The following is a 288,358-nucleotide window of genomic DNA, read 5'->3' on the forward strand; positions in this document are numbered from 1 at the left end:
ACTAGAAGTCCTAACGACAAGGGTTAACGAGGTAGAAGAACGAGTGAGTGACATAGAAGACAAGTTGATGGCAAAGAGAGAAACTGAGGAAAAAAGAGACAAACAATTAAAAGATCATGAGGTCTTAACCGGTACCAAAAGATTGGGATCGTCCCCTGCATATTCTCAGACCATAATGCCTTGAAATTAGAACTAAATCACAACAAGAAGTTTGGAAGGACCTCAAACCCGTGGAGGTTAAGGACCATCCTGCTAAAAGATGAAAGGGTCAGCCAGGAAATTAAGGAAGAATTAAAAAGATTCATGGAAACTAATGAGAATGGGTGTTATTCTGTATGTTGGTAAATTGAACACCAATAAAAAAAATTTTAAAATTTAAAAAAAAGAGGCTTAGCAACTTTATAGGGGCCAGTGGCCAATGGGATACGCAGAAAGTTGCATAGTCATGCTGGTCCGCTGAGCCGGATTTCCGGTTAGGGTGTGCCCTGGTCTTTGACTAGGGCAGCGCAGTGCCCTAAGTAATAAGCAGGTCAGCACAAGGCGGGTACAGCCCAAAATAGAGTTAGTCCTGCTCTGCTTGTCCAGGGGTAGGGGATTTTGTTAAATTTCCTGGGTCCCACATTCCCCCCTTTTTCAGAGGATCCTATGCAGGACCCAATCATGGGTCCAGGTTGCTCTCAGAGTGAGCCAGGGGAATGATTAAACCAGGATTTTCACCATCCTTGTTGCTGTTCTCGCTCTTATTTACAGTTAAGGCAGCAATACCCCCCCACCCTTTGTTGTAAGAAGACTAATTCTAATCCCCTTCTATTTTGAAGAACAACCTCGGACTAGGGAGTCTTGGAGGTGGGAAATAAGTGAGAACGGCGCAGTCTTAGCTTTAGGGGATTGTTCTTGTCTGGTTGGCTTTTCCATTCTGTAACAAAGTCCGTGAGAATGGTGTGTGGGTCTCCACTGGCTTCTGAATCAGGTCCTTATAGGCCAAGGTCACCATCTCCTAATTCTATTTAGAAAATCTTTATTTCTTCCCATCTAGGTGAAAGTTAACTTAACCTTAATAGATTATTCTCAGATAGTCAGACAGAATACATTAAAATTTGTATCTAAACTAGTTCCTAAGTGTTACTCAAAGCCTTAAAAAATGAGTATCTTTTCTAATGTATGGCTTTATCTCAAAAACAAATCATTCCTCTGCAGTGCAGAAGATACCATTTAATGTCACTTTTATCATCAATATTTCCTTGCCCCTAACACTCATACCACAACCGCCATGTAGATTTCAGGGAATTATTCAGCCAAACTCAGCCTCTCTGGTAATCATTACCACTGTAATTAACCATATCTCTGATTAAAGAAGAAATTATTCATGGTTCAGATCATTTGGAATTCCTACTTCAACATAGCTGTCTCAAGGACCTCGTAGTATGGAACAGTAATAGACCTAAAATGAACTCCTGGGAACTGAATAGCCATACCTATGTACACTGATTAAGAACTCTTTTTCTTACAAATAACCCACCACTGATTTTTCACCTAAACTTTGAGAATTCACCAGAGCAACAAGGTAAAGAAATAAACATTTCTTATTTTATCCCTGCAACTAATAAATTGGAGACATTGGTATTTTTCACCAACCAATATGATTCATGTTCAATGTGATTACAGAGTATAATGTATTCCACCTCTAGGGGAACATCCATGGTGAGAGTTAATATCAATGACTAGAGTAAGATCCCTTTCAAATAAGGCAGATTGAAAGCCATGGTTTCTTAAAAATGAGTTAGTTAATTGATTAATTCAATTTCCTATATACTATGTTCCAGGCTTAATGCCAGGTACTATGGATACAAGATAAATAAAATAGAATCTCAATTCATAAAGAGGTCAAGGTTTAATGAGGGAGGAAGAAAGCTATGATATAACATGCTCTAATAGAGATTTGAACAAGGAAGGGAACCTCTAACTGTGCCTAAATCTTCACCAAGGATGTGATATTTGAACTAAGCCTTAAAGGAGGAGTAGTGTATGCCAGATAGAAGAAGGATGAAGAGATGGCTGAAGGAGGGATAAACAAATAAGGTAAGCTGGAAAATGCATGAGCAAAGGCATCAAAGCCTGAAATGAATGATGAGATTGGGAGGTGTTGAACAGATTACTGTGTTTGGAATGTGTAATGTTTTGGGGTGAATGACAGGATATGAGGGTATCCATGTACATCAGAATTCAGTTATAAAAGATTTTTTGGCCCTCAGGCAAACCTATCTTGCCTGGCCACTGCCCCCCTTCTGCTCCAATTTATGGCCATTTTGTCCATTTGTTCATCTATCTACCCCTCTGTTTCTTGGATCAATTTAACTCTCCAAGTTTGCTTCAGTGAGTTTCCTTCCCCATGCCTACTTCAGACAGCTTTGCCCTCTGGTTTGTAATCAGTTGAATATTTATCTTTGAGTTTATAATTTCTAAATATAATGCTTCATAATCCCCCTGTATTCCCTGGCAAGCTGAGCCCCTGACTCCTATTTCCATAGATACTGACACTATAACAACTGTGATATAAACCTATATCCATGCAACTCTTCTACAAATGCTTGCTACCTTTGCAAGCCTAGAATTTCCTCTTTGGATATTCACATTATTTCCTGTTAGTTTGATAAGAGTACAATTATAAACACATGCTTCCTTTTATTGGCTCTCTATTCTAAACTGAATGCAATCCAAATTGCACCAGCTGATAATCAAAGCACATTATACTTCCCCAAAGCTATCTTGCTAATTTATATTTCAGAACGCCTTACTATAACTTCATGCTTCTGTAAGACTTGCTTACCATTCCCCACATAAACTGCATATTTTCCCATTTATGTACTTTGTTTATAACATTCCTTCTTCCTATCACAGTTTCTGCCCCTCCACCTACCCTAATCCCACTGATCTTTCCAGGTGCAATTAAATTTCTGGTTCCTGGGACACCTGGGTGGCTCAGCAGTTGAGCATCTGCCTTTGGCTCAGGGCATGATCTCGGGGTCCTGGGATAGTCCTGCATCGGGCTTTCTTCATGGAGCCTGCTTCTCCCTCTGTCTATGTCTCTGCCTCTCTCTGTGTGTGTCTCTCATGAATAAATAAAATCTTAAAAAAAAACACCTTGCTTCTGATACTAGTCACAAACTACCCAGTGCTTATTTGAGTACATGTATTTGTTCCTACCAAATTGCAAATTCTCTAATAGTTAGGAGCCTATTATATTCAACTTTCCATTCTACCATAAAAACCTAAGGTCATTAATCTGTTATTTAGGTCTCTGTTAGACTTACAGTTAAATATTTATTTTTTATTGAAGCTATTATAGTGTTTTAAGTTTCAGGTTCCAATTGTTCATTGCGAGTATGTGAGAATATGATTTATTTTTGTATATTGGTCATATATTCTGCAAATTTGCTAAGCTCACTTATTAGCACTAGGAGGCTTATTTCCCTGGTAGGTTCCTTGAGATTTTCTAAATAGAAAAGTATGTCATATGCCAATGAGGACAGTTTTATATCTTCCTTTTAAGTCTATATGTTTTAGTTTCCTTTCTTTTTGCCTTATTGAACAGAGTAGGAATTTGATTATTGTATTGAAGAGATGAGAGAAATATAATTGCTTTCTATGTAATGATGGGGGAAAGCATTCAGTTTTGCACCACTAAGTATGGTGTTAGCTATAGATTCTTCACAGATTCCCTTCATCAGGTTGAGGAGGTTACCTTCAATTCCTAGAGTGGAGAATTTTTATCTTAAATGAGACCAGCACAGGCCCCTGACACACCAGGTCCCTAAAGTTTTGAGTTTTAAAACTCAGCTTGCCTGGCTGGGATAGAGCCCAAAGTGCACTGCGCTGCTCCAGACAGGCAATTGACCTGGACAAAGACAGTGTGAAAATGTAACCTGAGAAACACCTAATATGCACAAGAGAAAATTATTCACTCTCTGGGAAGTCTTCCCTGATAGCAGCAAGCAGAAACATCCCACACCAGGAACAAAGGAACTGCCTGGTATCTTTTGCCTCACTTGCCCCTCAGCTCAAACAAACTTCTGTAAACAGCACAGTACCAACACTGACAGCCTAACCACCTTACACCAAGTCCACCTGCACTCTGCTAGAACTGCTTTTCTCAGGCAAATGTGCCTGACAAACAACTCAGTGCGCCCCTCCCTCAGAAGATTAGCACAAAACCCTGCAGCACCACATCTGACCATAGGGTTCTGCAAAGCTTCAGCTCCAGTAGAAATAGCTTCAGGTCTCTTTAAGCAAGCAGACCAGAGCACACCTAGTTAAAACTCGACATACTCTAGCAAGGTCCAAACACTTCCCATTGCAGGTAAGGAGAAACTCTGTAGACAATTGACTTGAGGTATAGAGCAGCCAAAACTAGCCCTTTATCTGAAAGTTCATTTGCAAATATCTTCTCCCATTCTGTAGGTTGTCTTTTAGCTTTGTGGACTGTTTCTTTTGCTGTGCAAAAGCTTTTTTCTTGATTAAGTCCCAATAATTCATTTTTGCTTTTGTTTCTCTTGCCTTCATGGATGTATCTTGCAAGAAGTTGCTGTGGCCAAGTTCAAAAAGGGTGTTGCCTGTGTTCTCCTCTAGGATTTTGGTGGAATCTTGTCTCACATTTAGATCTTTCATCCATTTTGAGTTTATCTTTGTGTATGGTGAAAGTGAGTGGTCTAGTTTCATTCTTCTGCATGTGAATGTCCAATTTTCCTAGCACCATTGATTGAAGAGGCTGTCTTTCTTCCAGTGGATAGTCTTTCCTCCTGATCAAAACTCTTCAGAGTGTAGAAATAGAGGGAACATTCCTCAACATCTTAAAAGCCATCTACGAAAAGCCCACAGCCAATATCATTCTCAATTGGGAAGCTCTGGGAGCCTTTCCCCTAAGATCAGGAACAAGACAAGGATGTCCACTCTCACCCCTGCTATTCAACATAGTACTGGAAGTCCTAGCCTCAGAAATCAGACAACAAAAAGACATTAAAGGCATTCAAATTGACAAAGAAGAAGTCAAACTCTCCCTCTTTGCCGATGACATGATACTGTACATAGAAAACCCAAAAGCCTCCAACCCAAGATTGCTAGAACTCATACAGCAATTTGGTAGCATGGCAGGATACAAAATCAATGCCCAGAAATCAGTGGCATTTCTATACACTAACAATGAGATTGAAGAAAGAGAAATTAAGGAGTCAATCCCATTTATAATTGCACCCAAAAGCATAAGATACCTAGGAATAAACCTAACCAAAGAGGTAAAGGATCTATACCCTAAAAACTATAGAACAATTCTGAAAGAAATTGAGGAAGGCCCAAAGAGAAGGAAAAGTATTCCATGCTCATGGAGTGGAAGAATTTATATTATGAAAATGTCAATGTTACCCAGGGCAATTTACACGTTTAATGCAATCCCTGTCAAAATACCATGGACTTTCTTCAGAGAGTTAGAACAAATTATTTTAAGATTTGTGTGGAATCAGAAAAGACCCCGAATACCCAGGGGAATTTTAAAAAAGAAAACCATATCTGGGGGCATCACAATGCCAGATTTCAGGTTGTACTACAAACCTGTGGTCATCAAGACAGTGTGGTACTGGCACAAAAACAGACACATAGATCAATGGAACAGAAGAGAGAACCCAGGAGTGGACCCTGAACTTTATGGTCAACTAATATTCTATAAAGGAGGAAAGACTATCCATTGGAAGAAAGACAGTCTCTTCAATAAATGGTGCTGGGAAAATTGGACATCCACATGCAGAAGAATGAAACTAGACCACTCTCTTTCACCATACACAAAGATATATTCAGAACATTTCATTCTAAAGGAGCAAAGTGCACATTCTTTTCAAGTGCACAAGGGACATTCTGCAGAACAGATCCCACAGTAGGGCACAAATCAGGCCTCAACATGTACAAAAAGATTGAGGTTATACTGTGCATCTTTCCAACCACAAGGGTATGAGTCTTGATTTTGACCACAAGAAAAAATCTGGAAAGACCACAAATACATGGAGGCCAAACAATATACGACCACACAGTGAATGGGTCACCCAGCAAATCGAAGAGGAAATATAAAAAAAAAAAATACATAGAAACAAAACTGAGGGGGATCCCTGGGTGGCGCAGCCGTTTGGCGCCTGCCTTTGGCCCAGGGCGTGATCCTGGAGACGCAGGATAGAATCCCACGTCGGGCTCCCGGTGCATGGAACCTGCTTCTCCCTCTGCCTACGTCTCTGCGTCTCTGTGTGTGTGTGTGTGTGTGTGTGACTATCATAAATAAATAAAAATTAAAAAAAAGAAAAAAGAAACAAAACTGAGGGCAGCCTAGGTGCCTAAGCAGTTTAGCGCTGCCTTCAGTCCAGGGCGTGATCTTGGAGTCCCCGGACCGAGTTCCACGTCGGGCTCCCGGCATGGAGCCTGCTTCTCCCTCTGCCTGTGTCTCTGCCTCTCTCTCTCTCTCTCTCTTTCTGTGACTATCATAAATAAATAAAAATTAAAAAATCTTTGGAAAAAAAGAAACAAAAATGAAAACACAACGGTCCAAAACCTTTGGGATGTGGCAGAAGCAGACATAAAAGGGAAGTATATTGCAATACATGCCTCCCTCAAAAACAAAAACAAAAACAAAAACAAAAAACAATCTAACATTCTAACATTGCATCTAAAGGGCCTAGAAATTTGTCAATTGAACAAATGAAGCCTAAAGCCAGCAAATGAGGGGAAATAATAAAGATTAGGGCAGAAATAAATGATATAGAAATAATAAAACCCCCAGTAGACTAGAAAATGAAACCAGGTGCTGGTTCTTTGAAAAATTAATAAAATTGATAAACCTCTAGCCAGTATTATAAAAAGTGAAATAAAAAACTCAAATAAAATCACAAATAAGAGAGGAGAAAGAACAACCAACAACACAAAAATACAAACAAATATAAGAGAATATTATGAAAAATTATATGCCAACAAACTGGGCAATCTGGAAGAAATGGAGAAATTCCTAGGAACATATAAACAACCGTAACCCAAACAGTAAGGAATAGAAAACTTGATCAGACTAATATCCAGCAAAGAAACTGAATCAGTAATCAAAAAATCTCCCAACAAACAAAAGTCCAGATCTAGATAGCTTAGCAGGGAATTCTACCAAACATTTAGAGGAGAGTTAATATCTATTCTTCTTAGACTATTCCAAAACTTAGAAATAGAAAGAAAACTTACAAACTCATTTTACAAGGCAGCATTTCCCTCATTCCAAAATCAGAGAAAGACTCCACTAGAAAGAAAATTACTGGCCAATATCCCTGGTGAACATGGATGCAAAAATTCTTAGCAAAATAGTAGCAACCCAAATCCAACAGTCCATTAAATGAATCATTCACCACGATCAAGTGGAATTTATTCCTGGGTTGCAAGCATGGTTCAGTATTCCCCAATCAATCAGTGTAATACACCACATTAATAAAAGAAAGGCTAAGAACCACATTATCCTTTCAATAGATGCAGAAAAAGCATTTGACAAAGTACAACATTCATTTTTTTAAAAAGACTTCTTTATTTTAGGGAGAGATAGAGATAGAGCAAGAGGCAGGGGCACTAGAAGAGGGACACAGGGGAGGGAGAGGGACAAGCAGACTCCATGCTAAGTGCTGTGTCAGATGCGAGGCTCGGTCTCATGATTCCGAGATCATGACCTGAGCTGAAATGAGAGTTGGACATTTAACTTACTGCAGCATCCAGGCACTCCCTACAACATCCATTCTTGATGAAAACTATTGAGACATTAGAGATAGAAGGAACATACCTCAACATCATAAAGGCCACACACAAAAAAACCTACAGCTCATCACTCTCAGTGGAGAACAACTGAGAGCTTTTCCTCAATGGTCAGGAACAAGAAAGGGATGTCCACTCTCACCACTGTTATTTAATGTATTACTAGAAGTCCTTGACAATCAGATAACAAAAAGAATTAAAACACATTCAAATCAGAAAGGAAGTCAAACTCTCACTATTTGCAGATGACTTTATATAGAAAACCCAAAAGTCTCCACCAAAAAATTGCTAGAACTGATACAGGAATTCAGTCAAGTTGTAGGATACAAAATCAATGTGAAAAAATTTGTTGCATTTTTGTACACCTATGATGAAGAAGCAGAAAGAGAAATCAATAATTGACCCCATTGACAATTGCACCAAAACCCATGAGATACCCAGGAATAAACCTAACCAAGGAGATAAAAGATTTGTACTCTGAAAATTAGAAGACACTGCTGAAATAAATTAAACAAAACACAAAGAAATGGAAAAACATCCCATGCTCATGGAGTGGAAGAACAAATACTGTTAAAATATTTATACTATCCAAAGAAATCTACACATTCAATGCAATCCTTATCAAAGTACCACCAGTATTTTCCCCAGAGCTATAATGAACAATCCTAAAATTTGTATGGAAACTCAAGGGACCCCAAATAGCCAAAGCAATGTTGAAGAACAAAAGCAAAGTGGAAGCATCACAATTTCAGACTTCAAGTTTTTTTTACAAAGGTGTAGTGATCAAGAAAGTATGGTACTGTCACAAAACAGATACATAGATCAATAGAACAGAATAGAAAACCTAGAAATGGACCCAGAACTATATGGTCAACTGATCTTCCACAAAGCAGGAAAGATTATCCATTGATAAAATGCAATCTATTCAACTAGTGGTGTTGGGAAAACTGGACAGCAACAGGCAAAAGAATGAAACTGGACCAGTTTCTTACACCGTATACAAAAATGAATTCAAAATGGATGAAAGACCTAAATATGAGACAGGGGACCATCAAAATCCTATGCAGTAAACTCTTTGACATCAGCCATAGCAACTTCTCACTAGATATGTCTCCTGAGGCAAGGAAAACAAAAGCAAAAAGTAAACTGTTGCTACTCCATCAAGATTAAAAGCTTTTGCACAGTGAAAGAAATGATCAACAAAATTAAAAGACAACCTATAGAATGGAAGAGGATAGCTGCAAATGATATATCTGATAAATGGTTAGTACCCAGAATCTATTTGAAAACTTATAGAAGTCAACACCTAACTGTTATGCTATATGTTGGCAAATTTAACTCCAATAAAAAATTTTAAAAAAATAAAGTACAAAAAAAGAACTATTCTTATGGAGATTAACAAAGTCTCCTTAATTTAGAAAAAAAGGCAACACCTAACAAATAAGTAATCCAGTTAAGAAATAGACAGAAGACATGAATAGACATTTTTCCAAAGAAGACATTCAGATAACTAACATACACATGAAAAGATGCTCAACATCACTCATCATCAGGGAAATAAAAATCAAAACTGCAATGAGATACCACCTCACACTTGTCAGAATGGCTAAAATTAACAATACAGGAAACAACAGGAGTTGGCAAAGATGTGGAGAAACACTCTTGCACTGTTTGTGGGAACGCAAAATGTGCAGCCACTCTGCAGAACAGTATGGAGTTTCCTGAAAAAGTTAAATATAGAACTACACTATGATCCAGCAACTGCACTCCTAGGTATTTACTCAAAGGATACAAAAATACTGACGTGAAGAGATAGATGGACTGCAATGTTTATACCAGCATTATAAACAATAGCCAAATTATGCAAAGGGCCTCAATGTCCATGGAGTCGGGAATGGATAAAGAAGAAGTGGTATGTATATATAATGGAATATTACTCAGCCATAGAAAAGAATGAAATCTTGCCATTTGGGATCCCTGGGTGGCGCAGGGGTTTGGCGCCTGCCTTTGGCCCAGGGCGCAATCCTGGAGACCCAGGATCGAATCCCACGTCGGGCTCCCAGTGCATGGAGCCTGCTTCTCCCTCTGCCTGTGTCTCTGCCTCTCTCTCTTTCTCTCTCTGTGACTATCATAAATAAATAAATATTAAAAAAAAAAGAAATCTTGCCATTTGAAAAGATGTGGATGGAACTAGAGAGTATTATGCTAAGCAAAATCAGAGTAAGACCAATATCACATGATTTAACTCATATGTGGAATTTAAGCAATTGAACAGATGAACTTAGGGGGAAAAGAGAGAAGCAAAACATAAAACAGGCTGTTAAAGCGAAAAAAGTGAGTGTTGCTCGAGGGAAGGTGGGTGGGGGGATGGGTTAAATAGATGATGGGTATTAAGGAGGGCACTTCTAATGAGCAACAAGTGTTGTATGGAAATGACTAAATGACTAAATTTTACACCTGAAACCAATACTAGTTTGTTAACTGGAATTTAAATAAAAACTTGAAAGAAAAATACAATTTTTAGAACAGATTTAGGGTCCCAGCAAACTGACCAGCAGGTAACACAGCACAACCTCTCCCACTATTAAAATCCCACACCAGAGTGCTACATTTATTACAATCAATAAACCTACATGGACACATCATTATTTTCCAAATTTCCTTTAAGTTTTTATTTATTTATTCATGAGACACACACACACAGAGAGAGGGGGGAGGTAGAAACATAAGCAGAGGGAGAAGCAGACTCCCTGAGGGGAGCCTGATGTGGGACTCAATCTCAGGACTCCGGGATCACGACCTGAGCCAAAAGCAGACATTCAACCACTGAGCCACCAAGGCACCCATTATTTTCCAAATTTCATAGTTTACATTAAAACTCTCTTGGTTTGTATTTTCTATGGTTTTTGACAAATGTGTAATGAAATGTGTCTACCACTTATAGTATCATATAGAATAGCTTCACTGCCCTAAGTACTATGCTCTGCCTGTTTATTCTTTCCTCCTCTAGAACCCCTGGCAACGACTGATCTTTCATTCTTGTCATTTCCGGAATGTCATATACTTGGAATTATGCCATATGTGGTGTTTTCAGGATGGCTTCTTTCACTTAGTGTAGTATAAATACATTTGAGATTCCTCCATGTCTTTTCATGACTTGTTAGCTCATTTCTTTTGAGCACTGAGTAATATTCTATTGTCTGGATGTACCACGGTTTGTTTATTGATTCACCTAAGGAAAAACAACTTTGTTGCTTTCAAATTTTGACAACTATGAACAAAGCTGCTATAAACATTCATGTGCAGTTTTTATGTGGACATATGCTTTTAACTCATTTGGGTAAATACCAAGGAACACAATTACCAGATCATGTAGTAAGAGTATGTTTAGCTTTGCAAAACAACCAAAATGTGTTCCAAAGGCTGTATCATTTTTCATGCCCCCAGGAATGAATGAGAGTTCCTGTTGCTTCATATCATTGCAGCATGTGATTTAGTGCTTTGGAGTTTAGCCTACGTAAAAGGTATGTTGTGGTATGTTACTGCTTTTTTTTAATTTATTTTTTATTGGTGTTCAATTTACTAACATACAGAATAACCCCCAGTGCCCGTCACCCATTCACTCCCATCCCCCGCCCTCCTCCCCTTCCACCACCCCTAGTTCGTTTCCCAGAGTTAGCAGTCTTTACGTTCTGTCTCCCTTTCTGATATTTCCCACACATTTCTTCCCCCTTCCCTTATATTCCCTTTCACTATTATTTATATTCCCCAAATGAATGAGAACATATAATGCTTGTCCTTCTCCGACTGACTTACTTCACTCAGCAAGATACCCTCCAGTTCCATCCACGTTGAAGCAAATGGTGGGTATTTGTCATTTCTAATAGCTGAGTAATATTCCATTGTATACATAAACCACATCTTCTTTATCCATTCATCTTTCGTTGGACACCGAGGCTCCTTCCACAGTTTGGCTATCGTGGCCATTGCTACTATAAACATCGGGGTGCAGGTGTCCCGGCGTTTCATTGCATTTGTATCTTTGGGGTAAATCCCCAACAGTGCAATTGCTGGGTCGTAGGGCAGGTCTATTTTTAACTGTTTGAGGAACCTCCACACAGTTTTCCAGAGTGGCTGCACCAGTTCACATTTCCACCAACAGTGTATGAGGGTTCCCTTTTCTCCGCATCCTCTCCAACATTTGTTGTTTCCTGCCTTGTTAATTTTCCCCATTCTCACTGGTGTGAGGTGGTATCTCATTGTGGTTTTGATTTGTATTTCCCTGATGGCCAGTGATGCAGAGCATTTTCTCATGTGCATGTTGGCCATGTCTATGTCTTCCTCTGTGAGATTTCTGTTCATGTCTTTTGCCCATTTCATGATTGGATTGTTTGTTTCTTTGCTGTTGAGTTTAAGAAGTCCTTTATAGATCTTGGAAACTAGCCCTTTATCTGATATGTCATTTGCAAATATCTTCTCCCATTCTGTAGGTTGTCTTTGAGTTTTGTTGACTGTATCCTTTGCTGTGCAAAAGCTTCTTATCTTGATGAAGTCTCAATAGTTCATTTTTGCTTTTGTTTCTTTTGCCTTCGTGGATGTATCTTGCAAGAAGTTACTATGGCCAAGTTCAAAAAGGCTGTTGCCTGTGTTCTTCTCTAGGATTTTGATGGAATCTTGTCTCACATTTAGATCTTTCATCCATTTTGAGTTTATCTTTGTGTATGGTGAAAGAGAGTGGTCTAGTTTCATTCTTCTGCATGTGGATGTCCAATTTTCCCAGCACCATTTATTGAAAAGACTGTCTTTCTTCCAATGGATAGTCTTTCCTCCTTTATCGAATATTAGTTGCCCATAAAGTTCAGGGTCCACTTCTGGATTCTCTATTCTGTTCCACTGATCTATATGTCTGTTTTTGTGCCAGTACCACACTGTCTTGATGACCACAGCTTTGTAGTAAAACCTGAAATCTGGCATTGTGATGCCCCCAGATATGGTTTTCTTTTTTAAAATTCCCCTGGGTATTCGGGGTCTTTTCTGATTCCACACAAATCTTAAAATAATTTGTTCTAACTCTCTGAAGAAAGTCCATGGTATTTTGATAGGGATTGCATTAAACGTGTATATTGCCCTGGGTAACATTGACATTTTCACAATATTAATTCTGCCAATCCATGAGCATGGAATATTTTTCCATCTCTTTGTGTCTTCCTCAATTGCTTTCAGAAGTGTTCTATAGTTTTGAGGGTATAGATCCTTTACATCTTTGGTTAGGTTTATTCCTAGGTATCTTATGCTTTTGGGTGCAAGTAAATGGGATTGACTCCTTAATTTCTCTTTCTTCAGTCTCATTGTTAGTGTATAGAAATGCCACTGACTTCTGGGCATTGATTTTGTATCCTGCCACGCTACTGAATTGCTGTATGAGTTCTAGCAATCTTGGGGTGGAGACTTTTGGGTTTTCTATGTAGAGTATCATGTCATCGACAAAGAGGGAGAGTTTGACTTCTTCTTTGCCAATTTGAATGCCTTTAATGTCTTTTTGTTGTCTGATTGCTGAGGCTAGGACTTCCAGTACTATGTTGAACAGCAGTGGTGAGAGTGGACATCCCTGTCTTGTTCCTGATCTTAGGGGAAAGGCTCCCAGTGCTTCCCCATTGAGAATGATATTTGCTGTGGGCTTTTCATAGATGGCTTTTAAGATGTCGAGGAATGTTCACTCTATCCCTACACTCTGAAAAGTTTTGATCAGGAATGGATGCTGTATTTTGTCAAATGCTTTCTCTGCATCCAATGAGAGGATCATATGGTTCTTGGTTTTTCTCTTGCTGATATGATGAATCACATTGATTGTTTTACGGGTGTTGAACCAGCCTTGTGTCCCAGGGATAAATCCTACTTGGTCATGGTGAATAATTTTTTTAATGTACTGTTGGATCCTATTGGCCAGTATCTTGTTGAGAATTTTTGCATCCATGTTCATCAGGGATATTGGTCTGTAATACTCCTTTTTGGTGGGGTCTTTGTCTGGTTTTGGAATTAAGGTGATGCTGGCCTCATAGAACGAATTTGGAAGTACTCCATCTCTTTCTATCTTTCCAAACAGCTTTAGGAGAATAGGTATGGTTTCTTCTTTAAACGTTTGATAGAATTCCCCTGGGAAGCCATCTGGCCCTGGACTCGTGTCTTGGGAGGTTTTTGATGACAGCTTCAATTTCCTCCCTGGTTATTGGCCTGTTCAGTTTTTCTATTTCTTCCTGTTCCAGTTTTGGTAGTTTGTGGCTTTCCAGGAATGCGTCCATTTCTTCTAGATTGCCTAATTTATTGGCGTAGAGCTGTTCATAATATGTTTTTAAAATCGTTTGTATTTCCTTGGTGTTGGTAGTGATCTCTCCTTTCTCATTCATGATTTTATTAATTTGAGTCTTCTCTCTCTTCTTTTTAATAAGGCTGGCTAATGGTTTATCTATCTTATTAATTCTTTCAAAGAACCAACTCCTGGTTTTGTTGATCTGTTCCACAGTTCTTCTGGTCTCGATTTCGTTGAGTTCTGCTCGAATCTTTATTAACTCCCTTCTTCTCTTGGGTGTAGGATCTATTTGCTGTTTTTTCTCTAGCTCCTTTATGTGTAAGGTTAGCTTCTGTATTTGAGTTCTTTCCAGTTTTTGAATGGATGCTTGTATTGCGATGTATTTCCCCCTTAGGACTGCTTTTGCAGCATCCCAAAGATTTTGAACGGTTGTATCTTCATTCTCATTAGTTTCCATGAATCTTTTTAATTCTTCCTTAATTTCCTGGTTGACCCTTTTATCTTTTAGCAGGATGGTCCTTAACCTCCACGTGTTTGAGGTCCTTCCAAACTTCTTCTTGTGATTTAGTTCTAATTTCAAGGCATTATGGTCTGAGAATATGCAGGGGACAATCCCAATCTTTTGGTATCGGTTCAGACCCGATTTGTGACCCAATATGTGGTCTATTGTGGAGAAAGTTCCATGTGCGCTTGAGAAGTATGTGTATTCAGTTGAGTTTGGATGTAAAGTTCTGTAGATATCTGTGAAATCCATCTGGTCCAGTGTCTCATTTAAAGCTCTCGTTTCTTTGGAGATGTTGTGCTTAGAAGACCTATCGAGTATAGAAAGAGCTAGATTGAAGTCACCAAGTATAAGTGTATTATTATCTAAGTATTTCTTCACTTTGGTTAATAATTGATTGAAATATTTGGCAGCTCCCACATTCGGGGCATATATATTGAGGATTGTTAAGTCCTTTTGTTGAATAGATCCTTTAAGTATGATATAGTGTCCCTCTTCATCTCTCACTACAGTCTTCGGGGGTAAACTTTAGTTTATCTGATATAAGGATGGCTACCCCTGCTTTCTTTTGAGGACCATTTGAATGGTAAATGGTTCTCCAACCTTTTATTTTCAGGCTGTAGGTGTCCTTCTGTCTAAAATGAGTCTCTTGTAGACAGCAAATAGATGGGTCCTGCTTTTTTATCCACTCTGAAACCCTGCGCCTTTTGATGGGGTCATTAAGCCCGTTCACATTCAGAGTTACTATTGTGAGATATGAGTTTAGTGTCATCATGATATCTATTCAGTCCTTGTTTTTGTGGACTGTTCCACTGAACTTCTTCTTAAAGGGGAATTTTAAGAGTCCCCCTTAAAATTTCTTGCAGAGCTGGTTTGGAGGTCACATATTCTTTTAGTTGCTGCCTGTCTTGGAAGCTCTTTATCTCTCCTTCCATTTTGAATGAGAGCCTTGCTGGATAAAATATTCTTGGTTGCATGTTCTTCTCCTTTAGGACCCTGAATATATCCTGCCAGCCCTTTCTGGCCTGCCAGGTCTCTGTGGAGAGGTCTGCTGTTACCCTAATACTCCTCCCCATAAAAGTCAGGGATTTCTTGTCTCTTGCTGCTTTAAGGATCTTCTCTTTATCTTTGGAATTTGCAAGCTTCACTATTAAATGTCGAGGTGTTGAACGGTTTTTATTGATTTTAGGGGGGGATCTCTCTATTTCCTGGATCTGAATGCCTGTTTCCCTTCCCAGATTAGGAAAGTTTTCAGCTAGAATTTGTTCAAATACATATTCTGGCCCTCTGTCCCTTTCGGCGCCCTCGGGAACCCCAATTAAACGTAGGTTTTTCTTTCTCAGGCTGTCGTTTATTTCCCTTAATCTATCTTCATGGTCTTTTAATTGTTTGTCTCTTTTTTCCTCAGTTTCCCTCTTTGCTATCAACTTGTCTTCTATGTCACTCACTGGTTCTTCCACCTCGTTAACCCTCGTCGTTAGGACTTCTAGTTTGGATTGCATCTCATTCAATTGATTTTTAATTTCTGCCTGATTAGCTCTAAATTCTGCAGTCATGAAGTCTCTTGAGTCCTTTATACTTTTTTCTAGAGCCACCAGTAGCTGTATAATAGTGCTTCTGAACTGGCTTTCTGACATTGAATTGTAATCCAGATTTTGTAACTCTGTGGGAGGGAGGACTGTTTCTGATTCTTTCTTTTGAGGTGAGGTTTTCCTTCTAGTCATTTTGCTCAGTGGAGTGGCCAAAAGCAAGTTGTATTGGGAAAAAGAGAAAAAGAGAGGAGAGAAAGAAGGAAAGAAAAGAGAAAGAGAAAAAAAGGGAAGAAAAAAAAACGGAAAAAAAAGAAGAAAAAGAAAGAAAAAGAAAGGAGAAAAAAAGGTGGTGGGGGAGGAAACAAATCAAAAAGCAAAACAAAACAAAACAAAACAAAACAACAACAACAAAAAAAGAACCACCGGGGAGTATCTTCTGATTCTCTGTACTTTAAGTCCCTTGGCTTCTCCTGGAAGTTGTCCGTCTAGCTGGTGTTCTGGGGGAGGGGCCTGTTGTGCTGATTTTCAGGTGTTAGCAGTTGGGGGAACTGCTGTGCCCCTGCCTGGTGCAGGGCTCAGTGGGGGTTGTTTACCCCGTGAGGTCGCAGGAGGAACAGCCCCAGTGGCGGGGCAGCTCTGGAAACCTGGATTCAGCTCCGGCAGGAACTCCGTCTGCAGGGCCTGGAGGCTCCGGGGCGGGGCCGCTGATCTGCTCAGCTGGGGCAGGAGCTTCCTTGCTGTCCTGGGCCCTCCCGGCCTCTGCCTGTCCCGGGGGAGGCGGGATCCTGGGCTGTGTCCCGGCGCCCTGTGCTCCGGAGCCTGCGCTGGTGGATTCGCGCTCCCGGGCCGCGCAACTCCCTCCGCGTAGCTGCCGCCGGAGCCCCTCCGAGCTGCTCCTGGAACCGCGCAGCCCCCTCCTCACGGAGCCTCTTCCTCTGCCCGAGCCCCTCCGAGCTGCTACCGCCGCGCAGCCCCCTCCGCGGAGCTGCCCCCGAGCCCCCCCGAGCTGCTCCGGGTCCCGCCGTGCGCGCTGCAGCCCTTAGGGAGCTCGGCGCACTCTCCTGGGCGCGCAGTTGCTGTTACTGTCCCGGGGAGCCCGAGGGCACCCCCGCCCTCCTGGGTCCTGCTCCAACTCCCTGCGAGCCCCTTTCCGCCCGGGGAGGTTGGTGCAGCTCCTGCTCCTCCGGGACGGGGCTCTCCTGTCCTGGGGACACTCGCCCCGGCCTCAGCCCGGCTCCTCGCGGGGCCCCTCCCCCTTGGAGGCCTTTGTTTCTTTACTTCTTTTTCCCCGTCTTCCTACCTTGATAGAAGCGCGAACTCTCCTCACTGTTGCATTCCAGGTGTTCTCTCTTTAATTCTCAGGCCGAATTCATAGATTTTCAGGATGATTGGCAGGTTTTCTAGGTAATTTGGTGGAGACAGGTGATTTGGAGACCCTACTCTTCCGCCATCTTGCTCCTCCCCCCCGTTACTGTTTTTTAATTTGAAATTATCTAATGACAAAGCGTTGACCATCTTTACATGTTTATTTGCCATTTATCTTCTTTGTTGACCTGTCTGTTCAAATATTTTGCCCATTTTTATCAATTTATTTTTTATTGGTGTTCAATTTGCCAACATACAGAATAACACCCAGTGCTCATCCCGTCAAGTGCCCCGCTCAGTGTCCGTCACCCACTCACCCCCACCCCCCGCCCTCCTCCCCTTCAACCACCCCTAGTTCGTTTCCCAGAGTTAGGAGTCTTTATGTTCTGTCTCCCTTTCTGATATTTCCTACCCAATTCTTCTACCTTCCCTTCTATTCCCTTTCACTATTTTTTATATTCCCCAGGTGAATGAGACCATATAATGTTTGTCCTTCTCCGATTGACTTATTTCACTCAGCATAATACCCTCCAGTTCCATCCATGTCGAAGCAAATGGTGGGTATTTGTCTTTTCTAATGGCTGAGTAATATTCCATTGTATACATAAACCACATCTTCTTTATCCATTCATCTTTCGATGGACACCGAGGCTCCTTCCCAATTTGGCTATTGTAGACATTGCTGCTATAAACATCGGGGTGCAAGTGTCCCGGCGTTTCATTGCATCTGTATCTTTGGGGTAAATCCCCAACAGTGCAATTGCTGGGTTGTAGGGCATAACTATTTTTAACTCTTTGAGAAACCTCCACACAGTTTTCCAGAGTGGCTGCACCAGTTCACATTCCCACCAACAGTGCAGGAGGGTTCCCCTTTCTCCACATCCTCTCCAATATTTGTGGTTTCCTGCCTTGTTAATTTTCCCCATTCTCACTGGTGTGAGGTGGTATCTCATTGTGGTATTGATTTGTATTTCCCTGAAGGCAAGTGATGCACAGCATGTCCTTATGTGCATGTTGGCCATGTTTACGTCTTCCTCTGTGAGATTTCTGTTCATGTCTTTTGCCCATTTCATGATTGGATTGTTTGTTTCTTTGCTGTTGAGATTAATAAGTTCTTTATAGATCTTGGAAACTAGCCCTTTATCTGATACGTCATTTGTAAATATCTTCCCCCATTCTGTAGATTGTCTTTTAGTTTTGTTGACTGTATCCTTTGCTGTGCAAAAGCTTCTTATCTTGATGAAGTCCCAATAGTTCATTTTTGCTTTTGTTTCTCTTGCCTTCATGGATGAATCAGGCAAGAAGTTACTGTGGCCAAGTTCAAAAAGGCTGTTGCCTGTGTTCTCCTCTAGGATTTTGATGGAATCTTGTCTCACATTTAGATCTTTCATCCATTTTGAGCTTATCTTTGTGTATGGTGCAAGAGAGTGTTCTATTTTCATTCTTCTGCATGTGGATGTCCAATTTTCCCAGCACCATTTATTGAAGAGACTGTCTTTCTTCCAGTGGAGAGTCTATCCTCCTTTTCGAATATTAGTTGACCATAAAGTTGAGGGTCCACTTCTGGATTCTCTATTCCGTTCCATTGATCTATGTGTCTGTTTTTGTGCCAGTACCACACTGTCTTGATGACCACAGCTTTGTAGTACACCCTGAAATCTGGCATTGTGATGCCCGCAGCTATAGATTTTCTTTTTTAAAATTCCCCTGGCTATTCGGGGTCTTTTCTGATTCCATACAAATCTTAAGACAATTTGTTCCAACACTCTGAAGAAAGTCCATGGTATTTTGATAGGGATTGCATTAATGCAATGAGCATGGAATATTTTTCCATCTCTTTGGGTCTTCCTCAATTTCTTTCAGAAGTGTTCTATAGTTTTGAGGGTATAGATCCTTTACCTCTTTGGTTAGGTTTATTCCTAGGTATCTTATGCTTTTGGGTGCAATTGTAAATGGGATTCACTCCTTCATTTCTCTTTCAGTCTCATTGTTAGTGTATACAAATGCCACTGACTTCTGGGCATTGATTTTGAATCCTGCCACACTGCCGAATTGTTGTATGAGTTCTAGCAATCTTGGGCGGGAGTCTTTTGGCTTTCTACGTAGAGTATCATGTCATCAGCGAAGAGGGAGAGGTTGACTTCTTCTTTGCCAATTTGAATGCGTTTTATGTCTTTTTCTTGTCTGATTGCTGCTTCTAGGACTTCTAGTACTATGTTGAATAGCAGTGGTGAGAGTGGACATCCCTGTCTTGTTCCTGATCTTAGGGGAAAGGCTCCCAGTGCTTCCCCCTTGAGAATGATATTTGCTGTGGGCTTTTTGTAGATGGCTTTTAATATGTTGAGCAATGTTCCCTCAATCTCTACACTCTGAAGAGTTTTCATCAGGAATGGTTGCTGTCTTTTGTCAAATGCTTTCTCTGCATCTATTGAGAGGATCATATGGTCTTGGTTTTTCTCTTGCTGATATGATGAATCACATTGATTGTTTTACAAGTATTGAACCAGCCTCGTGTCCCGGGAATAAATCCTACTTGGTCATGGTGAATAATCTTCTTAATGTACTCTTGGATCCTAATGGCTAGGATTGTTGAAAATTTTAGCATCCATGTTCATCAGGGATATTGGTCTATAATTCTCCTTTTTGGTGGTGTCTTTGTCTGGTTTTGGAATTAAGGTGATGCTGGCCTCATTGAATGAGGTTGGAAGTATTCCATCTCTTTCTATCTTTCCAAACAGCTTTAGTAGAATAGCTATGGTTTCTTCTTTAAACGTTTGATAGAATTCCCCTGTTCCCAGGGGAACATCGGGCCCTGGACTTTTGTATCTTGGGAGGTTTTCGATGACTGCTTCAATTTCTTCACTGGTTATTGGCCTGTTAAGGTTTTCTATTTCTTCCTGTCCCAGTTTTGGTAGTTTGTGGCTTTCGAGAAATGCTTCCACTTCTTCTAGATTGCCTAATTTATTGGCGTATAGCTGTTCATAATATGTTTTTAAAATCGTTTGTATTTCCTTGGTGATGGTAGTGATCTCTCCTTTCTCATTCATGATTTTATTAATTTGAGTCTTTGCTCTCTTCTTTTTAATAAGGCTGGCTAATGGTTTATCTATCTTATTAATTCTTCCAAACAACCAACTCCTGGTTTTGTTGATCTATTCCACAGTTCTTCTGGTCTCGATTTCGTTGAGTTCTGGTCCAATCTTTATTAACTCTCTTCTTCTACTGGGTGTAGGATCTATTGGGTGTTTTTTCTCCAGCTCCTTTAGGTGTAAGGTTAGCTTTTGTATTTGAGTTCTTTCCAGTTTTTGAATGGATGCTTGTATTGCGATGTATTTCCCCCTCAGGACTCCTTTTGCTGCATCCCAAAGATTTTGAATGGCTGTATCTTCATTCTCATTAGCTGAATGAATCTTTTTAATTCTTACTTTATTTCCTGGTTGACCCTTTCACCTTTTAGAAAGATGGTCCTTAACCTACACGTGTTTGAAATCCTTCCAAACTTCTTCTTGTGATTTAGTTCTAATTTCAAGGCATTATGGCCTGAGAATACGTAGGGGAGAATCCCAGTCTTTTGGTATTAGTTCAGACCTGATTTGTGACCCAGTATGTGGTCTATTCTGGAGAAATTTCCATGTGCACCTGAGAAGAATGTGTATTCAGTTGAGTTTGGATGTAAAATTCTGTAGATATCTGTGAAATCCATCTGGTCCAGTGTTTCATTTAAAGCTCTAGTTTCTTTGGAAATGTTGTGCTTAGAAGACCTATCGAGTGTAGAAAGCGCTAGATTGAAGTCACCAAGTATAAGTGTATTATTATCTAAGTATGTCTTAACTTTGGTTATTAATTGATTGATATATTTGGCAGCTCCCACATTCGGGGCATAATTTTGATGATTGTTAAGTCCTCTTGTTGGATAGATCCTTTAAGTATGATATAGTGTCCCTCTTCATCTCTCACTACAGTCTTCGGGGGTAAACTTTAGTTTATCTGATATAAGGATGGCTACCCCTGCTTCCTTTTGAGGACCATTTGTATGGTAAATGGTTCTCCAACCTTTTATAGATGGGTCCTGCTTTTTTATCCAGTCTGAAACGCTGCACCTTTTGATGGGGTCATTAAGCCCATTCATGTTCAGAGTTACTATTGAAAGATATGAGTTTAGTGTCATCATGATACCTATTCAGTCCTTGTTTTTGTGGATTGTTCCATTGGACTTCTTCTTAAACGGGAGCTTAAAGAGTCTCCCTTAAAATTTCTTGCAGGAATGGTTTGGTGGTCACATATTCTTTCAGCTCCTGCCTGTCTTGGAAGGTCTTTATCTCTCCTTCTATTCTGAATGAAAGCCTTCCTGGATAAAGTATTCTTGGTTGCATGTTTTTCTCAGTTAGGATATATCCTTCCAGCCCTTTCTGGCCTGCCAGGTCTCTGTGGAGAGCTCTGCTGTTAACCTAATACTTCTCCCCATAAAAGTTAGGGATTTCTTGTCTCTTGCTGATTTAAGGATCCTCTCTTTATCTTTGGAATTTGCAGGCTTAACTAATAAATGTTGAGTTGTTGAGCGGTTTTTATTGATTTTAGGGGGGGATCTCTCTATTGCCTGGATCTCAATGCCTGTTTCCCTTCTCAGATTAGGAAAGTTTTCAGCTAGGATTTGTTCAAATACATATTCTGGACCTCTGTCCCTTTCGGCACCCTTGGGAACCCCAATTAAACGTAGGTTTTTCTTCTTCAGGGTGTCACTTATTTCCCTTAATCTATCCTCATGATCTTTTAATTGTTTGTCTCTTTTATCCTCAGTTTCCCTCTTTGCCATCAACTTGTCTTCTATGTCACTCACTCGTTCTTCCACCTCGTTAACCCTCATTGTTAGGACTTCTAGTTTGGATTGCATCTCATTCAATTGATTTTTAATTTTTGCCTGATTGGATCTAAATTCTGCAGTCATGATGTCTCTTGAGTTCTTTATGCTTTTTTCTAGAGTCACCAGTTGCTTTATAATAGTGCTTCTGAATTGACTTTCTGACATTGAATTGTAATCCAAATTTTGTAACTCTGTTGGAGAGAGGACTGTTTTTGATTCTTTCTTTTGAGGTGAGGTTTTCCTTGTAGTCATTTGGTCAGTGCATAGTGGCCAAAAACAAGTATTGGAAAAAGGAGAAAAAGAGAGAAGAGAAATAAGGAAAGAAAAATAAAAAAAGAAAAAAGAAAGAAGGAAGAAAAAAGAAGAAAAGAAGAAAAGGAGAGGAAGAAAAGAAAATTAAAAAAAAAGAAAAAATCGGGGGCTGGGGAAGCAACCAAATCAAAAACAAAAACAAAACAAAACAAAAAAAAGGGGCAGTATCTTCTGATTCTGTATACTGTAAGTCCCTCGACCTCCCCTGGAACTTTCCAGTGCTGTTTGGTCAATAATTTGTTTTTCCCCTTTTCCCCTGTCTGTCTAGCTGGTCTTCTGGGGGAGGGGCCTGCTGTGCCGATTTTCATGTGTTAGCACTTGGGGGAGCTGCTTAGCCCCCTGCCTGGTGCAGGGCTCAGTGAAAGATGTTTAAACTGCTTATCCAGTGAGGCCACTGTGAGGCTCAGTGGGGGTTCTTTATCCTGTGAGGCCCCAAGAGGAACAATAACAGTGGCGGCGGCCAGCTCTGGAGCCCTGGGTTCAGATTCCGCAGTAACTACAGAGCTTTCTGTCTGCAGGGGCCTGGATGCCCCGGGGGCAGGGCCGGTGATCTGTTCAGCCTGTGGCAGGAGTCTCCTTACTGTCCTGTGCCCTCCTGGCTTCTGCCTGTCCTGGGGGGAGCGCCGGATCTTGAGCTGTGTCTCCTGGCATCCTGGGCTCCCGGGGCCTGTGCTGTTGGATTCGCGCTCCCGGCCCTGCAGCCCCTTCTGTGGAGCCTTTGTCCGAGCCGCCGAGCTGCTCCCAGGGCCTCGCAGCCCCCTCCATAGGCACCCTCGGCGGGAGTCACTCCCGAGCTGCTCCCGGGGCCACACAGCCCCCTCTGCACTGCGCCGCCGCCGGAGCCTTTCCGAGCTGCTCCCGAGTCCAGCCATGCGCGTGCTGCAGCCCTTTAGGGAGCTCGGCTGCTGGGTGTGGCGTGCTCTCCCCGGGGCGCAGGTGCTCTATTAGTGTTCCTGGGAGCCTGAGGGCATCCCCGCCCCTCCTGGGGTCCTGCTCTAACTCCCTGCGAGCGTCTTTCAGCCCGGGAAGATTGGTGAAGCTCCTGCTTCTCCAGGCGGGCCTCTCCTGTCCTGGGGACACTCGCCCCGGTGTTAGCCCAGTTCCTCGCGGGGCCCCTCCCCCTTGGATGCCTTTTGTTTCTTTATTTCTTTTTCCCCCCGTCTTCCTACCTTGATAGAAGCGTGAACTCTTCTCACTGTAGCATTCCAGCTGTTCTCCTTTAAATCTCAGGCCGAATTTGTAGATTTTCAGGATGATTTGAAGGTTATCTAGGTAATTTGGTGGGGACGGGTGACTTGGGGACCCTACTCTTCCGCCATCCTGCCCCACGCCCCAGTTGACCACATTTATGCAGGTTTATTTCTGGGTTCTCTCCTCCGGTCCACTGATCTATTTGTCTGTTCTTTTGTCATGCCACACTGTCTGAAATACAGTAGCTTTATAGTAAGTCTCGAAGTCAGGTAATATCAAGTCCTCCAAGTTTGCTCTTCTCCTTTAAAATTGTCTTGGCTTGGGCAGCCCAGGGGGTGCAGCGGTTTGGCGCCACCTTCTGCCCAGGGCATGATCCTGGAGACCCACACTGGGCTCCCTGAGAGAAGCCTGCTTCTCCCTATGCCTGTGTCTCTACATCTCTCTCTCTCTTTCTATCTCTCTCTCATGAATAAATAAATATTTTTTATTAGAAGAATCTGCTCAGCCATTAGAAACGACAAATACCCACCATTTGCTTCGACTTGGATGGAACTGGAGGGTATTATGCTGAGTGAAGTAAGTCAATTGGAGAAGGACAAACATCACATGGTCTCATTCATTTGGGGAATATAAATAATAGTGAAAGGGAATCAAGGGGAAAAGGAGAAAAAATGAGTGGGAAATATCAGAAAGGGAGACAGAACATGGAAGACTCCTAACTCTGGGAAAGAACTAGGGGTGGTAGAAGGGGAGGTGGGCGGGGGGTGGGGGTGACTGGGTGATGGGCACTGAAGGGGGCACTTGTTGGGATGAGCACTGGGTGTTATGCTATATGTTGGCAAATTGAACACCAATAAAAAATAACTTTACAAAAAAATAAATAAAAGAATCTGTTAAAAATATTGTCTTGGCTATTCTGAATAATGCCTGTCCATATAAACTTTGGAAGTAGTTTTATTGATATTCACAAAATAGCATGGTGGATTTTGATTGGGATAGCATTGAATCTATAGATCACATTGGGAACATCTTTTTATACTTATTATTGAAATATACTTGACATACAATGTTATATTAGTTTCAGGTATACAGCACAGTGATTCAATAAATATAGTCATCATACAACATTATTAAAATATTACTGTCTATTTTCCATATGCTATTCTTTTCATCTCCATGACATTTATTTTTTAACTGCTAGTTTGTACCTCTTAATCTCTTTCACTTATTTCACCCATCTCATCACCACGACCACCCACAGTTTGTTTTCTGTATTTATGAGTCTGTTTCCATTTTTATTTCCCTGTTGGTTGGTTGTTTATGGTGTTTTAGAAGTTATTTATGTATTTATTTATTTTCTTAAGTAGGCTCCATTCCCAACATGGAGCCAAACATGGGACTTGAATTTACGACTGTGAGATCAAGACCTGAGATGAGATTAAGGGTTGGAAGTTTAACCAACTGTGCCACCCAGAAGCCCGTTAATTTTTTATTTAAATTCCAGTTAGTTAGGAATGCCTGGTTGGCTCAGTGTTTAAGCGTCTAACTTTGGCTCAGGGCATGATCCCAGGATTCCGGGATCTCCCCTGCAAGAGAGCCTGCTTCTCTCTCTGCCTACATCTCTGCCTCTCTCTGTGTCTCTCATGAATAAATAAATAAAACCTTAAAAAATCCAGTTAGTTAACATACCATATAGTATTAGTTTCATGTGTACAAGACAGTAATGCACCACTTTCATAGAATACTCAGTGTTTATCAAGACAAATGCACTCCTTATCCCCATCACCTATTTAGTCCATCTTTCCCCTCATGTCCCCTCTGGTAACCATCAGTTTGTTCTCTATAGTGAAGAGTCTGTTTCCTTTTTTTACTTTTAATTTACGTGTGTCTTTATACTTAAAGCTGGTTTTCTGTAGACAAGATATAATTGTATATTGGGGTTTTTTTTCTGTCCACTCTGACAATTTCTGTCTTTTAAGTGGTATATTTACACTGTTGATGTTTAAAGTAATTATTGATGTAGTTGGATCAGTATTTATCATGTATTACTGCTTTGTATTTGTTTTCCTTGTTCTTTGTTCCTGGTTTTGTCTTCCAAATTTGTTCTGCATTTTTTTATTTCGATTGAGCATTTTATATGGATCTCTATACTCTTTTATTAGCATGTCAGTTCTACTAATCCTTTTTATGTTTTTTTGTACTTGCCCTACATTTTGCAATATATATTTACAACTAATCAAAGTCCATGTTCAAATAACGAGTGAGGGACATAGAAGACAAGTTGATGGCAAAGAGGGAAACTGAGGGAAAAAAAGACAGACAATTAAAAGACCATGAAGACAGATTAAGGGAAATAAGCGACAGCCTGAGGAAGAAAAACCTACGTTTAATTGGGGTTCCCGAGGGCACCGAAAGGGACAGAGGGCCAGAATATGTATTTGAACAAATCCTAGCTGAAAACTTTCCTAATCTGGGAAGGGAAACAGGCATTCAGATCCAGGAAATAGAGAGATCCACCCCTAAAATCAATAAAAACCATTCTACACTTTGACATTTAATTGTTAAGCTTGCAAATTCCAAAGATAAAGAGAAGATCCTTAAAGCAGCAAGAGACAAGAAATCCCTGACTTTTATGGGGAGGAGAATTAGGGTAACAGCAGACCTCTCCACAGAGACCTGGCAGGCCAGAAAGGGCTGGCAGGATATATTCAGGGTCCTAAATGAGAAGAACATGCAGCCAAGAATACTTTATCCAGCAAGGCTCTCATTTAGAATAGAAGGAGAGATAAAAAGCTTCCAAGACAGGCAGAAACTGAAAGAATATGTGACCACCAAACCAGCTCTGCAAGAAATTTTAAGGAGGGCTCTGTAAAAGAAATAGGAAATCCAAGGAAACAATCCACAAAAAACAGGGACTAAATAGACATCATGATGACACTAAATTCATAACTTTGAGTAGTAACTCTGAACGTGAATGGGCTTAATGACCCCATGAAAAGGCGCAGGGTTTCAGACTGGATCAAAAAGCAAGACCCATCTATTTGCTGTCTACAAGAGACTCATTTTATTTTATTTTTTTTAAAGATTTATTTATTTATTTATGATAGATATATATATAGAGAGAGAGAGGCAGAGACACAGGAGGAGGGAGAAGCAGGCTCCATGCCGGGAGCCCGACGTGGGACTCGATCCAGGGACTCCAGGATCGCGCCCTGGGCCAAAGGCAGGTGCTAAACCGCTGAGCCACCCAGGGATCCCCCGAGACTCATTTTAGACATAAGGACACCTACAGCCTGAAAATGAAAGGTTGGAGAACCTTTCAAATGGTCCTCAAAAGAAAGCAGGGTAGCTGTTCATATATCAGATAAATTAAAGTTTATCCCAAACTGTAGTAAGAGATGAAAAGGGACACTATATCATACTTAAAGGATCTATCAAACAAGAGGACCTAACAATCATCAATATTTATGCCCCAAATGCGGGAGCTGCCAAGTATATCAATCAATTAATAAACAAGTTAAGACATACTTAGATAATAATACACTTGTACTTGGTGACTTGAACACAGCGCTTTCCACAATCAACAGATCTTCTAACCACAACATCTCCAAGGAAAGAAGATCTTTAAATGATACACTGGACGAGATGGATTTCACAGATATTTACAGAACTTTCCTTCTGAACACAACTGAATACACATTCTTCTCAAGTGCACATGGAACTTTCTCCAGAATAGATCGCATATTGGGTCACAAATCAGGTCTTAACTGATACCAAAAGATTGGGATCACCCCCTGCATATTTTCAGACCATAATGCTTTGAAACTAGAACTAAACTAAATCACAAGAAGAAATATGGAAGGATTTCAAATACGTGGAAGTTAAGGCCCATCCTGCTAAAAGATGAAAGGGTCAATCAGGAAATTAGGGAAGAATTAAAAAGATTAATGGAAACTAATGAGAATGAAGATACAACCATTAAAAATCTTCAGGATACAGCAAAAGCAGTCCGGAGGGGGAAATATATCACAATACAAGCATCTATCCAAAAAGTGGAAAGAACTCAAATAGAAAAGCTAACTTTGCACCTAAAGGAGCTGGAGAAAAAACAGCAAATAGATCCTACACCCAGCAGAAGAAGAGAATTAACAAAGATTCAAGCAGAACTCAATGAAATAGAGACCAGAAGAACTGTGGAACACATCAACAAACACAGGAGTTGGTTCTTTGAAAGAATTAATAAGATACATAAACCATTAGCCAGCCTTATTAAAAAGAAGAGGGAGAAGACTCAAATTAATAAAATCATGAATGAGAAAGGAGAGATCACTACCAACACCAAGGAAATACAAACGATTTTAAAAACATATTATGAACAGCTATACGCCAATAAATTAGGCAATCTAGAAGAAATGGACGCATCCTGGAAAGCCACAAAGTACCAAAAGTGGAACAGGAAGAAATAGAAATAGAAAACCTGAACAGGCCAATAACCAGGGAGGAAATTGAAATTGAAGCCATCATCAAAAACCTCCCAAGAAGATATTTGCAAATGACGTGTCAGATAAAGGACTAGTATCGAAGATCTATAAAGAACTTATTAAACTCAACAGCAAAGAAACAATTCAATCATGAAATGGGCAGAAATCTCATGGAGGAAGACATAGACATGGCCAACAAGCACATGAGAAAATGTTCCTCATCACTGGCCATCAGGGAAATACAAATCAAAACCACAATGAGATATCACCTCACACAAGTGAGAATGGTGACAAGTAACAGGCAAGAAACAACAAATGTTGGAGAGGATGTAGAGAAAGGGGAGCCCTCTTGCAGTGTTGGTGGGAATGTGAACTGGTGCAGCCACTCTGGAAAACTGTGTGGAGTTTCCTCAAAGAGTTAAAAATAGATCTGCCCTATGACCCAGCAATTGCACTGCTGGGGATTTACCCCAACGATACAGATGCAGTCAAACACCGAGACACCTGAACCCCAATGTTTATAGCAGCAATGTCCACAATAGCCAAACTGTGGAAGTAGCTTCAGTGCCCATCGAAAGATGAATGGATAAAGAAGATGTGGTATATGTATACAATGGAATATTACTTAGCCATTAGAAATGACAAATACCCACCATTTGCTTCGTCATGGATAGAACTGGAGGGTGTTGTGCTGAGTGAAATAAGTCAGTCGGAGAAGAACAAACATTATATGGTTTCATTCATTTTGGGAATATAAAAAATAATGAAAGGGAATAAAGGGGAAAGGAGAGAAAATGAGTGGGAAATATCACTCAGTGACAGAACATGAGAGGCTCCTAACTCTGGGAAAGGAACAAGGGGTAATGGAAGGGAGGTGGGAGGGTTTTGGGGTGATGGGCACTGAGGCGGGCATTTGACGGGATTAGCACTGGGTGATATGCTATATGTTGGCAAATTGAACTCCAATAAAAAATAAATTTAAAAATATAATAAGAAGAAAAATAAAATTTTCTATTTTACCTTCACTTACTCCTTCTCAATGTTCTCCTCTTATGCAGATCTGAGTTTTTGACCTGTATTATTTTCCTTATTTCCTTTTTTAAATATTTTATTTATTTATTCATGAGAGACACACAGTGAGAGAGAGGCAGAGACACAGGCAGAGGGAGAAGGAGGCTCCATGCATTGGGACTTGATCCCTCGTCTCCAGGATCAGCCGCTTGGCTGAAGGAGGTGCTAAACTGCTGAGCCCGGACTGCCCTATTTTCCTTATTTCTGAAGAATTTCTTTTGACATTTCTTGCATGGCAGATCTACTGCGAGCAAGGTTCCTCAATTTTGTTTGTTTTAGAAAATCTTTATTTCCTTCACTTTTGAAGATAATTTCCATAAGCACAGAATTTTAGAATGGTGATTTTTTTCTCTCAACACTTTAAATATTTCACTCCATTCATTTTTATTTGCATGGTTCTAAGGAAAAGTTGAATACAATTTTTTTCTTTGTTCCTATATAAGGTGTTTTTTACTCTAGTGTCTTTCAAAATTTCTTTCTTCATCTTTATTTCTCTGCAATTTTAACAAAACATGCCGGAGAATAATCGTTTTGCTATTTATTCTGCTTAGAGTTGTCTCATCTTCCTGGAACTGTGGTTTGGTGTCTGATATTAATTTGGAGAAATTGTCAGTTATTATGGTTTCATACATTTCTTTCATTCCTTCCTCTCTTCTCCTTCTGGTATTCCCATTATGTGCATTTTACACCTTTTATAGTTGTCTCAGAGGTTTTGAATATTCTATTTTTTCAGTATTTTTTTTTCTTTTTGCTTTTTAGTTTTGACAGTCTTTATTGACATATCCTCAAGCACAGAAATTCTTTCCTCAGCCATGTTCAGTCCACTAACGTGGCCACCATAATGTCATTCATTTCTTTAATAGTGTTTTTTTCTAGCATTTCCTTTTGCTTCTTTCATACAATGTCCATCTTTTTGCTTACATTACCATGTTCTTGCATACTGTCTATTTCATCCATTAAAGCTCTTAGCATACTAATCAGTTGTTTTAAATTTCTGATGTGGTAATTCCAATGTCCCTGCCAATCTAAGTCTGGTTTTGACAGTTTTCTCTCTTTAAACTGTGGTTTTTGCCTTTTAGTATGCCTTGTAATTTTTTCTTGATACCCATACATGATGTAGTAGGTAAAAGGAACTGCAATAAATAAACCTTTAGTAATGTGGTGTGAGATGTGGGGAAAAGAGAAGCATTTATAGTCCTATAATTACATCTCAATCTTTTACTGAGCCTGAGCTTCTGGACTGTGACCTTCACAAATGTCTCTCTGTCCACTTTCCTGTAGGTAGACCATGATGACTAAGTGGGCTGGAATTGTGTATTTTCCTTCCCCTACATGCAAGGCTAGAGAGGGCTAAAGTTGTGTATTTTCTCTCCCTTATGTGAGTTAGTCTATGAAAAACACTTAATAGTTTAGGATCTGGTCTTGATTTTCATTTTCCCAATTATTAGTGATGTTGAGCATTTTGCATGTGCCTCATGCCGCATATGTCTTCTTTGGAGAACTGTCTATGCTAAGTGCAATAAGTCAATCAGAGAAAGACAAATGCCATTTGATTTCACTCATACATGGAATTCAAGAAACAGAACAAATAAACAATGAAAAAAGCAAATATTGCTTTATTAAGAGCAAATATTCCTGTCATACTATTCTTTATTTTTTCCATTTATGGAATTATCTTTAGTTAAAACTGTTTTAAACATTAAAAAATTACAGATTATATTACAGATTAAAAAGGAAAAGAGTTTTTAAAAAACAATTAGATTATAGGAACTAAGTGCAGAGGTAGAAAGCCATTTATACAATATTTCATAGCAAGTTAGAAGCAGAATAATGATTAGATTTCAAGTTTACCGATACTTGAGTCAACATTAATCCCACAGTTTGTGGTGGTTTTTCTGATTCTTTTTATGCAGTCCATAAGTTAACTCAAGAACCTTTGTGAGAAGAGCAAAACAACCTATAATTAGTTACTTTCTAACAGCAGGCTGGCTGCCCAGGGCAATGTACTGCTGATGCTAAGATTTCGACAGATGGTTTTCTCTATTCCTTTCCAAACTCCAGCTAGACGATAAATGAATCATGTCTTTCTCACTACACTGACAGGATTGCTGCTGTTTCCACTGGCCTCCCTGTGCTCAGTCTAGGTTTATTAGTGGAAAGAAAAAGGAACACGTAGAGATTTGGGCCTGAGACTTGGCTTCTTAACTTGTTTCCAGGTCATAGGAAAACAGAACACATTCTGGTTAAGAAGATCTCTCTGATATACAAGTTTTTTTTATAAACAAACCATACCCTGAGGCCTGTAGTTGTGAGAAAAGGCAAGGAACGACAAACTCTGGAGGTACCAAATTCAGTTTAATTCAATTCAAAACAGTCTCTTCGACATTCCAGGCACTGTGATACTTCCTGGGGTACAACAATCAATGAAGTCGCTGTTTCCGTCTTCAAGAAACGTACAGCCTGGTAAAGCTCATTGCCATGAACACAAGTCAGTATGATGCAAGTAAATTTGAAACAGTGCTATAAAAAAATCCAGGTAGTGGGCAGCCCCGGTGGCGCAGCGGTTTAGCGCCGTCTGCAGCCCAGGGTGTGATCCTGGGGACCCGGGACCGAGTCCCACATCGGGCTCCCTGCATGGAGCCTGCTTCTCTCTCTGCCTGTGTCTCTGCCTCTGTGTGTGTGTGTGTGTGTGTGTGTGTGTGTGTGTGTTTCTCATAAATAAATAAATAAATCTTTAAAAAAAATCCAGGTAGTGTTCTGTGACAGTACAGAAGGCAAAATGGCTACTTTCCAGTAAGGCAGGCAGGATTAGCTTCATAAAAAGAATTATATTTGAGTTAGGCTCTGAGGGTTAGGAATTTAATGACTAGAGAACAAGGGCAAAAGCAGAGGACAAAGGCCAGGAGGTGTGAAATGTACTGACTGAGTTCCAAACAAGAATTAATTTGGAGGGTGAAGAGAGGGATCGTATAGAAAGCCAGATTGTGGAAAACTTGAAAAGCCATGTTGAGTGTTTGGATTCAAATATGTAGGCACATTTTTGAGAAAAAAAATGATGTGATTCAAACTGTTTCAAAAGAATAATTCTGACAGCAGTGTGGAACTTATAGCAAAAGGTAACGATACTAGAAACAAGAAGCTATTACAGTAATTCAGTAATTCATATGAGATGGTGATGGTCTTCACTAGACCAATGTCATAGGAGATGGAAGAAATAAGCTAGATCAAAAAGATACTCTGGGGATGTCTGGGTGGCACAGTTAAGTGGCTGACTCATGATATCAACCCAGGTCATGATCTCATGGATGGTGAGACTGAGCCCCCCAGTGAGCTCTGCACTCAGCAGGTAGTCTGCTTGAGATTCTTTCCCTCTGTCCTTCCCTGATCTACTCTAGTTTTCTCTCTCTCTCTCTCTCTCCAAAGTAAATAAACAAAATCTTTAAAAAAAGATACTCTAGAAGTGGAATAGATGGAATAGGCAAATTAATTTAGTGTTGCTGGTGAGGAACACAAAGGAGCCAAGGAATTTCAGTTGTGTGACTAAAGTAATGATTATGTAGAGGAGGAAGTAAAGAAGCTATAAGTAAATAAAGTAGGAAATAGGAGAAGCAAGTTTGAGAGGTGGGGAGAAATTTTGAATTTGAGGTGTCTATGGTTATACAAATGGAAATTATTTGGTTAGCTGATAGATATAAAAGTATGAAGCTCAGGGACACCTGGGTGGCTCAGCAGTTGAGCATCTGCCTTTGGCTCAGGGAGTGATCCCGGGGTCCCGGGTTCGAGTTCCACATCGGGCATCTTGCATGGAGCCTACTTCTCCCTCTGCCTGTGTCTCTGCCTCTATTTCTGTGTCTCCCATGAATAAAAAATAAAATCTTTTAAAAAAAAAAGAAGTCTGAAGCTCAGAAGAAAACCTACACTGGAAGTCAAGATTTGAGAATCATTGAAACATGGCAGCTGAAGTCATTTTATGACACCAGCCACAAAAAGGATAAAATGAGAAAAAGAAGAGAACCAAAGGTGCAATCTTCAATAATCCCCTAAATGTCCAAAATTAGGGTCTGGATTTATCCTTCTATTATGTGCAGAAATATGTGTAAATTAATGTGAGAGAAGACTGAATTGGGGAATTTTCACTTTTTTCCTTCCCACAGTTATTTTAAAAAAAGATTTTATTATTCACTCATGAGAGACACAGAGAGAGGCAGAGACATAGGCAGAGGGAGAAGCAGCCTCCTCGTAGGGAACCCAATGTGGGACTTGATCCCAGGACCCCAGGACCACACCCCAAGTCAAAGGCAGACACTCAACCACTGAGCAACACAGGTGTCCCTCCACAGTTCTTTAGTCCCTACACATTTTGTCACAAGCATTACTTACACTTAGAAAAGACAGAAAGAAAAAAGAATTATATTAAGGAAATACACTATACGATTTTAGAAAAGAAAAAGTTATATATTGCCATTAACTTAACAAAACTATTTTTATTTCTCAACGTTCCTTTCCAGTCTCTATTCACAAATTTATAAAAATGCACTTACATAGCTGTAATTGAAGTTCATGTACTACTTTTATTAAAAGTATTAAAATTTAGGGACACCTGGGTGGCTCAGCAGTTGAGTACCTCCATTTGGCTCAGGGTGTGATCCTGGAGTCTCGGGAGCGAGTCCCACATTGGGCTCCCTGCATGAAGCCTGCTTCTCTCTCTGCTGCCTATGTCTCTGTGTCTTTCATGAATAAATTTTTAAAAGTATTAAAATTTAATCCTTTATTAAGATTTTATTTTCCATTTTATTTTACTTATTTTAAGTTCTATTTAAATTTCAGTCAGTTGGGATGCCTGGGTGGCTCAGTGGTTGAGCATCTGCCTTCAGCTCAGGACGTGATCCTGGAGTCCCAGGATCAAGTCCCACATCGGGCTCCCTGCATGGAGTCTGCTTCTCCTTCTGCCTGTGTCTCTGCCTCTCTCTCTCTATGTGTCTCTCATGAATAAATAAATAAAATCTTAAAAAAATAAATTCCAGTTAGTTAACATACAGTGTCATATTAGTTTCAGGTGTACAATGCAGTGATTCAACAATTCCATACATCACCTGGTGCTCATCTCTTCAAATGCACTCCTTAATCTCCACCTCCTATTTAACCCTTCCCCCCACCCACCTCCCTTCTGGTAACCATCAGTTTGTTCTCTATAGTTAAAAGTCTGTTTTTGGGATCCCTGGGTGGCGCAGCGGTTTGGCGCCTGCCTTTGGCCCAGGGCGCGATCCTGGAGACCCGGGATCAAATCCCACGTCGGGCTCTCGGTGCATGGAGCCTGCTTCTCCCTCTGCCTATGTCTCTGCCTCTCTCTCTGTGTGACTATCATAAATAAATAAAAATGTTAAAAAAAAAAGATTTAAAAGTCTGTTTTTTTCTTTGCCTCTCTTTTTCTCTTTGTTCATTTGTTTTGGTTCTTAAATTCCACATATGAGTGAAATCATATGGGATTGGTCTTTCTCTGACTGACTTATTTTTCTTAGTATTATACTCTAGCTCCATGTCATTGCAAATAGCAAGGTTTCATTCTTTTTGTGGCTGAATAATATTCCATTGTGTGTATATACACACACACACATATATATATATATATATATATATATATATATATATATCACTTCTTTATTCATTCATCAATTAATGGACACATGGGCTTCTTCCATAACTTGCCTATTGCAAATAATGCTGCTATAAATACAGGGGTGCATGTATCACTTTGAATTAGTGTTTCTTTTATTCTTTGGGTAAATTCCCAGTAATGTGATTGCTGGATCATAGGGTAGTTCTATATTTAACTTTTCAAGGAACCTCCATACTATTTTCCACAGTGGCTGCACCAGTTTGCATTTTTATCAACTGTGAAAGAGAGATCCTTTTTCTTCACAACCTTGCCAATACTGATTGTTTCTTGTGTTGTTGATTATAGCCATTCTGACAGGTGTGAGGTGATATATTATCGTTTTGATTTGCATTTCCCTGAAGGTAAGTGATGATAAGCATCTTTTCATTTGTGTGTTGGTCGTCTGTATGTCTTCTTTGGGAAAATGTTCTCATATTCTGCCCATTTTTTAATTATATTATTCATGTTGGGGTCAAGATTTCTACCCCATACCTTACATGCTCTATATAGTCACTTCCTCTTGGGTGTGGGCAGATTTTGTGAAAATAATGGGATATTACTCTCTTGATTTAGGTAGGTTATATGGCAAAGGTGAAGGAAATTCCAAATGTATTAAGGACCTTAATCAATTGACTTTAAAATAATCAAAACAGAGATTATTCTGAGTGGGCCTCACATAACCAAGCAAACCCTTTATAAGAGGATCCAGGCTTTTCCTGAAAGAAAGATTCAAAGTAAAATAATGACCAGGGGCATAAGCCCTGCAAGAAATATTAAAGGGACCTCTTTGAGTGGAAAGGAAAGACCAAAAGTGATTAGAAAGATTAGAAAGGAACAGAGAAAAACTCCAGAAACAATGAGAAAACGAGTAGTAAAATGGCACTAAATACATATCTATCAATAATTATTCTGAATGTAAATAGAATAAATGCTTCAATCAAAAGACAGAGGGTGTCAGAATGGATAAAAACAAAACACATCTATATGCTGCCTATAAGGGACTCATTTTAGAACTAAAAACAACTACAGATTGAAAGGGAGGGGATGAAGAAATATTTACTATGCAAGTAGACATTAAAAGAAAGCCAGAGTAGCAATACTTCTATTACACAAACTAGATTTTATTTTTTTTTAAATTTTTTTTTAAATTTTTATTTATTTATGATAGTCACAGAGAGAGAGAGAGAGAGGCAGAGACACAGGCAGAGGGAGAAGCAGGCTCCATGCACCGGGAGTCTGATGTGGGATTCGATCCTGGGTCTCCAGGATCGCGCCCTGGGCCAAAGGCAGGCGCCAAACCGCTGCGCCACCCAGGGATCCCCACAAACTAGATTTTAAAGCAAAGAATGTTACAAGAAATGAAGGAGGGCACTATATCATAGAAAGGGGTCCATCCAACAAGATCTAAGAATTGCCAATATTTATGCACCCAAAATGGGAGCACCCAAATATATAAAACACTTCATAACAAACATAAAGAAGGGACATCTGAGCGGCTCAGTGGTTGAGCACCTGCCTTTGGTCAGGGTGTGATCCTGGATTCCCAAGTTTGAGTCCCACATCAGGCTCCTTGCATGGAGCCTGGTTCTCCCTCTGCCTGTGTCTCTGCCTCTGTGTGTGTGTGTGTGTGTGTGTGTGTGTGTGTGTGTGTCTCATGAATAAATAAATAAAATCTTTCAAAAAATAAAATGAACACTTAAAAACAAACATATTATTGATAATAAATGCAATAATAGTAGGAGACTTTAATAGCCCACTTACAGCTATGGACAGATCATCTAAGAAGAAAATTAACAAGGAAACAATGTCTTTGAATGACACACTGGACCAAATGGACTTAACAGATATATTCAGATCATTTCATGCTAAGAAGCAAAATACACATTCTTTTCAAGTGCACAAGGGACATCCTCCAGAACAGATCCCAAGTAGGGCACAAATCAGGCCTCAACATGTACAAAAAGATTGAGGTTATACCATGCATCTTTTCCAACCACAAGGCTATGAAACTTGAAGTTGACCACAAGAAAAAAATCTGGAAAGACCATAAATACATGGAGGTTAAACAATATACTACCACACAGTGAATGGATCAACCAGGAAATCAAAGAAGAAATTTTAAAAATACATAGAGACAACTGAAAATGAAAACAAAAAAGTCCAAAACTTCTGGGATACAGCAAAAGTGGTCCTAAGAGGGAAGTATATATAGCAAAACAGGCTTACCTCAAGAAGTAAGAAAAGTCTCAAATTTAAAAAATCTAACCTTACACAAAAGAAGTTAGGAAAAAAACAATGAATTAAGCCTAAAGCCAGCAAAAGAAGGGAAATAATAAAGATTAAAGCAGAAATAAATGATATAGAACCCCCCCCCCAAAAAAAAAACCTCAATAGAACTGATCAATGACCAAGTGGTGGTTCTTTGAAAACATTATCAAAATTGATAAATTTCTAGCCAGACTTATCAAGAAGAAAAATGACCCAAATAAATAAAATCATAAATGAAGAAGACAAGCACTACAGAAATACAATTATAAGAAAACCTTATGAAAAAAATTATATGCCAACAAATCGGACAACCTGAAAGAAATGCATAAATTCCTAGAAACATATAAACTACCAAAACTGAAACAGAAAGAAATAGAAAACAGACCCGCAACTAGCAAAGAAATTGAATCAGTAATAAAAAAATCTCCAACAAAATTCCATGGTCAGATGGCTTCACAGGAGAATTCTATCAAACATTTACAAAAGAGTTAATATATATTCTTGAATTATTCCAAAAAATAGAAAAGGAAGGGAAAATTCCAAACTCATTGTTAGAGGCCCACATTACCCTCATTCCAAATCCAGACAAAGACTCTGCTAAAAAAGAGAACCACAGGCCAATATCCCTGATGAACATGGATGCAAAAATTCTCAACAAAATACTAGCGAATCAAATTCAACAATACATTGAAAGAATCATTCACCATGATCAAGTGGGATTCCTGGGCTGCAGGGTTGGTTAAATATTCACAAATCCATCATCATGATATACTACATTAATGAAAGAAAGGAAAACAACCACATTATCCTTCCAATAGAGGCAGAAAAAGCATTTGACAAAGTATAACATGCACTCATGATAAAAACCCTCAACAAAGTAGGGTTATGGGAACATACCTCAACATTATGAAGGCCATATATAAAAGACCCACAGCTATCATCCTTGATGGGCAACAACTGAGAGCTTTTCCTCCATGGTCAGAAATAAGATGGGGATGTCCACTCTCACCACTTTTATTTAACATAGTACTGGAAATCCTAGCCTTAGCAATTGGACAACAAAAAGAAATAAAAGACATCCAAATCAGCAAGGAAGAAGTCAAGCTCTCCCTATTTACAGATGACATCATACTCTCTGTAGAAAGCCCGGAAGACTCCACCAAAAAATTACTAGAACTGATACATGAATTCAGTAATCACATGATACAAAATTGATGCACAGAAATTTTGCATTTCTATACACCAATAATGAAGCAGCTGAAAGAAATCAAGGAATCAATCCCATTTACAATTTCACCAAAACCCAAAAGATACCTAGGAATAGACCTAACCAATGAGATAAATATCTGTACTCTGAAAACTAAAAAACACTGATGAAATAATTTAAAGATGACACAAGGAAATGGAAAAACATTCCATGCCCATGGATTGGAAGAAAAAATACTGTGAAAATGTCTGTACTACCCAAAGTAATCTAGAAATTCAATGCAATCCCTATCAAAGTACCACCAGCATTTTCCCTAGAGCTAAAACAAAAAATCCTAAAATTTGTATGGAACCAAAAAAGACCCCAAATAACCAAAGCAATCTTGAAAAAAGAAAAGCAGAGACAGAACTATCACAATTCCAGAGTTCAAGTTATATTACAATGGTGTAGTGAATCAAGACACTACATTACTGGCACAAGAGCAGACACAAAGGCCAATAAAACAGAATAGAGAACTCAGAAATGGACCCATAACTATATGGTCAACTAATCTTCACCGAGCAAGAAACAAAATCCAATGTAAAAGGCAGTCTCTTCAGCTAATGGTTTTGGGAAAACTGGAGATCAACAGGCAAATGAATGAAACTGGATCACTTTATTATACCATACACAAAAATGAATTCAAAATAGATGAAAGACCTAAATGTGAGACAAGAAACCATCAAAATCCTAGAAGAGAACACATGCAGTAATCTCTTTGACATAGGCTGTAGCAACTTCTTAGTAGTTATGTCTCCTGAGGCAAGGGAAACAAAGGCAGAAATAAACTATTTGGACTTATAAAAATGAAAAGCTTTTCTGCAGAGAAGGAAACAATCAACACAATTAAATGGCAACCTATGGAATGAGAGAAGATAGATGCAAATGACGTATCTGATAAAGGGTTAATATCCAAAATACATAAAGAAATTATCAAACTTAACACCCAAAACCCAAATAATCCAGTTACAAAATGGACAGAAAACATGAACAGACATTTTTTCCAAAGAAGACATCTAGATGGCTGACAAACACGTGAAAAGATGCTCAGCATCACTCATCATCAGGAAAATACAAATCAAAACTACAATATTACCTCACATCAGTTAAAATGGCTAAAATTAACAACATAGGGAACAACAGGTGTTGGGGACAATGTGGAGAATGGGGAACCCTTTTATACTTTTGGTGGGAATGCAAACTGGTGCAACCACTATGGAGAACATTATGGATGTTCCTCAAAAAGTTAAATATGGAACTACCCTCTGATCTAGCAATTGCATTCCTAAGTATTTACCCAAAGGATAAAAAAATACTGATGTGAAGAGATACATGCACCCTGGTGTTTATAGCAGCAGCATCAACTATAGCCAAAGTATGGAATGAGCTCCAATATCCACTGACTGATGAATGGATAAAGAAGATGTAGTTTATACATATATGACATAGTGTCATTCAGCCATCATAAAGAATGAAATCTTGCCATTTGAAACAGCATGGATAGTGTAATGCTAAGTGAAATCAGTCACTCAGAGTAAGACAAATACCATATAATTTTACTCATATGTCCAATTTAATAAATAAAACAATGAACATAGGGAAAAAGAGAGAGAGGCAAAGCATAAAACAGACTCTTAAGTATAGAGAACAATCTGATGTTGATAGAAGGGGAGTGGGCATGAGGATGGGTTCGGTAGATTATGGGTATGGAAAAGGGCACTTTTAATGAGCACTGAGTATTGTATGTAAGTGATGAATCACTAAATTCTACACTTGATACTAATATTACAATGTATGTTAACTAATTGGAATTTAAATAAAAATTTAGGGAAAAATAACTAATCCTTTACATGAGTTCAAAAAAATTAAATAGATAACTATAATGAAACACTCCATGGTGTAGTAATAAGAAGTATGGCTTTTGACTCAGACCCTCTGGATTTGGATATCAGCCCTACCACTTCCAAGCTATATCCTTGGTCAACCCCTAAGCTTTCTTTCTTCATTTGAAAAGTAAGTGTTATATTAGAACCTATTCTGTATGGGCTTTTGAGAGTACAAAATTAGATGATAAAGTTAAAGCACTCAATTCAGTGATTAGAAAAAAATAAATATCCCCCCAAAAGTGGGGGAAAAGTAATAAACATAACTTTATTACATCGACTATTTATTTTTATTATTTTTTAAAGATTTTATTTGTTTATGCATGAGAGACACAGAGAGAGAGAGGCAGAGACACAGGCAGAGGGAGAAGCAGGCTCCACGCAAGGAGCCTGATGTAGGACTAGATCCTGGGACTCCAGGATCACGCCTTGGGCCGAAGACAGGCACTAAACCTCTGAGCCACCCAGGGATCCCCTCGACTATTTATTTTATACTGTATTCTTTTGAAATCCTAATAGTAATAAATGTGGATATGTGTGTGTATGTATGTATGGTATGGTATATATGGTGTGTGTATACATATGTGATATACATACATATGTATGTATATATGTGATATATATATATATCTTTGTATTCTGCTTTACTCAACACTATTTCATATATACTCTTCCATATACTGACACAAGTCCATATACTTTTCATGTCATTGTTGTCGAAGTTTTTCATTGCATTACTTTTTGAAGATTTGGGATTTTTTCAAAAGTTGCTAAAAACACTGATATAAACATCTTTAGGCAATTTACATACTCCAAACACACAGATAAGTAGGATAAAAATCACAACAACAACAAATTACACCTATATCTTTGGGGCAAATACCCAGTAGTGCACTTGTTAGGTCATACCCCAAAGATACAAATGCAGTGAAACAGCAGGACACCTGCACCCCAATGTTCATAGCAGCAATGTCTACAATAGCCAAACTGTGAAAGGAGCCACAATGTCCTTTGACAGATGAATGGATAAAGAAGATGTGGTATGTATATATACAATGGAATATTACTCAGCAATCAAAATGGATGAATACCTACCATTTACATCAACATGCATAGAACTGGAGGGTATTATGCTGAGTGAAATAAGTCAGTCAGAGAAAGATAATTATCATATGGTTTCACTCATATGTGAAATATAAGAAACAGTGCAGAGGATCATAGGGAAAGGGAGGGAAACTGAGTGGAGAAAAATTAGAGAGTAAGACAAACCATGAGTGATTTCTAACTCTGGGAAATAAACGAAGGGTTGCAGAAGGGGAGGTGTGAGGGGGAATAGGGTAACTGGGTGATGAGTATTAAGGATGGCACATGATGAGATGGGTACTGAGTGTTATACTATATGTTGGCAAATTGAGTTTAAATAAAATCAATTTAAAACAACAGCAACAACCTACAACACTCTCCCTGCCCAGTTTTAAAAATTACCTAGTTGAGTTTGAAAGCAAACAAAGAAACTCTCTAGGGGTCCTAAACAGAAAGGAAATGCAAAGCCAGAACAATAAACAACATTGAAACCACATGACCAGTAGAGAAATCAGATATAGATGTGAGACAAAATCTAGGGTATTTTAAAAATATTTTATTTATTTATTTATTTATTTGAGAGAGAGTGAGAGAGTGAGAGAGAGGGGAAGGGGCAGAGGAGTAGGGAGAAGGACAAGTGGACTCAACACTGAACATGGAGCCCAACATGAGGCTCCATCTCACCCTGAAATCATGACCCAATGACTAAATGATGCATTCCAGCAAGACTGAAATTTAAACCAGGTAAGGAGTGTGATGTAATTAAGCAATGTTGAGCAAAGAAATTGGTAAATAGTGTTGAAAAATTCAAGTACTGACTGTAAAAATATCATGATAATAATCAGAAAATATTACAGAATAAAATTTAAACTACTATAACATGGAAGATAGAAGGGGAAAGTTGAGAGTTCTAACATTGTTGTCATTTTGAGGAGGAGACTAGAAATGTTAACTTTAGACTGTTAGTAAAATGTATAGTAGTATATATCTTTAAAATTGTAAGTGGGATCACTGAAAAATGTAAATCATGAGTAGAAATCAAGAGTTGGAGGCCTAACTGGTGGCACTTCCCAAGTACCCCTTTTCTTTTCTTTTTCAAATTAAGATATAAAGTAAAATCAACCTTTTGATGTACAATTCTTCAAGTTTTATTTATTTATTTTTTATTTATTTATGATAGTCACACACAGAGAGAGAGAGAGAGAGAGAGGCAGAGACATAGGCAGAGGGAGAAGCAGGCTCCATGCACCGGGCGCCCGACGTGGGATTCGATCCCGGGTCTCCAGGATCGCGCCCTGGGCCAAAGGCAGGCGCTAAACCACTGCGCCACCCAGGGATCCCGAATTCTTCAAGTTTTAATAGATGCATATAATTGTGTAACCACCATGACAGTTAATATAAGAAACAACACTATCATCCCCCAAATTCTTTCACGTTCCTTTATAGTCAAACTCTTCCTCCATCTCCATTTAACTGGGGTTTTAATGCCATGCTGAAATGGGTGGGTGACTACAGATCCAGTTTTTGTGGTAAGCTGGAATTGGGCCTCCTGAAATAAGAAGTACTACAAAAACTGACTGTTGGCCTACAAATGTATGCTTATAAACAGGAAACCCATTCTCAGCTGTGGGTTCTCCATGAAAAAAAAAATGCACTGGAAAACAAAACCTAGAAACCAAAGTCTGCTCTCAAATTGGTAAATTCTATAGGGATATTGCAGAAACAAACACACAACTGTTCCATAGTGACACCTCTACAACTTAATGTATATGCAGAATTCATGGGGAAGACAACTGTCTCTAAAAGAGTTCAGGGGATCCTTGGGTGGCTCAGCGGTTTAGCACCTGCCTTTGGCACAGGGTGCGATTCTGGGGTCCCGGGATCGAGTCCTGCATAGGGCTCCCAGCATGGAGCCTGCTTCTCCCTCTGCCTGTGTTTCTGCCTCTCTCTCTCTCTCTCTCTGTCTCTCTCGTGAATAAATAAATAAAATCTTAAAAAAATAAAAATAAAAGAGTTCATAACAGAAAATTACAAAGCAAACAAGGAATCTTACTACCAAAACTAAAACCAAATAAAACAAACCAGGATATGTAATAACAGGAACATTTTGGTTCAAAGAAAATCTAATTGAATAATCTATCAACTTAGAACTTGATTATCATTTGAAGTATTATACAGAAATTAGAATGAAATAAAAGTATTTTCAGGCATCCTAAGTCTCAAAGTTTACTACATATAGGACTTACGTAAAGGGATCACTAAATGATGCATTCCAGCAAGACTGAAATTTAAACCAGGTAAGGAGTGTGATGTAATTAAGCAATGTTGAGCAAAGAAATTGGTAAATAGTGTTGAAAAATTCAAGTAAGTACTGACTGTAAAAATATCATGATAATAATCAATCAGAAAATATTATAGAATAAAATTTAAACTACTATAACATGGAAGATAGAAGGGGAAAGTTGAGAGTTCTAACATTGTTGTCATTTTGAGGAGGAGACTAGAAATGTTAACTTTAGACTGTTAGTAAAATGTATAGTAATATATATCTTTAAAATTGTCAGTGGGATCACTGAAAAATGTAAATAACACCCAGAATGGGCAAACCAGTAGGAGGGAAAGCTTAATCAATTTATCTGAAGGCAGAAAAGAAGGGGAAAAGAAGTGAACAAAAACTATGGCAAAAATGAAATACAAAGTAATATGATAGAAACAAGCCCAAATATATTTATAATTAATATATAAATGTAAACTAATAATAGGTGTCTATTAAAAGAGACTCTCAGATTGGATATAAAAACAAAATCCAGGGACTCCTGGGTGGCTCAGCAGTTGAGCATTTGCTTTTGGCTCAGGGCATGATCCCGGATTCTTGAGATCGAGTCCCACATCGGGCTCCTTGTATGGAGCCTGCTTCTCCTCCCTCTGCCTGTGTCTCTGCCTTTCTCTTTGTGTCTCTCATAAATAAATAAATAGAATCTTTAAAAAAATCCAAGTGTATGTTGCTTACAGAAAACATACCCAAAACAGAATCACACTAAAAGGCTAACAATAATGGGGTAAAAAAATACACTAGGCAAAGATATGGCAACATCAGTATCAGATAAAAGAGAATTCATGGTGAAAATTAGTAACATAGGGACACCTGGGTGGCTCAGCGGTTAAGCGTCTGCCTTCAGCTCAGGTAGTGATCCTGGAGTCCTAGGGATCGAGTCCCACATCAGGCTCCCTGCATGGAGCCTGCTTCTCCCTCTGCCTATGTCTGTCTGTCTGTCTGTCTGTCTCTGTCTCTCATGAATAAATAAATAAAATCTTAAAAAAGAAAATTAGTAACATAAATAAAAAGGAAAGGACTTAATCTTTTATCAGCCACCAATAAAGTATAATGATCATGAACCTGTATGTACCTTATAATATCAGCTTAATATAGAAAACAATAGTTGAGCAGTGGGACATTTTAACACTGATATAACAATAACAAAGCATACAAATAACCAGCAAAGATTTAGAAAATCTTTACAAGTTAAAAAAATTGTATCCTCAATGGAATATTAATTATTTTGAGTTGACATTTTGTTTATATATAGGTCTTTTTTATCTGGAAAATGATATAACCTACAAATTACTACTATTTTCTCTCTTTCAATCCTTATAATTTTTGTTTCTATTTCTTATCTTCTTGTATTGACCGTTACTTCCATCCAACACAATGTCAGATAGGAATTGGGTAAATGGGCATCTTTGACATATTCCCATCTTTAAGGAGAATACTACTAAAGTGTCTACATTAAGTAAAAGTTTGAAATAGACTTTTTTATGGTGGGAGAGATACCTTTTATCAGTTTATTTATTTATGCATGACACACACACACACACACACACACACAGAGGCAGAGGGAGAAGCAGGCTCCATATAGGGAGCCCGATGCCCAATATGGGACTCGATCCCGGGTATCCAGGATCACACCCTCGGCTGAAGGTGGTGCTAAACCGCTGAGCCACCCTGGCTGCCCACCTTTTATCAGTTTAGAGAGGATCCTTTCTATTCCTAGTTAACTAAGAGTTTATTTTTTAAAAAAAAGATTTTATTTATTAGAGAACGAGAGCAAGAGAGTGAGCGAGAGAGCACAGGCAGGGGGAGCTGTAGAGGGAGAGGGAGAAGCAGGCTCCCTGCTGAGCAGGTAGCCTGGTGCAGGGCTCTATCCCAGGGCCCTGTGATCATGACCTGAGCTGAAGGCGAATGCTTAACCAACTGAGCCACACTAACACCCCAACTAAGAGTTTCAATAAGCCAAATTATGGAAGCAGCTCAAGTGTCCATCAATAGATTAATTAATAAAGATGTGGCATGTATATATATGATGGAATGTTGTTTAGCCACAAAAAGAATGAAAGCTTCCCATTTGCAATAACATGGGTAGAGCTAGAGAGTATAAAGCTAAGTGAAGGAAGTCAGTCATAGAAAGACAAATATCATATGATGTCATTCATATGTGGAATTTAAGAAACAAATGAGCAAAGGAAAAGAATGAGAAAGAGAGACATATCGACGAACAGACTGTAAGTATACAGAACTGGTGGTTACCAGAGGCAAGGTAGGTGGGGAAATGGGTGAAATAGGTGACGAGAGTTAAAGAGTACACTTAGTATGTTGAGCACTGAGTATTGTATAGAATTGTTGAATCACTATATTATACACCTGAAACTAGTATAACACTGTATGTTAGTTATACTGGGACTAAAACAAAATCTTAATTAAAAAATAGGGCCTCTAATACTTAGGATGCAATGAAAAGCTTATACAAATATGTAATTTTAAAGAAATTACTTAAAATTGCCCTAGAATTAACTAGGAACAGGGTTGAAAGAAGAGTTTAATGAAATGGAAACTCATGAGTGGTGATCAAGAAAGTGAGAAGGCAAAAACAGTGACTCTACAACTAGTGGCGTGTAGTGGATCTGGAGCGGAAAAAAAGGTTATCAGACATTGCAGGATATCTAAGACCAGTTTTTGCCATTTTCCCTTAAATTCTAAAAGAAAGTCATTGAAATATGTGATCTTCTGTGGGGCAGAGCAAACTCAAGAAACATATTAAGAGGCTTTAATTAATATTGAATTTGAGAGACACTTCGGTGGCTCAGTCAGTTAACCATCTGACTCTTGATTTTTGGCTCAGGTCATGATCTTAGGGTCATGAGATCAACTCCTGCATTGGGCTCTGCATGGAGTCTGCTTGGATTTTTCTTTCCCTCTCCCTCTGCCTCTACCCCTCCCCCAGCTGGTGCGTGCTCTCTCTCTCTCTCTCTATCAAATAAATAAATCTTTAAAAAAATAATAAAATCAAATTCAAATCTAAAAAATATTAGAGTCATAAAGAAAACCAATTGGGTTTTGGGAAATCTTTAAAAGTAGAGTATTTGGTATTAAGCAATAATACCAATTGGCCTGTTGAGAAACAGACGTAAGGTGGAGCACATATGCTGAACTTTGAAAATGATTCTATGGTAGAACTGTTTATGGTCCATGGAGAAGCTGAAGAAAAGACATCTGGGGGTGAAGGTCATGGTCCCTTTGGGTTTGGGGTAGGGCTATTTGAAATATCCAAAGGAGCAAATCTGACAGAATCATGAAATAAACTAGAAAATTATTTGACCATAGTGAAAAAAGTCAACCGGTCTTCTGTGATTATTGTTAGGTAAAGCAGGTGAAATTTATTAAGGATTCAAAAATTTTAATAATGCAATGAACAAGCTTGACCTGATAGAACTATATTGCACTATATTGAACTTAAGCCTTATATATGAAATAACTGAAATAAATTAATTTCAAAGAAAGTTTTAACAAATATGAAATATTTTAATCAATTAACTCTGCTGCTCATTTAGTAGTAATATTTTTGAACTAGTACATTAAATAATTTAAAAATATTAAAAAGTGGGCAATATTTCTAATGAATAATTAGAAATTTTTAGACTTAGGGGAAGTGAGATAGCTGCAAATTCTCAGACTAGGGTAGATGCCTGACAGTATATGTACTAGATGTCAAACTCTGGAATTTATAAAAATAAGCACTTGAGCAATGCAGCTAATATATAATAATAGAGTATAACATTTATAACAAAATTTATAGCTGATATTATATGTAACATAATAAAAATGAATAGAAGTAATAATAAAATAGGTTTAGTGCAATGTTGAGAAAAATGTGAAAAAACAATAAACAGTATAATCTAAACTAAAATCTCGAATGAGTGTTAAATTTTATTGAACACATTTTCTGAATTATATGTTTTTTTCTGTAAATATTTCCTTTTAAAAATTTGTCTCTCATACAGACAACAACTTTAGTGTAAGGGACACATAGGTAAACACTACACCCAGCAGTTAAAGAATACATATTACTATATGTACATATATTCAGCCATCTTTGCATTTCTGGGATAAAACCTACTTGGTCTTGATGTAATTTTAAAAAGATTTTTAATTGTTTGAGAGAGAGAATAAGAGAGAGAGAGCAGAGCAGGGAGGGGAGGGGCAGAAGGAGAGGGAGAAGCAGACTCCTCACTAAGCTGGGGGCCCCATGCAGGGCTAGATCCTAGGGTCCTGGGATCATGACCTGAGCTGAAGGCAGACACTTAATGGACTGAGCTATACAGGCACCCCTTGGTGTATTTTTTAAAATATTTATTTATTTATATGAGAGAGAGAGAGAGAGCGAGCGCACAAGTGAGAGGGACAGAGGGAGAGGGAGACAGAGTCTCAAGCAGATTTCACGCTCAGCACGAAGCCTGACATGGGGCTCAATCCCAGGACCCTGAGATCATGACTTCAGCCAAAACCAAGAGTTGGACACCCATTGGACTGCATCATCCAAGCACTCCTGGTATGTTTTTTATACATCAGTACTGGATTGAGTGCACTATTTTTCTAGCTTATCATTTATGTTCATAAGTAAGATTGACATATATTTTTCTTGTTTAATCCTTGTCCATGTTTGGTATGAAGTTTGTACTAGCCTCATAAAATATATAGGACATCCGGATAATTCCAGTGGTTTAATTAAGTTTATTTGTCCCCTCTGCTTTTCAAACTCCACCCAAATAACAAAGATTTAAACAGGAATGCATCTATAAGGACAAGGGGTAATACAGAGGTCTTTGCTAAATTATTATTTTTAAGAGCTAATGAAAATACAATAAAATGGTTAGATATGACTAAGCTGGGTTGCAGGTCCATTACCATTTCTTTGTAATTTTTAGTTATGATGAAATATTTCTTTTTTTTGATGAAATATTTCTTAATGTTAAAAATACACAAAAAATAAAGATGTTAATTAAAGAAAGTTAATTAGTTAGAGAAAGTTAGAGAAGCTCTAAAAGTGCTTCTCAAATTTTAATGTATATATGAATAACTTAGGGAATTCTTATTAAAATGCAGATACTGAATCATTAGGTCTGGAGTGGGGCCTGAGATTCTGCATTTCTTTTAGGGTTCCAAGTGATGTCAATGCTGGTGGTCCGTGGATCACCCTTTGAGTAGCAAGATTTTAAGGTAAATAAAACAAGGCAATGTGATAAGAGAGTGGCAGGAACAGGAAGTAGTTTCTTTAAATAACGTACTCTTGAAAAGTTTCTGTGAACAGTGATATCTGTGTCATTAAAAAGTCTCCAGGAAGAAAGGATGTTCCAAGTAGAGGAAAACACAAGTGCAAAGGTACTCAGGTAGAAATACTTCTGGCATTTTCTAGAAACAGAAAAGGCTACTGTGGCCTTCTTAAAGGACTTAAGTGTTTTTTCCACATTTCAGGTGTAATTAAGTGGAATTATCACTGTATTTGGAGTCACAAATCCTAGGTTTGGTTTTCATCACATTAGTTCTGGGACCTCTGTCATGTTACAACCTGTTTCCTCATAAATATGTGAATATTAATGAATAATACCTATTATCCGGTATTGATGTGGGGATTAACTTTTAAAAAGCACTCTGTCGGGCAGTTCTGGTGGCACAGTGGTTTAGCGCCGCCTGGAGCCCAGGGTGTGATCCTGGGGACCCCGGATCGAGTCCCACATTGGGCTCCCTGTGTGGAGCCTGCTTCTCCCTCTGCCTGTGTCTCTGCCTCTCTCAATCTGTGTGTCTCTCATGAATAAATAAATATTAAAAAAATAAAAAAATAAAAAGCACTCTGTCAAAATACTGCACACACATAATTATTGCCTAATTAAAGTGCTGTCATGTGATCCGAGTCTGCAGCAGCTATTTATAGTGGCTTTTATTGTGTGTTCCTATGTCTCTTTAATCATTTCAGACACTTATGTGTCAAGTTGCTATTGGCCCAGTTGGTCTGTCGGTGCAGTTCTCTAACAGTGCATGACTCTTGCTATACTTCATGTTCTATTTCTGGGTGTGATGGAAATTTTCTTTGACTGATTTGGCTCATGTTTGACCCACTTTAGCTCATCAGAAAGTAACTACTTGGGTATTCCAATAGGATTCACATTTCTTAATCAGAAGAGTTGACTTATAGAAAATACTACTTCAGTAAAAATACGTTGACTCCAAAGAACTCTTAACTGTTGATCCATGCCAATAATGCCTTTAGATAATTCTAATGAAACTTCTCAAGAATCCTGAGAAATTATCTATAAATTTAGATGTTTCAGAATTCTGAGGTCTTAGCTCGTTTAAAATCTTAAGATTCTATATGGCCTCTAGACTTTCAATTAAACCTTGTCTTTGGGGACATCTGTGTGGCTCAGCAGTTGAGCATCTGCCTTTGGCTCAGGGTATGATCCCTGGGTCCAGGGATCGAGTCCTGCATTGAGCTCCCTTTGAAGAGCCTGCTTCTCCCTCTGTCTGTGTCTCTGCCTCTCTGTGTCTTTCATGAATAAATAAATAAAATCTAAAAAAATAAACCTTGTATTTGAGTTATAGACATCTTTAGGGTAAGGAATAGTGGAATTGCAGCCACGATACCCCTGTTCTAATTCTGATTCTAATACCACATGGCCCTGGTCTTCTTTATCTACTAGGAATGAGGAATACTTCAGAAAGCAATTGTTAAGAATGAACAAAATAATGTGTATGAGTGTTTCTGCAAGTATACAAATTCAGAATATTACTTTGCCACATAATATCTAACAATCACTCACAAAATATAATGGTACATAGATTACTATATTTCTTAAAAAATAGAACGTTAATGTAGAATGCTTTACCTGGGTAAAAGATACAGTGGCAACATTCAGCCCTAGTAGAAATCACTGGTAGAGTCTAGGGTTTCTCTAGTGTAGTTTTGCTCTTAACCCAGAATAGATGCTGAGTAAATATTTACTGATGACGATGTAGACATTAATAAGAGACCATTACTGATCTCTCAGCAAGATAGTAATAAGCCAGAAACATAAAACTGGTTGCTAAGTCCTGTCAATGCTATCTCCATAGTATCTCTGGAATTGGTCTATTGCTGCTGCTACTGCTAGGTTCAGGTCTTTATTTTATGACTGAACTATCGTATTAACCTCATGACTCCAATATGAATTCCCTTTGACCTTTCCATTTGAGCCAGAGTGGTTTAATGTACATACAAATCTGATCATGTTACTCTGCTGATTAAAACCCTCTCTCTATTGGCAAACAGGATCAAGCATTAACTTCTTAGAATGAAATACAAAGTCCTTCACCAACAGGCCTCTGCTTACCCAGGTTCATTTCTTACTACTTTGCCATATACTCCCTAGAATCTTGAAGATGGGAGTATTTTCTTATACCTTCTTGCTTTTAAATATGCCATTTCCTTTACATGAAAGGGGGTTCAACCTCTTCAATTGGAAACTTTATTCTTCTTCAAATAACTGCTCAACCATCCTCTTCTCTGGAAACTTGAGTGTAAAATGAATTTTGAAACAAAGTAACTGCGTGTGCCATGCATTTCCTTTGTCTTCAACAGACTTATCAATTAGTCCACGATGCCTCTATGTAAGGAGTTCATAATTATTTGCCTGTATTGTGTAAAAAATTTGAGAACGCAGCAATGAATATAAAATTGCAATTGCATCACTGTCTACAGGGTTTTAGACAATGATAACACTTGGAAATGCAGTTTTGCAGAAAACTGTAAGCATATTTCATTATCATTTTGTTTGATGATAATGATGAATGATATAGGAAAAGATATTAGGGTTCTAAGCCAACAGCAAGAAAGAGTTCTTAAGACATCTTTCATGGGAGAAGGTGGTTTTCTTGAAGCACAGAGACAGGACATGTGGGCAGAAAGAGCTGTACTGGGGTCATGGAGTGGCCTATTATATATTTTCAAGTTGGGAGGGGGTTAGGGATAGTGTAAGCCTGCCAGACATTTTGGAAACGTTTCCAGGATGCTGAGGGGGCTACCTGTTGTTAGGAAAGGTCCTTTATTACTGTTTAGTAAAAACTCTATCAAAATATTCTTCCGATGTATATCGGTGGGTCATATGCTTGGAGGGTGATTGCCAACATGTATCTGGGGTGGTGGGGGTAGAAATAAAGGAAGTTTGCAAAGAAATTTTTATATGTTAAAGTAGACTTACAGGATCCTCTGGTGGGGGTGGGGGAGCGAAGGTTCCCTTTTTCCCTTAGTGATAGGGAGAGCTAGGTTCTTATCTCATGGAGTCAAAGAATCAATCTCGCAAAGGAGAGTGAATAAAGTGATAAAAGTTTTTTTTAATATTTTATTTATTCATTCATTCATTCATTCATTCATTCATTCATGAAAGACCCACAGAGAGAGGCAGAGACATAGGCAGAGGGAGAAGCAGGCTCCCTGCAGGGATCCTGATAGGAGACTTGGTCTCAGGACCCTGGGATCATGACCTGATAAGAATACGCAGAGGGAGGGACGCCTGAGTGGCTCCGTGGTTGAGCATCTGCCTTTGGTTAGGTTGTAGTCCCTGGGTCCTTGGATCAAGTCCCCCGTCAGGCTCCCCTTGAGGAGCCAGCTTCTCTCTCTGCCTGCGTCTTTGCCTCTCTCTCTGTCTCTCATGAATAATTAAATAAAATCTTTAAAAAAATAATATACAGAGGGAAAATGGAGTGAAGCGTTGCACTGAGTTGGGGGCTGTAAGAGAAAAGTGGAATGCTTGGACAAGATAGGGTTGGCAGATTTAGCAAATGCGGTATTTGAGACATAATTATACTAAAAAAGTGACTCGTTTATCTCAAGTTCAAATTTAACTGTGAATCCTGAATTTTATGTGGCAAATCTAGGAAAAGAGAGAAAGACACCGTTATTCTGATATTACCGGTTGTGTAAAACACTAAGGACAGGCTCAGGAAGATAAAAGAGGTTGAGCACAAGCATCTGACTCTTCACGGAGAAGCTATTTCCGGTCTTCGGCCGTGAGGAAGATAAGGGGGAGGGGAGAGAAGATTACTGGTGCTGAGTTGGTCCGCTAAAGTCCCACAATCCTCTGCTCTTGGTGTCCTTTTCCTCGCTTAAGATGGCGCTGCTCGCGATACGTTCTTCACGTTGGGTAGCTGCAGCGGCTTCTTTGGAAAAGCGCCGGCTTGTCGTGTTTCTGATCCGGCCTCTAGGTTTTGTCCGTGGCGCTGGTACTCAATGGAGATCACGTCAGCTCCGCGCCTCGGGAACCGCTCGAATTTCCCAGGTGAGTTGCCATTCACATGGTTGAGTAAGGTGAAGGACAAAGGGACCTATAGCGAAAAGTTTGCCCTTCTCTCCTTGGGTCAGAGAGAGCACCAGTCAGACAGGTTGTCAGGGCTAACTCACATCAGTAAATGAAGGAAATTGGGGTTAGTAATTGAAAGAATGAAAAAAAAAATCTTAGTGGCATTATAGCACGGGACGGAGGGTTCCGGGCAGAGGGCACCTGGAATGCTAGTGACTCTCACAGGATTTACGTGTTGTTGTTGTTGGTTTTTCCTGAAATTAAGGGGCGGGTTAGACAGAATTCCCAGATTGGTTATCCTTCTAAATGTAAGGAAAACAGGGCAACTTTCCAAAGTTAAGTGGAATGTGGGATCAGTATGTCCATGGGTTCAGATTTTACTCAGTTGGAAGTAATAATTGGGGTAATTGCTGTAAGATGACAGCAAAGCTACCTGTAAACAAGAGGCAAATTTGAGTTGGCGCTAGTTAACTCTGCTGACCGTGCTTCTTGATAGGCCAAAACCATAACAATCTTTCTCTCCAATACATTGGCCGTCCAAAATTCGTATGTAAACACGATTGTCCTGTGATCTGAAAATTGTGTTCTTCTGTGCATACAGGTCACTTTGGAAACCATAAAGCTAGTTATCTGTAATGTAGTTTTTGTTATCGAGCCTCTTAATATTTTTGTCCATTTATGTTATACTTGACAACTTTGAAAAATTATTTGTACTTGTACTTTAGTATATCTTCTTATAAACTCTTGCCAAAAGTTTAATTGCCACCACTTGTTCATCAGTATTATTGAAGCATTGTCAGCTTTGTATGAGGAGCACCCTCATAAATTTCAATTCTGTGTGAATACATGTTTAACATCTACTGTAATCATAGGGCTATGCTCAATAATGGGGGTACTAGGAGAAACATACATTAATGTCTTCAAGATTGATCAATTTAGTTAAGGAGATTAGATCTGTGCATTACAAGAATAACTAAAAAACAATGTAGGTTATATATCAAATAGTGTAAAAAGGGCAGTAAGCATCTAGAGGAAATGGTGAAAATTAAGGATTAGATTACAGAGAGAATTTCATGCTATTGAAGAACTGGGGAGAACATTTTAAACAGGGCAAATATGGAATGACACTAGGCATGTGGAATGCTGGAGAAATTATATCCATTTGTTCATCCAATAATTACTGAATGCTTTTACAGCAGTGAATAGAATAAAATATAGCTTGTCCTTAAGAGTTCATAATCTAGTAAGGGAAAAAGGTAAACAGGCAATTATAACACAGTAGTGCAATGATGGGGAGGGTACAAAGTACTGGAAGAGTATACTTGAAAAGCTTCAAGTCTAATTTTGAAGTGGGAAAAATGCTTTGAGTATCTATGGAAGCCAAGACCTTAAAAATTAAGTGCATTAGCTAGCTAAAGAGGGAATAGTGTGTGCAGAGGCCCACAGCTAAGAGAGAACATGGACCTTTTGTAGAACTACACGTAGTTTAGGTTACTGAGGAGTTTAAGATAGAATTGGCAGATGAGGCTAGGGAAACATCCAGATTATTTTCTTAAGGTTTTAAGAACACTTTATAGTTGAAAGTTTGTAAAACATGATTTCTTGGGAACCCTTCTTGTTCCATAGCCCTCTAAAAATGTCTGGTGAAGTTAAGATAAAATTTGTAGGACTTTGTCAGGCTGGGAGGATGGGGGTGGGGGAGAAGAAGTCATTGGTAGTTTCAGAGGATGTGATGGAAATAAAAATTAGCTTTCTCTGTTTTCATGAACACTATCCCCACAGCTTTCAGTTATAAGGCTTTTAAAGTTTTTTTTAAAATTTTTATTTATTTATGATAGTCACACAGAGAGAGAGAGAGGCAGAGACACAGGCAGAGGGAGAAGCAGGCTCCATGCACCGGGAACCCGACGTGGGATTCGATCCCGGGTCTCCAGGATCGCGCCCCGGGCCAAAGGCAGGCGCCAAACCGCTGCACCACCCAGGGATCCCCAGTTATAAGGCTTTTAGTAGAACCTGATATAACCTGAGCCACCTTCAAATAGTGATTTGTGATTAAGATCACAAAATAGAGGGGGCGCCTGGGTGGCTCAGTCAGTTAAGTATCTGACTTCAACCCAGGTCATGATCTCAGCGTTCTGAGATTGAGCCCCTGCTCCTTGCTCAGCCAAGTGCCTGCTTCTCCCTCTCCCTCTGCCTCCTCCCCTCAGTTTATGCTCTGTCTCTGTCTCTTTTTCTCTCTCTCAAATAGATAAATAAAGATTACAAAGTAGGGGCTCCTGGGTGGTGGTTGAGCATTTTGGTTTCAGCTCAGGTCATGATTTCAGGGTTGAGATTGAGGTCTGCATTGGGCTTTGTGTGGAGTCTGCTTAGGTTGCTCTCTCTCCCTCTGTGCCTCCCCCCCCCCTTCAAATAAATAAATAAATAAATAAATAGATAAATAAATAAATAAATAAATATTTTTAAAAAGATCATAAAAGAGAATTACTACATGATTTTAGGACAGTCATTAGTGTATAGCATAATATTTTAGAGCTGAAAAGAACACTAAGGTACAGTGTTATCAAATCATGTTCATAGATTGGATCAGCACTTTTTTATATGAAATTCAGTAGAATAAGAAAGTATCAGTGCTTTCTACGTATGAATGGGAGTATTGTTTTATGTAGTGTTGTTTTATGTGTATATATAGACTCCCACATGTATGTGATTGCACACAGAAATGTGTTTTTCAGACAGGATTATACCCTAGAACTGTGCTGTGCAATACGGTAGTCACTAGCTTCATGTGGCTGTGGCTGTTTAAATTAAATTAAAAATGTAATTCCTTGATTGCATTAGCCGCATTTCAAGGGCTAAAAAGGCACATAGGTATGGAACATTTCCATCATTGCAGAAAGTTCTTTTCAAATGGTGCTGCTTTAGAGAAGATGATATCCAGCCTTCTAATTTTAGAGATGAGGTAACTAAATCCTAGTATAGATAAATGATCTTTAAGGCCATTCTTTCGTTGATTGTCTTCTGTGTGTCAGGTATTTATATAAAGGCAAATAAGATTCTGGCAGACATTAAGCATACAATAAATGTTGAATTGTAAAGATACGTCTAGTAGAGCACTTTTTGTAGAGAGGAAACACCTTAAACATAAAAGTTTTTATTAAAATTGTTAGTATTAGTATGGTAAGATTTAAATTGTAATGATTTATTATACAGTTGCCTCTCTGCTACATTAGTTAATATTAAAAAGACAGGAATTTTGAGTGATAAAATTTTTTCATCAATAATTATTTGGTAGACCTTTTACATAAATGGAATCATATGTCTTTTGAGACTGGCTTCTTTCACTTAGTATTATGTTTTCAAGACACATCCATGTTATGGTATGTATTAAGTATTTCATTTGTTTTTATGCCAAATAATATTCAATGTGGATATGCAATGTTGCCTTTGTGCATTCATCAGTTGGTGGATATTCCGTTTTTTCCCCCCATTTTTTGACTGTTATGAATAATGTTGCTGTCAATATTCATGTATAAGTTGTGTTTTCATTTCTCTTGGGTGTGTATCTAGGGGTAGAATTGCTGGTAACATATGATAACTCTATGTTTGATTCTGTAAGGGAACTGCTAGACTGATTTTCAAAGGACTGCACCATTTCACATTACCAGCAGAAGTACATGAGGGTTCCGGTTGCTCCATATCCTAACCACTTGTTATCCTAGCGAGTGTGAAGTGTTTTCTCATTGTGGTTTTGCTTTGTATTTCCCCGGTGACAAAAGACACTGAACATCTATCCATGTGCTTATTGGCCATTTAAATGTCTTTTTTTGAGGAATGTCTTGTCAGGTCTTTTGCCCATGTTTTAATTGGGTAACTAGTCTTTTTATTATTGAGATGTCAGAGTTCTTTAGATATTATAGATCCAAGTCCTTTATCAGATATATGATTTGCAAATATTTTCTCCCATTTTGTGCATTATCTTTTGACTTTCTTGATAACGTCCTTTGAAGCACAAAAGCTTTTCATTTTGATAAAGTCAAATTTATCTATGTTTTCTTTTATTGGTCATACTTTTTGTGTTATAGCTAAGAATCCATTGCCAAATCTGAGATCTTAAAGATTTACCATGTTTTTGTCTAAGAATTTTATAATGTAATCATAGTGAGATAGAAACATTACTCTTGTGTAATTCTACTTCCATTTCCCCACTTTATTGTTTTAATATATATTACGTTTATAAATGTTAGAATCCTAACAATTCATTGTCATAATTATTACTTTATATAATTTATGACTTTAAAAGAAGCTGAGAGAAGATAGGAAGGCAAGTAAATACTATAATAATAATACTAGCCTTTGTATTTATCATTTCTGATTCTCTTTTATTTCTTCTCTTGTGTTTGATCTACCATCTGGAGTCATTTCCTTATCCCACTCTAGCTGTGCTCCCACCCATCTCCTTTGTGGTAGTATTGGCAAATATATTGCATCTATATATGTTGTAGGCTCAACAATTAATTTTATCCATATTATTTTATACAGTTGCTTTTTAAATTGGTTCAAAATGGAAGTAAAAAAGTGCATTTATGCATTCTGGTGCTCTTTGGTGTGTGTGTGTGTGTGTGTTTGTGTTTGGATTAAAGTTTGGGGTCACTTGTTTTCAGCTTAAAGAGCTTCCTTTAGTATTTCTTGTAAGGTGGTTCCATTACTAACACATTTTCCCGGTTTTGTTTAAATGGGAATGTCTTTATTTTGTCTTCATTTTTGAACAGTACGTTTTCTGGATATAGGATTTTTGCTTGACATTTTTTTTTTTTTGAGTGCTTTGAATGTTATCCTACTACCTTCTAGCCTATGTATTAGTTTTGCTGAATCAGCTGTTAATCTTATTGGGGTCCCCTTGTTATTGAGGAGTCTTTTTTTTCCTCTTGCTACTTTCAAGATGTTCCCTTTGTTGTGGCTTTTAATATTTTTACTATAATGTGTCTGTGGGTCTCTTATTATGTTTCCTCCTTAGAGTTTGTTGCACTTCCTGGATCTGTAAATTACATAATTACATTTTAATAAGTAAGTTCTTTTTAATAAGCTTTGGCAGTTTTCAGCCATTTTCTCATTTTTTTCATTGAATAGTTTTTCTTTCCCTTTATCTTTCTCCTTTCTGTTATATTCATTATGCGTATGTTGGTGTGCTTAATAATGTCCTACATTTCTCTGAAGCTCTGTTTATTTTTCTTCACTCTTTTTATCTTTATTTTTCATATTGCATAATCCCTATTGTCCTACCTTCAAGTTCATTAATTTTATTGCCAATTCATATCTGCTGCCAATCCCCTCTAGTGAATTTTTATTTTTTTATTTTTATTTTTTTATTTTTATTTTTTCCCTCTAGTGAATTTTTAAATTTAGTTACTGTAATTCTCAACTCTAGAGTTTCCATTTAGTTCTTTTTAAATAATTCCTATCTGTATATTGATATTCCCCTTGTAATGTTACCTTGTCATCACACCTTCCTTTATTTCTTTAACATGATTTCCTTTAGTCTTTGGACATATTTATAATGACTATTTTGAGGGCTTTTTCTTTTCAATCTGACATTTGGTCAAAACCACAGACAGTTTCTCTTGCCTACTTTTCCCCAGTGTATGGATTATACTTTCCTGTTTCTTTTCATGTCTTGCAATTTTTTGGAAACTGGACATTTTAAATAATGTAGTAATTCTGGGTACTCCTCCCCTCCTTCCCAGGCCTTGTTATTGTTACTTACTTGCTTATTTGCTTAATGATTGGCTGGATTATTTTAGTGCTGTTTTTCTCCATCCTCCTCCCTGCTTCCCACTCCACAGTGTTAAAGCCTCTGACATTGCTCCTTAAGGGGCATAGGCTTGGGTATGTCCACAGTTAACCTGGGATGACTGTGGTTTTGGTGGGGATTTCTCTCTTTCCGTTATTTTCTTTAATTGCAGGCAGATTGCCCTGCTGTTTTCAACAGTGCCCTGGGGCAGAAATTGTTCCACAGACTAAAGAAATCAAATACCAATTTGATTTTCCTTTGAAGTGATAGTTCCTAAGGTCAGTGTTTGAGATTTGTTCTGACCCCAGGCAGGCTCCTCCCAGCTGTCTCTCTTGATTTTCTGCTTCTATGGGGTCACCCAGCCAACCTACAGTTTAGCTTCTATGTCCAGTGAGTCCATCAGTTTTCTCCCACTTGGCCTTTCACCAAAACCTCCACTGTTTTTGAGAGCAACCTGAGGCTAGAATTTCTCCACATCAAGTTGTAAGTGAAGTAAATTCCTGTGGAAAGAGATTAGGAGCTCTGTTTTAGGGCCTTCTCCTCCCAGGCAAAAATCTGCCAGCCACAGTTCTGAAGCTGGGGCTGGGGACAATGGTGGCTTTTCTCTGAGTGATAGCCCCACTTTAAGTGTTGAGTGCTAGGGCGGAGTAAGAGGAGTTCTTTTTGGCATACCTCTCCTGGTAAGGAACCAGCCTCTTAAGGGTCAGGGTGATTGGGCCTTCAACAATCAAATATTCTCAGTGGTACCATACACAGGGTACAGCCTCTGTCCCTTCTTTGGGGCTGTGTGGAAGAAGGGAGCCCCTACTTCTTGACCACCTTAGCCCAGAACTTAATTTCAGCAATAGGTCATTGGGGGAAAGATGAGAGAAATGCTGAAGTCCTGTCTTTCCCAGGAAGCTAGTTTTCTGACTAGGAGCTCATTAAAAGAAGGGGATGGGGAATGTACTGTGCTCTTGGCTGTACCAGTCTCAAGTGAATTTCCATATTGCCAAACTGGGAGTTGGGAGGCAGGGAGTATGTTCAAACACCACAGACTTGCTATTCTTACTATTCTTACTGAGCTCTAGTAGCTTTTCTTGAGTAAATGTTATTTCATTTGCTATATGCCCTATGACCATTTCTAGGTACTTTAAATGGTTGTCCTTTTATAACTTTTACCAGTTTTGCTAGGGAGTGTGTCTAAGGAGATCCTTATGTTGACAAGCCAGAAGTGGAACTCTCTTGTTTTTTGACTGGCTCATGTTCTTTGGTTTATACTGCATGCAGCAAAACGGTCTATCCTTTCTGTCGTTTGTAGAAGATATTCCCATTGAGGTCTGGCACACCTTATACTTTAGTTTATTTACATTGTATATTCTTTTTTTTTTTTAATTTTTATTTATTTATGATAGTCACAGAGAGAGAGAGAGGCAGAGACACAGGCAGAGGGAGAAGCAGGCTCCATGCACCGGGAGCCCGACGTGGGATTCGATCCCGGGTCTCCAGGATCGCGCCCTGGGCCAAAGGCAGGCGCCAAACCGCTGCGCCACCCAGGGATCCCCTACATTGTATATTCTATTTAGTCATTCTCTTGGATAGATACTGTTTTGTTTTCATTTGTTGGTTCACATTTCATTTGTTTTCATCATGGACAAAGATGAGAGCTTTAATATCTCCCAGTGGTAAGTTCCTTCTTCCTGCACTCCCACTGCTGACTGGCTGCTGCTAAGAGACTTTACTTCTGGCCTTCATATTAACTGAAGTAGAATATAGTAACACTAGTGAACTAATCCTCTTACTTTGCTTTTTAGGGATCCTAGTTTTAAGATTTGGGTTTTATATTATAAGATGCATATCAGGAAATGACAGAGATTACTGAGAAGACATAAAGAGTAATAAGAAAATTAAAAACAGCTTAAGAGGAAAAAATTAAGGGTGTTTTTAAGTAAATTTTGTATGGAACTTAAAGAACATGGGAGGTGATTCAGTAACATTTAAAATAACTGAAGGGCAAATTTTTTTTTTTTAAGTTAAAAGCTATCCTCCTAGTAGTTCAGCGATACCTGAACTTACCTGGAACATTAGTTTACAAAAAGAGACATAGTCTTCAGTTGTAGGAAGAGGGATTTAATGTGCATATAAAAAAGAATTTCTTGGGATGCCTGGGTGGCTCAGCGGTTGAGTGGCTGCCTTTGGCTCAGGGCGTGATCCCGGAGTCCTGGGATCAAGTCTCACATCAGGCTCTCTGCATGGAGCCTGCTTCTCCCTCGCCTGTGTCTCTGCTTCTCTCCCTCTGTGTCTTTCATAAATAAATAAAATCTTTTAAAGAAATAAAAAAAAATTTCTTAGTCTTTTTATTGGGTGAGCAAGAAAGACCTTTTAAATGACCTAAGGGGAATAATAAATAATCATTAATTATACTTTAAATAGATATCTTTTTGAAGATAGAACTGACTTAAATTTGTATCATTCAGGATAAAACTAACTTTAAAAGAGGTGATTTGGCAGACAGAGAATTGGTAAACAGAAGAGTTGGGTTCTAGTCCTGGCTTTGGTGTTAGGAGGCACTAGGACAAATCATTAAACAATAATTTACAATCATTAGAAGAATATAAGTTACTAAAAAGCTGTGGGTTAGTGTTGAGAAAAGCAAGACATACTGTACCAATTCAGTTCTTCATATGAAAGAGTGACAGAGTACTTAGAAGCATAATCTTTTTTAAAAAATTTATTTATTTATGATAGAGAGAGAGAGAGGCAGAGACACAGGCAGAGGGAGAAGCAGGCTCCATGCACCGGGAGCCCGATGTGGGATTCGATCCCGGGTCTCTAGGATCGCGCCCTGGGCCAAAGGCAGGCGCCAAACCGCTGCGCCACCCAGGGATCCCATTAGAAGCATAATCTATCTTGATTTCAGTAAGGCTTTCAGTTATTGTACCCTGTATCATTCTCACCCAATAAGCCAGGAAGGAATGATATTGCATACTCTTAAGGAATCTGGAGGTAGTAGTGTAATAGTAAGTAAATCTTACTGGAGAAAATACAGATAATTTGAAGGATTTTGATTTATAAATATTAAAGAGGATAAACAACTGGTATACATAGGACATAACATGATGTAGTGGAATGAGCATTTTCACCAAGCTACCTGACTGCCTGAGCTCTATTTCTACTTTTGATTATCTTGGACAGATCACTTGTTCCTTTGGACTTTGGTGTCTCTAAAATAAGATTCAACTACTTGATCTCTAAAGTTTCTTACATTTCTGTAGTTTCCTGACTCTGATCTTTTGGGACTTGTGCTTTGTATAAACGGAACCTCTACTTTGTGAGCCTAGTTTATTGCTGTTAGTAGTTTTCCAGGAGCAACATAGGCCACATTTAAATTTATGCAAGTTTTTAATGGGGCAAATTTATATTGTTCTGCCTCTTATAGCACTTGTTGACCTAAAAATAGGAGTAGAAAAAATGAGATTAATAATGAGTCTAGTATTTGCTAGTGTTGGGGAGATGGAATTAGAGTGGGGGAAGAGTAAGCTAATTTCTAAAATTATCTATGAAGGTAGAAATAGGTTCTAAGGAGATGGTGGAGAGTGGCAGCAGTGCTGTAAATGTTGTAAATAAAGATGAAGCTTACCTGGGCTATAAATGATAAAGAATGGAAATATAAATGTCTTAGTCTGAAGTGGCACTGGCAATTGAGAAGAGGAATTCAGAGGACCTCTCATTTGAAAATAGTCCAATAAATAACATTCTTTAAGCCATTGACGTAGTTATTAGAATAGGTTATTGAAATTAAAAGGAGAGGGAAGAACAGTTATTATTTCTAAATTTTCTTTCAGAATACTAGGCCCTTCAAGAATCTGATAAAGCAATACACTATTAAAAAGAAAGAATCTGGAAAAAAAAAAGAATCTGATAAAAGTCCTGAAACTTCTCCCTAGGAAAATTTGCATACAATTTTGGGGGGAGGGATCAGAATATTGCAGGCTGGAGAGTCTCTAGTGGAGTTCCTGAGTAGCCAGTGGCAGAATAAAGAATACTTGACACTGGGCGGGGTGGGGGAGTGGGGGGTGTAGAAGTGGAACGGAAACTTATTTTGCTTGTATCAAAATTTTGATTAAATGGAAAATACATTGTAATACATTGATACTCTGTTCATCTGAAAGTTTTTGGTTTTTCAAATAGGAGTGTGTTCCTTCCCATATTGTAAGATAGAGTTAAAAATAGAGGCAAAATTGCCTGTTCTGTATATGATGCTTATGATTTTCTCTCCCTATTAATATATTTTCTCTTTTTAATTGTACAAAACTGCATCTAATAAAAGCGTGAGAAAAATAACCCACAGTCTTACCTCTTAAGTAATTTTCCATTTTCCCTTTGAATTCTAGTTATATGTACATACTTTTTACCGTGCTGAAATATTTTTAAATTGTTTCTTTTTACTTATAAGCATTATTTTTCTTGGTGCTTAGTCTTTACCAAAATTAGGTCTTTTAATTATATAATATTTTAGTAATTTTAATAGGTGTATATTTAACTGCAAAAGGTGACGTTTTTGTTGTTTCGTTTTTTTCCTTCCTTTTCTAGGATTTGTCTTCCTAAAGTTCTCATTTATGCTTTCAGCACCCTTGCAGAGTTTGTTACTAGTGAGTAAATATACTTTTCAGGTCTTTTATATTATTATGTCATTTGATCTTCACACTAACTCTGAGGTAGGTGAACATTTCATTGTCGTAACAATGACCTATCCTGTCTTTTTCATTCTCCCAACTTCTTTAGTTTTAGGCCCTTATAACTTTATGCATGACTTTTCCCACTGCCTCCGATATTTAGCCTTCCAATCCATTCCACACAAGACATTAAGATTATTTTTCCTAAAGAACAACTCTGGTTAAGTGTCACTTCTCTGCTTATGGATGTCAGTGGTCTCTATACTTTAGCCTAGTGTTCAAGGCCCTAAAGGATTCCTCACACAACTAGCTTGCTAGCCATATTGTTAAATATTTTCCTATAAATACCCTGCTTTTCTAGGTACACTGGATTGCTCCCTGTTCCTTGGACCTTGTGCTTTTCTGTTTTTGTTCCTTCATTTATGCCATACTGTCTGTCTGAAATACACCTTCTCTAACTCCTGTTTTTCAAATCTTAGCTCAAGGGCCAATTCTATAAAACCATTTAAAAAAAAAGATTTTATGTATTTGGCGGGGAGGGGCAGAGGGAGAAGGAGAAAAAGTCTTAAGCTCCATGGTGAGTGCAGTGCCTGACTCTTGAGTTCGATCTCATGACCCTGAAATCATGACCTGAGCCTAAACCAAGAGTCAGACACTTAACCAACTTTGCCACCCAGGCACCCCAAGAATCATTCTTTATTAGCCTGAAAGACATTGATTTCTTCCTCCTCTGAACTCCTATAACATCTTCTTCTATAAGTAGTTATCATGTGTGTCCTGTTGAAGAGATAAGATTTTAGATATTTAAAAGCCAGATACATTCCAGTCAACTTTTTTATCTTCTACAGAGCCAGGAATGGTCTCTTTTATGTGGTAGTCAGAACATATTTGTGAAATGAATGATTAAACCCTATAACCAAATGACAAAAAAAAAAAAAAGTTTAACATAAAAATAAGTATTTCCTTTGGAGCTGTACATTTGAAATCAAAGGTTCACTTTCTACCCAAAATGTTTATTTCAGCAAAATCATAATAAAATTGTGGAGTCAGTAAGTTTGAGGATAGCATCCTTTTTTTTTTCTTTTTAGAGAGAGAAGGCATGTGGGGTTGGGCCGAGGGAGAGGGGGAGAGAGAGAGAGAGAGTCCCAGGCAGGCACCATGCTCAGCATGAATCCCCATGCAGGACTGGGTATCACGACCCTGAGATCCTGACCTGAACCAAAATCAAGAGTTGGGTGCTTAACCAACTGAGCCACCCAGGCACCCCTGAGGATAACCTCTTGAGTTTGTCCATTGCATTTCTGTCATTAGGTGGTACTGTGCTAGGGTAGTACTGAATGGCAGTTTTTAGTCTGATAATCAAAACATACAGGCTTTTTTATCCTAAAATTTTTGAGTTTAAAAAAAAATTTTTTTTGAGTTTTACTTTATTAGTAGGCATCTTTTGCCAAGAAACAATGACTTAAGAGGCACTTGCAGGGTTTAGTCCGGTTAAGTATCCAACTCCTGGTTTCAGCTCAGGTCATGATCTAAGGGTTGTAAGATTGAGCCCTATTTTGGGCTCGACACTCAGCAAAGAGTCTGCTTGAAATTCTGTTTCTCCCTATCCCTCTGCCTCTCCCCCATTCTCTTATGCACATTCTCTCTCTAAAATAAATAAATAAATCTTTTTAAAAATGACTTACACGATGAAGTTCTTTGAGGAATAAGATATATAAAATTTTACTTTGTAGATATTTTAACTGAAGGTTATGTTTTGGTTCGTTCATTAGTTCTCCAATTAAGTTTTCTTTACCACATCCAGAGAGGAAAGAGATGTTGGAGTGGAGAAATTGTATCCTATGGGTGTAGTTTCTCAGATACTGACACTTAAGGAAAGTAGGTTTTTAAACTGTTATCATGCTTTTCAAAGCATAATAAAAAAGAAGTTGAGGTTTCTATTTTGATTTATTATCAAATTGTTTTTACTGGTCTTGAATAACTTGAGTAATTTGTATCATTGTAATATATTCATATTTTTAAGTGTGAATATTTGCCAAGTATGAAGTTCACCTATTTTTAACTATGTTGACTAAGAGCTGTGTGTGTGTACATGTATGTATCAGTTTTCTAGGGCTTCCATAACAAAGTACCATGGACTGGGTCACTTAAACAACAGAAATTTATTTTCTCACAGTTATGGGGGCTAGAAGTCTGAGATCAAGGTGTCATCAGGGTTGATTTCTTCTGTGACCTCTCTCTTTGACTTGCAGAAGATTGTCTTCTTAGCCTTTGTATTTCCTCTATGTATGTCTGTGTCTTAATCTCTTCTCCTGAATACACCAGGCAGATTAGGGCCTACTCTAATGACCTCATCTAACATTAATTACCTCTTTAAAGCCCCAGTCATCAAATATAGTCACTTTTGAGATTAGGACTTCGACGTGAAATTTCCGGAGAGACACAGTTCAGTCCATAACTGCGTGTATGTGTGTGTGTGTGTGTGCACGTATGTGTGTGCAAGCACAGAAAACTTGAAGGATATTCTTAAACTTAGCTCTGAAGAAGGGATGAGTTGGGAGGCTAAAGGACAGTAAAAAGGACCTTTCACTTGATATTGTAGATACTTTGGCATTGTTTGATATGCTTTTATTTATTAACTTATTAGAGAGAGAGAGAGAGAGAAAGAGAGAAGTGAGTGTGCTTATGACCAGAGCTGAAGGCAGATGCTCAACCACTGAGCCACCCAAGCATCCGTATAATGAAAAATTTTATGTATAAGCTTTTCAATTGATGATCTGACCTTTTTTGTTTCTTTGTTTTTCCTTCAATATATTATTTAAATTACTTAACATACAGTGCAGTATTAGTTTCAGGAGTAGAATCTCGTGATTCATCACTTAAATATAACACCTAGGGCTCATCACAAGTGCTCTCCTTAATGCCCATTACCCAGTTACCCCATCCTTCCATCCACCTCCCCTCCAGCAACCCCCATTTCTCTATAGTTGAGAGTCTCTTATAGTTTCCTTCCCTCTCTGCTTTTATCTTATTTTATTTTTCCTTCCTTTTCCTTATGTTCATCTGTTTTGTTTCTTAAATTCCACATGCGTGAAATCACACAGTATTTACCTTTCTCTCACTGACTTATTTCATTTAGTGTAGTACACTCTAGTTCCATCCATGTCATTGCAAATGGTAAGATTTCATTGTCTTGATAGCTCAGTAATATTCCATTATACGTATATACCCATCTTCTTTATCCATTCATGAGCTGTTGGACATTTTTGCTCTTTTCATACATTGGCTATTATTGATAGTGCTGCTATAAACATTGGGATGTATGTGCCCCTTCAAATCAGTATATTTCTATTCTTTCTGATAAATACCCAGTAGTGCAATTGCTGGATTGTAGGGTAGTTCTATTTTTAAACTTTTTGAGGAACCTCCATACTGTTTTCCAGGGTAGCTATACCAGTTTGTATTCCCACCAACAGTGTAAGAGGGTTCCCCTTTCTCCACATTTTCAACATCTGTTGTTTCCTAAGTTGTTCATTTTAGCCATTCTGACAGGTGTGAGGTAGTATCTCATTGTGGTTTTGATTTGTATTTGCCTGATGATGAATGATGTTGAGCATCTTTTCCTTTTTTTAAGATTTATTTATTCATGAGACAGTGGCAGAGAAAGAGAAAGAGAGAGAGAGAGAGAGAGAGGCAGATGCTCAACCGCTGAGCCACCAGGCATCCCTTGAGCATCTTCATATGTCTATTACCCATTTGTATGTCCTCTTTGGAGAAATGTCTGTTCAGGTTTTATGCCCATTTCTTAATGGGATTATTATATTTTGGGTGTTGAGTTTGATAAGTTCTTTATAGATTTTGGATATTAGCCCTTTATCCAATATGTCATTTGCAACTATCTTATCCCATTCCACGGGTTGTCTTTTAGTTTTGTTGATTGTTTCCTTTGCTGTGCAAAACCTTTTCATCTTGATGAAGTCCCAATAGTTCATTTCTGCTTCTCTTTTTATTTATTTTATTTTATTTTATTTTATTTTTTAATTTATTTTTTATTGGTGTTCAATTTACTAACATACAGAATAACCCCCAGTGCCCGTCTGCTTCTCTTTTTAGTGAGAAGTTGCTATGGCTGAGGTTAAAGAGGTTGCTGACTATGTTCTCCTCTAGGATTTTGATGGATTCCTGTCTCACATTTAGATCTTTCATCCATTTTGAATTTATTTTTGTGTATCATGTAACAAAGTGGTCCAGTTTCATTCTTCTGCATGTTGTTCCTGTCCAGTTTTCCCAGCACCATTTGTTGAAGAGACTGTCTTTTTTCCATTGGATATCCTTCCTGCTTTGTTGCAAATTAGTTGTCCATAAAGTAGTGGGTCCATTTCTGGGTTCTGTGTTCTGTTCCATTGATCTGTGTGTCTGTTTTTGAGACAATACCATACTATCTTGATATTTACTGCTTTGTAATGCAGTTTGATGTCTAGAATTGTAATGCCTCCAGCTCTGGTTTTCTTTTTCAACATTACTTTGGATATTTAGGTCTTTTCTGGTTTAATACAAATTTTAGAATTGTTTGTTCTAATTCTGTGAAAAATGCTGGTATAATTTGATCAGGATTGCATTACATGTGTACATTGCTTTGGGTAATATAGACATTTTGAGAATATATTTTTCTTCTAATCCTTGAGCATGGAATGTTTTTCCATTTCTTTGTCTTCTTGAGTTTCTTTCTTAAGTGTTCTATAGTTTTCAGAATACAGATATTTTACCTCTTTGATTACATTTATTCCTAGGTATCTTACGGTTTTTGGTGCAATTGTAAATGGGATCGATTACTTGATTTCTCTTTATGCTGTTTCATTATTGTTGTAGAGATATACAACAGATTTCTGTATGTTGATTTTATATCCTGTGACTTTGCTGAATTCATGTATCAGTGCTTGTACTCTTCTGGTGGTGTCTCTCAGGTTTTCTACATAGAATATCAAGTTGCCTATGGAGAGTGAAAGTTTGAATTCTTCCTTGCAGATTTGGATGCCTTTTATTTCTTTGTGTTGTCTGATTGCTGAGGCTAGGACTTCCAATATGTTGAACAACAGTGGTGAGAGTGGACATCCCTTTCTTGTTTCTGACCTTAGGAGAAAAACTCTCAGGTTTTCCTCTATTGAGGATGATATTAGCTGTGGGTCTTTCATATGATGTGGGTCCTTTATGATGTTGAGGTATGTTCCCTCTATTCCTACATGGTGTAGCATTCTTATCAAGGAAGGATTCTGTATTTTGTCAAATGCTTTTTCTGCATTTACTGAAAGGATCGTATGGTTCTTGTCCATTCTCTTATTAATGTGGTGTATCACAATGATTGATTTGAGGGTGTTGAACCACAGTTGCAGCCCAGGAATAAATCCCACTTGATCGTGGTGAATAATCCTTTTAATGTACTATTAGATTGTATTAACTAGTATCTTGGTGAGAATTTTTGCATCCATGTTCAACAAGGATATTGGTCTGTAATTCTTTTTGGTAGGATCTTTGCCTGGTTTGGGGATCAAGGTAATGCTGGCATTATAGAATGAGTTTGGAAGTTTTCCTTCCATTTCTATTTTTTGGAATAGCTTCAGGAAAATAGTTATGAATTTTTCTTTAAATATTATCTCTTTAAATAGAATTCCTCTGGGAGGCCATCTGGTCCTGGACTCTGGTTTCTTGGATTTTTAAAGACTGATTCAATTTCTTTGCTGTTTATGGGTCAATTCAGGTTTTCTATTTCTTCCTGTTTTAGATTTGGTAGTTTATATGTTTCTAGGAATCTATACATTCCTTCCAGATTGCCTAAGATGTTGGCATAAAATTGCTCATAATGTTCTCTTATACTTTTTGTATCTCTGAGGTGTTGGTTGTGATCTCTTTCATTCATTATTTTATTTGGGTCCTTTTTTTCTTTTTTTTCTATTTGATAAGTCTGGCTAGGGGTTTATCAATCTACTAATTCTTTTCAAGAACCAGCTCCTAGTTTTGTTGATCTGTTCTTTTTTTAATATTTCTATATCTTTTTTTCTGCTTTAATCTTAATTATTTACATCTTTCTCCTGGAGTTAGGTTTTATTTGCTGTTCTTTTTCCAGCTCTTTTAGGTATAAAGTTGAGTTGTGCATTTGAGAGTTTTTTTGTTTCTTGAGGAAGTCCTTTATTGCTGTATACCTCTCTCATAGGACCACCTTTGCTACATCCAACAAGTTTTGGACTGTAATGTTTACATTTTCATTTGCTTCCTTGTATTTATAAATTCCTTTTTTCATTTCCTTACTAATCTATTCATTGTTTAGTAGGATGTTCTTTAACATCCATGTATTTGTGGTCTTTCCAAATTTTTTCTTGTGGTTGACTTCAAGCTTCATAGTCTTGTGGCCTGAAAATATGCATGGTGATCTCAGTCTTTTTGTACTTGTTGAGACTTTGTTTGTGACGCAGTATTTTATGTGTTCTGGAGAGTGTTCCATGTGTATTCAAAAAGAATGTGTAATCTCCTACTTAGGATGAAATTCTCTGAATATATCTGTTAAGTTCATCTGGTCTATTGTGTCATTTAAAGCCATTGATTCCTTGCTGATCTTCTGCTTCAATGATCTGTCCTTTGCTATGTTAACATCCCCTACTATTATTGTATTTTCAATGTGTTTTTCTAAGTTCTTTATTAATTGATTTATATATTTTGGTGCTCTCAGGTTGAGGCATAAATGTTTACAATTGAGGATATTCTTGTTGAATAGACCCTTGTATTATGATAGTGTCCTTCTTCATTTCTTTTTTTTTTTAAAGATTTTATTTATTTATTCACGAGAGACCCAGAGAGAGAGAGGCAGAGACACAGGCAGAGGGAGAAGCAGGCTCCATGCAGAGAGCCCAATGCGGGACTTGATCCCGGGACACCGGGATCATGCCCTGAGCCAAAGGCAGATGCTCCACTGCTGAGCCACCCAGTTGTCCCTCCTTCTTCATTTCTTATTACAGTCTTTGGTTTAAAATCTAGGTTGTCTGATACAAGATATGGCTTTCTTTTGATGTCCGTTAGCAGGATAAATGGTTCTCCATCCCCTCACTTTCAATCTGGAGGTCTTTGGGTCCAAAATGATTATTTTCTAAGCAGCATGTAGGTAGATATTGCTTTTTTTAAAAATCTGTTCTGATACCCTGTATCTTTTCATTGTATTGTTGAGTCCATTTATATTCAGAGAAATTATTGATAGATAATGTACTTATTGCCATTGTATTACCAGTAAAGTCACTGTTCCTGTAGATTTTCTCTGTTCTTTCTAGACTTTGTTGCTTTTGATCTCCCTTTCCTGCTCAAGGATCTCCTTTGTTATTTCTTCTAGAGCTGGTTTAGTGTTTATGAACTCCTTTAGTTTTTGCTTGTCTTGGAAACTCTATCTCTTTGCTGATCTGAATGACAGCTTTGCTGGATATAGTACTTTTGGCTGCATATTTCTGCATTTAGCATGTTGAATATATCATGCTACCGCTTTCTGCCCTGCCACGTTTCCATAGATAAGTCTGCTGCTAATCTTCTGTATTTAACCTTTTGGGTTAAGGACTTTTTGTCCATAGCTTCTTTCAGAATTCTCTCTTTATCTTTATATTTTGCAAGTTTCATTTTGATACATCTTGGTGTTTTTATAGGTCACAAAATTCTTTAACATTTTATTTCTTCCTTTTCCTATTTGATGCATGGTTTTCACCAGGTCCCCCGCCCCCTCCCCCCCAAAAAAGACTTTCTGTTGCTTAGAGCTACACTCCTCAGTATAGGAGACATTAGCTACATGTGGCTATTTAAATGTCAATTCAAGTTAATTAAATTAAAATAAAATAAACTTAATAGTTTAGTCACACTAGACACATTTCAAGTGCTCAATAGCAACATGTGACTAAGTGGCTATTGTATATGACCACACAGATATAGAACATTTCTATTATCATAGAAAGTTCTGCTGGACATGGCTGGCCTAGGAAATGATTTTAATAGGGGATGATATTATCAGATTTGCTTTAGGAATATGATTCTGGTTGCAGTTTGAAGGATAGTTTGAAAATTAGTGATTGGTGTTATAGAGATCAGTTAGGAGGATACTGAAGTAATGTAGAAGAGAAGTGATAAGTGCCCCTACTGCCTGTCATAAGGAACATTGTCAGGATTTGCCACCAAGCATTCTTGTATTGCGACATTATTTTGAATTTTTTTAAAATATTTTTTTAAATTTATTTTTTATTGGTGTTCAATTTACTAACATACAGAATAACCCCCAGTGCCCATCACCCATTCACTCCCACCCCCTGCCCTTTTTTAAAGATTTTATTTATTTATTCATGAGAGATCCAGAGAGAGAGAAGCAGAGACATAGGCAGAGGGAGAAGCAGGCTCCATGCAGGGAGCCCGATGTGGGACTCAGTCCTGGGACTCCAGGATCACGCCCTGAGCCAAAGGCAGATGCTCAACCGCTGACCCACCCAGGTGTCCCAAATTTTGAAATATTTTTAAAGATAATGAAAGGTTTGGAAGCTGGAGAGTGTCACTTCGCCTTAGCTTCTTTTCTCAATCTCAGGATTTTTAAGCTACACAAATAAGCATTTGAATAAGACTTCAGCTGTCTCCCACAGTTCTGAGGCAGATCAAGTGAACCATGAAGTGCTTTAAATTTTGCTATTACAATTTTTGCCTATGGTTCTGTAATAAAAGCCCGTCTTTTGTAATCAATTTTGTGGGGACTGCCTATAGAACTTATGTGGGTAAACTACTATAACTTCTGTTTTGAATGCTCTTCAAGCGTCCAGTTACACCTTAGCTAATTAGTGACAGAATTGACACTATAACCCAAGGTTTTTCATTCATCTCTTTCCCCCTTCATCTTATTAGCTCTATTTTCACAACTCGAATGGATAAATTTTACTTCTTATTTCAGACCATTTGTGCAATTATACTCTGCTGCATTGATGAATAGCTAGAGTAAATCTATTTAAATAAAACTATAATAAAAATATCTTGTAAATGAATTCTTGTATGTTATTAATTTAGAATATCGTGATACATTCAGAAGTAGCAAAACCATACCACACTGAGGTTTTAGAGTTTACCACAAATGCTCTACATTTACAAAAAATATGTCATCATCTTCAGACAGTGCTTTAAGAAACATATATTGGGTACTTGCCATTTGGCAGACATTGGTATAAGGCACTGGAGCTACAATCACGAGCGATGTATAAGTCTTTGTCCTCCAGGAAATCACAATTTAGAGGAGAAAACATAACCAACGATTCAAATAAGGTGTGGTAAGTGCCTTCATAGGGGTATGTGCAGGATTATATGGGAGCCCAGATGCAGAGAACCACCCTCACCCTAGAGAGGTCAGGGAAGACTTTCCACAGAATTTATAGATGATTATTTTTTTTAAATAATAAATTTATTTTTTATTGGTGTTCAATTTGCCAACATACAGAATAACACCCAGTGCTCATCCTGGTAAGTGCCCCCCTCAGTGCCCGTCACCCATTCACTCCCAACCCCCACACCTTCCTTCCATCCATCACCCCTAGTTCGTTTCCCAGAGTTAGGAGTCTTTATGTTCTGTCTCCCTTTCTGATATTTCCTACACATTTCTTCTCCCTTCCCTTATATTCCCTTTCAATATTATTTATATTCCCCAAATGAATGAGAACATATAATGTTTGTCCTTCTCCGATTGACTTACTTCACTCAGCATAATACTTTCCAGTTCGATCCACGTTGAAGCAAATGGTGGGTATTTGTCATTTCTAATGGCTGAGTAATATTCCATTGTATACATAAACCACATCTTCTTTATCCATTCATCTTTCGATGGACACTGAGGCTTCTTCCACAGTTTGGCTATTGTGGACATTGCTGCGAGAAACATCAGGGTGCAGGTGTCCCGGCGTTTCACTGCATCTGAATCTTTGGGGTAAATCCCCAACAGTGCAATTGCTGGGTCGTAGGGCAGGTCTATTTTTCACTCTTTGAGGAACCTCCACACAGTTTTCCAGAGTGGCTGTACCAGTTCACATTCCCACCAACAGTGTAAGAGGGTTCCCTTTTCTCCGCATCCTCTCCAACATTTGTGGTTTCCTGCCTTGTTAATTTTCCCCATTCTGACTGGTGTGAGGTGGTATCTCATTGTGGTTTTGATTTGTATTTCCCTGATGGCAAGTGATGCAGAGCATTTTCTCATGTGCATATTGGCCATGTCTAGGTCTTCCTCTGTGAGAGTTCTCTTCATGTCTTTTGCCCATTTCATGATTGGATTGTTTGTTTCTTTGCTGTTGAGTTTAAGAAGTTCTTTATAGATCTTGGAAACTAGCCCTTTATCGGATACGTCATTTGCAAATATCTTCTCCCGTTCTGTAGGTTGTCTTTTAGTTTTGTTGACTGTATCCTTTGCTGTGCAAAAGTTTCTTATCTTGATGAAGTCCCAATAGTTCATTTTTGCTTTTGTTTCTTTTGCCTTCGTGGATGTATCTTGCAAGAAGTTACTGTGGCTGAGTTCAAAAAGGGTGTTGCCTGTGTTCTCCTCTAGGATTTTGATGGACTTTTGTCTCACATTTAGATCTTTCATCCATTTTGAGTTTATCTTTGTGTATGGTGAAAGAGAGTGGTCTAGTTTCATTCTTCTGGAGGTGGATGTCCAATTTTCCCAGCACCATTGATTGAAGAGACTGTCTTTCTTCCAATGGATAGTCTTTCCTCCTTTATCGAATATTAGTTGGCCATAAAGTTCAGGGTCCACTTCTGGAATCTCTATTCTGTTCCATTGATGTATGTGTCTGTTTTTGTGCCAGTACCACACTGTCTTGATGACCACAGCTTTGTAGTACAACCTGAAATCTGGCATTGTGATGCCCCCAGATATGGTTTTCTTTTTAAAAATTCCCCTGGCTATTTGGGGTCTTTTCTGATTCCACACAAATCTTAAAATAATTTGTTCTAACTCTCTGAAGAAAGTCCATGGTATTTTGACAGGGATTGCATTAAACGTGTAAATTGCCCTGGCTAACATTTACATTTTCACAATATTAATTATAGATGATTATTGAAGGATTTGTTTGTGGGTATTGGTTTGGTGGATGAATGAGGACAAAGGGGTATTTTAGGGTAAAAGATACTAAATGATATGTCTTCTTTGGAGAAGCTGTAGTTTGGAGGTGGACAAGACTGAAGTAGACATTTGGTTTGGATGGAACATTTAGAGGGTTTACTGTTAATGGAGATCAGGGATGATGACTTTGACTAAGGCTATGACTGATTATAGAGCTATTTAGGAGGTAAAGTTGATAGGAGTTATGAGTGGTTTGATGCAGAGGATAAAGAACAAATAAACATTAGTGAATAGTTCCTAGTATCTGGCTTAGGCTCCTGGGTGGATAGTGATGCTGTTAACTAAGATTGGGAGGAGCAAATTTGAGGGGTTGGAGATGATAGTCCTTAATGTACACAGCATAGCGGCTGAACCATTTTGTATTTTTACCAGTAGTGTGTAGAGGTTCCATTTTCTTTATATCACTTCCAAGATGCCCTATTTTTGTTATTTTTTGTTTGGTTGTTTTTTGTATTTTTGGTATAGCCATCCTTGTGAATGTGAATAGATTGGTGGTTTTGATACGCAGTTGCCTAATGACTAATGATGTTGAGAATAATTTCATGTGTTTGTTGGCCATTTGTATATCCATTGCCAAATTTGAGGTAATAGGAATTTCCTCCTATGTTTTCTTTTAAGAGTTTTATTGTTTTAGCTTTTCTATTTTGGTCATTGATCCAATTTTGGGTTGACTTTTTGAATGTGATTTGAGGTGGGGGTCCAACTTCATTCTTTTGTATGTTAATATCCATTTGTACTAGAACCATTTGTTGAGGAGACTCCTCTTTCCCCTTGGAATGAACTTGGCACCCTTGTCAAAAAAAATCAATTGCCATAGTTGTATGGGTGTATTTCTGGACTCTAAATTCTGTTCCACTAGTCTATATGTATATCCTTAAGTCACTACCACACTTTCAATTATTTTATTTTTGTAGTCAGCTTTTCAGGAAGTGTGTGTCCTCTAACTCCCTCAATCCCTTTTGTCTTTTTCTTGCCTAATTGCTCTAGCTAGGACTTCCAGTAGAATATTGCGTAGCAGTAGTGAAAACTGTTGCCCATATCTTGTTCCTCATCTTAAGGGGGTACATTGAGTTTTTCACCATTGAGTATAATGTTAGGCATAATTTTTACATATTTTATCATGTTGAAGAAATTTATTTCTATTCCTAGTTCTCTGAGTGTTTTTATCACAAAAGGATGTTGGGTTTGTCAAGTATTTTTTCTTCATAAATTGAGATGATAGTATGACTTTAAATTTCTTTTTAACTTTTAAAATGGCTTATTGGGATTTTTAAAATTTTAATTCTAGTATAGTTAACATACACTGTTACATTAGTTTCACGTGTACAATAAAGTGATACAACTATCCCATTCATCACCCAGTCCTCTAAAAAACTGTTTTAAGTCATCGCTTTTATTAAGTGGCTAAGTAAACATCTTTCCAAAAAATAGATAAAATTGTTCATTGGAATCTTGTCTCTTCCCCCACTTTACTCCCTTGCTTAAAAGTAATCAGCAGCTTCACATTGTTCAAAGTTCAAGTCAGAAGTCACTGACATCGCTCCAAGAGCCTTGCAACAGGTGCCCCTCCAGTTTCCTCTATAGCCTCTCCTGTGGGCCATATCAGCCTGGTGTTTGCCCTTAGGACTTGCCAAACTCTATTCTGCCTTGGAGTATTCATCGAAGCTCTCTTGCTACCTGGATTCCAATATATTCTTCATTACAGCGTTTTGTTCATGACATTTTTCTCACTTCCTAGACATTTTTAAGTGTCAATTTATTTACTTCTGTACTGTGTTTGCCAGACTAAAATTTCTTGAGGGCAAGGCAATTCCTTTTTCATTCCCCACTGTGCCTTACACCTGCCTGGCATGTAGTTGATATGGTGTTTATTTATGTAAATATACAGTGAATAAAGGAATGAATCAGTAAATCAAAGAGTATTGAGGAATACTCAGATATTGCACCTAATGATTCTTCATGCGTTGCATATAGCAGGGATTCTAAAATGTTGCCACATATTAGAATTACCTGGGTAGCTTTTAAAAATGTATACTCTCAGTATACATTTTAAATCTTATACCTGTTATAACAGTTGGGGTTGAGAGCCAAAAATCAGTAGTTTTTATTTTTAAATTGTTTTACACTTAATTTTTTAAGTTTTTATTTTAATTTCAATTAGTTTACATACACTGTTATATTAATTTCAGGTGTACAATATGGTAATGTAACACTTCCATACAACATCTAGTGCTCATCAAATCAAGTGTACTCTAATCCCCATCACCTATTTATCCCATCTCCCAACATCTCTCCCCTCAAGGTAACCATCAGGTTGTTCTCTTGCTTTGTCTCTCATTTTTCCCCCTTGGCTTGTTTTGTTTCTTAAATTCACATGAGTGAAATCATGGCGTTTGTCTTTCTCTGACTTATTTTGCTTAGAAAAATACTCTCTACCGCCATCTATGTCATTGCAAATGGCAAGATTTCATTTTTTTTTATGGCTGAGTAATAATAATCTATTCTGTATATATATGTATACCACATCTTTATCCATTCATGAATTGATGGACTGCTTCAGTCCATCAGAATTGATGTAGACTGCTTCCATATTATTTTGGCTATTGTAAATAATGTTGCTATAAACATAAGAAGTGCATATATCCCTTTGAAATAGTGTTCTTGTGCCTTTGGGTAAATACCCAGCAGTGCAATTGTTGGATCATAAGGTAGTTGTATTTTTAACTTTTTGAAGAATCTCTGTATTGTTTTCCACAGTGGCTTACGAGTTTGCGTTCCTACCAGTAGTGCAAGAGGCTTCCTCTTTTCCCGTATCCTCATCAATACCTGTTGTTTCTTGTACTGTTAATTTTAGGCATTCTGATAGGTGTGAAGTAGTATCTCATCATTGTTTTGATTTGTATTTCTTTGGTGAGGAGTGATCTTGAGCATCATTTCATGTGTCTGTTAGCCATCTGGATGTCTTCTTTCAAAAAGTTTCTATTCATGTCTTCTGCCCATTTCTTAACTGGATTATTTGGGGTTTTTCTGGGGGTGTTGAGTTTGATAATTTCTTTATATATTTTGGGTACTAACCCTTTATCAGATATGTCATTTGCAAATATCTTCTCTCCCTCAATAGGCTGCTTTTTAGTTTTGTTGATTGTTTCCTTCATTGTAAAGAACTTGCTTATTTTTATGAAATCCCAATAGTTCATTTTTGCTTTTGTTTCCCATGCCTGTGATGATGTGTCTAGTAAGAAATTGCTATGACCAAGGTAATAGAAATTTCTGCCTGTGTTCTCCTCTAGGATTTTGATGGCTTCCTATCTTAGATTAAGTTATTTCATCCATTTTGAATTCATTTTTGTGTATGGTGTAAGAAAATGATTCAGTTTCATTCTTCTGCATGTTGCTGTTCAGTTTTCCCAACACCATTTGTTGAAGAGACCATCTTTTTTCTGTTGGATATTCTTTCCTGCTTTGTCAAAGATTAGGTAACCTTGTAGTTGTGGTTACAATTCTGGGTTCTCTCTTTTGTTCCATTGATGAATCTTCATTACATTACATTTAACAGATGAATGTGTCTGTTTTTCTGCCCATACCATTCTGTCTTGATGACTACAGCTTTGTAATGTAGCTTGAAATATGCAATCATGATGCCTCCAGGTTTTCTTTTTTAGAATTGCTTTGGCTATTTAGGGTCTTTTGTGGTTCCATACAAATTGTAGGATTGTTCTAGTTTTGTGAAAAATGCTGGTGATATTTTGATAGGAATTACATTAAATGTGTAAATGCTTTGTGTAGTGTAGACATTTTAACAATACTTATTCTTCCAATACATGAACAAGAATGCTTTTCCATTTTTTTGGTGTCCTCTTCAATGTCTTTCATAAATGCTTTACAGTTTTCAGAGTAAATATCTTTTACCTAGGTTTATTCCTAGATATCTTAATGTTCTTGGTGCAATTGCAAATGGGATTGATTTCTTGGTTTCTTTGTTGCTTCATTATTGGTGCATAGAAATGCAACAGATTTCTGCATATTGATTTTATATCCTGCAGCTTTGCTGAATTCATGTATTAGTTTTAGCAATATTTTGGTGGAACCTTTAGGGTTTTCTACATAGAGTATCATGTTGTCTGCAAGTAGTGAGTTTGCTATCTTCCTTACCGATTTGGATGCCTTTTCTTTCTTAGTGTTGTCTGATTGCTGAGCCAGTAGTATATTAAGTAGTAATGGTGAGAGTGGACATCCCTGTCTTGTTCCTGACTATAGGGTAAAGGCTCTCAGTTTTTTTTCCATTGATGATAGTAGCTGTGGGTCTTTCATAAATGGCTTTTATGGTGTTGAGGTGTTCTGTATATCCATTCACTTTTTTGAGGGTCCATGTGTTTGAGGGCTTTCCAAATTTTTTCTTCTGGTTGACTTTCATAACTTTGTGGTCTGAAAATATGCATGGTATGATCTCAGTCTTTTTGTACTTGTTGAGGGCTAGTTTGTGACCCAGTATGTGATCTGTTCTGAAGAATGTTCCGTGTGCACTGAAAAAGAATGTGTACTGGGTTGCTTTAGAATGAAATGTTCTGAATTTAAGTCCATCCAGTCTGATGTGTCATTTAATGCCATTGTTTCCTTGTTGATTTTCTGTTTAAATGATCTGTCTATTGCTGTAAGTGGGGTGTTTAAGTACACTGTTATTATTGTATTATTATCAGTAAGTATCTTTATGTTTATTATTTATTGATTTATATATTTGTGTACTACCAAGCTGAGTATATATTTACAATTGTTAGATCTTCTTGATGTGTAGACCCCTTAATTATGATATAATGCCCTTCTTTATCTCTTGTTGCAATCTTTGTTTTAAAATCTAGTGTAGCTGACGTACACATGGCTACTCTCTGGCTTTCTTTTGATGTCCATTTGCATGATAGATGGTTCTCCATCCCCTCACTTTCAATGTTCAGATGCTTTAGGCCTAAAATGCATCTTTTGTAAAGGAAGCATGTAGATCTTTTTTCTATACATTCTGATACCATATGCCTTTTGGTTGGAGCATGTAGTCTCTTTATACTCAGTGATTATTGTAAGATAAGAATTTAGTGTCATTGTGTTATCTGTCGAGTTGGTGTTTCTGGTGATGTTCTCTGGTCCTTTCTAGTCTTTCTTGCTTTTGGTCTTTTTTCCCCACTCACAGAGTTCCCCTCAGAATTTTCTCACAGAGATGGTTTAATGGTCACAAACTTCTTTAGTTTTTGTTTGGGAAACTCTTTTTCTCCTATTCTGAATGACAGCCTTGCTGGATAAGAAATTCTTGGTTGCATATTTTTTCCATTCAGCAATTTAAATATATCCTTCCATTGCCTTCTGGCCTGCCAAGATTCTGTGGAGAGATCTGCTGCAGTCTGATCTGTCTTGTGAGTTAAGGCCTTTTCTTTTCCTTTCTGCTATCAGGATTCTTTCTTTGTGTATTTTGTAAATTTGACTATCATATGCCTTGGCTATGGTTGACTTATGTTGAATTTAATGGGAGTTTTTTGTGTTTCTTAGATTTTGATGGCAGTGTCCTTCCCCAGATTAGGGGAGTTTTTAGCTACAATTTGCTCAAATAAACTTCTGCCCCTTTTTCTCTCTCTTCATCTTCTGAGATTCCTATGCTACAGATATTACTCTGTTTTAGTAAGTCACTGAGTTCCCTATGTCTCCTGCCATGATCTGTTGATCACCACTGTTTACCTCTTCTTTTCAACTTCATTATTTTCTATAATTTTATTTTCTGTATAACTGATTTGTGTCTCTGCTTTGTCCATTCTCCTTTTTTATGGTATCCATTTGGTTCTGTATCAGTGATGGCAATTTTAATTTTGGCCTGACTAGATTTTAGTTCTTTTATCTCTGCAGTAAGAGAGTATCTAGTGTTTTCTATGCTTTTCTCAAGCCCAGCTAGTATTGTTATAATTGTTTTAAATTCTATTTCAGACATCTTATATCTGTATTGATTAAATCTCTGGCCATTATTTCTTCCTTTTCTTTCTTTTGGGGTGAATTTCTCTGTCTTGTCATTTTGGAGGAAAAAAGTAATGATAGAAATAATAAAAAAATTAAAGATTGAAAAAAATTAAAATAAAATAAGATAGAATAAATAAAGGAAGCTAGATCCTAGGTATATTTTGGTCTGCTTGTTATGAGAAGCTTGTTACAAAAAAAGGTAGAAAGAAAGAGAAGAAAAAGAAAGAAAGAAAAAAATGAAAAATTAAAATATATATAAAATAAAAAATATAAAAAAACTTGTATTCAGAAAAGGAAATGAAAGACAAAAACAACAAAAAAAAGGAAACAAATGACAAAATAACCCCAGAGGAAGCTAGATCCTGTTTCTCCTAGAATTGAAGCTTTCCAGCACTCTAAAATCAGCAGACTTGGGGCAGCCCAGACGGCTCAGTGGTTTAGCGCCACCTTCATCCTAGGGCATGATCCTGGAGATCTCGGATCGAGTCCCATGTCAGGCTTCGTGCATGGAGCCTGCTTCTCCCTCTGTCTGCGTCTCTGCCTCTCTCTCTCTCTCTCTCTCTCTCTCTCTCTCTGTGTCTCATAAATAAATAAAATCTTTAAAAAATAAAAATAAAATCAGACTTGAAGTGGGTGGGGGGTTTGTGCTGGATTTTTGGGGGAGGGACCTATTTCCATGATTCTCAAGTGGAATTCCTCTAGTGGAGTGTGCCTGCAGGGCAGGCGGAAGGGGTGGGGCTAGGTATAGTGGCTCTGTTACCAACTTGGCACTGTTTAGCACATTTAGGTGGATCAAGCTGGTGGGTGCAGGGAGAAAATGGCTTTGCATCATTCTCCTGTCTCTGGAGTGGGAAATGTGCACCACCTGTTTTTAGTGAGCCCTCAGAGACATGCAAACAATGACCCTTCCTGTGTTCCTGGTTTCTGTCAGATCCCTGCCTTCACCCTGTGTCTGAGGTGTTTGCCTGCCGAATGGCATAGCATTCCTGTGTTTTTTCTCAAGTGGGGCTGTGTTTCAAAACCCCACACTTTAGAGATCCCTGAAGGGCACATCTGCACTGATCCTCTGGGGGAGAGTTTCTCTGCAATGTGGCTGGTGCTGGCTTGTAGCAGAAGTCAGTGGCAGGATGGTGCTGCAGTTCAGAGTTCATAGTGAATTGCAGCACATAACCAGCGGCAGGTTTTGTAGTCCTCAGCCAGTGTCTTTCTGTATTGGTGGAAGGGGCAGCTCAGTGTCGCCCACAGGGTCCTTTGCCCACAGAGAGGCCAAGCCATATCACCACTCCCAAATGTCCTCAAGCTGTTTCCAGTGCTGGCTTGTTCCAGAAGACAGTTAGTTGCAAGACCATACAGCCATTGGGTGTTTATGGAAATTGCAACACATAGCCTGTGCCAAGGTTTGTAGCCTTCAGCTGGAGTCTTCATTTCTATACTGGTGTTGGGGTGGCTGGATGGCCCCACAGGATCTTGCCCTCAAAGATGACATATCACCTCTCCAAAATGCATTCCAAGCAAGGGAACCACTTCTCCCCATGTGACATTGAGGATCCTCAGGCTGCCTGCTGCTGGGACTCAGCTCCACTCTTCCACCAAAGCACCACTCAACTCTCTAGATGTAAACCTTGGTATGTCACAAGCTTCTGAAACCTCAGAATATGCACTTTGCTGTTTATAGGAAACTGGCAGTATTGTAGCCTTCTCCTTTCCCCCCCGTCAATGGTTTTGAGTAATAGTTTTCTTGTATTGTTCTCTGCATATGTTTTTGCTCTTTTTTTTCCCATGCTTTTTCTCTCTCTTTTCCTTGTCTCTCACTACTCCATCTTCTGCCAGAGCTCCCTGCCCTAGGGAGCACCCACCACTCTTTTCTCCTATGTGTGAACTCTCTGTAGTTCCTACCTTCTGTGGGTTGTTTTTCTGGTTTGTAGACATGCAGCATTTTCTCCAAGACTTCCAATTGATTTCTTGGGTGTTCAGAATGATTTTATATTTATCTAACTGTGTTTGAGAGAGGAGGCAAGCTTAGTTACCCTACCCTGCCATCTTACCCCCTTCCTGCCAAAGAACAAACTTTTGCTTGCATTGCTCTCATTCTTTTTTCTTTATTTCATTTAACTCCCCTTATATCTTTATTGTTTCCTTTCTTCTAGTGTCTTTGAATTTAGTTTACTCTTTGTTTTCAACTTAAGATGTAAAGTTAGGTTATTTATTGGAAATATGTCTTTTTAATGTAGGCTTTTAGTGCTATAACTTTCCCTCTGAGCACTACTTTCATTGCAACCCATATATTCTGATATGTTGGTTTCTTTTTAAAATTTGGGTCATTTTTTAATAGTTAAATATATATAACATTTTCCACTCTCACCATTTTGAAGTGTACAGCTCTGTAGCACTAAGTATATTCACGTTGTTGTTCATTGATCACTATCCTCCATCTCCACAGCTTTTTCTTCTTTTCCAGTTGATACTCTGTACTCATTAAATACCAATTTGCTCTCAAGTCTTTCCTTTTACCTGCCTCTGGCACCCACCATTCTACTTTATGTTTCTATCAATTTGATTATTCTAGGTATTTCATATAAGTGGAATCATAAAATATTTATATTGTCTTTTTGTGACTGGTATTTTTGACTTAAAATAATGTTATCAAGGTTGATCCATGTTGTAGCATTGTTAGAATTTCCTTCCTTTTTATGGCTGTATAGTACTCCATTTTATGTACACACTGCATGTTGTTTATCCATTCATCTGTCAGTGGATACTTGAGTTGCTTCCACCTTTTGGGTGTTGTAAATGTGGGTGTACAAATGTCTGAGTTTCTTCTTTGAATTATTTTGGTTATATGTCCAAAAGCGGAATAGCTAGATCATATGGTAATCCTATTTTTAATTTTTTGAGGAACTGCCATTGCGTTTTCCACAGTGACTACAGCATTTACATTCTCAACAGCAAAGCACAAGAGTTCCAGTTTCTTATTCTTCTTGCCAACACTATTTTTTGTTTGCGTTTTTTGATCATAGTCATCCTAAAGAGTGTGAATTTATATCTCATTGTGATTTTGATATACAATTTTCTCATGATTCATAATGTGGAGTACCTCTTCATACAGTTATTGCCCATTTTTATATCTTCTTTGAGGAAATGTCTATTGAAATATTTCACTGAATTTTGAAGCTTTTCTTTGTTATTGCCAAGTATAGAAGTTCTTTAAATATTGTGGATATTAATCCTTATCAGACATGATTTTGCAAATATTTCCTCCCATTCCACAGATTGCCTTTTACTCTGCTGACAGTATCCTTTTATATACAAGTTTTTAATGTTGATGAAATCTAGTTTCTTTTGTTGCCTGTGCATTTGGTGTCATATTCAGGAAATCATTGCTAAATCCAATGTGATGAAACTTCCATTATAATTTCTTCTAAGAGTTTTATAATTTTAGCTGTTATATTTAGATCTTTGGTCCATTTGAGTTAATAATTGTGTTTGATGTTAGGTAAGGGTACAGTTTCATTTTTTACATGTGGAATTTACTTTTGCCATCATAATTTGTTGGAGAGAATGTCTTGACACTGTTGTTGAAGATCATTTGACTGTAGATACATAGCTTTAATTCTTAGCCCTCTCTGTACCATTGGTCTGTATGTTTTTTTTTTTATGAATTGACCATACTAGTTTGGTTATTGCACCTCTGTAATATGTTTTCAAATCAGGAAATATGATGCTTCCGGCCTTGTTCTTCTTGCTCAAGATTGCCTTGACTCTTTGGGACCTTTTCTGGTTCCTTAAACTCACGATTAAAACTTCTCAACAAAATAAATATAGTAGAAAGCATTAATCGTAGGATTTTATTCTATGAAAAATGCAATTGGAATTTTAATAGAGATTGCACTGACTCTCTAGAAGGTTTTGGGTAGTATGGACGTTTTAACTATCAGTTTTTCTGAATCATGAACATGAATCTTCCCATTCATGTGTTCTTTAATTTTTCATCAATATTTTATAATTTTTAGCAAGTCTTCCACATGTTTAGATTACTTTATTCCTATTTTAATTTTTTTGTTAATTAGCTACTTGGGTAGTATGTTGTTTATGTATAGAAACATGACTGATTTTTGTGTATTGATTTTGTATCCTACAAGTTTACAGCATTTGTTTATTCTAACAGTATTTTATTGACTCTTTAGGGTTTTCTACATAAATGATCCTGTCATTTGTAAACAAAGATAATTTTATTTCTTCCTTTCTGATTTGGTTGCCTAATATTATTTCTTTTTCTTGTTTAATTGCTCTGGTTAGGACTTCCAGTACTATGTTGAGAAGAAGTGGCCAGAGTGGGCATCCTTTCCTTGTATTGGATCTTAAAAGGGAAAACTTTCAGTTTTTCTCCATTGAGTATGATGTTAGCTGTGAGCTTTTCATATATGGCCTTTATTATGTTGAGGTAAGTTTCTACTATATTTATTTTGTTGAGAAGTTTTAATCGTGAGTAGTTACTGAACTTTGTTAAATGTTTTGTCTGCTCCTACTAAAATGATCATTTTTTTACCCTTATTTTGGTTAATGTGGTGTATTGCATTGATTTACTTATACTGAACCATCCTTGTACGCCAAGGATAAATCTCACTTGGTCATGGTGTATAATCCTTTTAATCTGCTGTTGAATTTGGCTTATTAATATTGTATTGTGGATTTTGGCATCTACATTCATCAGGAATGTTGGTGTATAGTTTTGTTTTTGTCGTGTCTTTGATTTTGGTATCAGTATGATGCTGGCTTCATAGAATAGGTTTGGAAATATTCCTTCACTTAGTTTTTGGTAGAGTTTATCCTTGTAGACCTCTGGTCCTGAGTTTTTCTTTGTTGGGAGATTTTTGATTACTGATTGTCTTTATTTGTCATTGTTCTATAGAGTATATTTCTTTGGTTCCGTATTGGTATTTTTGTATATTTCTAGGAATTTATCCATTTTTTCTAGGCTTTTGTTTCTTGACATATAGGTCACAATAGTCTCTTATGTTCGTTTTTATTTTTGAAGGAAATATAGTATTCTCTATTCTTTCTTATTTACTTGAGTCTTTTTTTTCTTAGTCTAGCTAAGGGTTTTTATGTTTTTTTCTTTTTCTATTTTTTTATATGTAATACTTTTTTTTATTAATAAAATAATTTTTATTGGTGTTCAATTTACCAACATAACACAGAATAACACCCAGTGCTCATCCCGTCAAGTGTCTGCCTCAGTGCCCGTCACCCACTCACCCCCACCCCCCGCCCTCCTCCCCTTCCACCACCCCCAGTTCGTTTCTCAGAGTTAGGAGTCTTTATGTTCTGTCTCCCTTTCTGATATTTCCCACACATTTCTTCTCCCTTCCCCTATATTCCTTTCACTATTATTTATATTCCCCAAATGAATGAGAACATATAATGTTTGTCCTTCTCTGATTGACTTACTTCACTCAGCATAATACCCTCCAGTTCCATCCACTTTGAAGCAAATGGTGGGTATTTGTCGTTTCTAATGGCTGAGTAATATTCCATTGTATACATAAACCACATCTTCTTTATCCATTCAACTTTCGATGGACACCGAGGCTCCTTCCACAGTTTGGCTATTGTGGTCATTGCTGCGAGAAACATCGAGGTGCAGGTGTCCCGGCGTTTCACTGCATCTGAATCTTTGGGGTAAATCCCTAGCAGTGCAATTGCTGGGTCTTAGGGCAGGTCTATTTTTAACTCTTTGAGGAACCTCCACACAGTTTTCCAGAGTGGCTGCACCAGTTCACATTCCCACCAACAGTGCAAGAGGGTTCCCTTTTCTCTGCATCCTCTCCAACATTTGTTGTTTCCTGCCTTGTTAATTTTCCCCATTCTGACTGGTGTGAGGTGGTATCTCATTGTGGTTTTGATTTGTATTTCCCTGATGGCAAGTGATGCAGAGCATTTTCTCATGTGCATGTTGGCCATGTCTATGTCTTCCTCTGTGAGAGTTCTCTTCATGTCTTTTGCCCATTTCATGATTGGATTGTTTGTTTCTTTGGTGTTGAGTTTAAGAAGTTCTTTATAGATCTTGGAAACTAGCCCTTTATCTGATATGTCATTTGCAAATATCTTCTCCCATTCTGTAGGTTGTCTTTTAGTTTTGTTGACTGTATCCTTTGCTGTGCAAAAGCTTCTTATCTTGATGAAGTCCCAATAGTTCATTTTTGCTTTTGTTTCTTTTGCCTTCCTGGATGTATCTTGCAAGAAGTTACTGTGGCCAAGTTCAAAAAGGGTGTTGCCTATGTTCTCCTCTAGGATTTTGATGGAATCTTGTCTCACATTTAGATCTTTCATCCATTTTGAGTTGATCTTTGTGTATGGTGTAAGAGAATGGTCTAGTTTCATTCTTCTGGAGGTGGATGTCCAATTTTCCCAGCACCATTTATTGAAGAGACTGTTTCTTCCAATGGATAGTCTTTCCTCCTTTATCGAATATTAATTGGCCATAAAGTTCAGGGTCCACTTCTGGGTTCTCTCTTCTGTTCCATTGATGGATGTGTCTGTTTTTGTGCCAGTACCACACTGTCTTGATGACCACAGGTTTGTAGTACAACTGAAATCTGGCATTGTGATGCCCCCAGAGATGGTTTTCTTTTTTAAAATTCCCCTGGCTATTCGGGGTCTTTTCTGATTTCACACAAATCTTAAAATAATTTGTTCTAACTCTCTGAAGAAAGTCCATGGTATTTTGATAGCGATGGCATTAAATGTGTAAATTGCCCTGGGTAACATTGACATTTTCACAATATTAATTCTTCCAGTCCATGAGCATGGAAAATTTTCCATCTCTTTGTGTCTTCCTCAATTTCTTTCAGAAGTGTTCTATAGTTTTTAGTGTATAGAACCTTTACCTCTTTGGTGAGGTTTATTCCTAGGTATCTTATGCTTTTGGGTGCAATTGTAAATGGGATTCACTCCTTAATTTCTCTTTCTTCAGTCTCATTGTTAGTGTATAGAAATGCCATTGATTTCTGGGGATTGATTTTGTATCCTGCCACGCTACCAAATTGCTGTATGAGTTCTAGCAATCTTGGGGAGGAGGCTTTTGGGTTTTCTATGTAGAGTATCATGTCATCGGCGAAGAGGGAGAGTTTGACTTCTTCTTTGCCAATTTGAATGCCTTTAATGTCTTTTTGTTGTCTGATTGCTGAGGCTAGGACTTCCAGTACTATGTTGAATAGCAGTGGTGAGAGTGGACATCCCTGTCTTGTTCCTGATCTTAGGGGAAAGGCTCCCAGTGCTTCCCCATTGAGAATGATATTTGCTGTGGGCTTTTCGTAGATGGCTTTTAAGATGTCGAGGAAAGTTCCCTCTATCCCTACACTCTGAAGAATTTTGATCAGGAATGGATGCTGTATTTTGTCAAATGCTTTCTCTACATCTAATGAGAGGATCATATGGTTCTTGGTTTTTCTCTTGTTGATATGATGAATCACATTGATTGTTTTACGAGTGTTGAACCAGCCTTGTGTCCCGGGAATAAATCCTACTTGGTCGTGGTGAATAATTTTCTTAATGTGCTGTTGGATCCTATTGGCTAGTATCTTGTTGAGAATTTTTGCATCCATGTTCATCAGGGATATTGGTCTGTAAATCTCCTTTTTGGTTGGGTCTTTGTCTGGTTTTGGAATTAAGGTGATGCTGGCCTCATAGAACGAATTTGGAAGTGCTCCATCTCTTTCTATATTTCCAAACTAGCTAAGGGTTTTTAAATTTTGTTTTCAAAAAATTAACTCTTTGTTTTTTTCTATTGTTTTTCAATACCATTTGTTTCATTTATGCTCTAGTCTTTATGATTTTCTTTCTTCCACTATCTTCAGGTTTAAGTTTGGTCTTCTTTATCTACCTTGAGGTGAAGAGTAAGGTTGTTTGAGATTCTCTTAATTCAGGCTGCTATAATAAAATATCATAGATTGGTGGCTTATAAATACCAGTAATTTATTTTTCAGAGTTCTGAAGGACCAATATCAAGTTTTCAGGAGATTCATTGATGAGAGTCCACTTTTTGGTTCATGATGGCTGTCTTCTTGCTGTATCCTTCTGTGGTGGAATAGCCTGGGGATCTTTCTCAAATCTCTTTCATATGGGAACTAATCCCCTTAATGAGGCTGTACTTTCATGATCTAATCATCATTCAAAGGCCTCACCTACAAATACCATTGCATTGTGGATTAGGTTTTAACATAAATTTGGGTGGAGGACACAAAAATGCAGTCTGTTGCAAAGATCTTTCTTTTTTTTACATGGGCCCTTATCACTATAAACTTCCATCTAACTGCTACTTTTGCAGCACCCTATAAATTTTGGTATGTTGTGTTTACCTGTTTGTCTCAAGAGACTTTTTCTTTTTTAAAAGACTTTATTTATTCATGAGAGACACAGAGAGGCAGAGATATAGGAAGAGGGAGAAGCAGGCTCCCTGCGGGGAGCCCCATTCGAGACTTGATCCCAGCACCCTGGGATCACTACCTGAGTTGAAGGCAGATGCTCAACTGCTGAGCCATCTCATCATCTGCTTGAAGATTCTCTCCTTTGCCCCTCTCCCCAACTTGAGGGGCACCTCCATCTCTTTCTGTCTTTCCAAACAGCTTTAGTAGAATAGGTATGGTTTCTTCTTTAAATGTGTGATAGAATTCCCCTGGGAAGCCATCTGGCCCTGACTTTTGTGTCTTGGAAGGTTTTCGATGACTGCTTCAATTTCCTCCCTGGTTATTGGCCTGTTCAGGTTTTCTATTTCTTCCTGTTCCAGTTTTGGTAGTTTGTGACTTTCCAGGAATGCATCCATTTCTTCTAGATTGCCTAATTTATTGGCGTATAGCTGTTCATAATATGTTTTTAAAATCGTTTGTATTTCCTTGGTGTTGGTAGTGATCTCTCCTTTCTCATTCATGATTTTATTAATTTGAGTCTTCTCTCTCTTCTTTTTAATAAGGCTGGCTAATGGTTTATCTGTGTTATTAATTCTTCCAAAGAACCAACTCCTGGTTTTGTTGATCTGTTCCACAGTTCTTCTGGTCTCGATTTCGTTGAGTTCTGCTCCAATCTTTATTAACTCTCTTCTTCTGCTGGGCGTAGGGTCCATCTGCTGTTTTTTCTCTAGCTCCTTTATGTGTAAGGTTAGCTTTTGTATTTGAGTTCTTTCCAGTTTTTGAATGGATGCTTTTATTGCAATGTATTTCCCCCTCAGGACTGCTTTTCCTGCATCCCAAAGATTTTGAACGGTTGTATCTTCATTAGTTTCCATGAATCTTTTTAATTCTTCCTTAATTTCCTGGTTGACCCTTTCATCTTTTAGCAGGATGGTCCTTAACCTCCTCGTGTTTGAAGTCCTTCCAAACTTCTTGTTGTGATTTAGTTCTAATTTCAGGGCATTATGGTCTGAGAATATGCAGGGGACGATCCCAATCTTTTGGTATTGGTTCAGACCCAATTTGTGACCCAGTATGTGGTCTATTCTGGAGAACGTTCCATGTGCACTTGAGAAGAATGTGTATTCAGTTGTGTTTGGATGTAAAGTTTGTAAATAACTGTGAAATCCATCTGGTCTAGTGTATCATTTAAAGCTCTTGTTTCTTTGGAGATGTTGTGTTTAGAAGATGTATCGAGTGTAGAAAGCGCTAGATTGAAGTCACCAAGTATAAGTGTATTATTATCTAAGTATGTCTTAACTTTGGTTATTAATTGATTGATATATTTGGCAGCTCCCACATTCGGGGCATATATATTGAGGATTCTTAAGTCCTTTGTTGGATGGATCCTTTAAGTATGATATAGTCCCTCTTCATCTCTCACTACAGTCTTCGGGGTAAATTTTAGTTTATCTGATATGGGGATGGCTACCCCTGCTTTCTTTTGAGGACCATTTGAATGGTAAATGGTTCTCCAACCTTTGATTTTCAGGCTGTAGGTGTCCTTCTGTCTAAAATGAGTCTATTGTAGACAGCAAATAGATGGGTCCTGCTTATTTTAGCAGTCTGACACCCTGCGCCTTTTGATGGGGTCATTAAGCCCGTTCATGTTCAGAGTTACTATTGAAAGATATGAGTTTAGTGAATGACAGAAAATTTAAATGCAAATTTGGAAATGCAACAAGTGCTATGCTCAGAGATGTGTGCTGCCATGATTTCTGTTATGTATAGTTTGACCTAATCAGAGAAGTTAAAGAGGGCTTTCCTAACCAATGTGGGTTCTCAAGAATGAGTAGGATGTAAGTAGGCAAAGAAGAAAAGAGTGTTTCAGTCAGGGGAAAACATATCTAGAAGCTCTGTGGTGATAGGAAGAGGAGCACATGATAAGCTGCTGCAAGATACAATTGGAGGGATAGGTGGCAACCTAAGTATGCAGAGCCTTCCGGGCCATATTAGTTAGCCACTGATGTTAATGATCATAACAGCTTATTCTTAGGTACTTATGCGGTAGTCAATTGTTTCAAGAAATTGTGTTGGCTGGGAAACGAACAAGGCGTAGTGGAAAGCGAGGTCGGTAGGGGGTTGTGGTGACTGGGTGATGGGCACTGAGCAGGGCACTTGGGATGAGCACTGGGTGTTATGGTATATGTTGGCAAATTGAACTCCAATTAAAAAAATTAAAAAAAACTGATCCCTGCGTGGCGCAGCGGTTTAGTGCCTGCCTTTGGCCCATGGCGCGATCCTGGAGACCCGGGATCGAATCCGTCGTCAGGCTCCCGGTGCATGGAGCCTGCTTCTCCCTCTGCCTATGTCTCTGCCTCTCTCTCTCTCTCTCTGTGTGTGTGTGTGCGTGTGTGTGTGTGTGTGACTATCATAAATAAGAAAAAAATAAAAAAGAAAAAAAAGAAAAGAAACTGTTGGTCTGTGGTAGGAGTGGGGGGGATATTATTTAAAAACTCAAGTAATTCTGATAATATCAGGATAAATTCCTGCATATAAGCTTTTAATCTGTAAGTGTATGATTGTACATACTAATAAAACAGGTCTAAATTCTTTCATGTATTTTGAAGATGCCCTTAGTTTATAGAAAATACATTGAAGGGATTTCTCATAATACTAACGGTATACACACACATTCGGAGTAAACTTATGTAGACTGTTTAAGACCTTTATGACCAAAGCTAATAATCATTACTGAAGATCGTAAAATAAAATTTGAATAATTAGAGAAAATACTAGTGTATTTAATACTATATGGATATTGATTCTCCCCAAATTAATTAATAGCTTTAAATGTATTCCAGTCAAAATTTGTATAGGAGTTTTTGAGGAGACCTCCACAAAATTATCTCAGTAGCTTACCTGGAAGAATAACCTGGTGAGAAAAAAAAAAAGAATAAACTGGTGAGAAAAGCCATGAAGATTTTGGTGAATAAAAGTACTGCATGTGTTTTTGGGAGGAGGAACTTATTTTACCAGATATTAGACTATATAAATTAAATATTGGTACTGGCATATGAATAGGAATAATAATGAGACCAAATATCAAATTTGAAACAGATATATATATATATTTAGTGTTTCACAAGTTCTTTAAATTTCAAACTAGTAGGGGAAAAAAGACTTCGATTTTTACCTAATACTATATGCAAAATAAACTTTGAATGTATTAATGATTAGATATTATAAAATTATACCTTAAATCAATGAAAATATATGATACGGCCATTTATCTACTCTCAGGGTAAGAGTGGCATTTGTAAGTATGAGAGAATGGCATAAACAAAATGGACAAGTGTGATGGTGTAAATGTACATAATCTTTGTGAAAGTTGATATAACAAAGCAATTTTTGTATAAGAAGCCAATAAAGAGTTGATTTCTCTAACAGATAGTGAACTCATACATTTTTTTAAAAGATAAAAATGTCAATTCAAAGGTAGGTAAAGAGGTTAAAAGACCATTTTTACAGAAGGAATACTGGATAAATAGTAAGCAAATGAAAAGATTCTCTAATTCAGTATAAAAACAAGAAACAAAAACAACCCACAAAGAAGTATGAGTTCTAAACAGCTGAATCTTTTACATTCTGCTCAATTGACAACAGTAGAAACATATGCAGTGTTCCTATAGTGAAATGATTCTAGGCAGTGCTACTGGTAATGGAAGGTGGCATAGCCTTTCTGGGGGGGCAATTTGCCAAATAGATTAGAAACCTTAAAAAATGTTTATTCCTAGGGAGATATCAGCAAACTTGTAGAGTAGTGATATTAGCTTTCTGACCAACCCGAAAAGTAATAATTAGATAGCTACCTATGAAAGAAATAGCCCTGGAGGAGGGGACTCCAGAGTCTAATTAAAACCTATAGGAACAGAATGGAGCAAAAAATAAACAGAGAACAACCATGCAGAAAGGATTGCTGGGGAGATAGGCATAATAGCCGAGACATCTAGAGAAGCTAGAAACAAAGTAGTGTAGGAAACATCAGTAATCAGCCATGGGGCACGTTAACACATGATCCCCAGTGGCCTGCTCTGCTGAGCACCTCAGCAGCTTCTGCAACAGCCTCAGCCTCCCTTTGCAGCTTTCACAGATGATGTTCTCATGATGTTTTTTTTTTTTGTGTAAACCCTTGTGGTCTCCTCTGCTGAAAACACTGGCAGCTTTTACCACTAAGGTAACCGACACCATCATACCATGGAGCTCCTCCTCCAAAACATGAAATACTGCTATCCTCGCGTCAAGAAGGAACTTCTGTTGTACTGCCAACCCCCTGCCCACACACCCCTGCCTTGTACCTCAGAACTGTGATCATCCTGCACATGCTTGTGCTCCACACCTTGGCTCTTTGGCTGCAAATTAATAAAATTGATGTACCACATCAACAGAATGAAGGATAAAATCATATGATCATGTCTACAGATGCAGAAAAAGCATTTGTCAAAATTCAACATCCTTTCATGATTAAAAAAGCTTTCAAAAAATTAGGTATGGAAGGAAAATACCTCAGAGTAATAAAAGCCATGATATGACAAACCCACAGTTAGCATCATATTCAATAGTGAAAAGCTAAAAACTTTTACTCTAAGATTTGGAACAAGACAAGGTTCCCACTCTTACCACTTTTTGTTCAACATAGTACTGGAAGTCCTAGCCAGGGACATTTGACAATAATCAAACATTATGTTGAAATTATTTCTCCATTTTTTTTCTTGACACCCTTCTCAAAAATCAGTTGATAATAAATGTATTGGCTCATTTCTGGAATCTTAATCTTGTTCCATTAATCTATATATCTGTGTCCTATGCCAGTACCACTTTGTCTTAATGACTGTAGTTTCATAGTAAGTTTTGAAATCAAGAAATGAACTTTAATTTTCTTCTTCAGGGACATCTTTTATTCATATGCTGGATCATCTTTTCTTATCTCCAATTATGTCATTTTCTTTTGAATCCTTATTTTTCTTATACATTTTTATTAATATATACTCTTGTTTTTGTTAAGACATTTTTTGTTGAGTTCATTTGCCCTTGTGTATTTGTTTTTGTGTTCCTTCTAATTTGGATTTTATTTCTAAAATGTGCTTTTTAAATTTCTAATTATTTTTTGAATTCTCATTATTTCTGAATTTCCCCAATTTTGCTTTATGTTTTTATATGTTGTGTCTTTCTCTTAAAATTCATATCTTATTTTGAGGTATTTTATACTTCTGACCTGTTATATAAGCATGTATTATACTTTACTTGTCTGTGGTGCTGTCATTCTATTTTTTTAATACCAAATTTGAATGGGGTTTGATCCTGATAGCTTTTGTTGCTTATTTTTATGTGAAATGATTTTGCCTGAGTTTTTCGAAGGAGGCTTGGTTCGACTAGCTTTTCTTTTCTTTTTTTTTTTTAAAGATTTTATTTATTTATTCATGACAGACACACACACACACACAGAGAGGCAGAGACACAGGCAGAGGGAGAAGCAGGCTCCATGCAGGAAGCCTGACATGGCACTCAATCCCCGCTCTCCAGGATCACACCCCGGCCTTGCCCGAAGGCGGTGCTAAACCCACCAGGGCTGCCCTGCCCTCGACTAGCTTTTCTAACTTCAAAGTTCCCTTTTGTGATGTTTTCAGCTTGTTTTCTGTGATACCCTTTATCTCTTACCCTTTTGTGTGGGCCTTCTTTTCCTTTGTTTCTATTGTCCTTATCATGCCCAATTTTAACTCTAATTCCAACAGTTTCTCCTCGTTGTGTCTTGAAAGGGAGCCCCTGTTAGTCAATTTTGAGGACTCCTGGGATTAGATTGTTCCAGCTGTTTCAGAATTTGTTATCTGAGAATCCTTGCATTGCTCCACTACTGGAATGGATAGAAGGCCTTCCAGTTTCATCTACTGTTCCTAATGTGGCCACTAGGTTTTCCAGTGAATAGTATATGGTTATTCTCCTGGTTTCAGGTCTGCATATGGCCTCTACTTATTACCACAGAATTATTGATGCTATTCAGATCATGTGGCTGTGGTGGTTTCTCTCCTGTGCTTGTATTTTGAGGTTCAAGGGAATTCCTTATGTCCTAAATTTTTTGTAAATGTTGCTTATAAGTTCTGTTCTTGGTTTTGTGTCTTCTGTCTGTAATGTTAGAATTCAAGAATATGAAAATATTATGCTTCCACTGCCCTGCTATCTCTCCTGTCATGTTAATTATTATTTTTTATTGTGGTCAAAAAAAATACCCAGGTCTGGGATTTGTAGTTCTATTTTTAACTTACTGAGGAGTCTCCGTACCTACCTACCTACCTACCTACCGACCTTCCTTTCTCTCTTTCTTTCTTTCCTTTCTTTTCTTTCTTTTCTTTCTTTCTTTCTTTCTTTCTTTCTTTCTTTCTTTCTTTCTTTCTTTCTTCTCTTTCTTTCTTTCTTTCTTCTTTCTTCTTTCTTTCGATTTTATTTATTTACTTGACAGAGAGAGAGTACACAAGCAGGGGGAGTGGCAGAGGGAGGATAAGCAGACTCCCCACTGAGCAGGGAGCCCAATATAGGGCTTGATCCCAGGACCCCTAGATCATTATCTGAGCCAAAGGCAGACCCCTAACTGACTGAGCCACCCAGGCATCCCTCTATACTGTTTTCCATAGCAGCTGCATCATTGCATGTTTCCACCAATAGTGCACAGGGTTCTAAATTTTCCATGTCTTCATCAGCATTTGTTTTTTTCATAATGACCATCGTAAGAGTTATGAAGTAATATCTCACTGAAGTTTTGATTTGTATTTTTCTTTACTGCCATTTTTGTTATCTTCTGTCTTGTACTTTTTTTGTCCTGCCTTTCATTTCTTGCTTCTTTTGTGTTTCATTGATTTTTTTAGGGATATTCTTTGATTCCTTTTCATTTTCTTTTGTGTATCTTTTTTTAAGTTTTTAAAAAGATTTTATATATTTATTCATGAGAAACACAGAGACAGGCAGAGGGAGAAGCAGGCTACATGCAGGGAGCCCGATGTGGGACTTGATCCCGGGTCTCCAGGATCACGCCCCAGCTGAAGGCGGCGCCAAACCACTTAGCCACCAGGGCTGCCCTTTTTGTGTATCTTTTACAGGTAATTTTTGTGGTTATCATGGGGCTTTCATAAAACATAACAATATTTTTTATGCTAACAGATTAATTTTGATTGCTTATGAAAAATTCTAATTTTACTCTCACACACACATTATTGATGCAGAATTGTCTTTTTATGCTGTATATTCATTAAATATTTCTAGTTATAGTTATTTATTATTTTTATCATTTAACTCTATAGTAGAAAAAAGTTATTTTTGTACCACTTTTGCATTATTATAGTATCCTTTGTCTGTATATATCCTTTTACCAGCTAGCTGATTCATGCTTTCATATGCTTTTGTGTTACTATTTAGTGTCCTTTTCTTTTCAGTTTGAAGAACTCCCATTATCTTCTCTTGTAAGGCAGGCCTAGCATTGATAAACCCTGTTAGCTTTTGTTTATCTGAAAGTCTACTTTTTGAAGGCTGTTTTTGCTGAATATAGTATTCTTGGTTGGCAAGGCTTTTTTTGTCACTTTGAATATGTCTTCCAATTCTCTTCTGGTCTGTGAAGTTTTTGCTATTAGGCTTAATTGGTGCTCTATTTTCTATGATGAATCACTTTTTCTGTTTTCAAAATTCCTTGTCCTTGAGTTTTTACAATTTGATTATAAATGTGTCTTGTGGATTTTTTTTTGGATTAGTGTTTGGTCCCTTTTGGGTTTTTTAACTCTGATTGTCAGTTTCCCCTCTCTGGATATGGGAAGTTTTCAGCCATTACCTATAGAGATAATTTTTATGCACCTTTCTCTCTCTTGTTCTCAGATTCCCATAATATGAAAGGTGATTTGTTTTTTGGTACATCTTAAGTCCCTTAGGCTTTCTTCACTATTTTTATTTCTTTTTACTCCTATGGGTGGATAATTTCTAATGGCTTTTCTTCAAATTGACTGGCTCATTCTTCTACTTGATCAGGTCTACCCTTGAACCCAAGTATTGAATTTTTCAGTTCACGTTTTATACTATTTAGGTCCAAAATTTTCTTTTTTATATTTTCTTTTTCTTGTTACTTTCATTTTGTTTATGTACCATTTTACTAAGCTCATTGAGCATCTTTTTGACAATTTTTGTCATGTTATTCATATAGCTTCATTTCTTTATTGTCAGTTTCTGAAGCTTTATTTTGTCCCTTTGATGAGACTTTATTTCCCTCTTTTTTTTCATGTTCCTTTTATCTTTGCATTGGTATCTGCACCTATGGAGAAACAACCATATTTCCTAGTCTTTATGTACTGACTGTGGCAGAAAAGACCTTCACCAATCATCCCAGCTAGACATTCTGAGGGCCTGTGTATATATCTTCTCTGGACTTGTATATGTAGATTTTTAATTAAAGGAATTTATTAGTTTATTTTTGAAGCTTGTAATTTCTTGTTCTTTTGGGTGTCTGTTATACTTTTGGTTTTCTGAAACATTACCACATCACCAAGGTATGTTTTTATTTTCAGCTTCCTCATGCATCTATAATATTCCATGTTTAACCTGTACTCTAAATCAGACAAGACAGAAAATAGACCTTTGGACAGCCTGCTAATAAGCCAGAATGTTGGATATATGCTCCAATCCTTCCCTCCTTCCCAGAGAGAAGCCTTGAGTTGTGCATCTTCTGATCATGGTGAGTGTACTACTCACTGCTTACCACTCTCTGTTCTAAGCAGCCCAAAGGCATCCGGACTGTGTTGGTTCTGTTAGAGCTTCAAGTGAAATGAGACAGAAACCGTTGCCTTGGACAGTACTCTGAAAGGCTAGAAATATGGATGCATGTTTCTCCCTCACTGTCAGGAAGGAAGCCTCAAGGTATGTGCCTCCTCCCGGTTGTGCAAAGTTGTGCCAGCTGTAGAAATGCACCAGCCACTTCTTTTGTTGTTAGCTGCCCCAAGACATCCAAACTATTCTGGTTCCATCAGCATTCCCAAGTAAGCTGAGACAGAAACCAGTACCTTGGGCAATACTCTATATGATTCTAAGATGTTGAACACAAGTTTCACTCTCTCTTCTCCTTAAGGAATAAGTTGCAGGCTGGAATGATCTGTCTTGGAACAGCTCTGCTGGCTTATGGGAAGGGTTCATTGTGGACAAAGTGAATTTGCTCTTATGTTCTTCAGTGCAACTGTTCTCAGGTACTTCAACTTGGAATGTGAAATTCTCCTTAAGGTATTTTGGTCCATGTATCCCTATCAAATCAGTGTTCCTGTGGCAGAATGCTAGGATTTTCTTTTGACTTCTTGTGATGTCATTCCTTTAACTCTAAGTGTAATATATGAGCAGAAAAATGCAAATGTCACAAATACACAGCTTGATGACTTTTTAAACTTAACAGACCCATGGAAATCTGTATCAGATTTGAAAGGCAATTTAGTTGTATCTAAAACTCTAGGTTTAACATTTTTTTAAAGCTCTAGAAATCCTATACTGTTTTTTTTTTTTTGCATTCAGTATAACTTATTGAAAAATATTTCTAGATTCCTTTAGATTATATTATTTTACTTTGATATTCCTAAGTTTTATTGTGAATATGTCTAGGTGATAGGGTTTTTTTGTTATTTCTCCTCTTGGCACTCTGTATGTTCTTCTAATATGAAATCTTCCATTTTTAGTTTTGGCAAATTTAATCTTTATTTTTAATTTTTTATACTTTGTTTTTAATTGAATCATAATTAACATACAGTGTAATCTTAGTTTTAGATGTAGAATATGATTCAACAATTTTGTACATTACTCAGTGCTCATCATGATAAGTATACTGTTAATCCTGTTCACCTATTTCACCCATTCCCTCCACCCACCTCCCCTCTGACAACCAGTTTGTTCTCTGTATTAAAGTGTCTGGGTTTTTTTGTCTCTTTTTCCTTTATTTTGTTTCTTAAATTCCATACATGAGTGAAATCATATGGTATTTGTTTTTCTCTGACTTATTTTATTTGGCATTATACCCTCTAGGTCCATCAATGTTGTTGCAAATGGCAAGATATCATTCTTTTTTTAAGAGTAAGGAATATTCCATTGTGTGTGTGTGTGTGTGTGTGTGTGTGTGTGTGTGTGTATCACATTTTCTTTGTTCATCCACCTATAGATGGGCATGCGGGCTGCTCCCATAACTTGGCTATTGTAAATAATGCTGCAATAAACGTAGGGGTGATACATATATATATGTGTGTATATATATGTGTATATATACATATACATATATATATATACACACACATACACATACACACACAATGGAATATTACTCAGCCATCAGAAAGGACAAATGCCTTATATTTGCTTTGATGTGGATGGAACTGGAGGGTATTATGCTGAGTGAAATAAGTCAATCAGAGAAAGACAATCATCATATGGTTTTACTCATATGTGTAGTATAAGAAATAGTGAAAGGGATTATAAGGGAAAGGAGGGGAACTGAGTGGGAAAAATTAGAGAGGGAGACAAACCATGAGAGACTCCTAACTCTGGGAAACAAATAAGGGGTTTGTAAAGGGTTGCAGAGAGGGTGGGGGGATGTGGTAACTGGATGATGGGCACTAAGGAGGGCACTTGATGAGATGTTATACTATATGTTGGCAAATTGAATTTAAATACGATATTAAGAAAATAAACATAGGTGTGCATGTATCTTTTTGAGTTAATGTTTAATTTCCTTTGGGTAAATATGAAATAATGGAATTGCTCGATAATATAGTAATTCTATTTTTAAGTTTTTGAAAATATGCTTCTTTACATTTTAATTTTTCTTGGTATATTAAGTAATTGTTAATACTTACAGTTTGTGTCCCTTTATTTAACTTTTGTTACTTTTCTTTAAAATTTTATTTATTCATTCATGAGAGACACACAGAGAGAGGCAGAGACACAGGAAGAGGGAGAAGCAGGTTCCATACAGGGAGCCCGATGTGGGACTTGATCCCCATACCCCAGGATCATGCCCTGAGTGGAAGGCAGAGGCGCCTAACCGCTGAGCCACCCAGGCGTCCTAAACTTTAAAATCTAATATTGCTATTTTCTTTCAAAGTCCTTATTCTCCCAAGCATCTCCTTCCCCAGACTCTTCCTTCCTGTACTTTTTATTTTTATTTTGTTTCCTGCTTGCCCTGTTAATCCTTGCCCCAGGCATCTGCAGCTAGTATATGCCTTTATATGCTTACAACAAATAACAGCACTGAAGGGTGCTCCACATCATAAGATAGTTCTGATGAGTGTAGAATAAGTTAAGCCCCTGAGGCAGTGTTCAGGAAGCTGCCAGACAAGTTATACAACCACATTTCTTTGAGCACAAGGCCCATATTTCCCCTTCTGGTACCAGGAAGCCATACCAAAAACCAGAGATGCTATCCATTCCCATGGCTGCCTCTAATTGGGGAATTGGGGATGGTGGGCGAGTTTGTACAAATGTCAAAACTTTCTACTGAAATTTATGAACCTTCTTCATTATTCACTCTCTGGTTGTTATAAGTTTTTAAATTAGATTCCAGAGTTTTAAAAAAGTTGTTTCTATCAGTTTTTGATAGCTTACTCATTGCTTCAGTGGATGTCACTGTTTTTGGCATTACAGTTGCATTGACGCTCTTATCAAAAAACATCACGTGTCTTATTTTTTTAAGGATTTATTTATTTTTCATGAGAGACACAGACAGAGAGAGAGGCAAAGACATAGGTGGAAGGAGAAGCAGGCTCCTCACAGGGAGCCTGATGTGGGATTCGATCCCGGATCCCAGAATCATGACCTGAGCTGAAGGCAGGTGCCCAAAAGCTGAGCCACCCAGGCGTCCCATGTCTTATTAACAGTAGAAAAATTAACCTAGGTATTTCAAGGTTATCAATCAGGAAGATGGCAGTAAACTTTCTAGGTCCAATACATTGTTGATATTGTTAGTATCGATACTGTTAGGGATCTGCATCTCCAGTCCGCCACTTACTGGCTGTGTGAATTTGGGCAGAGCAGCCGTTTTGAGCCTCAGTATCTAGTCTGTAAAATGGGAATAATATTAGTAGATACCTTGTAAGTATGTAGTGAGAATGAAATAAGATAATATAGCTTTGGACCTAAGACCAGCCAAATAGTGACTACTTGGTGAATGGTAGCAACCATGGTTCTTACTAAAAATGATTATAGCTGTTTCTAATCCACATTGTTTGTAATGCAAAAACACTTTTGCGAACCAAGAGCAGAATGAAAATCTGAAAAGTAGATAAAATACTAACTACTGGGGTGCCTGGGTGGCTCAGTGGCTGGGTGTCTGCCTTTGGCTCTGGTCATGATCCCGGGGTCCTGGGATTGAGTCCCACATCAGGCTCCTAGTGGGGAGCCTGCTTATTCCTTTGCCTATTGTCTCTGCCCCTCTCTCTCTCTCTCTCTCTCTCTCTGTGTGTGTTTCTCATGTTTTTACTTTTTTTAATTTTTATTTATTTATGATAGTCACACAGAGAGAGTGAGAGAGGCAGAGACACAGGCAGAAGGAGAAGCAGGCTCCATGCTGGGAGCCTGATGCGGGACTTGATCCCGGGACTCCAGGATCACGCCCTGGGCCAAAGGCAGGCGCTGAACTGGTGAGCCACCCAGAGATCCCCATATAAATAAAATCTTAAAAAAATACTAACTATCCTGGCCTTCAGTGAATCTATTCTGTTGTGGGCTGAGCATCTCTAAGGATGAACTAAAATTGAAGAGTTTTTTGGATGGATGATACTGGGAAGTCAGTCAAGATACATCGTACCATTGCATTTGTATTTCTGTGATATTTATGCCTGCATCTGTTAATTTTATATTATAAACTCATAAGTATAAGGATCATGCATTTAAATTTTTTGTTGCATACAATGTGTAAGATAATAATCTTTTGGTGTTACAACAGTGAATACAATTTAGGAAGGTTTTATGGCAATTTAGAGCAAGGTTTGTTTATTCTTGAAACATTCTAAAGTGACTTTAAGACCTTTTGGTGCTTCTTTTTAAGGCACCCAGGCACCCCAGTAGTTAGTATTTTATTTTAAGGCATTTAGAGGAAAGTACAGCTCTTAAAATGCTTCTAAGAGAGCTGCCAGTTTTCTTCCTGGCGTTATGTGAAAATAAATGTTTTAGTCATTGTGTGAATTATGGTTACCTTATGAAATTTTCAAAGTGCAGTTGAAAAGAGGAGTGGATATTTTTAGAAAAAAACTCTGACAGGTCTTCAGGGCTCAAGTAGATAAATGAGAGCAAAATTAAGATGTTTTTGTGTATGTATGTTTGGGATTGGGTACAGTATCTTTTGAAAAGGTTATTTTTTCTTATTTGAGAAGCTAACTCAATTGTTTGGTGCAGTAATGTGTTACCAGAAATACATAGTTGTGTTTTACATCACATCTCTCTTTAATTAGACTATGAAGAGGTAATGGAATAGAGGTTAGCAACCTTCTCAGGTTTGAGTGCCATTAGCAATACAATTAAAAAATATACAGAGAGAAGAGAGAGAGAAATCTAACACATACAAAGAGAAACAAAAAAAAGAGTTGCAAAGAGATAAAAAGGAGACACCCATGGTGAGGACAGTGGCAGATTGCTATCAGTATCCCCTAAGGCCCATGTTTATGTACCTCTATAGTAGAAATTAACTTTCAGCATGCTAGAAACTTGATATGATAAGCTGAAAGGAATTTAAAATTCACAAAACCAAATACTTTCTTTAAAATACCTTTTCCATCTCGTGCTTAACAGAACTCTTAAGGTATTATTTGTAAGCCCTGGAGTTGGGTTTGTGTTTACATCAGTATTCTCTTACTCTGTACTTGTGTTATATAAGCAGAGCTTATGCCACATACTTCTTTTTTTTTTTTTCACATACTTCTTACCAAAAGACTGCCTGTTACTAGACTTTTTTGGAATGCTTGTTAAGAAAACCAAGGTATTTTGGATATGATTTACATAGTAAGTCTTGCAGAGTAACCAAGTAAATGAATATTCTATCTTGTATGAATTTAGTATTATTTTCTAGGTAACTGACTGATCAGAAGCAATCTGACACGTCCATAGAAGCATTAAACACAAATGAGCATTTATAGAAAAAAGTAACTAAATAAAGTGACAGGTCTGCTATTGATTCAAATTGCCCAGCTATGGAACTTAAAGTTAAGAAATGTGCTTGAGAGTTCTCTACCAAGTCCATATTAGTAAACATAAAGACTGAAAGGTAAAACTGTAAAGTAGCAGAAAAGAGGTTCAATTCCACCTTCTCAATTTCTTTCACATTATCTCATCATTACAGCTGTAGTGTAAAATGTGTGGTAACATCTCCATTTTTTATGTATAAATGTAGTAAGGCTAGGAATCTTAAAAGACCAAGAGATTCATACCAATTTCCTAGAGTTCTTGGGTTCTAATAAGCCAACTCAGTGATATAATTATGAAATGTGTCTAAAATGTATCTTTAGTGAATTACTCTAACAATAAAGTTCTCTTTAGGTGTCCCCTAATGTCATGATTTAAAAGGCATTGGTTCTAAAATTTTTCCTTTAATATTGTCATTGATTTTTATTGCCTTGAATTTGGCAAATTCATTGTTCCTTGTTACTTTATTAACAAATAGCGTGAAATCTCACATACCACTTAGCTGAAATGTAGGAAGTAGTGACCAAGTTTCATGGTGACAGAAATGTCAAATAAGTGTTATATGAATAGAAACAATGCCTAAACTTCACAGAAGTTGCTTAAAATATTGAAAAACTCTATGAAGAATTTTTATGCTGTGCTCTAAATAGTCCTTGCTGCTGATGTTAAGCTCCAGAGATGTGAAAATTTGGTTGAGGAAGAGGGGAATTTTGTGCATATTGTTTGTTCATGAGTTGTTTTTCTGTGATGGTGGTGGTGGCAGTGGCAGTTTTTTGGATAGAGGTGTTTTTACTTGTTTTGCTATGGCATTCACAGAATCTTTGGAGGCTGCAGGGATTTTAGAAGTTCTCTAGAGCAAGAATTGGCAATCTATGACCCTTAGGCCAAATTCAGAATGACAGCCATTATTAGAAGGCCTCTGTGCTAAGAATTTTTTTTTTTTTACAGTTGGGGAAACCATCAAAAGAAAAATAATATTTTTGTGACATGACAGCAATTATATGAAATTAAAATTTCAGTGTCCCTAAGTAAAGTTTTATTTGAATATAGCCACACTCGTTTATTTATGTATTATCTGTTATTGCTTTTGTCCTACAATGACAGAGTTGATCAGTTGCAACAGATTAAATGCCTACAGACCCCAAAATATTTACTATTTGACCATTTAGAGGAAAAGTTAGCTAGATCTTCTTCTAGAGGCATCAAATTTGAAGCAGTGGAGTTCAATCTGACGATTTGGTGGCTTAGTGAATAAAGACTCAGGTGACAGGAGTTGTTTAAAATGTTTATGCTACACTGCCATTTATTCATTTGTTAAGCAAGCATTTATTGACTAACACAATGAAGGGAATACCTTATCCTTCAACTTTTAGCTGATAAATATTATAAAATCTAAGAAATCTGTCATTTTTTCCCTTTATCCTGCTCTCCCCCTGCTCTCTGTTCCTGTTCCCCTCATCCCCCTTTTCTTCTTACTTCCTCTCAGCTAGTTTCTAGGCAATTGGAAAGAAAATCAATTTTAAATAACATGTATCTCAAGCTTTTGATCTTTTAAAGTAGGTTAAATGTAATTTTAAATTATAACACTTTCTGTTAAAAATTTATTGAGAGCTTAATTTTAAATATTTTAACTTTTATAATGATCAGATTATAACAATATCTACACATGACTATTTGATATTGTTCATCATCACATGCATTGTGGATGGATATTTGTAAACCCAGCTTTGTTTCCAAAGCTGCATGAATGAAGACTATCTAACTGACTCAAAAATCCCTGATGGGTTGACAGTTTATAAATTGTTTTGTAATCCCCTTTTTTAGATAATTCTTCAAGTCATAAATCCTCAGTATAACTTGAATTATGAAAGTTAACTATTGTAAAAAAGGGTACATTCATATGTAGTAATTACTAAAGAAGTTATTTAATGGGTTTATTTTTAGTAAAGATTGAATATTTACCTTAAAGAATTTAGTTTGATGGAATATGTTTCAATTTTATTAGCCTCCTCACTTAGTTCTTGGTCTTATTTACATGGAGATAGTCTGCCAAATAGATGGTTTAGTGTTGAAATTTATTTTATATTTATGGAATGTCTACACAAAGCAAGATATTGTACCAATGCAATTGTCTATCAAGGGTTAATATTTTAAAAGCATTTTTGAGTATAGTTGACACAGTTTTACATTAGTTTCAGATGTACAACATAGTGATTCAACTTCTCTGTCCCTTATACTGTGTTCACCACAAGTGTAGCTACCATCTGTCACCATACAGCACTATTACAATATCATTGACTGTATTATCTATGCTGTGCCTTTTATTCCTGTGACATATTCATTACATAACTGGAAGTCTATATCCCCCACAAGGATTAATATTTGTAATGATTATTGGATGAATAGTGCTGATCTAAATGAGAGTATACATTTATTTTCAAGGGCCACAGAATCCTTAAATCTTGGGTTCTTCCAGAATTTTCCCCCCCTCAGGTAAAATCAATAGAATTCTACAGCATAAACTTTTTAAATTACCTACCTTTTTAAATGGACTGACACATTGTCATTTTCATTATACTGTATTTATTTGGTATCTGTGTATATTAGTCATATCTATTATCTTCATTAATATATGGTTTGTTGCTTTGTGCGTGTTGCAAGGGATGTAAATAAATTCAGATGCTTGATTTATTGAGCAAATAAGTTATAATCTCGGTTAAGATTTTTAAAATCATGTTTATAGCATCTTTTTAATTTGTTTCATGAAAATCAATGAATTTTAGAGTTAGAAGTGACCTTAGAGGACATCTAATCCAAGCCTTTTAATTTTCAAATCCAGTTTCACAAAATTAATCACCTTGTTTTCTCTTGCTGCCTAAGACCACTTTAAAAAAAATTTATTGAGTTATAATTGATGCATAATATATTAGTTCTAGGTGTACAACATAGTGATTCAATATTTATATACATTGCATTATAAGTCTAGTTACCATTTGTTACCGTACACATTTAAGACAATATTATTGGCAGTATTCTCCATGCCGCATATTAATTTCCCATGATTATTTTATAACTAGAAGTTTGTGCTTCTTAATATCCTTCACCCAGTTTGAGGCCCCACATCTCCTCCCCTATGGCAAATAGCCTTGACTCTGTATTGCTTTTTTTTAAAAGATTTTATTTATTTATTTATTTATTTATTTATTTATTTATTTATTTATTTGACAGGGAGAGTATCAGCAGGATGAGAGGCAGAAGGAGAAGCAGACTTCCCACTAAGCAGGGAGCCAACTGTGGGGCCTAATCCCCAAGATCATGACCTGAACTGAGGATAGACACTTAATCAACTGACCCACCTGAGCACTGCCCCCCCATTCTGTATTGCTATTGTAAATAGTGATGTATTGAGCATAGGGGTGCATATATCTTTTCAAATTAGTATTTTTGTTTTCTTTGGATAGATACCTAGTAGTAGAACTGCTAGATCATATGGTACTTCTATTTATAATTTTTTGAGGAACCTGCATATTTTCTATGGTGGCTACACCAGTTTACATTCCCACCAACGGTACATGAGGGTTCCCTTTTCTTCACATCTTTGCCAACACTTGTTATTTCTTGTCTTTTTGATAATAGTTATTCTAGCAGGTGTAAGGCACTATTTTACTGTGGTTTTTATGTGCATTTTCTTCTGATTAGTGATGTTGAACATCTTTTTATATGCTGATTGGCCATGTATATGCTTCTTTGGAAAAGTGTGTATTCATATCCTGCCATTTTTTAAAAAGTTTTTTTTTTTTTATTATTCACGAGAGACACAGAGAAAGGGGCAGAGACATAGAGAAGCAGGCTCTATGCAGGAGGCCTGATGTGGGACTCGATCCTGGGACTCTGGGACCATGCCCTGAGCCAAAGGCAGATGCTCAACTGCTGAGTCACCCAAGTGTCCCATATCCTGCCATTTTTTTTTATCCTGCCATTTTTTAATTGGATTGTTTATGTTTTCTTTTTGTTACTGATTTTTATGGGTTCTTTATGTATTTTGAATATTAATCCCTAATTGGATATATGATTTGCAATATCTTCTCCCATTTAATAGGTTGCCTTTTTGTTTTATTGATGGTTCCTTTGCTGTGTAGAAGCTTTTTAATTTGATATGTCCTATCTGTTTATTGTTGCTTTTGTTTCCCTTGCTCTTAGGATCAAATCCAAAAACATCACTAAGACCAGTGTTAGTGAGCTTACTATGTATGTTTTCTTTTAGGAGTTTTATGGTTATAGGTCTTACATTCAAGTCTATAATCCATTTTTAAAAATATTTTATTTATTCATGAGAGACACAGAGGAGAAGCAGGCTCCATGCAGGAAGCCCAACGTGGGACTCGAACCCTGGACTCCAGGATCACACCCTGGGCCAAAGGCGGGCGCCAAACCGCTGAGCCACCCAGGGACCCCCCAAGTCTTTAATCCATTTTAAGTTAATTTTTACATATGGTGTAATATAGTGGCCCAGTTTTGCTCTTTTGCGTATAGTTGTCCAGTGTTCTCAGCACTATTCATTGAAGAAACTGTTTTTCCCCATCGTATATTGTTGACAACTTTGTTGTAAATTAGTTGACTATATATGTATGGGTTTATTTCTGGGCTTTCTGTTCTTTTCTGTGATGTATATGTCCATTTAGGTTACTATAACTTTGTGGTATAGTTTAAAATCAGAGAGTGTGATACAGCTGGCTTCGTTCTTTTTTCTTAAGATTGTTTTTGGTATTCAAGGGCTCCTGGGTGGCTCAGTCAGTTAAGTGTCTGACTCGTGGTTACATCTCAGGTCATATTCTCATGGATCATGAGATTAGTCCCATATGGGGCTCTGTGCTCAGTGGGGAGTCTGTTTGAAGATTCTCTCCCACTAGTTGCACGCACATGTGCTTTTTCCCCTACTCTCTAAATAAATCTTTTTAAAGAAAGCTTTGTTTGGGGTATTCAGAGTCTTTTATGGTTTCATACAATTTTATAATTATTTTTGCTAGTTCTATGAAAAATGCCATTGGAATTTTGATAGGAATTGTATAGAATCTGTAGATTGCCTTGTATTATGAACATTTTAACAATATTAATTCCTTGAAAACATGAACAAGGAGTACCTTTCCATTTATTTGTATCTTCATTTTTTCACCAGTGTCTTGTAATTTTCATTGTAAAGGTCTTTCACCTTTTTGGTTAAATTTATTCCTAGGTATTTTGTTCTTTTTGATGTGATTGCAAATGGAATTTTTTTCTTGATTTCTCTTTCTGATATCTTGTTATTAGGGTATAGAAATACAACAGATTTTTGCATGTGAGTTTTATATACTGCAGTTTTATTGAATTCGTTTATTCTAACAAGTTTTTGGTAGTCTTAAAGTTTTCTATGTAGAATATCATGTCATCTCCAAATAGTGAAAGTTTTATTTCTTCTCTTCTGGTGTTAATGTCTATTTTTTTTTTTTTTTGCCTATTTGCTATAGTTAGGCCTTCCAATCCTATGTTGAGTGACAGTGGAGATAGATGGCCCACTTGTCTTGTTCCTGATCTTAGAGGAAAATCTTTTAGCTTAGCACTGTTTAGTATGATATTTACTGTGGGTTATTCATATATGGCCTTTATTATGTTTAGGTACATTCTCTCTATATCCAATTTGTTGAGTTTTAAACATAAATGGAATTTCAATTTTGTGGAATGTTTTTCTGCATTTATTGATATAATTTTTAAAAATTTATTTAAATTCAATTAATTAACGTATAGTGTATTATTAACTTTAGAGGTAGAGTTCAGCTATTCATCAGTTGCATATATCACCTGGTGCTCATTACAACACATGCCCTTCTTAATGCCTGTCACCCTGTTAATCCATCTCCCCCCGACATCCCCTCCAGCAACCCTCAGTATGTTTCTTAATAGTTAAGTCTCTTGTGGTTTGTTGTCCTCTCTGATTTCATCTTATTTTATTTTTCCCTCCCTTCCCCTATGATCCTGTTTTGTTTTGTAAATTCCGCGAGTGAAATCATATAAATTTTTCTCTGTTTGACTTATTCCGCTTGGCATAATACCCTCTAGTTCCATCCACATTGTTGCAAATGGTAAGATTTCTTTTTTTGATGGATAAGTAATGTGTGTGTGTGTGTGTGTGATTACATACATACATATACACCACTTTTTTATCCATTTATCTGTTACTAGACACCTGGGTTCTTTCCCTAGTTTGGCTATTATGGACATTGCTACTATAAACATTGGAATGCAGGTGCCTCTTCAGATAACTATGTTTATATCCTTTGGATAAATGCCTAGTGTGGTTGCTGGGTTGTAAGGTAGCTCTATTTTTAAGTTTTTGAGGAAATTCCATACTGTTTACCAGAGTGTTCATATTTTTATCTTTCATTTTGATATCATTGTGTATCAAGTTGATTGATTTACCTATGTTGAACCATTCTTGCATCCCTGAAATAAATCCCACTTGATCATGGTGTATGATCTGTTTAATGTATTGTTGAATTCAGTTTGTTGATATCTTGTTGAAGATTTTTGCATCTATGTTCTTAAGGGATATTACCCAAAGTTTTTATTGTTGTTGATTGTTTTTCGTTTGTTTGCTTTTTGTTTTGTTGTATCCTTATGTGGTTTTGGTATCAGGTTACTGCCAGCCCTGGAAGGTGAGTTTAGAAACTTTTTCTCCTCTTAAGTTTTTTTAGAAATGTTTTCGAATTATAGGTATTAAATCGTATTTGAATATTTGATAGAATTAACTGGTAAAGCCATCTGGTATAGGACTTTAGTGGTTTTTGATTCCTGATTCAATTTTCTTACTACAAATTGTCTATTCATATTTTCTATTTCTTCATGATTCAGTCTTGGAAGACTGTTTCTAGGAATTTATCCATTTGTTCTAGGTTGGCATATAATGACTCATAATAGTTTGCTAAGATCCTTTGTTTTTCTGTGATATTGGTGTAACTTACCCTCTTTCATGTCTGATTATATTTTATATATAATCATATCTGATTTTATATATATATATATATATATATATATATATATATATATATGTATGTATATATGTAACATCCAACCATCTGGTCTAATAAGGCTGATATTTCCTATAGATTTTCTGTCTGGATGATCTGTCCATTGATTTAAGTGGGGAGTTAAAATCCCCTGGTATTATTGTATTACTTTTAGTTTCTCCTTTATGTCTGGTAATATTTCCTTTATGTATTTTGGTGCTCCTATGGTGAGTGCCCATATGTTTATGAGTGTTATATCTTCTGGCTGAGTTACTCCTTTGTTTATTTAGTGTACCCCTCATTGTTTTTTATTGAAGTCTTTGTTTTAAAGTCTGTTTTGTCTGATATAAGTATAGCTACCCCAGGTTTCTTTTCAATTCCATTTTATGAAATATCTTTTTTTCATCCCTTTCAGTCTGTGTGTGTCATTACTTTTGAAGTGAGCCTCTTGTAGGCAGTATATAGATGTTTTTTTTTTTTTAGTCCATGTGGCACCTCTGTGTGTTTTGATTGGAGAATTTAGTCCATTTACATTTAAAGTCATTATTAATAGTTTGTACTTATTGTCATTTTTTTCATTGTTTCTGTTCATTTCCCTCTATTCCTTTCTTCTCTTTCTCTCTTCCCTTGTGGTTTGCTGAGTTTCCTTAGTGTTCTGTTTATATTTCTTTTTCATTTTCTTTTGTGTATTTGCTATAGGCTTTTGCTTTATGTTTACTGTGACATTCCCTGTATCATCGTGTATATACATATATATATATGCACATATATATACATACACACCTATATATGTGTGTGTGTGTGTGTTTAGTAACAACTTAAATTTGAAAACATTTCAAGACTCCACATTTTTAACCCCCTTCCATTTTATATTTTGATCTCACTTTTTATATCTTTTTATGTATCCTTTATCTAATTACTGTAGTTTTAATTTCACAACTTTTATCTTTTAACCATCTTAGTAGCTTTATAAGTAATTAATCTACTTTTTTAGGTGATTTTTACTTTTATATGTATTTTTGTTATTTTTTTTTAATTTTTATTTATTTATGATAGTCACACACAGAGAGAGAGAGAGAGAGAGAGAGAGAGAGAGAGAGGCAGAGACATAGGCAGAGGGAGAAGCAGGCTCCATGCACCGGGAGCCCGACGTGGGATTCGATCCCGGGTCTCCAGGATCGCGCCCTGGGCCAAAGGCAGGCGCCAAACCGCTGTGCCACCCAGGGATCCCTGTATTTTTGTTATTAATCAGTGCCATTTCTTTTCTTTTTTTAAAGATTTTATTTATTTATTCATGAGAGACACAGAAAGAGAGAGGCAGAGACATAGGCAGAGAGAGAAGCACGCTCCATGCAGGGAGCCCGACGTGGGACTCGATCCTGGGACTCCAGGACTACGCCCTGGGCCAAAGGCAGATGCTTAACCACTGAACCATTCAGGGATCCCCATAACATTTCTTTTCAACTTAAAGACGTCTCTTAATATTTCTTGTAAGGACAATTTAGTAGTGACAAACTCCTTTAGCTTTTGATCTTCTGTAGAATTCATTATCTGTCCTTCAAATATGAATGATAATATTCTTGGTTAGAAGTTTTTTCCTTTCAGTACATTGAATATGTAATGCTACTCCCTTTAGCTACTGACAGTCTTATAGGGTTTCTTTAAAAAGAAAAGATTTACTTATTTATTCACGAGAGGCAGAGATACATAGGCAGAGGCAGAACCGGCTCCCTGCAGGGAACCCAATGTGGGACTCAATCCCAGACCCCGGAATCATGCCCTGAGCCAAAGGCAGATGCTCAACCACTGAGCTACCGAGGCATCCCATGGGGTTTCTTTCGTAAATAACAATTTGTTTTTTTCTTCTTGCTTTTAAGATTCTTCATCTTTAACTTTTGACATTTTAATTCTTATGTATCTTGGTGTGGCTCTCTTTGGGTCATTTTATTAGGAACTCTCTTTGCTTCCTGGGTCTGGATGTCTGTTTGCTTCTCTAATTGAGGAAAGTTTACAGCTATTATTTCTTCATATAAGATTTCTGCCTCTTTCTTTCTCTCTCTCTTCTGGAACATGTATAGTGTCAATATTATTCCACTTGATGTTGTTCTAGAGGTCCCTTATGTTATCTTCAATTTTTAAAATTATTATTCTTTTCTCTGTCTGGCTGATTTTCTTTATATTATCTTCCAGCTTGCTGATCCATAGTTCTGATTCATCCAGAACTATGCTTTTGACACTCTATATTTCGGTTCCATTATGGTAATCTTCAGTTTCGTGACTTCTGTTTGGTATTTTCTTATGCTTTCTATCTTTTTTTTAAGATTTATTTATATGAGAGAGGGCACAAACAGGGGGGATGGTTAGAGGGAGAAGGAGACTCCTCACTGAGCAGGGAACGTGATGCAGGATTTAATCTCAGGCCCCGTGGATCATAACCTGAGCTGAAGACAGACGCTTAACTGACTGAGCCACCCATGCATCCTTGCTTTCTATATTTTTGTTGAAGTTCTCACTGTGTTCATTTTTTCTCCCAATTTTGGTACATCTTTAATGATGCTTTATTGTTGTTTTGAATTCTTTAGCAGGTGGATTACTTATCTCTGTATCATCGAGATCATTTTGTGAGATTTTGTCTTGTTTTATCATTTGGAACAATGAACATTGTTTTTTCATTTGGAACAATGAACATTTCATTTGGAACTTGGAACATTGAACATTTTTCCTCTTTTTGCTTGACTCTTTTTATATATCTCTTAGGTAAAACAGCTACCTTTGTAATTCTTAAAGGAGTGGTGTAGTGTAGGTGATGGTCTTCTCATTTAACATTGCCCAAAGTATTGGTTGTCTTTTAAACCTTTGTGATGTTCTAAGCTAGCTGGCTTATTTTTGGTATGTCCCCTTTATGGTGTGCCAAGATCTGTCAGTGATCTAAGGGGAGGAATCTAATTTAACACCTAGTTTCAGGCTGATTGGAAATCAGACCTTTAGGCAGTAGCTTTTGAAGTATGCAAATACATAGAGTTCTGTAGAGCCACAATCATAATCCCTGCAGGAGATCTGGAGGTTTTCCCTGGGCGGCATTTTAAAAAATTAGGGCTCTAGAGAAATATATAACCTCTTTTCTGGTATCTCGTTGAGCTGTAGCAAGGGAAGGGTGGGATGCATAAGGATGCTGTCTTCTTGCTTATGTTCCCTGATAGCTCCTTCTTAATGTTTGGGTATATGGAAACCCCAAAGTTTGTCCCTCAGTCTAGGAGCTCCAGGCTAATAAGTAAATTGGCCTTTATTTATTTATTTTTTTGGAAGACTGTAGTTATGATTTAGTTTGCTATCTGTACAGTGCCATGGGGGTGGAGGCCTGCTAGGAACTGTTTTCAATTGTTATATTCCCATGGATCTCAGAAATGTCACCCCTCTTGGAACCAGGACTAGGCAGTCAACAGTGTCCTCTGTGTGGTTTGCGTGAGCCCACTTACTTTCTTTTAGCAAGGTGGCTGGACAGTGTAGAGGGCAGGACATGCCACTTGCCTAGTTCAGAAAGGCAGCAGGGAAAGATCTTGACTCTGGGTGCTCATGGATTTTTGTACTGCAGCTACAGAGTGTCCTGTATTTCCCTGTGTGCAGCCTTTAGGCTGTGATTTGGAGAATGCACAACTGCCTTCTCTTGCTAGCCCAAGCCAGGGGACAGGAGAATGTCTCAGTCACTCATGCTCACAGAGTTTAGCTAGAGAGTGGGAGAACTCTGTGTGACTGTTCATACCTGCCCCAACCAGGGAGCAAGGGGACACAAAAACTTCCCTTCCCCATTCCCTCGCCTCAGCAAGTGCCATGGCCACTGTTCCTTCCCATCCCAGCAAATAGTGTAAGTGACACATCTGAGCTCACCTGCCTGTGCTAGCAGTATATGTGGAGAGTGAAGTAATGGTATGAACCAACATCTGTGTCCAGTGAGTGTTTCAACTGTCCTCTACCCCCATTGGCAATGCCCACAGATCAGTAGATGTATCTCCCTCACAGATATTCTAGTCTCTTAAAGCAGCTGTTTTCTTTGTTGTGTCATGGGCACTAGTGAGACCACAGGTTAACTCTCTAAAAGGAGAATCTCAGTTTTCCATAGCACTTTGGGATATCCTGACACCAGCCCATTAGTTTTATAAGTGGGATGTTCTGGAATCTTGTCTCTACTCTGCAGATCTTGTCTTTCTGCTAGGGTACCCAAAGTAGGGCATCAAAACCTATCTCCTCTGAAAGGTGTTTCCAACAAAGAGATTCCTACTTATTGTGTGTTGCTGAGAGGGAGGTTGATTTTTTTTTTTTTGCCTTATGTGTCTCTGACTTTCCTACCCATCTCAGTGTGATCCTTCTATTCTTTTTTTGTGGAGATCAGTTAACCTAGTTTTCAGAGAAATGAACCATATGTAGCTATAGATTTGGTGTATCTGTGGGAGGAGATGAATTCAAGATTTTCCTGTGCTGCCATTTTGGACTGCTTTCTCCACTCCATTTATATGTGAAAGAGTTTTTGTGATATAAATCCTTCATTTAGGGTTTTAAAAGTAGAGGTAGTCCATACTTTATAAATGTGTTGTATTTCAGAAGTATTTGTAAGTATATTGTTAAGAACCTAGAACATTTTTTATATGAAGAATATTTTTTAATTGAGGTATAATTAACATACAATGTTAGTTTCAGTTGTGCAACATAATGACTTGACAATTCTATACCATTACTCATTTCTTACAATGCTAATTGTAGTCACCATCTGTCACTGTATAATATTATTACAATAATTTAAAAAATTGTTGGGTATAGTTAACACACAGTGTTATATTTGTTTCAGATAGTTTCACCATAGTGATTCAGCATCTCTATTTGTTATGCTATCCTCACTACAACTTTATTAATTATGCTGTACTATTTATTCCTATGTCTTATTTATTACATAACTAGAATTGTACCTCTTAATCTATATCAATTTTGCTGATTGACTCACCTGTCGTTTGGCAACCATCAGATTGTTCTTTGTAACTAAGAGTCTATTTTTTGTTTCTTTGTTTTTGTTTTTGTTTTTGGATTTTACATATAAGTATTAAAACTTTCATATGTTTACAGTACAGTGTTATATTAGTTTCTGATGTACAATATAATGATTCAAAAGTTTTCTGCATCACTCAGTCACAAACTTATTTATCTATTTCACCCATGTCTCCTACTCACCTCTTCTCTGGCAACCACCAATCTGTTCTTTGATTTTCAGAGTCATTTATTTTGTTCTTTCTTTTTTCTTTGCTTATTAGTTTGTTTTGTTTCTTTATCCATTCAGCTATCAATGAACACTTGGCTATTTACAATAGCCATTTTTTGGCTATTGTAAATAATGTCGTAAATATAGATGTTCATATATATTTTCCAGTTAGTGTTTTCATTTCCTTTGGGTAAATACAAAATAGTGGAATTTCTGAATTATATGGTAATTCTATTTTCAATTTTTTGAGGAACCTTCATAATGTTTGCCATAGTCCCTGCACCAGTTTGCACTCCTACTGAAAGTGCATGAGGGTTCCTTCTCCTCCACATCCTCACTAACACTTGCTATTTGTCTTTTTATTCTAGCCATTCTGAACAGGTCTGTGATATGTGCATTTCATTCTGGTTTTGACTTGCATTTACCTGATGATTAGTGATGTTGAGCATCTTTTCATGTGTCTGTTGACTATTTACGTCCTTTTTGAAAAAAATATCTCTTCAGATCCTCTGTGCATTTTTAATCATGTTATTTGTGTTTTGGTGTTGAGTTGTGTAAGCTCTTTTTTTTTAATTTATTTATTTATGATAGTCACACAGAGAGAGAGAGAGAGAGGCAGAGACACAGGCAGAGGGAGAAGCAGGCTCCATGCACCGGGAGCCTGACATGGGATTCGATCCCGGGTCTCCAGGATTGTGCACTGGGCCAAAGGCAGGCGCCAAACCGCTGCGCCACCCAGGGATCCCTGTAAGTTCTTTATATGTTTTGGATATTAACCACTTGTTGGATATATCATTTGCAAAAATTTTCTCCTATTCTTTCAGTTTCCTTTTTATTCCGTTGTCTGATTGCTGTGGATAGGACTTATAGTACCATGTTGAATAAAAGTTGTGAGAGTAGACACACACTTGTCTTGTTCCTGAACTTAGAGGAAAAGTTCAGTTTTTCACCATTGAATATGATGTTAGCTCAGGGTTTTTCATACATGTCCTTTATTAAGTTGAGATTTATTTCCTGTAAACCTACTTTATTCAGATTTTTTTTAATCAAAAATTAATGTAGTCCTTTGTCAAATGTTTTTTTCTGCATCAATTTTATCCTTGCTTCTTTTAATATGATATATTATGTTTATTGATTTGTGAATATTGAACGACTCTTGCAATCTAGGAATAAATCCCACTTGATCATGGTGAATGATCTTTTTTAATATATTGTTGGATTTGCTTTGCTAATATTTTGTTTAGGATTTTTGCATCTATGTTCATCAGGGTTATTGTTCTATAGCTCTCTTTTTCTGCAGTGTCTTTTCTTGTTTTTCATATCACAGTAATTCTGGCCTTGTAGAATGAATTTGGAAGCTTTCCTCTTCTGTTTTTTTGAAGTTTCAGAAAAACAGGTTTTAACTCTTTAAATGTTTGGTAGATTTTTATCTGTGAAGCCACCTGGTCCTGAGCTTTTGTTTATTGGGAGTTTTTTAATACTGATTTAATCACATTGCTAGTAATTAGTCTCTTCAAATTTTCTATTTCTTTTTCATTCATGTTTATATATTTCTAGGAATTTATCTGTTTCTTTGGGTTGTTCAATTTATTGGTGTATACTTTTTCATTATATTCACATTTATTTTGTATTTCTATGGTGTTGGTTGCTATTTCTCCTCCTTCATTTCTGATTTTATCAGTGTCTTCCCTTTTTTTTTCTTGATGAGTCTGGCTAAAGGTTTATTAACTTTATCTTTTCAAAGAACTAGCTCCTGTTTTCATTGATGTTTTCTATTTATTTTTCTACTCTTTATTTCATTTATTTCTCCTCCAATCTATTATTTCCTACTTTTTACTGGGTTTGGGCTTTGTTTTATTTTTCTAGCTATTTCATGTGTATGTTTGGTTGTTTATTTGAGATTTTCTTGTTTCTCGGGTTAGGCCTGTATTGGTATAATCTACCCTTTTAGAATAATTTTGCTTCATCCCAAAGATTTGGGACTATTCTGTTTTCATTTTCATTTATCTCTGTGTATTTTTCTATTCCTCTTTGATATTGTGGTTGGCTCATTTCATTGTTTAGTAGCATATTATTTAGCCTCATGTATATGTGTTCTTTCCAGATTTTTTCTTATGATTGATTTCTCATTTCATACTCTTGAGGTCATAAAAGATGCATGATATGATTTCAGTCTTTTAAAATTTATTGAGAGTTGTTTCGTGGCTCATCATGTGATACATTCCAGAGAATATTCAATGTGCACTTAGAACGAATGTGGATCTCGCTTTTTTTGGTTGGATAGTTCTGTACCTGTATGTTAGGTCCATCTGTTCTTATGTGTCATTTAAAGCCACTGTTTCCATGTAGATTTTCTCTTTGGATAATATATTCATTGATGTACATTGGGTGTTAATGTCACATACTACTGTTGCTGATAGTTTCTTCTCTTAATAGTTGCTTTAGGTATTTAGGTGCTCCCATGTTGGGTGCATAAATATTTAGAATTTATATTCTCATTTTGGATTGTTCCCTTTATCATTATGTAGCAATGACAAATGTTCTTGTCTTGTGCTGTATCTGTTTTATTTTTTATTTTTTAAAAGATTTTATTTATTTATTCATGAGAGAGAGAGAGAGAGAGAGAGAGAGAGAGAAACACAGGCAGAGGGAGAAGTAGGCTCCATGCAGGGAGCCTGACGTGGGACTCGGTCCTGGGTCTCTAGGATCACACCTTGGGCTGAAGGTGGTGCTAAACCACTGAGCCACCTGGGCTGCCCTGCTGTATCTGTTTTAAAGTATATTTTGTCTAATATAAGTATTGCTGTCCTAGCTTTCTTTTCACTTCCACTTGCGTGGTAAATGTTTTCTGTCCTTTCACTTTTGATCTGCATGTGTCTTTAGGTTTGAAATAAGTCTTGTAGACAGCATATAGATTTGTCTTGCTATTTTATCAGTTCAGTCACTGTATTTTGTGATATGAGCATTTAGTCTATTTACATTTGAAGTAGTTAATGATATGTATGTATTGCCATTTTGATACTTGATTTATGGTTGTTTTTTGTAATCTCTTCCTTTCTTCTTCTCTTGCTCTCTTCCCTTGTGATTTGATGGCTTTAGTCATGCTTCGATTCCTTTTTCTTTGTGTTTTTTTTTGTATCTATGATTGGTTTTTGATTTGTGGTTACCATTTGGTTCATACATAACATCTTATGTGTATAGCACTCTATATTAAGTTGATGGTTGGTTAACATTGAAGCCATCCTGAAGCACTTAATTTTCACTCCCTACCCCCACATCTTATGCTTATAGTATTCTATTTTACATTCTTTTATTTTGTGAATCCCTTGACTAATTTTTGTAGATTTAATTGATTTTACTGCTTTTGCAGTTTAACCTCCATGCTGGTTTTATTAGTGATTAATCTACTACTTTTACTTTATGCTTGCATGTACCTGTGAAGTCTTTATCTTTTATAAATTAGTTCTCATTATGGCGTTTTATTTCTTCTCAATTTCTCTTAACATTTCATATAAGGTTGGTTTAGTGGTGATGAACTCCTTTTAAGTTTTGTTTGTCTAGGAAATTGTTTATCTATCCTTGTTTTCTCAATGCTAACCTTGCTGGTTAGAGTATCTTTGGTTGAGGGTTTTGTTTTTTCAGTACTTTGAATATAGTCAAAGTATATTTTTCTGACTTTTGACTATACTCAAAGTACTATACATGTCACTTCCTTTTGGTCTTCTGAAAAGTCAGCTGAAAGCCTTAAAGAGTTTTCCTTGCATGTAACTGTTTGCTTTTTTCTTGCTGCTTTTACCATTCTCTCTTTATCATTACTTTTTGCCATTTTCAGTATTATGTGTCTTGGTGTGGACCTCCTTGGGTGTTTTTGTTTGGGGGCTCTCTGTGTCTTCTGGATGTTTGTGTCATTCTCCAGATTAGGGAAGTTTTCAGCTATTGTTTCTTCAAATAAAATTTCTGACCCCTTCTATGTCTCTTCTTCTGGGATTCATATAATGCTAATATTATAATGTTTGATGATGTTGGTGAATTCCCTTAACCTATTGTCATTTTTTATTACTCTTTTTAAAATTTTTGCCATTTATCTTGGTTATTTTCCGTTACCCTGCCTTCCAGACGACTGATCCTTTCTTCTGTATCCTGTAATCTGCTACTGATTCCTTCTTGCGTATTTTTAATGGCAGTTATTGAGTTCATCTCTGATTGGTTCTGTTATTTTTAAGATTTATTTATTTATTTTTTTTGAGAGAGAAAGAGTGTGGAGTGGCAGAGGGAGAGGACCTTCAAGCAGACTCCCTGCTGATCACAGAGCCCAACAAAGGGCTCAGCTTCAATACCCGTGAAATCATGACCTGAGCTGAAACCAAGAGTGGGATGCTCAACTAACTGAGCATCCAAGTGCCCTTGCTTGGTCCTTTTTTAATATTTTCTCTCTTTGTTGAAGGTCTCACTGAGATTCTCTACTCTTCTCAGATCCAGTGAGTGTTTATGACCATTACTTTGTATTCCTTATTGGGCATATTGTTTATCTTTGTTTCATTTAGTTCTTTTATTGTGGTTTTGTCCTGTTCTTTCATTGGGACATATTTCTCTGTCTTCTCACTTTCTATAGCTCTTGGTTTGTTTCTATTTGTTGGGAAAGTCTGCTATGTTTCCTGATCTTTAAAGCAGTGACCTTACTAAAAAGAACTCTATGGTTTCCTGTAAAGCAGGTATATCCTATGTGGGCTGCATTGGCCCTACCTCAGTGGCTAAATCACCTTTACCCTCGGTCTAGTCAGGATAGTTGCTCACTTTGCCTGTTTGGGGCTCACTGAGCAGGATTTGTATCTTTGTTGTTAATGGGCTTGTCTGGACATGTTGCAGGCTTGTTGTTGAGTGGTGTCATTGGCCAGAACAGATGACTACCCTTACTCCATCTACCAGGGCTGTACTCTCACTAATTGGTAGTATGGTCTCCCTGTGCTGCCTCCTGAGAGACTTTCGTTGGTGGGCAGTACTCAAGACCAAGTTTCTGCTCCCAGACTGTTTTTTTTTTTTTTCATTGCAGTCACAGGGAATGCTAGGATGCTTTCCCTGCCATTCACCTTTGGAGTTTTTTGTTGGTGGGGCAGGGCAGCAGTCAGATCAGATGCCTACCAACAGTCCATCTGCCAGGGCTACAGTCGCCCTAAACTGCAGGGCACTCTCCTTTAGCTGTCCAGGAATAAGTTTCAGCTGCTCAGACGGTGGGCACACAATTATATGCAGTCATCTTCCTCAGAGTAGGAGTCATTTTGTAGTGGCTTCATTCACTTTCAGGTTTGATTGTAGGGTGTTTGGGGCAGGAGCTGCTTCAGTGGGATGCTTGCCAAGTGGGCCAAGTTGGATGGGGCAGATAGGCAAGAGAACTCGGATGTAGGGCATGTGCTAGCAAGATAGATTGTTCTTGTTCATTCCCTCAATTGTCTGGCCATCTAACCTGGGGTTTGGGGAGAGAAAGCATGCTCACTGTACTTGTTCTTAGGGAGTGTGCTAAAGATCCCTGTCCGCACCAGCAAGCATTCTATAACTAATGAATAAATGCCCATCATATATATCCTAGGTATATTTTAAACTGCTGGTTCTGTGCTGTGTCTTGGATGAGTTATTTTTATGCTGGGTCTTTAAGGGCAAGCACTCCGTTTCCTATGGCCCTCTGGCTTTCCTAGAGCTAAACTAGTTTTAAAGTACCCAGAGTTTATCCCCACTGATTGTAAAATCTCACAAAGTTAAGCCCCAATGGTTAAGTCTCAGTGGGGGGTTTGGTTCTCAGCTGCATCTCTGTTCCTCCTGCCATTTTTGATGTGGCCTTCTCTCTAAGATTAACTGTGGTAATAAGTCTTTTCTGTTAGTCTTCAGGTCATTTTCAGAGTTAGTTTCACAGGTCTAGCTGTTATCTTGGTGTGTCCATGGGACAAGGTGAGCCCAGGATTCTCATACTCTGCCATTTTCCCAGTAGTTGAAGCCACATCTTTTTTAATCTCTTCATCCACGTACACTTGGGCTGTTTCCAAATCTTGGGTACTGTAAATAGTAGGGAAATAAATATAGGGATACATATATCTTTTCAAATTAGTTTTTGTTTTCTTTGAGTTAGATATCCAGTAGTGGCAGTATTACTGGGTGATAACGGTATTTCTATTTTACTTTTTTTAGGAACCTCCATACTGTTTTCCACAGTGTTTGTACCAATTTATATGAAAAAGTTTTCTGTCTCCCTCTCTGTCTTATTCTAGGATTCCTATAATGCTTGATGATGTTGCACTCTTCCCTTATCTTATTCTCATTTTTTATTATTGTTTATTCTTTTTGCTCTTCAGCTTACTTTCCATTACCCTATCTAGTAGATTGATGATTAATTCCTCTGTATCTTCTAATCTGCTCTTGATTCCCTTATAGCATATTTTTTGCTTTAGTTATTGAATTTTTCAGATCTGAGTAGTTCTTTTTTATATTTTCAGTCTCTTTTTTGAAATTCTCTATATGTTTATCCACCTTTTTTTCAAGTCCATTGAGTATCTTTATGGCCATTACTTTGAATTCTTTATCAAATATATTGCGTATCTCCATTTCATTTAACCTTCTGTGGTTTTTTCCCTTGTTCTTTAATTTAGGAAATATTCCTGTTTCCTCTGTGGTGGGACATGCAGTGCTAGCAAGGTAGATGAAGAGTGTTAGTGTTGGCTCCTCCACAAACATTCAGCTTTCTAGGCTGGGAGAGGGGAAGAGAAGTGGCACATGCCAACGCTTTTGTTCCTAGAGAAATCTATAGATAATTTTCTGTCCAGCACACGTCTTAAGATTAGTCAGTAAATCTTCACTTATACCCCAGGGGCTTTTTTTTTTTTTTTAATTTGAGAGAGAAAGAGCTTAAGCAGGAGGTGGGGTAGAGGGAAGAGGGAGAAGTAGACTCCTCACCGAGCAGGGAGCCTGGCAATGGGCTCAATCCCAGGACCTTGGGATCATGACCCAAGCCAAAGGCAAATGCCCAATCAACTGAGCCATCCAGGCCCCCCTCAGGTACTTCTTAAACTGCTGCTTCTGTGCTGTATCTCAGGCTGAGTTATTTAGTGTGCTGGCACTTTAAGGCTACAGACTGGGTTGCCTTCACGAGTTAAGCCCTGTTGGTATTCAAAGCTAGACTAGATGGGGACTTGTGTTCCCAGTGTGGATTCCCAGTGATGGAGATGCTTGATATGGGATCTGATCCTCTTCTCAGTGCTTGTGATGTCCCTACATGCATAGTCAGTTGTGCTGGGGGTTTAGTTCACAGCCACGTCTTACTCATTTTATCCTTTTCTATGTGGCCTTCTGTCCACAATTAGCTGTGGAAGTTTTGTCAGTCTTCAGGTCCTCTTTAGAGTTATTAGCACATAGATGTAGCTGTTACTTCAGTATGTCTTTGGGACAAGCTGAGCTCGGGATCCTCCTACTCTGCCATCTTTCCTGAGTCTAATTGAAACAACATTTTAAGTGGAGGGACTAGCCCTCAGAAGAAGTTAACCCATTATGTGACTATTATTTTTTCTTTTGTAGTGAAAGATTTTAAATAATCAATGCTGATTCTCTCTGAGGAATAGGAAGCAGATAACGTAGAAGGGCATATCAGAGATTTCTTTTTATCTGTTATTTCTTAAGCTGGATACTGACTGTACCTGTATTCATTTTGTTTCTGAACTTTTATATGTTAGAAATAGTTTATAATTTTAACAATGCTATTTTTAGTACTAGAGGTTCAATTTGAATATGAACAATTTAAAATTATTCACCTTGAATCCTGATGCTTATGGAACAAAATGGTTTGATTAAAGAAGTTTAGATAGCTGGATATTCTGAAGGGGTTTATAGATATTTTCAGGAGTTTATATTTTATGATAAGTTGTTTTAATTTTGATCAACATCACTTCAGAATGGAAAGTTTTGCTATTTAAGTGTATTACCAACATTCATGTGTTAGATATTGGCCATTTATAGGCATCATTTTGAGAGAGGAAAGAAGGTGGATATTTACTTGAGATAACTGGGCAAAGTTTGAAAGGCAAAGAATATTAAATTGCATATAAATGTGCAAACAGACAAGATTTTCCTCGATGTCTGGTTACTTAAACTGGGAACTTATGGAAAACAGGAAATTTGAGAGTAAAGATTGTTTAAGGTATGAATATGGAGAAAGTCAGTGAGGGAAACAATTGCTTTAAGCCCCCAAAAGGCACCAATTACAGTGGATGGCTTGTGGAGTTTGAGGATATGTAGAGTCTTGTGGGAGCTTGGGTTTGGCAAGTCAATATGAAAATAGCCATTAGTATTTTTGAAATATTTATAATTCAGGATATGTATTATATGTTCATAAACATACATAAACAGGAATGTACAACTGCTCATTACATTTTAGAAATCAATGGAGTTAATTTGGTTACCTTTTTTGTATATGGATGTTAGTTTTTGATTGATTTGTTTTTTTTCTGTTTTGCAGTGTACAACATTAACATTTATATTGAAACATTAATCCATTTGTACCATGTATTTATAGCTTAAGGAAAGCCTAAGTATTATTTGCCATTTAGGGGAGATCTGACCTGAGAACCATATTTCTTCCTCACTAAATTGAATGTGCATTTCAGAAGGATGTGTGTCCATTTTACAGATACCTCTGGTATTACCATGGAGAGGTTGTTAATTCTGGCTCCTTTCAACTCCACTTTTTGAACATTATTAAAACAAAAACTTGGCCTACGGAATCTTTTGCTGGAGTCCATCTGCTAGTTATATGGACATATTTAGCAAAACTGATCTTGGGACCACTCTTTAAATTTAGCATTTAGATTTAGACTAAACAGGGAACAGATGTGAGGTAGAACATAATAAAATACAGTAAAGGGAGTTAGTAAAAGGGGGGGAGTATTTTAAAAGTGAATAAAATCCATTTAGAAAGAATTGGGGTTGAAGACTTTGAGGACTTCAGGGGGAAAAAAAAGGCAAACCTAGATTAAAAGAAGGAAAAAAGAAAATACAATTTGACCGTTTAAATAAGTGATATAATTTACTTTATACCTGACCCCCCATTTAATTTTTATTTTTTTATCTTTTAAGGCATATATAGAAGCATAATCATCTCTCTAACATTGCCTGTGGTTTTGGATTTATGTGTATTTATGAGCAATAAAAGAAATCTCTTAAGTTTATTCCTAGGTATCTTATTCTTTATGGTGTAGTTGTACATGGGATTGTTTTCTTAATTTCACTTTCTACTACTTCATTATTAGTGTATAGAATTGCAAGAGATTTCTGTGTATTAATTTTGTATCCTGCATCTTAATTTATCAGTTCTAGTCATTTTTTGGTGCTTTGGGGTTTTTATATATAATACCTTGTCATCTGCAAATAGTGAATGTTTTACTTCTTTACCAATATGGATGCTTTATTTATATTCTTTTTGTTGTCTTATTACTATGGCTAGGACTTCTAGTATTATGCTGAGTAAAAGTGGACACCCTTTGTCTTGTTCCTGATCTTAGAACAGGACTTTTCACCTTCGAGTTTGATGTTACCTCTACGTTTTTCACATATGTCCTTTATCATGTTGAGGTATGTTCTCTTTAAACTTACTATTGAGAGTTTTTATCACTAATGGATGTAGTCCTTTGTCAAATGCTTTTTCTACATCTATTGAAATGATCATATTCTTTTTATTTTTTCTCATTAGTGTTATGTATCTCGTTGATTGATTTGTGAATATTGAACCACCCTTGCATTCCCTGGAATGAATTCCACTTGGTCATGGTGAATGATTTTTTTAAATGTATTGTTGGATTTGCTTTGCTAATATTTTGTAAAGGATTTATACATCTATGGTCATCAAGGATATTGGCTTGTAGTTTTAATTTTTGTGTTTGTCTTTGTCTAGTTTTGGTATCAGCAATGTTGGCCTCTTAGAATGAATTTGGAAACTTTGCTTTCTCTTCTATTTTTATGAATAGCTTGAGAAGAATAGGTATTAACTCTGCTTTAAATGTTTGATAGAATTCACCTGTAGAGCTGTCTGGTTCCAGGCTTTTGTTTGTTGGGAGTTTTTTGATTACTGATAAAATTTCCTTGTGTATAATGGATCTGTTCAAATTTTCTCTTTTTGATTCAGTGTTGAAAAGTTATATGTTTTTAGGAATTTATCCATTTCTTATAGTTTGCCAAGTTATTGGCATATAAGTTTTCATACTGCTAATTTATAATCCTTTGTATTTCTGTGGTGTCAGTTATTTCTCCTTCGGTTCTGATTTTATTTATTTGAGTCATCTCTCTTTTTTTTTTGATGAGTCTGGGCTAGAATTTATCAATTTTGTTTATCTTTTCAAAGAACCAGCTCATGGCTTCATTGATCTGTTCTATTGTTTTGTCAGTCTCTATTTCTTTTATTTCTGATGAATTTTTAAAATTTTCTTCTACTTGCTTTGGTATTTACATGTTCTTTTTGTAGCTCCTTTAGGTGTACAGTTAGGTTATTTTAGATTTTTCTTGTTTCTTGAAATAGGCTTCTGTTGCTATAACCTTTCCTCTTAGTACAGCTTTTCTGCATCGCAGAGATTTTATACTGCTGTGTTTTCATTTTCCTTTATCTCCATGTATTTTTAAAATTTTCTCTTTGATTTCTTGGTTGACCCATTCATTGTTTGGTAGCATGTTATTTAGCCTCCATGTGTTTGTGTTCTTTTCAAGTTATTCTTGCTACTGATTCATTTTATACCATTGTGTTCAGAAAACATGCATGATATGACTTCAGTCTTTTAGAATTTATTAAGTCTTGTTTTGTGACCTCACATGGGATCTGTCCTGGAAGGGCAGCATGTGCATTGGAAAAGAATGTGTATTTTGCTGTTTTGGGGTGGAATTATGTATATTATGTGGGAAACTCCATAAGGCTATCAGTTGATTTTTCATCAGAAACATTGCAGTTAAAAAGGAAGTGGCATTTAAAAGACTGAAAGGAAAAATATGCAACCAAGAATACTCTGCCTGGCAAGGTTATTATTCAGAATAGGAGCGATAAAGTGATTCCCAGATAAACAAAAGTTAAAGGAGTTCATAACCTTTAAACTGGCCTTCAAGAAATATTAAAAAGAACTCTTTGAGTGGAAAGAAAAAGTCATAATCAGGAGTAAGAAAATTATGAAAGGAAAAAATTTCACAGATAAATAGAATAAAAGTGGTAGATTAATAACTTATAAAACCAGTATGGATGGGCAACCCGGGTGCTCAGTGGTTTAGTGCCACCTTCAGCCCAGGGCCTGCCCTGGAGACCCAGGATCGAGTCCCATATCAGGCTCCCTGCATGGAGTCTGCTTCTCCCTCTGCTTGTGTCTCTGCCTCTCTCTCTCTCTCTCTCTCTCTCTCTCTCTCTCTCTCATAAATAAATAAAATCTTAAAAAAAATAAAATATAAAACCAGTATGGAGGCTAAATACAAAAACATTAAAGACAGTTATATATTCAAACATCAGTCAAGGTATTCATAAAAGAGTGGAAAGTATGACATCATATACATAAAACATGGCAGTAGTAAAAAAATTTAATGCTTTTAGAATGTGTTTGATATTAACAGCTACTAACCGAATATAGACTGTTACATTTTAGATGTTATTTATGAACCTAATGCTAACCACAAATCCCAAACCTGTGTACATACACAAAAAATAAAGAGAAAGGAATCAAAGAATAACGCTAAAGAAAGCTATCAAACCACAAGGGAAGAGAGCGAGAAGAGAAAGAACTGCAAAAACAACTGTAGAACAAGTAACAAAATGGCAATTAGGTACATACCTGTCAATAATTTATTTAAATATAAATGAACTGAACGCTCAATTTTAAAGATATAGGGTGACTTAATTGACAAAATTGCAAGACACATCTGTATGCATCCTGTAAGAGATTCCATTCAGACTTTTTCCGTTTGTTTGGTTTTTTGTTTTTTTCCTGCTTCTCCTCCCTGTCACCCTCCTCTCTATCTATGCTTTCTCTGTCTCAAATAAGCAAATAAAACCTTTTTTTTAATAAAACCTTTTTAATTGAAGTTCTATTTGCGAACATATAGAATAACACACAGTGCTCATCCCATCAAGTGCCCTCCTCAGTGCCTGTCACCCACTTACCCCATAACCCTACCTACCATCCCTTCTGCAACCCTTTGGTTGTTTACCAGAGATAGGAGTCTCTCATGGTTTGTCTCCCTCTATAATTTTTCCTGCTCAGTTCCCCTGCTTTCCCTTACAATCCCTTTCGCTATTTCTTATATTCCGTGTATGAGTGAAACCATATGATGATTGTCCTTCTCTGATTGACTTATTTCATTCAACTTAATACCCTACAGTTCATCCACATTGAAGCAAATAGTGGGTATTTGTCTCTTCTGATGGCTAATATTCGATTTATATATATACCACATCTTCTTTATCCATTCATCTGCTGAAGGACACTGAGGCTCCGTCCACAGTTTGGCTATTGTGGACATTGCTGCTATAAACGTTGGGGTGCAGTTTTCTTGGTTTATCACTGCATCTGTATCTTTGAGGTAAATCTCCAGTAGATTAGTAGTAGCAGTGCAACTGCTGGGTCGTAGGGTCACTCTATTTTTAACTCTTTGAGGAACCTCCACACTGTTTTCCAGAGTGGCTGTAACCACTTTGCATTCCCACCAACAGTGCAAGAGGGTTCCCCTTTCTCCACATCCTCTCCAACATTTGTTGTTTCCTGTCTTGTTAATTTTCACCATTCTCACTGGTATCTCATTATGGTTTTGATGTGTATTTCCCTGATGGCAAGTGATTTGGAGCATTTTCCCATGTGCTTGTTGGGCATGTGTATGTCGTCTTAGGAGAAATGTCTATTCATATCTTCTGCCCATTTCATGAGTGGATCGTTTCTTGAGTGTTGAGTTTGATAACTTCTTTATAGATCTTGGACTAGCCCTTTATCAGATATGTCATTTGCAAATATCTTCTACCATTCTGTAGATTCTCTTTTAGTTTTGTTGACAGTTGCTTTTGCTGTGCAGAAGTTTTTTATCCTGATTAAGTCCCAATAGTTCATTTTCGCTTGTTTCCTTTGCCTTAATAGATGTATCTTGCAAGAAGTTACTGTGGCCAAGTTCAAAACGGGTGTTGCCTGTGTTCTCCTCTAGGATTTTGATGGATTCTTGTCTCACATGTAGATCTTTCATCCATTTTGAGTTGATCTTTGTGGATGGTGTAAGAGAATGGTCCAGTTTCATTCTTCTGCACGTGGCTGTGCAATTTTCCCAGCACCATTTATTGAAGAGACTGTCCTTTTTCCCGTGGATATTCTTTCCTGCTTTGTTGAATATTAGTTGACCATAGAGGTGAGGGCCCATTTATGGGTTCTCTATTCTGTTCTACTGAGCTATGTGTCTGTTTCTGTGCCAGTACCACACTGTCTTGATGATCACAGCTTTGTAGCACAACTTGAATTCCAGCCTTGTGATGCCCCCGGCATTGGTTTTCTTTTTCTCTCTCTCTTTTTTTTTTTTCCGGCATTGGTTTTCTTTTTCAATAGTCCCCTGGCTATTTGGGGTCTTTTCTGATTCTATACAAATCTTAAGATTATTTGTTCCAACTCTGAAAAAAGTGCAAAGTATTTTTATAGGGATTGCATTGAGCGTTTAAAGTGCCCTGGGTAGCATAGACATTTTCACAATATTAATTCTTCCAATCCATGAGCATGGAATATTTTTCCATCTCTTTGTGTCTTCTCAATTTCTTTCAGAAGTGTTCTGTAGTTTTTAGGGTATAGATCCTTTACCTCTTTGGTTAGGTTTATTCCTTGGTATCTTACGGTTTTGGGTGCCATTGTAAATGGGATTGACTCCTTAATTTCTCTTTCTTCAATCTTACTGTTAGTGTATAGAAATGCCACTGACTTCTGGGCATTGATTTTGTATCCTGCCATACTGCCAAATTGCTGTATGAGTTCCAGCAATCTTGTGGAGATTTCTGGGTTTTCTGTATATAGTATCAAGTCATCTACAAAGAGGGAGAGTTTGACTTCTTCTTTGCCAATTTCAATGGATTTGGTTTCTTGTGGTAGTCTGATTGCTGAGGCTCGGACTTCTAGTAATACATTGAATAGCAGTAGTGAGAGTGGACATCCCTGTCATGTTCCTGATCTTAGGGGAAAGACTCAGTTTGTCCCCACTGAGAATGATATTTGATGTGGGCTTTTTGTAGATGACTGTTAAGATGCTGAGGAATGTTCCCTGTATCCCTGCACTCTGAATAGTTTTGATCAGGAATGGCTACTGTCTTTTGTCAAATGCTTTCTCTGCATGTAGTGACAGGATCATATGGTTCTTGTGTTTTCCCTTGTTGATGTGTTCTATAACATTGATTGTTTTATGAGTGTTGAACCAGCCTTGCATCCCAGGGATAAATCCCATTTGGTTGTGGTGAATGATATTCCTAATGTACTTTTGAATCCTTTTGGCTAGTATCTTGTTGAGAATTTTTGCATTGGTGTTCATCAGGGATATTGGTTTATAATTCTCCTTTTTGGTGGGGGTTTTATCTGGTTTTGGAATCAAGGTGATCTGGCTTCATAATAGGACTTTGGAAGTATTCTGTCCCTTTTTATCCTGCAGAACAGCTTTAGTAGAGTAGGTTTATTTCTTCTTTGAACATTTAATAGAATTCTTCTGAGAAGCCATCTGGCCCTGGACTTTTGAGTTTTGGGAGGTTTTTCTTGACTGCTGCAATTTCGTCCCTGGTTATTGGCCTGTTCAGGTTTTCTATTTCTTCCTGTTCCAGTTTTGGTAATTTGTGGTTTTCCAGAAATGCATCCATTTTTTCCAGATTGTCTAACTTGTTAATTATTACTGCTCATAATACGTTATTAAAATAGTTTGTATTTCCTTGGTATTGGTTGTGACCTCTCCTCTTTATTTTATGATTTTATTAATATGAGTCTTTTCTCTCTCTCTTTCTTTTTTAAACAAGGCTGGTTGGGAGTTTACCTATCTTATTAATTCTTTCAAAACACCAACTCCTGGTTTTGTTGATTTGTTCTACAGTTCTTCTGCTATTTCATCGAGTTCTACTTGAATCTTTGTTATCTCCCTTATGCCTGGTGTAGGTTTTAGTTGCTGTTCTTTCTCCAGTTCCTTTGGTGTGAGGTTAGCTTGTTTATTTGAATTTTCTCCCAATTTTTTGAGAGATGCTTGTATTGCGATGCTTTTCCCTCTTAGGACTGCTTTTCTGTATCCCAAAGATTTTGAACGGTTGTATCTTGTTTTTCATCAGTTTCCATGAATCTTTTAAATTGTTTTCTAATTTCCTGGTTGACCCATTCATCTTTTAGTAGGATGCTCTTGAACCTCCATTTGTTTGAGTTTCTTCCAAATTTCTTCTTGTGATTGACGTCTAGCTTCAAAGCATTGTCATCTGCAATTATGCAGGGGACAATCCCAATCTTTTGGTATCAGTTGAGACCTGATTTTTGACCCAGTATGTGGTCTATTCTGGAGAAAGTTCCATGTATACTTTAGAAGAATTTGTATTCAACTGCGTTTAGAAGGAAAGTTCTGTAAATATCTGTGAAATCCATCTTGTCCAGTGTATCATTTAAGGCCTTTGTTTCTTTGGTGATGTTGTGCTTAGAAGATCTGTCATTTGCAGAAAGTGCTGTGTTGAAGTTTCCTACTATTAGTGTATTATCATCTAAGTACGTCTTTACTTTGGTTATTAATTGATATATGTGGCAGCTGCCACACTAGAGGCATAAATATTCATGATTTTTAGGTCTTCTTGCTGGATAGACCCTTTAAGTATGATATATGTCCTTCTTCATCTGTTACTACAGTCTATGGGATAAACTTTAATTTATCTGATACGAGGATTGCTTACCCCAGCTTTATTTTGAGGACCATTTGAATGGTAAATGCTTCTCCACCCCTTCATTTTTAGGTTGGAGGTGTCCTTATGTCTAAAATGAGTCTCTTGTAAACAGCAAATAGATGGGGATTGTTTTTTTATCCAGTCCGATACCTTCTGTCTTTCAATGGTGTCATTTAGCCCATTTACGTTCAGACTATTGAAAGATATGAGTTTAGTGTCATCGTAATACCTATTCAGTCTCTGTCATTGTGGATTATTTCTTTGGGCTTCCTCTTTGTTTTAGAGTACCTGTTAATATTTCTTGCAGAGCTGGTTTGGTGGTTATAGATTCTTTCAGTTTCTGCCTATCTTGGAAGCTCTTTATCTCTCCATCTCTTCTGAATGACAGCATTGCTGGATACAGTATTCTTGGCTTCATGAAGTTCTTCTCATTTAGTACCTTGAAATATCATGCCAGCCCTTTCTGGTCTGCCAGGTCTCTGTGTTGAGGTCTGGTGTTAATCTGATATTTCTCCCCATAGAATTTAAGAATCTCTTGTCTCTCACAGCTTTAAAGATTTTCTCATTATCTTTGGAATTTGCAAGTTTCATTATTAAATGTCGAGGTGTTGTATGGTTTTTACTAATTTTTCGAGTGGACCGGTATATTTCTTGTTTCTTTTTTTTTTTTTTTATTTCTTGTTTCTGAATGGCTTTTTTCCTCCCCAAATTAGGGAAGTTCTCAGGTATGATTTGTTCAAATATACTTTGTGGCCTTCTCTCTCTCTCTCTCGGCTTCTTCTGGAATCCCAGTTCTATGTGGATTCTTCCTTCTCAGGCTATCATTTGTTTCCCTAAGCCTTTCCTCATTGTTTCTTAATTGTTTTTCTTTTTTCCTCTGCTTCCTTCCTTACCATCAACTTGTCTTCTATGGCACTCACTCTTTCTTCCACCTCATTAACCCTAGGGGTTGGGACATCCAATTTTGATTGTATCTCATTTAATTGATTTTTAATTTCGGCCTTGTTAGATTTCAATTCTGCAGTTACAAAGTCTGCTTTTTTCTTGAGTCACCACTAGCTTTATAATTGTGCTTCTGATTTGGCTTTCTGACATCGAAGTGAATTCCATATTCTGTAAGTCTGTGGCAGAGAGTACTGTTTCTGGTTGTTTCTTTTGTGGTGAATTCTTCCTTCTAGTCATTTTGTTCAGTGCAGAGTGAGTGTATTAGTGGGCTGAATTAAAAATATCATCCACAACCTAAGTAAAATGCACCCTTGTTTGAATCGAAAACTTTTTTCTCTGTAGCATTCCAGTGTTCTCTCTTTAAATATCAGGTCAAATTCGTAGGTGTGCAGGATGATTTGAAGGTTATCTAGGTAAGTTCGTGGGACCAGAGGAGTTGAGGACCCCTACTCTTCTGGTATCTTCCTCCTCCCAAGACTCCATTCAGACTTAAAGACACATGTCCATTGATAGTGAATGTATGGAAAAACATTTATCATGCAAATGAAGTGAAGGGAAAGCTGGGATAGTGGTACTTATATGTGACAAAAGACACTTTAAAACAAAGAGTGTAACAAGATACAATGTAGAATAGTATTTAATGATAAAAGGGAAAGTTCCAGATTGAGAATATAACAATTATATATGTAGCCAACATAGAAGCATGTAAATATACAAAGTAATTACTAAGTGACATGAAGAAATCGGTGGTAACACTGTAATAGTAATGGTTGAGAACATCAACACTGCTTATATCAGAGATCAACTAGTCAGAAGGTCAAGAAGGAATTAGTAGCTTTCAATGACATTTTATACTAGAGGTTCCTAACGTATATATCGGAGAATAGAACAAACTTTTAATATTACTTACTCTGAAAATTTTTCCTCATTCTTTTCTCTTTTTCAGATCCCAGAATCGTTAAGATATACTACATGGCAGAGACTGGGAAAAGGCAACTCTAGACAGATATTAGATGTTACCAGGGTAAGATCAAGCAGATACTTCTATATATAACTCAGAAAAGTATGCAAGCCCTTTGAACATTTTCAAATTTGTACTACATATTTTGTGTTTCTCATTTTTTCAAAATACTTTTCTAAATACTGGAAGATGAATAAGAAATTACGTTCTGGCTACTGGAAATAGTAGTAGATACCTTGATTATTTTTCTACTCCTAAAGAACTCTCTGAATCACTTGAGATCAGTGCCAGCTAAAGTACCATTTTCAGAATCCTTTTTTAAATGTAATGGCAGCTTGTTGACACTTATATTTTTCCCTGTAATTTGTATCTAATACAGGGAATGGTATAAGCTTTTCAAGTGAGTGAAGTTCCTTTACCTTAGAAGATATTCAGATGTCAGAGTATGAAGGGACTCTAAGCTTTTTGGAGCCTGATGGTTACTTTACTTGTTGATATGGGTTATTTTACATTGTTAATATAAGTGGAAGACAACTTTACAATTTCTCAGTGCTCTAAAATTATACAGGCAATTCTCCATGATAGAAAAGGCTAGAAAATTAGAAGACAGCCTAGCCTTGAGTACTTCCTTTATTATTTCTTTTTGATTAATGATTATTTGCCACTATAAGGTACAATGGTTTGTTCTAATTTATGCAGATGCTGTAAAAGTGAATTACATTTCAATCTTTTGCTTTGTCAAAGACCTCATTATTTTTTTTGGTATTCATCAGACCCCTTGAAATAATTTGTTGCTTAGTCTTTTCAATGGAGAAAAAAAAAATCCCACAAAAAACACTGTAGCACTAAAATTTATATTTCATGTTTTCCCTTTAAAACTGCTTTAAGATTGTTGATCCAAGAATCAATAACCCATTTATGACAATTATTTTTTTTTGTTCTCCACTAGTATGAATAAGAAGGCACTTTTGCTTTTTGTGATTCCATTTTCATAGCTTGGCCCAAAGCTTATACTATTATAATTTGGCATTGATACACATTTGTGTCTGTAAAGATCTTGCCCTTCATTAATTCAGTAATTGTTGATTATTATGGCTACTGAAGAAACATTATATGTATTTATTTCATTAAGTATGATTTAATTGTGGAAAAACTTTAAATATTAAGAAGTTTAGATTTTGAACCTAAGCTTTACTGTCTTTCTTAACTATTATATTTTCTCAAATGACCATTATATTTTCTCAAGTATAACTTTTATATTTCTCTAACCTAAGAATCTTAAAACCTTTTTAAAAAGTAGAAAGATGTTTCTGTATTTTTAAGGCTAGTTGGGAGATTTATAGATAGGTCTATTTTATAAAGTAATCCATTAAGCATTGAAATCTGTCTTGCCCATGTGCAAGACACTGTGGTATAGGCCATGGGAGATACAAAGATAAAAGAGAGTGTCTTTAATTTCAAGAAATTTACCATATAGCAAGAAAGACAAAATATGCATCCATTTTACTATAGCATATGATAGGAAGTATTAAATACATTGATATGTATATATACATACATCTATATGAGCAAGAATAAGGAAAAGAATCAGTTATGTAAAATGAACTATATTAAGGTATAAAGCAAAAATGTATACATGTGGAATGCAGATAAGATATGATGACTTAACTGCATGATATACTTTCCTTGCCAGTGATCTAGTAAAATTATATAGTACTGTAGTAGCAAATGACAGTATGAAAGCTTGTATAAAGTCAAATAGAAGTGTAATGTAAGTTTTTAAACATTAATTTCAAAAGCTATTTAGAGAAAGTAATTTATGTATGAGTATTATATTTCAATATTCTTTGTATAAGTGTCTCTGTAAGCTAATTGTGAAGTTGTTTTGCTTTGTTATGCTAAACTGAAAGCTATGCTTATGAATTTGTATGAAGTATATTCACTAGATTAAGCTAAGTCAGTTTTTTTTTTTTGCTAAGTCAGAGTTTTAAAGATCCGAAATCCTGTAATAACTGATGGTCAACTTGGTATCATCTTCCACTAGGCTCTCCAGGGCCGGCCACTACCAGAAAAGAGGACATGTTGGCATGGTCATGCAGGAGGAGGACTCCACACAGACCCAAAAGAAGGGGTAAGAGCGAATAACAAATAACTGGAAATTCTTACACATGATTGTATTGCATAGAATACACACACATGTATGCCCGCATATTCAAGATTATTGTCTTCCAAAATATTTTGATTGACTCATATAACTACAGGTTTTCTATTTTTTTAAGATTTTATATATTTATTCATGTGAGGCACACAGAGGCAGAGACATAGGCAGAGACATAGGCAGAAGGAGAAGTAGGCTCCCCGCAGGGAGCCCGATGCAGTTCTTGATCCCAGGACCCTGGGATCACGACCTGAGCCAAAGGCAGATGCTCAACCACTGAGCCACCCAGGCACACAACTACAAGTTTTCTAATGAAAAACCTTATTAATTGACCATGGGTATATGGATGAGATTTTTCTTGGGCTGAAAACAATATATGTCATGATTTCTAAAAAAGAAAAAGGTTATCAACCTAAACATTTAGTTCTTTATTTAAAATAGCATTGGTTGAGGTTGTTATATAATCCAGCCTCACAAATAAATAGGTAAATTAGAGTTAGCACTTGCAAGCAATTTGTGTGTGTGTGTTTTTTGAGTTTAGCATTTCCTCTTCTATATGTATAGTTTATAAAGATCCTAAAATGCTCTATAGCTGCCTGATAAATCCTCCATTTACCTAATACATTTATTTACTTCTCCATATTCTTTAAAAATTTTTTTAATTCCAGTTGGTTAACACAGTATTATATTAGTTTCATATGTACAATAGTATTATATTAGTTTCAGGTGTACACTATAGTGATTCAACGCTTCCATGCATCACCTGGTGCTCATCATGAGAAGTCCACTCCTTAATCCCTGTCACCTATTTAACACATTTCTAAACCTCCACCCTCTGGTAACCATCAGTTTGTTATCTGTAATTAAGAGTCTTTTTCTTGTTTTGTCTCTTTCTTATTTTTTTCCCTTTGCTTGTTTGTTTTGTTTCTTAAATTCCATATATGAGTGAAATCATTTGAGTATTTGTCTTTCACTAACTGATTTATTTCACTTAGGATTGTACTCTGTAGCTCCACTCATGTCATTGCAAATGGCAAGATTTCATTTTTACGGCTGAATAATGTTCCATTGTATGTATATACCACATCTTCTTTATCTGTTCATCAATTGATGGGCACATGGGCTGCTTCCATATCTTGGCTATTGTAAATAATGCTGCTATAAACATAGGGGTGCATATATCCCTTTTAATTGGTCTTGTATTCTTTGTGTATATACCCAGTTGTGAGATTGCCAGATCATAAAGTAGTCCTATTTTTAACTTTTTGAGGAACCTCCACATTGTTTTCCACAATGGGCTGCACCACTTGCATGTTTTTAACACTACTAATAAAAATTAATAATGCTGCTTAGAAGGTATTTAAGCCATCTTAATTCTTAATCTTAATCTTAATCCCTGTAGTAATCTTAATCTTAATCTTAATCCCTGTAGTAAACGGGATCATGAAAAAAGTGACAGTTTTAGTGTTTGGAATCTCTTGTTCTTAAAATAGATAAATTATTTGTTTTATAATAGAATCTTCAGATTTTAAAGAACTTTGGTACTATACTCCTGCATTTAAACTTTTTAAAAATGCTTCTTTTGAAGAACCCTCTACTAGTAAATTTAGTTCATTCTGTGCTCATAATAACATGAGTAATAAAGAACTTAAAATGAGGACTACTTTCCAGACTTTGCTTGACATAATCTTTTTATGCTGGAAATAGATCCTCATTGGATATAGTCAGAAGCTAGTAGTATTAAAAGAGAGATTAGCACTTCCTAGAGCAATCAGAGAGCTTTGGTATAAATCTTGATATAATCAGAAGGAGTGGAATAGCAACTTGGAATATTAAAAAATTGGAGGCCTGGGGAGATAATTGAATTATGAATCTCCAGGCTTCATAAAATGAGTGGACACAGACCAATGGACAAGAATACTTGGATGACGTGGAGAGGCTGTTTTCTAGCTCTGATTTTACTCATCATGAAGCAGCCTTATGGTCTTTATTTGATTTTTCCAATTGACTTCCCTTTGGGATAGATGATTAACTGATTGGGCAATGTGAGTATCAGTCAGCTTGTTATTTTTTAATTATTAAATTAACTTTTGGGTACAAATAAATCTCATATGTACAATAAGCTATTTTTAGGGCCTTTTCACTGTTAGATAAACTCTTCATTAGTGGTATCAGACCAGCAGAATATGGAAAACAAACCTTAGTGTATAGAGAAAGAAACAATAATAGCAAAGCTTTTTCTGACAATGTAGCATTCATCTCCCATCCATAAACTTACTATATACTTAAATCCCCAATTATTTTGGAAAATATTTCAGTTATTGTCGATTTTTCCCTCAGACATCTGTTCGACTTGCTTGTCTTTTGACTTAGATTTTATTAAACCACTGTTATTTCTAAGAATATTGAGGTAATGGTTGAATTTATTCCTTTAATTGCAGTTAGTTACCTTCAGCATAGATTGAAGAGACCGTACTCTTCTGGACAGTTTCTACTGTCCACTTTTGGCACTTCCAAATTATCTGCTGCTAAATTTGTTCTTAAGAGAGAAAACATTCAATTTATAGTGCACATTTCTACAAAACAAATTGTACCCAAAGTTTTTAGTATATATTTTATTCTTCCTCACCACAGATTTTGCCCCCAAGTTATTTCTTTATTAACTAGTTCCTTGATCTAGGATTAGAACATTTCTTGCTATTAGAATTCAGAAATGTATTTTTTTAAAGTAATCTCTACACCCAACATAGGGCTCAAACTCACAACCTCAAGATCAAGAATCACATGCTCTACTGACTGATCCAGCCAGGTGCCCCTCAATTCAGGAAAGTCTTTAAAACCAGAATTTTTAGATAAATTCCAAATCAGTTAAAGAAAAGGTGATTCTCTTACCTTTATCAAGTGATCATTTTCTTTTTTCTTACTTTTATTTTCTTATCAAAGCTGAGTGGACTGCACAGCCTTGGAAGCAATGGACTCTTGATGGAAAAAATTGTCCTTGCTTCCGTGCTTAACAACCTTTTCTGCTGAAAGATACGAGGTTACTGACTTGAGAAGCAAAACATGTATTTAGCTTATTAAAGTGTGGTTCTCTGTAATATCTTAAAATTCTACTAAGTGAGCTGCTCCAGATGTGTTTTGATTTTTTATTGTCCTTTTTGTGCCCTATCCATATAGTTATTAGCTATAGGTGTACTTATAGCACCTATAGCTATGAGAGACTACATCTCTCCCTCCGGTCACACTGTTGACTTCAGTATTGCTGCATATAAGCAGTGCAGTTTGTGACTTTCCAGTTTTACTCTATTGGGTCAGATGCTTCCAGTTTCATTTATGCATTTGTTTTTGGCCTACTGTGCTATGATTGTGCTGTTTCAGCTCCCTGTATACAAATAAATATTCCTTTCATTATTTCTTTTTACCTTCTCAGCCTCACAAGGCTTATGAAAGTATATATTAATACCAAATAAGTAAATAATTAAAAATTTGTCAGAAGTTATGATGACTTAATTAATCATATAATAGGTATACCTCCTGAATATAATATTAATTTATATTAATAAATATAACAATTTGTCCTCGTGTTTAAGAATAATTAATTAACTGAATAAATACATATATTTTTTAAAAGATTTTATTTATTTTTTCATGTGAGACATACAGAGAGAAGCAGAGACACAGGCAGAGGGAGAAACAGGCTCCCTGTGGGGAGCCCAATGCGGGACTTGATCCAGGGATTCCAATGCGGAACTCAATCCAGGGATTCCGGGATCACGACCTGAGCCAAAGGCAGACACCCAACTGCTGAGCTACCCAGGTGTCCCTGAATAAATACTTATTTTACATTATTTCTGGTATTAGGTATCTTTTTGTGACACCTGCTTTTTTTCTGCTGGCCCACCTTATTTTTAGTCACTTTCATCTCCTCCTTGACAGCTCTCTGATGTTCCCAGGTCTTTTTTTCCAAACTCATTTCTAGGGAAAAAAATACAGTTTGTTACCATACAGAGATCATAGTGAGCCTTTTGAATTCTTTCTTGTATTACTTTGTGTTTTCTTTCTGAACCCATTTGATTTCCTTTCTTATGGCAAGCTAATTCCAGTATACATTTGAGGCTTTTGTAAAAACTTATTCCTCATACTAACATACTACTAGTTTTAATGGGGCTTAAAATGTCAGTTCCACATTTTAAATTTGAAGCTATTTAGCTATAGCAAGAAGGCCCCATTGTATTTATTGTTCGTAAGGAGGAAAGTAGATTCACTCCAACTTTTGTAGGCCTTTTAATATTTCTATAGCATTCAAATTTAGAGAGCTTTTGTTATTATGATATGTCATCACAGTTATGTTTTTAAAATAACTTTTAAATATTACTTATTGTGAAAATGATAAACAGTATAATGAAAGAATTTCATGTTTTCTGTTTACATGTAAGTGAGGCTTAAATAAAAATTATTATATCAATCATTGGTTACTTCATCAATTTTGACTCCTGAGAAAGAACTTCTTTCCTTAGATTATTGTTTTTTTTCCTATACTGTAATTATTCCTTACACAGTATGTTTTCAAATAAGCCAATTTCTTACCATTTTCCTTGACCATTTTCTATATTTCCCATCCTTTCTTTAAGAATGTCATCTTAAAGATGCAACCATTCGTCTTAAAGAAAGGAGGGGAAATATAGGAAATACAGGGGTGTGTATGCTATTTGCATTCCTTAGCCTGAAATGTAAAGGTAAGTTGATATGAAAATGATTTTGAATTCAGTCACAGGCTTGTGGCTTTAGATAACACTTGTCTTTCAGGATTACCATTGTGTGTCTAATGTATAAATTACGAGTATCCATAGAATGCTGATTGTGGTGATTTTGAGAGGTGGTATATGGTCTTTCAGAATCTGTGTTGAGAACTCCAGTGTTATTTTACTCTTGTGCAGCAGGAATGAATTGATTTAAACTTATTTAAAAGTGTGCCTCATGGGACACCTGGGTGGCTCAGTGGTTGAGCGTCTGCCTTCGGCTCAGGGAGTGATCCCGGGATCTGGGATCGAGTCCCACATCAGGCTCCTTGTGGGGAGCCTGCTTCTCTCTCTGTCTCTCTCTCTCTGTGTCTCTTATGAATAAATAAATAAAATCTTAAAAATAAAACAAAAAAACCCCAAAATATTGTTATTTAAAAATAAATAAATAAAAATAAAAGCATGCCTCAGCCTCTGATATGCCTTTTTTTTATTTGGCCTCCAGTTATAAAAAAGACATTTTTCAAACTTTATAGTGTATCTAAAGTATAAGTGAAGTCATATACTTTATAGCTGAATGGACTCATAATGCATGATTACACAACTTCAGAACCCATTTTGTTAAATGGTAACATTTTATGCACTATTAAGCCAACTAGAATAATTTTCTTGCTCTTAGCCACAACTTCTCTGTGTCCTTATTGAAAAATTTTGGGGTGTGTCATAGAAGGTTTTGACAAGAGAGAGTGTTGAGAAAGATATGCAGAAACAGGGCCTTTTTGTCATTATTACATCAAGAGAAATAACACAGATAAAACTGTGAAGTGGGAAAGTGGTTGAAATGCCTCAATTTGTGTTATAATGCATTAAATTATATTTATTTAGTAATAGTTTGATTGAAAAAAGTAAATTTTAAAATTACAGCCTTATTCCCATTTTTAAAAATACCTTACTAGTTAGGAGAGTATATATGAGTATATGTGTATATAAACTAGAACATTAAGAACTGTACTTTCAAAAAGAAAAAAAAGGACTGTACTTTCAGCATTTCATGTTTTTGCAACCTTATATCTTTAAAGCGGCCAGGAATATAGTCCTGTATTTAGTACAATATGAACAGTTTTCTTTCTGTTGCTGTTTACTTAATGAACTGAGACTTAAACTACAAAAATGGTTTTGTGAGCTTTGGAGACAATAAGCATAATATAAAAGTACCCTGTATAACACGATGTGTTACCCTGAATTTCTTATATGTTGATACTTTTCCTCCATTCCTTGCTGTGTAAATCTACTTGAAATTTGAACTTTCCTCCTTCAAAATAAACTAAATTTTTTCTTATATATGAACTACATACAGAAAATACAAGGAAGCAAAATGAATATAAAAAATTATCAGTGTTTCCATTTACTTGCAGCTACTTATTTTAACTTTTTTGGTGGTATTGCTTTCAGACCCATTTGTTTACATATGTAAACTCATGTACACATCACTTTTTTAATGTGAAAAAATAAGTTTTGTACTCTGCTTTTTTCACTCACATGTTTCTCTGTGTCACTACATGTATTTCTGAATGGCTGCACTTTGTTATATACATTGACTATGACTTGTTTACACAGTTCTCCATTATTGATTTTTTAGGCTGTTTCCAAAGTTTTCCTATTAAAACAGCATGAGAATAAATGTCCTTATAGTTAAGTTTTTCATTCCTTTACTCAGTAGATACTTGTTGAATACCTCCTGCATGTCAGCCACTGTGTTTGGTATTGGGTAACAACAGTGAGCACAAAACACAAAGTTACTACTCACATAGAATTAAATTCTAACAGGAGAGCAGATGTTAATCAAATAATCAATCACATTTCTGTATATGCAGTTTATAGCTGAAATGGATGCTCCGGAAGGAGGAATACTCTTCTGTGAAAGAATACAGCCAAGGATCCTGACTGGGGTTAGGGAAGACCTCATTGAAGAAGTTCTGCTTGAGCTGGCAGTTAACTAATTGGAAGAGGTTGGACAGTGGGTTGGTGTTGCACAGAAGATTATTCCACACAGAATGAGGAGTTATGCAGATGCCCTGTAGCAGGGGGACTATAGCATATTTGAGCAACTAAAAGAAAAGAAAGCCAATATGGCGTGAACCCTGAAAATAGTGGTGTAAGATATCGCTAGAGATATAGTCTGGGGCTAAGCCAAACAGAGCCTCACAAGCAGTGTTACAGACTTTGATATTTAAGAGTGGTAGAATGCAACTGAAGGGTTTTAATTTTTTTTTTAAATTTTTAAATTTATTTATGATAGTCACAGAGAGAGAGAGAGAGAGGGGCAGAGACACAGGCAGAGGGAGAAGCAGGCTCCATGCACCGAGAGCCCGATGTGGGATTCGATCCCGGGTCTCCAGGATCGCGCCCTGGGCCAAAGGCAGGCGCTAACCCGCTGCGCCACCCAGGGATCCCGCAACTGAAGGGTTTTAAACTGTGAGTAATATCTGATTGCAGGGTGTACTTACTTACTGAACAAGGAGCAGGGTAGATGCAGAGAAATCATTTAGGAGGATGTTGCAAGTAGCCTACGTGAGAGATTATGATAGCTTGGATTAGGTTGGTAGTGAAAATGTGGAAGTAGGTTCAAGAAATTTTTATGAAGTAAAATTGATTTAACTTGGCACATAGTCTTAAGTATTTTTTAAAGCATAAGTGTTCAGAAATGGAATTCTTGACACAAAGGGCAAATTGTTTTAAAGCTGATGCAGATACCAAAATGCTTCCTGGATAGACTGTTTCAGTTTACTCTCCCATTAACAGTATGTTAGAGTGCCTGTTTCAATACTTCATCAGCAATGAGCATTAAGTTTTTTGGGTTTTTAAAATATCTATTCCAGAAATTGAGTAGATACTTCAATTTCTAAAATAGAGATTAAATTGCCAACTACAATAACATGATAGTTTTGGACTATATATGTATTGATCTTATTTTAGCTTTACAAAGTGTGATTTTGATTCTTAATATTCTGCCTCTAAAAACAAACTAAAAGATTTCATGGGATTGTTGCTTCAGGAACTTGAGAGAAAGAAAAATGTAAGATGATTTGGGTCAGATTAAACATCACTAGAAAAATGTGTTCTTGTTGAAATTTGCAATAATTCAACCTCTGTTCTTTCTAATTAATACCAAGATTCCTACTTTCCTAAACATAGCATTACAACTCTATCATAAGTTTTGACTGAGGGCTCCAAACTATTTTAATTAAACATATTGATAAAGAGCCCAAGAGTATATGAAGATTTTGACCACAAAGGTGGAAATACTGAAATATTTATTAAATTTTGTATAATGTATTGATAGCTTAATAGATGAGAAATTAATGTATAGTACGTGTCCTCTTTCCTCCACTGAATAGCTTTTTGGCAATATGAGGATGGCTATAGCTGGAAGTAAAAAATTAAGGGATGTAAGTAGCTTTTTAAAAACAATTTATATAGTTTCTTTTTTTCCAGGATAGTTTGAGCTTGAAAGATACTAAGCTTAGATTCAGAATAAAAGTTATGTTTGTAAATATCTTCTCCCATTCATTAGGTTGCTGGTTTTTTTTTTAATGGTTTCCTTCACTGTGCAAAAGCTTTTTATTTTCTTGTAGTCCCAATAGTTTAATTTTGCTTTTGTTTCCCCTGCCAGAAGAGACAGGAAAACGTTTCTGCAACTGGTGCCAAAGAAATTACTGTTACTGTTTTCTTCTAGAAATTTTATGGTTTCATTTCTCACATTTAGGTCTTTCATCAATTTTGGGTTTCTTTTTATGTATAGTGTAAGAAAGTGGTCCAGTTTTATTCTTTTGCATGTAGCTGTCTGGTTTTCCCAGCACCATTTGTTGAAGAGACAGTCTTTTTCCCTTTGTTTATTCTTGCTGCTTTTGTCGTAATGTACCATAAAAGTGCAGGTTTATTTCTGGATTCTCTATTCTGTTCCATTGATCCGTGTGTCTTTTTTTGTGCCAGTACCATATTATTTTAATTACTACAGCTTTGTAGTATATCTTGAAATCTGGGATTATGATACCTACAGTTTGGGGTTTTTTTTAGTTTTTATTTTAATTGCAATTAGTTAACATACAGTGTAATACTAGTTTCAAGTGTGTGTGTGTGTGTGTGTGTGTGTGTGTGTGTGTATTATATATACCACTTCTTATTTATCTATTCATTAATCAATGGACAGTTGGGCTGCTTCCATAATTTAGCTATTGTAAATAATGTTGCTGTAACCATAGAGGTGCATGTTTCCCTTTGAATTAGTGCTTTTGTGTTCTTTGGGCAAATATCCAGTAGTGTGATTGCTGGATCATAGGATCGTTCTTCCTTTTCAAGATTGCTTTAGCTATTCAGGGTCTTTTGTGATTCCATACAAAATTTCATATTATGTGTTCTAGTTCTGTGAAAAATGTTGTTGGTGTTTTAATAGAGATTGCATTAAAACTATGTTAATTACACTTGAATAAAAAAGTTATGTTTGTAATGTTTGCATATTTCTCAAACGTACATAATTCTGCATTATTGAAATGCAGTTATTGAAATGACATGTTACTTACTGCTTTGTTTTCTCTCTTTGAACAGTTAAAAGATGTTGATACTCGGAAAATCATAAAAGCAATGCTTTCTTATGTGTGGCCCAAAGACAGGCCAGATCTACGAGCTAGGGTTGCCATTTCCCTGGGATTTTTGGGTGGTGCAAAGGTAAGAATAGGAGAAATTATACATTGTTTGTTTCTGTAACTAAGAAATAGTATGCATTTTCTAATAGTAAACTTAAGCTGATATAAGCTACTTTAGGAAAGCAATTGTTAACTTTTAGGACCCTTGTTTACATAACTATTTTATGCAGTCAGAAATTATATGGTAATGCCCAGTTGATCTGTGGTTCACATTTAATGGCCTCAACTTAATGGAATTCACGTTAAGATACAGGCTCATTGGTTGTAACGAAGCATTAAGGAACTTTATAAAAGAAACTGCTTAGAGCCCTGTTGACTCTTACTTTAATACATATTTCTTGTAAGCTTGGTTCTCTGTTACCAGTAAATTGAAAAGACGATGAAGAGGCATTTAGGTACACTGATAGCCATAAGTGGTAAACAACAATGTAAAAGGAAAAAAACCAGGAAAACTTTAAAAAAAAAACCATAAAAGCTGGGCATTTCTGTAAACTCAGTTAGGGGCCCTCTATTATCTTAGCAGCCTCATCTGTTTATCTCTGTACTGTGTGTAGCACATTTTAATAAGGCAGTTATAATAACTCAACCTTCAAGGAAAGAAACCTTATTTTCAATTTATTCAGATTTTAAAGTTAGTGAAGATATGTCTTTAGGTACAATATGTAGTCATGGTACGTGTGTAGTCTTTGGAGTTAGAATTCCTGGACACTGGCACTTAATAATGTTATAATATTGGGCAATTGCTTAGTCTTCATGCTCAGTTTCCCAATTCATAAAATAAGGTAAAACACTGTTTTTATAAGGATTAAATAAATTAACATACAAAAGACTTGAAACAGTGTTTGGCACATAGTGAAACATGTGTTAAAATAAATTAATTTCTTTCCATCAAAAATATGATAAAAATATCTGCTAAAAATATAAATGAGGTTTGGCTATATAACTCTTAGGAGTAAGAGTTAATATATTGTTTTAGAACCCAGATCCTATCACTTATTTCTTCTCTGTGTCATGTATGTCCCCTTTTATTTACTTATTCTTTTCCCTACCCTAAAAATATGTATTGAGAACTTGCCATATAAAGGACTGTTCTTGGCCCTGTAGGGTATTCAAACATTAATAAGGGACACTTCTTCTCTCAAATCATACAGGATAAGACAAATTATATTTTATTGCTATAATGCAAAGTAGGTCATAATGATTTAAAAGAAGTATCATTCACATGTTGGGGGATTTCAAAGGAAAGAACCACCAAGATGGGGAGTCTGGAAAGGTTTCACAGAGGACGTGATGTCCGAGATAAGTCTTGGATTGAGGTAGTATGGTTACAGGTATAGGAGTAACATGAGCAGGATGACAGAGGACAGATAGTGTGTGTGGAGTAGTGAATACTCCATCTTTTCTCCAGTAAGGGGATAATGTTTCAGAGAAACTAAAAGTAATCTTGGAAAGAAAGATGGAGCTCCTAATGTGAAATACATTGACTGTGAAAAAAATTTAATTATGTTGGAAGTAGGAACATATATTTTGAGCAGAAGAGTAATAAGGTTAGAGTTGTACTTTAGAAAATTAATCTGACCCTGTTGTATAAAATGGATTAGGGTGGTAAGACAACTAAAGTAGGGATACCATTGATTTTCATTTCATGTATTCATTTAGCAAACATTTACTGACCAGTTATGAGGCTAATGTAATAGTCTAGATGAGAAATAGGGTCCACTTTATACTGGAGTAGTGGTAGAAATGGTAATATGGAGAGAAAAGATTCCAGAGATATTGTGAGATATGGGAAATCAACAGTATTTAGCAATGGATCAGATATTAGAAGTAAAAGAGAAATAGGATTCAAAATTGATGCTAAGGATAAGAGAAGAAAAATGCTTTGAACAGAAGTAGATAGGAAGGTCTTCTTTGGGAAGACGAAAATTTTTGTTTGGGGCAAGTTAAGTTTGAAATGCTAATGCAACCTTGAGACAGATATTTAGCTGATAAGACAAAATTGCAAGGCAAGTTTAGGAAGGAGCCCCATGCTAGAGAGTTTAAGAGGTAATAATTGAAACAATGTAGATTAGTTCACCAAGGAATAGAGTAGAAATAGAAGATGACTATAGACAGAACCCATGATAACTGTGTTCCTGTAGGGTAATAAACAGGAAAGGAGTGATTGGAGAGTAAAACTAGAATAATTCAGTCTGACCATTTATTGTCTTTTGTTCTTTCTCATCTATGGGTTCTGTTGAGTACTCCCCCAATGAACGGGACCCCTGCCCTTGGAGAAGACTAAATTTAGATACTAAACAACAGACCAAGAATCCATACTTTATTCTGTTTGTTTAAACTGAACAGAGAGGATAATATTACAAATCTAATTTTGGTAGCTAATGTTGAAATTCTTTTAACTCCTATTTCTAGCACACTACTGGTTGCTGAATCATCTTTTACCTACAAATTACATAAGGATAAAAGTTATTCTGAGCTCTTATGCAAGGCCAAATTACCAAATTGGCCTTTATTAGCTGAATGAAAGTACTTTGCTAACAAGTTTAAGGTAGATTGTTTTCTGGACTGACTTATGAATTGAAGAGAACAGGTTAGAACATGACTAATTAGGTTAGTCAGAGGGAGGTGTGTTAAATAATGACATTTGTATTAGATTTTATTTTTAGAATGTATTTCAGTTTTTCAAAATATAGATTTCTTGGTGACAGTGTAGCTTGGTGACAGGTCAATGTCAGGATATAAAAACTAGGTCAAGGTAAGTTTCTTAAGGACTGAAATATTTTTAGAAGACTAATATTTGAATCTTCTCTCAATAAATAGTGAGAAACCTGAGCACCCAGTTAATGGATAGTGCTGTACTAACCTTATATAAACTAATTATAAGTAAACAAATAAATATAGAAAAATCAGTCCTCAAAAAGTATGTTTGCTTCCTTTTGAGTCAGGAAAAGAAATAAATTTCCCTGATGTTATAATGATTACACGCTTGTACTTTTAGAACATAGAGAAAAACAGTTAACTTTTCACTAGATAGGAACTAGAGTATAGAATAACCTTAGGAATATGTAGTAGTAGCATTTAACCATTCCTAATGTCATTTTTCTAGCTTCTCTACTGTCCTCAGTTTAAAAGTGATTACTCTCCCAATCTTTAAAACCTGGTCATTGTTTAATTTTGGTAGTATTGCAGATATGATTTATACTTGATATGCAAAGATGGATTGTTATCCCTTTAATTCCTTGGCTTCCTATTTTTTTTTAAACCTGATTACATGCTTTGACATATAACCACTTTGGACTATTCTATTCCCCTTTATGTTCTGATCTTCCCTACCTCTTCCACATATTTGTGGGAATCTTAGGGCCAGGTTCAGGAATCTTCTCAGCTATAAATGAATGCCACGCAGCCATCTGAGCATCATGTGGTGGTTTCATAGTAAGGCCAGAGCACCCATGGAGGAGAAGAAGGACAGAAAGAGAAATGTCAAGTCTGAAGAAGAAAAATAGAAGAGGATTTCATGCTTAACCTATGGGGCCACAGCATACCATCTGCTTACTGATTTGTCTATTCATACTCTTTTCATTCTGAAGGTCTTAAGGCTATCATTGTCTCTAGCAAAGATTTTTAAGATAAATTATTATGTAAAGATGCCTTGCATCCCAGAGAAGGCCAAGAAGTATTGATTGGTATTTCTTCAGAGTTGCAGAAATTCTATTTTTAATACATTGGAGTCCCATATAAGATCTATTTTAGGGGTTCTGCTGCCAAGAGAGACCGAGATAGAGACAGGCAGAGAGATAGAACACTTATTTGCCTTCATTCCTTAAATACCTACAGATCATATGCAGTACCTTTTTTTTTTTTTTTTACCATCCACACATATATCCTAGGAGTATCATATTATCATTAATCTGGGAATTTTGAGATCCAAGGATTTTTTTTTAATTTTTTTAAAATAATTTATTTATGATAGTCACACACACACACACACAGAGAGAGAGAGAGAGAGAGAGGCAGAGACACAGGCAGAGGGAGAAGCAGGCTCCATCCACCGGGAGCCCGATGTGGGATTCGATCTCGGGTCTCCAGGATCGCGCCCTGGGCCAAAGGCAGGCGCCAAACCGCTGCGCCACCCAGGGATCCCAAGGATTTTTTTTAATTTAACCCATTAGTATATCATGTACAGCTGTGCCAGAATTTAAGGAAAATATAAAACACATTTACTACAATCCTCTGTTTTCATAAAATAAGTGTTTATTTTAATGTTATAAAAAATTTTACTCATATTCTCTAACCAGCACCGTCTTTGGAACCACTTAGTTGACAGAGAACTTGGGAGCACAGAACATTAAAGTATCATGTATAAAAGATATCTCAAGAATGTTAGAAATGAAAATGAGCTTTATTTAAAATTATGAAATAATTTTTAAGGGAGAGGATATTTTATCAAAATTTAATTAATATCCTTTTTTTTCAAGAATGCATCTATTATATCAAAGTAAGGAATAATATATGTCTCAGTCTGTTTACCTGCTATAAAAAACACCATAATCTAGGTGGTTCATAGATGGCTCTTTTCATTGTAACCTACATGATATAAGAGGTAGGAAGGGTCTTTGGGGACTTTTTTATAAGGACACTAATCTCATAAAGCCCTGATCACCTCTTAAAGGCCCCACTTTTAATATCATCACCCTAGGGGGTTAGGATTCAATATGTGAATTTGGCTGGGAGACCCATTCAAATCATAGCAGTATGTATTAAACAACATTTGTTGAGTGACTATTAGGTACAAGATACTGTGCTAGGCAGCTAGGAATACAAAAATGAATAAAATGTGGGCCTTGCCCTCCCTCCCTCCTGGAGTTGTAGTGTAGTGAAGGAGAAAAATACACAAATAATGATAAAATATATATAACATAATAAAAATATCCAAAGGGAGTCACAAATGAAGATATATGGGAATTCCAGCAATTAGGCATTTATGGAAAACTTCATGGAAGAGCTAGAGTTTACCGGTAACTAGTGTCTTGACATTTGTAACTTCAAAAGATTCATGCACTTTTTGCTTAACTTCGATTCTTTAAAAATTTTCTGAAAAATACTTTTTAAAATGAAGCAATGCTACCTAAAACCTTTAAATAGGAGGCATGATTTATATCCTGGAATATTTTTTTAATTAAAAGACTATATTTTATAGAAGTTTTAGGCTTATCGAAAAATTGAGCAGTAAATGCAGAGAATTCCTGCATATCCCCTCCAAACCCCACTCAATTTCTTCTATTACTAACATCTTGCATTAATGTGGTTACAATCAATGAACCAATTATTTAAAAATATATTATTCTTATTAGCTAACTTCATAGTTTACATTAGGATTCACACTTTGTGTTATGTACTTATATGGGTTTGGGGAAGTGCATAGTGTCCTGTGTTCACCATTAAAGTATCACAGAAGAGTTTGCCCTAAAAATCCAGTGTGTTCCACTTACTCATCTCCATCCTCCCAAATCCCTGGCAACCATTGATCATTTTACTATCTCTTGTTTTGCCTTTTTCCATATCATATAGTTGGAATCATACAGTGTGTAGCTCTACAGACTGGCTTCTTTCACGTAATTATATACATTTCAGAGTCATTTATGTCTTTCTTATGACTTGATAGTTCATTTCTTTTTATTGCTGAAAAATATTCCATTGTATGGATATACCATATAGTGTGTTTATCCATTCACCATTTGAAAGACATTTTTCATTGCTTCCAGATTTTGGTAAAAAGTAAAGCTGCAATAAACATTTGTGTGCAAGATTTCATGTGACATAAGTTTTCAACTCCTTTGGGTAATTACTAAGAAATGCAATTACTAGATTATATGTTAAGACTATGTTTAGTATGTGAGAAACTGCCAAACTATCTTCCAAGGTGGCTGTCCCATTCTGTATTCCCACCAGCAGTGAAAGACTTTCTCTTGCTCCACATCCTTGTCAGTATTTGGTGTTGTCAGTGTTCTGGATTTTAGTCTTTTTAGTAGATGTATAATGCTATTTCATTTTTTTCTAATTTGATATTGCCTAATGACATGATATTGTGCATGTTTTCATATGCTTACTGATCATCTGTATATCTTCCTTGGTGAGATATTGTTAAGTCTTTTGCCCATTTTTAAATTGGATTGTTCATTTTCTTATTGCTGAGTTTTAAGAGTTTTTTTTGTATATTTTGGATACAAGTCCTTTATCATATTTTTTGCAAATATTTTCATTCAGTATGTGGCTTATATATTACTTCTTTTAACAGTGTCTTTCAGAGAACAAAAATTTTAAATTTTAATGTAGTCCAACTTAACAGTGTTTCATGGATTGCGCCTTTAGTGTTACATCTAATGTCATTACCAAACCAAAAGTCACCTAGATTTTATGTTATCTTCCTCAAGTTTTATAGCTTTGTGCTTTACATTTAGGAATACAATCCATTTGGAGTTAATTTTTGTGAAAAGTCAGTGTCTGGATTTTATTCTTTTTATTTGCACATTCAGATATTCTAGCACAATTTTTTGAAAAGAATATTTTACCCCCAGTGGATTGCCTCTACTCCTTTGTCAAACATCAGTTGAATATATTTATGTATATTTGTCTGTTCCTGGACTCTCTATTCTATTCTGTTGATCTATTTATCTGTTCTTCTGCCAGTGCCACACTGTCTTGATTATTGTAGCTTTATGGTAAGTCTTGAATTCAAGTAGTGTCAGCCCTCTGACATTGTTTGTTTGTTTTTTTTTTTCCAATGTCGTGTTGGATATTCTGGGTCTTTTATTTTTCTCTATAAAGTATAGAATCATTTTGTCCATATCTACCGAATTACTTGCTGGGATTTTGATTGGGACTGCATTGAATATATCAAGTTTAGGAACAGCTGACATCTTGATAATATGGAGTCATTCTATGCATGAACTGTTGTGCCCAAGATTGCGAATCCGAGAAACCACCAAGGAGCCTACACCAATGCAAACACACGAGGGCTTATTTACAAGCTCGAGCTTGGGTCCAAATATACCCGACACAGCAGAGCAGGGACTTGGACCCCAAGGTGGGTTTCAGCTGAGTTTTATGGGCTGGTCTAGGGGACCTCCAGAAGGGGTGGAGGAATTTCTCAAGTTCTGTTTACATTCTGATATGGGGCTTTCAAGGGCATTGAGCTCTGTTCTCATTCTAATATGGGGCTTCCTGCCACTGGCTTGGGCTCTGTTCTCATTCTAATATAGGGCTTTCTAGGGCTTTAAGCTGTAAGCTGTTTATTTTTCCTGTAACTGAAGTAATGTAAATTTCAGCTCTTATTCACAGGGGCCTGGGATGGCTGTACTTGTGCTAATGCTGAACTTAAAGTGGAATAGCCTTAATTTTTCTCGGCCTCCACATGCACATGAAATCCATTCATTTCTTTTTTGATTTCCTTCATCAGAGTATTGTAGTTTTCCTTATACAGATTTTGAACATGTTTTGTTACATTTATAGCTAATTATATCATTTTGGGTACTAATTTAAGTGATTTTTTATTTCAAATCATGTATTATTCATTGGAGATATATAGGAAAGCAATTTAGTTTTGTATATTAACCATATATCCTGCAACCTTGCTAGAGTTGCTTATTAGTTTCAGGAGGGTTTTTTGTTGTTGTTTTTGTCAATTCTTTTGGATTTTCTACATAGATAATCATATCATCTGCAAAAATGGTTTTATTTCCTCTTTCCTAATATGTATGCCTTTTACTTCCTTTTCTTATTACATTAGCTAGGACTTCCAGTACCATGTTGAACAAGAGTGATAAGAGAGGGCATCTTTGCTTTGTTCCCAAACTTAGGGGTAAAGCATCTAGTTTCTCATCATTAAGTATGTTGTTAGTGATAGGGTTTTTTGTAGGTGTCCTTAATCAAACTGAAGAAGTTTCTTTCTATTCCCAGTTTGCTGAAAGTTTTTCTCATGAATAGGTGTTGGATTTTGTCCAATGCTTTTCTTTTTGCCTTGATTGATATCATATGATATTTTTTCCTTTTAGGATTTTGATGTAATGAATTACATTAATTGATTTTCCAATATTGAACAAGATATGAATTTCACTTGGTCATGTTGTATAATTATTTTTACACATTATTGAATTTGATTTGCTAATATTTTGGTGAGAATAATTTTTTTAATCTATGATCACAAGAGATAGTGGTCTAGTTTTCCTTTCTTGTAATGTCTGCCTGGTTTGGGTGTTAAGGTGGTGCTGGTTTCCTAGAATGAGTTCAGAAATTTTCCCTCTATCTCTGTTTTTTGGAAGAGATGGTATTTACAAATAGTCTGAGTATGTTGTCTACTTTGCTTTTCTACTTGTTTTGCCCTGCTAATCATATCTCTTTTTAGTACTCTTGTCCTTATGTTCTTTCTCTCCTTCTGATCCTTTTGAGACTGGAGAGGCAAACAAACAAAATTCTCTTTTACCCTCATATATATGGGTCCCTCTTGGCAGCACTAGTTACAGAGTTCTTAATTATCAGAAGCTGCAGTAAAAGATATTAATTATTGAGGAATTTAGGTATAAAAAAGGTCTGGAAGAAATGGGTTCCTCAGATGACATAGATCATGACCAAGAAGGAAAAAGTTACTTTAAAACCTAGAATTTGAGTCCAGTAAATTTGGCATCATAAATATACAGCATAATTTTGGCTTTCCTTTATGGTGATTGTACTTCTTTATTAAGTCCATTCTTTAAAGTCCCTATTTGTGTGTTTCCAAGTTAAAATTAAACAAATACAATTTCTCTGAAAATTCAAGAATTTAGAAAATTATTTATTGATTTAAACTTTTTATCTACAAAATAAAACAAATTATAAGTCCCTTTTTTAATTTAAAATTTTTGTTTTTTAAATTTTCTTTAAATTCAGTTAACATGCAATATATTACTGGTTTCAGAGGTAGAGGTAGCTGATTTATTGGTTTTATTTTTTTAAAGATTTTTATTTATTTATTCATGAGAGAGAGAGCGAGAGAGAGAGAGAGAGGGAGAGAGAGAGGCAGGCTCCATACAGGGAGCCCGATGTGGGACTCGATCCCAGGTCTCCAGGATTACACCCCGGGTCAAAGGCAGGTGCTAAGCCGCTGAGCCACCCAGGGATCCCCTTTTATTTTTTGTATATTCTTTTATTGGAGTTCAGTTTTCCAACATCTAGTATAATACCCAGTGCTCATCCCATCAAGTGCCAGCCTCAGTGCCTGTCACCCAGTCAACCCATCTCCCTACCAACCTCCCCTTCCACTATCCCCTTGTTCATTTCCCAGAGTTAGGAGTCTCTCATGTTCTGTCACCCTCACTAATATTTCTCACTCATTTTCTCTCCTTTCCCCTATAATCCATTTCACTATTTTTTATATTTCCCGTATGAATGAAACCATATAATGTTTGTCCTTCTCCAATTGACTTATTTAACTCAGCATAATACCCTTCAGTTCCATCCACATTGAAGCATGTGGTGGGTATTCGTCGTTTCTAATGGCTGAGTAATATTCCATTGAATACCTATACCACATCTTTATCCATTCATCTGTCGATGGACACCGAGACTCCTTCCAGTTTGGCTATTGTGGACATTGCTGCTATAAACATTGGGGTGTAGGTGTCTCGGCCTTTCACTGCATCTATATCTTTGGGTAAATCCCTAGCAGTGCAACTGCTGGGTCTTGGGTAGCTCTATTTGTAACTCTTTGAGGAACCTCCACACAGTTTTCCAGAGTGGCTGTACCATTTCACATTCCCACCAACAGTGCAAGAGGGTTCCCCTTTCTCCACATTCTCTCCAACATTTGTTATTTCCTGTCTTGTTAATTTTCACCATTCTCACTGGTGTGAGGTGGTATCTCATTGCGGATTTCATATGTATTTCCCTGATGGCAAGTGATAGGGAGCATTTTCTCATGTGCTTGTGGGCCATGTCTATGTCTTCTTTGGTGAAATTTCTGTTCATGTCTGTTGCCTATTTCATGATTGGATTGTTTGTTTCTTTGCTGTGGAGTTTAATAAGTTCTTTATAGATCTTGGATACTAGCCCTTTATCTGATAGGTCATTTGCACATATCTTCTCCCATTCTGTAGGTTGTCTTTTAGTTGTGCTGACTGTTGCTTTTGCTGTGCAGAAGCCCTTTACCTTGATTAGGTGCCAATCCAATTCATTTTTGCTTTAGTTTCTCATAGATATATCTTGCACAAAGTTGCCATGGCGAAATTCAAAGAGGTTGTTGTTGCCTGTGTTCTCTTGGATTTTGATGGATTCTTGTCTCACATGTAGATCTTTCATCCATTTTGAGTTTTTCTTTGTGTATGGTGTAAGAGAATGGTCTAGTTTCATTCTTCTGCGCATGGCTGTCCAATTTTCCCAGCAACATTTTTTGAAGAGGCTGTCCTTTTTCCAATGGATAGTCTTTCCTGCTTTTCCGAATATTAGTTGACCATAGAGTTGAGGGCCCATTTCTGGGTTTTTTATTCTGTTCCATTGATCTATGTGTCTGTTTTTATGCCAGTACCACACTGTCTTGATGACCACAGTTTGTAGTACAAGTTGAAATCTGGCCTTGTGATGCCCCCGGGCATTGGTTTTCTTTTTCAATAGTCCCCTGGCTATTTGGGGTCTTTTCTGATTCCACACAAATCTTAAGATGATTTGTTCCAACTCCCTGAAGAAAGTCTATGTTATTTTGAGAGGGATTGTATTGAACATGTAAGTTGCCCTGGGTAGCATAGACATTTTCACAATATTAATTCTGCCAATCCATGAGCATGGAATATTTTTCCAACTCTTTGTGTCTTCCTCAATTTCTTTCAGAAGTGTTTTAAATATTTTTTTTAATTTTTATTTATTTATGATAGTTACAGAGAGAGAGAGAGGCAGAGACACAGGCAGAGGGAGAAGCAGGCTCCATGCACCGGGAGCCCGATGTGGGATTCGATCCTGGGTCTCCAGGATCACGCCCTGGGCCAAAGGCAGGCGCCAAACCACTGCGCCACCCAGGGATCCCTCTTTCAGAAGTGTTATATAGTTTTTAGGATATAGACACTTTACCTCTTTGGTTAGGTTTATTCCTAGGTATCTTATGCTTTTGGGTGCCATTGTAAATGGGATTGACTCCTTAATTTCTCTTTCTTCAATCTTATTGTTAGTGTATAGGAATGGGACTGATTTCTGGGCATTGGTTTTGTATCTTGCCATGTTGATGAATTGCTGTATGAGTTCTAGCAATCTTGGGGTGGAGATCTTTGGATTTTCTATGTACAGCATTATGTCATCTGGGAAGAGGGCGTGTTTGACTTCTTCTTTGGCAATTTGAATGCTTTTTATTTCTTTTTGTTGCCTGATTGCTGAGGCTAGGACTTCTAGTACTATGTTGAATAGCAGTGGTGAGAGTGGACATCCCTCTTGTGTTCCAGATCTTAGGAGAAAGGTTCTCAGTTTTTCCCCATTGAGAATGATATGTGTTATTGCCTTTTCATATATGGCTTTTAAGATGTTGACGAATGTTCCCTCTATCCCTACACTCTGAAGAGTTTTGATCAGGAATGGATGCTGTATTTTGTCAAATGCTTTCTTTGCATCTATTGAGAGGATCATATGGTTCTTTTTTATCTTGTTGATGTGATCTATCTTGCTGATTGTTTTACGGGTGTTGAACCACCCTTGCATCCTGGGGATAAATCCCACTTGGTCCTGGTGATAATCTTCTTAATGTATTGTTGGTTCCTATTGGCTAGTGTCTTGTTGAGATTTTTTTGCATCTGTGTTCATCAGGGATATTGGTCTATAATTCTCCTTTTTGGTGAGGTCTTTGTGTGGTTTTGGAATTAAGGTGATGCTCGCCTCAAAAAACAAGTTGGGGGACAGCCTCTGTGGCTCAGCGGTTTAGCTCCGCCTTCAGCCCGGGCGTAATCCTGGAGAGCTGGGATCGAGTCCCCTGTCGGGCTCCCTGCATGGAGCCTGCTTTTCCCTCTGCCTGTGTCTCTGCCTGTCTCTCTCTCTCTGTCTGTCTCTCTGTCTCTGTCTCTCATGAATAAATAAATAATTAAAAAAAATAAAACAAGTTGGGAAGTATTCTGTCCCTTTCTATCTTTTGGAACAGCTTTATAAAAATAGGTAGTATTTCCTCTTTAAATGTTTGATAGAATTCCCCTGAGAAGCCATCTGGCCCTGGACTTTTGTGTCTTGGGAGGTTTTTGATGACTGCTTCAATTTCCTCCCTGGTTATTGGCATATTCAGGTTTACTATTTCTTTCTGTTCCAGTTTTGGTAGTTTGTGGGTTTTCCAGAAATGCATCTTTTTCTTCTAAATTGCCTAATTCATTGGTGTATAGCTGCTCATAAGACGTTTTTTAAATCGTTTGTATTTCCTTGGTTTTGGTTGTGACCTCTCCTCTTTAATTCATGATTTTATTATTTTGAGTCTTTTTTCTTTTTAATAAGTTTGGCTAATGGTTTATCTTATTAATTCTTTCAAAGAACCAACTCCTGGTTTTGTTATCTGTTCCACAGTTCTTCTGGTTTCCATTTCCTTGAGTTCTGCTTGAATCTGTATTATCTCCCTTCTGCTTGTTCTAGGTTTTATTGCTGTTCTTTCTCCAATTCCTGTAGGTGCGAGGTTAGCTTGTTTATTTGAGTTTTCTATAATTTTTTGAGAGATGCTTTATTGCAATGTATTTCCCTCTTAGGACTGCTTTTGCTATGTTCCAAAGATTTTGAATGGTTGTATCTTGTTTTTCATTAGTTTCCATGAATCTTTTTAATTGTTTCCTCGTGGTCTCTTAGTTGTTTTTCTCTTTTTTTTTCAGCTTCCTCCCTTACCATCAACTTGTCTTCTATGTCAATCTTTCTTCCACCTCATTAACTCTAGGAGTTAGGACCTCCAGTTTGGATTGCATCTCATTTAATTGATTTTTAATTTCGGCCTCATTAGATCTAAATTCTGCAGTCATGAAGTCTCTAGAATCCTTTATGCTTTTTCCCGAGCCACCAGTACCTTTATAAATGTACTTCTGAATTGGCTTTCTGACATCAAATTGTAATCCATATTCCGTACCTTTTGTCAGAGAGTACTGTTTCTGATTCTTTCTTTTGTGGTGAGTTCTTCCTTCTGGTCATTTTGGTCGGTGCAGAGTGTCTGTATGAGCGGGCTGAGTCCAGAATACCAACCATGACTTAAGTAAATTTCACCCTAGGTCATTCTGACAATGCCAGAGACCAGGAAATGGAAAAAAAAGATGGGAACAAAATAAAACAAAAGGACCACTAATGTGAAAAGCAAATTTTTTTTCTCAAGATTTTATTTATTTATTTAGTCATGAGAGACACAGAGAGAGAGAGAGAGGCAGAGGGAGAAGCAGGCTCCACACAGGGAGCCTGATGTGGGACCCAATCCAAGGACCCGAGATCACGCCCTGGGCCAAACGTACCCAGGCACCCCTGAAAAACAAATTTTAGGACAAAGTAGTAAAAAAATAAAAGGCAAAGAATCCCAAAGTAAATGAAAAAAAAAAGAAAAAGAGAAAAAAGCAAAAGAGGAAAAAAGAAGGAAACAAAAGGGGGAACTGGGAGTTGGTGGTGGTGAAGAATTTGTAGTGGAGGGAGAATGTTGTCTATCTCAGGGGTCTTAGAGGGTGATCATCTCGGTTCTGAGTGTATTAAATTCTGTATGTTAGAAGATGCTCAGTCCCAAATGTATATAAACCAGCAATATTTATAGAAAGTCCCAACACTGACCACCAAAACATGTAGAAGATAAAAGAAGGGGGGAGAATGGGAATGAAGAGAGAATATCATCTCACAGAATCAACCAACAGGGTATACCACGTGGTTCCGGGTGCATGCTGGTTATATTTTAAAAGGTATTAACTTCCAACATTGTGATCAAAATGAGGCAGAAAAAATTAAAAACACAAAACAAAAAAAACATATCTCGTATATCTATCAAAATTAAATTATGTTGAAGGGAGTCTAGAAGTGGAAACCATATGTAAGACCTATAATTGTAGAAATATGAAAGTCAAAAAGGAGGAAACTTAAAAATTAAAAGGTGGTAAAATATTATAGTAAAGGTGGGAAAAAATATTGGAAATTTTTTTTCCAATAATTTTTTCCTCTAATTCTATGTACTATAAATCCCTCCACTTTCCCTGGAGCTTTCCAGTGCTACTTGGTCAAGAACTTGCTTTTACCCTATCCTTCCAGCTGGCCTTCTTGGGGAGGGGTCTTTTGTGCTGTTTCTCAGGTGTCAGTGCCTGGGCAGAGATGACCCCTCTGCTGGGTGCAGGGCTCCATGGGAGCTGTTTTTCCTGTCAGGCCTCTGTTCCCTGGCACCCGCCTCTCTCTTGGTGAAACAAGGGGGGAAAACAACAATTGAGGTGGCCAGATTTCTAGCTCTGGAGTCAGCTTCCCACTAGTAACTAATGCAGTCTCCCAGTCCACACTGGCCTAGATCCTCCTGGAGCTGGCACAGGTGCGCTGATCAGCATAGCTTGTGGGACGCCCAGCAGCTGGAGAGTTCTCAGTTTCCTGTGCCCAACCTGCTCCCACCTGTCCCGGGGGAGTGCAGGATCTTGGGCTATGTCTGCTCAGCGCCCTGGGATCCGGGGCCCTGTGCTGCTGGAATTGCACTCCTGGGGCATCCAGCTCCCGAATGCAGCAGGGCACAGACACTTCAGTCCAGAGCTGCCTGTCTGACTGACAGGCTTCTCCCAGATGGCTCGCCGGGTGCACTAGGCTCCAGCCCTTTGAGACTGGCTCACAGTCTGTGGTGCACTCCCCCACCTCTGCGCACTTCCTCTATTAGTGATTCTGGGAAGCTGGAGGCTTCACTGTCCCTGCTGTGATTCTGCCCGAGTTCCCTGCTAAGCACTTATCTGCCTGGGAAGAATCCGGTGTGAATTTTTAAAGTTCCTGCTTTGCCTGGCTTTAGCCTGACTCCTCTCGGTGCCCCTCCCCCACTTGATTCTTTTTTATTTTATTTTTTTCCACCTTCCTACCTTGCTAGAAGCAAAAACCCTTGTCTCTATAACATTCCGGCAGTTCTCTCTTTAAATCTGAGGTCGAACGCATAGGTGTTCAGGATGATTTGAAAGTTATCTAGGTAAGTTGGTGGGACCAGGTGAGTTGAGAACCCCTAGTTTTCCACCATCTTTGCAAATCTCCCAATTCATCAGTTTTATATAACACTCAGAGCTCGTTACACCATATGCCGTCCTTAATGTTCTTCACCCAGTTACCCTGTCCCCCCCAGCCTGCTCCCCTCCAGAGACCCTGTTTCCTATGATTAAGAGTCTCTTATGGTTTGTCTCCCTCTCTGATTTTGTCTTATTTTATTTTTCTTCTTCTATAATTGTTTTGTTTCTTAAATTCTACATATGAGTCAAATCATATGAGAATTGTGTTTCTCTGATAAACTTATTTCACTTAGCATAATATCCTCTAGTTCTGTCCACGTCGTTGCAAAGGGTCCTTTTATTTCTCCTGAACTTAAATTAATGGTAAATAAATGGGCACATTGCAATTAGAGATTGAGCATAACTTTTGTCACATGATTATAATTCAGTAAAAACAGTTTCTCAATTTTTAGAAAACAACAGAGGGATTAAACTCCATATTGAGTCAATTTTGATTGAAATAAATTAGCATCTAGCCTTATTTTTAGAACTCACAAGCCTCTAGGGAGCCAGGTCAAAAGACACTGGCTTTATTTTTTAAATTTTACCTTTAATATACACTGCAGTAAAGTGCACTCCTTTATGGTTTTTAACACATGGATATATTCATGTAACTACTGCCACAGTCAGAGGATATAGAAAAGTGCTACCACCCCAAAAATCTTTGTGTAACCCCTTTGTGAATATATCCTCTTCAGACTCCTAAGTACTGGATACTGTTGATTTGTCCTGTATCATTATAGTTTTGTCATTTTGAGTATACCATATAAATACAATCATATGCCTTTGTCTTTCATCCAAATCATTGAGTATATCAATAGTTCATTTTTCTTTTTATTGCTGAGGTGTAGTTCATGGTATGGGTGTACTATACTTTGTTTATATATCCACTGGTGAACATTTACTTTCTTTCCACCTTTTGGCAATTATAACTAGAGGGACTATAAACATTTAGATATGGTCTTTTGTGTGAACCTGGGTTTTCATTTCTCTGGGACAAAAATCTAGGAGTGGAATTTTTGGGTCATGGTTGCTGTATGTTTAACTCTATAAGAAACTACCAAACTATTTTCCAGAATGGCTATTTTTAACTTCCTGCCAGCAGCGTATGAGAGTTCCAGTTGCTTCACTTCTTTCCCCACAAATGATATTGTCAGGCATTTAGTGGTGTCTTGTGGTTTCAATATATATTTTCCTAATGGCTGATGGTGTTGAATATGCATGTGCTTACTTGCCAGCCATATATCTGCTTTGGTAAAGTGTCTGTTCAAGTGTTTTGTCTGTTTGTATTTAGACTATTTTTATTCTTTAGTGAGTTATTTATAAATTCTGGATATGAGACTTTCCTCAGGTATAATTTGCAAATATTTTCTCCCATCTGTAGCTTTTAAAACAATGTCCTTAATAGTGTTTTATATAGAACAAGAGTTTTAAATTTTGATAGGTTCCAGTTTATCATTTTTTTTCATTTATGGATTGTGTTTAGTTCTTGTGTCTAAGAATTGTTCAACTCAAGGTCATTACAACTTTCATCTGAGTTTTCTCCTAAAAGTTATATGTTTACCTTTTACATTTATGTTTATGTTCCATTTTGAGTTAATTCTTGTATCCAGTTTAGTTGAAAGTTCATTGTTTTGTCCAATTGTTCCTACATGGAGGCTATCCTCTGCCAGTTGAATTTCCTTTGTATCCTATTGCTGCTATAAAAACCTGACACTTGAGGGCCTAAAACAACACATATGTATTATTTTATAAGGTTGGAAGTCCCAAATTAGGTTTCCTGGGTCAGAATAAAAGCATTTGTCAAGCCTATATTCCCTCTAGAGGCTCGTTGGGGAGAATCTATTTCCTTGCCTTTTCTATCTGCATTCCTTGACTTATGGCCCCTTCCTCCATCTTAAAGCCAGCAGCATCTTCAATCTCTGACTCTGACTCTTTTGGTCTGTGTAGTCCTATCTTTTCTCTTGACTTTGACCTGCCCCTGCCTCCTTCTTATAAGGACCCTTTTTACTATACTCGGACCCCCCCAGGTAATTCAGGATACTCTCCGCAGCTCATATTCTTTAATCACATGCAAAGTTTGTGTTGCTATGTAAGATATCATCTTCATAGGTTCTGGAGATAATTACATTAGTACATGGAGATTTTAGGGAGCCATTATTCTCCCTACCATAGTGTGTGTGTGTGTGTGTGTGTGTGTTCTTATCCATTGATCTATACATACGTGTCTCTCCATTCATCAGTACCACATTGATTTTATCATTGTAGCTTTAAAGTAAGACATAAAGATAGGTGGTGTGATTCTTCCAGTGTTTTTCCTTTAAAAAATTTTTTTGGCTATTCTAGTTTCTTCCTCTGCCCATATAATTTTAAAATAATCTTGTCTATAGCTACAAAGAAACCATACGGGATTTTTATTTTTTGTTTTTTAAAAGGTTTTATTTATTTATTCATGAGAGGCGCAGGCAGAGACACAGGCAGAGGGAGAAGCAGGCTCCATGTAGGGAGCCTGACATGGGACTTGATCCCAGGTCTCCAGGATCAGGCCCTGGGCTGAAGGTGGTACTAAACCGCTGAGCCACCTAGGCTGCCCCCATACAGGATTTTTAAATGGATTTTTATTAAATCCCTAGACCAATGAGGGAAAATTGACATCCCTACTATACTGAGTGTTCCAGTCAGTGCACATAGAATATTTCTCCATTTACATAGATCTTCTTTGATTTATTTCATCTGCATTCATAGCTTTCAGCATACAGACACTGAACATGTACAATTAGACTACTGGTTTCCAGTCAGGGGTGATTTTGCCTTTTAGGGGACATTTGGCACTATCTGGAGACTTTTTTGATGGTCACAGTTTGGGATGAGGGTGCATGTAGTAGGTAGACTTTAGGGATACTGGTAAACATCCTAAAGAGCACAGATTATCTCTTCCCTTAAGAAAGAATGATCTAACCCAGAATGTCTATAGTGCTGAAGGTTGAGAAATCCTGCATTAGGTTTATACTTAAGAATTTATTTGAGGGGGGAGGGGTATTGTAATTTTTAAAAATATTGGTTTCCAGTTATTCATTGCCAGTATATTGATACATTAATAATTATTTATGTTGGTCATTATAATTTATTGATAATTTTATTGATAATTATTGATATATTTGGAGTTTGGTCTACTATTATTTGTTATGCCAGTTTCCTTTCTTTTGTTACTCTCTTACACCTTTGCTGCCATCTTTTGTGTTACTTAAACATGTTTTTCTATCCCATTTTATCTATTGTGCCTTTCAGTGTATTTATTCATACAATTTTTTTGTAGTTGCTCTAGGAATTAGAATATTGATACTAAACTTTTCATAGCTTACTTAAAATGAATATTTTACCATGTAAAGTGGAATATAAAAACCTTACTACCTTTTAAGTCCCTTTACTCTCTCCCTTTATGTTTACCGATTATCTTATGTATTACATCTGTATACATTGAAAACCCCATTAGTCAATTATTTAACTTTTGCTTTTGTCCGTCAAACATATTTTAAAGAACTTAAGAGAATAGGCTACTATATTTGCACAGATATTTACTATTTCTGTTGCTTTTCCTTCATTCCCGATGTTCCAAGTTTCCTTCTGCTTCCATTTCCCATGTGTATGAAGAGTCCTTTAGCAGTTCTTTTAGAGGAGGTCTGCTAGTGATTTATTTTTCCTGAGAACATCTTGATACTCCTTTCATTCTTGAAGGCTAATTTTGCTGATTACAGGATTCTAAGTTGACAGTTCTTTTATCGCTTGAAAAATATGCCACTTCCTGCTGGCCTCCTTGGAAATCTGGTTTCTTCAAATTGTTTTTCCCCTTACACATAATGTATGTAGTCTTTCTTTCTAGCTGCTCTTAAAGGTTTTAAATTTGTCTTTAGCTTTTGGAATTTTAATGATAATGTGTCTTGGTGTGAGTTTCTTTGGTTTTCCCTATTCAGGGGGTTGCTCAGCCTCTTGAATCTGTGAGTTTATGTCTTTTGCCATATTTGGGGAATTTTTAGTCATTATTTCTTTGAATACTTTTTTCAGCCTCACACTTTCTCTCCTAATCTTCTGAGACTATAAAGAGGAGTGATAGATCTTTTTTATAGTCCCATAGACCCTAGAGTCTTGTACCCTCTCCCTCCCTTTTCAGTGTTTTCTCTCTCTTGTTCATATGCAATAAATTTTCTTGTTCTGTTTTCAAGTTGACTGATTCTTTCCTTTGTTCTCTCTATTCTGCCATGAAACCCATACATTCAGATTTTTTTTAATTAGTCATTATATTTTTTGTTTCCAGATTTTTCATTTGGTTCTTCTTTATGTCCTGTATTTTTCTGCTGAGACATTCTATTTTTTTGTTGTTTGAAGCATGTTCATAAATGCTCCTTGAAGCACTTTCATGATGGCTATTCTGAAATCCTCATCAGGTAGTTCTAACATTTGTGTCTATTGATTGTATTCTTTTATTTCCAGTTGATATCTTATTAGTCCTTGGTATAATGAGTGATTTTTTTTACTTTATTGAAACCTGGATATTTTGGATATTCTATGAGACTGGCTTTTTAAAAAGTCTATTACTTAGCAGGCCTCCTGTGATACTGCTCCAATAGGGATGGGTTGCTGCCTCATTACTTCAGGTGGGATTGAAAGTCCAGGTTCTCATGTTGGCCTCCATTGACTCTGAAAGGAAAGGACTCCTGATGGCTACTAGGGTGGGGTAGGAGTTTAGGCTCTTCAGCAGGATGAAAAGCAAAGCTACACACTAGGAGAAAATGTTTGCAAACTATATACCCAACAAAGGCCTCTATATCTAGAAAAAATATCTAGAACTCTTAATAGCAAAAAAACAAAAACAAAAACCATCCCAAAACAGTCCAGTTATAAAATTTACAAAAGATGTAAACAGATATTTTATCAAAGAGAATATAAGGGTGGAAAATCAGACTACAAAAAGATGTTCAACATCATTTCTGTTAGGGAAACACAAAACCATAAGATAATACTATATGCTTATTAAAATAGTTTCAAAATAAAGGGGTGCCTAGGTGGTTCAGTTGGTTGAATGTCTGACTCTTGGTCTCAGGGTCATGCATTTAGGCCCCACATTGGGCGCCAGCGTGGAGCTTACTTAAAAAAAAGTTTCAAAATAAAAAATAGTGATGATATAAAATGTTGGTGAGGATGTGGAGGAATTGGATCACTCGTACTTTACTGGTGGTGGGAATGTAAAATGGTACAGCCACTCAGAAAGAGTATGGCAGTTTCCTAAAAAAGTTCAGTATAGACTCACCATATGATTTACCAATTACTCTTGGGCATTTATCCCAGAGAATTGAAAACTTATGAACACTTGTATGAAAATTTCCACAGCATCTTTTTATTTGTATTCCAAAACTACAAACAACCAAAATGTCCTTCAGGGATGAATGGTTGAATAAACTTGGTACATCTATGGAATAGTACTTAACTATAAAAATAAGCTAATGAGGGGTACCTGGGTAGTGCAGTTGGTGTTAAGCATTAGACTCTTGGTTTCAGCTCAGGTTATGATATCAGGGTCGTGAGATTGAGCCCCATGTTGGGCTCCATACTCAGTGCAGAGTCTGCTTAAGACTCTCTCTCCCTTTTCCTCTGTCCCTCCCCTCCACACATGTGCATGCTTTCCCTCTCTTTCTCATAAATAAATAAATAAATAAATAAATAAATAAATAAATAAATAAATCTTTTAAAAAATGAGCTATTGATACATTCATCATCCTTGATGAACCTCAGGGGCATCGTGCAGAGTGGAATAAAAAGGGTCAATCTCAAAAGATTACAAACTATATGATTCTATATATATAATATTCTCAAAATGACTGAACTATAGAGATTAGTGGTTGCCACAGGACAGAGATTGATGTTGTGGGGCCAGGTGGGATGGGAGTGAATATAAAGAAGTGGCACAAGAGATTTCTTTTGTTGTGATGGAATAGTTCTGTATCTCGATTGTGGTGATGGTTACATGGATCTGAAGATGGGGTAAGATAGCATTAGGACCATGTAGGCAACATATATAAACCATACATACATGAATATACATTTAAAAATGGTAAAAAACTGAATGAGTTCTGTAATCTAGTTAATAGCAATGTGCCAATATACATTTTTGGTCTTGATATTGAACTATAGCTATGTAAGATGTCATCATTAGGAGATACTGAGTGAAAGGTTATAAGTCTCTTTGTACTACTTTTGCAATTTCTGGATCTACAATTATTTCAAAAGAAAACGTTTTTAAAAAATTCATATTCCTCTGAGGTGGTTTAAGTGTAGTTATCATGAAAGCAGAATATTATGGAAAACCAATATTTGCCACCCCCCACGCTCAAAATACCACAAGGCCAGTGCAGCCAACACACATGTACTAATAAAAACATCTATGCATAATATACTCCTTTCTATTTCATTTATGTTTTTTTATTTCTTTCCTTTAAAAATTATTTATTTGGGGAAACTGGAAGTAATCACCAATTATTATTAGTGGTAGTATATGTTCTTAGCACTGTGCTAACTGCCTTTTTTTCTGTCAGTAAAAATACAAGACAGATAATATTCACATTCTTTACACATTTACAACTATGCTCCCAAATTTGACCAAACATAAACACATTTTCAAGAAAGTAAAATTACACAACTTTTCTTGGTGATAATTTAGTTTCAGTCACTACTCACTCTGGCTGTGGCAAAGATATAATAGGCTGTAAGTTAAAAGAATTGCATGCTAGCTGTACCTATCACTTTTTCTCTCACTCAGGAAATTGTATTAGAAGACAAGTGAGGGGAAAAAAAAGAAGGCAAGTGAGGATGTGGTCTTATTTTACAGAAACCCAGGAATCTGCTCAAATTTATTTAAATTACTTGTGCCATACTTTATATCTGCTTTCAACAGCAGGTTTGAAGGCATCTATTTTAGGGTGCAAATGAAGAATAATAATATGGCCCCTTGCTTTATGAGCTGCTAATATGGCTGTGGTATACTAGAAAAAATTATGAATTTCAAATCAGTCTTAGATTTTAATCCTAGCTCTGCTGCTTACCAGACAAGTCATTAAACCTCATGGAACCTGAGTTTACTCAATTATAGGGTTATCCATTTAATAGAATTGTTATTTCATTCAGCTCTCTCCTTTGCAAAAGGTACCTAGCACCATACATGAGTCCGGTAGCTGTTCACGAAATGTTTGTTTTGCCATGAAAGGTTTGTGAACTGAGGTTGAGAAGCCAGTATATCCATGCACATTACACCTAGAAAGCAAATAAATATATAGTAAAAAGACAAATAATAAGATATAAACTATAAAAAAAGAGGAGTTGGAAAATGGGAAGTGCCAAATGCCTTCAGTTTTCATAATAGGAATGGTATTCAGAGTGGGTTTTAGAAAATGGAGAAATAGAAAGGTAAATCAGGCAGGCAGGGCATTTCAAGGAGAAACAAGAGCTTGAGGTTATATGATTATATGAAAATCAGAATTGTGAAATTTATCATACTTGAAACCTGCTTTTCTTTTAGATTATATTTTAAAAGTTAGAAAAAATTTTGAGCAGTTTATCCCATACTGTTATATTCTTAGAAGTATTCCAACATCTGCTGTGTATTTTAATGATATTGTTGAACCTGCTTAGTTGTTAGGACACTTGTATACTTTACTTTGAAATCTTGATTCGGAAGATTTACCTAGCTCCTATCAGTTTTCAGCTGAACTTAGGCTTGTTGACAATATTTTTTATGTTTAACAAGGATGAATGATATAATAATGAGACTTTAATAAGAGCTGGAATTTCATTGTTTTTGTTAAGCCTTATAGAATTGCTTTCAGGGCGCCTGGGTTGCTAAGTTGGTTAAGCCGCTGCCTTCGGCTCAGGTCATGATCTCAGGATCCCAGGATCAAGCCTCGCTTTGGGAGTCCATGCTCTGCTTTCCCCTCCCAACCCCCCCCCCCCCACACACACACACACACGCTGCTCTTGCTTGCGTGCTCTCTCTCTCTCTCTCTCGGAAATAAATATAAATATCTTTTTAAAAATTGCTTTCATATGTTATTAATGTATATGAAATTAAATCTTTTTTTTTTAAAGATTTTGGTTATTTATTCGTGAGAGACACACAGAGAGAGGCAGAGACATAGGAAGAGAGAGAAGCAGGCTCCCTGCAAGGAGCCGGATTCAGGACTCAATTCCCGACCCCAGGATCAAGCCCTGAGCCGAAGGCAGATGCTCAACCGCTGAGCCATTTGGCGTCCCTGAAATTAATTTCTTCAAAGCTTTGGCAGTCTAATCAGTTTTCTGTTCTTAAATGATAGTTGGTGTTTTTGATACTGTAACCTTGCAGAAAATATGACATATGAGTGAATGAATATTTGCCTTGAATACATGAAAGCAGTATACCCATAATTTTCATACTTTTTGGTATATTCTCACGGAGAAATAGGTTGGTTTTTGAAAGCTTAGTTTGGTATTTAGAGGGTTTTGTTTAGTGTTGGAGCAAAGGAATCTTTTTATTTTTATTTTTTTTATTTTTATTTTTTAAATTTTTATTTATTTATGATAGTCACAGAGAGAGAGAGAGAGAGAGAGAGAGAGGCAGAGACATAGGCAGAGGGAGAAGCAGGCTCCATGCACCGGGAGCCCGACGTGGGATTCGATCCCGGGTCTCCAGGATCGCGCCCTGGGCCAAAGGCCCGCGCCAAACCGCTGTGCCACCCAGGGATCCCAGGAATCTTTTTAAATTTATGTTATTGAATTATAGTTGACATATAATGTCAGTATTAGTTACAGGCATATAACAAAGTGATCCAACAATTCTGCACATTACTCAGTGCTTACCACAATAAATGTAGTCACCATATAACATTACTACAATGTTATTGACTATATTTCTTATGCTGTACGTTTCATCTCCACAACTTTTTTTATTTTATAACTGGAAGTTTGTACCTCTTAATCCCCTTCACCTGTTTTACTCATTTCTTCACCACTTCTCTGACCAAAGGAAGATTTTTGTGGGACAAATAGATCTACCAGTGTTACGTTGTTGGTTTTTTCCCATTGGTGACTCAGCCACAGATACTTGGAATTAATCCACTTTTGAGATACTTTTTTGCTAAATAATTTTAGTTTTACCATTATTTTGGTGGACAAATAATTTTATATATTTGATTGAATACCAACTATATACAAAGCATAGTAGCACTCAACAAGAGTAGGACAAAAAAAGGAATATGATATAGACCATTAAAGATCTAGTAAGAAAGAAAAAATATATATATACATAAATAACAATAAGGCAGTTTGCCTTAAGGTGCCATAAGCTCTGTAGGATTTCAGATAATGGAGAGAGCATTTTGAGTGGATAATCGGGGATTATTTCATGGAGGCATGAGCATTTGACTAATGCGTGTAGCTTGTAAATGAATATTAACATGGCAGTCAGTGTGAGGTAGGAATCCTGAAATGACAGCTCTCCAAAGCCGAAGATTTTATCTTTATAAACTGGGAAAATCATTTCAGTACTAGTAAATGATTAATATCTAAACATTACCATAAATACTAATTTAAGGTAAATATTTGTACTTTTAGAAAATATTTTGTATATGATGGATAATTACTGCTTTTATATTTTTAGGCCATGAATATTGTGGTTCCCTTCATGTTTAAATATGCTGTAGACAGCCTCAACCAGATGTCAGGAAACATGCTGAACCTAAGTGATGCACCAAATACAGTTGCAACCATGGCAACGGCAGTTCTGATTGGCTGTATGTGTGATTCTTTTATCTGTCTACAGGTGTTGACTTTCTTCAAGAAGGTTTCATCATATTTGAGATGACCTTTTCATCACAAATACAACGTAGCATTTTCAGTGTCTATCATTTTATGTGAGAGTTTTGATATGTAATATTTAAAGATTTTTATGATCTACTTTTTAAAAATTCTGTAATAGCCTCATTTTTCAAGTTCTAGAAAAACTAATATGAAATAAGACATTAAATTCATAATAATATAACTTTTAATAGTCTCTTTATAAGATAACCTTTTCAGTAATTCTAGTTTTTTCTTGCTGTTGTTGTTAATTATTTAATAAATAGCTAAATAATGATATATGTACATTAATGCCTTATTAAATTATATTCAATAGCCATGACACAAATATACCATTTATAAAGAACAGCACATGTTGCTTTGTTCCCTCATGCATTAGAAAGGACACTTTATTGAGACTCAGGAGACTTGAATGGGAGTATTCTTTAGTCAAGGCCCTTGATTTTTCAGGATCTTGATTTTTATCATTTGTTATTTTGGGGAGTTAAAGGAGATTTAAAAAAAAAACTACAGACATATGGTACATTTGTCCACAGTAAGGCCATATGGGCTACTATTTACTAAAAATATTTAGTTGGAAAAAAATCTTTCAACATCTGGAATTTATAGAGGAAAATAACACTGAAAAGGATCCATAGTGGTGGAAAGATCGGTACTCATTAGGCTAGATTCTTTCTAGGTTTATTTTAATGTAAGTTTTTTGTGATGTATTCATTTAATGTATATACACTTTCTTACTATATACTTATCATTTTACCCTCCTATGATTCTAATGTTTTTACAACCCATTTTTTTTTCTTTCGAATGTATTGCTAGATGGTGTATCAAGAGCTGGAGCTGCCTTTTTTAATGAAGTTCGAAATGCAGTATTTGGCAAGGTAGCACAAAATTCAATCCGAAGAATAGCCAGAAATGTCTTTCTCCATCTTCACAACCTGGATCTGGCTTTCCACCTGAGTAGACAGACAGGAGCTTTATCAAAGGCTATTGACAGAGGGACAAGGGGTATCAGTTTTGTCCTGAGTGCTTTAGTATTTAATCTTCTTCCCATCATGTTTGAGGTGACTCTTGTCAGTGGTATTTTGGTAAGTAATACATTTTTCATAACAGGCTTTTATCTTACATTCTCATGAGTAGTTATTTAGTACTTGAAGCTCTTGTGCTATTGAATGCTCATGGTTTGAAAGCAAAATTGTGTGGTATCAGAAGGGTTATTCAGTTCACTTAATTATTTTGCCATAAACTTCAAGAGACTGTCCAAAATCTTGTTATTGTAAAGAGTTGGTTGGTTCTATGTATAGATCAGTCATTTAACTAGTGCTTGTAATTTTTTTGTTAGTAGAGATATTTGTATATGACTTTGGACTGGTATGCTCAGATTATCTAGATTTTTATTTACCATTTATTACAATTTCATACTTTGTAATTAAAAGTGTATATATACTCTTTATCTCTCTTAAGGCTTATTGCATTATTTTTGTCACATTAAACAGTAGTATCAATGTGGCAAATGTAGTTTTGCTTTCTTCCCTTGCTACCTAATGTAGCTTTTCTAAGGTATTTGATTACTCACATAATTATTTATTTATTTATACAACTTCCCATCAACATATTTTTATTAAAATCTTTTGACTGATACTTGCTGTTGTATATTGTAAACTGTTTCGCAAGAACAATGACTTTATCATTTCTGCATTTTGCCTTCTCCAGTATTATAGATGTGGTGCCCAGTTTGCTTTGGTAACCCTTGGGACACTTGGTGCATACACAGCATTCACAGTTGCTGTTACACGGTGGAGGTAAAGTATTTCCCAGGAGCCAGTCAAGGTTCAGAAATTAGTTATGCTTTCATAGCAAAAATTTCATGTCTATGCGAATCTTTGTCTTACAGAACTAGATTTAGAATAGAAATGAACAAAGCGGATAATGATGCAGGTAACGCTGCCATAGACTCACTGCTGAATTATGAAACTGTGAAGGTAATATGTTTAATTATGCTTTCCTCTGCCTTTCACATCACACAAAGATTTGTTCTGCCATTTAATTGAATAAGTGCTGTTAAGTTAGAGCTTCAGATTAGGATAGGACCTTTAGGTGTGATAGATTAATTGTGCTTTATTATTTTTCTTTATTTGGAAATTGTCCTTTCTACCTCCATTTTTGTATGGCAGCATCAGACTTTTACCTTCTGAATTAGCACCTTGATTTAGAATAAACACTAAGCTAAACAAACTGACATGTAAGTTCTTGACTCTGTCCCTCAGTGTACCTAGCATAGTGCTCATTTATGTGTTCATTTTTCATTTAACAAGTATTACTGAATGCCTTTTGTATCCAAAGCACTACACTAAGTCTTGTGATGGGGAAGGGTGATAAAAAACTATTAATATTTAATCCTTGCCCTCCCAGAATTAACTCCATAAACTGGGAGAATTTAAGTATGCAGGTGACTATACAAGAAGGCATAATGTAGTCGGGACAGTGAGATCTGTCAGTTCAGTCTCGGGGGATCAGGGAAAGGCTTTGTGAAAGAAGTGCCTTTAACAGCTTTTGTTTTTTTAAGATTTTTTTTTTTAAGTAATCTCTACATCCAGTGTAGAGGCTTGAATTTAAAACCTTGAAATCAAGAGTCGTCTGTTCACCAACTAAGCCAGTCAGGCATCCCCCTTAACAGCTTTTTTAGATCTGGATTTAAATTAACCAGGCAAAAAAAATATAAATTAATTAATTAATTAACCAGGCATTCATCAAAATGAGATGAATTTTATGGACTTTTCGAAATACAGTTCATTATGGAAAAGTATAGGAGTACCATAGTCCAATGTATTGAAAGTCAGTTTTTTAAATGGAGTATACAGTATAGAGTTGTATGCATAACATAAAATCAGATGAAAAAGATACTAATCACTTAAGAGAATAAATTCTAATTGTACTTGTATGTAATTTTTATATATTTTGTAGTATTTTAATAATGAAAACTATGAAGCACAAAGATATGATAGATTTCTGAAGACATATGAGACTGCTTCATTGAAAAGTACCTCTACTCTGGCTATGTTGAACTTTGGTCAAAGTGCTATTTTCAGTGTTGGTTTAACGGCTATTATGGTGCTCGCCAGTCAGGGCATTGTAGCAGGTAATGGATCTGCAATTTTCACGTTTATAGATGTTTCACTTAATCTTTATAAATAAAGATTAATGAAAGGAATGTATATATTAGTCTTAGTTACAAAATATATTCAGTAAGATGCTTTAAGATCCTCTAACTTTTCTTTTTGTACGAGAATGTGTTTTCTTAATTGTATGATGTTTAACTTATTTTTGTTTGATACTACAAGTTTAGCACTAGTTAACTAATTAATTAGGACTACTATTTATACATTTTGTGGGGCTACATACTGACTCTTTCAGGAGTAACTTCTTTTTTTTAGCATCTAATATTTCTAATTTCACTTGTAGACCTGGAAAGCAATGTAATTAATTTAGTGTTTAGTCCAAAGGACCAAAATGCAAACATACTTTTTTTATAATTACTATTTACATTTTAATCTAGGAAGATTCATTTGCAGAACATTTCAAAAGTAAATAATGTCTCTGCCTCTTTTCTGTAACCTACCCACTCAGGATTTATTCATTTACTGTGACCTTAATACGTGGTTTATCATTCCCATTCATGATATCCATTTTCTCCATTTTTTTAATATATACTTTAAAAAAAGTTTCTATTTCACATTACAAAGAAATTTGCCAGTGTCTTATGAAGAAGTGAAAGATTTTTAGCCATCCATTTCTATCTTCACTTAGACCATTATGTATATGTATGTAGTATAGTATGATCCTATATATATATATAGTATATGGGTGAACAGTTCCCATTCCACTTATATCAAGTTCCCTATATTCCTAAATCATGAATTAAAATGCCTTGAAATTTGAGTAGGCCTTAAGAGTTGCTGGTTATTTGCATTTTGTAGCATATTCCAGACTAATAGACTATAAACTCCTCTGTCTTAAGCTGGAAAAGTATATAACATCTAAAATACCTTTTTTCCCTTCTGCCAACTACATATTAAGGTACCCTTACCGTTGGAGATCTAGTAATGGTGAATGGACTGCTTTTTCAACTTTCATTACCCCTTAACTTTCTGGGAACTGTGTATAGAGAAACTAGACAAGCACTCATAGATATGAACACCTTGTTTACTCTACTCAAGGTAGACACTCGAATTAAAGTAAGTAATCTATTTAGTACCTTTTTAAAAGCATGTGAGCATCATCCCATTAATAGGATCATTGTCAGGGAATATTTACATCACCATTTCAGCAAACTGGTTTCTCTTGTGCAAGAATTAGAGCTATCATGTGTATTAAGAAGTTGTTACAGCTTTTACTTTCATGTTTAGAAACATTACAGTGTTAGTAAATATTATACCTAAAAGCTAAATTTTGTTAAATTGAATTATTTGTACTTGGACTTGATTTACTTCTGCTAATAATGATATATGATGTGTGATTGCCTTTCCTCACATCCTCAGCTTCCTTACTACCCTGCCCACCATCCCTCTACCTGCCCCATAAAATTGCTCGAAACCAAAGCATTTAAGTGTTTTTGACCTTAGTGAAGAATGGAAAACAAATCTTTAAAAGCATGCTTGGAAGTGATCTAACTCTATTTATAAACCTCCTCTTTCCCCATTATTCTCCTTTTTCTCTCTGAATTAGAGAATTGTCTGCTTGACTGTACTCTACATGGTGTATAAAAGTGGCTTTTTTCCTTCTTCCCTACTAGGACAAAGCAATGGCATCTCCCATTCAGATCACACCACAGACAGCTTCGGTGGCCTTTGATAATGTGCATTTTGAATACATTGAGGGGCAGAAAGTCCTTAGTGGAATATCTTTTGAAGTCCCTGCAGGAAAGAAAGTGGCCATTGTAGGAGGTAGTGGGTCAGGGTGGGTAATTCAGTTATTTATAAAATTCTGCATCATTGATTGATGATTCCCAATGTAATATTTTTTCTTTACCATAATAAAATGATTATAATGGTTTAAAACATGTTCCCTAATGCCAGTAAGAGCTAAATAATCTTTCCTTGTCTCCAATTTCAGAAAAAGCACAATAGTAAGGCTGTTGTTCCGCTTCTATGAGCCTCAGAAGGGTAACATTTACCTTGCTGGTCAAAATATACAAGATGTGAGCCTGGAAAGCCTTCGGAGGGCAGTGGGAGTGGTACCTCAGGTATTTAAAAAAAAAAACCCCTATTTGGGGGAAGGTTTATTGGGTTGATAGATATTTTGTTAGAATAATTTGAATTCAGAGTCAATATAGGGGAGCCTGGGTAGTTCAGTCAGTTAAGCATCCTGAGATGGAGCCCTGCGATTTAGGCTCTGTGCTGGGCATAAAACTTGCTTGGGATTCTCTCTCTCCCTCTCTATCTGCCCGTCCCCACTCTGCTCATGTGTGTGCTCATTCTCTCTCTCTCTCTCTCTCTCTCTCTCTCTCTCTCCCTTCTCTCTCTATTTTACATTTTTTCCTTCTTTTCTGCTATTATTTTTTTAAAGATTTTATTTATTCATGAAAGACACACACAGAGAGAGGCAGAGACACAGGCAGAGGGAGAAGCAGGCTCCATGAAGGGAGCCCAACATGGGACTCGATCCCGGGACTCCAGGATCATGCGCTGGGCTGAAGGCAGGTGCTAAACCGCTGAGCTACCTAGGGATTCTCTCTCTCTCTCTCTCTCTCTCTCTCTCTCTCTCTCTCAAAAAAAAAAAAAAATCAAACAGTCAATATATGCTAAGTAGGAAGCATTAGGCCCTACAGTCTAAATTCTGTTACCAAAAAGACTAAAAAAATGTGAATGGAAAATGTGCATGACGGAAAGATTTTTTTTTTTTAAGTCTTAGAAAGCATAATATAAAGGAAAGAGCCCAGACTAAACTCAGATAGATATGGGTTCTTTTTTTTTTTAATTTTTATTTATTTATGATAGTTACAGAGAGAGAGAGAGGCAGAGACACAGGCAGAGGGAGAAGCAGGCTCCATGCACCGGGAGCCCGATGCGGGATTCGATCCCGGGTCTCCAGAATCGCGCCCTGGGCCAAAGGCAGGTGCCAAACCGCTGCGCCACCCAGGGATCCCAGATATGGGTTCTAATCCCAACTCTAACCCTTATAAGTTGTGTTCTTGGTCCTCAGTTTCCTTGTCTTTAAAATAAGGATTAAAAAAAAATAATAAGGATACTAGCCATTTTTCTTATATGATAAAATTATTATCCTATATAGATTAGAGATAATATAAAGCACCAAGCACAATGTCCATCACAATTGCTCAGTAAATGAAAACTATTACTGTAATTTTGAAAGTTTTTGACACTGAAGCAGTATGGCTCTCTGCTTCCATGTTTGTATGCCTTGTTTACCACTGTCCTCTTTGTGCCAGCCACAGTGCCTGACTTGTAGTAAGTATTTAATAAGTATTTGTTGAATGACTTTAGAGGGGAAAATAAATTCAGAGCAAACTCTGAGAAGACAACAAGGATGCCTTATAGCATATGAATTTTTCTTATGCAAAAAGCCAATAGAGAGACCTGGGAACAAGTTGCAGGCTAGAATCTGAATTAAATTCCTGAGAGAACTGTAAGAAAGAGATCAGACAGGGATGTGTAATTTATAAAAGGTCCCCATATGAACTGAGACATGCCATTCTGCACTCCCTTTTTCACTAAGAATCCCAAATGTTAGTGTGCATGAATCACCTAGGGAGATTATTGAAATTCCAACTCTTTGACACACCTTAGTTCTGGCTTAGGAGGCTGTGTAGGGCCCAGGAACCTGCATTTTTTAATATGCCTCCTAGATTATTCTGATATAGATAATTCATAGACTCTGTTGAGAAATACTGACCTAAACTGTATATTAAGTGAACTGAATTTTGGATTTTTCTGTGTAGGGCTCGGTGTCCTCATCTATGCAACTAGATTCCTGTCATTCTCTTGGGCTATGTAACAGTTATTCTTTACCTTTTGAAAAATAAGACATTTGATTCACTAAGGGAAAAAATACATAGTTAATAAAGAAAAGATCCTAATCCTCACTGGAGGGTTTACCAATATAAATTAAATTAACAGTGGAATACCATTTTTTGCCTGTCAGCAAGATTTTAGAATTCATGACATCCATTTTGGGCAAGGCTGTGTGAAATGTCTAGTCTGTTGTTTGGCTAGTGGAAGTATACAGCTTTTCTGACAAGCATCTTGGCAATATATGTCAAGAGCCAGAAAAATATTGATACCCTTTATGCCAATAATTTTGCCTCTAGGAAGTTTTAGTAAGGAAGTAAACAGAGATGTGAACAGATTTTTACACGCAAAGATGTTCAGTACAGCATTATTTATAGTATCAGAAGTTGAAAACAATGTGAATATCCAACAATAAGTAGATGGTTAGATTTATCAACATAGGATCAAATGTCATACAGCCATTTATAGATATGCTGCTTGTAAAGAATATTGTCATAGAAAAATACTTAGATACAAAATGTAAAAAGAAAGCACACCTGGATGGCTCAGTGGTTGAGCGTCTGCCTTTGGCTCAGGTCATGATCCCGGGGTCATGGGATCGAGTCCCACAACAGGCTCCCTGCAAGGAGCCTGCTCCTCCCTCTGCCTATGTCTCTGCCTCTCTCTGTGTGTCTCTTATGAATAAATAAAATATTTTTTAAAAATGTGAAGAGGTGATACCATGTGAAGTATAACATCCAGGGCAGCCCGGGTGGCTCAGCGGTTTGGCGCTGCCTTCAGCCCAGGATGTGATCCTGGAGACCCAGGATCGAGTACCACATCGGGCTCCCTGCATGGAACCTGCTTCTCCCTCTGCCTGTGTCTCTGACTCTCTCTCTGTGTCTCTCATAAGTAGATTAATGGAATCTTAAATAAATAAATAAATAAATATAACGTCCCAATTTTATAATACTAAATGAATACATGTAACTAGAGAAGAAAGGAGAAAATACACCAAAATGTTAATAGTTATTGCTATATGATAGGATTATGAATAATTTGATAAATTTTTATTTTACCATTTTTAAAGATTTTCAAAGTTTCCAGTTAGCATTTGTTAGCTCTTTTTTGAATATAAAATATTATTTTAAAAATAAGTATTTTCTCTTTATAGAACTTTAAGGTTATTGGGTTTAAGTACCATTTCAATGTAAGAACACTTTATATTAGTAGTTGATATAAAATGATTAAAATATTTTTTGAAGTAATATCTGAAACTCGAGCTGATTGTGTGGTAAAAGATCTTAATTAATTATCTTAGTTAATGTGAACTAATGGAGCCATTTTATTTAATCTAACTAACTGTTGCCTTTCAACCATTTAGAGACTAAAAGGAAAGTGGAGATGGATGTTTACTTTAAGTAAATTAGATTTAGTGTGCTATGTCAGAATAAGATGAAATGTCAAATGAATGCTTGTAGTGACCTTTCTCCAAAAAATATCTATAATGTATAAGTCCTTTGAGTCCTTTGTTTTCCATGTCCAATTAAAAAGCTTGTTTTCTGTGTCCAATTTAAAAGTTTCTGAGAAAAAAAAATAAAAAAATAAAAGCTTCTGAGAAACATGTAACATATGTAACCTCATTAGTAATTAGAGAAGTGCTAATTTAAACAAAAAGCACATTTTACCCCAAATGTAGCAACAGCTGAAACTTATTAATCTGCAGGGTTGCTGAGGATATGAGTGTCTGACACCCTTATACACTCTGGTTGTAGTATGTATACTTTTGGAGCATTTTGGAAGACAATTGGGCAGTACTATCAAATGATAAATATATGCTTACATTTTAATTCATCAGTCTATTCCTAGGAATCTCTCTTCTTTTTTTTTAATAAATTTATTTTTTATTGGTGTTCAATTTACCAACATACAGAATAACACCCAGTGCTCATCCCGTCAAGTGCCCCCCTCAGTGCCCGTCACCCATTCACCCCCACCCCCACCCTCCTCCCCTTCCGCCACCCCTAGTTCGTTTCCCAGAGTTAGGAGTCTTTATGTTCTGTCTCCCTTTCCTAGGAATCTTTCTTATAGAAATATGCAAGTGCACAAAGTCCTATATACAATGATATTTTATTCCAACATTGTTTGTAGTAGCAAAAATTTGTAAACTACATTAATGTCTATTAGTAGAGAAATAAAAAAGCGAGGTAGGATTCTGTTACTGACATGAACAATTACTAGGGTATGTTAAATGAAAAGATCAATTTATCAAATTATATATATATATATATATATATATATATATATATATATTATGTACTATATATAACATGACCCCACTGTGTTGAAAAAAGCAAACTATATGGTATATAAATTCATCCAAAAAAGTCTGGACTGATAACTCAACAAATTGTTCATGGTGATTATAGTTGGGAAGGAAAATGGAATTGTAGGGATGAGGGGGGTGATAAAGGAGTTACCACATTTTATTCTTTATGCCTTTATGTCTTTACTAAGTTGTTTGAATTTTTTGTAATGAACATACATATATGTGTACATATATATAAATCTGCTTCAGGATGCTGTCCTATTCCATAATACTATTTACTACAACCTCTTATATGGAAACATCCATGCTTCACCTGAGGAGGTATTTGCGGTGGCAAAATTAGCTGGACTCCATGATGCAATTCTTCGAATGCCACATGGATATGACACACAAGTAGGGGAACGAGGACTCAAACTTTCAGGTAATTAGAGATTTTAGATCTGCCCCCACTGTGTACTCCCTTCAAACTTTAATTTGTCAGAGCCATTGTCTAGAAAATGTAGTGACAGAGTATACACCGAGTGCTCATCTAGTCACTCTCAACAAGGTCAAGTCTCAGCCATTACTATAAATGATTCAACATGTTGGAAATAACTGTTCTCAAGTCATGCAGGTGTCTTTTTTTTCTCACATGCAACTGCAAACTATAAGTGCTTAATGGTAAATTACTAATACATGCTCAGGTCAGTGTTAATTTATCATCCATAATTTTAATATTAAAGGAAAGTCAGCATCATTATTCACCTGAGAAAGTAGTAAGAGTAGGGAAAAGTAATTTGATAGTAAATAGTATATCTCACCATATTTCCTAGATTGTTATGGGGTGCTTTCAATACTTTAGACTTCCTTATACTTGACTTTCATTACAGCCAATTTCATTTTCATGTCCCTGCTGGCTCAGTGGTCAAGTACATTTTGGGGCTGGTCCATTTCTATTTAAGTGTTTAATTATGAGATTGCTAGGTTTAATGATTATCCTACAATGCTTGAATCTTTTGGAGGAACAAGAAAAATGTATTTTCACCCAAAATTATTTGAATTCCAAAAGTATAATGATATCTATGCCTGAAAGTATTAATGTAACTCATATAAACACACTATATATCCTTTATATTTATTCTTCATTCTAGTTTAAGGAGGGATGGAAGTGAGGCAAAAAGAGAATGAAGAACACTACATGAATTTTAATGATTCCCCATTCCTTTCATTACAAACTGACCATTTCATTACAAACTGGCTTTATTTATTCACAGGAATGATTAGGTACATACTGTGTACAAGCTAATATGCTAAATGATTTTAGAGTTAAAAAGATGAAGCATAAACAGACTTGCTGTCAAGGAATTTGCAGTCCATTAGAAAGTTTTCATCTAGATTTAGAAAATGTTAAGCAAAGATCATTTTTAAGTTAGTTTGGTTTATAATAGTTTTTTGATTATCACCTGGTAGTATAAGATGCTTGCATCATTCCAGTCCCCCTTTATACTTTACCACAGCTTTTAACAGGAGTAGTGTCCAGCTAACTAGATCACTCCTGGATGATTTGTCCATTTGGCTAATTCTAAAGATCTCCAGGTTTTCACATAATATAACATATATTTATAGGCCTCTCAACATATGACTCTGCCTCAAATAGCTATGCCACATGCCATTTTCCAATCATTTTTTCACCCTCTCTGCATGCCTTTGGGAGTAGGAATGGCTAAAGAAATTTTGTTCTTTCCTAATATCCATTGCCTTGGAGTTAGACCTCTCTAAATGAACAGCATTGTATTATTTAGCATCTATGCCAATATTTATGGTAGGGAACAAACAAATGTTTCTTCTCCAAGTTCCAAATTTCTATTGAATAGAATTGAAACTGGGCTGGATTCTACTTGAAATTTGGAGGCATGTTTAAACTAGTCCTTCCTCTGAGTATCTGCTTCTTTTAGGAGGTTTCTGCTGCTGAGTTGCTAGGTGGGTAAGGAGACAGTTCTGGCATGATGCTTGCTTTTGTAGGAGAATTTTGATCTTACTAAATGAGGAAGAGTGTGGATAGTATAAATACAAACTTACTAATATTAGATATAAGGAGCTCCCTTTACAAGTTGGAAATAATAATTGCAGAAAAAATAAAACTGAAACAATATCTGGTATACCAGATAATAAATAGGTGGTGCTTATTTCCTGAAGAGGTTACTGAAGCTGAAAATTACAAGTTTTTTTAGACATTAATAAATTAATTGAAAAAAAAGGTTAAAGGGGGCATATTCAGCAAAGCATCATTCTCTGTAGTTCTATGTAAGATTGATGACCTTAGACCTATAGGAGTCCCAGTGAGGAAAGAAAGATTGCTTTATTTTCACTAGAATATATTTAGGAACAAACATGGCCTTGGGTATTTTGTTAGGAAGAGCATTGAACTGGGAGTCCGGTCTGGTCCAGATTCCACTGGAAGTTGCTCTGTGATCTTGGGCAAATCACTAAACTTTTCTGGGCCTCTTTTTCCTTTCTGCTGTTCTAGAGACCCATAGCAAATAACCAAGATGAAATAGGTACCTAGTGTATACCTTTAACTTTGAAGAGTGCTGTGAAAATAGTATATGTCAAAAGAATTCTTGAGAAGAATACTGGCTGAATGGTACTTTTTTTAAGAAATAAATGTAGATATTTATAGTTTGTCATTGCCAGGTTTCAGATATTGAATTTTATTTGGCATTGTTGATTCTCTAATATTGAAATTTTCCTGAGATTGCTGTACATTGGGAAGTAATATAAAGTAACACATGTAATGAGCATATTCTTGGTGAGAGAAATAATTGTGGAATGGAAGCTGTTCTCCTCGTACTCTCAACTGCCACAAAGTCAAAATCCAGAATTACATTCATATTCCAGGGTATATAATTTGTCAAAGGATATCATATATAAACTTAGACTCTTCTGAGTAAAATAAACAGTTGTCAGAGTAGACAGATATGTTGAAGGCATTACTTGGTGGTTATGATCAGTGGAAATACTAGAAACATGAAATGTGTTAATATTATACTTCTTTAAACTAAATATTTCTTTACCAGGAGGAGAAAAGCAAAGAGTAGCAATTGCAAGAGCCATTTTGAAGAACCCCCCAATCATTCTCTATGATGAAGCCACTTCATCATTAGATTCAATTACTGAAGAGGTAAATGATGATGAAATGCAATGCTCTTCAATTCTCGGTGCTTAACTTTTCTCCTTAGAAGTTTCAGTAAAATGGCTACATTCTTTTGTATTTTGAATGAAGTTCAGGAGGAGGTACTGTAGTGCAAAAAAACCTAGCCCTTTTTCCCCATATAGCAAGTGTTGTTAATAAGAATGCCAAGAAGCATTGAACTATCACATTGCTAAGTCCATTTGCAAAAGTGTCTCCTTTTAGAACCTTGTAAGTATTGTATTATTCTTGTATCTTGCAAAGATTATAAGAATTGCCTAATCTGACAAAGGAAAGATGTTTTAGTCTTTCTGCTATTGCCACTTAACACTCATGAAAATAGGTCATGTAAATGATAATGACACGATAAACACCAGAAAGCCTTTCACTTATCATGGAGGAACTCACTGAAGTTCAAGTCATGCACACAGCCTGTAGTGCTACTATAAATTTATATGCATTTCACAAAAAGTATTGTGGAACCTCAAGATGTCCTGATACTCAATGTCATGGTATAACTCAGGAACTACATTAGACTTCATAACAACATCTTTGCATTATATATAAATGTTTTAACAATAATTATAATTTCACGAATGGATCTCCTTAATCTACTACTGAAGATAAGCAGATATTATCAATCTCTTACCTCCATTCACCTACATTTTACTCATATATGGTGAAAAACTAGTGTTGAAGGATAGACTAAATTTCAGCATTACAGCAAAATATTTGCATATGTAGTTAAGTTTCAGGGCATATTATTCAATCTGCCTGCCATATGTTTAAAACAGTTTATTATCTAAGTGACTTGTTTACCATAAGGATTTGTTCTTTGTTTGTTTGTTTATTTATTTATTTATTTATTTATTTATTATTGGTGATCAATTTGCCAACATAAGAATAACACCCAGTGCTCATCCCGTCAAGTGCCCCCCTCAGTGCCTGTCACCCAGTCACCCCCACACCCCGCCCACCTCCCATTCCACCACCCCTTGTTCGTTTCCCAGAGTTAGGAGTCTCTCATGTTCTGTCTCCCTTTCTGATATTTCCCACTCATTTTTTTCTCCTTTCCCCTTTATTCCCTTTCAATATTTTTTATATTCCCCAAATGAGAGACCATATAATGTTTGTCCTTCTCCGATTGACTTATTTCACTCAGCATAATACCCTCCAAGTCCCTCCATGTCGAAGGAAATGGTGGGTATTTGTCATTTCTAACAGCTGAGTAATGTTCCATTGTATACATAGACCACATATTCTTTATCCATTCATCTTTCAGTGGACACTGAGGCTCCTTCCACAGTTGGGCTATTGTGGACATTGCTGCTATAAACATCAGGGTGCAGGTGTCCCGCTGTTTCATAGCATCTGTAACTTCGGGGTAAATCCCCAACAGTGCAATTGCTGGGTCGTAGGGCAGGTATATTTTGAACTCTTTGAGGAACCTCCACACCATTTTCCAGAGTGGCTGCACCATTTCACATTCCCACCAGCAGTGCAAGAGGGTTCCCCTTTCTCCACATCCTCTCCAACATTTGTTGTTTCTTGCCTCGTTAATTTTCCTCATTCTCACTCGTGTGAGGTGGTATCTCATTGTGCTTTTGATTTGTATCTCCCTGATGGCCAGTGATGCAGAGCATTTTCTCATGTGCTTCTTGGCCATGTCTGTGTCTTCTGTGAGATTTCTGTTCATGTCTTTTGCTCATTTCATGAATGGATTCTTTGTTTCTTTGCTGTTGAGTTTAATAAATTCTTTATAGATCTTGGATACTAGTCCTTTATCTGATAGGTCATTTGCAAATATCTTCTCCCATTCTGTAGGTTGTCTTTTAGTTTTGTTGACTGTCTCTTTTGCAGTGCAAAAGCTTCTTATCTTGATGAAGTCCCAATAGTTCATTTTTGCATTTGTTTCTCTTGCCTTCATGGATGTATCTTGCAAGAACTTACTGTGACCAAGTTCAAAAAGGTTGTTGCCTGTTTTCTCCTCTAGGATTTTGATGGACTCTTGTCTCATATTTAGATCTTTCATCCATTTTGAGTTGATCATTGTGTATGGTGTAAGAGAATGGTATAGTTTCATTCTTCTGCATGTGGATGTCCAATTTTCCCAGCACCATTTATTGAAGAGACTGTCTTTTTTTCCAGTGGATAGTCTTTCCTGTTTTGTCTAATATTAGTTGACCATAAAGTTGAGGGTCCACTTCTGGATTCTCTATTCTGTTCCATTGATCTATGATTCTGTTTTTGTGCCAGTACCACACTGTCTTGATGACCACAGCTTTTTAGTACAACCTGAAATCTGGCATTGTGATGCCCTAGCTATGGTTTTCTTTTTCAATATTCCCCTGGCTATTCGGGGTCTTTTCTGATTCCATACAAATCTTAAGACAGTTTGTTCCAACTCTCTGAAGAAAGTCCATGGTATTTTGATAGGGATTGCATTGAACGTGTAAATTGCCCTGGGTAACATTGACATTTTCACAATATTAATTCTGCCAATCCATGAGCATGGAATATTTTTCCATCTCTGTGTCTTCCTCAATTTCTTTCAGAAGTGTTCTGTAGTTTTTAGGGTATAGATCCTTTACTTCTTTGGTTAGGTTTATTCCTAGGTATCTTATGCTTTTGGGTGCAGTTGTCAATGGGATTGACTCCTTAATTTCTCTTTCTTCAGTCTCATTGTTAGTGTATAGAAATGCCACTGACTTTTGGGCATTGATTTTTGTATCCTGCCATGCTACCAAATTGCTGTATGAGTTCTAGCAATATTGGGGTGGAGCCTTTTGGGTTTTCTATGTACAGTATCATGTCATCTGCGAGGAGGGAGAGTTTGACTTCTTCTTTGCCAATTTGAATGCCTTTAATGTCTTTTTATTGTCTGCTTGCTGAGGCTAGGACTTCTAGTACTATGTTGAAAGCAGTGGTGAGAGTGGACATCCCTGTCTTGTTCCTGATCTTAGGGGAAAGGCTGCTAGTGTTTCCCCATTGAGAATGATATTTCCTGTGGGCCTTTCATAGATGGCTTTTAAGATGCTGAGGAATGTTCCCTCTATTTCTACACTTTCAAGAGTTTTGATCAGGAATGGATGCTATATTTTGTCAATGCTTTCTCTGCATCTATTGAGAGGATCATATGGTTCTTGGTTTTTCTCTTGCTGATATGATCAATCACATTGATTGTTTTACAAGTGTTGAACCAGCCTTGCATCCCAGTGATAAATCCCACTTGGTCATGGTGAATAATCTTCTTGATGTATTGTTGGATCCCATTGGCTAGTATCTTGTTGAGAATTTTTGCATCCATGTTCCTCAGGGATATTGTTCTATAATTCTCCTTTTTGGTGGGGTCTTTGTCTGGTTTTGGAATTAAGGTGATGCTGGCCTCATACAACGAGTTTGGAAGTATTTCATCCCTTTGTATCTTTCTGATCAGCTTTAGTAGAATAGGTGCGGTTTCTTCTTTAAACGTTTGATAGAATTCCCCAGGGAAGCCATCTGGCCTTTGACTTTGGTGTCTTGGGAGGTTTTTGATGACTGCTTCAAGTTCCTCCCTGGTTACTGGCCTGTACAGGTTTTCTATTTCTTCGTGTTCCAGTTTTGATAGTTTGTGATTTTCCAGGAATGCGTCCATTTCTTCTATTTTGCGTAATTTATTGGCGTATAGCTGTTCATAATATGTTTTTAAAATTGTTTGTATTCCCTTGGTGTTGGTAGTGATCTCTCCTTTCTCATTCTTGATTTTATTAATCTGAGTCTTCTCTTCTTTTTAATAAGGCTGGCTAATGGTTTATCTATCTTATTAATTCTTTCAAAGAACCAACTCCTGGTTTTGTAGATCTGTTCCACAGTTCTTCTGGTCTCGATTTCATTGAGTTCTGCTCGAATCTTTATTAACTCTCTTCTTCTGCTGGGTGTAGGATCTATTGGCTGTTTTTTTCTCCAGCTCCTGTAAGTGCAAGATTAGCTTTTGTGTTTCAATTCTTTCCAGTTTTTGGATGGATGCTTGTATTGCGATGTATTTCCCCCTCAGGACTGCGTTTGCTGTATCCCAAAGATTTTGAATGGTTGTATCTTCTTTCTCATTAGTTTCCATGAATCTTTTTTATTCTTCTCTCATTTCCTGGTTGACTCTTTCATCTTTTATCAGGATGGTCCTTAACCTCCACGTGTTTGAAGTCCTTCCAAATTTCTTCTTGTGAATAAGTTCTAATTTCAAAGCCTTATGCTCTGAAAATATTGGGTGATCCCAATCTTTTGGTATCAGTTAAGACCTGATTTGTGACCCAGTATGTGGTCTGTTCTGGAGAAAGTTCCATGTGCACTTGAGAAGAACGTGTATTCAGTTGCGTTTTGACGTAAAGTTCTGTAGATATCTGTGAAATCCATCTGGTCCAGTGTATCATTTAAAGCTCTCGTTTCTTTGGAGATGTTGTGTTTAGAAGACCTATTGAGTGTAGAAAGTGCTAGATTGATGTCACCAAGTATAAGTGTATTATTATCTAAGTATGTCTTAACTTTGGTTATTTTTTTTAATTTTTTTTTAATTTTTATTTATTTATGATAGTCACAGAGAGAGAGAGAGAGAGAGAGAGAGGCAGAGACACAGGCAGAGGAAGAAGCAGGCTCCATGCACCGGGAGCCTGATGTGGGATTCGATCCCGGGTCTCCAGGATCACTCCCTAGGCCAAAGGCAGGCGCCAAACAGCTGTGCCACCCAGGGATCCCTTAACTTTGGTTATTAATTGATTGATATACTTGGCAGCTCCCACATTCGGGGCATAAATAGTGGTGATTGTTTAGTCCTCGTGTTGGATAGATCCTTTAAGTATGATATAGTGTCCCTCTTCATCTCTCACTACAGTCTTCGGGATAAACTTTAGTTTATCTGATATAACGATGGTACCCCTGCTTTCTTTTGAGGACCATTTGAATGGTAAATGGTTCTCCACCCTTTGATTTTCAGGCTGGAGGTGTCCTTATGTCTAAAATGAGTCTCTTGTAGACAGCAAATAGATGGGTCCTGCTTTTTTATCCAGTGTGATACCCTGCGCCTTTTGATGGGGTCATTAAGCCCATTCACGTTCATACTATTTAAAGATATGAATTTAGTGTCATCATGATACCTATTCAGTCCCCGTTTTTGTGGATTGTTCCCTTGGACTTCCTCTATTACAGAATCCCCCTTAATATTTCTTGCAGAGCTGGCTTCATGGTCTCATATTCTTTCAGTTTCTGCCTATCTTGGAACCTCTTTATCTCCCTTCTATTCTAAATAAAAGCCTTGCTGGATAAAGGATTCTTGGCTGCATGTTCTTCTCATTTAGGACCCTGAATATATCCTGCCAGCCCTTTCTGGCCTGCCAGGTCTCTGTGGAGAGGTCTGCTGTTAACCTAATACTTCTCTCCATAAAAATTAGAGATTTCTTGTGTTTTGCTGCTTTAAGGATCTTCTCTTTATCTTTGGAATTTGCAAGCTTCACTATTAAATGTCAAGGTGTTCATCGGTTTTTATTGATTTTAGGGGCGGGTCTCTCTATTTCCTAGATCTAAATGCCTGTTTCACTTCCCAGATTAGGAAAGTTTTCAGCTATTATTTGTTTAAATACATATTCTGGACCTTTGTCCCTTTCAGCACCCTCAGGAACCCCAGTTAAACGTAAATTTTTCTTCCTGATGCTGTCATTTATTTCCCCTAATCTATCCTCATGATCTTTTAATTGTTTTTCTCTTTTTTTCTCATTTTCCCTCTTTGCCATCAACTTTTCTTCTGTGTCACTCAGTCGTTCTTCTACCTCGTTAACCCTCGTCGTTAGGACCTCTAGTTCGGATTGCATCTCATTTAATTGATTTTTAATTTCTGCCTGATTAGATCTAAATTCTGCAGTCTCTTTAGTCCTTTATGCTTTTTTTAGATCCACCAGTAGCTTTATAATTGTGCTTCTGAATTGGCTTTCTGACATTGAATTGTAATCCAAATTTTGTAACTCTGTGGGAGAGAGGACTGTTTCTTGATTCTTTCCTTTGAGGTGAGTGTTTCCTTCTATTCATTTTGCTCAGTGCAGAGTTGCCAGAAACACGTTGTATTGGGAAAATGAGAAAAAGAGAGAAGAGAAAGAAAAAAAGAAAAAGGAAAAAAAGAGAAGAAAAGAAAAGGAAAAAAATGGGGGGAAGCAAACAGAAAACAAAAAACAAGGGGGAGTATCCTCTGATTCTATATACTGTAAATCCCTTAACTTCCCCTGGAACTTTCCAGTGCTGCTTGGTCAATAACTTGCTTTTTCCCTGTTCGTCTAGCTAGTCTTCTGGGGCAGGGGTCTGCTGTGCTGATTCTCAGGTATGAGCACTTGGGAGTGCTGCTTACCCCGGATTTGTTATATTTAATGGGGTCCTTGGGGTGTCTGGGTGGCTCAGTTGGTTAAGTTTCCCATTTTTGATTTTGGCTCAGGTCATGATCTCAGGATTGTGAGATGAAGTCATGCATGAGGCCCTGCAGTGAACATGGAGCCTGCTTAAGATTCTCTCTCCTCCTTTCCTTCTGTCCCTTCCCCCTCTCTCTCCTATTCAGAGGCAGAATAGGAATCTGTTTACAATAACTTTATACTTAGAAATATATTGTCCACATTTACCAGGAATTAAAAGTCCTAACAGTCATTATTTGAATCCTGTAGCTTTATTATATCACAGAGCATAACCTATTAGGAGCTAATAAATAACTCCCCAAGGGAGTGAGTTACCAAAAGATTTGGTAAATTTTAAAAAGGCCCGGAACTCTTAGTAGGATGTCAGAGCTTAAGTTCTTGAGAATAAGGAAGATGAGTCCCCACAAACATCACAATTTTTCTTAGAATTGGCCCTGCCCTTAATTTTCCATCTGCTTTAGTCAAATAAAAGGTATTCCCTTCCTGGCTAGCCATCTACTCTTGTTAATTTTATTCCTTTAATAAATACGATGTTTAGAAGTATCTGTACGGAGCCATTGGGTGTATGCCCAACACCACACTGCTATTTCCATCCTGTAGCTATACTTAGACCCAGGTTTCCAAGTATAGCTAAATATACATAGAACTCTCTTACACTTTATTATTTTTTTAAAGATTTTATTTACTTATTCATGAGAGACAGAGAGAGAGAGAGGCAGAGACACAGGCAGAGGGAGAAGCTGGCTCCATGCAGGGAGCCCGATGCGGGACTCGATTCCGGGATTGCAGGACCACGCCCCAGGCTGAAGGCAGGCACTAAACCTCTGAGCCACCCAGGGATCCCTCTCTTACACTTTAAAGGCAATAAACAAAAATATATTTTCCAAACAAATTCTTAAATGCAGAGAACGCATTAGTGGTTGTCAGAGATGAAGTTGGTGGGAGGATGAGTGAAATAGATAAAGGGGATTAAGACTACACTGATCATGATGAGCGTTGAGTAATTTATAAAATTATTGAATATTATACACCTGAAATTAATATAACACTGTTATTTATACTGTAATAAAAAGTGTTTTTCAGAATTCATTAAGAAGTCACAATAGTTTCTCCCTCCCCCCATTTCCTTCCTTTTGCTCTTTATTCAGTTGGCTATTCAGGCCCAGGGTCTGAGAGTCATTCTCTCTGTTTATAACTGGGGAGATTGGCCTATTTCTTGTGAATCGTGGATATTTTGGGGGGAAAGCATTCTAAAAACTTCCTTTTCAGAATTATTGTGACAAAGGTAGTCCCATGCCATTTCAATGTGCCCTGCATAGAATGCTTGTGTTCAGGGAATGCCACAGGTGTTGAGAGGAAGCTGTTCTTGTTTCTGGGGCAAGGGGAAATGGAGCTAGACATTTAATTCTTGGCTTTATCTCCTGTCTTGTAAAATGTTAGCTTTGATCTCCCTGTCACCATTTCCATCCTCTTGCTCTTTTTTCAGTTCATTATGATATGAGGATTTTTGTGATTTTATTTTCTGTATTTTATTTTTATTTTTAGTTCCAGTATAGTTAACATAGAGTGTTATATTAGTTTCAGGTGTACAATATAGTGATTCAACAATATCATACATTATTCAGTGCTTATCATGACCGTTGTACTCCTTATTTCCCATTACCTATTTCACCCATCCTACCTACCCTCTGGTAACCATTCATTTCCTTTCTATATGTAAGAGTCTGTTTCTTGGTTTGTCTCCATCTCATTCTCTTTTTTTCTTTTTGCTCGTTTGTTTTGTTTCTTAAATTACTCTTATGAGTGAAATTTTGTGAGTTATTTTCTGACGTATTTCACTTAGCATCATACTCTTTAGCTCCATGCATGTCATTGCAGATGACAGGATTACATTCTTTTTTATGGCTGAATTTTTTTTGTTAAGATTTTATTTATTTATTCAAGAGAGACACACAGAAAGAGAGAGAGGCAGAGACACAGGCAGAGGGAGAAGCAGGCTCCATGCAGGGAGCCCGATGTGGGACTCGATCCCGGGTCTCCAGGATCACAGCCTGGGCTGCAGGCAGCGCTAAACCACTGCTCCACCAGGGCTGCCCTGGCTGAATTGTTTTCCATTGTATATTTAAATAAAAACATTCTAACAAATTTTAAAAATGGGCAGAAGACATAAACATATTTCCCCAAAGAATACATACAAATGCCCAACAGACAAATGAAAAAATATTCAACATTGCTTATCATCAAGGAAACGCAAATCAGATCTACAGTCAGATTATCACCTCATACCCATCAGAATAGCTAAAATCAGAAACACAGGAAACAACAGGTGTTGTTGGCAAGGGTGTGAAGAAAAAGGAACATTAGTGCCCTGTTGATGGGAATGCAAATTGGTGTAGCCACTCTGGAGAGCAGTATGGAGGTTCCTCAAAAAGTTAAAAATAGAACTACTACATGATCCAGTAATTGTGCTACTGGATATTTACCCAAAAAATACAAAAATGCTAATTGAAAGTAATATATGCATCCCTATGTTTATAGCAGCATATTTATAATAGCCAAGATATTAAAGTAGCCCAACTGTCCATCAATTGATGATAAGTCAGACTACTTTTGAAAAGGAAGTTTGCTCAAGTTAAACATACACAGTTGTCTTTGTTGCCCTCTCTTCTGAGTTTGAATTAATGAAAAGCAAATGTTCCTGTATCCTTTGAATCTCCTTTCTATTGATTGTTTTGAAATTTTCTACATCCTATTACTTCAATCCTCAACTCATTTTATTTTTGTTCTCATTGGCCAGATAAACATACTCAGCTATGTTCCTGATATCACTGTATTCATCATTGTTTACTTTTTTATTTTTAAGTTTAGAAATATCTGCCTTCTCCTAGTCTAATTCAAAGAAGTGTTACCTGTCTAAAAGATAATTTTTTCCATGATAATGGGGTCATATTTGCCTTTCCTTTTCTTAGTAATTATTAGATTAGGTCAAGTATTTGGTATTGGTATAAAGTTTATATAGTCCAAAATTTATTGGCTTTTTATATGTTCCTTTAAGAAATGTATGATTATTTTAATTTGCATTTACCTAATCTTTTTTTCCTACTCTTCTTGTTAAACTTGCAGACTATTCTTGGTGCCATGAAGGATGCAGTCAAACATAGAACTTCTATTTTCATTGCACACAGATTGTCAACAGTGGTTGATGCAGATGAAATCATTGTCTTGGATCAGGTAAGAAATTTAAATTTAAAGTTTAGTATGTAGAGGGTTTGGGGGAAGATAGCAGAGTAGGAGGATGCTGAGCTCCCCTGGTCCCACAGACACATCTAGATAATCACATCAGTGCAACTAATTCAAAAATACCATGGCAATACAGACTTTGCACAGTTTATTGCAGAGAGGAGGCCACATTGAAAAGGGTAGGAGGAGCGATGCAGGCTGGAACCAAAATCCCACTGAGACTAACCATGAATGGAAGGAACAAGCATGGAAAAGAGAGAGGATCAGACCCCACACCAGGTACTTAGGCAGGAGGTAACTACATGGGAAAGATAGGTGCCCATATTAGGCTTTAAAAACTCATGGGGCTTAACTTTATGAGTTTTTACAATCAGTGGAACTTAATGCCAGGTGCTTTAAAAATCAGCTGGCTAGCTGTGGGAGACTCACAGGGCAATCAGAAACTGAGGCTTGGGCCTTAAAGAGCCAGCAAAACAAAAAATCCAACCAAGATATAGCACATAAGCAGCAGTTCCAAAAGTGCCTGGTGTACACATGAAGGACATTTATTTTCTAATCTCAGAATGTGTGCTAGAGGGGCAGGGATCTTTAGATTTCTCTAAAAACAAAAGAGCTAGTGGGTCCCATTTCTCTCCCCCCACCCCTAGCCTAGATAGCTAGATAGTTGTAAGAATCAGAAGGAATACTCTCTACGTATCTTGCCAACACAACATACACCACATCCTGCATTCTGGGGATCCACCCTACTTAGCAAGTATCCCTACAAAGCAATTCCTGCCAAGACACACCCTGTAAGCAGCCCTGGCACAGACCTGCATCACTCCAAAGTGACTCCAGTCCTGAGGAGAGGAGAAGATAACCACACACAGCAGTGCAACTGCAGCAACAGCAGACACACTGGGCAGGCATCTAGTCTGACTGTTGGCCCCACCCGCAATCATTAGCCTCTCAGGAAAAGGCAGGAAGAGCACCCTAAAAGTTGATACTACTGCAACCCTAACAAATGGCCTGGGAGCAGGCATCTGGTTTGACTACAGGCCCCACCCACCAATGAAAGCCTCTCAGGAGGCAACAGAGGGAGAGCACCCTGCAATTTCATATGATGGCAGCCCAGGCAGAGGAGGTGAGAGCAGGCATCTCATCTGGCTGCTGACACCACTGAATTACAAGCCCACAGTGACACCAGACTTTTCCCTTAATAGAACAGGGACCAATCCCTGCCTGGTATACCCACAACATGAAAAGTGGACCATCTAATAACTAAAGGCAAACACAGCGTAGCTATAACAGTAGGGTACACACAACCCACTAGGAGATACTCCTGAAGCTCTGGATTCTGGAGATCAGTGGACATTATGCTATAGGACACCATAAGACCCTCTTCTTCATAAGGCCACTAATTTCAAGATCCAGAGATCTAGCAGACTTTCCTAATACATAGAAACAAACACAAAGAGTTAAGCAAAATGAGGAGACAGAAGAATATGTCCCAGATGAGGGACTGGGACAAAAGTAAAGGAAGAGAACTAAATGAAACAGAGATGAACAATGTGCCTGATAAAGAATTCAAAATAATGGTTATAAAGATACTCACTGGACTAAACAAAAGAACCAATCAGAGATGAAGAACTTAATAATGCAAATTAAAAATACATTGGAGGGAATCAGTGGCAGATTAGAGGAGACCGAAGAATGGATCAGTGAGCTATAAGACAGACGGTGTCCAACGAAAGATGAATGGATAAAGAAGATGTGGTTTATGTATACAATGGAATATTACTCAGCTATTAGAAATGACAAATACCCACCATTTGCTTCAACGTGGATGGAACTGGAGGGTATTATGCTGAGTGAAGTAAGTCAGTCGGAGAAGGTCAAACATTATATGTTCTCATTCATTTGGGGAATATAAATAATAGTGAAAGGGAAAATAAGGGAAGGGAGAAGAAATGTGTGGGAAATATCAGAAAGGGAGACAGAACATAAAGACTGCTAACTCTGGGAAACGAACTAGGGGTGGTAGAAGGGGAGGAGGGCGGGGGGTGGGAGTGAACGGGTGACGGGCACTGGGTGTTATTCTGTATGTTAGAAAATTGAACACCAATAAAAAAAAAATAAATAAATAAAAAAAAAAAAATAAAAAAAAAAAAAAAAAAAAAAAAAAAAAAAAAAAAAAAGACAGAGTAATGAAAAGAAATGAAGCTGAACAGCAAAAAGAAAAAAGAATAATTAAAAATAATAATAGATTAAGAAAACTCAGGGATGTCATTTAAGCATTATAACATTCACATTGTAGCAATCTCAGAAAGAGGAGAGAGAAGGGTCCATAAAATTTATTTGAAAGATAATAGCTGAAAACTTCCCTAAGCTGGGGAAGAAAACATCCAGATTCTGGAGACACACAAAACCCACAAGAAAATCAACCCAAGGAGAGCCACACCAAGACACATAATAACTAAAATAGCAAAAAGTAATGATGAAAAGAGAATGTTAAAAGTAACAAGGAAAAAAAAAGGAAATAGTTACATACAAGGGAAACCCCATAAGGCTTTCCCCTGATTTTTCTGCAGAAACTTTGGAAGCCAGAAGGAAGTTGCATGGTATATTCAGACTACTGACAAAAAAATAACCTGTAACCAAGAATATTCTCCATATTAAGGATAACTTCAAAATACAAGGAGAGAGAGAGTTCTTCAGGCAAATAAAAGTTCAAAGAGTTTATCACCATTAAACCAGCCTTCAAGGAAAATTAAAGGGAATAATTTGGGAAGAAAAGACTAATTAGGAGTAAGGAAATTATGAAAGGAAAAAATTCCATAGGTAAATGAAAACATATAATAAAAGGTAGTGTATTAATTGGTTATAAGACCAGTATGGAGGGGCAGCCTGGGTGGCTCAGCGGTTTAGCGCCGCCTTCAGCCCAGGGTGTGATCCTGGAGACCCAGGATTGAGTCCCACCTCAGGCTCCCTGCATGGCGCCTCCTTCTCCCTCTGCCTTTGTCTCTGCCTCTCTGTCTCTCATGAATAAATAAATAAAATCTTAAAAAAAACAGTATGGAGGTTAAAGCACAAAAACATCAAAATAAATTGTGTCTATGAAAGTAATCAAGAGATTCACAAAACAAAAAGATGTGAAGTATGACGCCCTATACATAAAATGTGGGAGAAGTAAAATTGTACTACTTTAAAAAATGACTTCAAACTTAACTATCAACCTAACATAGATTGCTATATGCATAAAATATTATATATGAACCTATTGGCAACCACAAACCTGTGGTAGGTACACAAAAAGTAAAGAGAAAGTAATCCAAGCATAACAGTGAAGAAAGTCATCAGATTACAAGGGAAGAAAGTTAAATGGGGGAAAAAAGAAAAGAACTACAAAAACAACTATAAAACGTTACAAAATGGTAATAATTACATACCTGTCATTAATTACGTTGAATATAAATTGACTAAATGCTCCAATCAAAACACATGGGAGGAAAAAACTAACACATAGGATGACTGAATAGATAAAAAGTAATACAAGCTCCATCTAAGTGCTACCTACATGAAACTCAGTTCAGATGTAAAGACACATGGAGATTGAAAGGAAGGACACAGACATTTACCATGTAAATGGAAATGAAAAGAAAGCCAAAAGAACAACACTTTTATTGAACAAAACAGGCTTTAAAACAAAGATTTTAACAAGAGACAAGGACACTACATGATAGTAAAGGGAAAAATCCAACAAGAAGATATAATACATGTAAATATTTATGTACTCACATGGGAACATACAGAAGCATACATGTGTTACCAGACATAAAAGAAGAATTTAATACAATAATAGTAATTGACTTTAACACTCCACTTACATTGATGGATACGTCATCCATACAGAAAAGTAAGGAAATAGTGACTTTGAAAGACACAGTGGACCAGATGAAACTAACATCATATATATTCAGAACATTCTATCAAAAAACATCAGAATACATACTATTTTCAAGTGCAGATAGAACATTATCCAGAATAGATAACAATAGGGCACAAAACAAGTCTCTCAATTTAAGAAGTTAAAACCACATCAAGCATCGTTTCCAAAGAAAATGTTATAAAACTACGGATCAGGGATCCCTGGGTGGCGCAGCGGTTTGGCGCCTGCCTTTGGCCCGGGGCGTGATCCTGGAGACCCGGGATCGAATCCCACGTCGGGCTCCCGGTGCATGGAGCCTGCTTCTCCCTCTGCCTGTGTCTCTGCCTCTCTCTCTCTGCGTGACTATCATAAATAAATAAAAATTAAAAAAAAATAAAAAAATAAAACTACAGATCAGTTACAATAAAAAGATGGAAATAAACAAACACTTGAAAGCTAAGCAACATGCTCCTAAATAACCAGTGGATCAACAAAGAATCAAAGAGGAAATCAGAAAACACATGGAAACAAGTGAAAATGAAAACACAATGGTTCAAATTCATTGGGATACAGCAAAAAGTATTCTAAGAGGGAAGATTATACCAATATAGGCCTAGCTCAAGAATAATAATCTTGCATAAAAACGTAACCTTACACCTAAAGGGGCTAGAAAAGAAAGAACAAAGTCCAAAGCCAGTAGAAGGAAGGAAATAATAAAGATTAGAGCAAAAATAAATGAAATAGGGACTAGAAAATTAAATAGATCAATGAAACCAGGAGCTGGTTATTTCAAAAAACCAACAAGCTTGATAAACCTTTAGCCAGACTTGAGAGAGAGAGAGAGAAGGAGACACAGAGAGAGAGAGGACTCACAATCAGAAATGGAAAAGAAATAGCAACTGACAACACTGAAATACAAAAGATGATTGAATACTATGCAAAATTATATGCCAACAATTTGGACAAATAGAAGAAATGGTTAAATTTATAGAAATATATAACCTTCCTGGGATGCCTGGGTAACTCAGCGGTTGAGCGTCTGCCTTTGGTTCAGGGATTGAGTCCCCGATTGAGCTCCCTGTGAGGAGCTTGCTTCACCCTCTGTCTCTGTCTCTGCCTCTTTCTCTGTGTCTCTCATGAATAAATAAGTAAAATCTTTATATAAGATTTTATTTATATATATATTTTTCCGCATATATATATATATATATATATATAAAACCTTCCCAAACTGCATCAAGACGTAATAGAAAATTTGAACGAACCATTTATTTGCAGTGATTCTGAATCAGTAATCAAAAACTCCCAACAAACAAAAGTCCAGGACCAAATGGCTTCACAGGTGAATTCTCCCAATTAACTAAAAGTTAGTACCTATTCTTCTCAATCTATTCCAAGAGATAGAAGAGGAAGGAAAGCTTCCAAATCCATTCTATGAGGCCAGCATGACCCTGATACCAAAACCACATAAAGACACTACAAAAAAGTGAACTTCAGGCCAACATCTCTGATGATGAATATAGATGCAGAAATCCTCAACAAAATATTAGCAAATCAAATCCAACAAAGTCACAGGTTACAAGATTAATACAGAAATCTACCTTTCTACAAACTAATAATGAAGGAGAAGAAAGAGAAATTAAGAAAACAATCCCATTTACACTTGTACCAAAATTAATAAAATACCTAGGAATAAACTTAAGGAGATAAAAATTCTGTATCATGGAAACTATATAAAATGTTGATGAAAGAAATTGAAAATGACACAAATAGATATTTCTTGTTCATGAATTAGAAGAATTAATATTGGTGAAGTGTCCATACTACCCAAAGCAATCTATACAGTTTCAGTGTAATCCCTATCAAAATACCAACAGCATTTTTTACAGAACTGTAACAAATAATCTTAAAATTTGTATGGAAACCACAAAAGACCTCAAATAGCCAAAGCAATCTTAAAAAAGAACAAAGCAGAATGTATCACAATGCCTGATTTCAAGATATATTACAAAGCTGTGGTAATTTTAAAAATATGGTACTGGTATAAAAATAGACACAGAAATCAATGGAAGTGAATAGAGTCCAGGAATAAACCCACACTTACATGGTCAGTTTATCTATGATAGAGGAAGCAAGAATATACAATGAGGAAAAGATAGTCTCTTCAACATATTGGTGGTGGGAAAACTGAACAGCTACATGCAAAAGAATGAAAACCAGACCACTTTCTTACACTCAATAAACTCAAAGTGGATTAAAGACCTAAATGTGAGACCTGAAACTATAAAATTCCTAGAAGAAAAACATAGGCAGTAATTATTTTGACATTGACTATAGAAACAGTTTTTTAGGTAAATCTTTTCAGTCAAGGAAGACAGTGGCAAAATTAGACTGTTGTGAGTACACCAAAGTAAAATGCTTTTTCATACTGATTGAAACCATCAACAGAACTATATAAGGCAACCTACTGAATGAGAGAAGATACTTGTAAAATGATATATTTGATAAGGGCTTAATATCCAACATATATAAAGAACTTATGCTAAAAAAAAAAAAAGAACTTATGCTACTCAGGACCCCCAGAACTAATAATCAGATTAAAAAGTGGGCAGATAATTTTTCCAGAGAAGCCATATAGACGGCCAACAGACACATCAGGGAAATGCAGATTAAAATCACAATGAGATATCACTTTATTACCCTTCAGAATGGCTAAAATGAATCACAAAAAATAAGAAATGCTGATGATGATAACAGAGAAAAAGGAACCCTCATGCACTGCTGCTGGGAATGCAAATTGGTGCAGCCATGGTGAATAGCAATATGGAGGTTCTTAAAAAATTTGAAAATACGTAATTCCACTACTAGCCATTTACCCAAAGAAAATGAAGCTGCTAACTTGAAAAGATATATGCACTGCTATGTTTATTTCAGCATTATTTACAATAGCCAAGATATGGAAACATTTAGGTGTCCATCTATGAGTGAATGGATAAAGAAGACTATTAACCTGGCCATAGAAGAAACGATATCATGCCATTTGCAACAACATGCATGAACCTAGAGGGTCTAATGATAAGTGATATAAGTCAGAGAAAAATGAATACCATTCTATTTCACTTGTGTGGAATTTAAGAAACAATACAAAGAAAAAGGGACACAAAAGATAGACCTTTTAAATATAGAGAACAAATTGGTGGTTGTCAGTGGGGTGGTGTGGGGAGGGATGGGTGAAATAAAGGGGAATAAGAATAAGAATAATAAGAATACACTTGAGCACTGAAAAATGTATAGAGTTGTTGAATCAATGAATTTTAAACCTGAAGCTAGCACTGTATCTTAATTACAGTTCAATAAAAAAGTTTAGTATGTGAAGAACATTGGAAATTGTCACAAACACAAAACAACTTAAATATTGTTTCTAAGGAAAAATGTAGAATTCTTGTTCTTTAAATGAGATCAGGACTCCATTTTTACTTCCTTTTGATAGGAAAACAAAGGCACTTTTCTCCCAAGAAGATAAAAACTTTTCATTGAAGTATTAAAAGCAAACTTATATCAGGAAAACATTAATGCCTCGTATGAGAGAGTCAGGTTTTAGAGAGTGTATGTATAAAAAAAGTTTTCTGCATTCAATTTTGCTCTATACAGAATCATTGTTCATTATTGCTTTTCTATTTTATATTTTTATTTTTCTAATATCTACACATACCCTTGAAGTCTAAAAGAAAATTACCATAAAATTAAGTCTTTGCAAACATGGTTTTTATTTTTTCCTCCTGGGGGAAGAAAATGGATAGGCTGCTTTATCTCTTTTGAGGGATTTACTGTAGCAGTGTACTATCTAAATATTCTGATCAACTCAGAATACCATTATGATGATTGGTAGATTTAAAAATGAGGATAATTTTCCTTTTCTCTGCTCTTCATAAGGATATATTTTCCCACAACCTAGCACTTGGTTATTTCTAACATTGTTCAATTTTTCACCTTCCATCAGCCTCTTTTCTATGATTGTTTCCCTTCTAATATAAACCTTCCATTCTTTATCATTTTGAAAGCATGAATTCTAAATGTTGAGAGAGGAAAAAGCAATCTCATGTATTTTCTATATTGAGTTGAGAATTTTTCACACCACTAAACTTTCATATAAGGTAGTGATTTTTCTATGTAAAATTATAGATATAGTTTTCTGTACAATTATATATATCATGTGTGTGTAAATATATATGTGTGTGTGTGTGTGTATATATATATATATATTCTATATAGCATAGTTATATAGTTTTATTTGTGTACTTGAGCAACCATAGATCTTTTTGTTGGTTTTTCATAAGTACTTAACATTCATTAGGAAATAAACTAATTTTCAGTATGATTATATGCCAGGATGCCTTAAATGTGAAATGTTGTAAATATACTTTCTTATCCATTGATGCTCAAAAAAGGCACTTTTGATAAGCACTGGGTGTTGTATGTAAGTGATGAATTACTAAATCCTGCACCTGAAACTAACATTACACTGTGTGTTAACTAACTGGAATTTATTTTTTTGTATATTTTTTATTGGAGTTCGATTTGCCAGCATAACACCCAGTGCTCATCCCGTCAAGTGCCCCCCTCAGTGCCCGTCACCCAGTCACCCCATCCCCCCACCCACCTCCCCGTCCACTACCCCTTGTTTGTTTCCCAGGGTTAGGAGTCTTTCATGTTCTGTCACTCTCTCTGATTTTTCCCACTCATTTTCTCTCCTTTCTGCTATAATCCCTTCCACAATTTTTTATATTCCCTGTATGAGTAAAACTGTATGATGTTTGTCCTTCGATTGACTTACTTCACTCAGCATAATACCCTCCAGTTCTATCCACATTGAAGCAAATGGTGGGTATTCATCGTTTCTAATGGCTGAGTAACTGGAATTTAAATAAGAACTTGGAGGACAGTTCAGTCACCTGGATGGCTCAGTGGTTGAGCATCTATCTACCTTTGGCTCAGGTCGTGATCCCGGGGTCCTGGGATTGAATCCCACACCAGGCTCCCCATGGGGAGCCTACTTTTCCCTCTGCCTATGTCTCTGCCTGCCTCTCTCTGTGTCTCCCATGAATAAATAAATAAAATTTTTAAAAAAGTACTTGGAGGAAAAAATTAAAAAGAAAAAAATCTGAAATAAAATATACTGTTGTGCTTTTTACACAACTTTGCATTGTATGCAGGGATGCAGATAGTCTATTCTTAAAATATAAAAATGTTAAAAGTACTTGAACAAGCTTGTGCTCTCTTGTCTCGTGCTATGAGGTTGACAGTATCTACAGTTAATCACAACATTGCCACTTGAAGTTTGGGTTATTATTGGAACTAATTTATTAATGATTATAGTACATATATCTAAAATATCTTTATGTTTATAGTTTGCTGATTCTGTATTTGCTTGATTATGAAGAACAGAGGCTTTCATTTTCTAGTGAAACTTAAATGTGACCTCATGTATTCCATAAGCAGTGTCTTCTAGTATTAATGTTCTCCATAAGAAATAGAAGGCCCCTCCTTACCCCCACAGCCCGGTGATTACCACTTACCACCAGCCTTAGCAAGAGGCTGTGGGTTGACTTGTCAAGAAATTGAGTCACAGAGTCTCTAAACAGAAAACTATCAAGCACATGAACAAAGATGTTGAAGCTTAACTGAAAATCAACACACACTAAAAAAGAAGCCTCTTCTGCCACTGGCTCCAAGAACCTTGCTAACCATTTCTTTATTTCTACTATCACTCCTTCCTTCATTAGGAGATAATTAGAGAATTCTCTGTAGAAATACACGTAGCTCCGGGTGGGGGGGGGGAAGATACTTGGATTTGGAGACCCCAGCAAAATGACCATGTATCCATCCATATATGATCATCCTTCATTGAAACCCCACAGTTGAAAATCCCATTCCCATGCACGTAGAGTTTCCAGCCAGCTTTCTAATGTGTCATTATTAAGTGTAAGTGGATAATAAAGGAAGGCCTCTTAAGCAGAAGAAAAGGAACTCGTAGAAAATATAGACAGTGCAAAGAGCATAAGGCAACTTACATAATTATATCATCACAGGTCATGGTAAATAAAGCATTTCTAAAATAAGGACAAATGTTTTTAAGAACAAAAAAGTAAATGGAGTTTTATATGACATGAGTTCCAGATATGTTGTTAAATGAAACAAAGACCAATTCACAATCTTTTGTATGCTGCAATTTGCAAGGGGGGGGGATATGTAATACTTATTTCTGTAAAAAGAAACTCCACGAGTTTGTACCTCTTAATCTATTTCATTTTCCCCATTTTCTCATTCACCTTCTTTTTAGCAACTACCAGTTCTCTAAGAGGTACAGACTTCCAGTTATAAAATAAGTAAGTCAGGGAGATGAAAAGTACAGCATAAGTAATATAGGCAATAATATTGTAATAATGCCTTATGGTGACAGATGATGACTGCATTACCATGGCCAGCGTTGAATAAATGTTTACAGTTATCTAATCACTATGTCATACACCTGAAAGTAATATAACATAGTATGTCAATTATATTTCAATAAAAAGTTACAAAAAATGGGAATATCCTAAATTGAGCTGAAAAGAATTTAATATTTGATGATTCACAGTCTTTCAGTGGCTCAGAGGTATGATTATGGATATTAATTATTACTATGCTAAGGCAATTCTGGACAGTGTTTAATATTTTAATTAACATAAAATATACTAAAGCCTTTCTTTTTTGTATTTCAGTGCCAAATAAAAAGAACTCTTAGCAGTAGATAAAAACAACAAACTCAGGACTCATAAACTAGAAACTAGAGAAATTAACTACTTATAGAGTAGGGAGAGAAAGGGATAGAAAAGATAAGAAAGGGAACATGACTTTCCTGATTATAATTTTTTATATTTTTTTATACTTTCAAGTTTTTAAATTCTAGTTAACAGACATTGTAATGTTAGTTTCAGGGGTAGAATTTAGTGATTCATCGTGGCACCCATTGCTCATCACAACAAGTGTCCTCCTTAAACCCCATCACCCATTTAACCCATCTCCCTACCCTGCTCCCCTCCAGCATCTCCCAGTTTATTTTCTATAGGTAAAGAGTCTGTTTTATTATTTGTCTTTTTTCCCCCATGTTCATCTGTGTTCTATCTTAAATTCCACATGTGAGTGAAATTGTATCGTATTTGTCTTTCTCTGACTGACTTATTTCACTTAGCATAATACTCTTTAGCTCCATCCACATCCTGGCAAAATGGCAATGTTTCATTATTTTTAATGGCTGAGTAGTATTCCATTGTGTATATATGCATCACATCTTTATCCATTCATCAGTCAGTGAGCATTTGGGCTTTTTTCATAGTTTGGCTATTGTTGATAATGCTGTTATAAATGTCAGGGTGCATGTACACTTTCAAATCTGTATTTTTGTATCCTTTCAGTATATACCTAGAAGTGCAGTTGCTGAGTTCTCTTTTTAACTTTATGAAGAACCTCCATACTGTTTTACATAATGGCTGCACCAGTTTGCATTTCCACCAACACTGTAAGAGGATTCCCCTTTCTCTACATCCTCACCAATGCCTATTGTTTGCTGTGTTGTTAATTCTAGCCATCCTGACAGGTGTGAGATGGTATATCATCATGCTTTTGATTTGTATTTCCCTGATGATGAGAGATGTTGACCATATATTCATGTGCCAGTTAGCCATCTGAATATCCTCTTTGGAAAAATGGATGTTCATGTGTTTGCCCATTTTTAAACTGGATTGTTTTTTGGATGTTGAGTTTAATAAGTTCTTTATAGATTTTGGATACTAACCCTCATATATGTCATTTGCAAATACCTTCTCCCATTTTTTTTTAATTTTTATTTATTTATGATAGTCACAGAGAGAAAGAGAGGCAGAGACACAGGCAGAGGGAGAAGCAGGCTCCATGCACCGGGAGCCTGACGTGGGATTCGATCCCGGGTCTCCAGGATCGCGCCCTGGGGCAAAGGCAGGCGCTAAACCGCTGCGCCACCCAGGGATCCCTCTTCTCCCATTTTTGAAGGTTGCCTTTTCATCTTGTTAATTGTTTCCTTCATTGTGCAGAAGCTTTTTATCTTGAAAAGTCCCAATAGTTTGTTTTTGCTTCTGTTTCCCTTGCCTCTGGAGACATACTGAGAAAGATGTGGCTACAACTGATGTCACAGTGGTTACTCTGTATTTTCCTCTGGGATTTTGATGGTTTCCTATCTAACATTTAGGTCTTCATCTATTTTGAATTTATTTTTGTGTATGGTATAAGAAAGTGGTCCAGATTCATTCTTTTGCATGTAGCTGTCTAGTTTTCCCAACATGATTTGTTCACCTATACTTGTGGGTCCATTTCTGGGTTTTCTGTCCTGTTCTGTTGATCTGTGTGTCTGTTTTGTGCCAGTACTATACTGTCTTGATTGCTATAGCTTTGTAATATAACTTGAAGTCTGGAATTGTGATGACTCCAGCTTTGTTTTTCTTTTTCAATGTTATTTTGGGTATTCAGGGTCTTTTGAGGTTCCATACAAATTTTAAGATAATTTGTTCTAGCTCTGTGAAAAATGCTGTTGGTTTTTTGATAGGGATTGCATTAAATGGGTAGATTGCTTTGGGTAGTATAGATGTTCCAATAATATTTGTTCTTCCAATCCATGAGCATGGAATGTTTTTCCCTTTCTGTGTAATCCTCAATTTATTTCATCAGTGTTTTCTGGTTTTCAGAGTACAGATCTTTTACTTCTTTGGTTCCATTCATTCTTATGGTTTTTGTTGCAATTGTAAATGGGATTGATTTCATGATTATTTTTTACTGCTTCATTATAGGTGTATAGAAATACAACAGAATTCTGTACATTGATTTTGTATCCTGCGACTGGACAGAATTCGTTTATGAATTTTTAGCAGTTTTTTGTTGGAGTCTTTGCTTAGAGTATTCTGTCATCTGTGAATAGTGAAAGTTTGACTCCTTCTTTGCTGATTTGGATGCCTTTTGTTTCTTTTCATTGTCTGATTGCTGAGGCTAGGACATCCAATACTATGTTAAATAAAATTGGTGAGAATGGACATCCCTGTCTTGTTCCTGATGGTAGAGGAAAAGCTCTCAATTTTTACCCATGGTTCATGATATTAGCTGTTGATCTTTAACATATGGGCTTTATGATGTTGAGGTATGTTCCTTCTTGCCCTCAGTTGTTGAGGGTTTTAAATCAAGAATGGATGTTGTATGTTGTCAAATGCTTTTTCTGCATCTGTTGACAGGATCATATGGTTATTATCTTTTTGTTATTAATGTGGTGTATCACATTGATTGGCTTTTGAATATTGAACAATCCCTGCAGCCCAGGAATAAATCCCACTTGATCATGGTAAATAATTCCTTTCCTGTACTGTTGTTTTCAATTTGCTAGTATTTTGTTGAGAATTTTTGCATCCATGTTCATCAGAGATACTGACTTGTAGTTCTCTTTTTTGATGAAATCTTTGGTTTTGGAATCAGAGTAATGCTGGCCTTGTAGAATGAGTTTGGAAATTTTCCTTCCATTTCTCTTTTTTTGGAATAGTTGAAGAATAGGTATTAACTCTTTTTTAAAGGTTTGATAGAATTCCCTTTTGAAGCCATCTGGCTCTGGACTTTTGTTTGTTGGCAGATTTTTGATTACTGACTCAATGTCTTCACTGTTTGTCTGTCTGTTCAAAGTTTATGTTTCTTCCTGTTTCAGTTTTGGTATTTTATATGTTTCTAGAAATTTATCCATTTCTTCCAGATTGCCTAATTTGTTGGCATACAATTTTTCATAATAAAAAAATTTTTTCATAATATTATCGTATACTTGTCTGTATTTTTGTGATGTGAGTTCTCTGTTGTTTGTTATTTTATTTATTTGGATCCTTTCTCTTTCATTTTTGTAGGTTTGACTAAGGAGTTATCAATTTTATTAATTTTTTCAGAGAACCGCTCCTGGCTTCATTGATCTCTTCTACTGTTTTTTTTTTTTTAATTTCTGTATCATTTATTTTTGCTCTAATCTTACCATTTCCCTTCTTCTACTGATGTTAGGCTTCATTTGTTGTTATTTTTCTAGTTCCTTTAGGTGTAAGGTTAGGTTGCATATTTGAGATTTTTCTTCTTGAGATAGGCCTATATTGCTACATACTCCCTCTTATGTCCTGTTTTGCTGCATCCCAAATGTTATGAACTGTCGTGTTTTCATTTGTTTCTTTGTTTTTACCTAATTTATTTTATTTTCTTGTTGACTCATTCATTGTTTTGTAGCATGTTGTTTACCTTCCATGTACTTGCAGTCTTTCTCAAATTTTATCTTGTGGTTGGTTTGAAATTTCATAGTGTTGTGGTCAGAAAGTATGTATGGTATGATTTCATTCTTTCAGTACTTGTTGAGGCTTGATTTGTGACCAGTATGTGATCTATTCTGGAGAATGTCTTACAAGTACTTGTAGAGAATGTGTATTCTGCTGATTAGGGTGAAATGTTCTGAATATATCTGTTAAATCCATTTGGTCCAGTGTGTCACTCAAAAACATTGTTTTCTTGTTGATTTTTGCTTAGATGATCTGTCCCTTCGTGTAAGCAGGCCCTACTGTTTTTGTATTATTATCGATGAGTTCCTTTATGTTTGATATTAATTGTGTTACATATTTAAGTGCTCCCAAGGTGGGGAAGATCTTCTTTGATAGACCCCTTTCTTTATTATATAATACCCTTCTTCATCTCTTGTTCCAGTCTTTGGTTTAAAATCTAGTTGGTCTGATATAAGTATTGCTACTCTGGCTTTTTTTGATGTCCACTTGCATGGTAATTATTTCTCCATCCACTCACTTTCATTTTTTTTTATTTATTTATTTATTTTTATTTATTTTTTTTATTGGTGTTCAATTTACTAACATACAGAATAACCCCCAGTGCCCATCACCCATTCACTCCCACCCCCCGCCCTCCTCCCCTTCTACCACCCCTAGTTCGTTTCCCAGAGTTAGCAGTCTTTACGTTCTGTCTCCCTTTCTGATATTTCCCACACATTTCTTCTCCCTTCCCTTATTTTCCCTTTCACTATTATTTATATTCCCCAAATGAATGAGAACATATAATGTTTGTCCTTCTCCGACTGACTTACTTCACTCAGCATAATACCCTCCAGTTCCATCCACGTTGAAGCAAATGGTGGGTATTTGTCATTTCTAATAGCTGAGTAATATTCCATCGTATACATAAACCACATCTTCTTTATCCATTCATCTTTCGTTGGACACCGAGGCTCCTTCCACAGTTTGGCTATCGTGGCCATTGCTGCTAGAAACATCGGGGTGCAGGTGTCCCGGCGTTTCATTGCATTTGTATCTTTGGGGTAAATCCCCAACAGTGCAATTGCTGGGTCGTAGGGCAGGTATATTTTTCACTCTTTGAGGAACCTCCACACAGTTTTCCAGAGTGGCTGCACCAGTTCACATTCCCACCAACAGTGTAAGAGGGTTCCCTTTTCTCCGCATCCTCTCCAACATTTGTTGTTTCTTGCCTTGTTAATTTTCCCCATTCTCACTGGTGTGAGGTGGTATCTCATTGTAGTTTTGATTTGTATTTCCCTGATGGCAAGTGATGCAGAGCATTTTCTCATATGCATGTTGGCCATGTCTATGTCTTCCTCTGTGAGATTTCTGTTCATGTCTTTTGCCCATTTCATGATTGGATTGTTTGTTTCTTTGCTGTTGAGTTTAATAAGTTCTTTATAGATCTTGGAAACTAGCCCTTTGTCTGATATGTCATTTGCAAATATCTTCTCCCATTCTGTAGGTTGTCTTTGAGTTTTGTTGACTGTATCCTTTGCTGTGCAAAAGCTTCTTATCTTGATGAAGTCCCAATAGTTCATTTTTGCTTTTGTTTCTTTTGCCTTCGTGGATGTATCTTGCAAGAAGTTACTATGGCCGAGTTCAAAAAGGGTGTTGCCTGTGTTCTTCTCTAGGGTTTTGATGGAATCTTGTCTCACATTTAGATCTCCACTCACTTTCAATCTGCAGATGTCTTTAGGTCTAAAATGAGTCTCCTGTAGGCAGCATATAGATGGATTTTTTGTGTTTTTTATCCATTTTGACACCATGTCATTTGATTTACATTCAGAGTAATTATTGTTAGATATCAATTTAGTGCCATTTTATTACTTGTTTTGTCATTGTTTCTGGAGTTTTTCTGTGTGTTTTTTTAAATAAAGATTTATTTATTAAGAGAGAATGAGAGAGCATGAGCAGGAGGAGTGGCAGAGGGAAAAACAGACTCCTCACTGAGCAGGGAGCCAGATGCATTGCTCAATCCCAGGACTTCAGAATCATAACCTAACCTGAAGGCAAACAGTTAACCAACTGAACTACCCAGTTCCCCCTATATTACCTTCTCGTCTTTGTTAGTTTTAGTCTTATTTCCCACTTAATGAGTCCTCTTTAATATTTTTTGCAAGGCTGGTTTAGTGGTCATGAAATCCTTTATTTCTGTTTGTCTGTGAAACCCTTTCTATTCTGAATGACAGCCTTGTTGGATAGAGTATTCTTACCTGCATATTTTTCCCATTCAGCATGTTGAATATATCATGCCACTTTCCTTTGGACTGCTAAGTTTCTGTGGATAGGTCTGCTGCTAATACAGTTTATTTTCCCTCTTAAGTTAGGAACTCCTTTTGTCTTGCTACTTTTAGGATTTTTTCTGTATCTCTGTTTTTTTGTTTTGGGTTTTTTTGTTTTGTTTTGTTTTGTTTTTTGTGTAAATTTAGCTGCAGTATGTCTTGGTGTTGGCCTGCTTTTGTTGAATTTGATAGGAGTTCTCCCATCAAAAAACCTTCCCCTTTTCTCTCTTCTTCTGGGACTTCTTCTTTGGATACAAATGTAATTATGTTTCATGGAGTCACTGAGTTCCTTAAGTCTACTTTTTCGTCCTAGATTTTTCCCTCCTTTATATTAGTTCCCTTATTTTCCATAATTGTATCTTCTGTATCATTTATTCATTCCTCTGCTTCTTCCTTCCTTGTGGTCATGGCATCCAGTCAGTTTTGAATCTCAGTTATTGCATTTTTCATTTTGCCCTGGTTATTTTAAAGCTCTTTTATCTCAGTGTTAAGGATCTCCCTGGTCTCTTCTATGGTTTTCTCAATCCCAGCTAGTATCCTTATGATTGTTGCTTTAATTTCTGAATCAAGCATATTACTTACATCTATTTTGTTTAGATCCTTGACCATGACCTTTTCTTGTTCTTTCATTTGTCCTGAATTTGTCTGTCTTGGCATTTTGTCTAGGTCTCTGTATTCTTTTATGTGTTACAAAAGTCTGTTATGCTTCCTGCTCTTGATAGTAATGACTTTATGTAGAAAAGATCATACAATGTCCAGGGCATGGGACTTCATTAAGTGTCTCTGGTGTGCTATATGCACTCTGCTGCTGTGTTATGGCTGCTCTATGCCTCAAATCAGTACTCTGCAGTTTCTCCTTGCCTACAATGGGTAGTGTCTGGACCTTGGCCAGAGTCTGACTGGTTTTAACTAGTTGTGTTCTGGTCTGCTTTTTAAAAAGAGACCTGATGCCATTTACACTAGAGCTGAAGCTTTGCAGAAGTCTGTGGTCAGTAGACATGATGCCTATGGGGGTTTGTGCTGGTCTTTGGGAGGAGGAGCCTGCTGTGTTAGTTCTCAGGCACACTTGCCTCAGGAAAGCAAAACCAGTAGAGTGAAGAGAGGCAGGGTTGGTGTAAGCAATTAAGCAGCCTGTGTTGGCACTCTTCTATTTATTGAAGTTAATTTATGGTGGAGGGCAGTGGAAGGAAGTGGCACCTGCCAGTTCCTTTTCCCGAGAGAGGGAAGTTCGTGCTCATGAATGTCAGGGAAGCACTCCCAGAGGAGCAAATAAAGTCCCTTTATGCACCCTAAGTGTTTTTTAGATCATTGTTTTCTCACTGTCTATGTCTGGGTTGCTTGCCTACCTGTTGCAGTACAGTGCATGTTGGTCTCTTCTCCAGTGAGGCTGGCTGAGTTTTAGCGACCTGGTGTGGTGGGGACCTGTGCTGGTCTGGGGGAGGGTTTTGCTGTGCTGAGGGTGGTACAGGCTTAAGACAGAAGGGCAGTCTCACCAGAGCTCAGGAGTGTGGAATTTGGAGCAAAGCTCACTAAGCAGCCAATGTCTGGTTTCACTATCCTCAGCAGATGTCTCTGTACCTATTCTGAGGGGTGAGGGAAGGAAAATATTGCCCACTGGCTCCTTTGCCCCCAAAGAGGCAATGGTACCCATCTCAGATGCACTCCAGAAAGGGGGAGCCATTTTTCCCAGTGCATCTCAGGAGATCTCAGATAATGCCATCTGCCCCTGGTTTACCTTCTTGCCTTCTCTATGGGAGAACTGCAGCACCCTCAGGGCTCTGTACCAGCTATGCCAGGGACCTCTAAAACTCCAGTCTTCAAGCCCTGCTGGCTAAAAAAAAACTCATGAAAATCACCCCCTCTTGTTTTCTCAGTTAATGTGTTTGGGAAGTGTATTCATTGTGTGATTCCCTGTGTGCTCCTCTCTCTTGCCTCCCTCTGCTACCTGGGCTCCTTTACCTCTACAGCACCTAAGATCCATTTCTCCCCCAAACCAGGTTTCTGCATCTCCTACCTTTTACGATGTGGCCTCCTCTCTCTCTCTAGTTGTGTACTTTGTTCTGTCAGTCTTCAGATTGATTTCTTGGGTATTCAGAATGATTTGATACTTATCTAGCTGTGTTTGAGGCATGCAGCAAGCCTACAGTTCTCCTATTACTCTACCACCTTAGCTCCTCTATTTTTATATTATTTTTATTTTTGAACCATGATAATATTTTTATATATTAAAAGTTTTGAAAATCAGCAGGGATGGGGAAAAACAAAAGGTGATTACAACCATAAGGAAGTGAAACTAACTGCATAACAAATTGATAACAAGCATACAGAAAGAAAACAGTCCGAGTAACTGTTGAACATGTTACTCTGATTATTTACCCTTAGTGGAATTAAGGACAAAAATAAATCAAAATATGAACCTAATTTTGTTATTAGTAGTACTATGGGAGTAGACTGTTTTAAACTGTTTTTTTTGTATATTTTAAGTGTGAGCATATGCATAAGTATATCAGTGTTGTAAAACAGATAAAAATATGGAACAGGAGAAAAATAGGAGCAACCTTGTGACATTACATTGGAACAGAATTATCAGTATGAATTCAAGATTATAAGGATTATAAAGAAGTCCCTAACTTTTCACCAGAAAGGCCTGGAAGCATTGAAATCCCAATAGTAATAAGTATAACTAGCATGTAGATCTTGAGTACTAAATATTATTCCTCACTAAAAGAAACCAAAATTCTTTGAATAAAAGACTGATTCAGTATCTGGAGTGAGTAAAGTAATGAATACTTATCACAAGGACACAAGAACTATTTTGCGTTGGCTCCCACTGGCCCAATGTAGGATAATTTGAACATAAAAAAACAATAATAATACTTATGAATTACAACATGTTTAGTAAGAAATTATGCTATAATTTCACAACAATGCAAAAGTATGGGGAAGGGGAAAGCTCTTCCTTAAGAAGGATGTCAGCACTTGTAAAAGGAATGATAAAATTTTGAAAATCATATTTTGCAACTACCATTGTAATAATGACTGCAGGTAACAATCATCGTTGGTTGCTAAAACTATATGGTGAGAAATTATTGGGAAATGGGATATTTACACAGTTTCAAAATGTAACCTATTGACTTTTACTTATTAATTTCAAAGAGAAAAAGTATCCTTAAAATAGAGAAGTCTGGTACACTCCCTTAACCAAATGATCAAACTTAATATTATTAATTCTGGTGCAAAGCAACATTGTGTACCACCTGATCTGACACACTAGGGCGCATCACCTATATTGTATTTCTACCAAAAATGTTTATCATGGATCTAATAAGCAGGAGCAACTAAACAAAACAACTTAATGGCATTCTTTAAAAAAACCTACCTGGACATTTTAGAAGTGTCAGTGTCACACATACCTACACAGACTAGGAAACTTATAAATTCAGTGTACTGATCATGATTGGATTCTGGGTGGAAAAATATGTATATAAAGGGACAGTGGGTGAAATCTGACTATGGACTATGTGTTTTATAAATTTCTTTGGTGTGATAACATTTGTATTCTAGTCAGTATGAAAGTATTCTTGTTTTTAGGAAATATATACTAATATTTAGGAATGAAATGTAATGATGTCTGTAACTAATTCTCAAATGAATTAGCAAAAAGTGTAAATTTAGAGAGAGGATGAAGTGGGAAAAAGTGTCTGTGGCAGTTGCTAAACAAGGAGAAGCATGAGTTTCCAGATTGAAAGGGTCTACCAAGTACCCAGCACGATGAATGGAAAGGAAAACATACACACATCACAACACATTATCATAAAATTTCAGAGTTGAAGATAAATAAAACAACCTTAAAAGTTATAAGAAGAATACCTCAAAGGGGAGTTGATCATGAGGGGATTGAACTAATAGATTACCTAATATGATAATGAGAAAAATAATATTCAGATGGGCTTCATAATTCTGGAAGAAAGTTTAGCGAGAATTGCCAATAGTGACATAGAAAACTAAGAAAATGAAAAAACAAGGCAATTACTAAGTCCAGGAAGAATTAAAACTTTTATGAGAAAAAATATATATATAGGAAGCAGGGCAAGATGGCAGAAGAGTAGTGTCCCCAAGTCACCTGTCCCCACCAACTTACCTAGATCACTTTCAAATCATCCTGAAAACCTACGAATTCGGTCTGAGATTTAAAGAGAAGAGCTGGAATGCTACAGAGAGAAGAGTTCAGTCGGGCAGGATCCCAGGAGGGACAGGGATGCCCTCAGGCTCCCAGGGGCACTAACAAAGGAACTGCACCCCAGGGGAGAGTGCGCCACACACCACTAGCTGAGCTCCCTAAAGGGCTTGAGCGCGAGCCCCCTCGGCCCGGGAGCAGCGGGAGCAGCTCCGGGGGGCGGCTCCGTGTGGAGGGGGCTGCGCCTGGGGAGCGCGATTCTAGCGGTGCAGGCCCTGGAGCCCAGGGCGCTGGGGGACAGCCCAAGATCCGACGCTCCCCCTGGGACAGGCAGAGGCCGGGAGGACACAGGACAGAAAGGACGCTCCTGCTGCCTGCCGGCCCTGAACTGTGCAAATGAGCGCCCTCCGCCGGTGGAGCATCCAGGCCCCTGCGGACTGGGAGCTGCGGTAGTTACTGCGGGAGCTGACCCCAGGGCTAGAGAACTGGCCGCCGCCACTGTTGTTGTTCCTCCTGGTGTCACCTTGTACCTGTGGCTGAGCAGGGGCCTCACAGGATAAACAGCTCCCACTGAGCTGTGCACCTGGCAGGGGACTGAGAAGCTCCCCCAGGTGCACACACCTGAGAATCAGCACAGTAGGCCCCTCCCTCAGAAGACCCACTGGAAGGACAGGGGAAAAGCAAGTTATTGACCAATCAGTACTGGAAAGTTCCAGGGGAAGTGGAGGGATTTACAGTATATAGAATCAGAGGATATTCCCCCTTGTTTTTTGTTTTCTGTTTGTTCCCCCCCCCTTTTTTTTTCCTTTTTTCTCTCTATTTTTCTCCTTTTTCCAGTACAACTTGTTTTGGCCACTCTACACTGAGCAAAATGACTAGAAGGAAAAACTGACCTCAAAAGAAAGAAACAGTCCTCTCTCCCACAGAGTTACAAAATCTGGATTACAATTCAATGTCAGAAAGCCAATTCAGAAGCACTATTATACAGCTACTGGTGGCTCTAGAAATAAGCATACAGGACTCAAGAGACTTCATGACTGCAGAATTTAGATCTAATCAGGCAGAAATTAAAGATCAATCAAATGAGATGCAATCCAAACTGGAGGTCCTAACGACAAGGGTTAACGAGGTAGAAGAACGAGTGAGTGACATAGAAGATAAGTTGATGGCAAAGAGGGAAACTGAGGAAAAAAAGAGACAGACAAAAGACCACGAGGATAGATTAAGGGAAATAAATGACAGCCTGAGGAAGAAAAACCTACGTTTAATTGGGGTTCCCGAGGGTGCCAAAAGGGACAGAGGACCAGAATATGTATTTGAACAAATCATAGCTGAGAACTTCCCTAAAGTGGGAAGGGAAACAGGCATTCAGATCCAGGAGATAGATCCCCCCCTAAAATCAATAAAAACCTTTCAACACCTCGACATTTAATAGTGAAACTTGCAAATTCCAAAGATAAAGAGAAGATCCTTAAAGCAGCAAGAGAGAAGAATCCATTACCTTTATGGGGAGAAGCATTAGGATAACAGCAGACCTCTCCACCGAGACCTGGCAGGCCAGAAAGGGCTGGAAGGATATATTCAGGGTCCCAAATGAGAAGAACTTGGAGCCAAGAATACTATATCCAGCAAGGTTCTCATTCAGAACAGAGGGGGAGACATAAAGAGCTTCCAGGATAGGCAGAAACTGAAAGAATATGTGGCCACCTAAACAGCTCTGCAAAAAATATTAAGGGGGACTCTGTAAGAGAAAGAGGAAGTCCAAGGAAACAATCCACAAAAACAGGGACTGAGTAGGTATCATGATGACACTAAATTCATATCTTTCAGTAGTAACTCTGAACGTGAATGGGCTTAATGACCCCATGAAAAAGCGCAGGGTTTCAGACTGGATAAAAAAGCAAGACCCATCTATCTGCTGCTTACAAGAGAGTCATTTTAGACATAAGGACACCTCCAGCCTGAAAATAAAAGGTTGGAGAACCATTTACCATTCAAATGGTCTTCAAAAGAAAAAATATATAAAATTTTAGTACCTACTTGACTCAACAGGTAATGCTTTACATGGTCATAATAAGGAAAACACTGAATATTAACACTTGTGCTAATACATATATGTATGTGTAAATACCAGAAGAAATAGCTATGCATTTGAGAATAGGAAAGAGATAGTCAAGCATGAAGGAGAAGAAAAAAGACCTTTTTATTATAAGCTTTTTAATCTTAAGTTTTTAAGATCTATACATTTGTGCTTAATACAAATAAAAGTAATTTAAAATATATTTTTTACGTTTTTACTACTTATTAATTCAAATGTAATTAATTTGAATAAAAGACTGATTCAGTATCTGGAGTGAGTAATGAGTACTTAAAGTAATATTAATATTATTATAAGTATAATATTAAATGATGATAATTATTTGTGATTTATTTCATTGGTATTTCCACAAAAGTAATTCTTTTTTTTCTAGTAGCTTTTGATGAAGTTTTCACTGAGGATTTTATTTTGTTTTTGACAGTATTAAATAAAAAAATATGAAATACGTAATCCATGGGGAGTTTTGTGCCAATGAAGTGGTCCATACATGCCAAGATTGAGAACTACACTCTTCATAATCCAGAAGAATTAAATAGCTGAGCAAAATAGTTCATTTTTAAGCTGCCTAGCTAGCAATGAAAGAGGAGCCTTAACCACTCAGATGTGGAAACAAATTTTAGTTGTTTTGCTTAAGGGTATATTTGTAAAAGTCCTATAACTGGTAGTACCAGTAAAAGTAACAAAATTCCTTTTGTCTCCCAGCATGTTAAGCAGTAGCTGTCAAGAGACAAATTAATTGTAGATAAGAGTTTGGAATCTATACCACATCTCCAAAGTTAACTTTAATATCCATTGTTAACAAAAATAGCTACTGAAAGAAGTAAGCTTTTCAGGAGAAAACTTATTTTAAAGTATATGTCAGGATTTCAGGGTATTATTTTTAAGTCCCTTTAATAGATAATAGTGCTTTTGATTAAATATTTATCAGTTACTATCACCTTTAAAATTTTTCACCCTTTGTCCTTCAAAATTAAAAATAAAACTTTAAAATTTTATTTCTTTTAAGTGAAATGTTTTACAGCGTATGGGATTTCACAGCTTTTTGTTTGTTCACTGGACTAATAGTTTAACAGTAAAAAAAGCATTCCTACCTCAATTTTTCCCACTTGTACTATGGTTGAGGAATTTGGAGAGGCACTAAATGAATGCAAATCCTTCAGAGTCCATAGTTAGAAATTATGTATTTTCAATTATTATGCTAGTTATATGACTTTTTTCTTTGTTTCTCTTGCTTTTGCTTTTTAGGGTAAGATAGCTGAACGTGGTACCCACCATGGCTTGCTTGCAAACCCTGGCAGTATCTATTCAGAAATGTGGCATACACAGAGTAGCCGTGTGCAGAACCATGGTAACCCCACATGGGATGCAAAGAAAGAAAATGTGTCCAAAGAGGAGGAAAGGAAGAAACTACAAGAAGAAATTGTCAACAGTGTAAAAGGCTGTGGAAACTGTTCCTGCTAAGTTGTATGAGACATTTTTTTTGACACATTTGCACTGAAGCAGAATTGTTTTATTAAAAAAAATCATACATTCCCATTTTCTATAATCCTTCTTTTAGGTGAGATTTATTTGAAAAGGAGTTTGAGTTTTACATCTTTCACAATATTTAATGTGAGGTCTGTATTTAGCCCCAGATTATTTTCTTGTTACTGCCTTAGTTGTGCCCTAAGCATAGTTTTTGTTACCATTTCACTTTTCCCCATTTCTATTTTTGAGGCCTGATAGCCATTTGATATCTATAACCAGATGAATTATACTGGATTCCAAATTTTAATAGTTTTTTAAATCTGCTTTATGTTGACAATTGAGATGGAAAGTATCCATTTCTTTAAAAATAAAGGACAGTAAAAATTCATTGTTTCTCCTCCTCTCTCCCCACTCACATACTTTAATAATAGCAATTCTTTCGTTTTTTTAAAGCATTTGCAATTGTATATCTTTTGGAGGAAAATCCTTAATTTTCATGTATGTATGTAGAATGTTCTTCATCATTAACCAGCATCTCTAATGTTGGGAATTTTATTTTTTCATCAAAATGATTTGCTGCTTTTATTTTGGACCAAAATTTATAGTTTTCTCTTTAAACACTTAACACCCTGATGTAATTTGACAGTTGTCCTACTGGGAATGATCTAAAAAGCTTAAAAAGTTAATTGTTCTTCTATTTCCATCTTAACTATAGTGCTTTTCCTGTCTGAAGTTATATAAAGAAACAACTAAGTGGAATGTATGCATGCATATATATGTGTGTATGCACATGTTCATATATGTATTTAAAGTAACAACCACTTAAAAATTATTAATGACCTTGAGGTAAATAAGAGAAGATTATATATATATATATACTCTAGATGATTGGGACTTTAATCAGTGTTGACATGTTAGAATTTATTACAAGGTTTTCCCTTTTTCAGTAATTTAATGAGTTCATTTAAGTGTGACATAACAAGGAAGAGCCCAAACAAAACAAGTTTTACCTGCTAAATAATTAATAAAACGTTGTTATATGTTCACTGAGAAGCTCCTCTCTTTTCCAGTTTGAATAGCTTCTTTTTGAAGAAACTTATTTTATAATTTTCATATGATTAGAGGTGGTCTCTAGACCACTGGATCATGTGGTCATTAACCAGTATTTTCAGCTAATAAAAACTTGAATTACCTGAAAAACACAATTATAAGGGCCATTAAGTAAGCCTTAAATATTTTTCTCTTATTAAGATACAGTAAAACAATAGGCAAAACGAAAGAAAAGCTACCTAGGATGATTCACTCAGAAGAAAATGTCAAGAAAAGGGGCATTTATTATAATAATAATTTTACATTACAATATTACATATTCACATAAGAGGCTATAAAGTATAAATTTTTAAATCAATGTTGAAACAATTTTTTTTAATGGTTTGGGATAAATAAGCTACAGTTTTAGAATATGGGCTCTGAAAATGGAGCAAGATGATTACGGTTTTCTCATCCATTTTAAAGATTGTATATTTTCTTTCTATAGGAATCCCAGTTTACAAAAATTAAATTGAAACCAGGGTAATTTGGGATCAGATTTGGAAATTTTTCAACAGTTATAAAGTCTGAGGGTCAGCTGTGAGAATTATAAAGAGGCCTAGGCATTTGGACAAACTCGGAGTATGCATTTACTTTTCCTCTACAGGGATTTGCACCTTTTATACACCTTAAGATAAATATTTTGCCTTTTCCCTTAGATGTTGACAAAGATAAGTTTGCACAAATGGCTAGTTTAAAAATAAGTTTTGAGGGACACCTGGGTGGCTCACTCTCTTAAGCGCTCAACTCTGGATTTCAGTTCAATTATGATTTTAGAATCATGAGATCAAGCCCTGCATCAGGCTCTAAGCTGGGCATAGAACCTGCTTAAGATTCTCTCACTCCCTCTGCCTGTCCCCCACCCTACCCTTGCACGTTCACATATTCTCTCTCTCTCTCTATCTCTCTCTCTCTCTCTCTCTCTGATAAATAAGTTGGTTTAACCAGCTTAAGATTCTCTCCTGCCCTTCCCCCACCAACCCCCCCACCCTCTCTCTCTTTCTCTCATAAATGAATAGATAATAAGTAAAAATAAGTTTTGCTTTAAGGACAAGATATTTAAAGATTATATGAATTCTTGTTCCCGAATCACTGTCTATATTGTCATCTCACTGTCATCCTTCCTAATTGCAGGATGTGTCAGTGAGTAGCAACTTTTGCCAATGTAGATTCATAATTCATATATACCTTGTACCTTTATCATTGGATATTCTGTTGTGGATTGTTGTTGTTGAAAGCTTTTAAATATAGTTGCATTGGCAGCTTTCTTAAATTATAGAAAATCCCCTTTCCCCCTGCTTTGAGTATATAGATTTTGAATGTAAACTGTATAGTAAATGACAATATTAAGTCAAATAAGCTGGTTAAAACTGATTAGTTAAGACAAAATGACTCAGCAAGGGAGGCTCTTTACCACAGTTTTTTTATTGTTACAGCAATTTATGCAGATAATTATTACTAAATAAACAATATGTGTTTGTTAGAAATGGGTGGCCCATTGAAGCAACTCTTTTTCTGCATTGCATAGGTAGAACTGATATTTTGTCCTTCACACCTTCAGAGTAAGTATGGATAATTAGTAGACACTCTGGAAGTATGGCCTTAGATCCTTATGCAGAAGATGAAAACTTGGGACGCCTGGGTGTCTAACCAGTTGAACGTCTGCTTTTAGCGCAGATTGTGATCCCAGTCCAGGGATCGAGTCCCGCATCAGGCTCCCTGCGAAGAGCCTGCTTTTCCCTCTATGTCTCTGCCTTTCTCTCTATGTCTCTCATGAATAAATAAATAAAATCTTTAAAAAAATAAAGAAGGTGAAAACTTGGAATTGCCTCAGAGAAAGTAATCGCTTGCAGAGTTCATAATATGGGTAAAATGATAGGAAATTATGGTACTTTCATTTAGCTGTCACATTTTTGATGACCAATCAGTGAAAGGCAGCTCTCTGTTGCCCCAAGTTTTTCAGTTCTAATGATTAGGGAGGAAACCTTTGGGGTAGAGAAATTTTTGACTGCAAAGCATGCAAAACTAGCATTTTGATTAAGTAGAGTTGGAAATGAAGCGCCTGTTCTAATTAAAAAGTTGGAACATTTTGGTTTAAAAAGGAAGTGGATAGTTTTTATATTTCCTGTTCTCACACAGCTGCACAACAATGTTTTTCACTGATTACTTTCTATTCCATTTCTACTTCATAAAATCATAGGATTTTTAGAGTTGGAAGGAATATAGAGGTCTTTAATACAGTTTCCTCATAAGGAAACTGAATTTCAGGAGAAGTTACTGAGCTTGCTAGGAACCAAGTTGGAATGAAAACCCTGGCTCTTGACACCTACTCCATTTCTCTTTTTGCTGTATATTTCTGCTCAGAAGTTAGGTTTAAAATATATTGAAGGCTAAGACTTCGAGAATGTTGAAGTGAGCTCAGTAGACCCTCTCCACCAAAACAACTGTTTGAAATTATGTTTTTAAAACAATAATTTAAAGTCTTTAGAAATTGTCCAAAGAGCATATAGCAATTGGAAAAACATTGATTCAAGAAAACCTATTAAATATCAGAATAGCAGGAGTCTGTGGCATTTCAAGAATTACCGGCATATCCTCTAGCATAACCAGTCTGTGTTATAGAAGCTCTATCTTGGGTACACTATTCTAGGCAGATGTGGTGAAGATATTAGGGCTCCTCTCCCCACCTCCCATCCTGGATCTGTGGTTTCAGCTGCCTTGTATTTCTTTCCCCCCAAACTCTGTATTGCAGAAATTTATTCCACAGACACAGCCAAGAGGACTGGTAACCTTCCACCTTTTAGCCTACATTCTTTTTTTTTTTTTAAGATTTTATTTATTTATTTATTTATTTATTTATTTATTTATTTATTTATGCGAGACATAGAGAAAGAGGCAGAGACACAGACAGAAGCAGGCTCCATGCAGGGAGCCCAACATGGGACTCGATCCCAGGTCTCCAGGATCCCACCCCGGGCCAAAGGCAGCGCTAAACCCCTGAGCCACCGGGGCTGCCCCATTCTTTTAGTGGAAGCTCTATTCTTTGTGTAGGCTGAGAATACTGAGGCCTTGATTTTTTCCACCCTACCTGACTCAAAGTTTGGTTGTTTCACTCAAGGAGAGGAAAACTGAGAAGGACTGACACCGTGCTCCAGTGCCCACTCAGGAGGGCTCCTGTTCTAATTAAACAGGAGGTTTTACTCTGGGCCCCTTCCTTCAGGGTCAGTTCAGTGGTGCACAGGTTCTTTTTAAGTGGGAAGGTATGCAATGAGGACAAAGAATTCCACCACTCTGTCTAGGGGACTGACTTCATTTGAAACAGCATGGTGAACTCTGTCCCTATGGACATTGTCAAAACAATGGAGATCTTGATGGAGAGCAATTAGGAAGAGCTGATACAAGCAAAGCAGCAGAGCAGCCAGAATTTTAATAAAAAGAAATCAAGAGGGAACCAAAAAGAGACCTCCTGGGAGCACAGTCAACTCTCGGGATTGGAAAGACTGTGTACATGTGCTGGTCGGCACCTACTCAGGACAATTAGAGCAGAACATGTGGCACACTTAAAAGCATTTCCCAGTACATGCAGACCCATGAACACAGAGCAAAAGCTTTGCTGGTACAAGGAACTTGACCAAACACAACAATAAAGTGTTCTGATCTAGAGGTGACTATTAGGGATATAGGCATAAAAATAAAATCACACTCCTTGGCAGTCTGGAAAACTATGTATATGTCTAAAACTGTGCCCTCCTGGGACAGAAAAGGAACCTCCCAGTTACTAGTTCTTGGCTGAATATGGGTCAAAAGAAAACTCCCTGACATAAAGCAGCCTCTAAGCGCATACACATCCATTGGTAAAGGGTAAAAATCTTGCCAGTAAGTGCATTATGCCCACCCAGAGACAACCCTTAGGTGACTAGATAAAATAGATAACAACAGGCTGCACACTGCAAGGGAAATAACCAAGAAAATACTGAGCCCTTGGAGGAGGAGGATCATTATCCAGAGTTGCTTTAAGATACTATTATAAAATGTCCACTTATAACAAAAGATTATAAGAAATGCAAAGAAGCAGTGTCATGCATACACAGGAGAAACAGGCAGTAAATGCGGCCTTAAGGAGCCCAGATGGTAGATGTAGCATACAAAGATTTTTCAATAAAGAAATATAAATCATTTTAAAAGAACCAAATGGAAATTCTGTAGTTAAGAAGTACAGTAACTGAAATGAGAAATTTACTAAAGGAGCTCAATAATGTATTTGAGCTGGCCAAAGAAAAGAATCTACAAACTTGAAGATAGACCAGTGGAGAGAATGCAGTCTGAAGAACAGAGATAAAAATGAGAAATATCCTCAAGAGAAATGTGGAACACCATTACAAATACCAATGTATTCATAAAGTAAGTAGCAGAGGAGAGGAAAGGAGCAGAAAAAAATATTCAAAGAGATGGATGGAAACATCTAAATTTGATGAAAAACATTACACATCAAAAAAGCTCAAAAAACACCAATTAGGAAAAAAACAGATGTTCAAAGCTAAAGATAAGTAGAAAATTGTAAAAACAATAAGAGAAAAATGACTCCTCACATACAAGGAAACCCCAATATGATTAGCAGGTGAAGTTTCTCATAAGAAACAGTAAAAGCATGAGAGACTCCTAACTCTGGGAAACAAACAAAGGGTAGTGGAAGGGGAGGTGGTCAGGAGGTGACTGGGTGATGGGCACTGAGGGGGGCACTTGACGGGATGAGCACTGGGTGTTATACTATATGTTGGCAAATCAAACTCCAATAAAAAAATATACTACAAAAGTAAAAACCAGAAGACAAAGGGATCACATATTCAAATTGCTAAAATTAAAAAACTGTCAACCAAGAATATTATATCCAAAACTATCAGAAATGAAGGTGAGATAAAGATGGAAGTTAAAAGAAAATGCATTACTAGTAAATCTTTATTACAAGAAATACAAAAATACAAAGGAAATTATTCAGGCAAAAAGCAGGTGACACCAGACGGTAATTCAAATACATAAAACAGAGCACCAATAAAGTTTCTTGTGTAGATACTTAATAAAAGTATAATTGCATGTTTCTTCTTTCTTTTAGAAGAACTTACATTTTCCACTGGAAAATAATTATTGAGATCCCATCAGTTGTACAATCTGCTTCTGACATTAAGCTCCTTCATTTGCAGTTTGGTCTTTCATAAGTGATCCCATGAATGTTTTCTTATCCTCCACAATCTGGAATCAGTCATGGCCAAACCTGGAGGTGGTGTCAATGAACTTAAGGTCAATTTTCTCCATGTCCTGCCACTTGATCTGCACCAACAATGACTTGTGGAGAGTAAACACTTGTTTCTTGTTTCTCACTAAACAGCCATTCAGCATGACAAAGTCATTGGTCATTTCACCGTAGTTGACAAAGCCAACTCAGAGGGTTGATGCTCTTGTCAGACATCATAATCAGTGGAAGCATTGTTCTTGATTAGTTTGCCATCCTTGACGAGGTAGCCCTGACCAATCTTGTAGATATTCTTGTTGATCTCCGTGCAGTGATGGTAGCTTTTCTGTCCAGCCCATTCCATGGAGCCACTTGGGCAGGATGCCATGCCCCAATACAGCCCACCATGCACAGTCTCTGGTACGTCTTGCAGGGTATCTTGATGTGCCAGTGGCTGGTGACCTTTGTAACCTTTGCCCTTGGTAACACTAATGACATCTACTCATCTTGCCCAAACACTTGGTTCACAGGCACCTGCTGTTCCATGTTCTTAAGGGCCCAGTCCAGCTTTTCAACCACTGTGCCTCTATTCACCTGGATCTCCATGGGGTGGGCTTTCTTTTGGAATAGAGGAAGCAGGGGCATCTGGGAGTGGGTGATGATGTGGATGATTTGGTAGTACTTCTTCATGCTGTTGAAGTCGTTCTCTAGCTGCTGCTTGCCATCATCATCCTATCACTTGCATCCTACCTATTTGGTTGAAGGCCTTCTTAAACTTATGCCAGTTGTTATAGAAGTGCTTTTTGCACTCATCATGGATGTGCTTAGCGAGGATGGTCTTCAAAGTACAGAGGCCTCAAGGGGTTTCTTCATAGCCCATGATGCCCATAACGACCATAGATGGGTTTCCACAATGGTCACATCCTCCACAATTTCCTTCTTGTTCACTTTGGATCCTGGCCTGTTGACCTCTCACACAATGTAAGTCATGCCAGCCTTGTAGCCCAGGAAGGCTGTGAGGTGGATAGGTTTGGAAGATTCATCCTTGGGGAAGCTCTTCACCTTCCCATGGTGCCAGCTACTGTGTTTCTAGGGCAAGAAGTCCAGGGACCCATGTCTGGGAGCAGAGAATTTCCTATGAGACATTCTGCCGCCAAATGCAAGGAGAGCAAGAAATTTTTTTAATTTCATTGAAGTTGACTTAGAAAGCAGTCCTGTGTAGCAATATGTATTCTTCTGTTGGGAATGGAAAAAAAGTCTTGTAGTAATGAAAGTAATTCTTGGAAATGAAACCAGATGATATCCAGAATACACAAGAATAAATGAAGGGAGCTAGAAATGGGATATATGATGATTAAAATTAACAAAAATCTATGAATATACACCTGCCCTTAGGTGTTTTTGAAAGATATAAGCTCATATAAACTAATAGTTTTAACTATGTATTGTTGAGTTTAATATATATACATATATATGCATATGAATAACAAATGTAATACATATAACAGTAGTACAAAAAGGTGGTATGGAAAGGAGCTATATAGGAATAGGTTCTATAATTTACTGGAACAAATCAGTGCAAATATGAAGTAAATTCTGAGAGGTAAGAATGGATATTGTAAGCTCTAGAACAACAACTAAGTACCTGAAGAAATATACTTAAAATATTAAAGGGATCAAAATGTTACACTGGAACAGATCCACTTAATACAAGATGAAGACAATAAAATAGGAATAGAAAAAAAAGAGGCATATAGAAAAAAAGTGGAAGATGTAACAATATAAAATATGAAATAAGTCAAAAGGCAGAGATGGTCAGATTGAATATAAAAATCATGGTCCAACTTGATCCAACAAGTGTCCTGTCTATAGGAGAAGCACTTCATATTCAAAGATAGTGCCTATACTAATATCAGACAAAATAAACTTTAAAACAAACAAATGCCACTAAATATAAAAGAGATATTTCATAATATCAGAAATTCAATCTTTTAGGAAAATATGACAATTTTAAACATGCACCCAAGAACCTATCAAAATAGATGAAACAAAAACAGAATTGAAGGGAAAAATAGACAATGCAACAAATAATAGTGGAAGATTTCACAGCCCCTTTCAATAATGGATAGAACAACTAGGTAGAAGATCAAAGAAATAGAAGACTTAAACAGAATACACACTCTGCCCAAGTGCACATGGAAGATTCTTCAGGATAGACCATATGCTAGGCCAAAGAGCAAGCCTCAATAAATTTTAAAAGATTTGAAGTCCTACAAAACATGTTCTCTGGCCACGATAAAAATACTAGAAATCAGTACTAGAGGAGGAAAACATGGAAACTTCAGAAGGAAATTAACTCACTTTAAATGTGGGTCAAAGAAGAAATCACAAGGGGAGACTAGAAAATATTTGGAGGTGAATGAAACAGAAATGAATGAATGGGATGCAGCTAAATCTATCACTCAAGGGAATTTTATAGCTGTAAATGTCTATAATTTAAAAGAAGGAACATCTCAAATCAGTAACCTAAATTTCTGCCTTAGGAAACTAGAAAAATATGAGCAAATTGAATCAAAAGCTAGCAGAAAGCTTAGAGCGTAAATTCATGAAATACAAAATTAGTGGAGAAAGTTACAAAGCCACAAGTTGGTTCTTTGGGAAGATTAACAAAATCAAAAATTTAAGACTAGACCAATAACAAAATAATGAAGATTCAAATTAGTAATAAAAAAATGAAGGGATATCACTGCCAATTTTACAGAAGTAAAAAAGAGGTAAAAGACTCAGAACAACTATATGCCAACAAATGAGAAAACTTAGATGAAAGGGACAAATTCTTAGATACAAATTACTGAAACAGACTTAAGAAATAGACAAGTAATATAGATCCATAACAAGCAAAGAGATTAGATTACTAATCCAAAAATTACCCACAAAGAAAAAGCCCAGGCCTAGATGGTTTCACCAACTGAATTCTACCAGGCATTTCAAGAAGGATGAATACCAATACTTCACGAGATTTTCTAAAAAATAGAAGAGGGTTTTTTTCCAACTCATTTCAAAAATCAGTATTATCCTGATATCAAAAGCAAAGACATCACAAGGAAACTAAAGAGCAATATCTGTTGATAGATGATTGATGGATACATTACACAAATCCTCAACAAAATACTAGCAAACAAAATCCAGCATTTTAAAAGGGTTGTACATTGTACATTATAGCCAAGTGGGATTTATCCCAGGAATGCAAGATTAATGGAATCCAGAATCAATGTAACATACTATAGTAATAGAATATGGACAAAAAACATGATCATTTCAATAGACAAAGAAAAAAATTGTCAAAATCCAACACCCTTTCATGATAAAAACACTTAATTTGCTAGGCATACAAGGGAACTTCCCCAATCTCATGGAGGCCATCTACAAAAAAACTCACTGTTAAAAAATCATAAATGTTGGTGAAAAACTGAATGCTAACATCAAATATGAGACAAAAATGCCTGCTCCTACAATTTCTAGTTGCTATTGTACTGGAGGTTCTAGCCAGGGGAAATTGGCAATAAAAAGCAATTGGAGGACTCTAATTTCCCAAATGCAAAGCTTTTTCCAAAGCTACACTAATCAAGGTGTGTGTGGTGTTGGCATAAGGATGAAAATATAGATCAGTGGAAAGAACTGAGAGTCCAGAAAAAAGCCATTACATTTATGAACAATTGATTTCTAAGAAAGGGTGCCAAGATGACTAAATGGGGAAAGAAGATGCTCTTCAACAAATGATGCTGAGGAAACTGGATATCCACATGCAAAAAAAATGAATGTAAACTCCTTCACACTATATATAAAAATTAAAGTAGATCATAGACTTAAATGTAGGAGCTAAAACTGTAAGCTCTAAGAAGAAAACAGTAAATATCTTTGTGACATTGGATTAGTCAATGTTCAACAGCACAAGCAACACAACAGAAAATAGATAAATTGAACATAATAATTAACTTGTGCTTCAAATTATGCCATCAAGGAGGTAAAAAGAAAATAAGTATTGGAGAGTATGTGGAGAAAAGGAAACTTTTGTACACTGTTGGGAATGTTGATTGGTGCGATCACTATGGCAAACATGGAGATTGCTCCAAAGCTTAAGACTAGGGATACGTGGGTGGCTCAGTGGTTGAGTGTCTACCTTCAGCTCAGGGCGTGATCGCAGGTCTGGGGATTGAGTCATGCATCGGGTTCCTGTGGGGAGCCTGCTTCTCCCTCTGCCTATGTCCCTGCCTCTCTCTCTCTCTCTGTCTCTCATGAATAAATAAACCTTAAAAAAATAAGACTAGATCTATCAAATGATCCAGCTATTTCACTTCTGGGTATTTATTCAAAGAATACAACAAAAACCCACCACTGATTTGAAACAATATATGCACCCCTGTGTTCATTGCAGTATTATTTACAATAGCCAAGAAATGGAAAAAAACTAAATGATTATCAGTGGATAGAGAAAATATGGTATATATACACACAGTGGAATATTACCAAGCCATAAAAAAAACCAAAATCTTCTCATTTGCAGCAGCAGGGATGGACCTAAAAGTATTATGCTAAGTGAGATAAGTGAGATGGGGAATGACAAATAACTATATGATTTTATTCATATGTGGAATCTATGTAAAATAAAACAAATAAACAAAACAAACTCATAGATACAGACTACAGATTGTTGGTTAACAGAGAGGAAGGGGGAATAGGGGTGGGCAAAGTGGATGAAAAAGATCAGTTGTATGGTGATTAATGGTAACTAGACTTTTAGTAGTGCTCACTCTGGTTTTTTTAAATAATAAATTTATTTTTATTGGTGTTAAATTTGCCAAAATACAGTAAAAAAACAGTACTCATCCCGACAAGTGCCCCCCTCAGTGCCTGTGACCCATTTACCTCCACCCCCCACCCTCTTCCCCTTCCACCACCCCCACTTCGTTTCCCACAGTTACGAGTCTTTATGTTCTGTCTCCCTTTCTGATATTTCCTACCCATTTCTTCTCCCTTCCCTTCTATTCCCTTTCACTATTATTTATATTCCCCAAATGAATGAGAACATATAATGTTTGTCCTTCTCCGATTGACTTACTTCACTCAGCATAATACCCTCAAACTCCATCCACGTCGAAGCAATGGTGGGTTTTTGTCATTTCTAATGGCTGAGTAATATTCCATTGTATACATAAACCACATGTTCTTTATCCATTCATCTTTCAATGGACACCGAGGCTCCTTCCAGTTTGGCTATTGTGGACATTGTTGCTATAAACATCAGGGTGCAGGTGTCCCGGCGTTTCATTGCATCTCTATCTTTGGGGTAAATCCCGAACAGTGCAATTGCTGGGTTGTAGAGCAGGTCTTTTTTTAACTCTTTGAGGAACCTCCACACAGTTTTCCAGAGTGGCTGCACCAGTTCACATTCCCACCAACAGTGGAAGAGAGTCCCCTTTTCTCTACATCCTCTCCAACATTTGTGGTTTCCTGCCTTGTTGATTTTCCCTATTCCCACTGGTGTGAGGCGGTATCTCATAGTGGTTTTGATTTGTATTTCCCTGATGGCAAGTGATGCAGAGCATTTTCTCATGTGCGTGTTGGCCATGTCTATGTCTTCCTCTGTGCGATTTCTCTTCATGTCTTTTGCCCATTTCATGATTGGATTGTTTGTTTCTTTGGTGTTGAGTTTAAGAAGTTCTTTATAGATCTTGGAAACTAGCCCTTTATCTGATACGTAATTTGCAAAAATCTTCTCCCATTCTGTAGGTTGTCTTTTAGTTTTGTTGACTGTATCCTTTGCTGTGCAAAAGTTTCTTATCTTGATGAAATCCCAGTAGTTCATTTTTGCTTTTGTTTCTATTGCCTTCTGGATGTATCTTGCAAGAAGTTACTGTGGCTGAGTTCAAAAAGGGTGTTGCCTGTGTTCTTCTCTAGGATTTTGATGGAATCTTGTCTCACATTTAGATCTTTCATCCATTTTGAGTTTATCTTTGTGTATGGTGAAAGAGAGTGGTCTACTTTCATTCTTCTGCATATGGATGTCCAATTTTCCCAGCACCATTTATTGAAGAGACTTTTTTTCCAGTGGTTAGTCTTTCCTGGTTTGTCTAATATTAGTTGACCATAAAGTTGAGGGTCCACTTCTGGATTCTCTATTCTGTTCCATTGATCTAAGTGTCTGTTTTTGTGCCAGTACCACACTGTCTTGATAACCACAGCTTTGTAGTACAACCTGAAATCTGGCATTCTGATGCCCCCAGATATGGTTTTCTTTTTTAAAATTCCCCTGGCTATTCAGGGTCTTTTCTGATTCCACACAAATCTTAAAATAATTTGTTCTAACTCTCTGAAGAAAGTCCATGGTATTTTGATAGGGATTGCATTAAATGTGTAAATTGCCCTAGGTAACATTGACATTTTCCCAGTATTAATTCTGCCAATCCATGAGCATGGAATATTTTTCCATCTCTTTGTGTCTTCCTTAATTTCTTTCATAAGTGTTCTATAGGTTTTAGGGTATAGATCATTTACCTCTTTGGTTAGTTTTATTCCTAGATATCTTATGCTTTTGGGTGCAATTGTAAATGGGATTGACTCCTTATTTCTCTTTCCTCAGTCTCATTGTTAGTGTATAGAAATGCCACTGACGTCTGGGCATTGATTTTGTATCCTGCCATGCTGCGAAATTGCTGTATGAGTTCTAGCAATCCTGGGGTGCAGGCTTTAGGGTTTTCTATGTAGAGTATCATGTCATCAGCGAAGAAGGAGAGTTTGACTTCTTCTTTGCCAATTTGAATGCCTTTGATGCCTATTTGTTGTCTGATTGCTGAGGCTAGGACTTCCAGTACTATGTTGAATAGAAGTAGTGCGAGTGGATATCCCTGTCTTGTTCCTGATCTTAGGGGAAAGGCTCCCAGTGCTTCCCCATTGAGAATTATATTTGCTGTGGCCTTTTCGTAGATGGCTTTTAAGATGTTGAGGAATGTTCCCTGTATCCCTACACTCTGAAGAGTTTTGATCAGGAATGGCTACTGTCTTTGTCAAATGCTTTCTCTGCATCAAATGACAGGATCATATGGTTCTTGGATTTTCTCTTGCTGATGTGATGAAACACATTGATTGTTTTACAAGTGTTGAACCAGCCTGTGTCCCGGGAATAAATCCTATTTGGTCGTGGTGAATAATTTTCTTAATGTGCTGTTGTATCCTATTGGCTAGTATCTTGCTGAGAATTTTTGCATCCATGTTCATCAGGGATATTGGTCTATAATTCTCCTTTTTGGTGGGGTCTTTGTCTGGTTTTGGAATTAAGGTGATGCTGGCCTCATACAACGAATTTGGAAGTACTCCATCTCTTTCTATCTTTCCAAACAGCTTTAGGAGAATAGGTATGGTTTCTTCTTTAAACGTTTGATAGAATTCCCCAGGGAAGCCATCTGGCCCTGGACTTTTGTGTCTTGGGAGGTTTTTCATGACTGCTTCAATTTCCTCCCTGGTTATTGGCCTGTTCAGGTTTTCTATTTCTTCCTGTTCCAGTCTTGGTAGTTTGTGGATTTCCAAAAATACGTCCATTTCTTCTAGATTGCCTAATTTATTGGCGTATAGCTGTTCATAATATGTTTTTAAAATCGTTTGTATTTCCTTGGTGTTGGTAGTGATCTCTCCTTTCTCATTCATGATTTTATTAATTTGAGTCTTCTCTCTCTTTTTTTTAATAAGGCTGGCTAATGTTTTATCTATCTTATTAAGTCTTTCAAAGAACCAACTCCTGGTTTTGTTGTTCTGTTTCACAGTTCCTCTGGTCTTGATTTCGTTGAGTTCTGCTCGAATCTTTATTAACTCTCTTCTTCTGCTGGGCGTAGGTTCCATCTGCTGTTTTTTCTCTAGCTCCTTTAGGTGTAAGCTTAGCTTTTGTATTTGAGTTCTTTCCAGTTTTTGAATGGATGCTTGTATTGCGATGTATTTCCCCCTCAGGACTGCTTTTGCTGCATCCCAAAGATTTTGAATGGTTGTATCTTCATTCTCATTAGTTTCCATGAATCTTTTTTAAAAAAATTTTTTATGATAGTCATCAGAGAGAGAGAGAGAGAGGCAGAGACATAGGCAGAGGGAGAAGCACACTCCATGCACCGGGAGCCCGATGTGGGATTCGATCCCCGGTCTCCAGGATCGCACCCTGGGCCAAAGGCAGGCGCCAAACTGCTGCGCTACCCAGGGATCCCTCCATGAATCTTTTTTTTTAAATTTATTTTTTATTGGTGTTCAATTTACTAACATACAGAATAACCCCCAGTGCCCGTCACCCATTCACTCCCACCCCCCGCCCTCCTCCCCTTCTACCACCCCTAGTTCGTTTCCCAGAGTTAGCAGTCTTTATGTTCTGTCTCCCTTTCTGATATTGCCCACACATTTATTCTCCCTTCCCTTATATTCCCTTTCACTATTATTTATATTCCCCAAATGAATGAGAACATATAATGTTTGTCCTTCTCCGACTGACTTACTTCACTCAGCATAATACCCTCCAGTTCCAGCCACGTTGAAGCAAATGGTGGGTATTTGTCATTTCTAATGGCTGAGTAATATTCCATTGTATACATAAACCACATCTTCTTTATCCATTCATCTTTCGTTGGACACCGAGGCTCCTTCCACAGTTTGGCTATCGTGGCCATTGCTGCTATTAATTCTTCCTTAATTTCCTTGTTGACCCTTTCCTCTTTTAGCAGGATGGTCCTTAACCTCCACGTGTTTGAAGTCCTTCCGAACTTCATGTTGTGATTTAATTCTAATTTCAAGGCATTATGGTCTGAGAATATGCAGGGGATGATCCCAATCTTTTTTTTTTTAATTTATTTTTTATTGGTGTTCAATTTACTAACATACAGAATAACACCCAGTGCCCGTCACCCATTCACTCCCACCCCCCGCCCTCCTCCCCTTCTACCACCCCTAGTTCGTTTCCCAGAGTTAGCAGTCTTTACGTTCTGTCTCCCTTTCTGATATTTCCCACACATTTCTTCTCCCTTCCCTTATATTCCCTTTCACTATTATTTATATTCCCCAAATGAAGGAGAACATATAATGTTTGTCCTTCTCCGACTGACTTACTTCACTCAGCATAATACCCTCCAGTTCCATCCACGTTGAAGCAAATGGTGGGTATTTGTCATTTCTAATAGCTGAGTAATATTCGATTGTATACATAAACCACATCTTCTTTATCCATTCATCTTTCGTTGGACACCGAGGCTCCTTCCACAGTTTGGCTATCGTGGCCATTGCTGCTATAAACATCGGGGTGCTGGTGTCCCGGCGTTTCATTGCATTTGTATCTTTGGGGTAAATCCCCAACAGTGCAATTGCTGGGTCGTAGGGCAGGTCTATTTTTAACTGTTTGAGGAACCTCCACACAGTTTTCCAGAGTGGCTGCACCAGTTCACATTCCCACCAACAGTGTAAGAGGGTTCCCTTTTCTCCGCATCCTCTCCAACATTTGTTGTTTCCTGCCTTGTTAATTTTCCCCATTCTCACTGGTGTGAGGTGGTATCTCATTGTAGTTTTGATATGTATTTCCCTGATGGCAAGTGATGCAGAGCATTTTCTCATATGCATGTTGGCCATGTCTATGTCTTCCTCTGTGAGATTTCTGTTCATGTCTTTTGCCCATTTCATGATTGGATTGTTTGTTTCTTTGCTGTTGAGTTTAAGAAGTTCTTTATAGATCTTGGAAACTAGCCCTTTATCTGATATGTCATTTGCAAATATCTTCTCCCATTCTGTAGGTTGTCTTTGAGTTTTGTTGACTGTATCCTTTGCTGTGCAAAAGCTTCTTATCTTGATGAAGTCCCAATAGTTCATTTTTGCTTTTGTTTCTTTTGTCTTCGTGGATGTATCTTGCAAGAAGTTACTATGGCCGAGTTCAAAAAGGGTGTTGCCTGTGTTCTTCTCTAGGATTTTGATGGAATCTTGTCTCACATTTAGATCTTTCATCCATTTTGAGTTTATCTTTGTGTATGGTGAAAGAGAGTGGTCTAGTTTCATTATTCTGCATGTGGATGTCCAATTTTCCCAGCACCATTTATTGAAGAGACTGTCTTTCTTCCAATGGATAGTCTTTCCTCCTTTATCGAATATTAGTTGCCCATAAAGTTCAGGGTCCACTTCTGGATTCTCTATTCTGTTCCACTGATCTATGTGTCTGTTTTTGTGCCAGTACCACACTGTCTTGATGACCACAGCTTTGTAGTACAACCTGAAATCTGGCATTGTGATGCCCCCAAATATGGTTTTCTTTTTTAAAATTCCCCTGGCTATTCGGGGTCTTTTCTGATTCCACACAAATCTTAAAATAATTTGTTCTAACTCTCTGAAGAAAGTCCATGGTATTTTGATAGGGATTGCATTAAACGTGTATATTGCCCTGGGTAACATTGACATTTTCACAATATTAATTCTGCCAATCCATGAGCATGGAATATTTTTCCATCTCTTTGTGTCTTCCTCAATTTCTTTCAGAAGTGTTCTATAGTTTTGAGGGTATAGATCCTTTACATCTTTGGTGAGGTTTATTCCTAGGTATCTTATGCTTTTGGGTGCAATTGTAAATGGGATTGACTCCTTAATTTCTCTTTCTTCAGTCTCATTGTTAGTGTATAGAAATGCCACTGACTTCTGGGCATTGATTTTGTATCCTGCCACGCTACCGAATTGCTGTATGAGTTCTAGCAATCTTGGGGTGGAGACTTTTGGGTTTTCTATGTAGAGTATCATGTCATCGGCGAAGAGGGAGAGTTTGACTTCTTCTTTGCCAATTTGAATGCCTTTAATGTCTTTTTGTTGTCTGACTGCTGAGGCTAGGACTTCCAGTACTATGATCCCAATCTTTTGCTATCGCTTCAGACCTGATTTGTGACCCAGTATGTGGTCTATTCTGGAGAAAGTTCCATGTGCACTTGAGAAGAATGTGTATTCAGTTGAGTTTGGATTAAAGTTCTGTAGGTATCTGTGAAATCCATCTGGTCCAGTGTATCATTTAAAGCTCTCGTTTCTTTGGAGATGTTGTGCTTAGAAGACCTATCGAGTATAGAAAGCACTAGATTGAAGTCACCAAGTATAAGTGTATTATTATCTAAGTATGTCTTAACTTTGGTTATTAATTGATGGATATTTTTGGCAGCTCCCACATTCGGGGCATATATATTGAGAATTGTTAAGTCTTCTTGTTGGATAGATCCTTTAAGTATGATATAGTGTCCCTCTTCATCTCTCACTACAGTCTTCGGGGTAAATTTTAGTTTATCTTATATAAGGATGACTACCCCTGCTTTCTTTTGAGGACCATTTGAATGGTAAATGGTTCTCCAACCTTTTATTTTCAGGCTGTAGGTGTCCTTCTGTCTAAAATAAGTCTCTTGTAGACAGCAAATAGATGGGTCCTGCTTTTTTATCCACTCTGAAATCCTGCCCGTTCTCGTTCAGTGTTACTATCGAAAGATATGAGTTTAGTGTCATCATGGTATGTATTCAGTCCTTGATTTTGTGGATTGTTCCACTGGACTTCTTCTTTAAGGGGAATTTTAGGAGTCCCCCTTAAAATTTCTTGCAGAGCTGGTGTGGAGGTCACATTCTTTCAGTTCCTGCCTGTCTTAGAAGCTCTTTATCTCTCCTTCCATTCTGAATGAGAGCCTTGCTGGATAAAGTATTCATGGTTGCATGTTTTTCTCATTTAGGACCCTGAATATATCCTGCCAGCCCTTTCTGGCCTGCCAGGTCTCTGTGGAGAGGTCTGCTGTTACCCTAATACTCCTCCCCATAAAAGTCAGGGATTTCTTGTCTCTTGCTGCTTTAAAGATATTCTCTTTATCTTTGGAATTTGCAAGCTTCACTATTAAATGTCGAGGTGTTGAACGGTTTTTATTGATTTTAGGGGGGGATCTCTCTATTTCCTGGATCTGAATGCCTGTTTCCCTAACCAGATTAGGAAAGTTTTCAGCTAGGATTTGTTCAAATACATATTCTGGCCCTCTGTCCCTTTCGGCACCCTCGGGAACCCCAATTAAACATAGGTTTTTCTTCCTCAGGCTGTCTTTTGTTTCCCTTAATCTATCCTCATGGTTTTTTAATTGTTTGTCTCTTTTACCTCAGTTTTCCTCTTTGCCATCAACTTGTCTTCTATGTCACTCACTCTTTCTTCCACCTCGTTAACCCTCATCGTTAGGACTTCTAGTTTGGATTGCATCTCATTCAATTGATTTTTAATTTCTGCCTGATTAGCTCTAAATTCTGCAGTCATGAAGTCTCTTGGGTCCTTTATGCTTTTTTCTAGAGCCACCAGTAGCTGTATAATAGTGCTTCTGAATTGGCTTTCTGACATTGAATTTAATCCAAATTTTGTAACTCTGTGGGAGAGAGGACTGTTTCTGATTCTTTCTTTTGAGGTGAGGTTTTCCTTCTAGTCATTTTGCTCAGTGCAGAGTGGCCAAAAACAAGTTGTATTGGGAATAGTAGAAAAAGAGTGGAGAGAAAGAAGGAAAGAAAAGAGAAAAAGAAAAAAGGAAAAAAGAGAAGAAAAAGAGAAAGAAAGAAGGGTGGGGGAAGCAAACAGAAATCAAAAAGCAATCAATCAATCAATCAATCAATCAAACACGGGTGAGTATCTTTTGATTCTGTATACTTTAAGTCCCTTGACTTCCCCTGGAACTTGTCCGTCTAGCTGGTCTTCTGGAGGAGGGTCCTGTTGTGCTGATTTTCCTTTGTTAATACTTGGGGGAGCTGCTCTGCCCCCTGCCTGGTGCAGGGCTCAGTGGGGGTTGTTTGCCCCGTGAGGCCCCAGGAGGAACAACCACAGTGGCGGCGGCCAGCTCTGGAGCCCTGGTTTCAGCTCCCGCAGTAACTACGGAGCTTCCAGTCTGCAGGAGCCTGCATGGTCCAGGGGCGGGGCCGCTGATCTGCTCAGCTAGGGCAGGAGCGTCCTTGCTGTCCTGGGCCCTCCTGGCCTCTGCCTGTCCCAGAGGAAGTGCCAGATCCTGGGCTGTGTCCCCGGCGCCCTGGGCTCCCGGACCTGCGCTGTTGGATTCGCGCTCCCGGCCGGCCAGCCCCCTCTCTGCGGAGCATCCAATCGAGACCCTCTGAGCTGCTCCCGGCAGGGCAGCCCCCTCTCCGCGGAACCACTGCCTGAGCCCCGCCGAGCTGCTCCTGGGGCCGCGAAGCCCCCTCCGCGCTGAGCCTCCGCCCGAGCCCCTCCGAGCTGTTCCGGGGTCCAGCCGTGCACGCGCTGCAGCCCTTTAGGGAGCTCGGCGCACTCTCCCCGGGGCTCAGTTCCTCTGATACTGTCCCAGGGAGCCTGAGGGCATCCCCGCCCTCCTGGGGTCCTGCTCCAACTCCCTGGGAGCGCCTTTCTGCCCGGGAAGGTTGGTGCAGCTCCTGCTTCTCCGGGACGGAGCTCTCCTGTCCTGGGGGCACTCGCCCCGGCCTTAGGCCTGCTCCTCGCGGGGCCCCTCCCCCTTGGATGCCTTTTGTTTCTTTATTTCTTTTTTCCCCGTCTTCCTACCTTGATGGAAGAGTGAACTCTTCTCACTGTAGCATTCCAGGTGTTCTCTCTTTAAATCTCAGGCCAAATTCTTAGACTTACAGGATGATTTGAAGGTTATCTAGGTAATTTGGTGGGGACAGGTGACTTAGGGACCCTACTCTTCCACCATCTTGCCCCTCCCCCTTTCAGTGGTGATCACTTTGTAATGCATACAGATGTGGAATTATAATGTACACCTGAAACTTAGACACCAATCTACCTCAATAACAAAGATTTTTTTAAAAGTGAAAAGACCCTTAGAATCGGAGAAAATATTTTACAATAATGTATCTGATAAAAGACTGTTTATGTTTTTAGGTCAATAACAAACTAATAACCCAATTATAAACGGGCAGAAGATCTGAATAGAAATTTTCCAAAGAAGATATACAAATATGCAATAAGCACATGAAAAGTTGCTCAACATCATCTGCCATTAGGTTATATGGAAATCAAAATCACAGAGAGATACCACTTCACACGCACTGGATGGGTATAATAAATAACAAAATAAGAATGTTGGAAAGGATGTGGAGAAATTTGAACCTTCCTACATTGCTGGAGGGATGTACATTGGTGCAGCTATTTTGGAAAACAGTGTGATAGTTCCTCAAAGTTCCACTCCTAGGTAGTAACATCATTCCCATATATTGTATGCTTCCCCTCTAGAACATGCAAATCTATAGAGATAGAAGGTAGATTAATAGCTGCCTCAGGATAAGAGTGTGTTGTGAAGGAATGGGAAGTTACTGCTAAAGGGTACAAGATTACATATATTGACTATAGCCTCTGTTGTCATGTGGCTAATGACACAAAATGTCTTTCATACATATGTTGTGCTAACCTTAAAAAATAAAACTGCCCATTATACTATCAGCAAAAGATGGATTTATTCAGGAATAGCAGAGAATTCCCATCTAGGAAAAACAGGCTATGAAGAAACCTTAGGCAAGTCCACCAAACAAAAGAGAGGGATGCTCTTTTATAGAAGAAAATGAGAAGTTGGGAAGGCTGTTTATAAACAAAAAGTTTATTGGAGTAAATTGGGAGTCCTAAGTATAGGGGCTTTTCATTGGCTGAGATGTTGCTAGGGGAGGAGGAAGCCTTCCTTCCTCCTGCTGGGGTAGTAGTGTCCTGTGGGGGCAAAGTCTCTTCCAAGGTCTCTTCTTGTTGGGTTTGCAATTGACTATGAGTGATAGACTGTTAGAGCTCCCCCTGTGGAACCTCCCAATTCTTTCCTTTTATTAATGTTCACATTTCCCATTTTTGATCAAGATCTTTCTTTGAAAGCATCATTGATCAGTAGTCAGGTTCTTTATATTTAGTGGGGTCTTTTCCCCACAGAGCCAGGAAGGACCTTTTATACCTGTCGTGTCCTACATCGGAGTTGAAAGTGCATGGTAGTTTAAGTTGTAAACTTAAAGCCACATTTGAGTAACAAGGAAGATTAGAAGGAAGAAACTCTCAAACACTTCCCACCTAAAGTCTACTTCTTAAGGTCATAAGTGTGGCAGATCATCTTGAAACATTAACCCATCATCTTTTTACTGGATAACATCTTTAATACCAAAAAGGTTCAATAGTCAACCAAATACAAAACCTCATTATACAAAACAGAAGTAACATAACAATTCCAAGTTATACATGATGGTTCTAAACCAGGACTCTAGGTCTGAAAGTAGCCAACTTAAATATCAATTGGCACTTATTGCAGCTTAGGGGAGAAAGTTTCTCCCTATAAAGACAAACCTGGAGTCATGTATGCCTCTTGGAAGTCTCTGCTTAAAGCAACAATGAAAGCAAAATAGTGAATCATGCAGGAGCACACTGAAGGAATTAGCTGAGTGCTTTTGGGAAGATACAGTATAGGTATATATATGAATCAGTAGCTAATGAACTTTTTGTAAAACAGCAAAACTTCAAAAACAATTTAAAACAGTATTTTTATCTTAGAAGAACTGTTTAGAACTATATGTGCTATTGATAATACAGTCTGTAAGGTTGTAAACTCAGAGACCATGAGTTTGGATAAGAATCCAAGTTAGTTAATAGTTTAGGTGAAAAAGACTTTTGTAAACTCTGAACCTTCCAACCTTTCAGAAAAGACAAGTAAAAAATTTATCACAGGACCATGATGAGGCTCTTTGCAAAAGGTCATTATCACAGAAGTTTCCCCCTTTTGTAAGACTTTGGGAAATGCAGACAATAGCATTTTCTTCCCACAAAAGAACTAGAAGATATGACCACTAGAAAAAGGTATACAAGCCTAGTCCAGATATCTTGAGAAAGCTGTCTCATCAGATGTCATCTGCCCCAATTCTAAGAAGTTTTTACTTTCGGGTCACTATGTGGTATGGAGGTTCAGTCAGAGTTTCGTACTTTTCTTTTTTAGATGTGTCATGTAAACCCAAGTCTGTTCCCTGGGATTTGGTGGCACATGGATTGGTTAGCAGTTCCTGGTGAAGGCCTTTCCAGTGAGGTTGAAGGAAGAATCGTTATGGAGGTGTCTTTTCCAACAGACAAAATCTCCAGGTTGCAAGGTGTGATGCTTAAAGTCATCATCTCCCAGGAGTGCACTGTGAAAAGATTGCTCTGCCAAAGCATTTTTTTTAATTGAAACAATTAAGTCTTTACAATATTTAAGTATATCTCCTTATATCAACTGTGGGTCAAAAGAGACAGGGGCCAAATGGAGTGGACATCCTATGACTATCTGTGATTTTGTGAGTTCCCAAGGGGGTGGACCTGAGATTTAGAAGGACCAGCAAGAGTCTCTACAAATTTTGTCAATTAAGTCTTAATAGTGCCATTAGTCAGTGTGACTAACTCTGAGGATTGAGGATGTTATGCACAATGAAAGTGTTGTAACACCAGCAAAACAACACAGAATTGTCAAAGCACCTGACTGGTAAAATATATTCCCCAATCACTATAAGGTTCAAGAGGGGTTACCCAAGTAGGGATAATCTTTTCTAACAGAATTTATCCAGGGAAGAGGCATTGGCCTATCTACCAGAGAAAACTTTGGTCCAATGAGAAAACATACAAACCATGACTAAAACATATGTACATCCATGAGATGGAGAAGCTGTGTGAAATCCATTTGTACAAACAGGTTTCCCTGGATTGTACTTTGGACAGGTGAGAGAGGCAAAGTAGGCACCTTTGCAGCCTTATTAACTTTTTCCCACCAATATTGGTTCATGAATGCTATCATTTTGTCAGTAGATAAATGGTTTAATGCATATACAGTTGAAATAGTGGGAATTTTAGAATGTCTGGTAGGGCTGGATTGGATTGGTCCAAACCAAAGTTCTCTTTTTATTGAGCCAACAATTATTTTATTTCCATTTTTCCCCTTTCTGGGGCCAATTGTGTATCTCTTGTCAATTTTTCTAAAACTTATAACTTGGGGAAACATCTCCTTGGACCATGATAGGGGTTTGGCTATTGGTGTCCTTAAGAGCAACATTTTTGTTGGAAATATCAGTGAGGTTACTTTGGCATCCAGGATGTGGAATCTGGAATACCCAGGAAACTTAATACCCAGAGCAGCTGACAAGAGTATGGCATCAAAACAATGTGTTGACATAGGAACCATTTTTAATATTGTTGCCATTGAAGGTAAGTACCTCTCATTGTTTCCATAATATTCCAAAGTCGTGAACTACACCAAAGGCACACCAATTATTGGCATAAATAGTTGTAGTTTTGCCTTTGGCTAAAGTACAAGAAGCTTGAGTAAGGTTTTATAATTCAGCCTATTGGGCTGAAGTAGCTAAACTATAAAGGTGCCATCTTAATCACTTCAAAAGGAGTTATATAATAGCATACCCTATACAATATTTACCATTTTTGTTCTTTAAGAACTGTCAGCAAACCATGAAAAATCTGCATTGGTCGGAGGAGTTATTTATAAATTGTCACGAGGAGTCAAAAATTAACCTGTAAATATTAAGTAGGTGTGAGGAGTTTCATCTGGATCCAAATGTAGTCCTTGTTTTGAGATCTGATGCCTTTAGTATCTAACCTGAGTTGAGTAAACTGCAGTTGTTCTCTGAAGACTTTATGTCCTTTAAGGCCAAAAGTGAAACAGGTTGATGTGATCTTCCTGTGAAGAGGTTTGAGAAGGAGGAGCAGAGAAGCAAATTATCTGCATGTTGTAACAAAATAGAGCCTACAAAAATTTTTATTACAATTTAAATCAGTTTGCAAGGTTAGTGAAAAGTAAGAAGGACTTTATGTGAAGCCCTGAAGCATTACTGCACAGGTGTATTTCCATTCTTCCCAAGTGAAAACAAAAAGATATCAGCTACCCTTAATCAACTGGAATACTAAAAAGTCACTACGTAAGTGATTACAGTGAGAAACGAACTAGGGGTGGTAGAAGGGGAGGAGGGCGGGGGGTGGGAGTGAATGGGTGACGGGAACTGGGTGTTATTCTGTATGTTAGTAAATTGAACACCAATAAAAAAAAAATTTGCTTTCGGGGGTAATGGATATCAGTAGTGTATGGGGCTTAGGGACAATGGGGTACTGAGGGATAACAATGTTATTTATTTATTATTCGGAGCTCCTAGACAGACCTCCATCCTCAGTCATTGGATTTTCTCACAGGTAAATTAGGAGTGTTACAGGGACTAATGTAGACCCTGGGCCTTGTAATCTAGTATGGGTTTGATGCCCTGAAGTTCTTCTTTACTACAACCATTGATTAATTCTGGAGAGAGATTTTGAGTGATCTGTTTGAATCTTGGAGGTACACTGTCGATTCTGCCAATATCAGAAGGATATTGAGGATTTTGCCCATAAAGAGGATGGTAGCTGATCTAACAGGTATAAATGATTGGTGTCCTCAGATTCAGCTATAGTGCCATCAGAGATAGAGCATAGAAAAGATGCTGAAGGGTCATTTATTTCTCCTGGTTGGCTATTTTGGTTACTACTGTCAAACGATATAGTTGTTTCTCCCTTTTGAGAAAAATTCTGGTGTGATAATTTTCTACGAAATATTGCCCCAATAAATGCATAGGGGTGGAGGAACTAAGAAAAAACAGGCTGAGTATCCCTCAAAGGGCCTAGGCAGATGAGAATAGGTTAAGAGACAGCAATCTGGGGATGCCTGGGTGGCTCAGTGGTTGAGCGTCTACCTTTGGCTCAGGGCATGATCACAGGATCCAGGATCAAGTCACACATCAGGCTCCCTGCGGGGATCCTGCTTCTCTCTCTACCTATGTCTCTGCCTCTCTCTCTCTCTCGCTCTCTCTCTCTCTGTCTCTCATAAATAAATAAATAAATAAATAAATAAATAAATAAATCAATCTTTTAAAAAAGAGGCAGGTATCTGTTAAGATTTATTAGATACCACCACTATTTGAACCTTTTAACTACTCTAAGATAGGGACTGCTTTATAGCATGGGGGTTAAGCACCAAAAGTGTAGCTACAGTGTCAATAAGGACAAAAAGAGAGATTCATTCCCAATCTAGAGAGTGATTTTTTCTAAGCCGTTTAAGAAGGAAGATTGGGAGGAATCCCATTAGTTCCACAAAGCCCTATCACTGGGAATTTGGAGGATATTGGAAAGGTTGATTAGAGGGCTCAAGGTGCCTGGAGCACTTAAATTTGTAACAATCTTTTCTTTTTTAAAACGTCCTGGTTCTATCCAATAATAACATAAAATAAAAGGCTTTGGTTTTGTTTGGGGGCTTTCATTTGCTGAAGTTAAAAATTGAGAATTTTATTTATTTATTTATTTTAATTTTTATTTATTTATGATAGTCACAGAGAGAGAGAGAGAGAGGCAGAGACACAGGCAGAGGGAGAAGCAGGCTCCATACAGGGAGCCCGACGTGGGATTCGATCCCGGGTCTCCAGGATCACGCCCTGGGCCAAAGGCAGGCACCAAACCACTGCACCACTCAGGGATTCCAAAAATTGAGAATTTTAATGGTCTTTCTTTGGGTGACTCAAACAGGATGTACATGAGCAGGCCTTTTTAACCAAAAGAGAGTAATCCTGATTCGTCCCATTAATGAACATAGAGGTAAAATGCTACCCAAGTGGTTTTAACATCTAAAGAAGACCAGACTTTTCTTTAAAAGACATTTTGGAGTTGACTATAATAGTCATGAACAGGTTCGTGAGACTCTTTGTGTGCAAGCCTGAATTTTGTTCCAATTAGCAGGCTTATAAAAGGCTACTGTAACTGTTCTGTGAAGATTTCCAGTGAGTGATCTAGCATCTTTCCAAAAGTTAGGGAATTGTTTCTCTTAAAACCTTTCAGGATGTTCCCTTCTGGCTAGCTTCATCCAATGTTCGGCCTGGTCTTCACAACAACATGTGGACTAATTGATATAAATCTTAGATACGAAGTTAATAAGCTGAAATAGCTACACTAAAATTTTTAGCAAACCTACTGGGGCCCTTAATCACTGTAACAAACTCTTTAAATATGGTTTGCAATTCAGGCTTATTCCAGGGAACATAAGAAAATTGATAAATATTTAAATGTTTAAAAGATTTAATTTAAAGAGGCAGATTTCAGTAGATGCAGGAGAGGAGTGGGGAATGATTCAGAGGACAAGGAAAGTTTGGCAGAGAGAATAGAGAAAATGGTGCAAGAGGCTGGGCCTGAGCACGAGGTGGCCACATGTTTACAAAGAAAACTGGGGAAGAAAAAAGAGGCCTCAGAAGTCATTTTCACTTCTTTCAATTGCTTTCCTCAGTTAATTTAGAAATAGTATTTTGTAGAAGAAATTTAAATTCCTGAAAACATCTGGAAGCCTCAAAGTATTACTGAAAATCAGCATCCCATGCAGCTTTATTTTTTTTCCCTTTTCTCATGAGAAGCCATGTTTTTTTCTTTTCTTTTTAAGGTTATAAATTCCTTCCTTACTTATTTCTTTTTTTACATTTTTAAAATTTAAATTCAATTTGCCAACATACAGTTTAACGCCCAGTGCTCATCCCATCAAGTGCCCTCCTTAATGCCCATCATCCAGTTACCCCTCCCTCCACCCACCTCCCCTTCGGCAATACTTTTACTTCCCAGAGTTAGGAGTCTCTCATGCTTTCTCTCCCTCTTTAATTTTTCCCACTCGGTTCCTCTCCTTTCCCTTATATGTTTCTTATATTCCACATATGAGTGAAACCACATAATTGTCCTTCTCTGACTGACTTATTTCACTCAGCATAATACCCTCCAGTTTCATCCACGTTGAAGCAAATGGTGGGCATTTGTCTCTTCTGATGGCTGAGTAATATTCCTTGTATATATACCACATCTTCTTTATCCATTCATCTGTCGAAGGACATTGTGACTCCTTCCACAGTTTGGCTATTGTGGACATTGGAGTTCAGGTCTCCCAGTGTTTCAATACATCAGGATCTTTGGGGTAAATACCCAGTAGTGCAATTGCTGGGTCATAGGGTAAATCTATTTTTAGATTTAGATTTAGTGTAGAGGAACCTCTACACTATTTTCCAGAGTAGCTGTACCACTTTGCATTCCCACCAACAGTGCAATAGGGTTCCCCTTTCTCCACATCCTCTCCAACATTTTGCTGTTTCCTGTCTTGTTAATTTTCACCATTCTCACTGGTGTGAAGTGGTATCTCATTGTGATTTTGATTTGTGTTTCCCTGATGGCAAGTGATCATTAATCCCATTCACATTCCGAGTAACTATTGAAAGATATGAATTTAGTGTCGTCATATTACCTATACAATCCCTGTTTTGTGGATTGTTTCTTCAGGTTCACTCTTTCTTTTACAGGGTTCTGCTTTATATTTCTTGTATATCCAGTTTTGCAGTCATGTATTCTTTCAGTTTCTGCCTATCCTGGAAGCTCTTTATCTCTCATATTCTGGATGACAGCCTTGCTGGATAACGTATTCTTGGCTGTATGTTCTTCTCATTTAGTACCTTGTCTGTATCCTACCAGCCCTTTCTGGCCTCCCAGGTCTCTGTGGAGAGGTCTGCTGTTAATCTGATATTTCTCCCCATATAAGTTAAGAATCTCTTTTCTCTCACTGCTTTAAGGGTTTTCTCTTTCTCTTTGGAATTTGCAAATTTCACTATTAAATGTGTTATTGAATGATTTTTATTGAGTTTTTGAGGGGTCCTCTCCATCTGTTGGATCTGAATGCCTGTTTCCTTCCCCAGATTAGGGATTTTCTCAGCTATGATTTGTTTAAATATACTTTGTGGTTGTCTCTCTGTCTCAGCCTCTTCTGGAATCCAATTATACGTAAATTCTTCCTTCTCAAGCTATCATTTATTTCCCTAAACCTTTCATGGGCTCTTAATTGTTTTTCTCTTTTTTCCTCAGCTTCCTTCTTATCATCAACTTGTCTTCTATGTCGCTCACTCTCTCTTCTACCTCATTAACCCTAGCAGTTAGGACATCCATCCAATCAATTAATTGATTTTTTAATTTCGGCCTTAGATCTCAATTCTGCAGTAACAAAGTATAGAGTCCCTTATGCTTATTTTCAAAGCCACCAGTTGCTTTATAATTGTACTTCTGAATTGACCTTCTGACATCATATTGAAGTCCAAATTCTGTAACTCCATGGCAGAGAAAGAGTTTCTGGTTCTTTCTTTTGTGAATTCTTCCTTCTAGTCATTTTTCCAGTGCAGAGTGGCTATATGTGCGTGCTGAGTCAAAAATATCAACCAGGACCTAAGTAAAAATCAACCCTAGATGATTCTGAAGAGGTCAGAGACCAGAAATTAAAAGAAAAAGAAGAACAGAACAAAATAAAAGGATCACTAAAATGAAAAACAAATTTTAAAACAATGTCATAGAAATAAAAAGCCAAAAACAAAGAAAAAAAAAGAAAAGAAAAGAAAAAAAGGGGTGGGGTGGTGGTGATGAGGAAGTGGCTGTGGAGAGAGAATATAGTATCCCTCAGGGGACGTAGAGGGTGATCCTGTTGGGTCTGAGTGTATTTTGTTCTGTATCTTAGAAGATGCTCAATACCAAATTTATATAAACCAGCAACACTTATATAAAGACCCAACATCGACCACAAAAACATAAACAAGATAAAAGAGGGGGGCAGAATGGGAATGAAGAGAGAATATAATCTCACAGAATGAACCAACATGATGTTCCTCTTAGTTCTGGGTGTATTTGGTTGTGTGTTAGAAGGTACTAACTTCCACCATTGTAAGACAAAATGAGAAAGAGAAAACAAAAAACAAAAACTGATATCACATGTATCTTCCAAAATTAAATTGAATTTGTTGAAGGGAATCCAGAAGTGAAAAATATATCTAAGAAATGTAATTGTAGAAATATGAAAGTCAAAAAGGAAAAAACGTAAAAATGAACAGTTGGTCAAATATTGAAGTTAAGGTGGAAAAAGAGAAAAAATGTTGGAAATCTTTAGCCTGACATAAAAATGATTCCTAATGAAAAAATGTTAAAAAGGACCTGCCTGTTCTATATACTATTTTCCCTCAGTCCTGGAACTTTCCAGTACTGCTTGTTCAGTAAAATTGCTTTTCCCTTGTTCTTCTGGCAGTTCTTCAGGGCGGGGTGGGGCACTGATTTTGAAGTATCTGAGCCTGGGTAGAGTTGGCCCACCCCTTGCCAGGTGCTGGGCTCAGTGTGAGCTGTTTGTCCTGTGAGGCATTTGTTCCCTAGAGGACCCGCCTCTCTCAGGCACAAGGTGAAACAAAGAGAAAAAAATGGCAGTGCCCAGATTTCCATCTCTCCAGTCGAGCTGCCTGCAAGTAAGTAACCAGTCTTCCAGTCCACACTGACTTAGATGCTCCTGGGGGTAGGCACGGATGCACTAATATGCACAGCTTGCACGGCACCCAGTGGCAGGATATATCTTTATTTCCTCTTCCCTCCTGGGATCTTTTTTAAAGATTTTATTTATTTACTCATGAGAGACACCGAGAGAAGGCAAAGACATAGAGGGAGAAACAGGTGCCTCACAGGGGGCCCAATGTGGCACTCAGTCCTGTAACTCTGGGATCACGCCCTGAGCCAAAGACAGATGCTCAACCACTGAGCCACCCAGGAGTCCCTGGCCTACTGGGATCTTAAAGCCATATCCAAGAACTACAAAGATTCCTTACACTATGTATTTGTGGATAAGAAAGTTATAATAAGATGTATATTTGTCAATTAGTCTAATTAATTCTAATTGGTCTCTTCTATTGTTCAGTTTTAATATGGTTTTACTAACCAAGCCTATGCGATTTGTTTCTAAGATTCACAGGAGAATTCTAAGTAGTTATTTGCAAATCAGGGGCTAAGGAAAAAATTAAATTATAAAAAAATTGAAGCCATTGAAAATACAATATATTTGCTTTGATCAATGTTCCTAGTCAGGAAAGTTCCTTTGTTATGCATAAGGTTATTCATTTGATGTAGTCCCAGTAGTTTATTTTTGCTTTTGTATACTGAGTTTTCGGTGTTTTATCCAAAAAATTATTGTCAAGACAAATATCAAGGAGATTTCTCCTTGTGTTTTCTTCTAGGAGTTTTATGGTTTTAGGTCTTACATTTAAGTATTTAATCCACTTTAAATTGATTATTTTGTAGAATAATATACAGGTCCAATTTTATTCTTCTGCATGTGGATATTCAGTTTTCCTAGCACCATTTGAAGAGACTATCCTTTCCCCATTGTATATTCTTAACACCTTTGTTGAAAATTCATTGACCATATATGCTTGGGTTTATTTCCAGGCTTTCAGTTCTGTTCTATTGGTCCATGTGTCTGTTTTTATACCACTACCATATAATTTTGATTAAATTTGTAATATAATTTGAGACCAGGAAATATGATGCTTCCAACTTTATTCTTTTTCAAGATTGCTTTGGATATTTAGGTTCTTTTGTAGTTCCATACAAATTTTAGGTTTGTTCTATTTCTTTAAAAATGCCATTGGAGGGATCCCTGGGTGGCTCAGTGGTTTAGCGCCTGCCTCTGGCCCAGGGTGAGATCTTGGAGACCTGGGATTGAGTCCCACATCGGGCTCCCTGCATGGAGCCTGCTTGTCCCTCTGCCTGTATCTCTGCCTCTCTGTGTGTGTGTGTCTCTCATGAATAAATAAATAAAATATTTTGGGATCCCTGGGTGGCGCAGCAGTTTGGCGCCTGCCTTTGGCTCAGGGCACAATCCTGGAGACCCGGGATCGAGTCCCACGTCAGGCTCCCGGTGCATGGAGCCTGCTTCTCCCTCTGCCTATGTCTCTGCCTCTCTCTCTCTCTTTCTCTCTGTGACTATCATAAATAAAATTTAAAAAAATTTAAAAAAATAAAAAGAATATTTAAAAAATAATAAAAAATTTTAAAAATAAAAATGCCATTGGAATGTTGTTATGGATTGCATTAAAACTATAGATTACTTTGGGTAGTATGGGCATTGTAACAATATTCTTCCATTGCATAAACATGGGGTATCAATTTTTATTTGTACCTTCTTCAGTTTCCTTCATCAGTGTTTGAGTTTTCAGTGTACAATGGTTACATTTATTCCTAAGTATTTTATTCTTTGTGATGCTACTGTAATTGAGATTGTTTTATTGATTTCATTTTTGGATAGATCACTTTTGGTGTAAAGAAATGCAACTGACTTTTGAACATTGACTTTGTATCCCCCAACTTTACTGTATTTGCTTATTAGTTCTAAGAGGTTTTTTTTTTAATGAAGTCTTTAGGGTTTTCTACATATAGGGTCATGTCATCCACAAACAGATAATTTTACTTCTTTACAGAATTGGATGCCTTTATTTCCTTTTGTTGTTTAATTGCTCTTGCTAGTACTTCCAGTACTATGGTGAATAGAAGTGGTGAAAATGGGCATCCTTGCCTTGTAAACAGATCTTAGATACATTGATTATGTTATTTATGGGACTTTCATAAATAGCCTTTACTTTGTTGCGGTAAGTTCCTTCCATATCCATTTTGTTGGGACTTTTTATCATGGATGACTGCTGAAATTTTTCAAATGCTTTTTCTACATCTATTGAGATTGTCATATAATTTTTATGTTTTATTTTATTAATTGGATGTGTCACATTAATTGATTTGCATATGTTAAGCCAACCTTGCATCTCAGGATTAAACCTCACTTGGTAATGGTGTATATTTTAAATGTGCTGTTGAATTTGGTTTGCTGGTATTTTATTGAGGATTTTTGCAACTATGTTCATCAGAGATATTGGCCTGTAATTTTATTGTACTGTCTTTTTCTGACTTTAGTATCAGAGTGATGCTGGCCTCATACAATGAGCTTGGAAGTATTCCCTTTACTGTTTTTTGGAAGAGTTTGAGAAGAATTGGTACTAATTCTTTTGATGTGTGTTAGATTTCAGTTGTGAAGCCATGTAATCCTGGGATTTTCTTTGTTGGGAGGGTTTTTTTAAATTTCTACTTCTATCTTTTGTTTGTTATTGGTCTGTTCAGGCTTTCTATTTTTTCTTGATTCAGTCTTATTAAGTTCTATGTTTCCAAAAATTTGTCCATTTATTCTATGTTATGTAATTTGTTGACATATAATTATTTTTTTTTTTATTGGTGTTCAATTTACTAACATACAGAATAACACCCAGTGCCCGTCACCCATTCACTCCCACCCCCCGCCCTCCTCCCCTTCTACCACCCCTAGTTCGTTTCCCAGAGTTAGCAGTCTTTATGTTCTGTCTCCCTTTCTGATATTTCCCACACATTTCTTCTCCCTTCCCTTATTTTCCCTTTCACTATTATTTATATTCCCCAAATGAATGAGAACATATAATGTTTGTCCTTCTCCGACTGACTTACTTCACTCAGCATAATACCCTCCAGTTCCATCCACGTTGAAGCAAATGGTGGGTATTTGTCATTTCTAATAGCTGAGTAATATTCCATTGTATACATAAACCACATCTTCTTTATCCATTCATCTTTCGTTGGACACCGAGGCTCCTTCCACAGTTTGGCTATCGTGGCCATTGCTGCTAGAAACATCGGGGTGCAGGTGTCCCAGCGATTCATTGCATTTGTATCTTTGGGGTAAATCCCCAACAGTGCAATTGCTGGGTCGTAGGGCAGGTATATTTTTAACTGTTTGAGGAACCTCCACACAGTTTTCCACAGTGGCTGCACCAGTTCACATTCCCACCAACAGTGTAAGAGGGTTCCCTTTTCTCCACATCCTCTCCAACATTTGTTGTTTCCTGCCTTGTTAATTTTTCCCATTCTCACTGGTGTGAGGTGGTATCTCATTGTGGTTTTGATTTGTATTTCCCTGATGGCAAGTGATGCAGAGCATTTTCTAATGTGTATGTTGGCCATGTCTATGTCTTCTTCTGTGAGATTTCTGTTCATGTCTTTTGCCCATTTCATGATTGGATTGTTTGTTTCTTTGGTGTTGAGTTTAATAAGTTCTTTATAGATCTTGGAAACTAGCCCTTTATCTGATATGTCATTTGCAAATATCTTCTCCCATTCTGTAGGTTGTCTTTGAGTTTTGTTGACTGTATCCTTTGCTGTGCAAAAGCTTCTTATCTTGATGAAGTCCCAATAGTTCATTTTTGCTTTTGTTTCTTTTGCCTTCGTGGATGTGTCTTGCAAGAAGTTACTATGGCCGAGTTCAAAAAGGGTGTTGCCTGTGTTCTTCTCTAGGATTTTGATGGAATCTTGTCTCACATTTAGATCTTTCATCCATTTTGAGTTTATCTTTGTGTATGGTGAAAGAGAGTGGTCTAGTTTCATTCTTCTGCATGTGGATGTCCAATTTTCCCAGCACCATTTATTGAAGAGACTGTCTTTCTTCCAATGGGTAGTCTTTCCTCCTTTATCGAATATTAGTTGCCCATAAAGTTCAGGGTCCACTTCTGGATTCTCTACTCTGTTCCACTGATCTATGTGTCTGTTTTTGTGCCAGTACCACACTGTCTTGATGACCACAGCTTTGTAGTACAACCTGAAATCTGGCATTGTGATGCCCCCAGATATGGTTTTCTTTTTTAAAATTCCCCTGGCTATTCGGGGTCTTTTCTGATTCCACACAAATCTTAAAATAATTTGTTCTAACTCTCTGAAGAAAGTCCATGGTATTTTGATAGGGATTGCATTAAACGTGTATATTGCCCTGGGTAACATTGACATTTTCACAATATTAATTCTGCCAATCCATGAGCATGGAATATTTTTCCATCTCTTTGTGTCTTCCTCAATTTCTTTCAGAAGTGTTCTATAGTTTTGAGGGTATAGATCCTTTACATCTTTGGTGAGGTTTATTCCTAGGTATCTTATGCTTTTGGGTGCAATTGTAAATGGGATTGACTCCTTAATTTCTCTTTCTTCAGTCTCATTGTTAGTGTATAGAAATGCCACTGACTTCTGGGCATTGATTTTGTATCCTGCCACGCTACCGAATTGCTGTATGAGTTCTAGCAATCTTGGGGTGGAGACTTTTGGGTTTTCTATGTAGAGTATCATGTCATCGGCGAAGAGGGAGAGTTTGACTTCTTCTTTGCCAATTTGAATGCCTTTAATGTCTTTTTGTTGTCTGATTGCTGAGGCTAGGACTTCCAGTACTATGTTGAATAGCAGTGGTGAGAGTGGACATCCCTGTCTTGTTCCTGATCTTAGGGGAAAGGCTCCCAGTGCTTCCCCATTGAGAATGATATTTGCTGTGGGCTTTTCATAGATGGCTTTTAAGATGTCGAGGAATGCTCCCTCTATCCCTACACTCTGAAGAGTTTTGATCAGGAATGGATGCTGTATTTTGTCAAATGCTTTCTCTGCATCCAATGAGAGGATCATATGGTTCTTGGTTTTTCTCTTGCTGATATGATGAATCACATTGATTGTTTTACGGGTGTTGAACCAGCCTTGTGTCCCAGGGATAAATCCTACTTGGTCATGGTGAATAATTTTCTTAATGTACTGTTGGATCCTATTGGCCAGTATCTTGTTGAGAATTTTTGCATCCATGTTCATCAGGGATATTGGTCTGTAATTCTCCTTTTTGACGGGGTCTTTGTCTGGCTTTGGAATTAAGGTGATGCTGGCTTCATAGAACGAATTTGGAAGTACTCCATCTCTTTTATCTTTCCAAACAGCTTTAGGAGAATAGGTATGATTTCTTCTTTAAACGTTTGATAAAATTCTCCTGGGAAGCCATCTGGCCCTGGACTCTTGTGTCTTGGGAGGTTTTTGATGACTGCTTCAATTTCCTCCCTGGTTATTGGCCTGTTCAGGTTTTCTATTTCTTCCTGTTCCAGTTTTGGTAGTTTGTGGCTTTCCAGGAATGCGTCCATTTCTTCTAGATTGCCTAATTTATTGGCGTGTAGCTGTTCATAATATGTTTTTAAAATCGTTTGTATTTCCTTGGTGTTGGTAGTGATCTCTCCTTTCTCATTCATGATTTTATTAATTTGAGTCTTCTCTCTCTTCTTTTTAATAAGGCTGGCTAATGGTTTATCTATCTTATTAATTCTTTCAAAGAACCAACTCCTGGTTCTGTTGATCTGTTCCACAGTTCTTCTGGTCTCGATTTCGTTGAGTTCTGCTCGAATCTTTAGTAGCTCCCTTCTTCTCTTGGGTGTAGGATCTATTTGCTGTTTTTTCTCTAGCTCCTTTATGTGTAAGGTTAGCTTTTGTATTTGAGTTCTTTCCAGTTTTTGAATGGATGCTTGTATTGCGATGTATTTCCCCCTTAGGACTGCTTTTGCTGCATCCCAAAGATTTTGAACGGTTGTATCTTCATTCTCATTAGTTTCCATGAATCTTTTTAATTCTTCCTTAATTTCCTGGTTGACCCTTTTATCTTTTAGCAGGATGGTCCTTAACCTCCATGTGTTTGAGGTCCTTCCAAACTTCTTGTTGTGATTTAGTTCTAATTTCAAGGCATTATGGTCCGAGAATATGCAGGGGACAATCCCAATCTTTTGGTATCGGTTCAGACCCGATTTGTGACCCAATATGTGGTCTATTCTGGAGAAAGTTCCATGTGCGCTTGAGAAGAATGTGTATTCAGTTGAGTTTGGATGTAAAGTTTTGTAGATATCTGTGAAATCCATCTGGTCCAGTGTATCATTTAAAGCTCTCGTTTCTTTGGAGATGTTTTGCTTAGAAGACCTATCGAGTATAGAAAGAGCTAGATTGAAGTCACCAAGTATAAGTGTATTATTATCTAAGTATTTCTTCACTTTGGTTAATAATTGATTTATATATTTGGCAGCTCCCACATTTGGAGCATATATATTGAGTATTGTTAAGTCCTCTTGTTGAATAGATCCTTTAAGTATGATATAGTGTCCCTCTTCATCTCTCACTACAGTCTTTGGGGTAAATTTTAGTTTATCTGATATAAGGATGGCTACCCCTGCTTTCTTTTGAGGACCATTCGAATGGTAAATGGTTCTCCAACCTTTTATTTTCAGGCTGTAGGTGTCCTTCTGTCTAAAATGAGTCTCTTGTAGACAGCAAATAGATGGGTCCTGCTTTTTTATCCAGTCTGAAACCCTGCGCCTTTTGATGGGGTCATTAAGCCCGTTCACATTCAGAGTTACTATTGAGAGATATGAGTTTAGTGTCATCATGATATCTATTCAGTCTTTGTTTTTGTGGACTGTTCCACTGAACTTCTTCTTAAAGGGGAATTTTAAGAGGCCCCCTTAAAATTTCTTGCAGAGCTGGTTTGGAGGTCACATATTCTTTTAGTTGCTGCCTGTCTTGGAAGCTCTTTATCTCTCCTTCCATTTTGAATGAGAGCCTTGCTGGATAAAGTATTCTTGGTTGCATGTTCTTTTCATTTAGGACCCTGAATATATACTGCCAGCCCTTTCTGGCCTGCCAGGTCTCTGTGGAGAGGTCTGCTGTTACCCTAATACTCCTCCCCATAAAAGTCAGGGATTTCTTGTCTCTTGCTGCTTTAAGGATCTTCTCCTTATCTTTGGAATTTGCAAGCTTCACAATTAAATGTCGAGGTGTTGAACGGTTTTTATTGATTTTAGGGGGGGATCTCTCTATTTCCTGGATCTGAATGCCTGTTTCCCTTCCCAGATTAGGAAAGTTTTCAGCTAGAATTTGTTCAAATACATATTCTGGCCCTCTGTCCCTTTCGGCGCCCTCGGGAACCCCAATTAAACGTAGGTTTTTCTTCCTCAGGCTGTCGTTTATTTCCCTTAATCTATCTTCATGGTCTTTTAATTGTTTGTCTCTTTTTTCCTCAGTTTCCCTCTTTGCTGTCAACTTGTCTTCTAGGTCACTCACTCGTTCTTCCACCTCGTTAACCCTCGTCGTTAGGACTTCTAGTTTGGATTGCATCTCATTCAATTGGTTTTTAATTTCTGCCTGATTAGCTCTAAATTCTGCAGTCATGAAGTCTCTTGAGTCCTTTATACTTTTTTCTAGAGCCACCAGTAGCTGTATAATAGTGCTTCTGAATTGGCTTTCTGACATTGAATTGTAATCCAGATTTTGTAACTCTGTGGGAGAGAGGACTGTTTCTGATTCTTTCTTTTGAGGTGAGGTTTTCCTTCTAGTCATTTTGCTCAGTGCAGAGTGGCCAAAAGCAAGTTGTATTGGGAAAAAGAGAAAAAGAGAGGAGAGAAAGAAGGAAAGAAAAGAGAAAGAGAAAAAAAAAAGGGAAGAAAAAGAAAAAAAAAACGAAAGAGAAAAAAAAAAAAAGAAGAAGAAAAAGGGAAAGAAAAAGAAAGGAGAAAAAAAGGGGGTGGGGGAAGGAAACAAATCAAAAAGCAAAACAAAACAAAAACAAAAACAAAAACAAAAACAAACAAACAAAAAAAGAACCACCGGGGAGTATCTTCTGATTCTGTGTACTTTAAGTCCCTTGGCTTCTCCTGGAAGTTGTCAGTCTAGCTGGTGTTCTGGGGGAGGGGCCTGTTGTGCTGATTTTCAGGTGTTAGCAGTTGGGGGAGCTGCTGTGCCCCTGCCTGGTGCAGGGCTCGGTGGGGGTTGTTTACCCCGTGAAGCCGCAGGAGGAACAGCCCCAGTGGCGGGGCAGCTCTGGAAACCTGGAGTCAGCTCCGGCAGGAACTCCGTCTGCAGGGCCTGGAGGCTCCGGGGCGGGGCCGCTGATCTGCTCAGCTGGGGCAGGAGCGTCCTTGCTGTCCTGGGCCCTCCCGGCCTCTGCCTGTCCCGGGGGAGACCGGATCCTGGGCTGTGTCCCGGCGCCCTGTGCTCCGGAGCCTGCGCTGGTGGATTCGCGCTCCCGGGCCGCGCAACCCCCTCCGCGGAGCTGCCGCCCGAGCCCCTCCGAGCTGCTCCTGGAACCGCGCAGCCCCCTCCGCACGGAGCCTCTTCTTCTGCCCGAGCCCCTCCGAGCTGCTCCCGGGGCCCCGCAGCCCCCTCCGTGGAGCCGCCCCCGAGCCCCTTCAGCTGCTCCGGGTCCCGCCGGGTCCCGCCGTGCGCGCTGCAGCCCTTAGGGAACTCGGAGCACTCTCCTGGGTGCGCAGTTGCTCTGTTACTGTCCCCGGGAGCCCGAGGGCCTCCTCGCCCTCCTGGTCCTGCTCCAACTCCCCACGAGCCCCTTTCCGCCCGGGAAGGTCGGTGCAGCTCCTGCGTCTCCGGGTCGGGGCTCTCCTGTCCTGGGGACACTCGCCCCGGCCTCAGCCCGGCTCCTCGCGGGGCCCCTCCTCCTTGGAGGCCTTTGTTTCTTTACTTCTTTTTCCCTGTCTTCCTACCTTGATAGATGCGCGAACTCTTCTCACTGTTGCATTCCAGCTGGTCTCTCTTTGAATCTCAGGCCGAATTCATAGATTTTCAGGATAATTTGAAGGTTTTCTAGGTAGTTTGGTGGAGACAGGTGATTTGGAGACCCTACTCCTCCGCCATCTTGCTCCTCCCAAAAAATCCTTGACATATAATTATTCATAATAGTCCCTTATGGTCATTTTTCTTTCTCAGGCACCCACTACAATGTCTCCTCTTTCATGTCTGCTTTTGTTTAATTGAGAATTCTGTTTTTGTTCCTAGTCTGTTTGTTTTGCTCACTTTTTAAAGAAACACAAATCTTATTTTTGTTGATTTTTTCCTTTTTTTCCATTCTCTATCTGATTTTCCTTTCTTCTTCTAAGTTTGGGCTTCGTTTGTTCTTATTTTCTATTTCCTTGAGATATAAAGTTGGGCTGTTTATATGATATCTTTCTTTTTTTAATGTAGGCATTTATCACTATAAAATTCTCCCTTTTTACTGTTTTTGCTGCATCTCATAAATTTTCGTATGCTGTATTTTGGGTTGTCTCAATTTATTATTTAATTTCCCTTTTGATTTCCTATTGATTCACAGAGTTTTTCAAATGTATGTGATTTAGTTTCATATATTTGAATTTTTCCACTTTCTTACTGTTATTGACTTCTAGTTTCATTCCACTGTGGTTGGAAAGATACTTGGTATGATTTTGATCTTAAATTTATTAAGAGTTGTTTCATGATATCTATCCTGGAGATGTTTTATGTGCATTTCAGAAGAATGTGTATTCTATTGTTATGTGAAATGTTCTATATCTGTTAGGTAACATTTGGTGTTAAGTCGGCTGTTTCTTACTCATTTTCTGTCTAGATGTTATAAGTATTATTGAAATGAGCACTGGGTGTTATGCTATATGTTGGCAAATTGAGCTGCAATTAAAATAATAAATAAATAAATAAATAAATAAATAAAGCAAAAAAAGCAGAAAAGGGGGTATTTAAATCTCCTACAATTATTGCATTTCTGTTGATTTCTCCTTTCAGATATATCAGTATTTGCTTTATATACTTAGATGCTGATGTTTGGTAAATATGTATTTGCCTTTGTTATATCTTCTTGTTGAATTGATTTTTTTATCATTATGTATTGACCTTTATTTCTAGATACGATTTTTGATTTAAAGTCTACTTTGTCTTTCTAGATATGATTTTTGACTCAGAGTCTACTTTGTCTAAGTATAGCCACTCCTGATCCATTTTGGTTACTTATTATTTTCGTGGAATATTTATTTGCTTCCATTTACCTTTGGCCTATGCATGTCCTTGAATCTAGTTTCTTATAGACATAACATAGTTGGGTCTTGTTTTTTTTTAATCTATTCAGCCATTCTATATCTTTTTATTGGGGACTATACTCCATTTACATTTAATGTAATTATTGATAGGGAAGGATTTACTATCACCATTTTGTTAACTGTTGTTGTTTGTCCTGTCGTTATTCCTCTTTTTTTCTCTTACTATCTTCCTTTGTGTTTTGTTGTTGTTATTGTATTGATAGGTTTTGATTCATTTCTTTTTTTCTTTGTGCAACTTCTATAGGTATTTTCTTTGTGGATACCAAGGTACAGTAATAGATATTTTAATTGTTCATGACAGTTAGGAACATATTTATGTGATTTTTCTATTCCAGAAACTGGTTTGGCAGGTGAAAAGGAGGGAAGTATTGGGAACTCTATGTTGCTTTGAGAGAGAAAATGTACTGACAAGCTTTTCTGTGAATTCTTTGTTCTCAATATTTCATTTTTAACTGAAGTAGTCACATCAAACAATTTCAACTGAATCATAAACAAGATCAAATGGGAAAGAAGAAGAGACCTGGAGAAGCTGAGGTGTAATTATTCTGTTAGTTATTCCCCTTTCTATCTGAGGTTTCTAAGTAATTACAGGCGATCACCCATTCTAATTTTTCTTCATCTTGCCAGTAAAAAAACATGCAGAAATTTATTGAATAGTTCCATGTCATATTGGAAAGTGGGAAGTCTAGATCAAATGTTTGCATAGTGGAATCTAGGAGTTCCTGAGACTCTTTTAAGTCTGTGAGTCCAAATCAGTTTATATACTTATATTAAGACACTTGCTTTTTCCACTCTCATTTTTTACAAGTATATACTATTTCCTAAAGGCTATATTATATATGACATTATTATTCTGACAGTAATTGATATTTTCTTGTGTATAGGGCATAAATATGAGTATGTTCATATATATACAAATGACTCCATTTGTTCTCATTACTTCTATTGTTTTCATACTGGCTATCTATACTTTACCTGCAATAATCTCTGTAATCTTATTATTTACCAAATACCTACTTTAAAATTCTACAGGTTCCTTAATGCCTTTGTGGAGACACATAATGTACATTTGATATTTTGTGTGTTTTACACTTACAGTTCATAAATTTTTTCAAAAATTTCTAAATGTTTACATTTTATCTAAAACTTATTTTAGATTTTAATAATATTCTGTACTAAAAGTTTTACCTCTGTTTTTCCTATACTAAGAGATGGATCATTGGATTACAATTGGTGAAATAGAAGAAGAAACACTTTTTAAAAAAGATTTATCATTTGAGAAGGAGGAAGATGAGCAGAGGTAGAGGGAGAAGCAGACTTCCCACAGAGCAGGCAGCCCAATGGTGGGCTTTATCCCAGGACTCTAGGATCACGACCTGAGCCAAAGGCAGACACTTAACCAACTGAGCCAACCAGGTGCCCCAAAGAATCACTTTCTAAATTCTTAACTGCTCCAACCATTTCTAAAGATGCTGAAAATCATTTTCACCTTGAAGCAGACATCTTAGGGGAGTTTGTTGACTCAAGGAAGGGAGGACTATACTCCAAATATACTGGAAAAACTGTAAATTAAAATATGATGAAAACTATTTCTCTTAGCATTATAGATGTTAATAATTCATCCTATTGTATCTCATGTGACATCATTTTAGATAGTTTAAATTTTTTAAATTTAAATTCAACTTGCCAAAATATAGTATAACACCCAGTGCTCATCCCATCAAGTGCCCTCCTTAATGATCATCACCCAGTAACCCCATTCCCTCACCCTCATACCCCTCTGAAATCCTTTATTTGTTTCCCAGAGCTAGGAGCCTCTCATGGTTTGTCTTTCTTTCTAATTTTAACCCACTCAGCTTGCCCCACTTCCTTTATGGTCCCTTTCACTGTTTCTTATATTCCACGTGTGAGTGAAACCATATGATACTTATCTTTCTCTGATGGATTTATTTCACTCAGCATAATACCCTCCAGTTCCATTCACATCGATGTAAATTATGGATATTTATCCTTTTCTGATGGCTGAGTAATATTCCATTCTCTCTCTCTCTCTCTGTATGTGTATATATATATATATATATATATATATATATATATATATATATACATATATATATCACATCCTCTTTGTTCATCTCTCGAAGGACATAATGGCTCCTTCCACAGTTTGGCTATTGTGGACATTGCTGCTATGGACATTGGGGTGCAGGAGTCCCATTGTTTCATTACATCTATATATTTGGGGTAAATACCCAGTAGTGCAATTGCTGGGTCAAAGTGTAGCTCTATTTTTAACTTCTTGAGGAAAATCTACATTGTTTTCCAGTGGCTGCACTGGCTTGCATTCCTACCAACAGGGCAAGAGGGTTCCCCTTTCTCTATATCCTCGCCAAAATTTGTTGTTTCCTGTCTTGTTAAATTTAGCCATTCTCACCAGTTTAAAGTGATATATCATTGTGATTTTGATTTGTATTTCCCTGATGACAAGTAATGTGGAGCATTTTTTCATGTGCTTGGTGGCCATGTGTAGGTCTTCTTTGAAGAAATGTCTGTTCATGTCTTCTGCCCATTTCTTGACTGGATTGTTTGGTGGAGCTTGGGATTGATAAATTCTTTATAAATCTTGGATATTGGTCTATAATTCTCCTTATCAATGGAGTCTTTGGTTTTGGGATGAAAGGTAATGCTGGCCTCATAGAAAGAGTTTGGAAGTATTCCATTTCTATCCTTTGAAATGAAACTTTAGTAGAATAGGTATTATTTCTTCTTTAAATGTTTGGTAGAATTCCCCTGGGAAGCCATCTGGCCCTAGAATTTTGTTTCTTGGGAGATTTTTGATGACTGCTTTAATTTTCTTGTTGATTATTGGCCTGTTACAGTTTTCTATTTCTTCCTGTTTCAGTTTTGGTAATTTATAGGTTCCAGGAATGCATCCATTTCTCCCGGATTACCTAATGTGTTGGCATATAGCTGCTCATAATACATTCTTAAAATTATTTGTATCTCCTTAGTATTGTTTGTGATGTCCCCTCTTTCCTTCATGCTTTTATTAATCTGAGTATTTTCTCTTTTTTTAAAAATAAGTCTGCCTAAGGGTTTATCTGTCTTATTAATTCCCTCAAAGAACCAGTTCCTGGTTTCATTGATCTGTTCTACAGAGCTTTTGGTCTCTATTTCATTGAGTTCTACCCTAATCATTATTATTTCTCTTTTTCTGCTGGGTTTAGCTTTATATGTTGTTCTTTCTCCAGTTCCTTAAGGCATAAGGTAAATTTTTATATTTGAGATTTTTCTACTTTTTTGAGGGCAGCTTGTGTTGAGATGTAATTTCCCCCTTAGGACCACCTTGGCAGTATCCCAAAGATTTTGAACAGTTGTGCTTTCATTTTCATTAGTTTCCATGAAACTTTTTAATTCTTATGTAAATTTCTGACTGACCCATTCATTTTTAAACAGGGTGGTCTTTAACCTCCAAGTGTTTGAGTTCTTTCAAAATTTCTTCTTGGGATTGAGTTCTAGTTTGAAAGCATTGTGGTCTGAAAATATGGAGAGAAAATCCCAGTCTTTTTGTACTGGTTGAGACCTGATTTGTGACTCAATATGTGGTCTATTCTGGAGAAAGACCCACATGCACTGGAGAAGAATGTGTATTCTGTTGCATTAGAATGTTCTGTATATGTCTGTGAAGTCCATTTGGTCCAGTGTGTCATTCAAAGCCCTGCTTAAAAGATCTGTCCTTTGCTGAGAGTAGAATGTTGAAGTATAGTATTCTACTATTTTTTGTATATTTTTTATTGGAGTTAGATTTGCCAACATATATCATTACACCTGGTGCTCATCCCGTCAAGTGCCCCCCTCAGTGCCCTTCACCCAGTCACCCCATCCCTCCGCCCACCTCCTTTTCCACTACCCCTTGTTCATTTCCCAGAATTAGATCTCATTTCTGCAGTAGGAGATTCTCTTGCATCATTTATGCTTTTTCCAAGACTCATTGGTAATTTTATAATTGTAATCCTAAATTCTGTCTCCATCATATTCTTACTTAAATCCATATCCATTAAATCTATGGCAGAGATTATTACCTCTGATACTTTCTTTTGTGGTGAATTTTTCCTTGTAGTCATTTTGTCCAGTGTGGAATGCCTGTATGAGTAAACAGAGTCAAAAATATCAACCATGACCCAAACAAAATACACAGTAGCAAATTCTGAAGAGGTCAAGGACCAGAAAAATAAATGAAAGAAGAAAACGAAAATGAAAAACAAATTAAAATGGATGGGGGAGGAAATGTTGGAGAGAGAATATAATCTCACAGAGTAGACCAACATAGCAATCCACTTGGTTCTGAGTGTATTTTGGTTTATATGTTAGAAGGTACTAAATTCCAAAATTATAAACTAAACAAAGCAAAACAATATACACACAAAAATTAAATTGAATATGGTGAAAGGAGCTGAAAATTAAGAATATATCTATAACATATAATTGTAAAATATGAAAGTCAATAAAAGAAAAAACTTAAAAATGACAAATTGATAAAATATTGTATTTAAGACAGTAAAAAAGAAAGAATATTGAAAGTTTTTTTTTTTTTTAGAATATTGAAAGTTTTTAACCTGAAAGATAAACGCATCATAAGGAAAAAGCCTTGATTTCTATATATTATTTTCCCCTAGTCCTGCAGTTTTCCAGTCCTGTTTGGTCAATAAACTTGCTCTTCCCTTTTTCTTCCAGCTGTTCTTCTGGGGGGCCCTGCTGCACTGATTTTCAGGTGTCTGTGCCTGGGCAGACATGCCCCACCCCTTGCCAGGTGGCCAGGATCAGTATAAGCTGTTTGCCCTGTGAGGTCTTTGTTCCCTGTAGGCCACACCTCTCTTGTAAGAAGTGATCTCTCTTCTATTTGTAGTATTCCAACTGTTCTTTCTTTACATATCAGATTGAATTCATAGGTGTTCAGGATGGTTTGATAGTTATCTAGCTAAATTTGGGGGACCAGATGAAACGAGGACCCCCTACTCTTCTGCCATCTTGCCTTCTCTCACCATTTTTATATAATAATATGATACCAGTTTAATTGCAACATCATTTTGAGATTTATCACTCAGTGATTTTAGAAAAAAATAATTCAGTATTTTAAATAGATGGGGTTAGCTCTTTAAATCCAAAAATTATTTATTACATACTAGAAATAAAGCCACCAAATCAATTTATGGGTAAACTATCATAAATTGGCTGGATAGGCACACATAGTAACTAAGAGACTAATTAAGCCTTGCACAACTGACATTGCTTAATTAATGCCTACTGCATGACAACTCAGTAAAAGAAATTGTGGTACTGTGACTTCCCAATGATATAATATCTTATCTAGTTAAATATTTATCTGAAAATATAAAGAATGACTTATTATCACAACCTTAAAATTATAATTTTGCCTTCCGAGTGGGTAACTCTACAAATTTGGCTGAAGTTGCTGTAAATGCATAAACACAAAATGGATTTAGGATATACATTTGATACCTGAAAAAATGAAAATCCCAGAAGAGAGCCAGGCAGTAATTTCTCTGACATTGACAATAACAACATTTTTCAAGATTCGCTTCCCAGGCAAGGGGAACAAAAGCAAAAAATAAAACTTTGGGAGTACATAAAAATATGTATGGCAAAGAAAACTATCAACAAAACTAAAAGGTAACCTACTGAGTTGGAGAAGATATTTGTAAGTGACGTATCTGATAAAAGGTTAGTATCCAAAATATATTAAGAATTTATACAACTCAATACCAAAAATGCAAAATAATCCAATGTAAAAATGGGCAGAGGAAATGAATAGAAATTTCTCCAAAGAAGACACATAGAAGCTCAATGGACACATGACACTCAACATCACTCATCATCAGGGAAATGCAAATCAAAATTACAATGAGATATCACCTCACAACTATCACAATGGCTAAAACAAAAAACACAAGACACAGTGTTGTTGAGGATTTGGAGAAAAGGGAACTCTTGCACTGTTGATGGGAATGCAAACTGGTGCAGCAACTGTGGAAAACAGTATGGAGGTTTCTCAAAAAGTTCAAAATAGACAATCCAGTAATTGTGGTACTGGGTATTTACCCAAAGAATACAAAAACACTAATAGATAAAAGATATATGCACCATTGTGTTTATTGCAGTATTATTTACAATAGCCAAATTATGGAAACAGGCAATGTGTCCACTGGTAGATGAATGGATAAAGAAGATGTGCTATGTATTCATATATAAGTACCAAATTAACAAAAGGGAAATAAAAAGACAGCAAAAAATGAAACAGATGTTTACAAAAGAGGAGGTGAGTGGGGCAATGGGTGAAAGAGGTGAAGAGGATTAAGAGCATACTTATCTTGATGAGCACTGAGTAATCTATAGAATTTTGATGTTTTTTTAAAGTTTCTATGTAGGTTTATTTTTTCCCAAAGTTTTATTTAAATTCTAGCTAATGCACAGTGCAATATTAGCTTCTGATGTAGAACTTAGTAATTCATCAGTTACATGCAACACCTGATGCTCATTACAAATGCTTTCCTTAATACCCATCACCTGTTTAAACCCTTTGCCCTCCCCCTTGCCTACCTCCTTTCCAGTAACCATCAGTGTATTCTCTATAGTTAAGAGTTTGTTTCTTGGTTTGCCTCTTTTTTTTCCTGTTATGTTCATTTTTTATGTTCTTAAATTCCAGATATGAGTGAAATCATGCTATTTGTCTTTCTCTGACTGAGTTATTTTGCTTAGCATAATACTCCCTAGCTCCATCCACATCCTTGCAAATGAAAACATTTCATTCTTTTTATGGCTGAGGAATATTCTGTTATATATATGTGTGTGTGTGTGTGTGTGTGTGTGTGAGTGTGTGTGTGTTCATATATTATATCTTTCTTTTTACAAATTTTATATGTATATATATTTTTATTGGAGGTTGATTTGCCAAAATATAGTATAACATCCAGGGCTCATCCCATCAGGTGCCCACTCAGTGCCCGCCAACCAGTCACCCCATCCTGTCACCCACATCCCCTTCCACTACACATTGTTTGTTTCCCAGAGTTAGGAGTCTCTCATGTTCTGTCACAATCACTGATATTCCCCACTCATTTTCTCTCCTTTCCCTTTTATTTATTTTTTTAATATTTTTTTTAATTTTTATTTATTTATGATAGTCACAGAGAAAGAGAGAGAATGAGGCAGAGACACAGGCAGAGGGAGAAGCAGGCTCCATGCACCGGGAGCCTGACGTGGGATTCGATCCCGGGTCTCCAGGATCGCGCCCTGGGCCAAAGGCAGGCACCAAACCGCTGCGCCACCCAGGGATCCCTCCTTTCCCTTTTAAACTCTTTCATTATTCTTTATATTGCCTGAATGAGTGAAACCATGTAATGTTTGTCCTTCTCCAACTGACTTACTTCACTCAGCATAATACCCTCCAGTTCTATCCACGTTGAAGCAAATGGTGGGAATTTGTCATTTCTAATGCCAGAAGATATTCCATTGAATATCTATACCACATCTTCTTTCTCCATTCATATTTCGACGGACACCGAGTCTCTATCCACTGTCTATCCATTGTAGACAAAGCTGCTATAAACATTAGAGTGCAAGTGTTCCAGCGTTTCACTGCATCAGTATATTTGGGGTAAATTCCCAGCAGTACAATTGCTGGGTTGTAGGGTAGCTCTATTTTTAACTATTTGAGGAACCTCCACACAGTTTTCCAGAGGGGCTGCACCAGTTCACATTCCCACCAACAGTGCAAGAGGGTTCCCCATTCTCCACATCCTCTCCAACATTTGTTGTTTCCTGCCTTGTTAATTTTCCCCATTCTCACTGGTGTGAGGTGGAATCTCATTGTGGTTTTGATTTGTATTTCCCTGATGACAAGTGATGCAGAGCATTTTCTCATGTGCTTGTTGGCCATGTCTATGTCTTCTTTGGTGAAATTTCTGTTCACGTCTTTTGCCCATTTCATGATTGGATTGTTTATTTCTTTGCTATGGAGTTTAATAAGTTCTTTATAGATCTTGGATACTAGCCCTTTATCTGATAGGTCATTGGCAAATATCTTCTCCCATTCTGTAGGTTGTCTTGAGTTTTGTTGACTGTTTCTGTTGCTGTGCAGAAGAGAAGCTTTTTATCTTCATGAAGTCCCAATAGTTCATTTCTGATTTTGTTTCTCTTGCCTTCATGGATGTATCTTGCAAGAAGTTGCTGTGGCCAAGTTCAAAAAGGGTGTTGCCTGTGTTCTCCTCTAGGATTTTGATGGAATATTGTCTCACATTTAGAACTTTCATCCATTTTGAGTTGATCTTTGAGTATGGTGTAAGAGAATAGTCTAGTTTCATTCTTCTGAAGGTGGATGTCCAATTTTCCCAGCACCATTTTTTGAAGAGACTGTCTTTTTGCCAGTGGATAGTCTTTCCTCCTTTGTCAAATATTAGTTGACCATAAAGTTGAGGGTCCACTTCTGGATTCTCTCTTCTGTTCCATTGATCTATGCGTCTGTTTTTGTGCCAGTACCACACTGTCTTGATGACCACAGCTTTGTAGTACAACCTGAAATCTGGCATTGTGATGCCCCAGCTATGGTTTTCTTTTTTTTAAAAATAATAAATTTATTTTTTATTGGTGTTCAATTTGCCAACATACAGAATAACACCCAGTGCTCATCCTGTCAAGTGCCCCCCTCAGTGTCTGTCACCCATTCACCCCCACCCCCCCCGCCTTGCTCCCCTTCCACCATCCCTAGTTCGTTTCCCAGAGTTAGGAGTCTTTTTTTTTTTTTGAGTTAGGAGTCTTTATGTTCTCTCTCCCTTTCTGATATTTCCTACCCATTTCTTCTCCCTTCCCTTCTATTCCCTTTAAATCTCATTTATTTCCCTAAACCTATCCTCGTGATCTTTTAATTGTTTTTCTCTTTTTTTCCTCAGCTTTCTCCCTTGCCATCAACTTGTCTTCTATGTCACTCACTATTTCTTCTACCTCCTTAACCCTCATCGTTAGGACCTCCAGTTTGGATTGCATCTCATTTCATTGATTTTTAATTTCTGTCTGATTAGATCTAAATTATGCAGTCATGAAGTCTCTTGAATTCTTTATGCTTTTTTTTTTAGAACCACCAGTAACTTTATAATTGTGCTTCTGAATTGGCTTTCTTTTTTTTTTAATTTTCTTTCTTTCTTTTTTTAAAATTTATTTTTATTGGTGTTCAATTTACTAACATACAGAATAACCCCCAGTGCCCGTCACCCATTCACTCCCACCCCCTGCCCTCCTCCCTTTCTACCACCCCTAGTTCGTTTCCCAGAGTTAGCAGTCTTTACGTTCTGTCTCCCTTTCTGATATTTCCCACACATTTCTTCTCCCTTCCCTTATATTCCCTTTCACTATTATTTATATTCCCCAAATGAATGAGAACATATAATGTTTGTCCTTCTCCGACTGACTTACTTCACTCAGCATAATACCCTCCAGTTCCATCCACGTTGAAGCAAATGGTGTGCATTTGTCATTTCTAATACCTGAGTAATATTCCATTGTATACATAAACCACATCTTCTTTATCCAATCATCTTTCGATGGACACCGAGGCTCCTTCCACAGTTTGGCTATTGTGGACATTGCTGCTATAAACATCGGGGTACAGGTGTCCCTGCATTTCATTGCATCAGTATCTTTGGGGTAAATCCCCAACAGTGCAATTGCTGGGTCGTAGGGCAGGTCTATTTTTAACTCTTTGAGGAACCTCCACACAGTTTTCCAGAGTGGCTGCACCAGTTCACATTCCCACCAACAGTGCAAGAGGGTTCCCTTTTCTCCACATCCTCTCCAACATTTGTTGTTTCCTGCCTTGTTAATTTTCCCCATTCTCAGTGGTGTGAGATGGTATCTCATTGTGGTTTTGATTTGTATTTCCCTGATGGCAAGTGATGCAGAGCATTTTCTCATATGCATGTTGGCCATGTCTATGTCTTCCTCTGTGAGATTTCTCTTCATGTCTTTTGCCCATTTCATGATTGGATTGTTTGTTTCTTTGCTGTTGAGTTTCATAAGTTCTTTATAGATCTTGGAAACTAGCCCTTTATCTGATACGCCATTTGCAAATATCTTCTCCCATTCTGTAGGTTGTCTTTGAGTTTTGTTGACTGTATCCTTTGCTGTGCAAAAGCTTCTTATCTTGATGAAGTCCCAATAGTTCATTTTTGCTTTTGTTTCTTTTGCCTTCGTGGATGTATCTTGCAAGAAGTTACTGTGGCCGAGCTCAAAAAGGGTGTTGCCTGTGTTCTTCTCTAGGATTTTGATGGAATCCTGTCTCACATTTAGATCTTTCATCCATTTTGAGTTTATCTTTGTGTATGGTGAAAGAGAGTGTCTAGTTTCATTCTTCTGCACGTGGATGTCCAATTTTCCCAGCACCATTTATTGAAGAGACTGTCTTTCTTCCAATGGATAGTCTTTCCTCCTTTATCGAATATTAGTTGACCATAAAGTTCAGGGTCCATTTCTGGGTTCTCTATTCTGTTCCATTGATCTATGTGTCTGTTTTTGTGCCAGTACCACACTGTCTTGATGACCACAGCTTTGTAGTACAACCTGAAATCTGGCATTGTGATGCCCCCAGCTATGGCTTTCTTTTTTAAAATTCCCCTGGCTATTCGGGGTCTTTTCTTTTTTTTCTTTTTTTAAAAAATTTTTTATTGGTGTTCAATTTACTAACATACAGAATAACCCCCAGTGCCCGTCACCCATTCACTCCCACCCCCCGCCCTCCTCCCCTTCTACCACCCCTAGTTCGTTTCCCAGAGTTAGCAGTCTTTACGTTCTGTCTCCCTTTCTGATATTTCCCACACATTACTTCTCCCTTCCCTTATATTCCCTTTCACTATTATTTATATTCCCCAAATGAATGAGAACATATGTTTGTCCTTCTCCGACTGACTTACTTCACTCAGCATAATACCCTCCAGTTCCATCAATTGAAGCAAATGGTGGGTATTTGTCATTTCTAATAGCTGAGTAATATTCCATTGTATACATAAACCACATCTTCTTTATCCATTCATCTTTCGTTGGACACCGAGGCTCCTTCCACAGTTTGGCTATCATGGCCATTGCTGCTATAAACATCGGGGTGCAGGTGTCCCGGCGTTTCACTGCATCTGTATCTTTGGGGTAAATCCCCAATAGTGCAATTGCTGGGTCGTAGGGCAGGTCTATTTTTAACTCTTTGAGGAACCTCCACACAGTTTTCCAGAGTGGCTGCACCAGTTCACATTCCCACCAACAGTGTAGGAGGGTTCCCTTTTCTCCGCATCCCCTCCAACATTTGTTGTTTCCTGCCTTGTTAATTTGCCCCGTTCTCACCGGTGTGAGGTGGTATCTCATTGTGGTTTTGATTTGTATTTCCCTGATGGCAAGTGATGCAGAGCATTTTCTCATATGCATGTTGGCCATGTCTATGTCTTCCTCTGTGAGATTTCTCTTCATGTCTTTTGCCCATTTCCTGATTGGATTGTTTGTTTCTTTGGTGTTGAGTTTCATAAGTTCTTTATAGATCTTGGAAACTAGCCCTTTATCTGATAGGTCATTGGCAAATATCTTCTCCCATTCTGTAGGTTGTCTTTGAGTTTTGTTGACTGTATCCTTTGTCGTGCAAAAGCTTCTTATCTTGATGAAGTCCCAATAGTTCATTTTTGCTTTTGTTTCTTTTGCCTTCGTGGATGTATCTTGCAAGAAGTTACTGTGGCCGAGTTCAAAAAGGGTGTTGCCTGTGTTCTTCTCTAGGGTTTTGATGGAATCGTGTCTCACATTTAGATCTTTCATCCATTTTGAGTTTATCTTTGTGTATGGTGAAAGAGAGTGGTCTAGTTTCATTCTTCTGCATGTGGATGTCCAATTTTCCCAGCACCATTTATTGAAGAGACTGTCTTTCTTCCAATGGATAGTCTTTCCTCCTTTATCGAATATTAGTTGACCATAAAGTTCAGGGTCCACTTCTGGGTTCTCTATTCTGTTCCACTGATCTATGTGTCTATTTTTGTGCCAGTACCACACTGTCTTGATGACCACAGCTTTGTAGTACAACCTGAAATCTGGCATTGTGATGCCCCCAGATATGGTTTTCTTTTTTAAAATTCCCCTGGCTATTCAGGTTCTTTTCTGATTCCACACAAATCTTAAAATAATTTGTTCTAACTCTCTGAAGAAAGTCCATGGTATTTTGATAGGGATTGCATTAAACGTGTATATTGCCCTGGGTAACATTGACATTTTCACAATATTAATTCTGCCAATCCATGAGCATGGAATATTTTTCCATCTCTTGGTGTCTTCCTCAATTTCTTTCAGAAGAGTTCTATAGTTTTGAGGGTATATATCCTTTACATTTTGGTTAGGTTTATTCCTAAGTATCTCATGCTTTTGGGTGCAATTGTCAATGGGATTGACTCCTTAATTTCTCTTTCTTCAGTTTCATTGTTAGTGTATAGAAATACCATTGATTTCTGGGCATTGATTTTGTATCCTGCCACGCTACCAAATTGCTGTATGAGTTCTAGCAATCTTGGGGTGGAGACTTGGGTTTTCTATGAAGAGTATCATGTCATCGGCAAAGAGGGAGAGTTTGACTTCTTCTTTGCCAATTTGAATGCCTTTAATGTCTTTTTGTTGTCTGATTGCTAAGGCTAGGGCTTCCAGTACTATGTTGAATAGCAGTGGTGAGAGTGGACATCCCTGTCTTGTTCCTGATCTTAGGGGAAAGGCTCCCCGTGCTTCCCCATTGAGAATGATATTTGCTGTGGGCTTTTCGTAGATGGCTTTTAAGATGTCGAAGAAAGTTCCCTCTATTCCTACACTCTGAAGAGTTTTGATCAGGAATGGATGCTGTATTTTGTCAAATGCTTTCTCTGCATCTAATGAGAGGATCATATGGTTCTTGGTTTTTCTCTTGCTGATATGATGAATCACATTGATTGTTTTATGAGTGTTGAACCAGCCTTGTGTCCCGGGGATAAATCCTACTTGGTCATGGTGAATAATTTTCTTAATATACTGTTGGATCCTATTGGCCAGTATCTTGTTGAGAATTTTTGCATCCATGTTCATCAGGGATATTGGTCTATAATTCTCCTTTTTGGTAGGGTCTTTGTCTGGTTTTGGAATTAAGGTGATGCTGACCTCATAGAACGAATTTGGAAGTACTCCATCTCTTTCTATCTTTCCAAACAGCTATAGGAGAATAGGTATGATTTCTTCTTTAAACGTTTGATAGAATTCCCCTGGGAAGCCAGCTGGCCCTGGACTCTTGTGTCTTGGGAGGTTTTTGATGACTGCTTCAATTTCCTCCCTGGTTATTGGCCTGTTCAGGTTTTCTATTTCTTCCTGTTCCCGTTTTGGTAGTTTGTGGCTTTCCAGGAATGCGTCCATTTCTTCTAGATTGCCTAATTTTTTGGCGTGTAGCTGTTCATAATATGTTTTTAAAATCGTTTGTATTTCCTTGGTGTTGGTAGTGATCTCTCCTTTCTCACTCATGATTTTATTAATTTGAGTCTTCTCTCTCTTCTTTTTAATAAGGCTGGCTAATGGTTTATCTATCTTATTAATCCTTTCAAAGAACCAACTCCTGGTTCTGTTGATCTGTTCCACAGTTCTTCTGGTCTCGATTTCGTTGAGTTCAGCTTGAATCTTTATTAACTCTCTTCTTCTCCTGGGTGTAGGATCTATTTGCTGTTTTTTCTCTAGCTCCTTTATGTGTAAGGTTAGCTTTTGTATTTGAGTTCTTTCCTGTTTTTGAATGGATGCTTGTATTGCGATGTATTTCCCCCTTAGGACTGCTTTTGCTGCATCCCAAAGAGTTTGAACGGTTCTATCTTCATTCTCATTAATTTCCATGAATCTTTTTAATTCTTCCTTAATTTCCTGGTCGACCCTTTCATCTTTTAGCAGGATGGTCCTTAACCTCCACGTTTTTGAAAACCTTCCGAACTTCTTCTTGTGATTTAGTTCTAATTTCAAAGCATTATGGTCTGAGAATATGCAGGGGACGATCCCAATCTTTTGGTATCGGTTCAGACCTGATTTGTGACCCAATATGTGGTCTATTCTGGAGAAAGTTCCATGTGCACTTGAGAAGAATGTGTATTCAGTTGCGTTTGGATGTAAAGTTCTGTAGATATCTGTGAAATCCATCTGGTCCAGTGTATCATTTAAAGCTCTCGTTTCTTTGGAGATTTTGTGCTTAGAAGACCTATCGAGGGTAGAAAGAGCTAGATTGAAGTCACCAAGCATAAGTGTATTATTATCTAAGTATTTCTTCACTTTGGTTAATAATTGATTTATATATTTGTCAGCTCCCACATTCGGGGCATATATATTGAGGATTGTTAAGTCCTCTTGTTGAATAGATCCTTTAAGTATGATATAGTGTCCCTCTTCATCTCTCACTACAGTCTTCGCGGTAAATTTTTGTTTATCTGATATAAGGATGGCTACCCCTGCTTTCTTTTGATGACCATTCGAATGGTAAATGGTTCTCCAACCTTTTATTTTCAGGTTGTAGGTGTCCTTCTGTCTAAAATTAGTCTCTTGTAGACAGCAAATAGATGGGTCCTGCTTTTTTATCCAGTCTGAAACCCTGCGCCTTTTGATGGGGTCATTAAGCCCGTTCACATTCAGAGTTACTATTGAGAGATATGAGTTTAGTGTCATCATATCTATTCAGTCCTTGTTTTTGTGGATTGTTCCACTGAACTTCTTCTTAAAGGGGAATTTTAAGAGTCCCCCTTAAAATTTCTTGCAGAGCTGGTTTGGAGGTCACATATTCTTTCAGTTGCTGCCTGTCTTGGAAGCTCTTTATCTCTCCTTCCGTTTTGAATGAGAGCCTTGCTGGATAAAGTATTCTTGGTTGCATGTTCTTCTCATTTAGGATCCTGAATATATCCTGCCAGCCCTTTCTGGCCTGCCAGGTCTCTGTGGAGAGGTCTGCTGTTACCCTAATACTCCTCCCCATAAAAGTCAGGGATTTCTTGTCTCTTGCTGCTTTAAGGATCTTCTCTTTATCTTTGGAATTTGCAAGCTTCACTATTAAATGTCGAGGTGTTGAACAGTTTTTATTGATTTTAGGGGGGATCTCTCTATTTCCTGGTTCTGAATGCCTGTTTCCCTTCCCAGATTAGGAAAGTTTTCAGCTAGGATTTGTTCAAATACATATTCTGGACCTCTGTCCCTTTCGGCGCCCTCGGGAACACCAATTAAACGTAGGATTTTCTTCCTCTGGCTGTCATTTATTTCCCTTAATCTATCTTCATGGTCTTTTAATTGTTTGTCTCTTTTTTCCTCAGTTTCCCTCTTTGCCATCAACTTGTCTTCTATGTCACTCACTCGTTCTTCCACCTCATTAACCCTCATTGTTAGGACTTCTAGTTTGGATTGCATCTCATTCAATTGATTTTTAATTTCTGCCTGATTGGATCTAAATTCTGCAGTCATGAAGTCTCTTGAGTCCATTATGCTTTTTTCTCGAGCCACCAGTAGCTGTATAATAGTGCTTCTGAATTGGCTTTCTGACATTGAATTGTAATCCAGATTTTGTAACTCTGTGGGAGAGAGGACTGTTTCTGATTCTTTCTTTGAGGTGAGGTTTTCCTTCTAGTCATTTTGCTCAGTGCAGAGTGGCCAAAAGTAAGTTGTATTGGGAAAAGGAGAAAAAGAGAGGAGAGAAAGAAGGAAAGAAAAGAGAAAGAGGAAAAAAACGGAAGAAAAAAAGGAAAAAAGAGAAGAAAAAGAGAAAGAAAAAGAAAGAAAGGAAAAAAGGGGATGGGGGAAGGAAACAAATGAAAAAGCAAAGCAAAACAAAACAAAACAACAACAAAAAAAAGAAAGAAAGAAAGAAAGAAAGAAAGAAAGAAAGAAAGAAAGAACGAACCACTGGGTGTATCTTCTGATTCTGTGTACTATAAGTCCCTTGGCTTCCCTTGGAAATTGTCCGTTTAGCTGGTCTTCTGGGGGTGGGGCCTGTTGTGCTGATTTTCAGGTGTTAGCAGTTGGGGGATCTGCTCTGCCCCTTGCCTGGTGCAGGGCTCAGTGGGGGTTGTTTACCCCGTGAGGCCCCAGGAGCAACAGCCCCAGTGGCGGGGCCAGCTCTGGAAACCTGGATTCAGCTCCGGCAGGAACTCCGGAGCTCTCCGTCTGCAGGGCCTGGAGGCTCCGGGGCGGGGCCGCTGATCTGCTCATCTCAGGGCAGGAGCATCCTTGCTGTCCTGGGCCCTCCCGGCCTCTGCCTGTCCCGGGGGGAGGCCGGATCCTGGGCTGTGTCCCGGCGCCCTGTCTCCGGGGCCTTCGCTGTTGGATTCGCGCTCCCGCCCCACAGCCCCCTTCCCGGAGCCGCCGCCCGAGCCCTCAGACCTGCTCCTGGAACCACGCAGCCCCCTCCGCAGAGCCTCTTCCTCTGCCCGAGCTCTTCCGAGCTGCTCCGGGCCCAGCCGTGCGCGCTGCAGCCTTTGGGGAGCTCGGCGCACTCTCCTGGGCGCGCAGTTGCTCTGTTACTGTCCCGGGGAACCCGAGGGCATCCTCGCCCTCCTGGGGTCCTGCTCCAACTCCCTGGGAGCCCCTTTCCGCCCGGGAAGGTCGGTGCAGCTTCTGCTCCTCCGGGACGGGGCTCTCCTGTCCTGGGGACACTCGCCCCGGCCTCAGCCCGGCTCCTCGCGGGGCCCCTCCCCCTTGGAGGCCTTTGTTTCTTTATTTCTTTTTCCCGTCTTCCTACCTTGATAGAAGCGCGAACTCTTCTCACTGTAGCATTCCAGCTGTTCTCTCTTTAATTCTCAGGCCGAATTCATAGATTTTCAGGATAATTTGAAGGTTTTCTTGGTAATTTGGTGGAGACAGGTCTTACTCTTCCGCCATCTTGCCCCTCCTCCCCTGAATTGGCTTTCTAACATTGAATTGTAATCCAAATTTTGTAACTCTGTGTGAGAGAGGACTGTTTCTGATTCTTTCTTTTGAGGTGAGTTTTTCCTAGTCATTTTGCTCAGTGCAGAGTGGCCAGAAATATCTTGTACTGGAAAAAGGAAAAGAGAGGGTAAAAAGGGTGACAGAATAAACAGAAAACAAAAAGCAAGGGGGAGTATCCTCTGATTCTATATACTGTAAAACCCTCGAATTCCCCTGGACTCTCCTGTGCCGCTTGGTCAATAACTTGCTTTTCCCCTGTTTCCAGCTGGTCTTCTGGGGGAGGAGCCTGCTGTGCTGATTTTCATGTGTGTGCACCTGGGGGAGCTGCCCAGCACCCTGCCAGGTGCCCAGCCTCCTCAGTGGGAGCTGTTTATCCTGTGATGCCCCTGCTCAGTCCCAGGTACAAGGTGACACCAGGACGAACAAAAACAATGGCGGCGCCAGCCGTCCAGCTCTGGAATCAGCTTCCGCAGTAACTATCGCAGCTCCCACTCCGCAGGGGCCTGAATCCTCTGGGGGTGGGGGACACTGATCTGCACAGCTCGGGGCCACCTGGCAGTAGGAGCGTCCTTGCTCCCTGTGTCTTTCTGGCCTCCGCCTGTCCTGGGAGGGAGCGGTGGATCCTGGGCTATAACACCCCCACCTTGGGCTCTGGGGCCTGCGCCGCTGGGATCACGCTCCTGGGGCCGAGCAGCCCCCTTCACAAGGAGCCACCGCCTGAGCCGCCTCCTGAGCAGCTCCAGGGGCCCTGCCGGGTGCGCTCCAGCCCTTTGGGGAGCTCGGCCCATGGTGTGTGGCTAGCTCTCCCTAGGGGTGCAGTTCTTCTGTTAGTGTCCCCGGGAACCTGAGGGCATCCCTCCCCCTCCTGGGATCCTGCCCCAGTTCCCTGTGAGTGCCTTTCCGTCCGGGAAGATTGGTAAAGTCTCTGCTTCTCCGGGTCCGGGGCCTTCCTGTCCTGGGGGCACTCGCCGCGTGACCTTAGCCCGGCTCTTCGTAGGGCCCCTCCCCCTTGGATGCTTTTTTATTTATTTATTTTTTCCGTCTTCCTACCTTGATAGAAGCGCGAACTCTTCTCACTGTAGCATTCCAGCTGTTCTCTCTTTAAATCTCAGGCCAAACTCGTAGGTTTTCAGGATGATTTGAAGGTTATCTAGGTAATTTGGTGGGGACAGCTGACATGGGGACCCTACTCTTCCGCCATCTTGCCCCCTTCCAAAATGAATAAATCTTTAAAAAAAGCAGTTTTATGTAAAACTGCCAGTCCTTTAGCATAATGATGTACTAATAGTAATTCTATTCTTCACCATCGTGTACTTACAATAAATAAATTTGCTAGTGTCATTTAAGAATATTCTTTTTAAAAATATTTTTTTATTATTTACTTGACAGAGAGAGTGTGCGATTGCAAGCAGGGGGATTGGTAGTCAGAGGGAGAGGGAGAAGGAGACTCCCTGCTTGAGTGTGTGACTCAATCCCAGAACCCTGGAATCATAACCTGAGCTGAAGGCAGATGCCTAATGGACTGAGCCACCCAGGTGACCCTCATTTAACATTCTTGATAAAGCACTAAATGTTAAATCTTAACCATTAAGCACTTTTAAATAATATTCTGTATGATAAAATAGAAAGTATACATAAAGCACTTTTACCATACACTGAGATATGATGGTCATCTTAAGTGAAAGTACTTGTGCATTTGTTTGAGACCTGACCTTTTTTCATGGAACACCACTTTCATTTTTTAAAAAAAAATTTATTGGTGTTCAATTTGCCAACATATAGCATAACACCCAATGCTCATCCCACCAAGTGCCCCTCTCAGTGCCCATCACCCAGTCACCCCAACCCCCCCTCCTCCCCTTCCACTACCCCTTGTTCATTTCCCAGAGTTAGGTGTCTCTCATATTTTGTCACCCTCACTGATATTTTCACTCATTTTCTCTCCTTTCCCTTTATTCCCTTTCTCTAATTTTTATATTCCCCAAATGAATTAGACCATATAATGTTTGTCCTTTTCCAAATGACTTTTTTCACTCAGCATAATACCCTCCAGGTCCATCCACTTAGAAGCAAATGGTGGGTATTTGTCGTTTCTAATGGCTGAGTAATACCACTTTCACTTGAAGGAAGTACTGATAGAAGAACATGGCTATTCAGATTTGAGTATTTGACATTTTCTCAAATATTAATGAAGTGAGCAAGGAAACCAATGAACAGTACTTATAACCAATGATAAAATTTTAGTCCTTAGGAATAAAATCAAATTTTGAATAACTTGTATCCACCACTCCCAGTCTGACAGTTTCCTGATACTTAGTGATGAATTGTGATATTAACAAATGTGATATTTTGGATATTTTATAATGGAATGCATCAACATTTGGAATACTTACATAATTCAGTATATTAGTATTTTCCATGTGAATGGTGTTCCAAAAATATGCATAGGTAAGAGATACATTCAAAGTGCAACATAGACTAGTGGATTTGAACACTAAAATGCCTGAAAAATTAATCAATATTGTTTCAGATTCCACAGTGCAAACTTTAAGAAACTACCACTTGTAAGTTTTGTTGTAGAATCAAAAAAGAGGGATGCCTATGTGCCTCAGTGTTTGAGCATATGCTTTCAGTTCAGGGAGTGATCCCGGGGTCCTGGGATTGAGTCCTGCATCAGGCTCCCTGCAAGGAGCCTGCTTCTTCCTCTGCCTATGTCTCTGCTTCTCTCTGTGTGTCTCTCATGAATAAATAAATGAAATCTTTAAAAAAAAAAAAGAATCAGGGCAGCCCCGGTGGCGCAGCGGTTTAGTGCTGCCTGCAGCCCAGGGTGTGATCCTGGAGACCTGGGATCGAGTCCCATGTCAGGCTCCCTGCATGGAGCCTGCTTTTCCCTCTGCCTGTGTCTCTGCCTCTCTCTCTCTCTCTGTCTCTCATGAATAAATAAATAAAATCTTTAAAAAAAAAACTTCCTTGATCGTTTAAAAAAAAAGAATCAGAAAAGAATATTCACAATTATATGAAAAAATTATTAAAATACTGCCCTTTTCCAGCTATATATCCATGTAAGGCAAAATTTTCTTCAACCAAAACAACATATCACAACGGATTGAATACAGAAACATGTTAAAATCCAGCCATCTTCTCTTAAGCTAGACATTAAAGAGAATTGCAATACCGTAAAACAATGCCATCCTTCTCACTAATCTGTTGTAAAATATATTTCTTACTGAAATGTTATGTTATTTGTGTTATGTAATTTGTTTATCACTATAAAAAAACTTATAAACACTTTTAAAATCTTTTCCAGGTTTAATTTCCAGTACAGTAAATACTGATAGATATAAAACATATGAACAAAAGCTACTTGGGATCCTCAATAATGTTTAAGAATTATAAAGAAGGGGGATTCCTGGATGGCTCAGAGGTTGAGCATCTGCCTTCAGCTCAGGTCATGATCCTGGAGTTTGGGGATTGAATGCCACATCAGGCTCTCCACAGGAAGCTTGCTTCTCCCTCTGCCTATGTCTCTGCCTCTCTTTGTGTGTCTCTCATGAATAAATAAATAAAATCTTTTTAAAAAACAAATTATAAAGGGGTCCTGAGACAAAAATGTTTTAGAAGTGTTTTACTTATATAACTTGAATTCATGACTCAACGCTCCAAGTATTATTAGAAATGTATGCTCAGAGAAATTGGTTTCTAAACAGAGATGAAGTCACAGTGGCAGCAGTGACTTGGAGTGAGGTATAGGAACTCCATGAAGATTAAGCAAGTTAACCCTTGAAAATGAGTGTGGGAAAAGAAACTGTGATATATGGTATCTTTGGACAACCTAGAAGTAAGTATATTATTACAAATTTGTATTACCATTTGCAAAGGATTTTCATTCCCGAAGATCAAGTTTGAGACTTTCATTTTTTAACTTTTTATTTAAATTCCAATTAATTAACATACAGTGTAATATTAGTTTCAGGTGTACAATATAGTGTTTCAACACTTACATACAACACCCGGTGCTCATCACAAATGCAATCCTTAAATCACATCACCTATTTGACCCATCCCCCCAATCACCTCCCCTCTGGTAACCATTAGTTTGCTCTCTATATGCCTCTGTTTCTTGGTTTTACTCTATTTTTCCTCTATGATCCTTTGTTTTGTTTCATAAATTCCACATATGCGTGAAATCATAAGGTATTTGCTTCTCTCTGACTGACTTATTTCACTTAGCATAATACTCTCTAGCTCCATCCACATCATTGCACATGACAATATTCAATTATTTTTATAGTGGAGTTATATTCCATTACATATCTATATATACTCACCTCTTCTTTATCCATTAGTCAGTTAATAGACATTTGAGGTTCTTCCATAATTTAACTATTGTTGGTAATGTTGCTATAAACATCAAGGTGTATGTATCATTTCAAATTAGTATTTTGGTATCCTTTGGGTAAATACCTAGTAATGCAATTGCTGGATCATAAGGTAGTTCTATTTGTAACTTTTGAGGAACCTCCATACTGTTTTCCAGAGTGGCTGTACCAGTTTGCATTTCAATCAACAGCATAAGAGGACATGTATTTCTGTATTTGTATTTCTGTATTTGTGTATTTCTGCACAATCTTGCCAACATCTGTTGTTTCCTGTGTTGTTCATTTAGCCATTCTGACAGGCATGAGATGATATCTCATTGTAGTTTTGATTTGTATTTCCCTGCTGGTGATTGATGTTGAGCATCAGGATGCCTTCTTTGGAGAAATGGCTGTTCATGTCCTCTGCCCATTTTTAAATCGGATTATTTGATTTTGAGTGTTGACTTTTCTAAGTTATTTTTGTATTTTGGATACCAGCTCCTTATCAGATATATAATTTACAAATATATTCTCCCATTCTTGAGGTTGCCTTTTAATTTTGTTGATTTTCTTTGCTGTGGAGAGGCTTTTTATTATGATGAAGTACCAATAGTTTATTTTTGCTTTTGTTTCCCTTGCCCCAGGAGACCTATCTAGTAAGAATTTGGTATGGCCAGTGTCAAAGAAGTTAGTGTCTGTGTTCTACCTACAATTTTTATGATTTCAGGTCTCGTATTTAGGTCTCTAATCCACTTTGAATTTATGTTTGTGTATAATGTAAGAAAGTGGTCCAGTTTCATTTTTTTGCTTGGTGCTCTCCAGCTTTCCCAGCACCATCTATTTGTTGAAGAGACTCTCTTTTTCCTTTTGGGTATTCTCTTCTGTTTTGTCAAAGATTAATTGACCATATTATGCATTCTTTTCTGGGATTTCTATTCTGTACTATTAGTCTATGTGTCTATTTTTGTGTCAGTACCATGCTGTACTATGATCATTATAGCTTTGTAATATAACATGAAGTCTGGAATTGTGATGCCTCCAGCTTTGCTTTTCTTTCTCAAGTTTGCTTTGGCTATTTGGGGACTTCTCTGGTTCCATATAAATTTTAGGATTGTTTTGTCTGGCTCTGTGAAAAATGCTATTGGTATTTTGATAGAGATTACATTAAATGTATAGTTTGCTTTGGGTAATATAGACATTTTAACAATATTTATTCTAGCAATCCCTGAGTACTAAAAGTCTTTCAATTTCTTTGTGTCATTTTCAATTACTTTCATCAGTGTTTTCTAGTTTTCAGAGTACAGATCTTTCACCTCTTTGGTTAGGTTTATTCCTAGGTATCTCATGCTTCTTGGTACAATTGTAAATGGAATTGATTCCTTAATTTCTTTCTGTTACCTCATTTTTGGTGTATAGAAATGCATCAGATTTCTGTACATTAATTTTGTATCCTGTGACTTTACTGAATTCATGTATCAGTTCTAGCAATTTTTCAGTGGAATGGCTTTACTGAATTCATGTATCGGTTCTAGCAATTTTTCAGTGGAGTATTTAGGGTTTTCTATATAGAGTGTCATGTCTTCTGCAAATAGTGAAAGTTAGACTTCTTCCTTGTCAGTTTGGTTGTCTTTTTTTTTTTCTTTTTGTTATCTGATTGCTGTGGCTAAGACTTCCAGTAGTACTCTGTTAAATAACAGTGGTGAGGTTGGGCATCCCTGTCTTGTTCTTAACTATAAAGGAAAAGCTCTGTTTTCCTCATTGAGGATGATATTAGCTGTGGGTTTTTCATGCATGGCCTTTTATGTAGAGGTGTTCCTTCTACTTTGTTTTGTTTTTTATTATGAATGTATTCTGTACTTTGTCAAATTCCTTTTCTGGATTTATTTAAAGGATAGTATGGTTCATATCCTTTCTCTTATTGATGTAATGTGTCACGTTGATTGATTTTTGAATATTGAACCAAATTTGCAACACAGGAATAAATCTCACTTGATCGTGTTGAATGATTTTTTTATTGTACTGTTTGATTTGATTTGCTAGTATTTTATAGAGAATTTTTGCATCCATGTCATCAGGGATATTAGCCTGTAGTTCTCTTTTTGTGGTGTCTTTATCTGGTTTTGGTATATGGATAACGCTGGCCTCATAGAATGAATTTGGAAGGTTTGGAATTTCTTTTTGTTTTTTAGTAGTTTGAGAAGAATAGGTATTAATTCTTTAAATGATTGGTAGAATTTACCTGTGAAGCCATCTGGCCCTGGACTTTTGTTTTTTGGAAGACGTTTTTTATTACCGATTCAATTTCTTCACTAGTTATTGGTCTGTTTAAGTTTTTAATTTCTTCCTGTTTCAGTTTTGGTCATTTATGTGTTTCTTGGAATTTATCCATACATTCCAAGTTGTCCAATTTGTTGGCATATAGTTTTCATAATATTCTCTTATAATTGTATTTCTATGGTGTCGGTTGTCTTCTCCTCTCTCATTTGTGATTTGATTTAATTGGGTCCTTTTCTTTTTGATAAGTCTGACTAGGGGTATCGATTTAATTAATTTTTTCAATGAACCATGTCCTGGTTTCCTTTATCTGTTCTATCTGTTTTGTTTTGTTTTGTTTTATATCCTTTATTTCTGCTCTAATTTTTATTATTTCCCTTCTAGTGGCTTTAGGCTTCTTTTCTTGTTCTTTTTCTAGCTCCTTAGGTATAAGGTTAGGCTAATTATTTGAGTTTTTCTTGCTTTTTTGAGGTAGGCATTTATTCCTATAAACTTCCTTCTGAGGACTGCTTTTGAATCAACCCAAAGATTTTGGACCATTGTGCATTCACTTTCATTTGTTTGCATGCATTTTTAAATTTCTTCTTTGATTTCCTGCTTGACCCATTCATTGTTTAGTAGCAGTTGTGTAATTTATTAATTTATTTGTGGTCTTTACATTTTTTTCTTATGGTTGATCACGTTTCATGGAATTGTGCTAAAAAAATGCATGATATGATCTCAAACTTTTTGTATTTATTGAGGCCTAATTTGTGACCCAGTATGTGACCTATTCTGGAGAATGTCCCATGTGCACTTGAAAAGAATGCGTGTTCTGCTGTTTTAGGATGGAATGTTCTGAATGTATGTTATGTCCATCGGGTTCAAGGTGTCATTCAAAGCCATGATTTCCTTGTTGAATTTCTCCTTAGATTATCTGTCCATTGATATAAGTGGGATGTTAAAGTCCCCTATTATTGTATTATTATCAATGAGTTCTTTTATGCTTATTATTAAGTGTTTTATATATTTGGGTGCCCTCATGTTCAGGGCATCAATATTTACAATTGTTAGATCGTGTTGGATTATCCCCTTTACTGTGGTTTACTACCCTTTTTCATCTCTTGTTACAATCTTTGTTTGAAAGTTTACCTTATCCAATATAAATATCACTACTGTGGCTTTCTTTTGACATCCATTTGAGTGGTAAATATTTCTTCATCCCTTTACTATTGATTTTCAGGGGTCTTCAGGTCAAAAATGAGTTTCTTGTAGGCAGAATATAGATGGTCTTGTTTTTTGTTTTTTTATTTTTGTTTTATTATTCTTTAAACAATAAATTTATTTTTTATTGGTGTTCAATTTGCCAACATACAGAATAACACCCAGTGCTCAACCCGTCAAGTGCCCCCCTCAGTGCTTGTCGCCCATTCACCCCACCCCCTGCCCTCCTCCCCTTCCACCACCCCTGTTCATTTCCCAGAGTTAGGAGTCTTCATGTTCTGCCTCCCTTTCTGATATTTCCTACCCAATTCTTTTCCCTTCCCTTCTATTCCCTTTCACTATTATTTATATTCCCCAAATGAATGAGACCATATAATGTTTGTCCTTCTCCAATTGACTTATTTCACTCAGCATAATACCCTCCAGTTCCATCCACGTTGAAGCAAATGGTGGGTATTTGTCATTTCTAATGGCTGAGTAATATTCCATTGTATACATAAATCACATCTTCTTTATCCATTCATCTTTCGATGGACACCGAGGCTCCTTCCACAGTTTGGCTATTGTGGACACTGCTGCTATAAACATCGGGGTGCAGGTGTCCTGGCGTTTCATTGCATCTGTATCTTTGGAGTAAATCCCCAGCAGTGCAATTGCTGGGTCATAGGACAGGTCTATTTTTAACTCTTTGAGGAACCTCCACACAGTTTTCCAGAGTGGCTGCACCAGTTCACATTCCCACCAACAGTGCAAGAGGGTTCCCTTTTCTCCGCATCCTCTCCAACATTTGTGGTTTCCTGCCTGGTTGATTTTCCCCATTCTCACTGGCGTGAAGTGGTATCTCATTGTGGTTTTGATTTCTATTTCCCTGATGGCAAGTGATGCAGAGCATTTTCTCATGTGTGTGTTGGCCATGTCTATGTCTTCCTCTGTGAGGTTTCTGTTCATGTCTTTTGCCCATTTCATGATTGGATTGTTTGTTTCTTTGCTGTTGAGTTTCATAAGTTCTTTATAGATCTTGGAAACTAGCCCTTTATCTGATACGTAATTTGCAAAAATCTTCTCCCATTCTGTAGGTTGTCTTTTAGTTTTGTTGACTGTATCCTTTGCTGTGCAAAAGCTTCTTATCTTGATGAAGTCCCAATAGTTCATTTTTGCTTTTGTTTCTATTGCCTTCGTGGATGTGTCTTGCAAGAAGTTACTGTGGCTGAGTTCAAAAAGGGAGTTTCCTGTGTTCTCCTCTAGGATTTTGATGGAATCTTGTCTCACAATTAGATCTTTCATCCATTTTGAGTTTATCTTTGTGTATGGTGAAAGAGAGTGGTTTAGTTTCATTCTTCTGCATGTGGATGTCCAATTTGCCCAGCACCATTTCTTGAAGAGACTGTCTTTCTGCCAGTGGATAGTCTTTCTTCCTTTATCGAATATTAGTTGATCATAAAGTTGAGCGTCCACTTCTGGATTCTCTATTCTGTTCCATTGATCTATGTGTCTGTTTTTGTGCCAGTACCACACTGTCTTGATGACCACAGCTTTGTAGTACAATCTGAAATCTGGCATTGTGATGCCCCCATCTGTGGTTTTCTTTTTTAAAATTCCCTGGGCTATTCGGGGTTTTTTCTGATTCCACACAAATCTTAAGATGATTTCTTCCAACTCTCTGAGGAAAGTCCATGGTATTTTGATAGGGATTGCATTAAACGTGTAGATTGCCCTGGGTAACATTGACATTTTCACAATATTAATTCTGCCAATCCATGAGCATGGAATATTTTTCCATCTCCTTGTGTCTTCCTCAATTTTTTTCAGAAGTGTTCTATAGTTTAAGGGTATAGATCCTTTACCTCTTTGGTTAGGTTTGTTCCTAGGCATCTTATGCTTTTGGGTGCAATTGTGAATGGGATTGACTCCTTAGTTTCTCTTTCTTCAGTCTCATTGTTAGTGTATAGAAATGCCACTGACTTCTGGGCATTGATTTTGTAGCCTGCCACACTGCCGAATTGCTGTATGAGTTCTAGCAATCTTGGGGTGGAGGCTTTTGGGTTTTCTATGTAGAGTATCATGTCATTGGCAAAGGGGGAGAGTTTGTCTTCTTCTTTGCCAATTTGAATGCCTTTGATGCCTTTTTGTTGTCTGATTGCTGAGGCTAGGACTTCTAGTGCTATGTTGAATAGCAGTGGTGAGAGTGGACATCCCTGTCTTGTTCCTGATCTTAGGGGAATGGCTCCCAGTGCTTCCCCATTGAGAATTATATTTTCTGTGAGTTTTTCATAGATGGCTTTTAAGATGTTGAGGAATGTTCCCTGTATCCCTATACTCTGAAGAGTTTTGATCAGGAATGGATGCTGTCTTTTGTCAAATGCTTTCTCTGCATCTAATGAGAGGATCATATGGTTCTTGGTTTTTCTCTTGCTTATATGATGAATCACATTGATTGTTTACGAGTGTTGAACCAGCCTTGTGTCCTGGGAATAAATCCTACTTGGTCATGGTGAATAATTTTTTTAATGTGCTGTTGGATCCTATTGGCTAATATCTTGTTGAGAATTTTTGCATCCATGTTCATCAGGGATATTGGTCTATAATTCTTCTTTTTGGTGGTGTCTTTGTCTGGTTTTGGAATTAAGGTGATGCTGGCCTCATAGAATGAGGTTGGAAGTACTCCATCTCTTTCTGTCTTTCCAAACAGCTTTAGTAGAATAGGTATGATTTCTTCTTTAAACGTTTGATAGAATTCCCCAGGGAAGCCTTCTGGCCCTGCACTTTTGTGTCTTGGGAGGATTTTGATGTTTTTTTATTTTTTTAAAGATTTTATTTATTTATTCCCAAGAGACGCAGAGAGAAGCAGAGACACAGACAGAGGGAGAAGCACGCTCTGTGCAGAGACCCCAGTGTGGGACCTGATCCTAGGACTATAGGATCACACCCTGAGCCAAAGGCAGACGCTCAACTGCTGAGCCACCCAGGCGTTCTGGTTCTTGTTTTTTATTTTTTTAAATCCTTTCTGATATCCTATGTCTTTTGATTGAACCACATAGTCCATGTACACTGAGGGTAATTATTATATTTTTTTTACTGAGGGTAATTATTGATAGGTATGTATTTAATGCCATTTTAGAACTTGTTTTGTCATTGTTTCTGAAGATTTTCTCTCTTCTTTTCTCGTATTTGTAATTTTTTGTCTTTCCTTTCCACTCAAAGAGTCCTATTTACTAATTCTTGCAGGGCTGGTTTAATGGTCATGAACTCTTTTGGTTTTTATCTGGGAAACTATATGTCTCCTTCTATTCTGAATAATAGCTTTTCTGTATATAGTATTCTAGGCTCAGATTTTTCCCATTCAGCACTTCGAATATATTGTGCCACTCCCTTTTGACTTGCCATGTTTCTGTTGAGAAATCTGCAGCTGGTCTCATGAATCTTTCCTTGTAAGTTAGGGACTTCTTTTGCCTGACTTTTTTTTATAGATGAAAAAATATAGGCCCAGGAAAATAGATAATTTACCTGTAATCATACAGTGTTGTTCACCATTGTATCTGTAATATCTAGCACAGTGTAGACACGCAATCTGTATTTTCTGTATGCATATCTGAATAAAGGAATAAATGAGTGCTAGAGCTTGGAGAAACAAGGATTCCTTATTATGAGTTCTGCTTTTTCTCACTTTTGTATAACCTCCTCATATTTTGCAGAACAGGAGTAAATGTACTTCTATTACAGCAGGAAATATTTAGATTACTCATAGTAACAAACTTTTTGGCGACTTAAAGCTCATCCTCCTCTGTTATCTGAATAAAGATACAGAGTATACCCTACTATTTTAAAAAATATGTATTTATTTATTTTAGAGAGAAAGAGGATGCAAGTGAATGAGGGGAGAGGCAGAGAGAGAGGGAGATACTCCTGAAGTGGACTCCCTGCTGAGCAAGGAGCCTTAGGCAGGGTTCAATCTGAGGACCCTGAGATATGACTTGAGCTGATATCAAGAGTCAAATATTCAACTGCCTGAGCTACGTAAGTGCCCCAGCCCCACGACTTTTTTTTTTAGTATAGTTGGAAAACAATGTTACATCAGTTTCAAGTGTAGCACATAACGACTTTTTTTTTTAGTATAGTTGGAAAACAATGTTACATCAGTTTCAAGTGTAGCACATATTGATTCAAAAACCTTATATGTCATGCTATCTTCATCACCAGTGTGGTTACAATTGTAACCCCATCACAACTGTCATCAAACAGAGCTATTATAATACTAGTGACTATATTCCCTATGCTGTATCTTTCATTCCTGTGACTCACGTATTCCATAACTGGAAGCCTTATTTCCCTTTCTTCTTTACCCATAAGGTCTATCTCCTTACCTGCCTACTCCCCAGCAATTTTCAGTTTGTTTTCTGTAGTTTAAGTCTGATTTTGATTTTTATTTGTGTGATCATTTATTTTGCTTTGAGGTTCTACATATAGATCAAACCATATGGTATTTGTTTTATCTGACTTATTTTACTTACACAATACCATCTATATATATGAATGTTGTCACAAAAGGCCAGATCTTATTTTTCTGTAGCTGAGTGATGTTCCTGTGTGTGTGTGTGTGTGTGTGTGTGCGTGTGTGTGTGCCACATCTTTTTTTATCTATTCCTCTATGGATGGATACTTGGGTTACTTTCATATCTTAGTTATGCTGCAATGAAAATAGGGGTACATATATTATTTCAAATTAGCATTTTTGTTTTCTTTGGGTAACACACAGTAGTAGAACCACTGGATTACATGGTACTTCCATTTTTCTGCGTGTGTATTTTTCTGAAGTATCTTCATTCTGTTTTCCACAGTGGCCATACTAACTTACATTCCTATCAACAGTACACAAGAGTTTGTTTTTCTCCACACTTTCAACAACACTTGCTATTTCTTGTCTTTTTGATTCTAGTCATTCTGACAAGTGCAAAAAGTTACCTCATTCTAATTTTCATTGGCATTAACCTGATGATTAGTGGTATTGAGAATGTTTTCAAGTGCCTGTTTGCTATCTGTATGTCTTCCTTAGAAAAAATATCTACTCAAGTTCTTTGCCCATTTGTAAATCACTATTTGTATTTTTTGGTGCTGAGTTATGTAAGTTCTTTATATTTTTGGATATTAGCCCCTTATCAGATATATCATTTGCAAACATCTTCTTCCATTAAATAGGCTGTCTTTTGGTTTTGTGCATGGTTTCCTTCACTGTAAAAAAAAAAAGCCCTTTATTTTGGTATAGTCCCAGTAGTTTATTGTTGCTTTTGTTTCCCTTACCTGAGGAGACATATCTAGGAAAATGTTCCTACAATGTCAGAGAAATAACTGCCATGTTATCTTCTAGGATTTTTATGGTTTCAGGTCTCACATTTCTGGCTTTCATCCATTTTGAGTTTATTTTAGTGTGTGGTGTAAGAATGTGGTCTAAATTCATTATTCTGTAGTTGCTGTCCAGTTTCCCCACCATTTACTGAAGAGAATATTTTTCCCTACTGTATATTCTTGCATCCCATGTCATAGATTAATAGACTATATAAGCATTGGTTTATCTCTGGACCCTCTATTCTGTTTTATTGATCTATGTGTCTGTTTTAGTGCCAGTATCATACTGTTTCGAATACTACACCTTTGTTGTATATCTTTTTAAAAAAGATTTTACTTATTTATTCATAATAGACACAGAGAGAGGCAGAGACACAGGCAGAGGGAGAAGCAGGCTCTTTATAGGGAAACTGATGTGAGACTCGATTCCAGGACCCCAGGATCATGCCCTGAGCCAAAGTCAGGAGCTCAACCACTGAGCCATCTGGGCATCCCTGTTGTATATCTTGAAACCTGGATTGTGATACTTCCAGCTTTGTTCTTCCTGAAGACTGTTTTGCCTATTCAGCGTCTTTTGTGGTTTCATACAAATTTTAGGATTGTTTGTTCTAGATATGTGAAAATGCTATTGATATTTGACAGGGATTGCATTGAATCTATAAATTGCTTTGGGTAGTATGGACATTTTAACAGTGTTCTTCCAATATATGAGTGTGAAATATCTTTCCATTTGTTTGTACCATCCTTACTTTCTTTCATCAATATTTTATAGTTTTTAGAGTATGGATCTTCCACTCATTGGTTAAGTTTATTACTAGATATCTTATCATTTTGGTGTAGTTGCAAATGAAATTGTTTTCCCAGTTTATCTTTCTACTACTTTGTTGTAGCGAATTAAAATGAAGCCAATTTCTAGGTATTAATTTTGTATCCTGCACCTTTACTGAATTCAGTAATGGTTTTTTGGTGGACTTTAGAGTTTTCTAAGTAGGGTATCATATAATTTGAAAATAATGACAGTTTAAATTATTCCTTGCCAATATAGATTCCTTTTCTCTCTTCATATATCTTTTTGAGATTTTTTTAATATTTAAATTCAACTGGATTAACATATGCTGTATTATTAGTTGCAGAGGTAGAATTTGGTGATTCATCAATTGCGTATAACACCCAATGTTCATTCTATCAACTGCCCTCTTTTATGCCCTGCTCCCAGTTACCACACACCCCCAATCCTCTAGCAAACCACAGTTTGTTTCCTATAGTTAAGAGTCTCTTATGGTTTGTTTCCTTCTCTGTTTTCAACGGAATTGTCCTTCCCTTCTCCTATGTTCATCTGTTTTGTTTCTTAAATTCCACATATGAGTGAAATCATATGACATTGGTCTTTCTCTGACTTATTTCACTTATCATAATACCCTATAGTTCTAACCACAGCATTACAAACGGCAAAATTTCATTCATTTTGATGGCTGAGTAATAATCTATTGATATATATGCCAACTCTTCTTTATACATTCATCTGTCAATGGACATCTGGGCT

At 37.3% G+C, this 288,358-nt stretch overlaps 1 protein-coding gene and 1 pseudogene across 5 annotated transcripts; one reads left to right on the forward strand and one right to left on the reverse strand.

Moving 5' to 3' along the window:
• The first annotated feature begins 53,006 nt into the window (after positions 1 to 53,006).
• ABCB7 (ATP binding cassette subfamily B member 7) lies at positions 53,007 to 217,760 on the forward strand. Of its 5 annotated transcripts, none has more exons than XM_077889594.1 (17): positions 53,012 to 53,210; positions 63,592 to 63,650; positions 133,535 to 133,612; positions 135,594 to 135,680; positions 145,052 to 145,171; positions 170,047 to 170,179; positions 171,060 to 171,328; positions 171,954 to 172,042; positions 172,135 to 172,222; positions 173,205 to 173,379; positions 174,318 to 174,475; positions 175,033 to 175,196; positions 175,353 to 175,482; positions 179,823 to 179,994; positions 182,630 to 182,733; positions 192,288 to 192,395; positions 216,493 to 217,760. In XM_077889594.1, the coding sequence occupies exons 1-17, from the start codon at positions 53,162 to 53,164 to the stop codon at positions 216,706 to 216,708; spliced, it is 2,199 nt and encodes a 732-aa protein (XP_077745720.1). In that variant the 5' UTR covers positions 53,012 to 53,161; the 3' UTR covers positions 216,709 to 217,760. The 5 variants fall into 5 exon arrangements, with proteins under 5 accessions (XP_077745721.1, XP_077745718.1, XP_077745720.1 ...); XM_077889593.1 differs by lacking the exon at positions 63,592 to 63,650 and adding an exon at positions 85,126 to 85,270 and having other exon boundaries at positions 53,074 to 53,210; XM_077889592.1 differs by lacking the exon at positions 63,592 to 63,650 and having other exon boundaries at positions 53,008 to 53,210.
• A 5,221-nt stretch (positions 217,761 to 222,981) lies between these two features.
• Positions 222,982 to 224,176, reverse strand: LOC144308382 (large ribosomal subunit protein uL3 pseudogene; annotated as a pseudogene).
• Between the last annotated feature and the right edge of the window lie 64,182 nt (positions 224,177 to 288,358).

This window comes from Canis aureus, chromosome X, assembly GCF_053574225.1.
Source record: "Canis aureus isolate CA01 chromosome X, VMU_Caureus_v.1.0, whole genome shotgun sequence".
Classification (NCBI taxonomy): Eukaryota; Metazoa; Chordata; class Mammalia; order Carnivora; family Canidae; genus Canis; species Canis aureus.

Coding starts and splice junctions, on each gene's coding strand:
- ABCB7 (XM_077889592.1), top strand. CDS start 53,043: ATGGCGCTGCTCGCGATACGTTCTTCACGTTGGGTAGCTGCAGCGGCT. Junction 172,043..172,134: donor GTTGCTGTTACACGGTGGAG/GTAAAGTATTTC, acceptor TTTGTCTTACAG/AACTAGATTTAGAATAGAAA. Junction 179,995..182,629: donor ACGAGGACTCAAACTTTCAG/GTAATTAGAGAT, acceptor TTTCTTTACCAG/GAGGAGAAAAGCAAAGAGTA.